Source organism: Dermochelys coriacea, chromosome 8, assembly GCF_009764565.3.
Source record: "Dermochelys coriacea isolate rDerCor1 chromosome 8, rDerCor1.pri.v4, whole genome shotgun sequence".
NCBI lineage: Eukaryota > Metazoa > Chordata > Testudines > Dermochelyidae > Dermochelys > Dermochelys coriacea.
This window is the reverse complement of record NC_050075.1, coordinates 16851919-17140276: the sequence shown is the minus strand read 5'-3', so window position 1 is coordinate 17140276 and position 288358 is coordinate 16851919. Positions and strand designations below refer to the sequence as shown.

The window sequence follows — 288358 nt, the reverse complement described above, 5'->3', positions numbered from 1 at the left end:
AGTTCAGCATAGCTCACTCCTCAGGAGAGACAGGATGCTTTAAGGCAGGACTGAGATGCAGGGATGAAGGTGTGGAGCCCAGACTCACACTATTCTCAGCTACAGCAGCAAATTCAGCAGAGCTAGTAAAAAAAAAATTCAAACATCAAAATTTTTCAGGTTAAAGAAATGGGACACATTTCTCTCTCTCTCTCTCTCTCTCTCTCTCACACACACACACACACACACGCCCATTTTTCAACCAGCTCTCAGACTCCCTCCTCCTATTGAATAGATGCTCCGAAATGAAAGAACACTGACATTTTAGTGTCTGGTGGTTAACTGCCCTTCTGTGCAACGTGCATCTATGCTTGGGCAATGATGATAGCATTTCTGTTATTAGACACAGCTACCAGTGGGAAACTGAACTATAGTTACCCATAATATAAGAACTGTAATATGAGACACAGAACATACAGAACAGATAGAGAACATACATAATCAGGAATTAGAAACCAGTTCTTAAAAAAATTAGCCATATTAAAACTCCATTCACCTGTCCTTGCCCTCTGTATTACATCAATCCATCCTCCCTTTGCTTCTGTCTGCATGAATAATTTGCATCTCTTACAATTCCATCTCTTTCATTCTATTCCATTCTTCGTAAGTCCTTTTCCCCTTTCTGCCTGAACAAGTGGCTAAAGCCAGCTCTCCAAGCAGGGCTTCTCTCTTCTACTAAACATTTTGGAGCTAGTTTTCCATTTGTATGAAGGAGAAAAAGGATGGACTGTTGAAGTTCTTAGACATCTGAAGCATCATGTGATGATGAAAGACTTTCCTATTGTATATTTGACCCTCAAAATGTAGGAACAACCTTTGATTTTACTTATATTAGCAAAGCCTGTTACTGTATAATACTAAATAAATCAACATCATCACTTGACTAGTAATTTATAATGCTGAGTTCTAGTCTGTTATCACATTTAAAAAAAATTAATGTTTTTTGTAACAGGCTAACATCTTGTTATTGTGATATGCATTTCACCAGTATGATGAGCAGTGACTAATCCATTTTAAAGGGTGCTACAAAGGATAATTCCATCTAATCTTCCTTAGCAACTGAACATTTTATCTCGCTAATCCTTGAAGAATTGCAAACCCTCATCGCCCATTTGCAAATCACTGTTACAATACAACCCTTATTAATTAGTATAATTGGTAAAGCACTGTTAGGCTGCATGGCTGAATGGCTTGCTCCATTCAGTTTCAGAATAAGATTTCTAAAGTGGATTGCTCATGTATAATGCTCTGAAATAGTTTTACCTTAATGTTAGGCTGTGGAAGCATTGTTGTTCCCAGAGATCATAGAAGAGAGATTTATGTTGACACAATGACCCCTGTTTAGAGTTTAGATACCATCCTTCAGGCTGCATAGTAACAGAGGAGAGACATGCAATGAAGAAAAGTGCTGTCTTGACAAAGAATCATCCCAAAAGATTCAATGGAACAAGAAGATAAATAAGTGAAGGTTTGTAGAGGATTCCCTGTTTCTCCCCTTACTTTCCCCATCCCAGAATTTTTTTTAAATTATACTAATGTATAACTTTTATGTGGACATTTTTATGATAAAAAGCTACTACCTCATATACAGGAGTATAAAAACATGTGAATAAGCCCGAAGGCTAGAAGACCTAGAGGAATGGAGAAGGAGGAAAGCCAGCTCTGTCCGGCTCTATTTACATAAATTGTAATGTTTACACATCATTTCACCTGAGTGTTGTTTTGCTTGGAACTTGTTTATGTTCTGATAAGTGTATGTGATAATAGACTATTTATCTTTGTCATGAAAGGGCATAGAGATTGTGCAGGATATGCCCTGGATGAGGGGTCATCCTGAGTGCATGGACATTTGGGTGGTTAAGGATGCTAAGGCTCAGCAAGTAAATAGGGGAAAGGGTTCTACCTCAGAGCTGGGGAGTGCTATCCAGGATGACCTGCTTTGCACTGAGTTCCCCACCTGGAAGTTCTGCTTCCTGTGTGGAGGAATCTGCTGGGCTAGACCAGGCACCAGCAGAAAGAACACAGCTGAATCTACAGCAAGGCAGTGCTGAGCTGATTGCACGGCTGAGCCCACCCAGGCTGGTGGAAGCAGAGCTGAAATTGCTGGACTGGACCTGACAGTTGCACAGTGGAGCAGGGCCCAATTTTCTGTGGACAGGAGCCGGTCAGTGGAAGAGAGCCACCACTAGATGCTACCATTGGAACTAACTTGACCCAAAAGTGGATGTGACGGGTTTGGTCACAGAGACCCCCTTGGGACTGTCACCTGATGTGCTGAGACTACCTCTGAGCCCGATTTCCCTGCCATCTTGGGACTTCAGAACCCTGCCTTGTTGAGCCAGACCCGCTAACCTGCTGCAAACACAGACCCAGGTCTGAAGCATGTCCCCCAAAGCTGCAGGCTTTAAATGAAAACCACTTAGCAGGTATTCCTGTATCCAGCACCCAGATACCCAGATCCCAATGGGATCCAAACCCCAAATAGTCTGTATAAACCTTATACAGGGTAAACTCATAAATTGTCTGCCCTCTATAATACTGATAGAGAGATATGCACAGCTGTTTCTCCCCCCAGGTATTAGTCACTAACTCTGGGTTCAATAATAAGCAAAGGTGATTTTATTAAATATAAAAAGTAGGATTTAAGTGGTTCCAATTAATAACAGACAGAATAAAGTAAGTTACCAAGCAAAATAAAACAAAAACATGCAAGTCTAAGCCTAATACATTAAGGAACTGATTACAGATAAAATCTCACCCTCTGAGATATTCCAATAAGCTTCTTTCACAGACTGGACTCCTTCCTAGTCTGGGCCCAGTCCTTCCCCTTGTACAGTCCTTGTTCCAGCTCAGATGGTAGCTAGGGGATTTCTCATGACTGCAGCCTCCTTTGCTCTGTTCCACCCCTTTATATAGTTTTGGCACAAGGTGGGAATCTTTTGTCTCTCTAGGTCCCCATCCCTCCTTCTAAATGGAAAAGCCCCAAGTTTAAGATGGATTCCAGTACCAGGTGACATGGCCACATGTCCTGTGAGACCCCAAGCCTTCATTCTTCCTGGCCTGACTCACAGGAAGGCTTGCAAGTAAACAGAGCCATTTACAACCAATTGTCCTAGTTGATGGGAGCCATTAAGGTTCCAAACCACCATTAATGGCCCATACTTTGCATAATTACAATAGGACCTCAGAGTTATATTTCATATTTCTAGTTTCAGATACAAGAATGATACATTTATACAAATAGGATGACCACACTCAGTAGATTATAAACTTTGTAATGATACCTTACAAGAGACCTTTTGCATGAAGCATATTCCAGTTATATTATATTCACACTCCTTAGCATATTTTCATAAAATCATATGGAGTGCAATGTCCCAGAGGAGTTTTAGGTGGGTGAGTTTTGTGTGGGACAGAATTCTGTATCTCCAACAGCGAGATAGTTATTATCTCAGACTGGGTTGTTGATTGAATTCTTGGTGTATTGATTTAAGTTTCTCAGTTTCTTTTATGCAAATAAAAATATATTTGTGTTCCCATGTTTCCAAGGACACTTGAGTACTTGCAAGTGGGAGGAAAATGTCTGCAAATGTAATTGGGGTGGTTTTATTTAATATCCCAGAGACAGGAATAAGAATGGTCATACTGGGTCAGGACCAATGGTCCATCTAGTCCAGTATTGTGGTTTCTGACAATGGCCTGCCCCAGTTCCTTCAGAGGTAATGAACAGGGCAGTTTTGAGGTATGTGTCCCTTGTCCTCCAGTCCCAGTTACTGGCAGTCAAAGGTTTAGGGACCCTCACAGCATGGGGTTGCATCACTGACTATCCTGGCTAATAGTCATTGATGGACCTATCCTCCATGAATTTCTCTAATTCTTTTTTGAACCCTTTTATACTTTTGGCCTTCACAACATCCCCTGGCAATGAATTCCACAGGTTGACAGTTCATTGTGTGAAGCAGTAGTTCCTTATGTTTGTTTTAAACCCACTGCCTATTAATTTCATTGGGTGACCCTTGGTTCTTTTGTTATGTGAAGGGACAAATAACTCTTATTCATTTTCTCCACACCATTCATTATTTTATAGTCCTCTATCATGTCCCCCCATCATATTTTCTTTAATCATTTCTTTTCTAAGATGAAAAGTCTTTTGTCTTTCCTCATATGGAAATGATTCCATAACTCTAATAATTTTTGTGACCTTTCTCTGTACTATTTCTAATTCCAATATGTCTTTTTTTGAGATGGGGCAACCATAACTGCACTTAGTTTTCAAGGTGTGGGCACACCATAGATTTATATAGCGATATTATGATATTTTCTGTCTTATTTTCCATCTCTTTCCTCATAGTTCCTAACACTGTTAGCTTTTTTTTAGCTTCCGCTGCACCTCGACCAGATGTTTTCAGAGAGCTATCCACAATGACTCCAAGTTCTCTTTCTTGAGTTGTAACAACTAATGTAGACCCCATAATTTTGTATGTATATTTGGGATTATGTCTTTCAATGTGCTTTTCTTTCTAAGAATATGGCTCTGGGTAGGGGCGTGAGCCATAGTTTCCTTTTAGAGAAAATTTCTACAGAGAGTGGACCCAGCTTTTGCTGCCATTAGTAGCTGTAAAAAGCATCATATGTGTATACAGTCTTCATGTCTGATAACCATAGCAAGCAATTGTCTGGCATTGGGCCAGATGCTTGAGTTGAAGGATCAGATTGTAAGATTTTCCACTTATCCATGTGTTTTGGAATAAACCACCTGTAGCACTTTCACTCTGCATGAAATTCCATTCACCACCTCTAAAGGTTATAAAAATGTTAAAATCCACAAACTGCAGGTTATAAAAATGTTAAAACCCACAAACTGCAGTGTCATTTTTCTAAGGCCTTTCCAAAGTCCTCAATAATATTTTTCAATCCTTTGTGAAACTGTGTGCTCAATTAATAAGCACCTCCTACCTCTCAAGAATGACTAGTGGTTTCTAATCTGATAGGTCAAAAGAGCTATCCCTCAAGTGGTAATGCATAGATTTGTATGATCAGAAGGGACCACTGGGATCATCTAGCAACACCAACCAAAGAATTTTACCCAGAGATTCATCCATCAAGCCCATATCTTGTGGTTGATCTTGAGCATAGTGGTATAGGAAGGTGGAAGTCAGGCTCTGCCTGTTCTTATGCAAAATGGCTGCATGTGATAATTGTAAAAGCTGGATAAAATCTAAAATGATCCAGGCACTCACCAGATACCAGACTGGATGACCACTCTTCCAGTTTAAAAATTTCATAATAAACCAAAGACAGACTGCAAATCCTGTGGTGCTAGTAAGGATCTCCTGGATTATCTGATTTAGCCCCTACACACAAGTTTAAAGTGACAACAAATATGACAACAAATATAACATCTCATTCCAATTAATTAACAAGATATAAAAAACTTCCAGAAGGATTATGCCAAATAAAAAAAAAGCCCTCGTAGCTAACCAAATATCTATCTTGGACATTCTGTTCTTTAGGGAGTTGCTAGAATTTACACAGAAAGTTTAAATAAATAAAATAAAATTTTCCAGGTTTTCCAGGTTTAATTAGTTAAAAGGGAACAGATACTAATCACACATGTCAATTAGCATCATTAATCTCAAATGAGTCCATTGGAAATCAGTAAAATCTGAATTAAGTGCTATTTTACTAGATTAAAAAGTCACATTTCTTTGCTTCCTTTTAGAAAACAAATAACACCTCAGTATCTGTATTCCTAGTTAGGTTTCTTGGTGCCACGTACCAGTTACTAGGAATAAAAGATGTTTGGGGCGCCATAAAAATGTTGTAGTTTCTTTGGAGGTGCAGTTTGTATAGCAATGCTTTGAGCATGATATTATCCTTCAATCATTTGCCCAATAGCTAATCTTTGTTTCTTCCAGAGGTGATGGACCTTGTGATTCCCAGCTAATCACCTAAATATCCTCTGTATATCACCCAGTAAAGAATGTTTGGTGGTGTTGGTCTTGTTTTGGCATTGGACTCAGAACCAAACAGTATTAAGACTGATTGACTGATTGTTCTCTGGATTTCTCTGTTTGTTTTGAACCTGTTACCTGTTTATTACCAAGATTTGTTGGTTCAAAAAGTCTTTGTTTTTGTTTCCCCGGTCTTTTCTGGCTTGCTGAGTTTGATAATGTCCATTATTACCATTGTTCTATCTAAAAGTTATTCTAATCATCCAGGCTATTGCCACAATATTCAATGGCCTATATATGCTTTTAATATAGGATCCTATAAATAAAAGCACCCAAATTTAGGTGTAAGCAGAGTCAGGATGAGCTCTACCCTGACATCTGCTGGTGAATTGTGGAAAAGAACTTCAGGGGCTGATCTTGTTTGCATAAGCACACCCACCCCGCCTAGCATGAGCCTACAGCAGTCCAAATGGTCACTTTGGCTGCTGTGGGATCCCCAGTTTCTCTATGATTGGGGCAGGAAGAATAAAGTGTTGTTACCCTGATTGTGTGATTCAAAGACAGTGGAACTGTTTTATGATGGAGGGACTCGCCATCAACTAAGTAGCACTTGTTAGACAAGGGACATGGGTTCCAAAACCCAGTGAATTGAGAGAGGCTGGGGATAAGCATTTGTACTGGGTGGTGTGGGTTGAGCCTGGAACACCACTTACACTGCCTTCTCTCTCCACTGTGGAATATCAGAGCTAATTTTGGTTCCATTAGGGGTCTAGTTATAGGCTACTGAGCTGAATTCATTTTGGGCCAATGGTGTACCAGCACTGAGGCTCCCCTACTATAAGCTGAAATCACTAAAGAGCTAAAATTACTAAGAGGTGAAATTACTGAGTGTTATGGTACATAGTGGGGGAGCTTGAAGATATATTGCAGAGCCACTAGCGGAGCAGAGCAGTTTGTGGGATGGCTGGAGTGGCTCATGGGATGGCTGGTAGAGTGGAGTAGAGCAGTTTGCAGGACGGCTCAAGTGGCTCACGGGATGGCTGGTGGAGCGGAGCGGCTTGCAGGACGGCTGGTGGAGCAGAGTGGAGCAGCTTGAGGTGAAGGCTGCAGCAGAACTCCATGGAGAGGCAGGGAAGTTGGCCTCGGACCACATAAGGTGCCCCTTAACACCCTCCCTGCCCATTTCCACCCAGGCTGGGAGGTTAAACTCTGCAGATAAACTTTTGAACTCTGGAGCTGCACTGACCAAAGACAGAGACTTTGGGGTTGTTGGACTTTTGGGATTTTAGGTGATTTTTGGGTTGCTGGACTCAAGAACCAAAGGGAAAGGACACTGCCCAATTTGCTGGGGTGGGTCTTTGCTCATGATTTCATTTATGAACCCTAGTTGTGGTGTTTTCCCAATTTAATACTGATGTCATTTATCTCAGTTTATTAAAGATTTTCTGCTACACCAAGACTCTGTGCTTGCGAGAGGGGAAGTATTGCCTCTTTGAGGCATGCAGGGGTGTGTGTAAGATTTTCCCAGGTCACTGGGTGGGGGCTCGAGCAGGTTTTGCATTGCGTTGTTGAGAGAGAACCCCTATGTACCGAACCCAGCCTTTGCTGCTATCAACTTGACCTGGCAGAAGGGTTACATAGGGATGTACTTAAGTGCTGTCCTGAATGGGAATAGAGTTAAGTATGTGCTTAAGTGCTCTCCTAAATTGCAGCCCCCATAGTTATCAATACTGAGTTACCAATGTCTTTCCAAACAATAAGTCTAAACCACATCACCACTTACAAATAAATCCTTTGTTTAAAAACAAATGTCCATTGCTATGCTTGGGTCTATTTTTGACCAGCTGGGAAAATGTGTAGCCTATTCCCTTGGGAGACAGGGTTTATTTACCAGCTTTTAATATCACTTCCTCTATCTAATAGTAAAATGCAAAGGACTACAATAGTGGGTATAGTTGGAGTGTTATCATTTCCACTACTTTGTCTTGCTCAGTCATTTTTTTTGGCCCTATTCACAGTGTGCCAAAATTGATACTAGGGGGCCATGTTTAAACTCAAAACCAGATCCTCAGCTGGTCTAAATCGATGTAGTGCCATGGAAGTCAGTGGGACTATATTGATTTATACCTGCTGAGGATCTAACCTTCACTTTAAACATAGTTCCAGCTGAAGAGGTTTATAACATGGTTTGACTCAAAGTGTTTTAAGAATATAGTCACCGAACATAGCTTTGAAACACATTTACATTCTAGTACTGATCAAAATAGTCTTGTTTACACTAGGGAAGTTTTACAAGAATTTCCCACTGTTGCTAGTAATGGACAGCTACACGGGTGGGAGTGTACATGTGTACCCATGAGTCTAATTTGGCCTTAAAGGGTTATCTTGATGGTATTTACAAGCTTATGATGTCTGCAGGTTTTCTTATTTTGTTTGTTTTTACTCTAATTCCTCATATTTCTAACTAAGAGGTTCTGTTGGCAGTTAATATCTCCTCTGTTCTTTTGTGTTATGCGTCATAAATCTACTGTCACTCAGTGAGTTTAAGGTTAGAAATTTTCCATTATTGACAACCTCACATGTTCAAATAGCATGAGTCAGATCCTCTCCTTCTTTCCCCTTGCCCTACATGAAAAGCACTTAATCATGAGATTTTAAAAATTGGGGCTCTTGCTATTTGCTTTCTGAGTTTTGAGCCTTTAGGGTTTACATATTCAAGATTTTCTCTGCAACCATCAGGTCTCAATGCATATTTTGTGGGGTTTGTTTTCATTATTTAATTTTTTTTCTCATGTAATTAAATTATTTCAAGAGCTGGAACATTACGGGAATAATCAAATATTATGACTGTCATTAAAATCATGACAGTTAGTAACACCAATTCTCTAATTTCCACCTCATCTGACCTAATCCCAACTGAAGCTTTATTGCTTATAGTACACTACTCTGCTTTAGAAGGATGAATTCGGCCATGAATTCCTGGCAGGGAGTTTGCACTGTTGCTTGTGAGGATATTTCAGAAAATCAGCCTCTAGGCTTTTCATTTGTGTTTTCTATTTATTAATTAATCTATTTAGATTCATTTTCAAATCAGATTGCTGAGATCTAGCCTTGTGGGTTCCACTAATATCACTAAGACATGGTGTCACATAAATCAAACCCCAGACATTGCTTCTGAAAGGTATATGGGTGTAGAATCACAGAATTCTGATGATCTGGCTAAGCAGGAGACTGTAGATCCCATCAACTCCCTTCCCACTGTACAGCCCCTTCTTGCTAGTTAGGTACATACACATGCAACATAACCCAGGGCTCTTTTTTATAAAAAAAAAAAATATCAGAACAACTTTCCTTAATTAGCAGCATGTTTTTGATGAGTGGTCTAGTTTTTATTTTAACACAGAGATGTATCTAACACGCTGGCTTTGACAGTGCTCATAATGGACCCATTCAAGCAGTCCTCAGTCATTGACTTCAGGAGGAGTTTTGCTTATGCACTGATTTGGCCCAATGAATGTAATGACAGGTCTGTCTGAGATAATGGTTACACAGGGGGAGGGATGCAATAGATCAGCCGGAGTGCCTGGAAATTGCAAATTGCTGCACGTTATTAACCACCTTTACAAAATTTGAATTTTAGAATCAAATGAGAGAGTCTCCCTCTAGAAAAGCATATGTCCATCATTTCTGTCTAGGGAGGCTTACAAGTGAGGCACGGGGAGTCTTTTACACTTTTATACATACTACTTCTTGGATGGTGCAATGAAAAGAGTGACTACAAAATTGACAAAAAGACTAAGGGCCAGATGCTGCCACTGTTACTCACATGGAATGTTTTCTTACTCCATATTCATGGGACAACTCCAAGGTGAAAGGAACTACTCATCAGGTACAAAGTAGGCAGAATCAGCCCATTAAAACCATACCTGGCTTCTACCTTTCATTTCCACCACCTCTAAATAGTAAAGCTGCAGTAGATAAAAAACAGAGCCATGGTCCACAGAAGGCTGTGTCATGCTTCAACAAGTATTAGAGAAGTAGGTTTGGGCAGTGTGCACAGTACCTATCTGGACTGTCTGTTTGCATCACTAGGCCCTACTCTCAATTTTGCTCACCTCTTCTCTCCCCCAGCTTCCTGGGTGATCACATTGGACATCCTCCCTGGGTCACAACAGCTGTAATTGTGGCCAATATGTGCAAATGGGTGTGGTCTTATTCCCACTTACAGCTCTGTACAGGAGAGCATGGCATAATCTAGCCCAATGAATCTATGGTATTGTCTTGCAAAAGAAAAGCTCTGGTCTGTGGGGTCATCATCTGAGATCAGAAACCTAATTAATGAAACAGGAGACTGTACTGCTGCTTCAGGAACGGTGACAACTTTAGTTCTAAAGGATATTAAACTCTTAAAAGATTAGGCCGGGAACCTAAATAATAAGACTGTAAGATCTAATCTCAAAGTTATTGGATTTCCAGAATGCTTGTATGCCATGTCTGCTGTGAAAAATGAACTCTCGGCTTTCCCCAAGCATGCTAGGAGAGAATGCCTAGAGAATGAGTTCACTTTCTGTAGGCATCAGCAGGCTGCTCTCCCAGAGATAAGGCCGTAACATTCCCCAACCCTGCAGACCATTAACCTGTGAAAAGCAGGGAATCCAGTAATAGCAAGAGCCTTCCAGGCCTTGCATCTCCATTGTATGTTCTAAACCAGGAAGAGCACTGAATTAAAAATATGAAGGGGGAAAAAACAGATTGAGATAGGATGAAAATAATTTCTTTTGACAAAAAGATGGATGAAACTCCAACGAGCTAACAGTTTTGAGAATGCCCGATCATGTGTCACAAATGAATGTAGGAAATGGAGCACTTTTCAACAGAATGGCTCCCCCCTCATCCGCCAAGAGACTTAAATCCTGCCATCGGTACTCAGACAAAAGCCCGAATTATTTGAGTTGACACCCAGTTTAGATTTAAATTGATTGTTAAAGAGATATTAGGGTAGGGTTTTTTTAAAATTTATCCATCATAGCATCACTACAAGACAGTATTAAGGTTGCTTGGGTGCCGTACCTATTATTTTTCATGCCTTTCACATGTTCTGATTTCTATTAACTTTAACATGATCTCTAAATTTCAGGTTTGGAGTTGGGTTTGCATTGCTTGTTTTAGTGATAATGACATGACTCTTGCCACGGCTTCTTACCTCAAATTACTGATAGATTCCATCATCCTTCTCTCCAATTTAACACAGTATTGTTTGTTCTGGGAATATATCTAAAGCACATAGTGAGATTTTTCAAAACCACTTGAGGAGGAATTTGAAATCCCATTAACTTTAACCTAAATCCCACAGATTTGAAAATCTTTTCCATAAATTTGTATATAATCAAATCGGTTAGTGAAGGTATCATTTGAGATATAGAAATATTAATGGCAAAATTGTCATACATTTAAGGGCATACATTAAATCTGAGACCACCTCAGACTTCTGTTGTTACTACTAATAATAATTCATATTTCTGTAACCCCTCAGAGCCCTCGTCATGAATCAGGACACCTTTGCGCTGGGTTCTGTACAAACACCGAACAAGAAGATATTCTCTGCATCAAAGAACTTATAATCTAAGTATAAGACAGGCTATAGCAGATGGATATAGACAGGCTCACAGGGCGTAAAAGGAAATGATGAGACAATATTAGTCAGCATGATATATGGTGGTACCAGTGCAACAGTGGCCTGACTGTTGTCACGTTGTTTGTAGGTAGACAAATGGTTGTTTTAAGGAGGGTTTTGAAAGGAGGATAATGAGGTAGCTTTGCGGATGTTTATGGGTTACTCCTCCCAAGCCTGAGGGGCATTTGGGAGAAAGCACGAAGGTGTCCGTGTCAAAACGTAACAAGCAGGTAATGGAAGTTGGTGGTAGGATTTGATATTTTGATAGCACATGAGAGGTGAAAGGTCGGACGAGCCATATAGGCCATAAAGGGGTTTGGAAATGAATACTAACAGCTTACGTTTGAAGCCATAGAGAAGAGGGAGCCAATGGAGGGGATTTTAAGAGTGGGGTGACATGGTCAAGGCAATAGGCTATGAGAATGACCTTTGAGCAGCATTGTGAATGGAGATGAGCAGGGCAAGACTACATTTGTCCGGAGAAAATGCTGTTGCTGTAATCGAGATGGGAGAGGATGAGAGCCTGGATGAGAGATTTAGCTGTGTGGATGGATAGCAAAATCCATATCTTAGATGTTATGCAGAAAGACTCTACAAGACTTAGACATAGCTTGAATGTGAGGACCCAGAGAGAAGTCTGATTCAAAGATGATACACAATCTGTGCCTGATTAACAAGCAGGTTCCAGAATGACTGAGCAAGGAGTTAATGAGGGGGAAGAAAGAGTGCTGTTTCAGTTGTGTTGAGCTTGTGCTGATGGATAGGACTCTTCAGGGAGATGTCACAGAGGCAGGCCAAGTTCTTCATTTGGACAGAAGGGAACAGGTCTGGTGTAGAGAGGTGGATCTGTGAGTCATCAGCAGTCAGAGAATAGTTATATTTAAGTTTGCAGATGAGGTTATCCAGAGACGAGGTGTAGAGGGACAAGAGAAGGGGACCAAGGACAGAGCTTTGTGGAACACCCAGAGAAGTTGGGTGGGGGGGAAATGAGAAAGATTCTCTAAAGGTCCTGCTGAAGGAGTGGTTACAAGTCAGAAGGAGCACCAGGAGAGAACAGAGTCAGGGAAGCCATGGGAGGACAAGATTTGAAGAAAAGGCGCACGCTGAACTGTGTCAAAGGAGTTTGGAGGCATCAAGGAGGATGAGGATAGAGTAGTGGTTCTGGGCTTTGGCTAGAAAGAGGTGATTAGAGACTTGTTCAAGCCTGACTTCAGTAGAGTACAAAGGCTGGAAGCTGGATTGGAGAGAGTCTAGGTTGGAATTCGAGGAGAGGAATTCCAGACAGCAACTGTAGACAGTGTATTCAATGAGCTGGGAGTTGGGGCAGTAGTTGGAGAGGCAAGTGAGGTCAATGGTAGGGTTTTTAAGATGAGAGTGCTTAAAGCATTCTTGTATTGGGAGGGGAATGAGCCAGAGGAGTATGGGCGGGGATGAGAGTGATCAAGAGGAAGATCAGAAGATGAGATGGGGTCACTATAACACGGACAGGGGTTAGAGGAGGAGAGTAGATGAGAAACTTCTGTGTCTGTGACAGGGGAGAAGGAGGAGAAAGTTGTAGGAAGGGAAGTGGAAAGTGCAGGCAAGCCAAGGGAAGGGAGAAGAGATGTTGCCATTCCACTAACATATGGTAATGTTCCTCTCCAAATAGTCTACTGGAGAAGGATTTACAGGCCAACTATTCATACATTTAAAATCCACAAAATAAATAGCAGAGCTTTATAAAATTATCATCAAACAAAATGCTTTGGTCAGTCAGTTTACTGTACAGTATGTGGTTAAAGCAAAAAAAAATAATTTATAAACTAATATTTTGGCTAAATACAAAACTCTTTTCAGTGTTTACACTAAGAGTTGTGATGGTGGCACTCAGCCAAGATGTTTGTCTGCAGTTTCATGCCTTAAGGCCTTCAATTCAGATTTACAGTTGAGTGATGGATGATTCTTTCAAATTCCTACTGTCTCCAGTCCCAAAAAAAAGCAAAAATGTGTTTGTTGCAAACTACACTTAAATCTGGGACCAGATTCCAATCCTACTGCATGGAAACATTTGTAAATCAGGAGCAAATTAATTGAAGTCAATGGAGTTTATCCTTGAGTAAAATTGGTGGGACAGCAGAATCAGGTTTTCAGTTAAACATTATAAATTCCATTTTTCAGAGTAGCAGCCGTGTTAGTCTGTATTCGCAAAAAAGAAATTTGGTAGTCTCTAAGGTGCCACAAGTACTCCTTTTCTTTTTTTTTATAAATTCCATTAGAGCTATTGTACATCCTCTGGCACATATTCTGCCTTTTTTAAAAAAAAAAGGAGAGAGGGGAATCAAGATAACACATCACCAGAATCTTTTAAGTAAATTAAAAATGTTTCAGATCCAGCCACTACTGTTACTATCTCTGACCATTTCCTCTGGGTCTGACCCTGAACATCTGTCACTCCCATTGCTGGCGCTCATTACTAGTTAAGGTTGAGCACTAGATAATAAAACCCAAACGAGCAACTGGATCAAAGTATACGTAAGTGGTTCAAAAGGATGTTTCAAAAGAAAGATACCAAAGACCTACCTATCACTGATTCCCATCATCTATTTCTCTGATGCAGCCAGACCCACTCTGTTAAACAACTGGCTACACTTGTTTTGTGTTTTGTGTCATTTTGTCCCCAAAATTAATATAAATCAAAGACAAACCAAGCAGCAAAGGTAGGATCTGAATTTTGAACTCCTCAAAATTCAGTGGTTTTTGGATTGAAGGTTTTATTCGTGCCCCTCTCATGCAAAATGTCTAATTCCAGTTGTCCCGTGCAGAAGAAAGGGTACAACATCAGTGTGTAATAACTACCATGAAACAGTTATTCTATGTCAGAAAAGCTCCCTCTGATGATGATATTGTTAACTCACTTGCTGTGTAACAAGCTCCATAATAAAGATACAAAATGGTGTCAAAGTAAGATTAAATGTAAAATAAAATAGAATAACTGAGATTCATGTGAAGCTAAAGCTCAAGGAAATGTAACCAAGTAATTCAGGTTAGACTAAGTATAATACAGCAGCATAAATCAGGAAGGTCAGGTGTATGTGTTAAATGTCTTATTTAACCTAAGGGTGACCCATAACTGTATCTGCCCTCTAATAATCTTAAAATGGGATCCAAAGTTCTGGTGCAGGGCACTTGACTTCGTACGTTCAGAATATTCAACCAAACAACTGCAGTGATTGGCTGAGCATCCCTACTGAGCTTAAAATTCTCCAATGATTTGTTTGCTTGTTTTATATTCGTATTTGAGACCAAATAAAAGTGCAAACGAGAGCTGATCAAACATGATTGCTGTAAATTTTGTCATGTTTTCATCAAATAACCACACACAAATGTTTTCATTATTTGATTGGCTCTGTGTGTGGATGAATAGCACTCTGCAAATAATATTCATGGTGAGCATGTTTTCTGAGAATAATGTTTTTCCATTATTCATCCTACTCTAGTTCATTCTATAGTCTTTAAATATCTCTTAATGAATTTCTAACTATTCCCATCCAGATGATTGTGAACGGTAAATTATTGATGGGAAGTATAATGTATAGGGAATGACTGTAAACACAATCTTTTAAGGACGTCCCTCACTTAAGACCTCCAGTCCATGCATATTTATCGTTCCCCTTTTATTATTGTAAATTATTTTTATCAGAAATATTCAGTCATAAAGCTAAGGTTATAGAAAATGCTATTTTGTTGAATAATTGAAGTTGCATATTTTTTTAAAATTTCCATAGTTTGAGGGAGTAGGGATCCAAAAGCAGGATCAGTCATAAGGGTATTTGAAACAGGAAGGAACAATTGTCCATAGTACACAGTCTCACAGAGGGTTGTCAAACAGTACTGAGGACTTGGGAAAGATCTTGGAAAAACAACTCTGCAAGAGTGAGTACGTTTCATGAGACTGTGAATATAATTCTATGTAAAGTGAATATACTGCATGCATTTTATTCCCACTTCTGTAACCTGACCTAAACTAACTGACAAAACATTTGACCTAGAACTTACCACTCATTTTGGTTTGGTTCCTAATTTTAAATTTTAGATAAAACCAGAGATTTGCTTTTTAATCATCATTCTTCATTACTAGTTGGCATCTGACTTTTGTGCATGAAAGAGGACTGGCTGTTCTCTCTCATTTAATTTATCTAGGCCAAGTTGAAACATCTGGTCATTATTATGAGTCCTTATAGATATACTAGTTAGAGGTTTCCTGGCCAGAACTGGAATTTTAAAATCCTCTTCATTTCTCATTTTCAGAGTAAAGGGGTGCTTCTTTGGAACCTGAATACATTTCTGTACATGTTTTTACGTGTGCCGCTTAGAAGTATCTTGCGCACTGTGTCCTGACTGTAAAAAGGTATTAGAAGCTGAAGCCATCTGTAAGCAAATATTTCACAATAATCACATATTAATGTTGCATTTGTGTATCAGTTGAACACTAATTTGATATGGGATTGTAGCCGCAGAAACCAATTGGATGGACTGTCCATTACAAACAAGCTGGGTTTGTGCTCTTTCATATTCAGGTATTTGCTACTTTGGTTCATTATAAAATGTCCCCTACTCTACCCTGTGTTCTCAGCTCTTTTTCTTTTGTTCTTTCTTTCAAATTTGAAATTGTTCTGACGTTGCAACTCACGGCAAATCAACTAGAAAAAACCTTGAAAGCTCTCCAGGCATGTCTTTTGTATATGCTAAAAGCACAACATGAATAGAGCCATCTATGAAACTGCTCAAAACCAACTGCCTGTTAAAAGAAAAGGAGTACTTGTGGCACCTTAGAGACTAACAAATTTATTAGAGCATAAGCTTTCGTGAGCTACAGCTCACTTCATCGGATGCATTTGGTGGAAAAAACAGAGGAGAGATTTATATATACACACACACACACAGAGAACATGAAACAATGGGTTTATCATACACACTGTAAGGAGAGTGATCACTTAAGATAAGCCATCACCAACAGCAGGGGGGGGAAAGGAGGAAAACCTTTCATGGTGACAAGCAGGTAGGCTAATTCCAGCAGTTAACAAGAATATCAGAGGAACAGTGGGGGGTGGGGTGGGAGGGAGAAATACCATGGGGAAATAGTTTTACTTTGTGTAATGACTCATCCATTCTCAGTCTCTATTCAAGCCTAAGTTAATTGTATCCAGTTTGCAAATTAATTCCAATTCAGCAGTCTCTCGTTGGAGTCTGTTTTTGAAGCTTTTTTGTTGAAGTATAGCCACTCTTAGGTCTGTGATCGAGTGACCAGAGAGATTGAAGTGTTCTCCAACTGGTTTTTGAATGTTATAATTCTTGACGTCTGATTTGTGTCCATTCATTCTTTTACGTAGAGACTGTCCAGTTTGGCCAATATACATGGCAGAGGGGCATTGCTGGCACATGATGGCATATATCACATTGGTAGATGCGCAGGTGAACGAGCCTCTGATAGTGTGGCTGATGTGATTAGGCCCTATGATGGTATCCCCTGAATAGATATGTGGACAGAGTTGGCAACGGGCTTTGTTGCAAGGATAGGTTCCTGGGTTAGTGGTTCTGTTGTGTGGTGTGTGGTTGCTGGTGAGTATTTGCTTCAGATTGGGGGGCTGTCTGTAAGCAAGGACTGGTCTGTCTCCCAAGATCTGAGAGAGCGATGGCTCGTCCTTCAGGATAGGTTGTAGATCCTTGATGATGCGTTGGAGAGGTTTTAGTTGGGGGCTGAAGGTGATGGCTAGTGGCGTTCTGTTGTTTTCTTTGTTGGGCCTGTCCTGTAGTAGGTGACTTCTGGGTACTCTTCTGGCTCTGTCAATCTGTTTCTTCACTTCAGCAGGTGGGTATTGTAGTTGTAGGAATGCATGATAGAGATCTTGTAGGTGTTTGTCTCTGTCTGAGGGGTTGGAGCAAATGCGGTTATATCGTAGCGCTTGGCTGTAGACAATGGATCGAGTGGTATGATCTGGATGAAAGCTAGAGGCATGTAGGTAGGAATAGCGGTCAGTAGGTTTCTGATATAGGGTGGTGTTTATGTGACCATCGCTTATTAGCACCGTAGTGTCCAGGAAGTGGATCTCTTGTGTGGACTGGTCCAGGCTGAGGTTGATGGTGGGATGGAAATTGTTGAAATCATGGTGGAATTCCTCAAGAGCTTCTTTTCCATGGGTCCAGATGATGAAGATGTCATCAATGTAGCGCAAGTAGAGTAGGGGCATTAGGGGACGAGAGCTGAGGAAGCGTTGTTCTAAGTCAGCCATAAAAATGTTGGCATACAACGCTTCCTCAGCTCTCGTCCCCTAATGCCCCTACTCTACTTGCGCTACATTGATGACATCTTCATCATCTGGACCCATGGAAAAGAAGCTCTTGAGGAATTCCACCATGATTTCAACAATTTCCATCCCACCATCAACCTCAGCCTGGACCAGTCCACACAAGAGATCCACTTCCTGGACACTACGGTGCTAATAAGCGATGGTCACATAAACACCACCCTATATCGGAAACCTACTGACCGCTATTCCTACCTACATGCCTCTAGCTTTCATCCAGATCATACCACTCAATCCATTGTCTACAGCCAAGCGCTACGATATAACCGCATTTGCTCCAACCCCTCAGACAGAGACAAACACCTACAAGATCTCTATCATGCATTCCTACAACTACAATACCTACCTGCTGAAGTGAAGAAACAGATTGACAGAGCCAGAAGAGTACCCAGAAGTCACCTACTACAGGACAGGCCCAACAAAGAAAACAACAGAACGCCACTAGCCATCACCTTCAGCCCCCAACTAAAACCTCTCCAACGCATCATCAAGGATCTACAACCTATCCTGAAGGACAAGCCATCGCTCTCTCAGATCTTGGGAGACAGACCAGTCCTTGCTTACAGACAGCCCCCCAATTTGAAGCAAATACTCACCAGCAACCAAACACCACACAACAGAACCACTAACCCAGGAACCTATCCTTGCAACAAAGCCCGTTGCCAACTCTGTCCACATATCTATTCAGGGGATACCATCATAGGGCCTAATCACATCAGCCACACTATCAGAGGCTCGTTCACTTGCGCATCTACCAATGTGATATATGCCATCATGTGCCAGCAATGCCCCTCTGCCATGTACATTGGCCAAACTGGACAGTCTCTACGTAAAAGAATGAATGGACACAAATCAGATGTCAAGAATTATAACATTCAAAAACCAGTTGGAGAACACTTCAATCTCTCTGGTCACTCGATCACAGACCTAAGACTGGCTATACTTCAACAAAAAAGCTTCAAAAACAGACTCCGAGAGACTGCTGAATTGGAATTAATTTGCAAACTGGATACAATTAACTTAGGCTTGAATAGAGACTGGGAATGGATGAGTCATTACACAAAGTAAAACTATTTCCCCATGGTATTTCTCCCTCCCACCCCACCCCCCACTGTTCCTCTGATATTCTTGTTAACTGCTGGAATTAGCCTACCTTGCTTGTCACCATGAAAGGTTTTCCTCCTTTCCCCCCCCCCCGCTGCTGGTGATGGCTTATCTTAAGTGATCACTCTCCTTACAGTGTGTATGATAAACCCATTGTTTCATGTTCTCTGTGTGTGTGTATATAAATCTCTCCTCTGTTTTTTCCACCAAATGCATCCGATGAAGTGAGCTGTAGCTCACGAAAGCTTATGCTCTAATAAATTTGTTAGTCTCTAAGGTGCCACAAGTACTCCTTTTCTTTTTGCGAATACAGACTAACACGGCTGCTACTCTGAAAACTGCCTGTTAGTGTTTCTTGTAGCCTAAATATATACTGCACTGGATTTGTCTGTTTTGTCCTAGTTAGATTTCGTATTCAAGCCTTTGTCGACTTCTGTCTTCAGATATCTAACTTTCCTCACTGCATCTGTACCTAAACATTTTTAGTGATCGATATATCTAATCTGCCCAATTAGTATGTGAACAGATGCAGTGAAAACTCAGGATTCTTCTGTGTCTGCAAAACTTCTTTGGTTAATCTCTTCATTGACTATATTTCTCAGATAGGGGTTTGAGTGTGACAAATTTGCGGAAACACTGTGTCTCTGTACATTTAAATTTTGGAAGAATTCTATGTTTTAAGGACTGCCATTGTGGATGTGTTGCAATGTTGTAGGTTGGGCAGCCACAATAAGCTGACATTTCTCTACACACACGCCATACATGTCTCCTTCACCTCACTCTACATAAGGCATCAAGCTAAGTGGAGTCTTTAGAAAAGAGATCTTTCTAAGCACCCAGATTTCAGTGGTCAGCCTCAATTATTCAGGATAGTCAGACATTATGAACATCTATGACAGATAGGAATTGCACAGCAAAAGCAGGGAGAGATCATGGAGCCTAGGTCCTCACCCCTTGAGTAAAGGAGGGTCTTCCAACGGAAGGGTGGTCTAGTGGTAGGGCAATAGGCTGGGACATAAAAGCCCAGAGTTCAAGTCCCTCCTCTACCATATACTTCCTATGTGACCTTGCACAAGACACTTGGGCTTCAGTTTTCCATCTATAAATGCTTCCTTTTCTCCCAGGGGTATTGGGAGGATATATATATATATATATTGAAAGATGGACACTCAGGTAGTAGGACGCATATAAGTATCATCTCTAGATAGATTATACACTATTAAAGTATAAGCAGGGTTGGCAGAGTTCAACATTTTTTATTTTTAATAATTACAGCAGCTATCAATGTTTGGTTTTATGCATTTTTTTCTGTTTTTGTAATTTTTACAATTGTGGGAGGAGGGGTCAGACAATAATATTTAGTAACCACACATGCTAAGTTTCAAAAAGTTAAAGCTTAAAGTTATAACCTTTAAAATACAAATGGTCAATGTCACATCAAATACAAAATAAATATTCTTTAAACAAACTCAGTTCTCAAGCAGCATTTTCCTTACCTTGCCTATCTATACATTTGATTATTATCCATGAACACACTTAATCAGTTTGTGTGTGGTGAAATCAATATTTATGATAAAAATCTAATCATCCCACCCTAAAGTCTCTAGATGAGCCGTTCAGATTCTATCCAGTAGAGGAGACTGGTAGGTGGGCACGGACACTTATAACAGTAATTATTCAAAAACCTGTCAGAACCTAGCTCTTGGGTGCCATTTGCATGACCTTTCATGCACTTCTAAATCATCAATGCATCCTCCACTTTGCTTATATGGTAAACTCTCACCTTGACTAGTGCATCTTCATCTACTAATCATCTCCTTTTTATGCCATTACATTCTTGCCTCCCCCCCCCCGCAGCTTCCATTTGCTCTCATGAAGTTGACACACGTTGTCCAGAATATGAGTAGCGGCCCCAGGGCCTAGTGACTTCAGGACAGCCCCTCACATCAATTTCCATTCTTGAATCCCCAAATGAACTCCACACAGCCCTTTTCCAGTCCAGTCACAACAGCCCATCGTAGGGTCTGATTTATTAACTTGAAGTTCAAAACTAAACACATAATTCTTCCCTCCAGCCAGGTGCAGCCCAAACTCCCCTGCTCTGGACAGGCTATTCCCAGTCCTTCCTAGCTGCAGCAATTCCCTGGGTCTCAGGGTCTTTCTTCTTGCAGGAGCCTCTCACCCTCTACACTCTCCATTCCAGCCCAACCTTGCCTTGCCTTGCCTTTACAGCAGCCACCTCCTGCTCTTTATAAGCAATTGCCTGATTCCCTGCAGGTGGGGCTCATTCTGTAATCAGGGTTGGCTTAGCCCCAGGCTCTCCAGCCCAAGGGCAAGCCACTCTCTTACAATCATATGATGAAGGGGCAAAGGAAACAGCATGCTGCATTATAGTAACTGTACGGGCTTATTCCTTTGTATCAATGATTTTGAATGAAGCTGTAATTAAGCAGTGACTAATACAGAAGACGATGACTCTCATTTTCCCATATAGATCTTGTGAATAACTTTTGTATTCATAATGAATAATAATCCCATAACACCATCTATCCAAGGATCCCAAAGTGTCTTGACAAACAATTAATTGACCTACCTACCTGTGTTCTTGTGAGGCTACATGGTTCAGTAGATACAACACTAAAGTGGGAATCATGAATCCTACATTCTATTCCTGACTCTGACCTGCTGTGTGATTTTTGGACAAGTATAGGGTCCCACAAACAGCTGTGAATCAAACTGGAGCAGTTTTATTTGAATGTCTTGTACACACACCTAGTTACACTGTAATTGTATCTACTTACAGAAGGGGAAACTGATCCTGTTTTTATCCACAGTCATAGAGTTGATAGTATAGCTGGGAAGAGATCCCAGATCACTGGCTCCTAGTAGCACACTATCATCATTATGTTATGCTTTTCATTATCATCTTTCTTTGTTATGCAGTTCCAGTCTCATTTTCCTTTCTTGTCTTTATCTCCCAGTTTTTACCAGGTAGCCATGTTGTTAAAAGAAACTTTCTCAAATGCCCCTCTGTCTTTCCAACTTTTCATCCCACTTAATCCTTTTAGTTCTCACCTTATCTAGTTCCTGGATCCTAACATGAACTACTATCAAATACAGAAATCTTATTTCACCTTAAATCTAATCTACAATTTGGTATTTTTGATCTAATAAATTGGAGCACGCTTAAGGAAATGAGATTGAAATACTAGCTTATTAGGTTTTATATCATCAGCCCTCTTATATGGCAATTAGTTCTTCTGCATAAATGACCAGACTGTTTTATATCCTTTGAACAGTCACAATTTGTCTCATTTAGACAACCACCTATATCTCCATGTCATTTTTAAATTCTTCTATAACATTCTGAAATTAACTATCCCATTTAGTATGTGTCAGATTTTTGGGAAATTCGTACTAACATTACTCCAAACATCTAAATAAACACCAGGTTCATTTTGCGAGGAGGCAGAATAATCACATTGAACCTTTTCCACTTCAAACTCTAGCCCTCATTATTAACCACCAACCCCGTCTTTCTCCTTTTCAAGTAGTGCCCCTCCTCTGTCCAGCATTTCTGAGACTGTATTCTAAGTGGGCTATTTTTTCCACTGGCTCTTGTTGAGCTGCATCATTGTTTTGTATACTCTAATCTTCCTAATTACATGTAATGAGTATTTTGGAGTTGACAGAAGTACATAAAGACCTAATAATGAAGCAAATGACTAAATCCAGTCTTCCCATTATGTCCTATTAGACCATATGGTTGGTAAATATAGGAAATTAAATAGACATTATTAAAATCTTCCCATGCTATCAAAGGTTTTTCATCCTCCACCTCACACTGTATCTCTGCTATCCTCTCCACAATTCTTCCATCCACAGTTGGAGAGCTTCAAGATTACAATGGAGCACATAGGACCAAATCCTCATCCCACTGAAGTTGATGACTAACCTCTCACTGACTTCATTGGGACCAGGATTTATACCAGAATAGTGAAGTTGTAATGGAGCTGGATATAGGGCCTAATCAATGGAGGTTAATGCAGATACGCGTTGGCCTCAATGCCTAACAGCTTTACAAGTAAAATCAGATTGTGTGGGCTAAGCAGGTCCCTACCACAAACTGTGTTCCTATCTTATTTAGCAGTATAATGCTCACTACAAACTGTATTGTTCCCTTCTGTGTGATGTCAGCTGCAACTTCCTCCCTACTCTTTATGGGGAAGGAGGAAAAAAAGATCTCTTTATACTAAATAAGATGAGTGCTGGTTTGCAAGAGCAACAATTATAATTTGCACCAAAAAACCCAGTGGGTCCTTAAAGGGATTTTCAGGTGCCAAAACACAAATGGGAAAACAAACATAAAACTATTGGCCAACTTCCAGTTTGATTAATAGCATTCTGGTTACCTCCAATACCCTCCCGCTCTCCCCAGCACTTTCACTTGGAGACTGTATTTTTCTTTACTTCCTGTTCTAAACTGTTGTGTTTGAACAACTTCTGTTTTCCTGTGTCTGCCTATATAAATGGAAGATTTATTGGTACATTCAAAATAAAGTACTCCGGTCATTTTCCCCCATCAGCTATTCTCTAATAAATACCAGTTCATCTCAGTTAAAGAAATACCTGGTTCTGCATTTGAACAATTTTTACAGATGAGCCATTGGACTGCTTGGCTTGAAATATAAATGGGTAACAGACAATTGGTCATAAATGCACTGCAGATCCCACCCATTTTGAGTACTAAAGAATTGCACAAAGAAAGCTTCCTTTGACTCATTTGGTTGTATGTGTTTCACAGACTGAGCTTCTGATTTCCTCATAGGGGCATGATTCTGCATTTTTATGTACCCCAAGACTTCCATTGGCTTCCCATTGTGGTAAAAAATACAGGATTGGACCATGGAACTGATGAATTTCATACAGCTACATAGTTAAATTACAATCTGCTTTGAGCAAGGGACAGTATGTAGCTGAGTTGCCCCAGGAGCAGAAGGGAATTGTGATTCCATAACTCCTTGCTCCAGGGAGGGAAGTAATCTGTTACTGGGTATAGCATAAGAAAGCTTATGCTCTAATAAATTTGTTAGTCTCTAAGGTGCCACAAGTACTCCTTTTCTTTTTGGGTATAGCATAAGATCATAAAGAATGAGAGGTATATTTCTGTCTTTTAGTGAGTAGGCTTTCAGTTGACAGGGTCTTCATATGAAGATCCATGTAGTACTTAATAGGCTGCAGGTTTAAAACAAACAAAAGGAAGTATTTTTTCACACAACGCACAGTCAACTTGTGGAACTCCTTGCCGGAGGGTGTTGTGAAGGCCAAGACTATAACAGGGTTCAAAAAAGAACTAGATAAGTTCATGGAGGATAGGTCCATCAATGGCTATTAGCCAGAATGGGTAGGGATGGTGTCCCTAGGCTCTGTTTGCCAGAAGCTGGGAATGGACACTTGATCATTACCTGTTCTGTTCATTCCTTCTGCAGTACCTGGCATTGGCCATTGTTAGAAGACAGGATGCTGGGCTAGATGGACCTTTCATCTGACCCAGTATTGTCATTCTTCTATGTTCTTATACTTCCAGGAGAAGGCAAACCAACGCCCAGCTATCCACAGATTTTTAAAATAATGTCCTTGACTTATAGCCAATAATGAATAGTTTCCAAGATGAAGACAACTAGGGAAGTACAGAAATGGACCATAATGAGGCACAACTGCATAGCCAAAGAGGATTTGTCTAATATCTAAGCAGTGTTTAAGATGCTGCACTGATAATACCTGTAGCAGATTACTTCACCATTCACCCACTTCCACAAAGCTCAAGTGCACTGGCTGACATGTTGATGGTTGGGCACAGAACTAAGAGTCTGCCCATTCCCTTCTCCTGTCCACTACTTTCCCTCCACCCCAGACAATGGCTTGCTTTGGAGGCCTCTCTATCCATGTGCTATGTCTTAAGAGCATGTCACAATCTTCCCTTAATTAAATCCATCAGTCCTTGCCCTAAATCTTGCTGTTTTATGCTGCCATATATTCTGTGGTATGGTACAGGGGAAGCTCTCAGTGTAGCCACGGTTTGCAGCAGGAAGCCAACATTACTATTATGTCAGACACAGCTGAGGTTTGTCTCAAATTCCTGTCCATTTGTTAGTACAACACGAGCTGAAGAGACTTCTGCAACCACAAACTGGGATTTATACACTCAAAATGCCTTCTGCTTTGTGTTTTCCATGTCCTATCTAACTACTTGTTTTGAAGCTGAGCTATCTCTTTTACAGTTACTGTCATGGCAACCATTTTTTGTTTGTTTTGTTTAGCCTTCCTGTCATTAATTTCAGTCATGGCTTTATAAGTCCCACTGTCCACGTTAACAGCTTCTGAGAGTGACAATCTGTTAGCATTGTTGCTGCATTAGCCTAGCACTAATGAAATTGACAGCAAAATTGCAGCATCTTGATGGTTATAACTATGTCTAGTTACTCTATGCAGTGTGGAGATGAGCGGCCCTCCTCCGCAGAGTCCCCATCAGGACCGGCCTCCTTGGATTCATCAGCACCATTCAGATCTCGGTATTTGGTAATATTTGCTACACAGAGATAGCTAAGCTTCAACAGATTTTCACTATACTTTTTCCAGGAAAAACCACGACAACTGTTGACAAATGTTGATATTTTAATGGTCCACTGACCAGTGTGCCACTGTCCACAGCATGAATAATTTATTTTCCTCACATGTTCTGGGCATATAAAGTCTGAGTTTGATCTAACTTAGACTGGATTTGATATTAGTATAATTCCACTTTCAATGGGGGCTTTACTTCTGATTTGCACCAATGTCAATGAGATCAGAATCTGGACCACTCTGTCATAAAGACTGATAATATGGGCCAGATTCCTGGGTCTGGCTGAGCTGTGTTGGTGCAGGACTCAGGGATGGATAGAAAGGAGACTCTAAGCCACTAGGGCTGCTCTAAGTTACACTACCGACGTGAACATTTCACCAGCCAGGGATCACTGGAGCACCCTTGCTATGCCTCCACGTGCACTTGCGCCACCCCCTCTGGTGGGAGCCAGGAGTGAGTGGCATAGAGTTTGCTCCACCAGCTTTATGATGCTTGGGGTTTCCCTACAGCAGGAGAATCTCCAGCTGCCCCATGAGGGCACCTTTCTGGATGTTTTGCACTGTAGGACAGGGGCTGATGATCTGGCCTTATACATGTTGGGTTTTTTTCACCCCTAAATTCAGGTGAATACTAAGTTAATGTTACCCAAGTGCCACTTTGTTCCTCTTAAACCTTTGTCTTTTACAGTTGATTTTCCTTTTAGTTTTAATTTGATTGACTCTTTGTTTTTTAATGAAAAGCAAGTTGCTTTTTTTTACTGTAAGGAACTTCGTAAATAACTTCTGTACTTTCAACCTTATTACTGTGGAACAGACACTCGATAAACATACCTATTTTGTTTTCCTTGTCTGTTATCCGTCCATCTCTGGCGTATTTTCATTACAGATGGGCAGAGTACAAATACACGCTATCCGCAAGTACTGCCAAAATACTTAGAGTGAGTCATTCAACTTGCCTTGCACCCAATTCCGCTGAGACTCACCAACATATAATGGGGTTTCCAAACCATTTACTGTGGACAGTATCGCCCATATATAATGCATTCATGAGTGCCAGGTTTGTATAATTTTTGGTGGTGCCCAGAATGGCTCCAAGCAGAGCCATCCAATCCATAGGACGGACCAGGATAAACACCCTGGGCCCCGCACTTTGGGGCGCCCTACAATTCAAGGGAACACAAGGTCCAGGGCAACCTGGGGGACTAGCGGGGGGCCTGGCACTGGCAGCAGTGAGCGACCTGGCCCCAGTCCACCCCTATCCACCCCACCAGCTCCTGGTGTCACTTGGGGGAGGAGGCAGAAGCTGGAAAGAGGCAAGGTGGGGGTTTGGGGGAACAGGTGGAATGGGGTGGAGAGGGGGCAGGGTGGAGCAGGGGGGGAAGAGCCAGGGTGGGGGTTGGGGGAAGGTGTGAGGAGGGGGCGGGGAAGAGCAGGGGTGGGAAGAGGCGGGACAGGGTGGAGTGGGCTGGGGCCAGGTTGCTCACTGCTGCTGGCACCAGGCCCCCCACCAGCTCCCCAGGCCTCCCTGGACCTCACGTCCCCCTTAAGCACAGGGACCCCCAAAGCACAGGGCCTGGGGCAGTTGCCCTGTCCATCCTATGGACGGGATGGCTCTGAAAATATAAGCCCAATTATTGGTGGAGCTGGGCCCATATTCCTGAATATTGGTGGAGCATGGGCACCACAGGCCAATATAACTGCCTATGAATGCATTTGCTCAACTCAAGGCTCAAGGGCAATGGCAAATTGAGGCCTTACATAGTACTGGACTAGCAACTGCAATGTTAGGTCAGCCTCTACCCACTGCCTGGAAACAATTTCCCCATATAGCTGTAGCATTTTCTCTCTTACATAAATAGAAAGCCAAGGAGGATATCTTGTCTATATCTACACTATATCTATATAGTGTTGTATTTATCTTGCTAAGTTACTTACTATCTCTGAGATGGGGAGTTACTTTAAATTCCTGTGAGAGAGCTGAGGATTCCCTTCTTTTTACTCCCCCTTATGCAGCCCCACTCTATTGGTGCAGTGCAGTCACCATGCTTCCAGATGAAGAAGACTGGAAGGGTTCCCTTTGAAGACTGTCAGAATTGCTAATTTAATGCTGGGGCACTGTTGAGACAAACCAAACACTCCCTTCCAAGGATTTCTGGGGATTTCAAGGACTGGATATGCTTCCCCAATGTTATTCCTGCCAGCCTATGGAGGGAATGATCATGCCCAGGAATACATATCCTACTACCTTTTACTTTGGTCTATGAATGTTTTGTTTTGGGGGGGTGCTGCTTGTGGGCTTTATGGGTTTATGTTTTGGTGCTTCTGTTTGTGGCTATTCTCTGCTGGGAGTCTGTGTGTGGACAAATATTTTCATAGATTCATAGATTCATAGATACTAAGGTCAGAAGGGACCATTCTGATCATCTAGTCTGACCTCCTGCATAGTGCAGGCCACAGAATCTCACCCACCCACTCCTATGAAAAACCTCACCCACGTCTGAGCTATTGAAGTCCTTAAATCATGGTTTAAAGACTTCAAGGAGCAGAGAAGCCTCCCTCAAGTCAACCATGCCCCATGCTACAGAGGAAGGCGAAAAACCTCCAGGGCCTCTCCAATCTGCCCTGGAGGAAAATTCCTTCCCGACCCCAAATATGGCGATCAGCTAAACCCTGAGCGTATGGGCAAGATTCACCAGCCACATACTGCAGAAAATTCTTTCCTGGGTAACTCAGATCCCATCCATCTAATATCCCATCTCAGGGGATTTGGCCTATTTACCCTGAATATTTAAAGATCAATTACTTACCAAAATCCCATTATCCCATCATACCATCTCCTCCATAAACTTATCAAGTAGAATCTTAAAACCAGATAGATCTTTTGCCACCACTGCTTCCCTTGGAAGGCTATTCCAAAACTTCACTCCTCTGATGGTTAAAAACCTTCGTCTGATTTCAAGTCTAAATATTTAATTGAATCTCTGAATTTAAATGCTGAAATCACTCTTTGTGGGAAATAATACTTTGGGACCTGGGTTCAACTTAGGAGCTTCTCTGCGTGTTTGCACAAGCACCTCCTTAAGAGTGACTGTTTCTAATATACTTAATTTACACTGTATCTAAGTGGGATTAGATACTAATTAGATACTGGTAATCTCTGAAAGCTGATTTTATGCATTCAGGGCATGATGTATTGTTTCATGGAGCATAAGAACCACAGGGAGAAAATGGAAGTGGATTGGTAACATTAAGAAGTATTAAGGAAAATTGGGGGAGGGAGTTCATCAGCAAGTCCCTTGGTGACTTTGAATGTACCACACGAAGGGAAAGAGGGAAGCTATAGTCTAGAATGCAGTGATCAAAGTATGGGGCTGAATGACAGCAAATAGAGAGTAAGAAGATAACATGGCCACCTTAGTAGTAGGACAAAGTATGTGATAGCCGGATTCATAGGTTTGCAACATTGGGTAGACCATCAAGGGTAGACCGTCAAGCACAGTACTAGGATTCCAAAGAACACATTCAGCTCATGTCTCGACACCAGCTTATGTCTAGATGTCAGAAGTAATTAGACTTAGGAAGGGAATGTTATTAGCACTTATTTGTTTAGCACCAATAAGGTGCTTGGTGTTATACAAACAGAAGTATAGTCCCTGATTGAGAGCAATTTCATACTCGGATGCATAATATGATCTTTTGTAATGACCTGGAGAAAATCAAATAGTGGATTGCCCAGCTGATATACATCATAACAAGACTAGCAAGGCTGAGATCCAAGCAGCCAAGGATCAATATAGAGATAGACTTGGGATCCTGAGGCACAAATACTGGGAAGTCGATGCAAATCACAAGGGCTGGCCCAGAAGAAATGTAATTTTGAAAACACTACCTCCACTCTTGCTACTTGGTCTTCACTGAAAGTCATAATCCACTGTTTGTGACATCATACTCATTTACACAGGAACCAACTATAACATCACAAACATAGAATTTGTTATGACTTCAGATAGAGGAAAAACAAGAGAACATGAACTCTCAACACACAGCCATACTCATATCTTAATCAGAAGTGTTTCTTAAAAAGCATCCATATTGTATTATCAACTCTCTAACAGCTCGTTGAAGAGGAGTATTGAGGGATTAGAGGGGAGCAAATATCTAACCCCAATTTTTAAAAAAAAATAAACTGGAAAGGAGTCAGGAAATCATACACAAGTAGGGGTGATCTCAGTGGTAAATGAGACTACAGAAATTAATAGAGGATGATGTCACACAACAGCTGAAGGAGTTTCAGCTGATTTTTAAAAAAATAATCCAAATTTTTTTAATAAAGCAGAAAACTTTACCTGCCAAATCTGTTAGGAATTTCTATAGCATATCATGGAGGAAGCAAGAAGGGCTGATGCAGTAGATATTACCTGTGTCAATGTAACAGCCTACTGGCCTTAAAGTCAGTGAATAAAGGACCAAAGGTCATCATCCTAGAATGACAGGTTTCAGAGTAGCAGCCGTGTTAGTCTGTATTCGCAAAAAGAAAAGGAGTACTTGTGGCACTTTAGAGACTAACAAATTTATTTGAGCATAAGCTTTCGTGAGCTACAGCTCACTTCATCGGATGCATTCAGTGGAAAATACAGTGGGGAGATTTATATACACACACAGAGAACATGAAACATAGGGTTTTATCATACCCACTGGAAGGAGACTGATCACTTAAGATGAGCCATCACCAGCAGCGGGGGGGGGGGGAGGAGGAGGAAAATCTTTCATGGTGACAAGCAAAGTAGGCCATTTCCAGCAGTTAACAAAAACATCTGAGGAACAGTGGGGGGTGGGGTGATGGGGGGAGAAATAACATGGGGAAATAGTTTTACTTTGTGTAATGACTCATCCATTCCCAGTCTCTATTCAAGCCTAAGTTAATTGTATCCAGTTTGCAAATTAATTCCAATTCAGCAGTCTCTCATTGGAGTCTGTTTTTGAAGTTTTTTTGTTGAAGGATAGTCACTCTCAGGTCTGTAATCGAGTGACCAGAGAGATTGAAGTGTTCTCCGACTGGTTTTTGAATGTTATAATTCTTGATGTCTGATTTGTGTCCATTTATTCTTTTACGTAGAGACTGTCCAGTTTGACCAATGTACATGGCAGAGGGGCATTGCTGGCACATGATGGCATATATCACATTGGTAGATGCGCAAGTGAACGAGCCTCTGATAGTGTGGCTGATGTGATTAGGCCCTATGAGGGTGTCCCCTGAATAGATATGTGGACAGAGTTGGCAACGGGCTTTGTTGCAAGGATAGGTTCCTGGGTTAGTGGTTCTGTTGTGTGGTGTGTGGTTGCTGGTGAGTATTTGCTTCAGGTTGGGGGGCTGTCTGTAAGCAAGGACTGGCCTGTCTCCCAAGATCTGTGAGAGTGATGGGTCATCCTTCAGGATAGGTTGTAGATCCTTGATGATGCGTTGGAGAGGTTTTAGTTGGGGGCTGAAGGTGATGGCTAGTGCCGTTCTGTTATTTTCTTTGTTGGGCCTGTCCTGTAGTAGGTGACTTCTGGGTACTCTTCTGGCTCTGTCAATCTGTTTCTTCACTTCAGCAGGTGGGTATTGTAGTTGTAAGAATGCATGATAGAGATCTTGTAGGTGTTTGTCTCTGTCTGAGGGGTTGGAGCAAATGCGGTTATATCGTAGAGCTTGGCTGTAGACAATGGATCGTGTGGTATGATCTGGATGAAAGCTAGAGGCATGTAGGTAGGAATAGCGGTCAGTAGGTTTCTGATATAGGGTGGTGTTTATGTGACCATCGCGTATTAGCACCGTAGTGTCCAGGAAGTGGATCCCTTGTGTGGACTGGTCCAGGCTGAGGTTGATGGTGAGATGGAAATTGTTGAAATCATGGTGGAATTCCTCAAGGGCTTCTTTTCCATGGGTCCAGATGATGAAGATGTCATCAATGTAGCGCAAGTAGAGTAGGGGCATTAGGGGACGAGAGCTGAGGAAGCGTTGTTCTAAGTCAGCCATAAAAATGTTGGCATACTGTGGGGCCATGCGGGTACCTATCGCAGTGCCGCTGATTTGAAGGTATATATTGTCCCCAAAAGTGAAATAGTTATGGGTGAGGACAAAGTCACAAAGTTCAGCCTCCAGGTTAGCTGTGACATTATCGGGGATACTGTTCGTGACGGCTTGTAGTCCATCTTTGTGTGGAATGTTGGTGTAGAGGGCTTCTACATCCATAGTGACTAGGATGGTGCTTTTAGGAAGATCACCAATGGATTGTAGTTTCCTCAGGAAGTCAGTGGTGTCTCGAAGATAGCTGGGAGTGCTGGTAACGTAGGGCCTGAGGAGGGAGTCTACATAGCCAGACATTCCTGCTGTCAGGGTGCCAATGCCTGAGATGATGGGGCATCCAGGATTTCCAGGTTTATGGACCTTTTAACTAATAAAATGACTAGGCACAGACTGTGATGCAGACTTAACTGCCATCATGAAAATTAACCAATTCAGAAACAAAACCTATTCACTTGTCCTGTAGATGAGAGTGAAGAAACAATATTATATTCACCTACAAAAAAACAAAACCAAACCAAAAGTTACACACCCGGGCTGAGTGAGTGGGTGAGTAGAATTTTGCAAGGCTAATCTAATGGTAAAAAACCTTTCTGCAGAGTAAGACTGGTGATGACTCCGAGTGGAAGTACCACCAGGATCATACTCCTCCATCTGTACATGAATGATGTAGAGTGTTCCCTCTCACACTGTGAAGCTGATCCTCTAAAAAGGCTATGGAGGTTTGAGTAAGGCTAGGGACAATGACAATAGGAGATACATGGTAGGGAGGGATTGTTGGCTTGCTTTCAGTAGGCACAAGCGCAGAATTACCGATTGTACTCTGAATATTCTATAGACTGTTCTGCATAGCTGAGTCCTTACCGAGAAGGAGCTCATGTTTGAGGCTTGGGCCAGCCAGTGTCCACAGACAAGGTTATGTTTCAGGCTGGCAGGTTGCTCCAAATTACATATTGCGTTGGTCTGAGAGGTAACCATGGGCCAGGTCTAGCATTGAAACCAGGAGATGCAAAGGGCTAATGTTAGGGTTGGGCCTGGCAAAAGTGGCCCCAGACTAGCATTAGGGCTGGGGCTAGGATGCAGCCCAGGAAAGGGTTGGGTTTGGGCTGATGTCTAACCCCAGGCTAGTGATATGACTGGAGCTACAACTGGCTGGCAACCCTATGCTAGAAATACAGATGAAGTCAAGAGGTGACATGAGGGTAAAATTATGGTTGGGGTCAGCAGGCAGTCCCCATACAAAGGCTGGATTTTGATCCAACAGATGCTCTGGGAAAGGTTTAAGGTTGAAACTGGCATGTAGAGTTTGGGTAAGGGTAGAGGTGAAAGCAGAAGGAGGCCAGGGTTAAATTGGGAATGGTGGATGGCCCCAGGACTCCTATGTGGGGCTGGGGCAAGCAGGTGGCCCCAGGCAACAGAAAGGGCTGGAGGCAAGAGTTGACCTGGGCTAGGGTCCGGATTGAGAAAGGCAGGAGGGTCTGAACTGCAGACAATTTGGTCTGACAGGCAGCCCCGGGCTAGGACTAACATGGGTGCTAGGAGGTGTCAAGGAGTTGAGATCAGGACCGGAGAACTATTTTAGGAGTGTGGGTCTACTTCAATCCTTAACTTTCAATAAAATACTAACAATTTCATTGTGAAATTGTTGAAAAAGGGAAGTCAGAGAAAGGTCTGAGCAGGGTGAACTATTCATAGCATATAATTTATTCAACAACTTTAGCCCTTTTGTCAATTTGCAGATTATCCAGGGAGAGACTTTGACTTTGATGAGCTTTCAACACCAGTTTTAAGACTTCGGGTGTGTGGGCAGAGCCCGGCATCCCAGTGGATCACCAATGAAGACGATCCACATAGGCACAGGGTCCTTCTATGCTGAATATTTTACAGGATTGGGACTTCGATCATTTTTTAAAACAGCTTGAACATTTTATCCTATAGATTGTCCTTAAACTGAGTTGGTTAGTTTTGATTGGACATGCGGATCACATGGCATTGCTTCTGATCCCTAATTGGTTGACCATAACTCTGAAAATCAAGATTTTGGCAAAATATTTAAGTTCATAAGTTGAAGACATTCTTTTTGTAAACCTTCTCTAACATTTGTTTCTACAAACATCCTTGCCAGTGTACTCACTCGCCAAGCTATTTGTTAAAAACAAACACCCAAATGAGCACAAACACAGGGCAAATTTTCCTTTTAAGTGAATATTCATGGCAAAATGTTGCAGCATTTGCCCAGCTCTGCTTATTTGTGACTTATACTTACAATATATTGTAATAGCCAATTAAATAAATCCTTCCATAAGTTCAGTAAATGTATACTGATTTACTGGAATTCTCTAGTGAGTTTCCAATACTTACTAGGCTTTGAAGTTCTGTAGTTGATTTCTTTACCAACATTTCTTTTCTCCCTCATTAAGAATGGCCACAAGAAAATATTCACAAAGGGGCCTCTCCTTATGACATCACCATTGCCAAATCAGTAGCGGTAAATATTGGCCCAGAGAGTGCTCTACTTTCTGCCTGCCATTGCTGTGTGTTTTCATAGTGAAATGTAGTATCTATCAAGTGTGAATGGAATTACATTTCAATAAAGCTCGTTAAAAAGAGGGAAGAAGGAGGGGAAATGGAATAGCTTGGGGAAATGGTTCATACCATTTCTTGTGGTTGTAAATGCACCTTCCTCTGCCAATCTCCAGAATATCAAATAGGACAGAAAATATTAGAATAATGGCCCAGTCATTCTGAATAATATACAAATAATATCAGTTACTCTTTACTCAGATCTAGTCAGTTATTTTATATTACCTTGCATGAGGCCATATAAGACATGTTTTTCAACACTCAAGCCAGGTTTTGCTGAAAGGAAGAATAATAATGGCTGGTAGTGATGGTATAATGGATTCTTTGGGGGGGGTAATTGGCCCAATTTATTATGTTATTATTTTTATTTATTTAGAGGCAGGTATTTTACTGGTTTCTCAATAGTATGCAACATGTTCAAAGAAAAAACTGTAATGTAAATTAAATCACATAGATCCTATTGTAAGCTTCGCTACCTGTTTTAATTAACCTTTACACACAATGTGTAGTCAGCTTAGCCAGATAGCAATATATTACCTTATTAATAAAAGCCCGATGTTCTCATGTAAAAGCTATCAGTGATCCCACCATCTGAAAAAAACAGTACTAATGCCCCAGTCCTGCACACAGGCAGACCTCTGCATCTATTCAGGGCCCTATTGACTTCAGTGGGATGCTGTACAGGCTCAGTGGTCCAACCACACACATCACATTGTAGGATCAAGACCTAAGTTATCATCATCATCTGGGTCTCCCAATGCATGCTTTGTTGTCTGTCTGCAATAGCTCGTAAGCTCATTGTTGCAGAGACTGCATCTTCTTTTATATCTTGTACAGCATTGAACATATTGTTAGTACTTATCAAGTGAAAAGTAATTTCTTGGGAAGGTAAGCCTTATAATAAGAAAAAGGAGCATAGTTTATTTTATACAGATAATGAACTATAGGTTCATTTGGGTGCCTAAAGATCCAGATAGGCACTTGGTAGGATTTTCAAACTCCTAACTCCCTTAGCTGCCCAGGCACTTTTGAAAATCCCATTGGATGCTTATCTGCTTTATTTCGACACCTAAATGCCTTTTAAAATCTGGCCCCACAAGAATATCCAGAATTACCAAGCCAATCTCTGACTATTAGAGGTCAGAATGACACTTAATATTGGGGCAGGTTATCCCACATCTGTCGACTGTGGGTTTCTGACACCTTCTTCTGAAGCATCTGGTACAGGCCATTGTCAGATGGATGAATGGACATCTGGCCTAATTAAGTATGGCAATTCTTAAATTCCCACAGTATAGTAGTTACTATAGGAGACCAGAAGTCAGGATTCCTGAGTTCTATTCTGGGCTCTAACAATGACATGTTAGTTGTTACATGGAGCACATTAATATGGTGTCTGAGCACATATATTTAACCTCTGGCAATGAGTCTCCCTATCTCTAAAGTGGAGATTACACTTGGCTATCGCACAGGGGTGTTGCGAGAATTAACATTCGCATAGCGTTTAGAAATCACTGGCTGCTGCAGAATATGAGTGAGAAGTATAATTATCAATGAAGATATGTAGTCTGAGCTGAGCACATACAAATTTCAGGACACAGTGGGTTAAGGCAATGTTTTCCTCTGCCTCCCTTGTCTTTTCTGAAGTGTAGCAGGATGCTGTTGAAAATGTACAACACAGTTTGCTGGAGAGAATCCTGGATGTCACAGTGAATAAATGCAGAATGTGGAGTATAAAGTATATGTGCACTTTAATATTCATATACTAAAAAGTCAATACTGTGGCTGAGATGAATGCTAAAAAGTTTAATTAAAAACAAAACAACAATACTCTCTCTCAGTTACCGTAGCAACAGAGAAAATGTAGGTAAACATCCTTCTTTCTGAAAAGTGATCTTGTTCCTAGCAAATCCTACAGCCTCCTATCCCCAACATAAATGTATCTTTTTGTTGACTTTTTTTTAAGCCATGTTTCCTGTTGATGAGTCATTTAAGCAGTTGGCTGAAAAATAAATTATTGAGATCCTGAGTGCTACAAAATTAAGGATTGCAGATGTACAACTGACGTAAACCAACTAATAACGATAGGCTGAGAATATAATAGGAACACAGGAATTTAATAGGAATGACTGTGTAATACTACAAAACAAGCATATGACAAACACTTTTTCTTTGCTTGGTTATTGACAAATTCCACCTCTTCTAGAGCTCTACGCTTACGTTGCTAAAGAGAAGTGGCACTTGTGCTTTGTTACAAGTTCAAAACACATCTGAATGTGGCACACTATAAAATGGCACTTAGGGAATGATTCAAAGCCCACCAGGCTTTGAAGTCAATGGGAGTCTTTCAACTGATTTTGATGGACTTTGGATGGCCATTAGTGTAGGGGAAAAAAAACCCCTATTTCATAAATTAGTTGGAAAATAAGCCCATTGATGCATAAAATTTTTATATTAGATGTTCCTTTTTTGACAAATATGTTCCAGGGTGCTAGAAAGCCAGGTGTGTTCATACACGTATGCATGAAATATAGGGCTGGCAAACTTGTTGCTATGACTTCTAGCCTTCAAAGACTCACTTTGGGGGTAGAGAAATGGGGGATGTATATCCACTAGAAGAAGAAAAGAAACAATAGGCAAAAACTACCATGAGAACAGATAAGCATTTTTTGTGTAAAGCCTCCCTGTGCTATAACTAGCTAATAGAACAGTACTGTTAATCCTTCCTGCTGTACAACTATGGTATTTTGTCAAATTAAAATATTAATACAAATATAATAAATATTATAAAAAGTTCCACTCTGCACCTTTTGTTCCTCATGGATTCTGTTTTCTGAATCGTGTGTGTGTGTGTGTGCGTGTGTGTGACAGGGTTGGACCAGATGGCTACAGGAGAATGATAGAAAGCAGGTGTATTAGCCCCATATTAAGCAGGTCCCTTTTCCCTGGATAAGGTAACTGGGGCGGTTCCAGAACAATCAGGAACTTGCTGGAACCAAGTAAGGCAGACAGGCTAATTAGGAACCTGGAGCCAATTAAGAAGCTGCTAGAATCAATTAAGACAGGCAGGCTAATCAGGGCACCTGGTTTAAAAAGGATCTCACTTCAGTCAGTGAGGGGCATGCGAAGAGCTGGACGCAAGAGGCGCGCAAGAAGCTGAGAGTGAGTAGGCGTACTGCTGGAGGACTGAGAATTACAAGTGTTATCAGACATCAGAAGGAAGGTCTAGTGGTGAGGACAAAGAAGGTGTTGGGAGGAGGCCATGGGGAAGTATCCCAGGGAGTTGTAGCTGTCACGCAGCTGTTGCAGGAGATACTATAGACAGCTGCAATCCACAGGGCCCTGGGCTGGAACCTGGAGTAGAGGGTGGGCCCGGCTTCCCCTTATCCCCCCAACTCCCTATTGGATACTGTGGGTCCTACCAGAGGGGAAGGTCCCTGGCCTGTCCCCCGCCCCACTAGGTGGATTAGCAGAGACTGTGGGGATTATCCTCCTTCCTTTTCCCCATGTTGGCCAGTAATGAGGTTAGCTGAGTGAAGGGCAGGTTTGAGCCACTAGCAAAAGTGGCCAAACTGAGGGCTGCCGTGAATCTCTGAGGTGAGCAAATCAGCCAATAAGCGCAGGACCCACCAAGGCACACGAGGAACTTTGTCACAATACACACACACACACACGCACATGTTTCTGCTATATAGAATGAAGAAGAAATATCACATTTCCCTAGGATTTTTACCAGCTGCTTCACTGACCTGTTGAAATCACTTAATATAATAAAGGATGTTGCTAACTCATCAGCAGGTCGAATCTCATCTCAAGTATCACCACTGTGAATCTGCAATGCTACATGTGGAGTTTTACTTAATGAAACTGCAGCATGCAAATCTCAAGGAAACTAAAATAAAGGAAAAGGTTGGTTTGAAGCCTCTGCAAACTGCAAGTGCTTAATTTATACATTGTGGGTGAAATCCTGGCCCCATTGAACTCACCGGCAAAATTCCCATGAACTGCAATAGGAGCCTGATTTCACCATCTAGAAATTAACTCTCATAAGTGAACAAATGATGGTTTTAGTTAGACACAGTTATGATCTCACAGCACGAGTGCAGGCCTGTGCACGATCACTGACTCTTCATTCTGGCTCTCTCACTAGTACTATGCAATATGTTCAGCCAGACCAACCTACAATAACATTGTAGCCAAAGCTTTGAACAATTTGCTCAATACCAAGTTGGCAACCTCTAACTTGGGGTGCCTTGAGATCCAAATGCCCAGCTTGAGACACATTGGGCCTGATTTTTAAATGTGCTGAGCAGCCTGCAGCTCCCTCTGAAGTTAGTTGGCTTTTCAAGTACTTAGCTCCTCTGAAAAATAGTCCCAAGAGCTCTCATGTTGGGCCCCCAAAATTAGAGGCTTCTGTTGAAAATTTGGACCACAGTAAGTTTCATGAAAATCAGCTTGGTGTTGTCTTCATAAATATGGCCTGATCGTTATTCTTTATTTTTTTACAGTTAACTTTTTTTTAAAAAATGACTTAACTTCACATAAAGGTTCAGTGTTATAAAAATATATGTTGATTCCCTTCCCAAATATATTAATTATAACCACAAGAGGAACATACATTATTTGCATGTTCACTTATAAATGTGCTTCTAAGGGGAATGCTAGAATAGCAAGAGCATTTTAGCCCTTTCATAGACTTTGGTATTTCACAGGCCAACTTGGCTTTCCTTTTAGGAGCACTTCTGAGAGAAATTTTCCTTTCCAAGCTGGGACAATACAAATAAAATCAAACAATATAATCCTCATTTCACTCGTGTTTGGCATCTGAGATAACTGGGGAAGCAACATTCCAGATCATATTAGCAGGTAAAATATCTATTAGCTCACTTTACCTTTAAGTAATGAAGAATTACCCAAATATCCCCACCCATTCTTCAACACTGATAATTCAGGTCAGATGCTCATAAGTTATATAGCCAAAATTCAAGTCCATATTTTTATTCTACATGTGAGAATGAAGTGGGTACAAAGGCTATCCAAATCACTTGTTTTCAGGCAGGAATCTGGCAGGGGCATGTTCAGATGTATCCAAATTATTGCATTTTTCCTGCATTATCTATTGATACAACCTTTATTAAGGATGATGACCCTGAATTTGCATATATAGCAGAAACCTGGATAGATAAGGTGCACAGATCATTACTGCTCAACTGGACATTCTGTTCAACATGAAATAACACAGGGATAGGGAAATGGTGTGGCAGTAGCACTGTCACTAGAGGGCATCTTCTCCATTAATGGATGTGTTGGAGTCAATGGGATTTTCACCTCTGAGTTCAGCATCGCCAGGATTTCACTCACAATGTGTGTATTAAGGACATGCAGTTTGCAATGGTTTCCAGGGACCTGAGTCCCAGCATGGGATTAAGATAGAACTTGTATTGTTGTAAAGTAACCTTGCAGCACAGTGTGCTTGGAGTCATCTGAGCTAATTGTTTAGGGGGTGACTTCATGTGTACAATGGCAATCATGGATAAGCTCAGGATCTCATGACCAGGATAGTACTGCCTCAGGCTTAATTTACATAGGTGGCCACTCTTTGGATCTTGTTTTGGGATGGGAATGAGAGAAAGAAGGATGCAGATTGTGCTCTTGTTATGTCAAACCATTACCCCATTCATTTTAAGATCAACAGTTTTCTTGTTGGGTAAAAGACCTAATGTTCTACCACTGAGGTTAATGGAACCTGATGGGGCTTAGAGGGTTCTGGGGAAGAATATTGGTTTACTGCCCGAATGGTCTATTGATGGCTGGGTAGAATGATCTCTTGTCATTGATCATTGACACACCCTGGCTTCCAAATAATCTCTTCCTCGGCTTCATCCTCCCATGACATCATGGGATTCAGATGAGCCATGACACTTGAAATGAGAGAGATGATTAGTGACTGAAATCTTGTTCTGAGATGGACTGACTGTGGCATAAAGTGTTTTTCAAATATTAGGCTGTTTAGGAAGCAAAGTGAAGTATCTGTAAAATTCTGAGCACAGCAGCTATGCTGGATAATAAACAATCTGGTTAATCTAAGTTATTTGCATCGGATAACTATTCAGTATTTATAATTGTAGCAATAAGATCACTGTGATTCAGAATGAGCTGTCTGCCTCCATGAGAATGGAATCAGTTCTTGGGTGGACACATGTAGATTTTTCTTTTCTTGAGTTTCACCAGCTGGTGCATCCTGACCTTCTGAACGTTCTATGATTTACACAGATGATCATGATGGTCCCTTCTTACCTTACAATCTATGAGTCAATACATTCCAAATCTTTCCTGGATGGGGAAAGCCAACAGGGGAGGTGTTGGGACATTTCCTGAAAGTGTTTCTAAATGCCTCCTTGAAGGACAGCAAAGAGGCAGCTGTCAACAACTGTGACGGGGATGGTCATATGTACTGGTCAGAGCCAGGGGGTCAGCAGCAGGAGTCCAGAACAGGGCTGGAGTGATGCAAGAGTGAGAGGAAGGCTTGAGGCAGCTGTCACTATCAAGCAATGGAAAGTTCCAAGCCCTGAAGTGACATTGAGCAGACTGAGCTGCTGTTCCTCCTGTGAGGTTTATGTACCTGCCCTTAGAGTCACCAGACCAATTCCTGGCTTGTGGATTGGCTGGAGCCTAGCACAGGAATGACATATCAGTGCATGGGGCTTAATCAGGCTCTAGTTCAGGGATGACTCATCCCCTTACAGCAGCTTCTCCTAATGATTCCGATTATCACCCTGTTTCAGATCTCTCATTACTGAAATCTGTGTGGCTGCCCTCCCTTGGATCACTCAATTTTCTCCTTTGGTGACTCCTCCTCCTTTCTCTACCTGCTAGAAATTCTACTTTGTAAAATATTTATAGGATAAATGCTAAGATAAAAACAATCACAAGTATAATTCTGATGAGCTTGAGCAGGAAGAGCTAAAATGTAGGAGCTGTGGGATTGACAGACTAAGCTAATACCACAACTGTTATCATATTAAAATGATCTCAGAGGACCAGATTATTAAACCTATTAGTTGTAACATGTACATCATAACATGCCTCACACTGAGCAGCACCATTAGGACCAATAGTTTGAATAATATTGATGGGCTCAGTGAGGAGGGAAACATGGATAATGGGGTGACATGATCTCACTGGCATGCCCTGACCAATCATGGTGAAGTTCTGACCAAAGCTGTCAGAATAAAAAGCAGGGCCAGTGGTAAAGGAACTTTGGCCGTTGTGTTTTGGAAGTTTGATAGAAATGTGGCTAGATGGCTGTATTCAACACCAGGTAGAGAATGCCAAAGGGGTTGTATCCCCCAGGTGGTCCTTTTTTTGGTTCAAACTATTAAATGGTGAAATGGTGTAAAAAGGAACTTTCACTTGAAGCACTTTCCCTACCATGTATTATGAAAATCTTTAGTGCAGTGTTAGAAGCCAGTCGTTTAGCTGAATTACACAGTTTTTCAGGGAAAGGTGAAAACATTCTGACTATGTTCAGAACTCAGCCATTTGCTAAAGGATAATTATGATTAAATTGTTTGTGGCAGCAAATGTCTACTCTTTACAGTTGCTGACAGCCATGTGGGCAATGATTTTTAGCCTATATTAATGACTTTCATGTCACTAAATGATGATGAAAGTTAGCTAGGGGAAAAAGTCCCCCCTAAAGAAAGCTATGGCAATAAATGATTGGGAAGTGTGGTAAAATATGGGGGGGTCATTTGAATATATTGAATAAGTTATATTTGCAGAATGATTGGCTCTCGGGACTTTTCTAACATTGTGGTTTGTATGTATTACACTCATGCATAACTAGCTGTCTGTATGCCAGGAACATTTTTTTTCCTTTATAAATGACAAAATTTGATTTCACACCACAGTTGGTTTAATAATCTAGTCCTCTGAGATCATTTTAATATGACGACAACAGTTGCGATATTAGCTTAGTCTGTCAATCCCACATCTTCTACATTTTGGCTTCTCCTGCTCACTCTCATCAGAATTATACTTGTGATTGTTTTTATTTTCGCATTTATCCTATAAATATTTTTGATAAGCCTTTAGAAAGGAACTTCGGGCAATAAACAGGATTTTACATCAATCTAAAATGTGGTGGTTTCTGATTTTACATTTTCATTTTTTTCTTTACACAATATCCCTGGTGGTGAGCGGGCCAAAAACGTTGGTCTGGTGTTTGTATCTATGGAACTGTGACGATTCTTCTTCTGTATTCCATATCTTCTAATCTCTAAAACCTCTGCTGTATTCTGAAAGTGGCAGCCATTGTGTGTTAACTTCAGTGCAGACTGTTCCAAAGGAGACCAACACTGCATATTCCTGAAGTGGGACTTTACCTCTATTCTTTTTAGTTTTGTACTTCTTTTAATCTACATTAAAAGTAAATTCTGACTGGAAATATCCCCACTCCACCCCTCAACATTGTTTATGGAGAAAATTGTTCTCTGTGACAAGGTATACAGATGCTGTCCCTAGACTAGCAGAGAAAGAGTTAACTCTTCTGCCCAGGAAAGGCCATAACTGCATAATGACAGAGGCACTCAGAGTGGTCACATGGCTGGGAAGGGTCAGCGATAAAAGGCCAAGGAGTAAGCTCAAAAGGGAAGAGACCTGTAGGGAGCAAGAAGGACCTCCTGTAATAGAGGGAGGAGGACAGCAGAAAGTACTGGGAGGTTTTCTGCAGTGGACCAGGGAGAAGCCAGGGAAGAGCTCAGGGAAACAGCCCTGGAAGAGACTGAGCACAGAAGGACCCAAAGGGAGGGGCTTACCTATTGGGAGAGACAGCTTGGAGGCAGAAGGTCCTGAGTCATGCATTTGAGAACAGGTAGCCCAGGATACAGGCTCCCCAGGCTAACAGCCTGTCTTTATTGATTTGTTTGTTTGTTTGTTTGTTTAGATTTAACAAAATTTTAAAACTGCCTAGCCAAGGCCCTGGGCACCCTAACAAATCACTAACACCATAATAAATGCAATGAAATCCCAGCAGCATTAAAATAATCATTTCAGCAGGACTCTGTCTGTGAGAAGCCCCTTTCCATCTCTTCATCCTTGTGGGAAGCATACTCACCCCAAGAAAACTACCAAACAGATGTCTTTTGTAGTGCGCCCGGAAGGTCACCAAATATGGGCTATTTTGGAACAAAGTGCCAGGGGATGTGGGGGGAGGGGAGAAGTGAATTCCAGAGACTTGAAACCCTCACATGCCCTGCCCACTCTCCCCTCTCTTATAAAATGATGGGGATCTGTAAAAGGGTGGCCATAGTTCCTCCCTTTCTGTTGCCACCTGGGAAGGCAGTGTGAAGAGCACCCCCCCCCCACTACGTTGGATGGGAGGATTATTGAAACTGGAATCAGCGTGGAGGCTCCTGGAGGTTTTCTTTTGTTGGACATTTTCTTTACCCTGGAAGGGGTGCAGTTAGAATCACCGGACTCTGCCCATCCAAGAGCAGGTGAGTGACAATCCTGGAGCTGAAAGAGAAGAACTGAGGAGGGTGTACCAGGTACCAAGAGTGATTGCGTCACCTTTGGTTTTAAATATTTACATTCCTTGGGGCCATCACACTTAGCATTCCTTGCTTCTTGATGTTGGTTCATTACAAAGGAACACAACATTGGTGGAGAGCTGTTCTTTTCTTTTGCCCTTCTCCCTGTATAACAAGATGACAGGTCTTCATGCCTTTCTTAGCTAATCTCAAATCAAGGAATTCATGGTTCAAGCAGTCCCAGTCTAGGTGTTCTAGGCACTTGGAAGTTCTAGATACAGAAGCAATAAGTTGATGTAAAAATCTCTTTTTATCATCCCAGGAGCCACCCCAATATGACTTCAACAAAACTTCCATTTTCAATTAGTCCAACTTCAGTGTAATAGGTACAGACCTATTTTTATCCACTGTCTTTTATATTTGAATTTACAGAATTATTGTACTCAAGACAAAACTTCTCCTCTTGTATGTATTTCCCAAATGTCCTTACAGAACTACAATATGGAATTCTCTTCCCTTCCACCCCTCTCTGTCAATGATATCAGGAATTCTGCCACCATAGAATTCTCTTTTCACATGAAAAATTCAGGAGGTTTCTCCTTATTGCTTTGCCCAAATGTGTGTAGTGGCACAAGTAAACAAGGATGAGGAAGCAGTAACTGCTTGGGATGAGAGCCCAAAGTGAAAGAAGGCAGGTTATCCATAAAAGAGACAATTGTCTTCAGATAATTTTGCCAGGTAATAAAACCTGTTCCTTATTGTTACTATTATTTATTTATTCATAGCATATTGGAAAATACATAGGAGATGGGCACCTGCTGTGAGCAGCATTCAGTCTAACTCAAATCTAATATGTAGAATAGTTGTTCCAATATAAGACTAGTGTTCAGATCGAATGGGTAAATCTGGCTATGATATATTCACATGTTGCAACTACTAATGCTAGTTATAATGTGTGGGAGGGGAAGGTTGATGAGAGGGGAGCTATCATCACTTTCTTTTCCTGTCTGAGCACTGCTTGGAGACAGTCAATGGACAGGTTAATGTAGGAAGATTTCACATAGGTGATTTTCAAGGAAGAGAGGTGGGATCGTTGGTGAAGGCATTTCCATGGTGTTAAATGTCATGTAAAGTGTCTAGAATAAGTACACAGGATGCTCAAAGGAAAGGGGTTGCACTGAAATTGTCAAGTACACAACTTAAATGGTAAATCCTAACTGGACCCTGGTCTCTCCGTTGGAAGCACATTTGGTTTTTGCTATGAAGAATCTGGGGTAGACAAAAAAAGACAAATTCTATTAAACCCAATTTTAAAAAACAGGATATACCTGCATGATTATAATATTTGTGAACAGCCATATTTGGATGGGTGGTCTCCTCATAGTGAATTCATTCTCCTGAGATAAGCCAGAACTGAAATCCAGTAGGGTCATAATTACTAGTCTATGAACCTCCAGACTTCAAATCTTCCCAATCTCATGTCATTGACTCCCAGTACATACAAACTCACAGTTAAGCAAACAAATCTGGTGTTGCCCAAGCTATTTGAATAATCAGGATGCTACTGTATAGCTATTTTTGGTCCAGTACCTAACTAGCCTAATTCCCTAAGGGTATGTGACTATATGGGGAGTCAGATCTGAGCTTAATTCCCAGAAGTAACACCTCCAGAAGTACTGTAGATAGCTCCAGGAATAATGTAACTGGATCTGCCAAAGACTATTACTTTGCCATGATTTGTCTGTATCTCTGGGAATTGGTCATCAATCTCATGGATTTCTTACTAATCCAGAATGGATCAAGTAGATGCCATAAAATGTCTGGTTTCAGAGTAGCAGCCGTGTTAGTCTGTATTCGCAAAAAGAAAAGGAGTACCCGTGGCACCTTAGAGACTAACAAATTTATTAGAGCATAAGCTTTCGTGAGCTACAGCTCACTGAGGTTTACTAATTAATTAAGTCTATATTCAAATACCACCATTTTCATGTTGCTGTTTAAAGGAACCTATCACTCAATACTCAGCATGAATAAAGTGATTTACATATATTAACTAGTAGCTCCTCACAACATCCTTGTGACATAAACATTCTCCCCCATTTTTCTTATGCATAAGTGGAGGTACAGAGAGGGTTAGTGACTTGCCCAAGGCCATAGATTGAGTAATTATTTAGAACTTAGGGGTTCCTGGCTCTCAGGCCCATGCTATATCTGCTCGATCCCTCTGAAGCTGCCCCAGATCAGTTAACTGGAAGTACATATTTCAATAACGCACACGCATGCACACAAAACTGGTTTTCTGGCACTTTTCCAGTTATCAGCAATCTGGCGTCACAAGGTAAAGACATGTTTGTGCAGGAATACAGTGTTTTTGATTGTAGATAAAGTGAAGAATGTCTTTTTTTCCTCCCAAGTAAGCTATGCTTTTCATCCATGCCTTTTCACCAAATAGTATGAGTAAAACAAGATCCTTTCTGCCTCTTCTATTTGAGCAACTCCCTCTCACATTCAGAGTACAGAAGCCCAGAAAGATATGTAGGAACATCTGAGTTTTTTTAGTACTTACTATCATTTTCATCCAAGGATTTCAAACAATTGCATTACAAACAAAAATTAACTTAAATCACCACCATCCCTTCCCCCACCCCTCACCCTGTGATGAAGTAAAGTATTAATCTCATTTCACAAAGGGGGACACTGAGGGAAGGAGGCTATGTGACTTGTCTAAGACAGGGGTCCTGTATCCCAACCCCTCTTGGTTATAAGCCATGAACATAAGAATAAAGGGTGAAATCCTAGCCCCACTGAAGTGGCTATTGACTTCAGTGGGGCCTGGATTTTAACCAAAGTGCCTACTTACCTCCTGCAAAGAGATGTTGTGAGAATTACTTAAGTTATATTTGAGCTGCACCCTGGAAAGTGTTTGTCAAGAGCTAAATATTAGGTAATTTTGTGGGGAAGGAGAGTGTAAAGTGACAATTGTATAAATGCTACACGTATCCAATAGGTTGAAAATCGCAGATCAGACAAAACTGAGATACCCAAATACTAAGTTCTTATACAGTGCCCATCACCTGGATTCTCAGCACCTGCCCATAAGTGCTCATTGTGCATGCTGTTACCTATTGGGAAACTGGGGCATGTGGAAACTTTCTGAGCTCTCTCTAGGCTTGTTTTGCCAATATGGGGTATGAAGTCAAACTCCAGGGGGCAACGTGAGCTGCACAGTTATGGAATGAGGAGTCAACAGCAGGATGCTGGGGGAAACCTCCTGATTTGGGTTCACACAACTTCAGCAAATGTACAGAACAATTTGCCAAGATTCCAGCCCCTTGGGGTAGTTTGGCTTCAAGGCTTTGAACACTGTCTGAGGTATATGGGGACAGCTAATCTTCCAGACATGCTTCTTACCCAGAAGAGCCTACAATGACTATCTTTACTTCCATTCTTGCATCAGAGTGGAGTTGACAGGTCTGACAAACCAATTTTTTTTACAATTTTTTTCACAACTGACATTTCTGCATTGCTACATAAAAGATGGGATCTGATTGCTTATCTCCAAGAAACAACTTGTTTAGTTTTATGCTTATGTTTAATAAAAGCAACTTTCTCTCCCTGTCTGGTTTAGACTGAAAAGAAATTTCAGCTTTCTATTCAACAGAGAAAAATTCCATATGCAAGTCCAACTCCCAAGCTCTCTCTAACTTGGGGGATTTGTCTTTGCCCATCAAGACAGTATAATAAAAGCCTGATGGGGGTGGAAAAGCTGAAGAAATATTTACAAAGTTCTTCAAGCTCAGGCCACAGGCAATTACTTTCTTTTTTGTCAAAAAATTTAAACATACAATCGCTGACCTGTAAATATTTCCAGAAATCTTCCCTGGCTAAACAAAATTCCTCCCAAAATTACTTCACCCTTTGGCAACTGCAGACATGAACACATGCTCTACACTGAATGTCCTCCAGGAGAATTCTTGTGAGGCTGATCTTATGTGGTGCTGAGTGCCCAAAGGAATTGAGGGCACTCACAGTACCTCTGTTAGGCATTCAGCAGTTTACAGGATTAAGCCCTTGCAAGAGAGCCTGGAAAATGTCAACATTCTTTGAGTTAGCAAAAATCTTACTGTAAAAATTCTTCTCATATCTTAATCCCTCCCTCCTTCCAGGAATGCTTCCCCCTCCTATTCTGCAAAGCCCAACCATGGTTAGTAATACTTGAAGCCTCAAGAAGTGAGTTTCCAAAGTTTGTGGATTTGAGAACCAAGATACAGCTTTCCCAATGCAGTTGAATATTGATTCATCTTAATCATTGTCATCATTTTTAAACTGTTTAAAAATCTTATGTTTATCTTTTTATCCATATATTGAAGGCGGGAATTAGGGTTAAAATCCAATTTCTGGAGTAGATCCTCAGTGGAACTATGAAAATTTACCACAGCAGAGGATCTGCTCCTCTGAATTCCACTGAGTCCCTCTTGGTTCTCTCTAACTTCCTCTACATTTTCTTCTCTGGGGCAAATGCTCCTTTCTCTTCTATTATCAGTCATTTTTCCCTATGCTAGTGGTTAGACCAGGGGTTAGGGAGGCTGGGCTCCTGGGTTCTATTCCCTGCTCTACCTAGTGGAGTGGGTTCCACCCACACCGACAGGATCTTAATAAAGTATATCTATCCTGAAGTCTCCTGTACCTGATGACATTGACAATTTTGTTTGCTGAAAATTCCTCTCTTAGATCTTTCCCTAATGCTGTAGATATTACACCAATCAGATGTAAACTACTTCATGAAACCATGAAAGTACTACTGATTTATTGAAACTTAACATTCTTCTCAAATGTCCATGAATACATTATATCAATTGGGCCAGAGCCTCCACTGGTATAAATCAGTATAGGTCTATTGAAGTCAAGATGATCTCTTGTAGACTGGCATAGCTCTGCTAACTACATCAGCTGAGGATCTGGCATGAACATAAACATAAGAACGGCCATACGGGTCAGATCAAAGGTCCATCTAGCCCAGTATCCTGTCTTCCGACAGTGGACTGTGCCAGGTGCCCCAGAGGGAATGAACAGAACAGATAATGATCAAGTGATCCATCCCCTGTCACCCCTTCCCAGCTTCTGGCAAACAGAGGCTAGGAACACCATCCCTGCCCATCCTTGCTAATTGCCATTGATGGACCTATCCTCCATGAATTGATCTAATTCTTTTTTGAACCCTGTTATAGTCTTGGCCTTCACAATGCACAATCACTTATGAGATTCTTGAGGTCATTACTCAGTTGATCAAACTGACACATCTGATGGGTTCATCACAGTCGATGATCAGGCTCATGATTCCTGTATTGAAGGGGCTAGTCATTTTGTCAAACTGTGAAGACCATTCTGAGATGATCTGTGGTGTGCTTGTTACAAATATTGCTTAACGAGTTAATGAAACAACCTACAAAACTGGGAAAAACAGTATGTTCGTTTGCTTACGGTTTTGTGATTTGAGACTGTGATGACATGCAGAGACATACTACACTGGGGCATCTATTTGCAGAACACTGAGACTATATATTACAGAACTGTGAAAAGTAAGGCCTCAATTCAGAAAAGTATCCCTATTCAAGAGGTGTGCACTCATCACAGTTAAATCTCATTGAAGTCAATGGGACTTAAGTGGGCAAAATGCATAGGTGCCGTGATTTTGACATAATGGAATGAAGCATTGTCCCTATGCCAACTTCGGAATGTACATGTTAAACCTTGGGATGCAGCTCATCTGCACAGAGTACAAGTCAGGAGATGCTATTCAAAGTGACTTAGAGCTCATCTCTGCACTTTCCTAATCCTGGGGCTGCTCTATACTGGGCTGGTTTGCTGCTCTAACATATTCTGGTGTGCAAAGGCCACAGGGGACTGACAATGCAAATGTGGCAAAACTTGTTGGGAATTTTTCAAAAAAAGGATTTTTGACAGAAAATGTCAATTTGTCAAAACTAGAACTATCTGTGGCAACGTTTCGTTTTTGACAAAAATATGTTGGGAAAGTTTCTCAGACCCCAGGGTAGGTTGGGCGGGGGAGGGCAGGGTGGAGGAGAGAGAGAGAGAAAATAGCCAGTAGCCCAGTGTTTAGGGCACTCAGCTGTGATGCGGAACAGAGCAGAGCAGCAGTGACTGAAACTTGGGAGTCCCACGTCTAAAGCACATGCCCTAACCTCTGGGCTACTGGGAATTTTTTGAAAAGTCTAGTCTTCTTTCCATTGTGGAATAGAAACAAATATCAAAACCTCAACAATTTTTGGGTCATGGATATCTTATTTTTTGGCCTACCCTACAGGCAGCAATCCCTTTCCTCTAGTGATGCCTCTTTTCTCCTACTGTGCAGGCAGCAGGGAGACAGAGCGATAGAAGAGGCCTACAGAAGCACTGCACAACTACAGGCTCGCTCTTCCACTGGTGATCATCCCTGGGTCATTTAAACCAGTTTTAGGCCAAGGCTATGCTGATTGTGCCATTCAAAACAAGAGAAAGTGGCACTGTAAATTTATTTCAATTTCTCACAAATATCCTACAGGACGAAAATGTTTGTATCTCTCTCACACACACACACACACACACACAAAAATGAACATTGAGATGCATGTACATGTGTTAGGGTGGAAAGGCATTTCCACAGCATATCTTTTTTCATGAGAACGCCAAAATATTCAGTTCCACATTTTCATAGTTGTTTTCATAAAAGGGCTGGTTATCTTTTTGCTTGTCTAAAGGTATGAACAAATGAGTAAAAGCCTCTTATCAGATTCAAGTTTAAGAGAAACCTTAATAGTTTCAGAAAATGGATACTAGTTTAGCAGTTTCTTGTAATGGGTAATTTTAAAATCAGTTGTATCTCTCAGCCAACCTATCCATGATCCAATCATCCTGGGCAGTCACTGTGATTCTGAGCATTATAGGAGTGAGCATTGAGAATTCCCTAAAGGATATGATGCTAAAAGTCTATTCCTGTTCCTGGCATGTCTGAGTATGTTAGCTAATTTAATCAGACATTTCTAGTTAAAAATCATGCAAACAAATGTATTTACGTATATTATTGAATAACAACTGAGTGTGGACAGTGAAAACCAATTAAGGATATTTTGGTTTTGCTACTAGGCAGTTTCACTTTTGGTGCTGCAGAGTTTGGGTTTCAGATATTGCGGGGGATTGGAGAAGGGTTGGGGTTTTATTTTAAATATCAGATTCATCAGAATTTTTATTGTGGGAACATTGTTCTTTGTCTTAATAAAAACTTCCTTTACAAAATTTAAATTTGGTCAAAATTTAGAATGTTAGTGACCATTAAATTTATCTGTCATGCAACTGTTCATGTCACCCTTCAATTAACGTTTATCCAAAGAGCACCATATTTTCCTACACTATGACGTGAAGCACTCAGTGAAAGACTGTCTTGATCCAGTGCCCTCTGAGGTCGATAGGAGTCTTTCCATTGACTTCCATAGACCCTTCTTGTGTCTTCCACTTTACTCAAACGTATTATTTCAAGTACTTGTCTATATTCCATAAGCCACTTCTATCCACATTAGCAAATTTAAAGAAAACAGTGACAAAAACACTAAGATTATTAGGGGGAAAGCTGTCCTTAACTCACCATGCTGCATCTCGAGATTTCAGGTAGAGTACATAACATCACATGTTTGCGTCAGACTCCTTCAATACCAAGGTGTAACAGGACAATTTGCAAACAAGGTTTCAGCCAGTTCAGGATGGAGATTCACCTTCTATCAGTGAATATATTCACTTTAGTTAGATAATGCCATCAATGCCACGTTCTTTTTTGATAACTGTAGCTCTCTTCTGTGAATAGGAATATTCAGGGGTTTGTAGCCATGTTCTATATTCTATTTTAATTGTTTGTTAGAACAGTTTGTGCTCTGTAAACAAGAAGCATTGCATAACCACGAGCAGGAAAGAAACGGTGCATAAATAGGTTTGTTCCTCCACTGTGATAGGTGCAAGACTGTGTGCTGCAATAGGGTGAAGTGAGCCATCTTGAGTTCCTCAGCATTCTCCTGTCTGGCAACCTCACTGTGCATGGCCATTCTACAAGATATAAAATGTTGGGGGTAATCTCCATGCCAATGGTAGATGGGACGTAGATCTACTGCTGAACCAACTTAGCCTTAACTACTCCTATGTCTCTCCTAGCACTTTTGTCAGTGTGACTTATGTCGCCCAGGTCTGTGAAAAACAGACACACACACACACACCTGAGGGACGTAAATTACACTGACAGAGATGCCCGTGTGCACAGCACTGTGATGGTGGAAGACGTTCTCCTGCTGACATAGCTACAATTGCTTGTTGAGTCAACAGGAGAGCTCTCTCTCGTCGGCAGAGAGCGACAACATGGGAGATCTTACAACGACGCAGCTGTATCAGTACAGCTGTGCCGCTGGAAGGTCCTTAGTGTAGATAGGGCCCTATGTGAGAATAGAGCCAGCTGTTCAAAATGAGTGTATAAAATCTGGCTGTAGTGCGCAACACCCCTAGAAAGCAGAAACCTTGATGAAGCCAAGAGAGTGAAGACAGAGTGCCTATGGAGACAAAGGTTTTATTTTTTTCTATGACTTAGTTATACCAAGGAAGGCTGCTTTTTATCTGCTCAGGAATGAGGGAAAGGGTGGAGATATTAGATTTAAAAAATGATCTGTAAGTTTTTAATGGTAGAATCCACCCTTAAGCAAAATTAAGAAATCCATTCATACAATAGGGATGTGTGTGACCCACATTGGTTTATAAATGAGTCTCGCAAACTTGCCAGACATATGTCCTTATGAATCTGGCCTCCTGACTGCTGTTAAGACTAGATCCACATCCAGGACTCTATTAAGGGTGGCTTTACTCCCCAGCTGTTCTAATTCACTGCTCATCTACCTACCATTCGTACCTGTCTCTCTCCAGTCTAATGCCCTCAACCCTACTTTCCCAGCCCGAGAGAGATGTTCATATATGCACAAAAAAGGACCAATATTAGTGTATCTTTTTATTGAAAAAACAAAACAATAAAAATGAGAGAGAGAGAAGGGAATTCACTTTATGATTGGGAGTGGGACATGAGAGAAACAAAAATGATAAAGATACCATTACAAATACCCCCCCAAATAACTAAAGTGCAATCCTGCTACTTAAGTAGTACTTCCATTAGCATCTCTTCCACCCTGAAAGACACAATGCTGATCAGGTACAGCAGGAAAGAATTGTCTGTGCCAGTACTCCAAATATGGACATAACACAAAGATAAACTGCAAGAGAAGAAGGGCTCATCTAGCTATGAGCTGATACAGCACTGCACAATGCCTCCCATAGGTTAGGTCAACACTTGGACCTAGGGCTGTGATTCCCAGCTCGCGTAGATGTCCTTGCATTAGCTCTCATTGAGTATCTCGCTAAAAATAATAGCGTAGCTGCAGCAGCATGGGGTCCAGGCGCGAATATACTTAGGCCACCTAACCCACGGCGCCACGCCCCACTGCCTGTGCTATCACAGCTGCACCACTATTTTTAGTGCGCAGGCTCAATGACAGCTAGCTCGAGTATGTCTACGCGAGCTGGGAATCACACCCCTCGCTCCAAGTGTAGACATCCTTCCACCGTTCTCTCAACACACAGTAAATGGAAGCTTAGATGAAAATGACCTTAAATGAAATGAGGCCCAGATCTCCTGTTCCTGTCCAAGTGGGCCCTAGTTTGGTATAATAAGGAAGGCAGGGATGCCTCTGGGAGTTATAAATGGGAGACAGCCCAAAGGCACAAGATACTTCAGAGTCCCGGGTCCTGAGAGAGAGAGAGCTCAGAGGAAGAACAGACCTTGGTTGGGAACTTCAAGGATGGGATGTCCCTGAAGAAGAGAGTATGAGAGTTCCCTGATTGAGCAGTGGAGCCAGATCAGGCTGGTGAAAGCAGAAGCAGGAAAGCAGGAGGAACGTAGAGGGGTTGTCACCTACAAACTTCTCCAGGCAAGACAGCCATAGCCAGAGAGGGCTGGGAGCAGGAGAGGGAGATGCCCACTAGCATTCTGAGCCAGAGAGCTGAAGCCAGAGGGCTCAGAGCGGGGGAATGATGGAAGAGTAGGCCCGCTGATGTATCTGAGGATAAAACACAGTGAAAAAGCATCCAGGGGTGGCGAGTTATATGAGCCTCTGGTGCCCACACTCCCGGAATATTCAGGGTCCAGGAGCTCAGCTCCACCAATGTTCAGGGCCAGGTCTTTCCCCCAGCCCTGCCTGCCGCCCCCACAAAATTTAAAAGGGCCTGAGAGTCCCCGGCCTCTGCTGCTACCACTGGCGGTGCAGCATGTCCCTGCAGCCCCAGCGGTGGATGTCTCCGCGTGCTGTCCCTGCCCCGAGCACCATCTCCGCAGTCCCTCCCATTGGCCAGGAACTCTGCCCAATGGGAACTGCAGGGGTGGTGTCTGCGAGCAGCGGCACGCAGAGACCACCCCCCCGGCCCCGCCACCCTAGAAGCTACTGCCAGAGCAGTGAGCAGGTCGCTTTCAGGAGCCGCCTGAGGTAAGCACCGACCCCCTGACACCCTCCTGCACATGCATCAGGAGAGGCATTTCCAGTAGGGATAAGGAGGTTTTAGTACCATTGTACAAGGCACTGGTGAGACCTCACCTAGAATACAGTGTGCAGTTCTGGTCTCCCATGTTTAAAAAGGATGAATTCAAACTGGAGCAGGTATAGAGAAGGGCTACTAGGATGATCCGAGGAATGGAAAACTTGTCTTATGAAAGGAGACTTAAGGAGCTTGGCTTGTTTAGCCTAACTAAAAGAAGGTTGAGGGGAGATACGATTGCTCTCTATAAATATATCAGAGGGATAAATACAGGAGAGGGAGAGGAATTATTTCAGCTCAGCACCAATGTGGACACAAGAACAAATGGGTATAAACTGGCCACCAGGAAGTTTAGACTTGAAATTAGACAAAGGTTTTTAACCATCAGAGGAGTGAAGTTTTGGAATAGCCTTCCAAGGGAAGCAATGGGGGCAAAAGATCTATCTGGTTTTAAGATTCTACTCGATAAGTTTATGGAGGAGATGGTATGATGGGATAATGGGATTTTGGTAATTAATTGATCTTTAAATATTCAGGGTAAATAGAACTAATCCCCTGAGATGGGATATTAGATGGATGGGATCTGAGTTACCCAGGAAAGAATTTTCTATGGTATCTGGCTGGTGAATCTTGCCCATATGCTCAGGGTTTAGCTGATCGCCATATTTGGGGTCGGGAAGGAATTTTCCTCCAGGGCAGATTGGAGAGGCCCTGGAGGTTTTTCGCCTTCCTCTGTAGCATGGGGCATGGGTGACTTGAGGGAGGCTTCTCTGCTCCTTGAAGTCTTTAAACCATGATTTGAGGACTTTAATAGCTCAGACATAGGTGAGGTTTTTCATAGGAGAGGGTGGGTGAGATTCTGTGGCCTGCGCTGTGCAGGAGGTCAGACTAGATGATCAGAATGGTCCCTTCTGACCTTAGTATCTATGAATCTATGAAACCCTAATGCCCTGACCCAGCCTAGAGTCTGCACCCCACACCCAAATACCATCCCAGAGCCCGCACCCCCTCCTGCACCCCAGCCCCCTGCCCCAGCCCAAAGCCCGCATCCAAACTCCCTCCCAGAGCCCAACCCCTCACCCCTCCCACACCCAAGCTCCCTCTCAGAGCCCGACCCCTCCTACACCCAAACTCCCTCCCAGAGCCTGCACCCCTCATCCCTCCCGCACCCAAACTCCCTCCCAGAGCCCAACCCCTCACCCCTCCTGCACCCAAACTCCCTCCCAGAGCCTGCAGCCCTTATCCCCTCCCACATGCCAACCCCCTACCCCAACCCAGAGCCCATATCTCAAACCCCCTCCCGCACCCAAACTCCCTTCAAGAGCCCGCACCCCTCCTGCACCCAAACTCCCTCCCAGAGTCTTAGGCAGATGTGTCGGGGGGAGAGGGAGGGACTTGGACCTATTCTGGGCACCACCAAAAATTATACACACCTGCCACCCCTGGAAGCATCCCAGCTGTGGGAGCTGGGGTGAGGCAGGGTGAACGATAGCAAAGTCATATCTGAGAGTCCAAGTGGGATCAGAGATACCTGATCTGTACTTGGTGTGTTCTGAAGATTGAATGTACTGTTTGGACTGTGCTGGGGAATTCTGGATTATGGTTGGGGGACTCTTGTAGTAAATTAACCCTGCAAAGAGTTATTTATGTTCAAAAGGCTGGTATGGAATTACTGGTTGCTCTGGAAGAAGAAAATCAAGACATGGTGCCACTTGCAGGGCTCTTGTTTTATCAACAGTTTGCACAGAAGGGAAAAACACTTTCAGACCAGCTCTAATTAAAACAGTGAACTTTGACTCCATATCAGGATGTGGACCTAAACATCCCCAACGTCCACTTGTGTTCAGATCCAGTGTTGCAGTTCTCTTAAAATATATATTAAAAAATTCCTTAATTCCAGCAAACCAACCCCTCAATGAATTGCCACTTTTCCATTTGAAGGGAATGGAAGTGGACTGCCCCTACAGTAAATCATGATGAGGCTCTCTGGGTACAGAACTGTTTTAGCAGAGGCACCTGTAGCCCATTGGACACCACTATCTTGTTCCACCAGCTATTCCTTATCAACAGCACTGTAACAAAGGTGCATATACATTGAAATCTTTGTGTTGGATAGTTTCTAAAATATTTGTCTGGTTTCATACCTTTTAAATATTAATTGCTATAAAACAGCAAGAAAACAGATATTTATAGAAATCCTTCTACACAAGTTAAAAAAATTATAAATCCATGTAACTGTAGAGTCTATTAATTGTCAGTAAATTCAAACATATACTTAAACATATTCAAGGCCATATATATGTATCCCATATTGTCTTAAATATTTCTGGATATTCTTTAACATAAGTAATATGTTCCAGTGGAACACAAACATTCATTCCTTTAGTCTATTACAGCAGTGATGGATGGAATTCTCCCCTTCTAATTATTACAGCCCTCTTAACTCTGAAAAGTGTAATTCACTTAATACTGAATTGTATCAAAATCATTCCTCATGCATGTCTCAGTTGTAAAGGTAATTTCTGCATTGATTTATATATCCCATGCTCCTCCATTAGAGTCAAATAACAGATAAAAAAATGTAAGTTGCTAGAGTTTTAAGGAAAGTAGCCCTGCTCAGTAAAGCACTTAAACATGCTATTAAAGCATATGATGGGACTTAAGTACATGCTTAGGGCTTTCCTGATGGATGGAATTAGCAAGTGCTTAAGTGCTTTCCTGAACTGGGGCCCTAGTATCTCCCCTACTGTCACGGCTCTCGGTGACACAACTTCCATTTCTTGCACTAGGAACAGGAGCAGGGCCAAAGCTAAAATAACTTTGGTCAATTAACAGAGTAAGTCAGTTGGGTTTAATAGGTTTTCCGACCAATATTTAAATTGGATCAGGCTTATGTGTCCCTCTAGCTGTAGGATAATGCTTTATACTTATTAGCTGTGTTTTGGAAATATGTGACAAATATGTGATGTGGGTGCTATTCAAGATGACATCACCACAACTATGCACTGTTTCCAAACAAAATAGCCAGAATAGGGAAACTATGAGACTGTAAAACATATTCTGATTGAAATTAGAGAAATTCATTGAGTTTACAGCTATGTTTCCTTTTATGATTAAGGTTTCTCATTCAAGGATTTTTTTAATGTGTCTGATTCTTTTACAAGTAAACCATAAAATATTGTAACAACAAACCCATAGTCATTTAGTAATGTCACAGCTGTGTCTGCAGTACATCAAGGCCACTCAGAACTTTGGGGAACCAGTCCAGTCAGCCTGTAACACACAATCAACTGTTTTTACTTCATCCAGTACATGGCCGTGGTCCAGGAAGGTAAAGCAACTGATCCGAGTAAGTAGAACGGTTGTGTTTGCCACAGTCATTGGAATGAAACACAGGGTAGAGAGAGGATCTGTCTTCCCCTACAATGCCATCTGGAGGTGGGAGTGTGGAAATTCCCCTTCATCTCAAGGGTGCCTCCAGGAAAAGAGCGAGCTGATACCCCTGCAGGAAGGGAATATGGAGTCCTTGGGCTAATGAGCCTTAGAGAAGGGTAAAGAACCTATCTAGCTGGAGGAGGGTAAGCCTGAAAAAGTGGGGTGAAAAACTTGTTTGTGGACTTGTTTTGGTAGCACTCAGGCTAACTCACAAAATTGCACCCCTTGTGTAAAGTCGCCTCATCAACCCAACAGAACTGGGAGCTGGAGGACCAGCAGGGAGAGACAGCAAGTCCCCCCATCCAAGAGGAAACTGAAGCAGACACATGACCAGAAGCCAGGAGAGGGAAGCCACTCAGTAATGCACATGTTAAAATTGCTCGTCATGTGCTTAAGTGCTTTGCTGAACTAGGGCTCAAAGATCGAATTCATTTAGTAGAGTTCAAAATGATATAAGTATGTGGAGGTTCCTGTTTCATTTAAAACAATGTCCTTCAACTACCAATAGATAACCCAGTTTAGTTATATTTATAGGACATTAGTTCCTCCTCCTCCTCCTTAACTCTGGTTTTCTCTGTTGGTCCTGTCAATATGATCCTTTTGACTGCAGGTACAGAGGTTCATTCACTAGTTCCAGGACAATGCATTTCCCTAGAAATAACATGGGTGCTGCTTGGGAATACTAGCCTATGAAATTCCAAGTATAACGACTCAAACTCATATTTGCAGCCCATTTATCTATACTGCATGAATACATGGACTACAGAATTATTTCCCCCCTCTGGATTTTTATGTTGATGAATTTATGGATAGAGTATTTGTGAAGATTTGTTGGGACTTAACTTAAGATATTTATTTATATGGCAAAAACTTCTCTAGATCAGAGGTTGCTTAATGGTGAAAGCATCATCTCTGAAACACCTGGACTCTTGTAATCACTGATTCCTAGCTAACCGGAGTCAGCTCAGCCATTAGATAAGCGTTCTAGGTAGGTTATACTGTAGGTGTATTTCAGATTAGATCTTTCAACATGGGGTCATAGATGTTTAGGATCCCAAGGCATTTTTCAGTAATGCAAGAACTTGCCCCACTGTCCCTCATTTTAAAATTCTCCCTGTAGTGGGGTCAGCCACTTCCTGTGCGCCCCTCGACAGGCTTCTAAAACTCCACACAGACTTTTCTTGTCCCTTAACCCCTCTTCTGGGGGATCCACATAAAATAAAGCTCAATGTGCCTTGGGATGGGTTTGGATTTACCCTCTCGTTGGGCCACTCCCAGGCTTTTAATGCCTGTAGTCTCAGTAAGAAACCCCCACATCTTTCTGCTGGAGCCTACTCACTCCCAGCAATCTCCAATTCACCCTACTCCAAGGCCTTCTGGTTTGGGGCCTTTCCTGTTTTGTCGAGTCATTCCCGGGTCCTCCAGAGTTGGAGCCTCAGGTTTCTGGTTCCAACTTCCAAACAGCCTGGTACCTAGGTCTTCCCTGCAGGAGTCTTTCCTACTGCTTGTCATTTCCTAATCTTCTCCCTTTGCTGCAGACGCATGCAAGGGAATTACCTGATCCAACCCAGATTTGCCATTTTAGTAATCAGGGTTGGCTAGCCCCCAGCCTCACAGCTTAAGGGCAAGCCACCTATATTCCTGCTTTTCCGCTGGTGAACAATATCCTATGTAGTAGCTGTCTCCCACCTCCCCTTGAAGTGGCTGCATTTCACTAACAGGTTGTGTGATTCTTTGAGAGACGTTTCGATCTCCATCCAAATATGAATGCTGAAAAAATGGGTCCTTGTCTCTTTTCTGCCCTGTACTCTGCAAGTGAATTAGCATGGATTGGGTATAGGCAGCCTCTTCCATGCATCAGCCATTGGTGCCTAGTGCTCAGCAGAATGCTAGCCACAGGGGCTACCTACCACACTGAAACACCTCCACCTAAAGGCCAACTGCTAGTTGTTACACCTGTTGAATACTCTAGCTGGGTGTTTTCTGTGCCATTCTAAAGGCACAGTGGTATCTCCTGCATTCAGCACCAGAGTGGAAGGGGTTCCAGACAGCATCCCCCCTTCCTCGCACAGCACTTACCATCATGGGATTTGGTTGGTTCACAGCTTGGGAAGTGCTTTGGGATTCTGAAGGGTGGTTTTGTAGTTTTCTAGAGGTGGACCTCAATTTATCCAAATGTAAACTCCCCAAAAGTTCAGGGGAGTCTGGAAAAGGATTTTTTGTTTGGCCCTGTCACGGTTCCTTCCCCACTCTGAACTCTAGGGGACAGATGTGGGGACCCACATGAAAGACCCCCTAAGCTTATTTCTACCAGTTTAGGTTAAAACTTCCCCAAGGCACAAAGTCTTTGCCCTTGGATTAGGTAAAACGCTGCCACCCACCAAGTGTTTTAACAAAGAACCAGGGAAAAGGACCACTTGGAGTTCCTCTTCCCCCAGCTATCCCCCCCAAGCTCTTACACCCCTTTTCCTGGGGAGGCTTGAGAATAAACAAGATGAACACAAACCCCTTGGATTTTTAAGACCCAAAAAACACAATCAGATTCCTAAAAATCAGAACTTTATTAGAAGAACAAAACAAAGATAAAAGAAACACTCTGTAAGATTAGAATGGAAGAAAATCTCACAGGCAGTCAGATTCAAAATATAGAAAATCCCTCTAGCAAAACCTTAAGTTACAAAAAGACTCAAAAACAGGAATACACATTTCCTCCAGCACAGTGAATTTCACAAGCCAAAAAACAAAAGAAAATCTAATGCATTTTCTAGCTAGATTACTTACTAACATTATAGGAATTGAATTGCTTGCTTTCTTGATCTGTTCCCGGCAGAGTCATCATACAGACAGACAAACAAAAGCCTTTCCCCCCACCACGAGTCCAGATTTGAAAGTATCTTGTCCCCTCATTGGTCATTTTGGGTCAGATGATAGCAAGGTTACCTTAACTTCTTAACCCTTTACAGGTGGAAGGATTTTGTCTCCGGTCAGGAGGGATTTTATAGCACTGTATACAAAAAGGTGGTTACCCTTCCCTTTCTATTTATGACACACCCCTATCTATAATCATTTGTTATATTTATATGGCCAAACCATGGGGTTCTTTCTAGGTTGATAGTTCTATCTGAGCAGAGACAGACTCCTATTGACATCAAAAAGGAATTAAACCCAAGTAAGGATTTAAGACTCATTATTGCTGAGGGAACAAAGAACTCCATACACTAATATTAAAACCACATTTTATCTTATGCTCCTGCTGGAAATGGTTACTCTTCTGATGTAATTTTGAATAAAAACCTTTTTTGGATTATGGCTTCTAATGGAAAATAATCATTAAATTCCCCTGTGTCAGATTTGTTACAAATAGTTCCCCCAATTCCAGTCCGTTTCCTCAGTGATGATAATACAGAAGGAGCCAAAATTCACTCAGTTACACAAACAATATGAATGATTCATACGCTCTGCACTTAGTATTATACACAGAAACTCTATTTATATGATGAGAATATTATATAAATACCCTGTCCTGTTAATCATACATTTGCATTCATTTCAACTTAATCACGGGAACAGCAATTATTCCTCTCTAGCACAGTTCTCTTTAATGACCTCCTAATGTGCCAAAGATAAATTACTCAATAAACAAAATGTTTAAATATGTTGGCAGTGACCAACAATGTATTGCATTTCACTGGCCCTCCTCTAGCCCTCTGTGGAGCAGCTAGTGGAATCTGGACAGGTTCCAATGGGCTAGCAAAGGAATAAATACACTAAAACGTAAACATATGTAATATAGAAAGATCTCATCACCCACCACTGGTATAATACATCTGGAGCACATTTTTGATCTCGTACCAGATTACTCAGATAACTTCAGAATGGAGAAAAAAGAATAAGTGGAATAAGATAAAGTTCAAAATAATCAAAAAACACATCAAACCATAGGTGCTGCCACACCCCCTGACTTGACAAGCTTTCCATCATATATAGGGGTTACAATGGCTTCAGCACCCCTACTATAAAAATTGTGCCAGAACCACTGCATCAAAGCAAGGTTTAGATAACAGCTTCCATGGTTCTTACACATACAGGGGAAAATCCTGCCCATACTATTTGGAGCTGCATTGGATGGAATGAGAGGATGGAGTGTTGGAAAAAGAGCCACCATGGCAATGCATCCAAGTACAGACCATGGAGGGTGGGGGAAAGCATGCTTGATGGGGTGCACTTGTTACTGTACAAAGTTTATTGCCTGCTTCTCTCCACAGCTTATGTGGAGAAAACCAAAGCACTTGCTTGTGCACCAAGATAGCAACCCATGCCTTATATTAATCTGGCCAGGCAGTATATGCTTCCCTCATCCCAGGGCACTCTTAAGTGCTCTTACAGTGTGTGGTGGAGGAGAAGGGGAATACATCTCCCAATGTCCTCTTTCCCCCATCAGTGTAGTAGAGGACAGGATTTGGCTCACAGCACAAAATCTGGTTTTAAAGTAAATGGTTAGACTGAAGCTGGTTCTAATTATGAAATGGGTCTTAAGCAAAATCAGGCCCTAAACTTGTGCCCTTGTACCAAATGCTACTAGTTAATTGAATAGGATGCACAGCAACTAAGATCTGAATCCTGTGAGATTCTGAGCACCTACTTTAATGTGTGAAATGCCTTCAGCTTCCACTGAACCAATGGGTGCTGAAGGGTCTCAGCATCTTGTAGAATTAGACCTTGAATAAGCACATTCCAGCAGTTTCTTTGCTGTCATGATTTTGCCTGATACATAAAGATGATTTTGCCCTGCATAAAAGATCTACATTGTCATTTGCAATTACACTATCTCCAGCGGTCTCTAAACTAGGTCCAGGCAAAAAGATGTTCACATTTGTCTCCTACTGGGCTAGCACACAAAACTTCCTCAAACTTATTTCCATGTAGGGTAGTGATTAGTTGGCAGATGGAAGGGTTCCTTCTTCAAACGTCATCTGCTTAACAGTCCCTGCTAAATGTGAAGAGTGTCATCTATGATAGGGTCGGGCCAGATGGCTACAGGAGAGTAATAGAAGGCAGATATATTAGCCCCAGATTAAATAGGTCCCTTTCCCCTGGGTAAGGTAACAGGGAAGGTTCCAGAACAATCAGGAACCTTCTGGAGACAATTAAGACAGACAGGCTGATTAGAACACCTGCAGCCAATCAAGAAGCTGCTAGAATCAATTAAGGCAGGCTAATCAGGGCACCTGGGTTTAAAAAGGAGCTCTCTTCAGTTTGTGGTGCATGTGTAAGGAGCTGGGAGCAAGAGGTGCTAGGAGCTGAGAGTGAGAACGCATACTGTTGGAGGACTGAGGAGTACAAGCATTATCAGACACCAGGAGGAAGGTCCTATGGTGAGGATAGAGAAGGTGTTGGGAGGAGGCCATGAGGAGTTGCAGCTGTCGCACAGCTGTTCCAGGAGGCACTCTAGACAGCTGCATTCCACAGGGCCCTGGGCTGGAACCCAGAGTAGAGGGTGGGCCCGGGTTCCCCACAAACTTCCCAACTCCTGGTCAGACACAGGAGGAGTTGATCTGGACTGTGGGTTTGCAAAAATGGCAAAAACTAAGGGATGCCGTTGAAGCTCCAAGGCGAGCAAATCCGCCAATAAGCGCAAGACCCACCAAGAGGAGGAACTTTGTCACACATCATTCTTTTAAAAAGAAAAGGAGTACTTGTGACACCTTACAAACTAACAAATTTACTAGAGCATTACGAGTTTTTCATGAAGCTGATAGATTTCCACTCCATACAGCATGCTACAAGTACTCCTTTTCTTTATACGGATACAGACTAACAGGGCTGCTACTCTGAAATCTATCATTCTTTTAGCATTTCCTGTTCAAGTGAAATGCAGTAAACATTTCACATTGCACTAATAATACATGACACACAATTCACCAGTTTATAACTCAAGGGAAATTACCATGTTGCATGCCCCAAGTTGTTCAGTCTTGTGAAAACCTTTCCAAAAGTTTTTCTAGTCACATGTATAAATGGTGTAATTGTGCAGGTTTCAATATCTAAAGTTTGTATTTGGGCAGGCATTCTATATATCTGAATTTATTTCCCTCTGAACTGTCATACTGTTAGACTGAGCAAAATGGATGCAATTTTCTTCTTCAAGTACAATTTAAAATGCCCTTCCAAGTACTGGATTTAATATTATGCCCAAGGCTACTGACCGATAAATTATTTTAAAGGACACTAATTTGGTTGTGGGAGCCAAAATTTGATCTATATTTTTTATTCATAAATCCATGTTTTGTTTTGTTTTTTAAATCCTGAATAAATATAATTTCTATGTCAGTTGCCCAGTGCTCATACATGCATAGCATGTGCAAGCAACTCCACAATTACGCACCAATGTGAATGTACAAAAGTGGGTGTATATGTGTGTAGCAAAGATTCCAGAAAATAGATGTAAACAATAGATTTCAGATTAGACTTTCATAGTGGAGGGAGTGTTGTGCGGGGGGATTGAGGGGGAGAAAATACAATGCAAAAAAAACAAATATTTTCAATGTACAAAACATAGACTGATTCCTATCCAGCGTTTTTTGGATCCACATTTACTAGTTCTAGCCAAATAGAAGCAGCATTTTTGGTTTATCATGTTCCAACAAGTTTCCTTTTTTCCCTTTTTGCAGTTGCACACCATTCCCATTACACACATACCTTTCTGCCAGTTGCTTACAGAAATGACTTGCACTGGCTGGCTGCTGTTAATGCTGTCTGATCCTTGCATACCTCAAGCATCTGTCCTGAACAGTATCATGTCGAACAAGTATTTACTGGGTGACAAGAATTATTACCTTGATGCTCTGTATCCATGTAAGGTGACACATCAACAAACTAATCTGACACCTGTGTGCAGTGTTTTTGTTGTTTCCAACAGTTTAAATACTTACCCAAAGCATAGCACTTCGGGGCTTATATTCTGCAACCCTGCCTCAACTAAGTAGTACCTAGCTTTGCAAACTGTCCCTCTGAAATCAATGGCACTATATGCGGAATAAGGTGCTACTCAACTTCAGCCAGGGTGATACAATCTGGTTATATATATATATATGTGTGTATATAATATATATATATATATATATATTTTTTAAGGCACGTTACCCCCATTATTCTGTTACTCTTTCTCCCTCGTGCACAGAGTTTATCTTCATAAATGTAAAGGATGTTAATTTTTCCTTCTTAGTCACTCTTAATCTAAAGCTATCATTTACTACCCAGTCCATGTTCAGATAAGATTCCTGTTGAAGTCTATGGAACAAGAGTTTCACTGATAAAGTCCTGCAGTATTAGCTTCTGAGCAATACTTCCATAAGCATCTGAGAAAATTCCCACCTGTGTATTTGGATACACTTGGGAATGTGGAAAGCTCCCCCCACACCCCCCACTGTTCCTCTGATATTCTTGTTTAACTGCTGGAATTAGCCTACCTTGCTTGTCACCATGAAAGGTTTTCCTCCTTTCCCCCCCCCTGCTGCTGGTGATGGCTTATCTTAAGTGATCACTCTCCTTACAGTGTGTATGATAAACCCATTGTTTCATGTTCTCTCTGTGTGTGTATATAAATCTCTCCTCTGTTTTTTCCACCAAATGCATCCGATGAAGTGAGCTGTAGCTCACGAAAGCTTATGCTCTAATAAATTTGTTAGTCTCTAAGGTGCCACAAGTACTCCTTTTCTTTTTGCGATACAGACTAACACGGCTGCTACTCTGAAACCTGTCATGATGAAATGTAGCTTACATGTGTGCCAGTGTTTCATAGTCAGAGTGATTTACAATGTTCAAGAGGTGGAAATGTCTTCTTACAGCTTATAGTTTTCTTAGACTTACTCTTAAAACCACAAAAGCTCTCACTGTATGACTCTTTCAACTGACATACTTATGTTTTCATTACGCAGTAATGTTATTTTCAGATCTAAAGAATCCCATGGCATGTATCTTCTTTGTTCACTCCTGTGAATTAACACTGGAAGACATGATACAGTAGGTGCCTTTTCCATTGCCACTAGTAATTGCTTACCTCTGTTCAGCATCAAAGTAATGATCACACTGACTCACAAGTATTTATTTTATCAACATGAAAAGAGCAGAATTTCTTTGTAAGGCTTTTATTAAATATATCTTGTTGAACAAAAACATCATTCTAACAGGCCTGGTTGTTTATCATTAATTTGTTTAGATTTAATTTGTTTAGATTTAAATAGCATTTTTAAATGTAATATAGGAGAGAAGAGAATTGCATCTTTGTCTGACAGGTTCTTTTGCTATTGCTATTTGCCTTGGTAATGCTAGAAGTTTCCTTAAAAAAGCAAACCAGCCAACCAACAAGATTGTTCTTCATGCAGTCACTGAAAAGGATTTTACTGTGTTTTTCTCTTGGAAAGCAAGATCTAATACGATATAATTATAATGCATCTATACTGTGGGAGTACCACCGGCCCTGCTCATGATTGAATCTCGGGGTCTACAATCTGTAAGGCACAGAGTGTTTGAGTATATCCACTCCTGAAAACTCTACTCACATAAATTATCCCTACTCAGGCAACTGGTCCCTCTGTCTGAAGTCTCACATGACTGAGGTTTTTTGCAGGTTCATGTCCTTATTCCCCAGCTATGTGTTCTGGATAGTGCTAAACACATGGTCGGGACTCAACAAGTAGTAATCATTTATACACTGTTTGTATGCCCAGGTTGACAGGATGTTTCTGTCACTTGAGAAGCTGTTAGTTGGAGTTGAATCTAAAATAATCCTGCCTAATGAGAACAGATTGTCCAAACAGACTATGCACAGAGGTGCAACTACAGTTGGGTTATTCTGCCCGCCCAACTACCTCTTGTGTGGATTCTCCCCATAGTTCTCAGTACTGCCCAATGAAAGTAGTATATTTGGGAATTACATTTAGTAGCAGACAATGATGATTAATGGTCAATATTGTGATACAGTACAACTTTCCAGGAACATACAGCCTTCCAGAGGTTTCACATAAGAGTAATCTCAATACTCCTGGAGTGTTCATAAAGTACAAGATATTTGGAAGAGTTTGTGCTTCAGGTATCCCCAGGATCTGTAGATCAGTCTTTACTAATAATCTCTTCATAACATTATCTTTCATGCATAAACTTTAAGATACAGGTGAAATCCTGGTCCATTGAAGTCAAAACTCCTTATTGACTTCATTAAAATCAGTATTTCACCCCACAACCTTTTTGAATTGAACCCACATATTCCACTGGCTATTACCGGACATGTGAACTCAACATAAAAAATAATTTGAAATGTTAAGTTCTCCACTAAATCTTTTCTGCATAAATTTATGTTCCCTTTTGGGTCCAAAGTGAATGTTCGGTACAGTTGTTGGTAAATAATGGTGAAGTCCAGCCAGATAGCATTTTAGGTAATAGCTTATTGACTAGGTCACTCAATTAATTTGAATGGCCAGATATAATTAACAAGCTTGCATGCCATTCAATTGTCAGTTCTGAGACCCATTGTGCTTGAAATATTTAGCAACTGGCTGTATGTTATGATGTTTCCTTCTGAAAGCTAAAACTTCCTAAGAGAGAGGAAAGCTTGCAAAACCTTTCATCGCATCATTGAACAATTGTTCATCTATATAGTCCCATTCAAGTGAGGAGGATTATGCCCTGCACTGAGACATCACCATGGGGTGCAACTTCAACAATAATTCTTGTCATTCTATTGCATTGAATCCCCTAATCAGTAGGTTATTTAGTAGGTTACTATTGGCTGGACCTTCATCATTTAACAACTCTCTTGTGGGCATCTCTACACTGTGTATTAATTTGCCTATAGGGGTGTATATTCTAGTGCACACTGGGGGGTCATTGCTAACTTGTTCATGTAGACTCTGCTGCCGCACATTAGAAGTTCTTCATTGTGCTTTAATGTAGTTCCCATTTCAAAACAGTACGACATTATTGCAGACTAGGGACTTCTACTGCACAGCAGTCATGAAGGCCAGTTAGTGCATGATAGTGCAGTGCACACTAGACTTTACATCCCTCTAGTGAGAACTAATGCACAGTGTAGACAAGCTTTATGGTAGATTACTGTACATGAATGGGGCTACTCAGATGAGCCACTATCTGTATGAATAAAGGATTTACAATCTGTTCTTCTGGAGAGATTACAGCCTTCGGAAAACTGGACCACAGAGAGATATGTAATGCATTAGGTTTAGAGCTGCATATATATATATCTTCATTTTGTTTGGTTTCAGAGTAGCAGCCATGTTAGTCTGTGTTCGCAAAAAGAAAAGGAGTATTCGTGGCACCGTAGAGACTAACAAATTTATTTGAGCATAAGCATCCGATGAAGTGAGCTGTTAGTCACGAAAGCTTATGCTCAAATAAATGTGTTAGTCTTTAATTTTGTTTGTGATGCTGGGGTTGGTTACTTTTAATGCTCATGAAAATAGACTCTTTTGTATTAATTACAGGCACATACCGCCTGCACGGTATATGGAGTAGGCTTCCTCATGACACTCTGCCAATGCGTCTCAATCCTTGCTTGCTACAAATCTGCTGTTCCACAGAATAAGCTTCATTTGAGCAGTGAACCTTGACAGTGCCAAAGTATGTGGAGGTTGCATGAGGTGAGCAAATGTCCATTATATTATTGGCCTCACATGCGGTTACCCGGTATAAACTTCCCCCTTAAACACACTTTCCCGGGAACCCAAAACTCAGGGTGACTGTCAGGCCATTTATCTGTGCCAGAGTTCACAGTCCTCAAAGGCTTATGCTAACTGCTTAAGTGAATGTCTTACAGGATACAGGCTTGTAGGTTCCTTTGCGTTACTATTTAGTAAAATAAAATGCTAATGCTAGCTCTGTGGGGTACAGTTTGTGCCAGGAGATATTGAAAATAGTTTACCATCATCAGTCTTTCCCATCTTCCTCGCACTGCCCAGGAAAATAAATCTTTTTCAAAGTCCTGATGTTTAAAGTTTTTCCACTGTTAGCCCTCTGTTCTTCCAGAGCAGTATAAAGCGGCCTTACTGCAGGTGTGAATGTAACTTATACCCACTTTATGGTTACTTTACACTGCCAGAGTGTGGAGAGGAGAACCAGGCCCATTTCATATTTCAGGAAGCTGCCTTCTTTGTCCAATTGTGTTAGGCTGACCATACATCCTGTTTTGGCCAGGACAGTCCCTTTTTTAAGCCCTGTCCCAGCTGTACTGACTTTTCTTTTGAAAAACTGGGCATTTGTCCTGTTTGCTCTTGCCAACTGATCATCAGATGGCAAGAGCAAACAGGACAAATGCACAACTTTGCCAAAAAAATGGAGTGCAACCTATAGCGGGGCACAGAGGAACATGGGGAGGGGGAGCGCAAGTGGCAATTCCAGCCCTGTGTTGGAGGGAGGACTCAGGAGAGCAGCTCAGGCCAGGCCAGCCCCATGCATGAGCAGGTAGCAGGCAGTCTTGGGCTGGGCAGGCAGGCGGCATGGGCAGGAGGTGTCTCAGGTCGGCCCTGTGGGCAGATGGGGGGTCGGGGAGGGTCTTGGGCCAGCCTCGCATGCAGGCAGAGAGGGGGACCTCGGGCCAGCCGCATGGGGAGTCCCGTTTTTCCTTTGGGAAAATATGGTCACCCTAAATTGTGTAGGTGTATGATGTTGGTGCAATCCTGAAACTATCTATCTGGTTCGTTGAAAAATAATTTACCCTGGTTTTTATCACTGCTCAAAGGGTTCACAAAGGCATCTTTGTTTTTTCATGGAAAGGTTATGAAGGAACTACCTTAATTACATTGGATTTCAGCAATGGAGTTCAGAGTTAAGGCTAAGTAGCTGCCCTTGGCTAGCCTCATTGTGTCTAGATCTTACAGATCATTTGATAGCATGTCAGATTTCTTAATGTTCTGATTTCCTTCGATAGAGGAATTTGTGAGCTGCAATACTTGTATATTCTAAATTACGAGAGAAATTAACAAGTGTCAGAAAGAGAAAAACGTATAAAGCACTTTCAATATAATATATAGCTTTAACAGCCTTACTTTGTTTAGAGCACATGGGCTAGGGTTGAGGTATCTTCATGGTGATCTCAATCTCTCCTCCTAATTGCAGATCTGCAATCAAGAGGAGCAACTAAACTGAAGGTCCACAGTTGAAACCCACATTGGCCAAGGGCAAGGTATTCTCCATGAAGGGTCCTTGGATGTGGAACTCGAGTCTTCAGCTTCAGAGGATGAGGCAAGACCCATATTTCTGCACAGATCTTCCCACAGTAATGAAGCTATGGAGAATCCCAACAATAATCCTCAGGGAAGACAATAAACCATGAAGAGCCCTTCTTGGGGAGTAGCTTAAAATGAGGAAAGACAGGAGAATTTTGGTTCTGTATTCCTAATTTCTGTATAGCATTCTGTATCGCAATAGAATAGCTTTAGAATTTAGATAGAGAGATAGATTAACACATTAGAGATTAGTTGAGAGAACTGGCCAAAATGACTGACATTTCAGCCTAGGGCCTCCTCCTCTCCCACCCCTCTGCTCCCTTAGGTGGGCTTCTATGAATTACAATAGATATTATTTACATAATCTAAATATGAAGTTACCTGTTCAGTTTAACATTCTGCATTTTTAAATACATCTTTTGCCTAAAAGAATTCATGTTTTATAAGTGTTTTCATATCACCACGAAAGATATATATAAAAAGCAAGAATACAAAGAATGGCATGAGGGTAACTTTTGCCATACAAGAGCTCTTAACTACCATCTCCCTAATAAGTATTTTAAAAAAATTAATTCTATTTTTCTAGTGAGCATATCTAAGTCTTTTCGGTATATTTTCAAAAACAAATCCTTTTTTCACTAAATCACACACACTGTGTCTGTAAAGGTTTAGCAGCCCCAATGACCTTTGAGACGGTTTCTTTGGAGGAGTTCTATATCTCAGCAATGGAATATTGACATGTTATGAAGAGGTTGCCATGGCAAATATACACGTTTTATGGAATCGCAGGAAAAATAAATGCATATAACCCATGTTAGTTGTTGGTGCATAAGTTATTGCTGCTCAAGGCTGCAGTAATTTCTTTTTACTAAGATATGTTCAAAGTCCCTTTTGGTTGAAAAGGCATACTAGATTATATATTAAATTTAGACAAGGCCCTTTTGAAGCTGATTTTACTCCCTTCTCTCATAGGTTTAGCAATGAAAAGTGTCCACTTACCCAAGCTGGAAAAGGAAGATAATACTTTATCTACATAAATTTACAAATGATATACAAGTATTTACACCAATAGCACTTTTGTTTTATATTTCTTTCTCAATGCAAAGAACTATACCATGTATAAAATAATAGCCCAATAGCCTGAGATAATCTTAAATTTGGCATTCTTAGATAAATCTGCTTAAATCCGCTAATTAACTTTAACAGCAATGAACTGTTTTTGCCAGAGATTTAAACTGTCACAACTGAGACACCTTGCAGACTTCCTTTAAAAATCTACTTAACCCCTTCTGCTCTCAGTTACAGCTTGTCAAAAAATTTTCAATGAAAATTTTTTTTTAACAAAACTTGACTTTTTTTACTGGAAACTTTCACAAATCTTTTTAAAATGTTCCAATACAGTCAAATGTCATATGAAAGTAAAAGTGGGGTAAGTGTGCATGCTGACCATTGCTAAATGTAGAGTTGTAAGCACAGAAAATCTACATGGTGAGAAGCTTATAGCTCATTGTTATAAATTTAAGGTCCAGTTTTTTAAAGTTTAAGAAGCACGAGTGCATGTATAACTAATTACATATGCAAAATGGAAATTCAGATATGCATATAATCAGATCCAGTTATTTGTGCATGCAGTTGCCTAATTTGCATATGCGGTTGTAATTGCTTGCACAGATAGATTCTCAATTGCACATGCATTTTGCTCATTAAATTGGCATGCCTTGACTCTTGAAATCTGGCTTTTACTATTTCCAAACATGTAGGAACTGTGCTGATATTTCCGACTAGACTTGTGTGACTTTTAAATCTGTGGTAGTTTGAAAATACTTTAGTACATTTTGAGTACAAAATATACATTTACATAAATGATCAGAGCAAGAAGCCCACATCCAGAAACCGATGTTTTCTGACTCATGCCATCACATTCTTTTTATTATTATTGTCATCATTTCCTAATTTGTTCAACGTCAATTACTAATAAGAGAAGCACTCTTTGCGGATGATTGTGCCCTCCTAGCACACCAGAGGGAGATCCAGTGCACGTAGATCGCTTTGCTGAACCCTCAAAATGGTTTGGCCTCACAATCAGCTTGAAGAAACCTGTGGTGTGTGAATCAATCATCTTCACCACTCTATCCAGATTCTCTAGCATCTCCATTAGTGGAATCCAACTAAAGCAAGTTGATAATTTACCTATCTTAGCAGCAACATCTCCAATGATGGATCTCTTGACAACGAGATCACAAACAGGATACAGAAGGCTTCTCAGTCACTAGGAAAGCTATGCAATGAAGTCCTGAAATCCCACAACATAACCCTTCAACAAAAATAAAACTTTACAAATGCTTTTGGCTCACATCTCTCCTCTATGGCTGTGAGACCTGGACACCATACAAATGGCATATCAACAGCTAGAGGCCTCCATATGCGGGCTCTGAGCACCATTAGGGGATCCGCTTGGCAAGACAAAATTACCAACCTGGAGGTTCTCCAAAAGTCAAATCCCACCAGCATCGAGGCCATGCTGATAAAAGCCCAACTACACTGGGTTTGGGACACACATGGATACCTGAATATCAAATCCCTGGAAAAATTTTCTGTGGAGAATTGGCCAAAGGACAACTGGAATCAAGGCCTCCCCAGAAAGCACTACAAGGACAGCATTAGAATCAGCATACACTTTGGTGCATAAAACCAGATGTGCTTGAGATGGGGGGGTCTGTCTCAATAGATCACATGGGCACCACACACCACTCAGATCTTTTCAGCCTTTGAAGAGACATAATTGATGTTAGCTGCAGGGAAGCTCATACCATTGTGCATAGCGAACCAAGACACTCACCCAATGACTTTGTCTGTCCTGTCTGCTCACGACATGCAAGGCTTAGACTTCAGAGTCACTCCCGAATCCACAAAAGAGATAACAATGACATTTTCCATGCTGAACCAACAGACTAAAGAGGACCATCACATTCTCTTTATTGTTATGCCATCAATGCTGAATGTGTTCAAGGTCAATGGATTCTAAAACTATTTTCTGATTTGCATTTAATTGAAACGCCTCAAGCTTTGTAACTTCCCTATCATTCCCTATATATATATTCGCTTTGTACTTCCCTATATATATATCCTTTCATCCTTTAAAGGCTTTCCTCTGTTTATTGCACAGAATTACTGCAGGTGTTGTTTTCCACCCATCACTACAGGTTTCATTATTGTCCTTTTGCTAGATCCAGTAGTGTCCGCAGGTTGCAGCGCTGCTTATTCAAGGTTATCTATTTTTAGCTCATTCTTGATAGTGGCACAGAGTATCTCCTTAACTAGATTTAGGATTTTCTTTTCTGCTTCATCATCAGTTCTAAAATCACATTGACTCCTTTTGGTGAATGTATTTCAATATATATTGAAAACATATATCCGGATACACCTCTGTCTGTGTGTGTGTGTGTGTGTGTGTGTGTGTGTGTGTTGCTTATCTTGCCCTTTTATTTGCTGTTGCCCTAAATCATTTACGAAGGCCCAAAAAGATCAGTTAAACAATTAACTTACTAGTTACTTATAGACATTGTGAACTATTTCATTTCACATTAATTAATTAATTAATTATAATTTCATTGTTTCTGTCCAGTGAACTAGTTATGTTCTCTTCCCACCTCCCCCCTTCCCCCTGCCCCAGCAGCCCATGGGATGGGGTATAAGACAGCCAGTAAAAGTAACTAGTTTTTTTCTCCTTGCTCTCTGAGGTTGCCTTGTCACATAGTATTTTGCATTTCTATAGTGCCTTCTATTTGAGAATGTCTTAAGCAGTTTATATATAAGCCTCCAAATCCTGTGAGGTATGCATTGTCCCCATTTTACAACTGGAGATCTGCAGCATGGGGACTGGAGCAAGTTCACACAGCAAGACTGTGGCAGAACCAAGAACAGAACTCAGATTCCCTGACTCACAGTCCTTTCCTTTAACACATCCTTCTATACTTTTAAACATCTCACTATGAGTCATTGCTCTTTGTAGTTCCCTTCATGTATGACTTCTTGTTTTCCTTTGTAAATCTAAAAACTTTATCTAAAAGATGCTAACTTTTTTAAATTCTTGTCAGTGCATATGTGTGGCAGGTGTACCAATCTCACACTAGAGAGGAAGGGGTTAAGGAGTTCCTTTGGATCTAAGAAACTCTGCCCCACCACACCGGCAAAGCCTGCACAGGATAGAGGAGGAGTTTAAAGGGAAAGAAGAGTAACTCACTTGCAGGCAGCCAGAAGAAGCACCATGGGAGGCCCAGATGCTGCGGCCTCTGATTATTGATGGTCTACCTGGCCTACTGAAGGAAAAGGACTCTGGACATTTGCAAGGTCTGAGACTTCTTCTTTGATTTATTTTCTTTGCAAGCCTTCACTCTTCCCTCTTGCATGGGGAGGCCAATAGGAAGTGAGGCAGCCACGTACCATTCGAGGTTGCAGATCTCAGCTGCCTACCTTTGGGCCCTGGATCAGAACCCAGTGGAGAGGGAGGGCCTGGGTTCCTCTACCCACCTCCTGATGGGCTGGAGGTAAAAAGGACCATGACTATAATAGGTGGAGCAGGTAACAATACCCATAATTAGGGTTGCTCCACACTTTACATAAGATCCAGTCGCTTATAAGTTTGCTAAATGGAACTGCTCAGGCTGAAACTTTCCGTGTTGGGTATTCAGCTCAAGCTGAATTTTTCTGGAAAGCTTCAGCAAAAATGGTTCAACCATTTTCAAGAACAAGATTAAGAAAAAATGTCATTTGGTTATGTTAAAAAAATATTCATGGAGAATCTCTAGTGCGCCTTTGCTTTGAAGGAGGGACTTTATTTGGCAGGAGTGTTGCCTTGAAGTCAGGAATGTGCTTTTTGCTTTTCCCTTGAGAAACTGCCCAAATCTGGCAAAATTATAAGCCTTTGAAAAATTTCAGTTTGCACATGCTCAGTAGTGACTTATTAGAGTTTAGAGAGACAAAATGGGCGAGGTAATAGCTTTTACTGGAACATCTTCTGTTCGTGAGAGAGACAAGCTTTTGAGCTACAATCACCCACAGAAGTTGGTCCAACAAACGATATTACCTCACCCACCTTGTCTCTAATATCCTGGGACCAATACGGCTACAGCAACACTGCACACAACTTATTAGAGTTTGGCAATGAAATTCTCCAGAGATAGTGCTGGTGCTGAGCATGCTCCATCCTGTGGTTTCAGGAGCTGAGCAGGACTTTCCCTGCAATTACTTCTGTGGTGCTCGTATGAAGGGATATTGTGTCTCGTGTGCCCTTAGTACTCCAACGCCTGGCACCTAGGCTGCCTGGAGGAGGAGTATGCCTGACTGGAATGCCGAAGGGACAAGAACTGGCCCTGGAAGATAGCAGAGGGAGTGGGTTGAGACAAAGACTCTAGGGAAGGGAGTAAGGGAGGTCAGGAAGACTGGGAGCTGGAGCGGGGAGAAGACTATGACTGGCTAGGCATGGAAACTGGGAAGCAGGAGTGTGGGGTGGAACAGAAACAAGGAATCTGGTGGCTAAAGACTGAGATCAGATGTGGAATGGGGGGAGGGCAAGGGAGGGACTTGGACTGACTGGGCAGATAACATTACTATCTGATCTGGAAATATCTGCTACGAAAAGCTCTCTTTGCCAGTTTACTGCTTTTTGTGAATCGTGGATGTTGGTTCTGTATGTGCTTACACCAGCTTTCTAGCAGTGTAACACTATTGCCTCCTGTGAAATTTATCGTTATTTTCTGTGTTGTGAGATCTGAATCAGCCCGTATGTGTCAGCAAGATCAGGGTTTCATTTACATTTAATTTCATTATTCAGGGCAGTGCTGTTGTCTAAAGATTATACTGCTATTGCAGTGCTATACAATGTATTTAGTTTTCAAGCACGTACTGTTTGTTTTGGGGGTTTTTTTTGAATAATGTGGTTTTGCCTAAGGTTGCATCTTTTTGCCTGAGATAGGGTTTATCTTGCTGAAAATTATAGGGGATTGCCGGAGGTGAGACAAGTGTAGCACAACAATAGAAGTCTCTTATCATTAGAGAAACTGCCTCTCTGGGGAAAATAAAAAAGGAAAACCAAACAGGAGATCAAGCCAGATTTGTAGTTCTGCTTCTTTCCTAAAAAGAACTGAAGAACAATGTCCATGAAATGAGGTAAAAAATGGCTGACGATTTGGAGGGGAATTGTTGGAGGGATGCGGGCTTAAAGGAGACATTTAACCTGATTAAGCAACTTCATTGCAAGGAGAAGGAATAATGTTTCAGCTGTGTTATGTTCACTAACTAGTTAGACAAAAGTAACAACCCCAGCAGAACCATTAAGCAAGCTCTTATCTTATTAGTGGCAGATAGTTTCTGGAAACTAGAAACTATTGTGCAATGGGATCTGCAGGTTTTCCAGGAATATTTGAATACTATACAAAAACAGTTTTCTTCAGACCTCACAGATGTGAACTAAGTAAAAAATGGATCTTTGGAGCAGAGAACCAACAATTGTGTCCTATTGTTGTGGCGGTTTAGTGATGTGTACAACATTCTAGGAGCCCACTGATGAGAATTTTTTTGAAGATATGCTAAGAGGTGCATAATATATCTGCAAATCAAACTTTTCCATTTTGGGATGTGCCCAATCCAGTGTCACTCAGGATTCTGAGGTTTTTCATCAATCTTCATACTCCAAGGCTCAATATTCAATATTTGAGGGAAAGTAAACGTGCAGTTTGCATCATCTTTTCAGCCATATAGGCAGTTACTTCACTTTGATTGCTGCAGGTCAAAGATAACTATGGCACATCCAGAATTTGTGTAGGTAGGTAGAGAGAATACACAGGGAATAAATAGGAGGCCCAAATGAAGAAGTTGTGAGGGTGTTTGTATATTTAATAAGGTATTTAGCATATATTACTGTATTGGAGCTCAGTTCTGCCACCTGTAAACATGACAAGTAGTGCCATCAAAGTCAGTCAAAGAATAGCTTGTGAAGGTACTGCTGCTCATCATGATTAATCAGGCCCCTTATGAAGGTGAGGGACATTTCATGCTATGCCTGGCTTAGGCTCTGCAGTGTAGACAAACCTTTGTCGGCACAGCCCCCTAGAATAGATGCAGTGTATGTTGACAGAAGTTTTTCTGCCAGGATGGGAATATCACCTCCCTGAACAATATTAGCTATGCCAACAGAAGCACTCTTCTATTGTCATAGCTGCATCTACACTGGGGGTTTTGTCCGCATAGCCATATCGCTTGTCGTTTTTTCCACATTCCTGATAGACATAGTTATGTGGGTAGAAGCATGCATCAAACCTTACAGTTCAGATGAAGAGAAAATCCATCCTTAAAAGACTGGGATCACAGCATTGAGAATAGAAAGAAGGGGGGAAATGATCTCCAGAAGGAGAGGGAGTTAAGCTCTTGTATCTTCCTGTGCATTTATTTATCACACTGAACATAACTGTTATATTTAATAATATTAAATGTGTATTAAATAATGTATTTAATGTATTAAATAACCTGCTGAACAAATCCTCTTTCATTGAATTTAAAAGATTATCAGTTGACTGTAGGATCATCAGACTGTTACTCTGGGAAAAACCATCTTGCATTAGTCCTTCTCCTGCCATGCCCATTTTCAGTTAAAAGGAGTTACACAAATCAACCCATGCAATGTGACTACCTATTGTATTATTGAAAAAGTGTAAACGAAAGCATCTGCAGCACAACCAATTTTCTGACAAAAACACTGGTGGACAGGGGCTGTCCACTGACCTGACGGAGCGCATAAGCCGAATTTAAGGCATAAAACGTGGAATAAAAAATTGTGCAATTTGCTTGTGATTACATTGTGATTACACTTTGTGACAAGTGTCGCAGGGGGGAGGAGAAGGTTTCTAATCAGCATGAATGTGTTTCCTTTAGGGAAATGGAAGATGTGCTTGAGATTTAAAAAGGAAATTAAAAAGGCAGGAAGAAAAATAAAGTAAGACTACTTGAGGTTTTTTTAAGCCCTACCTTTCAGAAAACATGTCCAGAGCATTGAAAGAAACCTTTCTTTAAATGTTTTAGGGAATTAAGATTGAAGGTGGAAATCAGAATGGATCCTTTGTGAGTGAGGTTCTGTCTACACTGCAAGATAAGCCTGGGCTCAGATTCAGACTCATGTGCAAATCCTGTTCTGTCTACACACAGTTCTGTCTAACTCAGGCCTGGACCCGGGCCCCAAGATCCCACAGGGATGGAGGGGTTTGAGCTCAAGTCTCCTGGGGGTTTGGGCCCAAACTCCATCACTTTGTAGTGTGGGCACAACTCGGGTCCGGGCCCCACAGACTTGGATCCTGAGAGTCCATTGCTGTTATCCCACAATCCCATGGGACAGTGCCCTTTGTCCTTTCTATCCAAAGATTGCCCAATCAATTCCCAGGAAAGAAAGCAACCCCTCTGGTTCAAGTACAGCTGCTCAGCATTTAACTCCGTTTTGTTCTGACTGCTGAGTTGCAAGCAAAGTGAACCTTCTCCTGCATGTGAAATGGCCACCACCATGAAGAAATTCTTTGCCAAGCATGCTGCTAGCTGGTAATAGGAGCACAGCCAGATTCTGGTTAATTGCTGGTGTAAGGTGAGCAAATAGTTTGATTTTAGCAGGAGTTCCAGGAATGCCCAGACGTACTTGCTAATAGCGAAGAAGCTGGCAGCATTTGGGATTCACTGGACCAGTGACCAGTGCAGGGAGCAGACTAAGTGGCTCGAGACTGACACTGGAAAGCCATGGATGAGAACCACACCTCTGAGAACTTGCCATCATCCTAATGCTCTTTTAATGAGGAGTTTGACCGTGTGCTGGGTATTGTGTTGTGCACTGAGCCACCAGCTCTTCCCTACAGCCTGGTCAGCTGGGACAGTGACCTTTCTCCTCTGAATCCAGTATAGGTCTGGAGGGGAGCCAGCCAACACCAAATGAGGCTGACAAAGTGACTCTTGAGCCCAAATCAGTCTCTGAGGAGGCTTTGCCACTGGAGCAGCTGCAGCACATTGTGGGTCCCGACTTGAAGGAGCTTTTTGATGCTTCCCCGGAGGAGCTGCCTGCCGCAGAACCAGCATCAGAGACACAAAAGACAGAAGTAGGCCCTCAGCCTGATATGTTTCTGACTCAGTGTTATTAATATATGGGTAACCCCCAGGGAGATGACATAGATTCCTGGGACTCTGTCCGCTGGCAGCTCAGGGAGAAGCGCACTGTCCCGGGTAGGTTGGAAGACCCAAGGCAGAATCAGAGTCCTCCCAGCAACCAATAGGGAGTTAGAGGCCCTCCCAGGGAGAAGCCATTTTGGAGTCAGTCTGGAGCCAGTGAAAGGGCAGGACTGGCTGTGTGGGGAGCTGGTGAGTCCCAGGCCTGCCTGCAGGGTTCCCCCTGAAAACAGAACGCTGAGGATCTGCAGCAGATCCCTCAGCAGGTTTTTTTCTTCCCCACTGATGATTCCCAATTTCTAGCCTTTGCTGGGAAACTTCCCAGCCAGGCTAAGTTCGCCCTCCAGCTCCCTAGGTGAGACCAGTCACCACATGGTCAGCTCTGTTCTGACTGCTAGTCCAGGGAAGCTGCCTGCAAAGTGTATGACTGGAGGCTCGGCCAGGAGGCTACCATTTGGATGTTAGTGTAATTGGGTAACCTACACCTGGAGCCCTGCACCCCTTTATGGTGAGGGGAAATCCTGGGACCGACGCAGCCTGATTCCTGCCTGAGGAGGATCCCTGTCAGCAGAGATCAGCCCCTCTGCAGTGACTGAGGAGTCCAGAGTCATCTTCGAACCTGAGGCTCATTCATGGAGTTTGTGAGTGCACCATCTTTTAGTTAGTTAGTCAGGGAATTTGTTTTGGGGACCTCCTACTCCCTGAACCATGTCCTCAAGCCTGGGAGTAAGGGTTTGAGGATTTTATAACCTGCTGCATATTACATCTATGGAGGGATGTACCACTTTCTCCCACTTGTGAGTCCTTCTGGCTGTACTAAACCCAGTCAGCCACACTGCTAAACAACTGCAGAGAAGAATTTTGTGGTTATAGGTCATCAAGGGCCCCAGCAAAGTACCCGTACCAACGGGACACTAATTTTACATTTGCTACATCAAGTTACATTTGCAGTGTGGGCACCGGTGACCCTAAAAATAGTGTTTTATCCTCTTATGTTGTATTTGTGTTAATATAATTATTGTGTTGAATATATTTTTATGTGTTTGTGTTATTTCTTGGAAGTTTCCAACTATCTGGCAAGTAAGTGGGGATTATTCTGTAGTTAGAATTTTCCACCCAAGCTGCCCTGGTGACCCTGCCAGGAAGGAGCGAGGGGGGGTTGAGGCACTGCCAAATAATTTCATAAGAAAAAAAAGAAAGAAGATACACCCTGCTGAGTGGGTGGAAGGATCCAAAAGAACCCAGATCTGTCCATCAAAATCTGCAAGCGGAAGGGCATTAAAGGAGGTGACCAGGTGGAGAGGGGGCTCTACATATGGATGGGAGGAATTTCTGGTCTATTACCCAATGCAAACTTAATTGGTAACAGCAAGAAAGGAAGTTGTACTGCTACCTTAGTTTTGAATGGTTGTGAATAAAGAAAGTAGAGTGGTTTGTCAAAATTGTAACAAGTAACACTGTAAAATCCTTCTAAATTTGCTCTTTTAGGTCACAAATTTTTTTTTCAATCTAATTTATATATATTTAAAAAATCAATTTAACTAGCTCCTTGGTGTCCAGATTTTCCAACAGCAACAACAAACATCAGATATATAGAACTCACGTACACCACTGCTCAGAAGGTTATAAAGAAATCATTGTCTCAGGTATGGTACTATCTTTGTGGGTAGTAAATTTGTTAGTCTCTAAGGTGCCACAAGTACTCCTTTTCTTTTTGTGGGTAGTAGTTTACTGTAACTGCTACACTAGCAGAACTGAGTTACAAATGGTGGTTATATTATTTCAAAGATCTATTAGGATATGGGAATGTGTAATTTACAAATGATTTGCAAAATGTTCACAGCATAGAAAAATTTTAATGCACTTTAAATGAATAAAATGTATTCTGTGGGTTGCACAGTTTGTTCTAAATGACTTAATCATCATCTATATAATTTAAAATGAAATGGGCTAGTAAATGGATTTACTGTAGTAGTCTTAAGTTTTGATAATAGATAGTTCTTCAGACTAGTAGACAAAGATATAACAAGCTCCAGTGGCTGGACTTTGAAGTGACACAAATTTGGACTAGAAATAAGACACAAAATATTAACAATGAGGATATGAAACAACTTAACCATGGTTGTGGTGGATTCACCATTTCTGGAAAAATTTGAATCAAGATTTGATTAAAAAAAATTCTCTAGTTCGAACAGGAATTAGGCCATAAGACTTCTTTGAATTGTGTTATACAGGAGGTCAGACTAGATGGTCACAATGGTCCCTTCTGGCTTTATAATCTATGACTCTAAAAGTGACTTGTTTGCAGCACTGTGTACTATCTTTAGCATGCCTAAAAATATTCATTCCCGTTGACAGGCAACCATTAAACTGAAGTGTTACTTCTTTCCAAGCAATGGTCTCACAATTAAAACCGGTAGAAATTTTTGATCATTTATCTCTTTCCTGATGTGAGAATAATTTGACCCACTGGTCTTCACAACGGGGAGATTGATGCTGCTGCAATCGATGCAGCAGGGATCGATTTAGCGGGTCTAGTAAAGACCCGCTAAATCGACAGCAGAGTGCTCTCCAGTCAACCAGGTACTCCAGATCTCCGAGAAGAGTAAGGGAAGTCGACCGGATAGCATCTGTCATTGATGCATTGCAGTGAGGACCCCGGGATAAGTCCAAGAAATAACACAAACACATAAAAATATATTCAACACAATATGCTACGTCGATTGCAGTTACGTTATTCAGATCAACTTACATCCGTAGTGAAGACGAGCCCTAGTGTCCCAGAAGTAGTTCTGCAGAGTGTTTTGTTTTCTTTATAGTCAGTTCCACCTTCATTTCTTTAGAGAGAAATTTCATAGAAAAAAGCCTTCATTTCCTAGAAGAAAGCCTATGTTTATGTCATTGAGTCTTCCAAAATAAGAAAATGCTGTCTTAATATCATAAAGGAGATCTGCAAAAGAACAAAATAGCTTGTGCCCTTTTTAATGTCTTTATGCTGTATAAAGAAGGCCTGAAAGGGGATTTTTTTTCTCCCTTCTAAGAAAAGAGGTTTTTCTCTGCTTGTGTTTTATGCTAGAAATTCAGCTTGAAAGTCTTGATGATGATGGAGAACTAGTCGAATGATACCTTAACAAAAGCCAAGAGAATGAAAATTGTGCTAGTGAGAGGGGAAGGGGTTTTTAGTCAGGCTATTCAATGCACTTTGGGAATTTTTGGTTAAATTTCTGGCTCTTCTCTGTTAGTGCACATTCAGGATTAGATTCTCCATTGGCATGTACCTAATTAAGTCCTCTATACCAGGGCAAAAATGACTAAAAAGTGAATGAAAAATGCTTCTAAATCAGGGTGGTAACAATTTGCACCTCCTTTGGACTGGGGCACAGATGATGTGGACTATAAGAATTGGGCCCCTGGAGTCCTCAAAAGGCAGCTTTATTGTATTCTTAATGTGTATTTACCATTAGATCTTCACCTGCACTCTGAGTGCCTGCATGTTTTAACATCTTTTTATTCTTTTTGGTTGCAAATCGATCTGTTTGTTCTTGAACTCTTTTGCCTTAGTGTCCATATGGCAAAAAAAGGATGTGGTCTCAATCTGGGCTAGCTAACATGGGTTAAAATAGCACTGAAGACTTGGCAGGTTTTTTTTTTTAACTCAGATTAGAAGTTTGAGTTAAGCTCCAGGCTCCTCTAAGGCTTTGGCTTTAACGTGAGCTGCTAACTCAAGTTAAAAGCTGAATTGCTGTGACTGCACTATTTTAACATCAATTAGCTAACCCAAGTTAAGAATAGCTCGGGGTTTTGTTGGTTGGTTGGCTTTTCTGCAGTGTAGACACATCCTTAGTTAGAAATATGCCCTTTTGTCCTCTAGCAATACAGTATCTGCACACTAACTCCCTTTCTGTGGAGGGTTAAAGCTCTTTGGAAAGGCAGAGTAACACGGAGTTGCTGGCTCCTTTAAGGTCCAGGCCCAAGTTAGCCATGATGAGCTGATTTAAGGTGAACAAGCCCATCTAGGTAGTAAATTGAGTAATAAGCCCCTGGGGCAGATAAAAGGCCATCAGGGCTCAGTTGTAGATAGATGCTCACAGAGAGAAATTCCCTTAATAGGGCAGTGCAGCCCCCGGAATCCACAGGGGGAGAAAGACAGGTGAAAGAGGCCAGGCCTGAGATCACAAGCCCCATTGAGAAGGGCTGTGCAATCCCTGAGCCCAGAGGAAAGACTCTATTTCAAGTTTATTTTAATTTAATGAAGTAGAATCCAAGCAGGGTTCTGTTGAATTTTGGATGCTGTGGAATTTTTAAGGGGCCCTGAGAGAAGGGAAGCTGAGGCAGGGAGGTCCTGGAGGCCGGGGGGGGCATCACAGGGCAGGCACACCATGTGACATGTAGGTGTTCACATAATGCAGAGTTAACCAGTGGACCTCTTTGCCAGAGGATGTTGTGAAAGCCAATACTATAACATGGTTCAAATGGCTATTAGCTGGGATGGACAGCGATGGTGTCCCTAGCCTCTGTTTGCCAGAAGCTGGGAATGGGTGAGAAGGGATGGATCAATTGATGATTACCTGTTCTGTTCATTCCCTCTGAAGCACTTGGAATTGGCCACTGTTGGACAACAGGATTCTGGGCTAGATGGACCTTTGGTCTGACCCAGTATGGGCGTTCTTATGTTTTTATGTAATGCTACAATGGACACCATTAGTCTCTGAAGCGAATTGATGCAGAACCTTGGACCCTTTCAACCTGAACCATGCTATATAGAGTGCTTCCTAGCCTCATTCCTCATGGTTCTGGCAATATTTCCCCAGGTGTGCATATACAACAACACAAGTTATTTATAAAAAAGGGGAATAAGGACAACCAAGGGAATTATAGACCAGTCAGCTTAACTTCGGTACCTGGCAAATTAGTGGAGTAAATAATCTAAACAATCAACTTGTAAGCACCTAATGACTTTGTCAAGAACAAATCGTGTCGAACTACCCTAATATTCTTCTTTGACAGTGGTAACAAGTCTTATGGATGGGGGAAGTGGTGGATGTGATATATCTCAAATTCAGTAATGCTTCTGGTACAGTCTCACATGACCTTCTCATAAGCAAACTAGGGAAATAGACAAACCTACTATAAAGTGAATGCACAGCTGATTGGAAAACCATACTCAGAAGTAGTTATCGATGGTTCACAGTCAAGCTGGAAGGGCCTATTGAGTGGGATCCCACATGGATCTGTCCTGGGTCTGGTTCTATTCAATATCTTTGCAAATGATTTGGATAATGACATAGAGAGTACACTTATAAAGTGTACAGATGATACCAAGTTGAAGGGGTTGCAAGCTTTTTGGAGGACGATTAGAATGATCTGGACAAACTGGAGAAATTGTCTGAAATAAATAGGATGAAATTCAATAAGGACAAATGCAAAGTACTACATGTAAGAAGGAGCAATCAATTGCACAAATACAAAATGGGAAATGACTGCCTAGGAAGGAGTTCTGCAGAAAAGGATATGGGGCTACAGTGGATCACAACTGAAATATGAGTCAACAATGCAATACTGTTGCCAAAAAAAAAAAAAGCAAACATTATTCTGGGATGTATTAGCAGAAGTGTTGTAAGCAAGACATGAGAAGTAATTCTTCCTCACACTCAGCACTGATAAGGCCTCAGCTGGAGTATTGTGTCCAGTTCCGGGCACCACACTTCAGGAAAGATGTGAATAAACTGGAGAAAATCCAGAGGAGAGCAACAAAAATTATTAAAGGTCTAGAAACATGATCTACAAGGAAAACTAAACAATTGGGGTTGTTCAGCCTGGAGAAGAAAAGACTGAGAGGGGAACATAAGTCTTCAAGTATGTAAAAGACTGTTATGAAGAAGAGAGTGATAAATTGTTCTCCTTATCCACTGAGAACAGGACAAGAAGTAACGGGCTTAAATTTCAGCAAGGGAGATTTTGGTTGGAGACATTAGGAAAAACTTCCTGTCAAGCGTAGTAAAAAACACAGAAACAAATTACCTAGGAGCTTGTGGAATCTCTGGATTCACTGGAGTCACTGGAGCTTTTTAAGAGCAGCTTAGAAAAATACCTCTCAGGAATGCTAGATAATACTTAGTCCTTCCTCAGTGCAGGGAACCTGACTAGACAACCTTATAGAGGTCCCTCCAGTTCTACATTTCTATGATTCTGTGACTACGTGGGCAAGAGTCTATCAGCAGCTATGCTGAAGCAGGGGCATGTGCCACCTATTGTATGTAGCTGTGTAATTATGACTTTGTTTTCTCTTCCCTGCACTGTTACATTTCTAAGGCATCCGCTAGTCTGCAAGGGCAGCTGCTATTTTGAGGGGCAAATTTGCCTCTCAATGTTAGCATTTTGCCATATCTTATGGCGACTGTATTTGTTCTGTTTGTTTCCTTAATATTCTTAATAAGTCATCAGTTTCCTACTTTCCTATGTTGTGCTAGGAAATGTATTCACGTGTGACATGCTGAGAGACTTTTCTAGGTCTCTCTAGCATCTAGGTTTTTAAATATATATATATATAAATTAGGGCTGGAATTTTCAAAATGGCAGAAAATCATTAAGTGCACTATTCTCATGGACTTTCAAAAGGCTCTTTTGAAAATCCCAGCCTAAATAAACTAAATCTAGATCGAAAACTACATGTTTACTCTATGTGGATGGAAAAATATAACAGCCCTCACAATAGCCACCTTTCACTTTCACCTGCTCCACCAAAGTGTCCCTTTTTATTTTGTTTTTGCTTCTCTCCACATTGTACAGTGGCAAAGAGCACTCAGTCCTAAGGAAGAAAAAATTGCCTTTTTTAGAACTAATGTACTATGTGTGCAGTTCTGTGTTCTTTTCTGTTTGTGCTTGTCAAATGGCATTGGTTAAGGTTAAGTGGCAGATTGAAATGACTGCAATGTTTTCCATTTGGAAAACAAAGTTGCTTTATCCAAGATACACACTGGAATTTATTTTCTTTACCATTAAACACATTCCAGCTTCATTTCAGCCCAAAGATAGTCCCAGTGAGAAGTCCTATCAGCCTATAATGCAGCTATTACAGCTAAGAAGGTTACAGTCTTTCTTTTCTAAACTGGGAAAAGAAGAAAAGAACACTCTTATTAACCTGAAATTGATTGTGTGTGCTGAGCTGAACAGCTCTACTATGTCAGAGGTGATTATAAATCATCATGAATGAGAACTGGGGTCCTGATCCAGCAAGTGTGAAGAGTCGCAGGACCTGAACCCAGCGCTGTAAGGTACCCAAACAACCAACAGCCTCACACTGCCACCTAGTAGTAGCTATAAGCTGGCTGCTCCTTGTGACTCACAATTCTCAGAGGTTGAATGCCACAGAAGTTCCATCTCGAGTGATCTGATTAACAGTTTTCTTAGCCATCCCTGAGTGCCTCCTTGATCCTATATAAACCGCGGAGCAAGGCAATAATCTACATCCCTAGCTAGCTGCTAGGACTGTCCTGCCTCTCTGCCTTTGAACTCTCAGTACGGACCTCAGCTCTGATTTGAATCCTGACCCCTGAATGACCCCAGGCACCCCAACACTGATCCTGATACCTGATATTGACCCTCAGCTCAATTCCTTACTCAGACTATGGTTTTGACCCTCAGCTTGACTCCGACACCAGCTCTGACACTGGCTTCAGTTCCTGGCTCCCAAGCTCCTGCCGCTAGTCCTCCCTACCTTCACCCAGGATCCTGAAAGAAAGTTCCTCTGCACAGAGGTATACAGAGGTTAATGTTGCTTGTTAATCCTGTCAGTGCCATTGAAAATACTTTCAAATATGAGCTATCTGGAACATTTATTTGGGTATTTACATCATGATATCTGAGCACTATTATATATATCAGTCTCTGAGTACAGCTTCTGGTCATAGGATAAAGTCTATATCTTGTGTTACTTTATGCTTTATTTATGGAAATAAGGGGGAGGGTTGTATAATCCTCTAGAAGTTACATTAATGAAACCAAAATGTTCAAACTCAGTTTGTCTCAGAACCATACTAAGTCAGACAGAGAAGAAAATGGGAAAATAAATGTTTCCAAAAAGCTAGGTAAACAGATCTTGAAATTTGGCTGTTTAATAATAATGTACACACACTTTTGTTAATAAATATAGAATATTATATAGTCCCTTTCATCCTGGAAGATCTGAGAGAGCTTTAAACTTGACTTGGTCGTGCTATCTCTAATGAACATATATACTTTTACATCTTATCCAGAAGACGGCCATTCCAGCAGTACAATATTCCCTATCTTTCTGTTGCACTGGGTCTGGAAGTATTGATTGGAAGAGAAGAATCTCCTCTTTTGAATTAACATTACCACTTCCTGCAGCCGCTTAGTGTTCCTCTGAGGTCTACCATGCAAATACTGACACAGCTCAGTGCCTGCTTGTGAGACATAAGATTCCAAAATAATATGGGTTTGGCATCAGCAAAATGAAGTCTTTTTATTTACGGACAGAGACATAGAACAATTATTTTCAGCCATGTGCAAATCTAACATTATTAAAAACTGAATTCTGTTTGGGGGGGAAAAACAGTCTGGCAAGGAGAATCCATTGCACATCCATGGCACTGTGTCTGGGGTAAAGTTCTTTGAAAATCTCATCACCATGGGATCATATTCCTGGAAAATATGCAGTAGTATATTACTTGATAGAGGTTTTTTTTGACACTGGTTTTACACATTGACATAAAAATAACTTAGAAATTATAGTTTATTTGCTTTTAGGTTTAAATTAAGGGCCAGATGCTGCAAATATTTATACATGAAAGCAGTCCTGTTGAACTCACTGGGACTATTTGCATACATAAAGGTACTTATGTGCATAAGTGTTTATGCTAGGACTCTTAACTTCCTTTCTCTGAACATTGTTTCATGTTTTATTTTTGATGCACCAAAAATACAGCCATGCCCATCCTCCTTGTCACAGGAAAACAAGAGATGGAAACAAATATCAGAGGGATAGCTGTGTTAGTCTGTATCCACAAAAACAACAAGGAGTCTAGTGGCACCTTAAAGACTAACAGACTTATTTGGGCATAAGCTTTCATGGGCAAAAAAACCCACTTCTTCAGATGCATGGAGTGAAAATTACAGATGCAGGCATAAATATAATGACACAAGAGAAGGGAGTTACCTTACAAGTGGAGAACAAGTGTTGACAAGGCCAATTCAGTCAGGGCGGATGTGGTTCACTCCCAATAATTGATGAGGAGGTGTCAATACCGAGAGGGAAAATTGCTTTTGTAGAGAGCCAGCCACTCCCAGTCCCTATTCAAGCCCAAATTAATGGTGTTAAATTTGCAAATGAATTGTAGCTCTGCAGTTTCTCTTTGAAGGCTGTTTTTGAAGTTTTTTTGTTGAAGGATGGCTACTTTTAAATCTGTTATTGAACGTCCAGGGAGATTGAAGTGTTCTCCTACTGGCTTTTGTATGTTACCATTCCGGATGTGTGATTTGTGTCCATTTATTCTTTTACGTAGAGACTGTCCGGTTTGGCCAATGCACGTGGCAGAGGGGCATTGCTGGCACATGATGGCATATATCACATTAGTAGATGTGCAGGTGAATGAACCCCTAATGGTGTGGCTGATATGGTTGGGTCCTCTGATGGTGTCGCTAAAGTAGATTTGGGGACAGAGTAGGCAATGGGGTTTGTTACAGGGATTAGTTCCTGGGTTAGTGTTTCTGTGGTGTGGTGTGTAGTTGCTGGTGAGTATTTGCTTCAGGTTGGGGGGTTGTCTGTAAGAGAGGACTGGCCTGCCTCCCAAGGTCTGTGAGAGTGAGGAATCGTTTTCCAGGATAGGTTGTAGATCGTTGATGATGCACTGGAGAGGTTTTCACTGGGGGCTGTACTGTGATGGCCAGTGGTGTTCTGTTATTTTCCTTGTTAGGCCTGTCCTATAGTAGGTGTCCTATAGTAGGGTACCCGTCTCACTCTGTCAATCTGTTTCATTACTTCCCCAGGTGGGCATTGTAGTTTTAAGAATGCTTGATAAAGATCTTGTAGGTGTTTGTCTCTGTCTGAGGGATTGGAGCAAATTCGGTTGTATCTTAGGGCTTGGCTGTGGACAATGGATCATGTGATGTGTCCTGGATGGAAGCTGGAGGCATGTAGGTAGGAATAGCGGTCAGTAGGTTTCTGGTATAGGGTGGTGTTTATGTGACCATCACTTATTGGCACTGTAGTGTCCAGGAAGTGGATCTCTTACAGACTCATAGACTTTAAGGTCAGAAGGGACCATTATGATCGTCTAGTCTGACTTCCTGCACAACACAGGCCACAGAATCTCACCCACCCACTCTCCTGACCTATATCCTTGTGTGGACTGGTCCAGGCTGAGGTTGATGGTGGGGTGGAAATTGTTGAAATCCAGGTGGAATTCTTCAAGGGCCTCCTTCCCATGGGTCTATATGATGAAGATGTCATCAATATGCGCAAGTAGAGGAGGGGCGGTAGGGGACAAGAGCTGTGGAAGCGTTGTTCTAAGTCAGCCATAAAAACGTTGGCATACTGTGGGGCCATGCGGGTACCCATAGCAGTGCTGCTGATTTGAAGGTATAAGTTGTCCCAAAATCTGAAATGGTTGTGGGTGAGGACAAAGTCACAAAGCTCAGCCATCAGGTGTACCATGGCCTTATTAGGGATACTGTTTCTGACAGCTTGTAGTCCATCCTTATGTGGAATATTGGTGTAAAGAGCTATAAAGAGATGGGAAGAATTCTAGGTCAAATGCTGAGAAGTGCAATGCACCTTCAGTTTCCATTAAAGTCTGTTTGAATTGCAGATGTATAGCACCTCTCAAGATTTGACTTCACTGGACCTACTCCCATCAGTGCCCAGTTAGTGCTTCTAAATCAGGAAGTTCTGGGGCTCATGAAGTGCATGGTTTCACTGGGTAAAGAAGTCTGTTCCAGCTCTTTAGTGACAGTGGCAAAATGAGTCTTAAGTCTTCATTTAGTTGTCACATGACTCAAAACAATATGTCTATCAACATTGTTTTCTATGAAGTGATACTATCTGAAGAAGTAGTCAGTTCAACAGGAAGGAAGTATATCTGTGAAATGGACAAAGTGAGAGAGGCATTGCAGATTGTGTTCTGTTTAGCTAAGACAACATTTGGGAATAGTTGAGGCCTTCAACTCAGCCAATATGCATCTACTTTTCCCAATCAGTGAGCACAATTTCATGAGAGCTAACTAAATTAAGTGCTGGGGTTAGCATGCAGAATGGGCTGGATGCAGAGCGGTCTTGCATTTTCTTTGGCTTTCCGGTGTGTTTAATTCAATGGTTCTTGTCACTTACTGCACATCTTGAGAGCAAGATGGCCAAAGAGAATAAGTAGGAATGGTAATCATGCATGGAGGTATGTCTTCCTTATTCAGCAATGGCATAATTTGTTATGGCCCTCTATGATCGAAAAGAGGCATGTTTTAAGGAAGTGGTAGTGAAATAACATTCAGGCCCTTTTGTGACAGGGTGGACCCCTTGGGATGCCACATGATATGCTAAGATAACACTGAGCCTACCTGTTCTGCCAGCATAGGCCTCCCTTTACCCTATCTTGCTGAGTCAGGCTATTAAAGGCTCCTCTAACACACACACACAGAGGCAGGGCCACACCCAGCTGCAGATCATCTTAAGGGACTTGCTTCAGCACTCATGTGTCCACCTCCCTTGTAATGCAGATCCAAAGATATATTATGAAATCTACCTCCTCCCTCAGTGTGGAGGAAGATATTCTCCACAGTTCAGTTCTTGCTTTCAGGTGTTTTTCCTTGTTGGGTGTGGCCGTGCCTATGTGTCTGTGTTAGAGGAGGCTTTAATAGCCTGGCTCAGCAAGACAGGTTAAAGGGGACCCATGCTGGCAGAACAGGTAGACTCAGTGGTATCTCAGCACATCAGGTGGCTTCCTAAGGAGCATAACCCATCACAGCTTCATTCAGCACTGGTGATTCAAGAGATGAAAAACCTACTTTGGAAGGGATGGGAATGACTTCATCACCAACTTTCTTGGGCAGTTTGCCCTCTGGTCAAATGAAAGAGCTTTAGGAAAATGTGTGTGGATAAAGCCTTTTTTCTCCCCTAACTTTTGCTAACTAGTATATAGCTTCATGAGATGCAACAGCTTACTTTTGCAAGGAGGGACCCAGGAAACAGCAAATGTGATTAATAATTACATTAAGCATGGCATCTTGAAAATAGCATAGTCACATGCAAACAATACAATGCCCATATAACATTATTTTAAATAAACTTTAGTAATGCCAATAAATTCTGTGTAATTTTAGAAGATCTGGCAAGGTTCCTTCAAGTAAATAAGCAAATACATTCAGAAACTTTTCAGTGCTGAGAGTAAGGGACTCTGAAAATTGATTCCATCCATGTCTGGCTGAGCAAGCAAACCAACATATCTGTCTCTACATTCCCTTTTCACCCAAATCTTAAGTATTCTAAAATAAATTAACTAAATAGAATAAAAAGCACAGTGCAGAATTACAGTTTTAAAAAAAGTTAACCCACCACCTACCTTACTACTATGGTCATGTTTATAAAATAAGTATTGATGACAATTCCTTTCCACAACTGAACGTAAGCAAGTCAGTCTTAAACAAAGTGAAATGATGAGTGATATATGATTTTAAAAAATCTATATAACTTACTGCATAGAACACATCTAATTTTTGCAGCAGTTATGAATGCCCTCCAAAAATTACACATCTGTAAATGTATAATAGGTAAAATACACTAATGACATAAAAGAGCATAATAATCCAAAAATGCATGGCTTAGTCCTATCCACAAACACACAAGGTTGCATTGCTACAATATATTATACACCCATTGTCTAATCCTGCAATTTGATACATGCAGACAGACAGCTGTAGTGGCACAAAATCCTGATTAAGTCAATGGGAGCCAATGTGGCGCAGGGGCCCATCTGTATAGATCAGACGTCAGAATCATGGTTGGTGTGTGTGTAGTTGAACACAGGAGCTGACTTCACAAGCTATGCATTCATGTGGCTAATCAGAGGAGGCAGGGGAGCGAAGAAGAAAAGGTGGTGAGGTGGTGGTACTCATCCAAACTCCATATATAGGAATTGCCAAAATGAGATGCTGCTCACGATGGATTGTACAGAGAGATGTTGAAAATATCTAACAACTCTGAGTTTTGCTGGACTCCTTGAACATGGCTCCTTCTCAGTGGAGCTTTAATGTGCCTCTGGGCTCTGCTAGGCTCATTGGATTTGGCTTTTTGTTGATGGTGAGTGTGAGAGGAGGGAGGGGGGCAAAGAGATCTCCGAATGCCACTCACTTGTGGCACCATGAGACTTTACTCACAGTAAACTCTTTAGATTTGTGAACATCCCTTTCCTTTATTACCTGAGAAATGAAATCGTTAACAATTTTGATTATTATATTATCACTGAAGTGGTGGGGCAGCTCCCTGCCTCAGTTAAGAAGAGGTCAAAGAGCGCCTCTAGGCTCAATCAACCCCACCTGCTGCATCTGTAAGTCCTGGAGAATGGGAGGTCCTTAAAAGGGAGGATCCTGGCTCAGACTGGGTGGCTTTCAGGAGCACACAGAACTAGTGCACAGAGCTTCCTGGTCCTAGGAGCTGTCTACTGGAGAAACTGAGATCACCAGCTGCCTGAGCCTTCTGAGGAAGCAGAGAGACCAGCTTTTCCTTGCTTTTATTTTTGGAGTGCCGGGACTCAGCCTTGGACACGCAAGAGCTAAGGAGCCCAATCCTCCTTCCCCAGGACTATTGGCCTTTGCCGTATGTGAGGCTGCAGGGCTCCAGCTCTTTTCGAGGGCCATGGAGGTATTCTGCCATTTTCCTTTTGGACTCCTTTAACACACACACACACACACACACACACACACACACACAGGCAGACTCCCTAAGAGGTATAGCCAGAGACCTGTACCTCAAGTCTGGAACCCAGACTACAGTCAAGCCGTTGTCCAGAGAAGGGTGTCCAAGACAAGAGATGTTCTCCCCTCATCCCTCAAGGGGGCACCAGAGAGGTACAACCTATTACAATTGGGCATCCATATTAACTCCTCACTGAGATGGGGCTCACTCAGAAAGATTGTTCCAGGCCCTCTGAAGACTCACACAGACATGTCCGAACTAGTTACATTGGTTTACTTTAAAAAAAGATTTTCCTTGCACCACAACAGCTAGAGACTTAATTTAAAAAAAAAATAGTGAAAGAGAATGGGATTCTAGAGAACAAACAGCTTTTGAGAGAGGCACTGATGCAGCCCTGTACTGACAGAATCCAAGCACTGCATAAATCTGAAGGCAGCATCAAACTTCATATATTTCAGAGTAGCAGCCATGTTAGTCTGTATTCGCAAAAAGAAAAGGAGTACCGGTGGCACCTTAGAGACTAACAAATTTATTAGAGCATAAGCTTTCGTGAGCTACAGCTCACTTCATCGGATGCATTTGGTGGAAAAAAACTTCATATAGTATGACTTCCTTGGTCCCACTACAGCCAGAAGCCCACTTGCTTTGGTGACCAACATGTGGCCTGAAGGTCAAATGCAATCAATTGCTATGTAACTGCAGGGTGAGCGCAAAGCTAATCATCTGAAGGACTAATGCTAAGGAACAAGCAATTTCTGCGCCTTGTGCCAACCAAAGAATGACCAAATATTACGGCCATTTTCTTCTATTGTTTTTCTTTTCTTTTTTTTTTAAGTTGATTTTGTATGCAAATTAAATGCAGCCTTCTGGCAAGTTATCCATAATGGCCTTCAGAGTTGCAGAGTTCATGCATTACTGGTTAAGAGTAAGGACTGAGCCCAGCCACATAAAGTATTGATGATAATCAGTTATCTAGTGCTCATTAGGCTTTACTACAAGAGGATCAAACTGTCTCTCATAACAATAGTATAAGAGATAGGGCTGAACTACCGAGTTCAAATCCACCTCTGAACTTCCCTCACACTTGGGAGTGTTTGTTTTTGAGATTTGGATTTGTTTCAACCTTATCATAAAGATATGTGTAAGTCATGGAGTTCAGATCTAGCTGCTAAAAATATCTCTCAGAATATCTCTTAAAAATTTCATTCCCTCAAAGGCCCTACATTGTCACAACCGGCTGTGAGGGTTGGGGAGAGTTATAAATGTCTCTTCCAGAGTCTATCAGTGATGCTCTATGTGTTGGCCAGAGGGAAAGGGTGCAAGACACTAACTCTCCTCACAAGTCTTTGAGCATGCTTCTAACCTGATTTTAGTAGTGTTTGTCTATAGGGGTGTCTTACTCCAAATAAACTAGGAACAAGTTCAGTAAATAATGTGATTGAACATTCCTAGCTCCAGCTGCAAAGACCATAAGTGATAGTATGAAGGATTATATCACCTCCATGCAGGCAAATATTACTTATGCGCCTTCTCTTTGTAATAACTTTCCTGCTCTTCTATCTGTCTAGCACCTGCCTCCTCAGTCCTTTACCAGTCTTGCCACTATTGATGCAAAAGTCTTCTCCTGTGCAATTCCTGTAATCTGGAATAGACTTCAAACACCTCTGTGCTTCACTAATTCTCCATTTCATTTTTAAACTCAGATTAAAAACATCAGGCCAGATCCTCAAGCTTGTGTAAATTGACATAGCTCCATATTTTCCCTAAAGCTATGTTGATTTACCCCATCTGAGGATCTGTCCCATCTTTTCACCCTTACCTTTGCCTCTTAACCTATTTTTGCCTCTGGTGTTATTTATTATTGAGATCTGTAGCCTTGTTTTGAAGTTGTAAAGTATTTGGTGTCACTTCTTGTACACAAGTGACTTTGGTCACAGCAAAAAGTAAAATATAGAAAGTCAAAGTGACCTCTAAACCACACCTGCACCCTTCAAATCTGAACTAAAAGGATTAAAATAGCTGATTACTAATGGTGAGGGCTACAATTTAAGAGTCTAGTTAATTAATCTAACAAATCACTCAGTCTAATGCTTCTGCATTCCTGAAGTGGAAGTCAATAATTTAAGAGGTCAAAAGTAAATCTATAAAGATGGCTCAGCTACATTGGCCTGAATCCACTGCATTTGGAATATCCTTATTATATTTTTTTTTAGATGGAAGGGGAGAGTGGTAGGCTTTTCGTCTCGGCACCTAGATCCTCCTGACATTATTCACTCTGTCAATTCAAACTTTCTAAATTAAGTTTCTAGCTGTTATGCATGTGAATGAATACCCACAGGCCTATATATTCTGGTTAGTGGTTTAGCATTCACTCACGTTAAGGAATTACTGTGGCATTACTTCTACATGGTAGGTGTTTTACCTTTTGACAAGCAAGTTACAAAACTCAGTTACTGATTAAATTATGGATCAAGCAGCTATGGAAAGAAATGTGTGTTTGAGGTTGTCAGTTTCTGTATCTCTGTTCAGATCGATTTGAAGACACTCCTCCTTAACCTCGCTAAAGAAAAGAGAATTTTAAAAACGTGTTAATCTTCATCGGACAAGCTGCAAATGCATTAGCCAACTATTTTCATTACACACCTATCTTCCATTCCTAACCCTGGTCACACTATATTTTCCACTGTATGCATCCGATGAAGTGAGCTGTAGCTCACAAAAGCTTATGCTCTAATAAATTTGTTAGTCTCTAGGGTGCCACAAGTACTCTTCTTTTTATGGATACAGACTAATACAGCTGCTACTGTGAAACCTGTCATAATCAAGAATGAAAATCATTATCTATTTCATTCATATCTGTTAAGTTTATGGAGTCTACCTTAAATCTGATTATAGCTACTCATCTAATTCAAACAAATTCTGAACTGAGGGCTAGAATGTGTTAGGCTTTCTCAGTGATTCAGATTATATTGTTATTTTGCCTTCTTAACTGAATTTGTACATTGATATGTTTCTGTACTACTAGCCAGTTATTATTAAGTGTTTATATAATGCCAACAGCATACCATGTGCTTTGAATACATTTGCTTTCTAAGTAAATGTAACCCATTTCTGTTATCTAGCCCAAGCAGTTTGCCTTGGATATGTTGTATACTTTATTTGGGATTCAAATGTAACAAGGCCCTTTCTTTATAAATGGCCAGAGAAGAATGCCATTATTTTGGGATATAACAGTTGAACGTTATACTATACAATGTGTCATGTTGAAAGGTAATTTCTCAAATTGTAGACAGCATTTAGACCAGGAAGGACATTCTCTCTATAGGGAGGGACAGGGGTTTAATCTACATTACTTCTAGACTAAGGATGAGTACAAAAGGAGTCGTTCAGCTTGCTTTCACTTTCATACAGGATGAATAGGAGACTGCATTCTATACTCTCAAATATTGTAGCAGCTGGTTGGGCACCCAAAATCAGTTTGTATGTGTGTTTCACTAAAACAAACTGTATTAAAAAGGTGCCTTTCAGCTGCTAAGCAGCACTACATTTACCATTTTAAGACCTACCATTCAGGAGGAATTAAAGAGACACCTCTCTCATAAGAGCTGACAGCATTAATAGGCAACTGGAAGTCCTTGCAACCTTCAGTTAGTTACTAGTCAGACTAATCTGAGAGATGCAGGCTTTTGCCATCGCCAGGCATCTAATTTTCTTGTCTCTTAACCCCTGTTTTTCAAGAGCTGTTATGTTGAACTGTACCAAGTAGTGTTCTGGTAAAGAGATTTTAAATTAATGACTTTTGCAATCACTTCAAGTCTTGGGCCTCATTATGTAGTAATATGGAGAGCGTGCCCTGATCTTTCATACAAGCATAAAGGGACCATTGGTGCAATATGTTCAAATCTACAGACCTCTGCATAGAAATCAGAATTTATATGCCAGCTGTTTGCAGACTCTTCCTTCCCCCATCTGAACAAGAGACAAAAAAAATCTCAACAATTAGTATTAATAATTATCACTATTAATAATACTTCTCTGGTTCCTTCCATCTGAGGATCTCCCAGTGCTTTACAAACATTACTGAATGAAACCTTGTATCAGCCCTGTGTAGTGAATAAGGTTTATAAAAGAGGAAACTAAGGGATAGAGAGGCTAAAGGTAAATTTTTTTAAAGCACCTGACTGACTTTGGAGCCTAAGTGCTTAAATCTCTTTTGAAAATGGATTTAAGCTCCTGAGACAATTAGGACTCTTCAGAAAGTCAACAACCTGGCTAAGAAAAGAACCCAGCAATATTGACTCCCACTCTCCGGCCATACCCATTCACCATATTCCCTGCATTTTTAAACAATTCTTTCTTCAACTTCCTCCTGTGCTGGGATAAGCTTAAAACATTCATTCTGCATGGAGTAGTCTCTCCTCTTTTTTTTAATCTGCATCATTTGTTTTCCAAAATTGAAACAAATTACTTCAGAGCTAATTGATGAGTCAGTATCCACTTGTTAACCTTCTCTTCAAACATATGTTTTCTCTTCACCTCCCTCTCTCTATTGCTATATTAACTTATTCATCCATCTACAATGTTTCATTAGCAGTCCAGGGCCTGATCTTGCAGCACTTGCATACCCATAACTTCCATGGAGGGCAATAGGCTTGGTACTCCACTGTGGTACACTTTGTGCAGTCATTGCTGACAATGTATAGATGCAAAGTGAATGTATCATGGTACCAAACTAGAATGGTCATATTTCACACTGAGTTTTTACTCACTTGGTACAGGGTGGTGAACAATCAGGCCAAGAATGTGTGTTAAGTGTGCAGTAACTGAATTTATAGGCCCATTAACCATAAAAAAAATGGGTAAAACCATGTCTGAAAGGAGGTGCAATCTAGTGGTTCGAGGTCAGGAATAGGATCACTGGTATTACACTGTTCCCCAGTGCAGGAGAATTGCCAAGTGATGTAGAGCTGGGGGAGGCATATTGAGTGCTATTGATCTCCAGCGATGCTGGAACACCCCCTTGAAGGCATTACGAGTCTACTCTAAATTACACATTGTGTCAAGCTGGATCCACAATCAGCTATATAAAATTGGTAAATATCTTTACCCTCTCTCCCTTCCCCCAAACACCCATGCACAGTGTGGTTGCAGCTGAAAACTCAGCACTCTGTACCTCAGTTTCCCCACTTGTAAAATGGGAATATATTCAAGGTGCTATTGAGAGGTTTAAGGGTTTGATTCTGCTCCCTCTGAAGTCATTGGGTGTTTCCCATTGCTAAAGGAAGCTAATATCTGTACAGTGCACTGAACATGGAAAGTGCTCTATAATTACTATTCTTAATTTTCTGGAAACGACTTCATAGTTATTTTATATTTGCTGGACAGAGCAGAGCAAATCTCCTAGAGACCAATCACTTAAAAATATCCTTAATTCTGTCAGTTTTTCATGTATTTTTCTCTTAGCTTCATTTTATTTTGCACTTGTCAATTCCAAACTTGTCAATTCCAATATGGTCTGGAGCAGAAATAAGGCAGTCAGTATTTCCCTTTGCTTCTCCAGCTAAATCAAATGCAGGGTGAGAGCACTCGCTGAATAATTTGAAGTGGCCAACAGTAGATCCAGGTGACAGAGGATTGATACCATCAATATACCCGTAAAAGAGTAGTGCTGTGGAAACAAGAGATTTAAATACTTTGGTTTGTATTTAATAATCTTCTGTAGGTAAATGGTGATCTGACAGTCTTTGCAAATTAAGAGATGCACAAGCTTTGATATCCCATCTGAAGTAAAGGATGCAATAATATATAGCACAGTGGTTTTTGTTAGTTTGTGTAGTGTTCGCAGCCCAGAGATCTTTATGCAGGAAGTGTTTACAATAATTCACTGCAAATAATAGCTCAGGACCTTTCTGCTGTTACTGTAGCCTCATAAATCATTTCCCCTGCAGCGCTTTCCCCTTACATAACCTCTCACATTGTGACAGAATGGGTGCAACCTTCTGTTACATGAAAATTAACCAATATGTTTCACATAATGCATGGAAAAACAATGGAGCAATATTTTCTTTAATAGTAATCTTTTTTGGAAAAGTTTAACACTGACATCAAGAGCCAACTCCTGCAAACCCTTCCTCAGCAGAGTAATGCAATGGACTTCAGTTGGACCATTAGCCTAAATAAGGAGTCCTGCTACTTCAGTCTGTACTCAGATAAAATTCCAGTTGGTGTCAATGAATAAGGAGTTCAGAATCCCTGGTATCCGCATTTGGGGACAAATCTTCTGCTGGTGTAAATCTACATGGCTATGTTGACTTCAGTGGTGCTTCACAGATTTATGCCACCTGAGAATCTGGTCCTGCATATTTTGCAGTAATGTATTTATTTAGATAAGTGTATATACACACACACACATATGCACACACGCAAAACCAGCATGTATCCATATGCTCTTGGCACCCTTGATATAACTTAAAAGTACCAGAAAAATAAATGCCCAAACATAACTGAAATGCAGCAGTATGATTGAATATAATCTGCTACATGCAAACCAGGAGACTCAAAATCTTGAATTACACCCCCAGACTCCTTTTCAAATGCCTAGGGAAAAATACAGGCTTTGCAGGGTGCCATGAAAGTCCCTGAATTCAATCTATTTCAAACCAGGGAGGGGGGAAGTGAATTGCAAAATGATGGGTCCCTCACAGTAATCTCTTCTGCTACCAACCTTTTCTCATGGGAGGCAGCACAAGTGCTTTCACTGCTATCATATGATGATACAACATGGAGAGAAAATGGTTACTGTAAACTAGTGGTGTTATCCAGGAGAAAGAAGACTGCAGTAATCAGCAAGGATGCTTCAGAAGAAGCAAATCTTTATAATTATACTTTAAAACAAATTATAACAAGCAAAAATAAACAGCCACAAAAATCACCGTCGGTCTCAAGTTCGCACAGACCTCTGAATCAGGGTGTAAAGTCCATCCCATATGCATGCCCTGAGCACCTACTTGTATCAGTGTGTGTAGAGAGAAGGGAAGAAAAGCTGGAGTTAATCCCTTCCTTACTGGGGACATGGCACTAGTCGTCTAGTACAGTATTTTTTATGTTGTTGTTGGCTTCTGTTGCAGTACTTACAAAGTATGCAATAAGCAGCTCTTCCCATACAATAAAATATTAATGGATATTTTCTCCCCCTCTGAGTTGTGCTTGCTTTGTTTGCTGACATTTGACACAAATTGAAGATAGTATTAGGCGGTGTGATCCCTTGTATTTATGTAAATGATTTCCTTGAGATGTATGCCCAAGGATGTGGTGATGTGTGCACAAGCATTTTGATAGAAGGAAAAGACTGATATTTCATTTAAATTCCACTGCTGGATTCTTCCTGTCTTTCCCACAATTCCCCTCCCACACTTCTCCCCAAGTAGAGATATCTTTGCTGGGTGATAGTTGATTTTTGCACTGTTTTCCTGGTGGAAGTATTAGCAAAGGAAAATAACAGATATGGAGACCTTGAATTCATAGATTTCCTTCTTTGCTGTCTGGCATGCAGCCACAATTTGAAGTCTGCTGTTTTATTTTTCCCCTCTCCACTCAGTCTCCAACATTTGTATAGTAATCACTTTTCCTATTGTCAGTAGTTTGTAAGACTTTGTTGTTGTTGTTGCTGAAAATAGATGAGTTCAAGGGCTAGCAATTAAATTGTCTGCCTTTTTTAAATTGGTGCTTCAAAATCCTACTCAGAACCAAAAAATGTTTGATTTCACTGGGAAAAAAATGTCTTTTACCTGTGTGTCATGATATGACTGTGTTGCAAAGTTCACAATCGTGAGTGGGGGAGAGAACTGTATGTATAATATTTTAAGCATGATGCTTTCATTCTCTGTTTATATTTTTTCCTGTTTTGTTTTATGCTGTGCTTTTAAAATGTATGTTGCTGTTTCTTGTTAAATTATCTCACAGTTGACCACCTTTTTTTCCCCCCATGAATAGACCTTGTTGGGAAATGTTTAAGTATGTTTCATGAAAAAAAATGGAAAAAGCGTTATGTTTTTTCAAACATCTTGATTAAAAAAATTGATTTTTTCTAACTGGGGGAAAAACCCTCTATGATGTTCTGTACCTCAGGGGAACACCCAGCACGCCCATGTTCATCCTTGTAAAATGATTGTGTGGTATCCAATGCAAAGTTTGTCATGTTGGGTGTCTTCGGAAGGCTCATGATGCACTGAGCATTGTTGTTATAGTAATGTTATAGGTTATAATTTCATATATGTAGTTATGAGGTATCCTTATGGTTTAAAATAAGCCCAGGCAAAAACTCTCCAAGAGCAGAGATGCAGTTCAGGGCAGGTATGGGACAAACCCAGCCCAGCCTCACAGGAACAAAGCACGCTGGCTTAGGCAGCAACAAAAGGATCTGTTGGACTCTCGAGTGAGTCACCTCCTTCCTTTGGCCAGTTTGGGACTGCAATGAGATAATGCTCACCTGACTCTGAAGGGCGGGCAGGCAAAGCCAAGAGGGAAGAAGAACACGATAAAAGGGAGAGACGTTTGCCATGCTCTGCCTCTCTCTTCCACCTACATCTACAGACACCACACCAAGCAACTGAAGTGTTGATAAAAGTGGAGAGCCTGGCTGAAGGGCAACCAGCCAACCTGTGGTGAGAAGCATCTAAATTTGTAAGGGCATTGAAAGTGTTAAGATCATCTTAGAATGTGTTTTGCTTTTATTTCATTGACCAAATTTGACTTATTGTGCTTTGACTTATAATCACTTAAAATCTATCTTAATAGTTTATAAGTCTGTGTGTTTGTTTTACCTGAAGCAGTGCATTTGGTTTTAAGTGTTTCAGAGGCTCCCCTTAGGATAACAAGCCTGGTACATATCAATTTCTTTGTTAAACTGATGAACTCATATAAGCTTGCAGCGTCCAATCGGCATAACTGGACACTGCAAGACAGAGGTTCCTAGGATTGTGTCTGGGACCAGAGATATTGGCTAGTGTCGTTCAGTTGCACAGTCCAAGGACCAACTTACATGCCAGAGGCTGTGCATGAACAGCCCAGGAGTGGGGGTTCTCACTGCAGAGCAGGGTAAGGCTGGCTCCCAGAGTCAAGGTTTGGAGTGACCTAGCAGATGAGGAAGGCAAGTATTATCCCCATTGTATAGATGGGAATCGGAGGCAAAGAGGCTAACTATCTTGAACACACATCTCCCAAGTCTCAGCCTAATGTTTTACTCCTAATGTCTTACAAGTATCTCTCAGAAGTAGGTACAGTCCACTCGCAATGGGGTTTCACAATATTTGGGGTTTTATTTCTGCCCCCATCTGTCATTATTGTCCCTTTGTAATTTGGATGCAGGTTGCTATGTGGTGTAAAGCTCTCTGCAATATCTTGCCCTTCTTTGAGATCTAAGGCACTGATTCAGGATGGTGCCTAATTGAAACAACTGAGTATTCCACTAAAGTCATGACACTAAAGTACTCAATATTTGGCACATGCTTACGTGCCTTGCTGAATCAAGGCCTAAGTCAGGACAGAATATGACCTTCATTCTCTGGTTTGCCTCTGTTATCCTTGTAATATATATGCCAGTCTGTGCATATGTATTTGGACAGGGATACACAAGTATCACGCCATGTTAGAGAACAAAACAGGGATGTGCCTCCTGCATACAGTGGTTTCCCCTGAGTAGTTCACACTTGTGTAGGGAGCTGCAGGATTTGCCCCAAAATGACCATATTACATATATCATTTATACTAGTGAAAAACCCTGTCAATTTGAATAGTTCCACTCCCTCCTCCTTGCCCCACTGCAAAAAAAAAAGGGGGAGGCGAGGAAAGGGTAAAATAAATTAGTTTTCTTTGGAAACTGACATGCTAAGTTTCAGAGTTTAAAATGAAGTTATTTTTGAGTTCCCTGAGCCCTGCAAATATTAAATGCAAATCTTGTCCTCTCCCCCTCCCCAAAAAAATCACTGAGACCATGAATATAAATTTTCAGCTTGAAATAACTGTTTTCTGACAAATTTATGACTGCTTGAAAATAGCAGTTTTGCTGAGAAACCCTTTCTCAATCTCAGCACCTAGCACAATGGGGTCCCTAGGCCCTATGGCAATACCAATACTAAAGGTTAGATCTATCTCATATATAGCAGTATCACTAGTCTATTCTTAGCCCTGATTTAAAAATTTTAGGTCAAGATATGAGTCTTATGAGGGAGGCTGTAGAATCCCTTAAAAGCCAGACTTTCCTAGCATGGTCCAGCACTTCAGATTTAGCAGAAGAATATATTAAGCAGCATGTGTGCTTGATGGTCTAAATTCAGAAGTAGGTTGAGTCTATCAGGCCCCTTTCCAGAGTAGGCGGGGCATTTTCAGGCAGTGCCAGAGATGTGGATTAATGTGCCTCTGTGCTATGTAGGCTGCCAACACTTGTTGGAAGCAGTTTGATTTTTATTAAAAATTTCAAGCTAAATGGCTGTGGCACAGATATCCGTGGAAGATCTTTGTGCATCTTAATAGATGTTTGGCCACTCTCATTGCACAAAAGGCTCTAACTGATTTTGCTTTATTCTTTCAAAGCAGTCTTTACCATAATTCTGTATGATGAGGTATTTACAAATTGTACTAGCTTGAGCATCTGAGATGGAAACTGGAATGTCTGACTCTGGGTTTAAGGACAGAGGGATTCTTTATTCCTGCATTCAGGTTTTTAAAAAGCATTCAAATTACACATATGTGATTATAGCAAGCTGTTGAGCAGAATGTATTTGAATTGTAACTCTGGGAATAGTTTAATGCCACTGTTACGATATAAATTACCAATAGGTAAATTAAGCTGTTGGAACAAGAGAAAGTCAAAATAAAAAAAAATAGAGAAAACTCTGATCTGGTCCGGCTGTAAATAATTTACCTCCTGAGAGTCTGATTCTGCAAGATACTGACTGACCTCAACTCCCATTTAAGTCAATGGGAGTTCAGGGTGGTCAGCATTTTGCAGGATAATGCCTTCTGCCTTTTTATGGAACCCCAGATTGCTACTGAAGTCAGTGAGAGATCTGGAGGGTACTAACGGATGTAGAATAGGAATCATATATTCCTTTGAGTCTGTACATGGAAAGATGCTGATGACTGTGACATTTTTTAAAACAGTGATTTAGAAACAGGTTCTGACACTGGTGTGATTATTATTTATTTGTTGTTGGTATTACCTAGGTAATGTCTAGGAGCCCCAGTCACAGACCAAGATCCCATTATGCTAGTCGCTGTGCAAGCACAGAACAAAAAGATGGTCTCTGCCCCAAAGAACTTAGCAGTGTTTTATTATCTAGGTCATCTTTTAATTCCTTCAGTACTGATGCAACATAATTATTTTGCTTTTATTTCTTCTCCTGCTTACTTCCCGTCTCAAGTTAAATCTTTCTGTCATAATCATTTCTCTACCAACCAACTGTGATATCAGCCTCCAACATCAGATGACAATAAGCAAAAGCAACAGATGTAATCCTAAAAATCAAGGACTCTGTCAAGTCCTGACTTTTAAGAAGAGCTCCCCACTAAAGTCACCAAGTACACCTGTTTTAAAACTGATGGTCCATCAAAGTTATATTTTTGTAAATGTCCAAGTAATAAAACACAGTGGAGGAGTAACACAGAAAACAGGATATAAAAGGAAGGCCCTCTATAAACAGAGGATTTCCCCCCCAAAGCTTTATATAAAGATCCAGTAGATAAGGGATTTGTATTAAATTCATTTTATACTGTGCTTTCTTGTTGTTTGTAGGAAAATTTGTTTTAAGTTTCAGCTCCCATCTGTTTGCTGTTTACTTCACTCTTTGTAGAATAGAATTGTATTGTTTGGGTCTGAGTTTTTTAAAAAAGATAAGTTCTCTTTGTATGAAGGGCCTGATCCATAATGCTATATGTTAATAGAAGTCTGTTCATTGACTCCACAGGTGGTTGTGTAACCCACACATCTCCTGGGTGTGCTGCTATGTCCCCTCTAGTGGCACCGAGACCACCTAGAGATTAATGAGTCTGCTACAGCCTTAACTAAGGGCCATGTGGCTTTTAGCTCATGGAGTAGACTCATGCATTTTGCTCCAAAGATCCCAGGTTCGATCCCACCCACCGATGACCAAGGTCTTTCGGTGTTGCAGTGGATCAGGACCTAAATCAGTAATGGTTTATTGCAGTTTTAAAATTTGGAGATTTTTTTTTTAAATATTCAAAGACATTACATAGCTCTTTCCTATTTTGAGTAGAGAAAGATGTTTTTAAAAGTTATCTGGCATTTCAGAAAACACACAGTGATCACAATATTTTCTCTCACTTGCTTTTTCCTCTCCTACATATTACTTATGAACCTGAATTTTAAAACTGCATAGTGTTGGTTTCTGAATTCCTTTTCATTAGCAAATTACTCTCTTAGAATTCTACTTTAATGTGACAGTTCCAAATTTCTTAAACTTTTCCTGAAATTACTAACTCAGAAAGATAGGAGTCATTTTAAAATAAAACAAGTAAACATCTATTGTGTTCCATATTCCTGAAATTTATCATTCACATGAGGATTACACTACAATATACAAATGTATATTGATTAACAAAGAGGAGGTTAAGGGGTGACTTGGTTAGTCTATAAATATCTACACAGGGAACAAATATTTAATAATGGTTTCTTCAATCTAGCAGACAAAGATATAACACAATCCAATGGCTGGAAGGTGAAGCTAGACAAATTCAGACTGTGAAGGCATACATTTTTTTGGCAGTGAGTGTAATTAACCATTGGAACAATTTACCAAGGGTTGTAGTAGATTCTCCATCACTGACAATTTTAAAATCAAGATTGGATGTTTTTCTAAAAGCTCTGCTCTAGGAATTATTTTGGAAGTGCTCTGGCTTGTGTTATACAGGAAATCAGACTAAATGAACATAATGATCCCTTCTGGCTTAGAATCTATGAATTCAAATGTCCATTGTATTAACATCATTGCTGTTTTGGAATTCCATTTTATTGCTCCTGTTACAACACTGTTCTTACTAAAGTATTGCAGAGTCTTCCACAGAAGCATATAAAAATATTCAAATGCTATTTTTGTTGGGTGCTGTACAACTTCTAACATATGTCTATATATGTATCTCTTTTATGCAGATGTTCCTGGCCTCTGGATCATTGGCCCCTCTCTCAGCACTCCCCTCAATACCAGCGTATTCAAAGCTGGAAGAGAACATGCAGGGGGTATGAAAGCCTCGGTGCATAGCCAATTCATTCCTTGCCCTGCCAAATACAGTATTGATGGGGGGAAGAGGCAGGGGGTCTGCAGCACAAAGATCCTTGTATGGCCCCTTTGCCAATAGCTGAGTTTCATCTCTCTTGCACAGTATTCTATCCAACGCTTTCCCCACATTACACCCTACCAATTTTATATTAGACATTGAATCACAGGAAAAATTAGTTGTGAAACATAAAGGTGGTGGTTCTTGTGCAGGCATCCTGTAATTAGCTAAAGTTTTCTTCTCTTCACAGCAAGATATTGATGCACAAAACAGAAAAGTTTCCTCTTTGCTGCATGTTGTTGCCAGATGTTTCCACAAAACTTAAAAACAACAAAGTTATTTGTGTGCACTGGTGTATGTGACTTCATCCCTAATGCCTTCTTCAAAATGCTGCTGCTCCTCCTCCTCAATTAAACCAGTTAAGTTTCCACCAATTTCTTTATAAAGCATTTCTATTGTCTTATTTGTCACAGCATTTCAACCATTTATTATTGTACTATATCCGACTCTTCAGAAAGCCTCTTCAGTAGAACTTAAACCTGTTCAAGATAATCTCCAACACAGCTGAGATGTCTTGTATATTTACAAAAGAAGTGCAAACAAACAAAAACACCTCAATGTTTTTACAATGCAAATCCTAGTGACTGCTAGATTCAGCACTCAGCATTGTTCTTGTTGCTCCAGTAAACAATATGGGCCAAATTCTCGCTGGCGTAACTAGGCACAGCTTCATTGGAGTCAATGGATCTGTCAAGTTACACTGGCCCTATGTTTTGGTTCATTAGCCAGGTATGAACTTGCATTTTGTTCACTATAAGGCTATGATGAATTTGGTGGCTCAACATATGCAGGCTCTTGGCATTACTTGCATTTTGTATTTGATTATATGATGAGATTTTAAGTTTCATTGTGCACATTTTCCTGTCTCTGATGAGCAATTTCCTTTTCCTGTAATCTCACTCTTCTATTCATGCCTGATCCTGCCATTGAAAAGGGTTCAGTCGCTCACAGAACTGGATCCTTCACAGCAGCACAGCTATCTGGCATACGTGCGCACACACACTTACTTCACTCTTTTGCTCCTTTTCTTTTTTAAGTGTAGCATGTGTTGGATAACCCAATCTAATCACAGCCCTTTCCCTAGTATAGGTCCAGGCTAACCTGTTTTACCTCCATTTAGCTGGTTGAGTTCAATGCCAGACTTCTATTGAAGGCCCCAATTCATCTCCCATTAAAGTCCATGGAAAGACTCTTAATTTCATTTGGAGCTGAGTGAGCCTTAAGGATACCTAAGGCTCCAGCATGCTGGGGGGGCAGAGAGAGCAGACTACAGAGCTCTGTTGGAAAGGAGGTTCTAGGGAAGGTGAAGTTTGTAGGGCAGAACAGGAATTTTAATCCAGAGATGCAAGATGGAGCAAACCAACAGACATAAGAGGGAACATCTTGGGGGCGGGGGGGGGGGGGGAGTAATAGAGAAGCACAAAGTGGGTGCAGGTGGGGGCAATGGATAAATCTAACTGAGGCAGAAGGATATTAGGACCAGTGGAAGGGAGTAAGAACAGGGAAGACGTTGAGGAAGTAGTAAAGTAAAATGGATTTGTACTAGCCTGAAGAGGATGAAGGAGAGGACCGAGGGTTGCCATTCCTTCCTCAGACACTATGACAGACCTTCTGTTGGGACACTATGGTCCTGATCTTACAGGCTCATATGCACTGCAAGACCCCTATGCCACCACAGAGCCCCACTGAAGTTACCCAGAAGACAATGCATGTGAAGGAGCTTGCAGGATTGGAGATTCTTAAGGATACTTGTTACTGTGCTTGTGAAAACAGCTGCTGGGGAACATTCTTTTTCCATTCTGGCTCACCTGGAAAGCTACTGATGCATGACAATGACTGGCTGAAGGACATGATGTTTATTTGAGAATTGACCTAAGGCACTTACAAACCGACAGGAAATACAATTGACCTCTTTGTAAAACAGCTGTGACCTTGACGATTATTGCTTGTGTAAAGCATTAAAAATTGTGTGATTCACTGCCTTTCATGGAGAGGCAGCAAATTTGCGTAACTCTCATTTTCATAATTTTTATTTTCACTTTGCTTTCAAGTACTATCCCTCTTGCAAAGCCTTAGGTCTACTACTAGCAGTCCTTGGTACTCAACTGAATGTAAAGTTGTTTTGTTTTGTTTTTAAGAAGCTGCTGGGTGGCCTGGAGAATTAGTGGAAAGCTACTTATATTACCTTCCCCATTCTGTTTGGAAGTATTATCAAAATGTTCTAAGGAAAATGTGATTGATTTTATTATTTTTGGATATGATCTAGTACAATTATTAATCTGCTTCCAAGTTCAAGCTCTTCATTTTCTAAAATTCTGAATAGTACTCTCATAATTCCTGATATCTGCAAATATTTAATTAGTAAGTTTTTGTTTGTTTTATGCTGCTTCTGCTGTTGTTTTGACAAAATGACCAGTATGTGTATTCAGTCACCATGTGTTCATTTCCTATTCCTTTTATGTTGGTGTGTAGTTCTTGTTATTCAGCATCTGATTTTTCATTCACATTACCTTTATTAATTACTGCAGAAGTCAGGAATGTCATCCATGGCTTATCTGAGTGCTTTAACCGTTGTAACCTGAAATACTGTTAAATCGATCTCTTACTTAATATACTCTTTGGTCCTATCTGAACAAAGTAGACCCTATATCATCTGAAACTTGACCCCCACCCCAATTAATTGCGAGCTGCCAATCCATTCTCTGATTTCATGAAGGTTTTGGAGAAGATCATTGCTATCTTGTTTCATGAGCATTTCAGCAAATGATTTATGTGAAAAACTTCAATCAGGTTTTTTCTATCCTACTTCTAGCACTAAGAATGATTTAGTTCTGTCTTCAGTGGCCTCCATATCTGTGACCCATTTGTCAGTTTTACTCTTATAACTCCCTGTCAACAGTCTGTAACTAAGGAATTTTCCTTCAGTATTTAAACTTATTTACATGGCAACATTTTACTACTGTTGGTTTTCCATACGTCTAGTGTGGGTGCTACATTTTTTCCTATTAAAACTCTGGGTCCGCTTATCTACATCTGTTTCCATTCACATTATACATTTTTAAACTTCAAAATTATGTGTATTATGATCTGTGATAGAGCCCAAAATAATGCCCAGAAAACACAGATTTACAATATTTTTGTTTTGTTCCTGGTGGTCCACAAGAAAGTCCTTCAGTGCTGGCAGAAAGGCCTTTCTGATGTTCATTCTAGAATATTGTAAATGCACACATCTTTTTCTCTGTAGATCACAACTATATCTTAAATGGTCAAATGACTCTCTAGATTAAATACTATCTACATCCATACATTACATAATGAATTTTTGTTTAATACCCTTATTAGGCTGTTAACATTACCAATCACTATCCTTGAACTATTGTTATACTGTGAGTTTTAGCGCCTCAAGGAATGTTTCATTACTTATTGATACTTTTTTTTTTTTAGGCCAATGTCTTGACAACTGCAAATCATTCTGATTTGTGGAATACTGTAGCAGCTCATGGAATAAGTTTGCATTCACTTGATATTAATATTTTTGGATATTCACCAGAAGTGGGCCCCACACAACATTACATCAGTTTTGAGAGGTTTCCAGTTCTCTCACATAGAGCTATGGATTGACTTTTAAAGACACTAGGCCAAATTCTTCAGTGATGTCAGTGTAGTTTTCCTGGTGTAACTGAGAGCAGAATTTGATTTCATATGAGGACACTTCATGGGGAAGCCACATTGGATCTCTGTGATCTTGCTTCTGTTTTTTACTTTTCTTTTTCCCCAAGCCATTTACATCCTCCTCAAATTAAAACTTCTAAGCCTGTGGAAAGCGCTTTTCCCTCTTATTCTGATTTAACTCCTTATCCACTTGTGGTTGCTGTTCTGCCTTTGGAAAAGTTTTATGAACAAAAACATACTCCTTTTAGTTTAACCTTTTAAATTACTTTTATATGTCATTCTTTTATAAAATAACACAAGACATTTGTACGAAAAGTGTTATTGTATAGATTTGATACAGTGAGCACGCAGAGGACTTAGGGTACATGTACACCATGAATTCCACCTGGGGATTTAAAATCAAATGCGCAAATATCACCAGTATGCCTTCTGTTTAGGTTCATAGTAAATAACCAGAATATAATAGCTTTTCTGTGGCCTACGTGAAATGAATTAGTGGTCTTAGTACAGCTCCTAGAAGACCGGCATTCACATCAGAAAGAAAGTATCCCAGATTAAATGCATTGGCACCCACATGGGCAATCTGAACTGAACAGAGAAACCAAGGACTGAACAGATGCACAGTTAGAACTGCATATTTGCTCTGGTTGCCTCATCTATACTGGATTTCCCCCCCTCAAATTTCCCACCATAGTCCGGCCATCAGTGCAGCTCCAGTAGTGGTAACAGTGGTGGTAATGCTAGGATAGGCAGTCCTCTGGGTCAGGTTTGATAGAGTAGTATTAGGAAGTGGTTCAGTGCAGGATTGGTCAGCATGCTATATACATTTCTAAAATGTAAGAATAATATTGTTACTAATCTGACCACAAGACACTTGCATATATTTTCAGTTTGAGTGTAGATTAGAGGTGGTAAAGTGGTACCAAAAATAGAATATTGTTTTTAGTCATTAGAATCACTTCTAGGTGGTTTACACTTCAAGAAACCCAAGCCTTTCTGCGTTATCTAGAGATCAGAATCTGCTGTAATCACCATTCACATACACTGCACAAACATACTCTGTACGCTGTCACACCTCACTAGACAATAGGAAGTGTCTGAAATTGTGTTTAACAGATTTTAAGGCCGGAGGGGACCATTTTAATCATCTAGTCTGGCTACCAGCATAATGCACTCCATAGATGTGATCCAGTGATTCCTCCATCAATCTCTAACTTCTCATTGAGCTAGAGCATAGCTTTTAAAAAGACATCCAGTCTAATGTATTACATTTTTATACATTAGGGAAGACAAGGTTTAACCTAAGGTTGACCATGACCACCCAATCTACACTAGTGTGTTAAAGTGCAAGTCAAAATGCATTAGCTAACACATTTTTCTAGCTTAAACCTGGCCTAAGAAACTTCTGTGCAGCGCTTTGAAGAAGATCAAAGGGACAGCTCATGCATCATTTTGCTCAATCACATTGGATCACTTATGTTAATGAGGCAAGAAGCCAGGTAAGCAAGATAAGGAAGTATGATATCTTTATACTTCCACCACTCTGGAAGGCCTCCTGTGCATGAAGCTGTGGGCTCTGCACTAGCTCAGTCTCAGTAGCAGTTGTAGCTAGCAGAACCCTGAGTCTATAATAATTTTTCCTAGCACCATTATACACTGGAAACAGAAGTAGATATATCCAAGTGGAGATGCAATGAATTTTTCATCTGCTCTATTGTATCCAAATCTGTTAAAAATGTGTTAATTTAAAAATCTGAATGAATGCATGTGCACTGCAGTGACACTAGGACAATGAGCAATATGAACTTAATATTTCACCTAAAACAAACATGAATTTCTGCTTTTGCTGTGGATTTACAACTTTCTAGCAAATTGTGAGCTTTATGAATAGTGATCTGATAACAAATACGCTGATGTTTAAAAGGTAATAAGCAAGGCATTGCACCACTTTGCAAGGTAATGCCTTGCTATGCTGATCATATTATATTTCAGGAAATTACATTCAGATCTACCTAAATGTCCTCTTCATTTTAAAATGAGAAAGTTATTCTTTGCTCACTGTCCTACAGTATTGTATACTGTTGCTGAGTGATGCTCCTATATATTCTGTAAGCAAGTTAAAATTTGTTTCTTCTGGATAAACAATGAAATATTAGTATATGGTATTTTTACTATTCATTTCAGAAGGAATGTCCTACACACTACAGAGCAAAACCAGCTGAAAGAGCATTTTAGTGTGATGTTTTTAAACGTGTACTTTGCTGGACAGCTTAGGGAGGTGGAAAGAAGCAGGAACTGGGGTACAAATTGCCCTGAAGAGAAGGAGTAGAGCCATGTGCTATGCTGTCCCAGTTCCCTCAAGCTAGCAGATACCCATATACATCTACTCTGTACATTTGGACTCTGGTTTTTCAGAGATGGATCTCTGTGTAGGACAAGGCAGTACAGTGCATATAGCAGGGTATCAACACATCAGCAAATTGAAGTAGGCCTTCTGTGTGAAGACCCAGATGATTAACGGCAATGACCTCTGATTTCCCCCAAGAATTTTAGTGCTTCACATAGCCTCTTCTGTGACTTATATTCTAGGTTCTCATATAACCCATCATAATATCTGAGTGTCTGGTCACCTCTGAGCACCTGGTAACACTCCAATACTCATGGATATTGTAACTTTGATCTTCCATTCCCACCAGTTTTTTTGCTGGCGGAAAGTATGGGGCATGTGTTGCATTTTAGGTTACAGATCCATTGCATCATTTCCAAAAAGCGTAAAGGCCTGCACTGCAATGTCATTTCATATTTGGCAGTCCAAAATAGTTTTTAGGATAAAGATGATTATACAGAAATGTCTCTAGGTTTTAAAGTGCCTTTGTCCAATAACAGTGATGTAAATTAATGTGAAATTGACTCATTGTATGCATTTACACTGCATATTTAGATACGTATTAATATCCTCTTTGAAAATGTAACATTCAAAACATTTGAAATAAAAATCGTCTGTTTTTAAGAGTTCAGAGCATTTAGCTGCTTGTCAATTTTTAGCTAAGAAACCCTCCACCCCCATATATGCCCCCCCCAACATCTAAAAGCGCAGAGGAGACAAATATTTCTGTGCTTTATGGCCTCATACGTTAAACAACTTTAATTCAAATATTACTACAACTAGTGCTTACAATGCCCGACACGTTTTGCTTGTGAACAGTACAATTCAAATCCAAGCATCATTTCAGTATTTTCCTCCATTTTTTCCCCTGCTAAAAGAAAAGTCATTAGTCACCCATGCTCACAGACTTAACCATCACTTTTCTAGAGAAATCAGAATAGATTAAGATGGTTTTCTCACTTACAATATGCACACAAATATTCCTATATCTCTGTTATCCCCTGTGGAGGCATGAGAGCAGAATGCTTTATTTAAAGGTCAGCTTCCGAAGAGTAAATGACCAAGTCTCTCATTTTCTGCTAAAAATGAAAATCAGAGTTTTAAAATCTAAAAATGGTGGGCAGAGATGTCCTGAACCACATGGGCCTGCAGATCTTAATCTGTTTTTTTAACTGAATCCTTTTCAACATACTATAATAAACATTCCTTTTTATTTAACATCAGCAAGCTCAGGAAGGGATACTAACAATATTAGTAAAGAATTACAGGTGCCCAGGTACCATGGTTCTTAAGGACCTAGATAGAAAGACAGAAGTATGGCAAAGATTTTCAAGATGACTACCGATTTTATGTGCCTAACGTAAAACAATTTAAAGAAGCCCTATTTTTCAGAGTGTGCATAGTACTTATTAATCACTTTTGAAGACTATGATCAATTGTCTCTGTTAGTTTGATTGTCATCTTCATAGCTAGAAAACTGCTGCTTTTTCACACACACAAATGTATTAGTCATCCCCAGAAATTATAGCAAGTCCACCAGAAAAAGAGGATCACCTGCCTTACACACCCAAAGAGGCAACCTATTTCCTATCATCTCTTACTTCTCAGGGGCCAGTATACTCTTGGGATATTGTGTTTAGCGTCAGTGTTTTTCTTTAATCTTTGTTTTTCTTTTGCAGTTTCCTATCAGCCTGTGTCCTGCCTTTGCAGTGGGATGAACTTGATGGTCTAGCTGGACTCCAAATTCTGTGATCCCCATAACAAGGTGAATAAACTTTAGCTGCTAATTTGAAAGGCATATCCTTGTATGTTTTGTTATTTTTTTACTATTTGAGCAGTATCCCTTCACTGTTTTACTCTCCACTATCTTAGTTCATCTGTTCAGAATTTGTTATAGCTACTTCAGTGAAAGTAGTGTACAGACCATCCACTCCTGTGGAAAAATCTACCTAAATCATAGTTTCCCCTCTTGGCAATTCCTGCTGTGCATTCCATGAAGGCAATGGTGTTTGGAGCCCTGCAGAGTTTGCAGATATAAGGCCTCCCAAACATACATATCCAGGGAATGCACAAGGGATCTGTGGAAAAAAGTGACAACTGCTGTCTTTACACTTCATCATTGCTCCCTCCTATTGCCATTGCTAAGCCCTCCTGCAGCTGTTCATCAACTCCCACATGAACCATATAAATTCCCAGGGATTTCAATGCAGAAATGTGGCCAGCCTACAGAAGACAGTGCTAAAGTGAGAGGACAGTGTCTTGCTTCATTTCAGCCCTGCCCCCCACAACTGTTCTGAGCCCCAACTCAAAGGGACATCTGTAGGATCCCAGAGAAGGGAGAGAATGATTCTGTAAAGGGTGGGGCCATTTCTAGTAGGAAGGGAGCAATCCTGCTTGATGAGAATGGTTAAACTGCCACTGCTTATGAGGGGGCAGGTCCTCGGTGTCTCCCCCCATCTCCTTTCTCTCCATGCTCTTCACCACTCTCTTCCCTCCCCTAATCTTACCCTTCATGCATCATTTTTTATCTTCCTCCTCCATGTTTTATGCCCCATACATCCCCCCTCCAAGATTTGGACTCTCATTCTCTTCAGTTCAAGTTTTAGTATCCCAGAATTGTCCCCAAATTTACCCCATTGCACTGCCTATTCTGGGCTCTCTCTTCAATGCTGCCCCTTGCTACCAGGAGCATGGAGGAGAGGTAATGCTGCTATTTTGAAGAAAAATGATTTCCCTGTCCCCACAAGATCTGTTAATACGCTGCCAGGGACAGGCTTGACTGGTAGCTCCAATAGGAAGAAGTGGGAGCTGTCCAGAAGACAAACAAAAAATTAACTTGAACAGAAAATCTGTTTAAGCTGAGAGGTCTGATGATGGTGCAGCATCCAGGACCAGATGTCAGCGAGACAGTAGTGGCAGAGAGAGAGAGAGAGAGAGAGAGAGATTTGGTTGCCCTTAGCATTGAGATTATAGTTGAAACCATAGGAATGGATGAGTTTGCCCAGGGAAAAACTGGAAGAAGAAGAGGAGGGGACTGAAGACAGAAGTCTGAGGAACAGTGGCAGGGAGGGGAAGAGAAGGGTTGGAACAACCGGTGCAACAGCTGGTGAGATAGGATCAGAGGACAGGGCAGCCACAACCAGGGATGCGTGTGAGAGAGAATATGTGAAAGAGCAAGGAGCGATCAACCTTACCCAAAGCAGCTGATTAATGAGGAACACAGAGCAGAGGTTCTAACGTTCAGCTACCCCGAGCGCTGCAAATCCGCGGCTCATTTTTGCGGATTGGATGCGGATCCAAATTCTGTATCCGCGCAAGGCTCTACAGCTACCCTGGTGACAGGCATGCTGGAAACACAGTAATGGAGAGAGATAAAACCTTCCCCAGTGTAACAGGGAGAGAAAGAAGTGATCACCAGGCAGCCTTCCCCAGTGCAAAAAAAAAAAGGGGGGGGGGGTTGTATATAAGCCGCTTGCAACCTTCTTCCCCACCCCACGCAAAAAAAAAACGGAGTCTCTGCCACCTCCCCTAGGAGCGGGCGTCTCCAGCCACCTCTCGGGCGGGCGGGCGTCGCCACGGCGCAGACCCAGGAGCAGCAGCCCGGCCGCTCCCCCGGGCTCCCTCCTTAGCTCAGGAAACGATCAAGTGGAAAGGGGAAGAAACGGGGCCGCCGGTGGCTTCCCCCCCCCGCAGTGACCAACCAGGGGCTGCCCAACCCAGCCCGAGCCCTGCGCCAGGCCAGCTCCGCCTCAGCCCCCGCGCCAGCAGCCTTGTCCCCCCCCCGCGCCAGGCCAGCCCCGCCCCCGCCCCGCCAGCGCCGAGGACTCGGAGGCCCCGTCCCAACAGCGGGAGGGGGCAGGGTCGGAAGGGGAGCGAGGAGAAGGAAGCCGCGGGAAGGAACTTGGGGAAAAGCAGCTCGCAGGAGGGGGGGGGGCGGTTTGTCGCGGCGGGGCGGGGGTAGGAGCCGGGAGGGGGAGCGAGGGAGGGCGGCTGGGGCACGGCTGACAGCCGGCTCAGCCAACAGGTTGCACCATCCCTCCCCCCCCGCCCGCCCGTGTCCTTCCCCGGCTCAGCCCCGCGGGGCCGAGCGAGCGCGGACGGCCCCTCTCCGCCGAGCGAGCGCCGCGCTGCCTCCCTGCCCCGAGTGCGCTCCCGCCGCCGCCCGTCTGGGAGGAGGCGGCCGCCGCCGTCCTCCATTTTGTGGCGGGGCCGAGCGTCGCGGGCCGCCTGGGGCGAGGAGGGACGGTCCGTCCGGGCGCGAGGCGCAGACGGGAGCGGGCGAAGGCTGCCGAGCGCCGCCCGCGGCGGCTGAGGAAGGTGCCTGGGCAGACGCGGGCGCGGGGCTGCTCGGGCCGGGGAGGGGGAGGATTTCGGGCTCTCCCCTCGCCGGAGCGGCTGTGCCGCCGCTCGCCCCTCGCCGCTTGTTTATTCCTCCCCCCGATCGCCGCCGCGGCGGGAGCCATGGACGTGGGTGGCTAGAGGAGCCAGCGGCGCCCCCCCCCCCTCTCTCCCTCGTCCGCTCCCGGACAAGGTAAGGGGAGTTTGACCGGGGGGCTCCGAGCCGCGGAGGGAGGAGTGCCTCCCGTTTGGGTGACCCCCCCCCCCAAACTTTTTGGGAACTGTGGGGAGTCGCGTCCTCGGGCAGAAGGGGGGGGGTAGTTCCGCCAAGCGGGCCCCCCCTGTCTCCCCCCGAGCCTGTCAGGGCATGGGGCGGGGCTGGGGCGGGGAACCCCGTCCCTTTCCTTCCCTTTCCTTTCCTTTCCTTTGGGCCGCTTTACCGTAAATCGTGGCACCTTAGAGACTAACAAATTTATTAGAGCATAAGCTTTCGTGAGCTACAGCTCACTTCACCAAATGCATCCGATGAAGTGAGCTGTAGCTCACGAAAGCTTATGCTCTAATAAATTTGTTAGTCTCTAAGGTGCCACAAGTCCTCCTTTTCTTTTTGCGAATACAGACTAACCCGGCTGCTCCTCTGAAACCTTTACCGTAAATCGTTATCCTTCAATCTGGAGGTGGGACAAGTGGGGGGACTCGGCCGTGCCCGATCCGGCCCCTTTAAGAGGCCGATTTAAATGCTTCTTGAATACAGCAGATGGTTTTGTATTTGTGCGAGTTATTTCCTCCCTGAGGATTGCGGGGGGGGGGGTGATTCCCCTCCGCTCTGTTTGGTTTTATTGGTATATTTTTATTGCTCGGCGCTCTTGGGATCGATGAAGAATTCCCTTCCAACCAACAAACGTGGCTGGTGGCTTGATCTTTTTCTGGGGTTGGGCGGCAAAGACAGGGAAGAGGGGCTGGAAAGCGCCCGAGTTGGCGACTTTTGTAGCAATCTCTGGTGGCGTTTGGCAGAAGTGGGCGTGCCAGGAGAAAGCTCAACAGGTCTCCTCCACACCTTTCGCCTCTGAAAACTGCTCTTCGTAAAGGAGGATTCATTTCAGTTCAACGAACATAAATATTAGCGGATTTCTTCCCCCCCCCCCCCCGCATCCCTCTTCCTTCCAGTTAAATCGAATCGTGCAGCTAGTTTTTTTTTTTTGGCATGCTGGTTATTTTGGACGTTTACTGCGTTATGACATTGGGTTTTTGCAAACTTGTGAAATGTAAAAAGAAAAGGAGGACTTGTGGCACTTTAGAGACTAACAGATTTATTAGAGCATAAGCTTTCGTGAGCTACAGCTCACTTCATCGGATGCATTAGCTCACGAAAGCTTATGCTCTAATAAATGTGTTAGTCTCTAAGGTGCCACAAGTCCTCCTTTTCTTTTTGCGAATACAGACTAACACGGCTGCTACTCTGAAACTTGTGAAATGCAGTAACTCCAGGTCTCTCCTGCTCCCCCTAGCCCACCTCTTCTGCTCCCCCCACACTTCCCACCACCACCAGAACCTGCTTAAATGGCCGAATAATATTTCAGTGTCGCTTGCAACTTTAAAAGAGAGGATGTTACTGAAGGACTAGTTTCAATTTTGCACTCGCTGTTTTGGTTTCGAGTTCAGTGGCAGCTGTCAGGAAAGCGGCGTGGAAATACAATAGGCAGCATTTGTGTGTGTGTGTGTGTGTGTGTGTGTGTGTGTGTACGTATGTACGTACCTGTTCTCACCTAAACACCCTGCAAGGAGAGGGGAAGCTAGAAGATTCTTCTGTGCAATGTTAATCGTATTTTAATGCTTTATGTTAACTTTATTTGGGGCATAGGAAAGCTCATGCTTTTAAACTTCTGGGGCGGGAGGGTTCATCCATACAATTACATTTTAATCCATGTTGCCTTAAATTGACATTTGAAAATATTTTTGCACATAAGAGACACTATTGATTGTTGATTGCCATCTGAACTTTTTGTGTACAGAAAGCATGAGCTTCTTCATACAGCCGTAGCAGGGTGTCTTATTTTCCTGATCAGCATGGGCCCCAAAGTGAGGAGGGTTTAAAATTAAGCTGGATGTAAATTTATTATGGACACTTTAAGAGACCATACTATGCTAATTATTTCAACACCTTAAGTGAACGGCAATGAAACTGATCATAAGCACAAATTTTAAGGAAGGAAGTATGCATGGTTGAAATTTACATAGTAGTGTTGGACATAATCAAAATAAGACTTTATTTTTCCTTTAGATGTTTTTTTGGAAGATCAGGAAATGAGGGTTGTATTTTTTTTTTAAAGCTTCCATTTTGTTTTCAGATTTCAGGGTGTATAAATTACATTTGAGAACTCTTTGGGAGCAGTGATCATCTGATCAGAAGTTAGCAAACTTTCCATCTTTTATTTTTATATATATTTTTATTTAAATATATATATAATTTCTGGTGGAAGGTTACAGTAGTGGATCAGAGAGTGGTAGTAATACAATTGGGTTGTGTGTCTAGTCAGGCAGTGGGGAATTTGTGGGGAAGCAGTTGGAGAATTCTAACATTGATTTACCCATGCCAGCAGATGCATCTGAATTCTCCAGAAAAAGGAGAGATTGATTTGGAAAGGGAGGTTGTAATAATATATTGTCTTCTAACAAAGAAAAGTGCATTGCAAGCCTAATTACGGTTTTAAAAAAACACACATAAGCAATTTTAACGTAATTAAAGACATTATTAATCTGATATTCCTTCAATTGGACAGATGAGATAGGTGGAATTGTGAAAAATTAATCCTGAGGGAGGGCAGGGGGAAAAGTCAGTTTGCCTGCTATTACCACAGAACCAGAGTTCAAAAAAGCTTTTAAATATAGTCAATGTTGTAGTTACCAGCAATCAAATTTGTTCACTGACATCAAGAAATGTTAGGCTTGTGTAAAATCAGTCTGCTGTGGCTAAACTAGATTCACCATGCTGCTAATCTGGGTTTCTTGTGTTGTGAAAAACATTTACTACTGTGCTAACTGCACAAATATCTTTCTTCTTTTAATAGCCAGTGTTAAAATAATGGACCCCAAAGAATCACTAAGCCCCTCGGATGGGGAGGAAGCAGGAAAAAATGTGCACTTCAGCGACAAAGGAAGGACTGTGATGGACTTTCATCCAACCTTCAGGGGTGGAGCTACTGTCAGGGCTCCTGCATCTACATCTCCCCTGCCTGCGTCTTCTCAGTCGGATTCTAAACAGCAGTCTGTTTTGGGTGACTTCTCAAAAGGACTAGTAAGCAATGCGCCTCAGCCGGATCTTTCAAAGGCAGTGTTGCTTTCAATGGGACTCTATATGGGGGAGACAGAGTCAAAAGTGATGGGAAACGAACTTGGATTTCCACAGCAGAGCCAAATTGGCATCTCTTCTGGGGAAACAGACTTCAGGCTCTTGGAAGAAAGCATTGCAAGCTTGAACAAGTCCTCAAGCCTGGCAGAGGGCTCAAAGGGGACAATATCTGTCGGGGTGCCCCTTGAGCAAGATTTCCCAATTATGGCTAACAGCAGTCTCCCTATAGGCCAGGCTGGCACTAATGGTGGCAACTTGAAATTGTTTTCTGAAGACCAAAGCACCTTTGATATTCTGCAGGATTTAGAATTGCCACCAGTGTCACCAGGTAAGGAACCAAATGGGAGCCCCTGGAGACTGGACCCATTGCTAGATGAAGGGGATTTGTTGTCTCCTATGACTGCAGATGAGGCATTTCTCCTTGAAGGAAATGCAAGTGAAGATTGCAAGCCTCCCATTTTACCAGACACTAAGCCTCAAATTAATGAGCGTGGAGATCTTTCACCCAGCCCCAAAATGCAGATGCCTCAAGTGAAGACAGAAAAGGAAGACTTCATTGAACTCTGCACCCCCGGGGTAATAAAACAAGAGAAAATGGGCCCAGTTTATTGTCAAGCTAATTTTTCTGGGTCTAACCTAATGGGTAATAAAATGTCTGCCATTTCTGTCCATGGTGTCAGTACTTCTGGAGGACAGTTATATCATTATGACTTGAATACCGCAGCTCTCTCTCAACAGCAGGATCAGAAACCAGTTTTTAATGTCATTCCATCTCTTCCTGCTGGTTCAGAAAATTGGAATAGGTGCCAGGGATCTGGGGATGACAATATGACCCCCTTGGGAAACCTGAACTTTTCTGGCAGACCTGTTTTCTCTAATGGCTATTTGAGGTAAGAGTAGTTTTATTTTTAATTTTATTAAAATATTAGAAATATAGCTATTCAGCATTGTAATTTAAATGAGCTGACTTTTCTTTAAAGTTGGTCATCTTTTCTCTGTCATTTGTAACCTATGGTTTTCATAGCAGACTTCATTTCACGTACACAGTATAGAAGAAAAGTAATTTTATTTGTTCATCTGTGGGTGTAAGAAAATTACTGGCATCCTGTTTATAAAGCACACTATAATAGATTACATAAGGGGAAAATATGAAGACTCAATAGAGATCTACTACACAAAATGATTCAGACCAATTTGTAAGCATATGGAAAAGCCATTTTACTTTCAGGAATTAGGGGTTTAATAATTATATCCTCTCTTCTTTCTTTTCAGTATTACTCTGAATGTTCATCACAAAAATAATTTGCTTGCTGGGAAAGTTTGTAGAGTTAGATTTTAAGTTGAACTAGGTTTATCTTGGTATTGTATTTATTGTACAGTACACAGGACAGCAAAATTCCAAGTTTGAAATCCATAGCAGTTGTTTGTTTAATAGCAACATATAAAAAATAAGGTAGAAGTTGGCAAACTATGGCCTGCGGGCCACGTCCGGCTCGTGGGACCATCTTGCCTGGCCCTTGAGCTCCTGGCCGGGGAGGCTAGCCTCCGGCCCCTCCCCCACTGTGGCCCCTTCCCCGTAGCCATGCCGCCTTGAGGGCAGCCCTGTGGGCGACCGGGCTGCACGCTCCTGCGGGGCAGCGCGGCAGTGTGTCTGGCTCTGGCCGGGTGGTGCAGCTGCCAGACATGCTGCTCTGGTAAGGGGGCCAGGAGGTCCTGGGAAGCAGACAGGGAGCAGGGGGCGGTTGGATAGGTGTGGGAGTCCTGGGGGGCCTGTAAGGGGGCAGTTGGATGGGGCGGAGATTCTGGGGTGGGCAGTCGGGGGACGGGGAACAGGGAGGGTTGGAAAGGCATGGGAGTCCCAGGGGGTCAGTCAGGGAGCAGTCATGTGGATAGGGGTTGGGGCAGTCAGGGGACAGGGAGCAAGGGGCATTGGCTAGGGGGTGGAATCCGGGGGGTGGGGGTCCCAGGAGGGGGCAGTAAGGGGACAAAGAGCAGGGAGGTTGGATGGCTTGGGGGTTCTGAGGGGGGCAGTCAGGGGGTGGGAAGTGGGAGGGGTCAGATAGGGTGTGGGGCCAGGCTGTTTGGGGAGGCACAGCCTTCCCTACCCGGTCCTCCATACAGTTTTGCAACCCCAATGTGGCCCTCGGGCCAAAAAGTTTGCCCACCCCTGAGGTAAAGATATTTGCAGTAAGATTCAGCTGCATCTGGCAATCCAGGTTTGCAAATTTAACTATGGAACTGAATCAGGGGAACATTTTGATTCACAAATAAAAATAATCATTTTGTTAAAATTGATACTAACACTCCAAAAGTTATTTTGCGATGGCCATTTAAAAAAAATTATCTGTATTCTTGAATTAAGGTCTGTAATGGCTGGGAAATAACACATTCCACTCCTGGATGAGAGACGTATGGTAGTGCCAATTTTTTCCCAAATTTTTTCAGTGAGCAGCCATCCGTTTCCTCCTTACCCATTCACAGCACAGGTGCTTGACCTAACCTTTGTAGGAACACCTATCTTTAAGTGGTATGGCTTCTGTAGTTCTTTATTTCTTACATAGTATGTATTCATAGGAACATTTGCTTGAGGTATCTGTCTCAATGAATTGTCAGCTTTCACTGAGTTTTTCTGTAGTCTGTTTTAGAAATCTACAACCATTGGCTTTATGCATAAACACTTTTTATGAAAGCTCCAAAGAGTCCTGTGGCACCTTATAGACTAACAGATGTATTGGAGCCTGAGCTTTCGTGGGTGAATACTGATGAAGTGGGTATTCACCCACGAAAGCTTATGCTCCAATACGTCTTGTTAGTCTAAAAGGTGCCACAGGACTCTTAATCTGGATCAGTAAAAGTGGCAAACACGGCTACCCCTCTAATACTTTTTATGAAGAAAACCATATTTCTGATTTTTTTTTTTTTTTTAATTTTTGATTTTAATACTGTGTTAGTTTTCTGCTAGTTACAAGTTAGTGGCTGGAGATCTTACTGGTGTACAAATACAGCTTTCAAAGCTACACCTTTTCCATTCACAATGAAATAGACTTATTATAAATTGCTTATCATAGTTTTTTTGGTTTTTCAAGAATGTATAGATGCTTCAGGAAGTGACCCTTTTACCAACTTTGTTCCTGGAATACCTTGGCAGTTCTGGATTTTTTTAAAATCATAAATGTCTTTTTCTTTGTTAGAGATTTACAGCAATTTGTAGCGTACAGAACCTGAATTATAGAAATTTCAGAGAACTAGAATTATACCAGAATGGAAATACTGAACTTTGAATATTTAGAGGAATATTTGTATTATTCCTTTTGATAAGTTTAATTAAAGTATTTTGTGGTGGTAGCCCCTAAGACTTCTAATTTCCTTGCACGTTAAAAATGATCATATGTTGCATTTTATGGTAACCATTATAAAACCAATATGTAATCAAATAAGAAAAACAAAGCTTTCAAATTTGAGATTTTAACTTCAGTAGACAAGTGTAGAAAAATCCCACTGTAAAGATCCACATGGAAATAATAATCTATAAATTAACGCTGTGTACATTGTCAGACCACCCTTTTTTTTCTGCATCATTAGTGGATTTTTTTTTTCACTTTTATATTACAGGGTGAAGTTAAGAATGACTACAGTTTGGTTGTTATGAATAGTTCACATTTAAATATGTTAATGAGAAATGCATTAGTTGGATGTATTTATTTCACCGTTTTTATGTATTATATTTTTGTCACTAGGTTAGCTGCTTTAATGTTCTTTTCTAGTAATTTGTGTGTAGAATGTATCTAGTCCAAATTAACTAAAAAGAGCAGCATTTCATATTTGTTGCTGTTGCTATTATGAGGCAGACTTGAGCAATGTGTTTAAAATTTTCCATTGGGAAATACTGTATTTCACTAATCAAACTCCATACAAAGCTCCAGTGGAGCCCCTTGACGGATGGGACCCATAACAGAAGACAGGGTGGATTGAGCTAAATCAAAGTGATTTTAAATCACTGATTTTAATTGGATTTTGCATTTGTACTGTCTAGTTATTTGCCTGAAGAGAGGTTGATTCTCCTTCGTTGGAACCATTAAAACATGTTGTTTGGAACTAAATATAGCCTTCACAATAAATTTGGTGCTTCTTTTTGCCAGGGTGGATTTGATTTAAATCAAATTGATTTAAATCATGATTTAAATCACTAGTTAGGAAGATTGAATTTAATCATGGATTTCTATATAAAAGTGCATTCTTGTTGGTTGTTACCAATCTGAAGAGCCTGCATGTTCAGACATGTTCCTTTCATCATCTTCATGGCAGCTTCCTTCTGAGAAGGAACACTTCTCATGATGTTGTTTCATTCGGCAACCAGGCCTTGCATTTCTTTGTTTCACTTTTTGCATTTTGCATGCATGCCTGTCTTACCCACAGGTAGAAGAACTTCATTAAAATATTCCCAAACTGGGTCTCTTTTACGGCCTGCTGCCATTATAGGTTTTTCCTTTTAGTGAGAGAATGGTATGGTAGACCTCAAATCAATGAAGGCTACACTCAGAAAGACCTCAAGACTTCTGGAATATGCTGCTCAAACAGTTTAACTTTTGTTTCTACTGCCTGTCCCTCCCTTCTCACATTTATCTCCAGACTTCTTCTCCTTGTCCAGATCTATTCCTCCCCAAACAATCTTCTATTCATTGAACTTTTTGAAACTTTGCACTTTTAAGGGATTAAGGGTAAGGGTACACAAATTTGCAGAGGGATAATAGGGTTGAGGTCTGTTATTTCTCACCTCTATTATTTATTTATTTATTTATTTTAAAATATTTTTTGCTGTTAACAAGCATGTTATATCTGGAGACACAAATCCACAGTTTGAGAAATGCAGAACTAAGCATCTCTGATGATATCTTCTAGTCTGAGTCTAGAAAGGTAGATAGAAAGATTAACCTAAATAATCTATAGAGAAGCCCCTGGAACTCCATAAGATTGGGTCCCTAATCCATGAACTATTGGAACTTATTTACAAAACTTTTCTTAATCATTACATGAATATATTGTCTCATACTATAGAATTAGAATTTATAATCCCTATTCCATGATTAGATATCTTTGAGCTATAATGTATCTTAATTAAAACTATCTTTAGATAGGTTTTTTTTGTCAAAAAGCATTTTATCAAAAAAATCTGATTAAAAAAAAAATCATTGATTTTTATCCATCCTGCTTTTTGCTAACCAGGAGGATGCACATCTATCACAGAAGCTAATTTGGATGGAAATTCAAATTCAGTTAAAAATGCCCTAAAGTGGCATTTTAATTTTTTTTTTAAATAAAACTACCTTAAAAGTGTTCATACATACATAAGAAAAAAAAGTTTAACAACATGCATTTAAAACAAACTGGTTTATTAAACAAAGTATAATCTGTAGTTTGTGACCTAAACTGATTGTTTCTGATCACCATGTTCTTCAGGATTTTAAAACTAGTAGAGCTCATCCTCTCACACCTAGTTTTTATTCATAGTTTGGAAGAGGAAAACCATTTTTCTGCTTTTTCAACTCCCAGTTGGTTTCTTAACTTTACATGAACTAGTCATTGAATCGAACTAGCTGATTAAACTGAATAGTCTCTCTGGACCTGCAGAAGAGGCTACTGCTGTTGAAAGCTGATTTAGCACTTCAGCAAACTCTGGTTCCAGTTCAGTGGTCTGACTTTCTTTAAAATTTGGCAGCAAACCTACTCCTTAATATTTTTTGTACTTAATTTAAATGATTTGAATAGATGTAGGCCTTAATATAGGTTGTCACTTTCAAATTTAATTTTAAATAGTTAAATTAACTTGTATTTAATTTAATAAGAAATCAATTTTTTAAAATAAATTATCGTTTTTGTTATCCACCCTGCCAGAAAAAAGCTATAGGGTTGTAGCCAGACATTAGCCGTGACCAGTGACATCTTTAGAACAAAACTGGTAATCCATCATTGTTCAAATGACAAATGGTTTATTTAAAAGTGCTGACATTCTCACTTCCCACAGAACTTCCTTACCTGTCATTAACTCTTTTTTTCTTCGTACTTTGAGATGAGGAATTTCCCCCCAAATGAATTTAATTCAGACAGAGAAGGGAAAGGGAACTTTTGAAATCAGTAGCTGGATTTTTGTCAGTAAACCTCAAACATCCAGATGCAGTCTGGGGGGAGGTAAGGATAAAATGCTTTCTTACTCTGATTTTAAATAGACTACTAAAATTGTGAATCCATTCCCAGAAATATGGTCTTTACTGTGTTTTGTTTTGTTTTTCAATTGAAAATGAGACTGTTTCACTGTTTTGTTTTTTAAAATTGTCCTTTAGTCTCTAATGAGTTTTAGGCACAGTGCTGTTAAAATAATAGAAATTCTGTTTCTTAAGTGTTGACATAGGTGTGTAGTCCAAGCTTTTGCTGGTTTAAAAATTGATACTTTATAGACAAGACTTGCCAAAGGTAAAAAAAATATAGCGAGGCTGGTCACCTGTCACAGAAATAGTTGCCAAGAAGCTTTTACTCTCCTTATTTCTAGAGAATCTGGTTCCTTTAGATCAAGGTTGGAATTTTGACTGTACTTACTATGTTGATGGGGTGGAAGAGGAGAATAGCTAAACTTGTGTTCCAAAAAAGTGCTTTGTCAGTATTTTAGTCTATGGCTTGGTCTACTTTTAAAACTTATACCAGCATCACTTTGTCAGTCATGGATGTGAAAAGACTACACAACCCTAGTGACATAGCTGTGCGACAAAAAACACAGTTTTCAGAGTAGCAGCCGTGTTAGTCTGTATTCGCAAAAAGAAAAGGAGTACTTGTGGCACCTTAGAGACTAACAGATTTATTTGAGCATAAGCTTTCGTGAGCTACAGCTCACTTTACAGTGTAGCCGCAGCTATGCTGACAGAAGAGTGATTCTTTTGGCATAGTTAATGTCATTTGATGAGGTGATGTTCCTACACCGGCAGACAAACACCTTCTATTGATGTATGCTGCATGTAGGGGAGGGATAGCTCAGTGGTTTGAGCATTGGCCTGCTAAACCCAGGGTTTTGAGTTCAATCCTTGAAGGGCCATTTAGGGATCTGGGGCAAAAATTGGGGATTGGTCCTGCTTTGAGCAGGGGGTTGGACTAGATGACCTCCTGAGATCCCTTCCAACCCTGATATTCTATGATTCACTAGAGGGTTATGCTGGCATAGGGTCTTGTGTAGACAGGTCCTCTTTGTTTGTGGCATAGTTAATCTGTTAAGTATTGATTAAACATATGTGGGAAGGAAAGTTAAGCTTCTCTTCTGGTCAAATGGTATTTAATGATGTTGTTTAATGAAAACACTTAATGCTGACTTGGTCCCTAGGCTTGCAGTCTTGAATTGGTGTAAGGCAATTTTAAAAATATTTCAACCTCTTAGTATACTTTCTTACAGGGGGATCAGTGGTAATCAGGACTTGGAAAAGTCCATTTGCCCATGTTGAGTATAAAGCTTTTGAAGGTGAATGCTGTCAGTTTTCTGCAGAATCTTAACTTTAAATTAAGAAAATTCTAAACCTTATGGTTATGAAAATAGTCTTCCAAATGTGAACTGGGTGTAACTGATGCAGTACTGTATTCCTCAGCCTGCAGACAGTGTGCTCCTTTGCTTCTGCTACTCCTCAAAGCTTCCCAAGCTGTAGCACAGCAGCTTTTCAGCTACTGATGTTCAGAAGGCTTGCGGAAGCAGGAAAACTGACAAGTCATAAGAACGGCCGTACTGGGGCAGACCAAAGTCCAGTAGTATCCTGTCTTCCAACAGTGGCCAGTGCCAGGTACTTCAGAGGGAATGAACAGAACAGGTAATCATCAAGTCTTCCATCCCCAGTTGCCCATTTCCAGCTTCTGGCAAACAGAAGATAGGGACACCATTCCTGCCCATTATGGCTAATATCCATTAGTGAACCTATCCTCCATAAATGAATCTAGTACTTTTTTGAACCCTGTTATAATCTTGGCCTTCACACCATCCCCTGGCAAAGAGTTCCACAGGTTGACTGTGCATTATGTGAAGAAATATTTCCTTTTGTTAGTTTTAAACCTGCTGCCTATTAATTTCATTTGGTGACCCCTAGTTCTTGTGTTCTGAGAAGGAGTAAATAACACTTCCTTATTTATTTTCTCCACACTGGTCATGATTTTATAGACCTCTATCATCTCTCCGCTTAGTTGTCTCTTTTCCAAGCTGAAAAGTCCTAGTCTTATTAATCTCTCCTCACTTTCACTCCTCTGCTGCTTATGAAATTTCTGAACATCAAGAAAGATGAGCTGTAGGTATTAGTTGCAGTGGAAGAGTCAGAAATCATGCTGAAGTGGAGGAATCAGTTGAAAAGAAAGAGGAAATGGATATAGGCAATTGAGAAGATGCACCTTGGTCTCTTACAGAAAAAGGGAGGTGAAATCTGGGGGGAAATGTATTAAACATGGTTGAGGTAATAGTATTTGGTTGGGTGAATAGTATTCACTAAATATGTTTTTCAGTTAACTTCACTGAATAATGCATTTTGTGATGTGTGACTGGTTCAAATATATGCCATAAATACCAGTGAAACTTTCTGCACAACTACTAATAAATACTTCATATAGTTCATCCTGCCCTAGTAAAAAATTAACTTCCAAAACCATTACATTGGCAATGTTACAATTAAATCCACTACATAACTGTGCTATTCCTCTCAGATGCAGATTCGGCTCTGTGGGACATAGTATGGTTTAGTGTTTCATCCTGTGTAGTAGGCCTGGAGCTAGAAAGTTGTGTACACTTTTTCAGGCCTTGCTGGTCCTAACGTTGGTAGTGCTTTTGTTGTTATGCCCTGGATCTGCTAATATGTCCAATGCTAGAAGACATTAGGGGATAATGGGTAATGGGAAAGGTAAAAAAGGAGAAAAGAGGCCAAAGACCATAAACGAAGAAGGAAAAAATGGAAATGTATATCTCATTAGGCACAGTTTCTCTGGTCAGTTGCAGTCAAGAGGTGTTGCCTCCAAAAACAAACAAACAAAAACAAAAAAAATCCATGTAGATATTGGAAAAGGAAGGAGTAATTGGGAGAGGGCTGAATCACCTGACTTCAGGTAAGGGGGGAAAAAAAAAAAAGAAACTGACCTGTTCTCATGTGGATCTCTAGCGAGTCTTCTGAAATGAATTTTCTCTGCCTCCTCCCTTATACCTATCAACTGCTGTCTGTCTTTTTGGTACCTAGGTTCTGCTGCTAGCTGCCTTACTCTTCAAAGCTAATTGTTTCAGGAAAGTAGTTTCACAATATGTGAGGGGCTGTTAGAGTAATTAGTGCTAAAGAGAGAACTAAAAACATCTTTAACTGAGTACTTGGTGGCTCACTGGGTTTTCAACATTTTATTTATATAGCCTGCAGTATATAGAAATCCAAGTACTTACAGTGATGTGCTTGATAGGGGAAAATATGATCCACAGGATCTAAGCACAACTCACTATTTTCTCATAGAAGGCATAGGTGAACTCCACTGTGTCAGAGCTAATTTGTGGTGATATTGATGTCAGCAGCCTCATAGATTCTGGGATGTTTGAATTAAAAATGAAAGTAGGCTGTTGGACAGATTCTAAAAGTGTGGGGTGGGAGGATCAGGGGGGAAATTAAATAGTTTAAAGACTTGAACGACATTCCTACTTGTGAGGTTCCTTTGGCTAATTCTTTATGGATGATAAAGATTATCCTTCCCCACCTCATTTTTTAAACCTAAACCCACTATTGATTTAGCTCCTTCAGTGAATACAGCGAAACTGTAACATGACTGAGTTCGCAGTGTGTTGGTTGTATGGCATACATGCTGAAATGTATCCTTTTATACAGAAGTAAACTTGTTGAAAGAATAGATTTATTGCAGTGTGTGAGAATACTTTTAGGACTACAGTTTTTGTCTTGATTATGTGAATTTGGTGGAATACTACTATATTTATATTTTTAAAAAATAGTGTGGCATTTTTGGCAAAAAGGGATTGTATCAGGAATGTTTTCTATAGCACATGACTTAAAATATTATGAAACTCAGGGCATTTACATTAAATGATCAGTTATGCAAGATTTAATCCATTTTTATCTCCCTGTGCTTGAAATACCCAGTTGTACTAGGAGGAGAGCTGGGTAGGTTTATATGAAAAGCTGTATAGGCCTGACTAGATTTGTTACAGTCTACATGATTTTCTAGTACAGTGATCTCTGTTTAAACCTACTTTTAATTATAGAAAACAATCTGATCATGCTGTGTTGTTTATACTTTAATCATTTTTAAATAGTAGATTGAACTTTTACTGCTTAGTTTTACTCTTCAGCTGGGGAAACTACAATTTAATCAAATCCTATTGATTTTTTTGAAAAACTGTATAAGTACATTGTGTGAAGCAGCAGTTACAAGTGTGTGTGTAAAATTAATATATTAAAGATTGCTGCCTTTTACGCTGCAATTTAATTGTCTGATAGATGAAGACAAGCCTCTGCCTCTACTTTTCCTATAATTTTTCATGTGTATTCTTCAGATAACATGTGGATTTCTAAAATCACTGTGATTTATTTTCCCTTTATTTAAGAGTAACCAAAAATAAGTTGTCAATTATTTAGTGCTATTTGCAGCAGAATTAAAAAGATCATATCTAAAATTCTTAACTAATCACTTTTGTATGAATTACAAAGTCCTCTTTTACATTCTCTTACAGAAAAACATCTAGAAGTCCAGGGAAGTTTTTCAAATTTGCCTCACCTGACACCATTCGACTTAATTTAAAAATAAATAATATGGCATTCAATATACTGGGTTTTTTTTTACTTCCACTCTTACTCAGAAAATGAGCAGAGTGATTGTCTTTGGGTTCACCTTTTTTTTTTTTTTTTTTTTTTTTTTTTAATAAAGAAGAGTATTTTTAAATCACATTAAAACGAGGGCCTAAAACTAGTTTTGGTGGTGTTGGTTAATATTATGCAGTATAAAACCGCACCATTTGTAACAGGCAGAATTTAAGGTATTATGTTTAGTTAAAACACTTAATGTACTGTTAATTTGTATACAGTAAACATGAATTTGAATAAGGTCAGCCCATAGCGTTCGTATATTTTATGCCTGAGTAATCTGAGGCAGATTCTGCCACTCTTATTCATGTTGACTAGTACCTTATTCTGAGAATAGTCTCAGAAGAAAGATATTATCAAATGTGCATAAGGGTGGTGGAATTTGCGTTTTGCTAAAGTATTACCCATTAATATGCCAATCAGTATTTTATTTTGAAAGTAGGTAGGACTTATATTCTGAAGTATCTTTCACTGAGTTTTGGAAGCTATAGGCCAGATCCTGGCCCCCAGTGTGGTTCCTTTGTGATAGGCCCCACTGCACAGACTGTCTGAGTCTTCCTGGGGAATCCCCAGGTGTCATAAAGCTGGCATACCTGGTTTCAGCAGCACCTTCTCCTGGTACAGTAAATTAAAGCTAATGAACGACATGTACTCATTGAGAGGAGAATAAACTAGCATCTCTTCCACATAACGAAAAAGAAAACTACAAATTTGAGAATAGCTAGTAGTCATCTCTCTTGTTTCTCACTTAACATGGAGTACGACAGCATAGAGTATTTAGTATTTCTCTTTTAGGGCAAAATCACTTTCTCTTACAGTTTTGTCTCTGTTTAGATTTATTTTTAGTCTATTCCAGTGGTTCCCAAATTTGTTCCGCCACTTGTGCAGGAAAAGCCCCTGCCGAGCCGGTTTGTTTATTTGCCGCATCCTCAGGTTCAGCCGATCGCAGCTCCCACTGGCTGCGGTTCATTGCTCCAGGCCAATGGGAGCTGCTGAAAGCGGCGCTGGCCAAGGGACATACTGGCCACCGCTTCCAGAAGCCCCCACTGGCCTGGAGCAGCGAACCGCTGCCAGTGGGAGCCGCAATCGGCCGAGTCTGCAGACACTGCAGGTAAACAAACTGGCCTGGCCCGCCAGGGGCTTTCCCTGCACAAGCGGCGGAACAAGTTTGGGAACCACTGGTCTATTCAGTTGCTTTTCAGAGAAATAACACCAGTGGACCATCCCTGATGAAGATTAAAGTAAAAATTATGTGGTTCTTGTGCTGTTTGGCTAAGTGCTTCACCCTTTTTTCCTTCAGGGCAGTACTACTTTAGTTATATTTGTGTCAAGAAAAACACCACAAGGAATGGCTGGTGATGGTTTAAATATAATTTTTCAATGAACACATTTTTGGCTAATGTCTTGTGCATATGTTAAATATGAGTCTGTCTTGAAAAAAAATTAAACCACTAGTGACACTATTAATTATTTAGATAGCTCATGTCTGCTAGTAAAAGCAGAAGTCAGTTACACCGGGAAGGAAAAGGGCCTGTCCCCTATCCTAGTGAGCATGTCAGTTTAAACTCTGAATAACTCTGAATCCTGACCCAAGTTTTGAATTCCAAACTTGTTATAAAGATTACTCTTGATTCCAACTTTTCAAATGGTAATAAGACATCTTTTTAAAAACAGATGCTTTTAGTTATTCTTTGTTTGGCTACAGCTAATAAAATACTGTCTGGATAGGATAACTGTTCGTTCATTGGTTAAACTCTTAATTCATAACTGTTAAAAATAATGCTTCCAGTTGCACCCTTAGCAGGAAAAATATAAATGTGTAACAGGCACTTAATCTCCAAGGGTTTTGGATAAGCCTTCTCACTGTTTCTGTCTTTTAACTGTTTAGCAATTACTGTGTCTCATAACAAAATGTCCCTTGTAGAGGCTTAACTTTCAATCTGTTTTATGATCAGAAGCAGAATTTAAAAATGTAAAACTTCATTTGTTCACCAAGATGTGAAAGCTACTGTTGAAATGGCCAGTTGTCCACAAAATGATTTGTCACATGTTGATTGGAACTGTGAAGCATATATGGAAAACTCTGATGATCGTATATTAAAACTAACACTGTATCAGCCTGTGCTAGAGAAAGGAGGTTTTAAAACTTGCAACAACAAAAATAGACCTTGATTATTTTTTCTTTTGTATTAGATATTTGCCTAGAGATGGATATTGCTGTTTTGCTCTTGTTTTGCCTTGGGAAACCAGATATTCCACTTACTGATTTTTTTCCTGATGAAATATTTAACATGTATAAATACTGTCTAAAAGTAGATATGATTACTTTAATGTAGCCTGATCTATCCTACAGAATTGGGTTGATGTAAGCTGCCTTATGTCAAGAGTCTAAACTACAGCCTTGCTCCCACCGACGTAAGGCCTCGTTTATGCGATGCGGGGAGATCAGTCTAAGTTGTGCAACTTCTGCTACGTGAATAACGTAGCTGAAGTTGACGTACTTATATCTACTTACCACGGGGTCCACACTATGCTGTGTCGATGGGGGATGCTCTCCCATTGACTCCCCTTGCACTTCTTGTTCAGGTGGAGTACTGGAGTTGACAGGAGAGTGATCCGAGGTCGATTTAATGGACTAAATCGACCGCTGATGCATCGATCACCACGCATCGATCCTCCAGTAAGTGTAGACAAGCCCTAAGTGCCATACTACACCAACATAATAGCTCCATTTCCATGAGAGGCATAGGTCTTATGTCAGTGTAATTAGAGCGACACAGTGTCTGTGTAGACACTGCGTTATTTACATTGGCTGGCTGTTTTTTACTGTCATTCTTATCAATTTCACAGCTCGAGCTGTGGTAGATGGACTGTTCTGACCCAGTCGGGCTGTTCTTGTATAATTATTCCCCCAGCTCCTCAAAAATAAATTACTTAATTCTGTGCTCTTGTAACTTATTTGACCCTAGTCTTTTTTGTCAAGATTATAAAATCAGTTTTTAATAGTTTGTGACTTGATGGTCCTTCCTAGAATGTTCATTGTTAGATAGGGCAGATTTCAGCTGTCAACACTCTTTGTACAGTATGGAATATGCCACTCGGTGGCTTTAGTGGCACTGGTGGTGGATCTCTTTATCGTTATGGGCAGAGGATGAGCATCCATGATTACACTGTTGGATATATCAGACATCAGTCTTCACCCCAGTCTGTCACAGGGTGCTGCAAACTCACTTCAGGATTTATCAGGAGTGGACATTGTAGCATCGGGTTCATTGTCTCTTGGACAAATTCCAATATGTTTTGGTGGGTAACATCTTCTCTCCACCAAGAACCCGTGTGTGGAATCCTTGAGAGCTTAATTTTATCTCAACTCCATTTCAGCATACATTGTTAGCCTCCCCATGTTTCTCAATGCCACCAATATACCAGCACTTAACTAGAGGTCTCTCTTTCAGCAGATATATCCAGTGTTCGCAAAAAGAAAAGGAGTACTTGTGGCACCTTAGAGACTGACAAATTTATTTGAGCATAAGCTTTCGTGAGCTACAGCTCACTTCATCGGATTCATTTGGTAGAAAATACAGAGGGGAGTATATCAATCTCCCCTCTGTATTTTCCACCAAATGCATCCGATGAAGTGAGCTGTAGCTCACGAAAGCTTATGCTCAAATAAATTTGTCAGTCTCTAAGGTGCCACAAGTACTCCTTTTCTTTTTGCGAATACAGACTAACACGGCTGCTACTCTGAAACATATCCAGTGTTGTCATTCGTCAGGAGAGCTTGAGATAAATAGCACATGGATGAAAAGCAGTTTTTCAGCTTCCTCCATTACCGATCACTGACTTGCAGAGATATTGAACTAACCTTCTGATTGTTTAAGTATTGGACTTGTAGCTGGTATGGGGCACACAGAAATGTACTTTAAAATATACACTCAAAATAATCTGCCTATTTGAGGACCCATGAAAACAATGATATTTAAACCAAAATGATCTTTTAAAGGTGAGCTATTATTTTTTAAAGGCATTTAAAAAATGCACTTTGCACTTCGTAGATGGCATTTTAAGAGTGTCATAAATTGGAGGTAAAGCTAAGCATTTGTTAAGACGAAGAATTTGCAAGACACAGACTGGAGATCATTATTAGTTAGAATGGACTTAAAGTACATAGATGTAATTTTTATTCTAGAAATTAGCACGCCAGTTAATACCTCTTTCAGGTGGTGATCTTAAATTGATGTAAGGAAGGACAACAATCTAGAATAAAAGGGATGTGATCATTTTAAAAATTGGCAACTCCCTGGTTTAAATAGGTACCACAGTATCTCTCAAAGGACTGATGCCTTTGAGAAAGTGTCTTCTGCCTTGCTGTTAGCTGCACATTTGTGATTTATGGTTAACTGCACTGGTTTTATAATATTGGTTTTATAATAGATACCAGTTATTCATGAAGTTTAATGCAGTATCATTTATGTACACCCCTAAACACTGTCAAGACTCCAGTTTATAGTTTTAACCTGCATAGTTTTTTTTTTAATATCTTGGAGAAAGCAAATGGAAATCGTACACATAAAAATGTTTACAATGATAAATTGAACCTTTATTTGAATTCCAGTTCATGATTCTTCTGCATTCAAAACAAAAAAACTGTTCTCTTTTGATATTAGTTTTTATGTATTATGATAATTAATCAAAAATGAATTCTGCAGAAATTTGTATTTTTGCTATAACAAAGAATGTAGATGTGGCTCAGATTAAACAAATCTTTCTTCAGGGCTTAAACGAATACCTAATTTTTGAAGGTTTATAAGAATCTGTACTTCAGGAAAATCTACTCTATAATTGCCTAATACAGGATTAATTGCACTTCCTCTGAAGCACTTGGCATGGGCAGTTGTGGGAAAGGAGAAACTAGACTAAATGGACCACTGATCTGCCTTGATATGGCAATTCCTGTGTCTTTAATCAATATGTAGGACAATTAATGAGTAGGTCTACCAATTTAAACTGGGAAGATTTTTGCATCACCTTTCTCACCAAACACATGTGGCAATTAGCTTTGCTTATCTAGTTTCTTCTGAACGTTCTACTCCTCTACTGCTGAGGGGAGCTTCTGATTTTCAAAGACCCTCTGAAATAACATGGTAGAAATGTGCAGGATCACCAGACTAGGCACTTCATCCTATCAAGAGGAGAAATCCGTTGAGGTGACTTAAACTGGTGCCTTTTTGAAGAGGCAGGTGGAGGGGGTAATAATGATTACTTGTTTCCCTCCTTTAGAGGACTGCACTACTAGGAAATGGTTTCAGGTGCGATGACAACAGGAGGCACTATTCCCTTTCAGGTCCCATGGTCTTTGCTTCTTCTGTTTCCTGTCCGTCTCATCAGCTCTAGTGTCGAGAGAGGTAACTTGTATTTATCCACCTTGAGAGCTAGGAGATGCTCTTCTCTTCATACACTATTGGCGTAGGCTCAGGGCAGGCACTCCTCTCCTGAAGAGTGCTTGGGTTCCCCAGAGGGGGAGGACACTTCTCACTATGCAGGAACACTTCTGGCTGTCTGGGACTAAGAACTATGATGCCCTGATTCAGGCAATGTGGTTTGTTTGGCTTTTGTTGTTTGTTTGCAGCCACAGCAGGAAAATCCAGGAGTGTGGCATTCAGGTTCAAGGAAAAATCTGCTGTTTTTTGCTCCTGACCATGAGGATATCTTTTTCCATCCACTAGAAAGGAAGGCCATGTGTAAGCATTGCCTTTGACGTCAAGTCCTGAGGAAGGTCCAGTCAGTCAAAGGATTGCTGGTCACCATAGCTCCTGACTGTAGCTGAAGATTTTTATTGTCTTGTATCTCTGTCTTGTATCAGTTTTTGACTGTGATGGCAGAGACCTGTTCCTGCTCCTGACTTCCATATCCTCTAGCATTAGGGCTGGTAGCTCTTGGTGTATTGGACTAGCTGCAATTTAAAACTTGTATGTGAGAGGAAATTCCTGGAGTGCCAGGTCATCAAAATGTTCCTGAAAGTATTTTAAATACTGAGAGGATTATTTAAATTGAATTTGGGGAAAGTTGTCTTTCTGGGTATCTTTTTTATTTCTCAAGGCGGGCCCTATCCTATTTCTCAAGTACTGAAATTCTTTCATAAGGAGTTTGAGAGAGAAGCAACACTTAGAATCATGAGGGTCTGGCATTATTGGTAGAGGTTAGCAGTGGTGTATATAGGGAATCTATTGATAGGTTCTGATGCGGTGGCCTCTAAATTTTGTGCAATGCTAAGCCTGGCCGCTAGGTCTCATACCAGTCATAGGCCTTAATTTTGATTCTCCATTGGCTGTTTTTCTTCTAATTTTGAACCCCTCTCCTTAGTCTCCTTCTCTAAGTTGTCAGTAGGGTTGCCAGTGTTCATAGCCAAAGTCGTCTTCAGTTCGCTGGGAGTCAAGCCACATTCCGCCAAAGCAATGATCATTTCCTGTGCAGTAAGAGATTTTGCTAGGCTGCCACCTGGCGGTGAGTCCACTCCTTCAAGTGTCAGTATTTTTTTAGCTGTGTCAACTAGTTGCAGAATCTTGAGGCTGTAATCCAAGGCAGCTTGGTCCAATTTTTTGAATATTGTAGTCCCACTTGGGATTTGTGGGCTCTGCTAGATGTGACCTGTGTTCCAGATGAGCGAAGCCAATACAGAAAAAGAAATATTAGTATGAGTTGGTATATTTGGATTTCTCCATGGTGCTCTCTCATTCAGAAAGGTCATCCAGTATTCAACTATGGTGTTCTGAAATGGATTTATTACTAGCTAAAGAAGAAAAGGCAGGCTGCAGCATGATTGTGAAGCTGGGTGTGAAAAATCCTCTGTTCTGGGTGAATAAAACTATCTGTTGACTTGCAAACAGGAGGTATAACCATGTTCCATAATTTCAAGTTAGAATCAAAACTTCCTTTCCACTGTGCAGCAGATTGAGAGACAGAGTTTGTCTTTTTGGTTTTCCAGCCTTTGTCTCACAAATCTTGACAGTGCATGCATCAGAATGGAAATTCTATTGCACCCTAAAGTAATAAGAGACTGTATGGTTTAATATATGGGTTATTTCAACGATCTTCATGACAGAGTATTTCTTACTCTCTTCACTTTAATGAGAAATCCATTTATGTTACAACATTGGTTTAAGTTACTAAAATGTTCATAAGTATTTCAAGAATTGATACAGTTATCAATGTTGTGTTCTGGGAGTAACCACACCCCAATGTCGGGGAAATGAATCAGCACAGCTGGAATATCTGGTGTGTCAGAAGATTTAAATTCTGTTAGTCCTCTTCAGGTCCTCACTGTAGCTGGAATGTCAAGGCTTTGACTTCATCTCAACCTCTCTCAGATGACTCTTAGGAAAGTAATTCTGCAAAATCAGAAACCTAGTTAGTGTGTATAGTGTATGCTATATAGAGAAATCACAATGGTTGATTTTAAAATCAAAATGGTAGTTATGAGGAGATGAGTTAATGGACTGAAGGAAGGGGAGGATGTCAGTTTCTTGATAGATACATTTCTTTCATGTTTCTGCATCACTAGTGGTGTTTATAATCTTTTATTTAAATAAATGTTTAAGAAAGCAGTGTTGTGGTGAATGGTTTCTAAAATGCTGCTTAGTACATGAGGCATTTATTTCTCCTTCTCTCACACATACTCAGCCTTCTAGATATTTTTTCCCTATTTTATCTTTTCCATGAAGATCCAATGTTACCTTGATCAAAAAAATGGGAAGAAGTCCCTTGGCAGTACATCTGTTTGTTCTAACTTTACCACAAAGGTTTCTATGGGAATTCTTTCATTTCTACAGGAACTGGAAAACAGCATACTAGGCCCGGGATACTGATATATATTTATCTGACCAGTGGTCGTTTTTTAGGTAGTATATAGTGTTAACCAAAGGGCTATTTGCACAAGTTCTTAGGCATCATTCGCTGCAGTTCTCACGTGAAAATCCAGAAGAGAAAAAAAACTTTAAAAGCCAATTTAAACTCTCTTAAATGTTTACATTGAAGATTTCTGTCAAATAATTACATTCTTGGTTGTCTGTATTGAATTGTATGTTAAAGACCTCCAGAATCAACCTATGTTTATCAAGGTCTCACTTTTAAGTTAATGGGATGCTGAAACATTAATTTTTAACATACATCAGAATTTAAGAGCGACAAGCTGTTATAGTGTCAGTGATATTAAAATATATATTTATTTTTTAAATTGCTACTTTGGTTTTGTGCCTTTCATCAGAAGAAATCTATTTTCAACTTTTCTGAGACCTCAGAGTCAAAAATGACTTTCTGACGGGGAAGCAAAGGGAAGCCACAAGGGTGGTCATGTGACCCTCCCCAGCAGTATGTTTTGGGTGCCCAGGGTAGCCAGTAGAGAGGTAAATCACTGTGGATCAGGTGACTGAGGAAGACCCAGGAGGTAGCTCCTATGCTGTGCTAGGCTCAGCTGCTAGTCCTGGCTGGGATGGGGAGGATGGGACTTCCTCTTCCCTTGCATGGCATCCGGGACCGGGTCAGACCTACCCCCAGATTTCTCCCCCTGCTGCAGGAAGCTCTGCAAATTCCCTACCCTCCCCCCAACCCCCACTATCCGCACCCATCACTCCTCAGCTTCAGGAGGCAGGATCCCTGTTCAGGGAGCTGCTCCCCCATCTGCCAACGCCCATATTAAACATGAATATAGGATTATACCAATCAGTTGCAGGTTAGTGACCATTGAAAGTGTACGGTTTATTGTTCTGCCATATAGGCATGGGTTGAAGACACCCTCTAGCTTATTCTTTTCAAGGAAGTAAAATAAGTAGAAAATAAATCCTGGAGTGAAATACCTGCCCCATTAAAATAATTGGTGCATTGACTTTAGTGGGATCAGGATTTCACTGCTGGAGTGCAGGTTAAATAATGTAGATTCAAGAACTAGAAACAGTGCCTGATTTCAGATCTGCCAGAGCCCCAGATCAGTCCTTTATGGTCATTCCATAGAAGTGGAAATGATTTTATCTTCCATATTTTGTAACTAAGTGGTGACACATCAATTGAGTTACGGTGTAATAATTCATATTTTATTAATCATCTACACATGAAGGTGTGCATTCAGTACATCACAGTTCATAACCTAGAGCTTCTTAAAATGATTTTTTCTTTAAAAATACTTTTAGGAAACTTTGGTTTATTAAACATCTCTCCTTCCAGTTTGGCAGAATGACCGTACCCCACATTAAGCGGTTGGGACAATTGTTGCTCCTTTAAGGGTGATTAGAGAGCAGAAGGTGTGTTGCCCCCTTTAAGGACAGCTAGAGAACTAGTGAGTTAATTGCAACATGGAGGCAGCTGCATCCCAGGTCCATGTGGGGACACTGATCCATCCCACCAGCAGGTGATCAGAGAGAGGAGGACTATTTATGTCTATGTCTGGACAGTGAAAGCCCTCTTTTCACCTGAACAGGCTGTGCAGCACCCGCCCTCCTGCACATGGAAGTATTTGAAACACCAGGTTTTTGTTACGATTTGCTTTGGGCATTTTGCTAGTCACTCCTTTCTTGGGGGGCTGAGAAAGAATTTTTTCTTCACTGCCATATTGGCCATGGCAAGGGTTGGGGTTTGAGGGGCAGGGGCAAAGAATGAAAGGAGGGTTAGGCTGTGATCTTGCAATTCATTATGTAAGCTTGGGGCAGATGTCCAGTGCAGGTACTTAGTAGGGATTGGATATGGTGATCAGCTAAAATAGATTGGGAAGGGATTTAAAAGGGAGATTCTTTAAAGGACTGGAAATGGTGTGATGATGGGGGATTTGTGGCTCCTCTGACTGGTATGGCAAGGAGTCAACCCCACACCTCCTTTATAGCCTCCCATAATCCTCATTTAAGGGTTGGGAGAGGCAGCAGTGGGATGCTGGGGGACCAGGATGGGTAATGGGGAAGGGTTGTCGGCAGCTCCTTGAGCATATGTAAATGATTATGGAATTACCTGCATTGTACGATTTTATCTGCTGCATATTCCCAGATATTTAGGAATAAAATTGTGGCCTAATTAATCCATATCCAGTGCCTTCTGTCCTCCTTCTGGCATAGCCAGACAAGTGCACTATCCAATCAAACCTTGCTTAGGTATTTTTAATAAGCTTTTCTGTTCTCCATCAGACTCCAAGCAGAGACTGATAGCTCTTGTAACAACTGTAAGGGTATGTCAGGACTCCCAGAGTGCTGCTCCCCATTTATTGCATAACATACACATTACTTTCTGCCACACACCAGTTTCCCCCGTCCCCTCTTTTTTTTCTTTTTGTAGACAGTCTTTACGCCTGGTCTACACTAGGAATTTACTTCTGTGTAACTACATCACTCGGGGTGTGAAAAATCCATGTCCATGAGAGAGATAGCTGTACTGACCTAACCCCCAGAGTAGACAGTGCTAGGTAGGTGGAAGAATTCTTCTGTCAACCTAGCTATCGCTTCCTGGAGAGGTGGACTACCTGTGCTGTTGGGAGAGGCCCTTAGTGTTTTAAGTGTAGACATAGTTAACTCGTTTTCTTTGGATTTGGGGGTGGGGATGAGACTGACAAATGGCTGAAACCTGGACCCATAAACTTACATTGGTATAACTAAGTCGCTCAAGGGTGTGAAAAATCCACACCCCGAGTGGTGCAGATATACTGATCTACTCCCTGGTGCAGACAGAGTTATGTCGACAGGAGGGCTTCTCCCATCGACATAGCTATTGCCTCTCTCAGAGTGGATTAACTAAGCCGATGTGAGAAGCGCTGCACTGGTGCAGCTGAGTCACAGCAGTGTTTCAAGTGTAGACCTGCTCTGGGCATCTTCGTAGAATGAAAGGAATTAGTCATCGGTAAGGCACTACTTCATCTAGTGGTGGCAGTGTTTTTTTTTAAAGATACTTTGATATTTACTAAGATATATGAAGGGGAAAAGCAAAAGGTCAGGTCAGATTGTGCGCTTAAGCTATATAAGTGTTCGCTTCCTCTTTAAGTAATTGCCATTCCAAAATCAAGGTGCTGGATGTGTCCGAAAGCAGTATGCTTTAGTAGTATACCTTTGTGAGCTAAGTGCATTGCTATATAATTTAGTTAGAAAACTCCACTTCACAATTTGATTTTGCAATAGTACAGTACACGGCTGCTACTCTGTAACCTATCTTCTTTCTATGTGATGGATTTTTACAGTTACTTTTTGTGTGTCAAACAGCTGGTGATCGTGCTTATATTTATGCATTATGGTCATAGAAAACTTAATCTGAAGCGGTTTAGCAGTTCACAGGGAACAATTTACTATACAGTTGCTTTAAGTTTTTAGGGACTTCAAATTTCTAGTTGCATGCCTTTTAATAACATTCTACCATTCAGGAAGATGAAGCAGTTGCCTTTCACAGTGTGGCAGTATTCAAGTCAATGTGCAGTTTCTTAGTTTGGTATAAACCCAGGTCACAAATGAGCAGTGCATCACAAAACCACTGCATGTGGAATATGCAGTATCAGATAGGAATGCTGGTTTGAATAGACTTTCTGCATAGTTTGTCATTATTACTTGATTACTTAAGTAGAGAATGTTACATTGAAACCCCAAGGTTGATTTCCACAGGTTCTGAGTACGCATAGCTCCCATTGCTCAGCACTTTAGAAAACTGGGCCACAAGTGTTGAAACTGCTCTTTATAAATCAACATTCTAAATATTAAGTTATATAGAACTTATTATGCCATAGGTGAAACTAAATTATGGGTTTTCATTTTTCTTATTTCAGCAAACTTTTGTCCACCATTCTGTATCTATTTTTAATTATTCAAATGGATGCTTCTGCTAAAAATTTCAGTGAGACCAGTTTCTTATACATCTCAATACCCTCCTTGTATTCAATAGTTAGGCAGAGAGGAGGGACAGTGCAGAATATACATACACATTTGTGATCACAAACAAACTCAGTTCCCTTGGTTAGGAGTTGGCAGTTGGCCCAACTATGAAGCTGAGATTTTCCTCTCTTGTTGCTCTCATTTCAGAATTCTGAAAGATTTTCTCACCCCCACAAAGATAGGAGGGAATTTAAAAAAAAAAAAAAAAGAGAGAGAGAAATCATTTAATTTTTCAGCTGGTAAATATTGAAAGCCTGTTTACCAATGATCCAGTGATGTTTCCAAACCCTCTAGTATAATCATGTTGCTTTCTCAGTCCTATACAGAAAACATATGGCAGACAAACAATGGGCCTGAACTTACAATGGGCTCCACATGTGTGTAGGCCTCTGCCTCCAGGGTGTTAACTGCAGAATTGATGGAAACACTGTAAAGCATAGAAATCCTTGCTAGCTGAGCCTAATGCAAGTTTGGGGCTTCTATACATTTGTTTCATTTCAAAGTTCATATACTGAATAATTGTTACATGTATAAAATTACACTTTGTGAAACTTAACATTGAAATATTTGCATGCATATTAATTTTTCTAAAAAATCCATGAAATACTTTTAAAATCTCATCTGCCATTGGCTTGCTTGGGCAAGTCACTTCACCTTCTGTGCCCCAGTTTACCCAACTGTAAATTGGGGATAGTGATGTCACAGTTTGAGGATAACTGCTCCTATATTCTCCCTCTGTGGTCTCCGGAGGACCCTGGGTTAAGGTGTCTGGTTCCTAGGTGCTATCTCTCTTGGGCAGAGACCCCTGACTTTCTTCCTACTGACTGGGGTCTGTGTGTGAACAGCTCCCTGCCTTACACTGTGGATATCCCCAGCAAGTCTGTCTGCACAAAGGTTGTCATCACCTATGCCTTGCTTTCTCTCTGAGGCCTATGAGCAGCAGTGTATTGTCAACAGTTACAAGTTCCCACACAGTTTTTTGTAAGCAAACCTGTTTGTTTACATTACAGAGAAAACATTGCTGAACAAGTTATTATGGTCTCTACTAGTATTCCAGTTATGAGATTTATCCCTCCAAGTCTCTGTGATGCCAATTAAGTGCTGCATATCACATATACTGCACAACCATCTCTAACCTGACATTCAAAATTGACATTCAGAGAAAACCTTACAGTTGCCTGTATATTGGCATGCAGAACTGTGATACATATTAATGCCTTTTCAAGATATTTAGCTATGCTACATGTCACAAACTAACTCTAGACCAAAATAACTGTGTGGGTGATGGGAAATAAAACAAAGCTTTGTCCTCGGTATCAGATGGTTCTGTGGTTGTAAAGTGTTGAGTCCAGAGTTACTCCACACAGTCTGTACCAAACAAAACTGACACACTAAACGTGATTGCTAAATTCCTTAACCATCATCCACTCATGTGGGTATCAGATGTCCATGTACACTAAACAGCTACTGCGTGTCACTGTTTACTGAGGGTTGGAGGTTCAAAATAAACAAAAAAAGTCACTAGTATGGAGCAGAGTGTAAGGCATCTTTGTTTCATTGTGCCAGCCTTTAAGTCTCTTTAATTTAAGGGGAGACACTATCATCATGCTCCCCCAAGTACTGCACTAGGTTTACTTTATTTCTGATAGCAACAGGCTGCTCTGTAATACTGTATGTGGTATTATTTACTATTTGAAACTGCAGTAATCAGTAGTTTGCTGCAATTCTTTTTTTACAAATATTGTGAGACAAATGTGTCAACTTCTTAAGTTTTTTTTAAATTAATTTCTGCAATTATGTTCTAATAATGATGAGACTTACTTAGATACCATAGATAATTACAGGTTTTTTAGTTTTAGTGCCATATTTTCTGTTTTGTTTACTAGTGCCATCTTCCAAATCCATTGCTAATAGCATTTAAATGCACTGGACATTGTAAAAATGAACGCATCCGATGAAGTGAGCTCTGGCTTACGAAAGCTTATACTCAAATAAATTTGTTAGTCTCTAAGGTGCCACAAGTCCTCCTTTTCTTTTTGCGATACAGGCTAACACTGCTGCTACTCTGAAACCTAGGATATTAAAAGTTTCAGTAGATAACTGAAAATCTTTTAAGGCATAAAGAGCTAAAATCCATAACAGAATATAAGTGTAGACTTAAAAGTTTCAAGAAAATCTGTTTGATATCATTGACCTAATACATGTCAGTTCTGTGAAGTTTTTCATCTAAGGATCTTAAAGTACTTCATGAACTTTAATGAGTTAAGCTTCACAACACACCTCCCGAGAGATTTTTCCACCAGTTTATCAGTCTGTAAAGCAGGCATGAGAGAGTAATTCACTTGCCCAGGGTCACATAGAAACTCTGTGGCAGAGCTGGGGCAAGAACCTTTGATCTCATGACTTCCATTTTCATGCTTTAACCACAAGATCCTGTTGCTTCATATATTTTCAAAGAAAATATGAAAATCATTTCCTCCTTCACTTGCCATCCTCTAAATGCAGCAGAGGGTTGCACCATTAACAACTAAAGTAGTGCAGTGAATATAGCTCTTTGTATGTCCTTGAAGAACTTTCTCTTGTTTTTACTGTACTTTCTCTGTCCTGTGCTGATTGGCTGTTAGGTCCAACTCTTTGTCTCCCTCAGTCTCTTCACCTCAGCATCACTCCACTCCTGCCCCTCTTACCTCTTCTTCCCTACCCTGTCCCCTCTGCCCCTCCATCCCTTCTTCCCTGTCCCCTCTTATTTCCCATTTTTTTTATTTAGCTTGTCCCCTCCTCAATATACCCACCTAAAAGAGGGGAAAAAAAGAGAAACGTGGAACTAACATACTGTTTGCCATCATCACATTATTCACTCTGTTTGTGTGTTATCCTTCTTTTCCCCCACCCTGTCTCTCTCTTGTCTATTTAGTTTGTAAGCTCTTTGGGGGCAGGGACTTTTTTGTTCAGTGCATGTAAAGTGCCTAGCAGAATGGGGTTCTGGCCCTAGACTGGGGGACTTAAGTCCTATAATACAAATAATAAATATTTTTTTTAAAGTATGCTATTTTAGGTGAGTCATGTCAGCTGCTTCAGGAGTAGTGCACAGTCTTGGCAATGGCCTTAGCAGATACAAATACTTTCAATTCCCTTTTAAAACTGATGTGCAACAATCAAACTCAAGCTACAAAATAGTAAATGGATGTCCTAATGTGAGTTGTGTAAATACGTACTGAATTATTTTATTTTAAGGTATAACAACTATGCAGGGGAAATGGCCATCGTGTGTTCTACCAAAATTTAAATATGGAATTCATTCAAAAATCTCAACTATAGAAATATTTAATTCTGCAGTCAGATACCAGAACTCTCCAAAGACACTTTTGGCAAGTTTAGTACCAAGAATGTACAAATAAGCAACAATATTAGTTTAAAAGATCATCCCTTCTCCCCTAGGCTATGTGATCAGTTTCTCCTTTATCTTGCTACTCCTACATCTTTTGCATGCAGCGTTGTTTGTTTGTGCTGGTTTTATTTCCCATGGACAGCCTGAAAATGTTTGGATAATGGCATCCCATGTATAACTGGTTGGAGTCATATATTATTCCTGTTTGCTCACCTGGGAGAACAACCTTAAAGTACATTGGATAGAGTAGTGAGAATGTAACTTTAACATGTTGTATGTAGAGCTTAATTCCTCCTTTATGGCTGCTTTTGTGGCAGACCAGCCATGCTCTTGGAATTGTAGAAGACTGAGGCAGCCATACAGACAATCCAATATTACTGTGTAAATGACCTCATTCCTGAGCTGCAAAGACATCCTTCTAGAAGCAAGCTGTGAGTTGGTTTCATTTAGTTAATTTCATTATGTAAATAGTAAAGGAACTGATAGTTATGTAGCTTCAAAGGACGACTAGCCTGAGATAACCAAATCTGAGTCACTAAGGGACATCAAATTAGAATATTATTACTGCTTCAGGGTAGCAAATGGTAGTGGTGTAAGATGCTCTACTTCAGGCTGCTGTTGTCCCTACCCACGCGAGTACCCAGTCCAGTGGACTCCAGTTGGTAATATCAAATAAGGGCCCGTGCTCAGGGTAATGAGCAAAGGCCAACAACGGGTCCAGTGGTTGAGGGCCAAATTCTCCAACAGTAGTGAAGGTGGATGAGCCATGATATATGGACCACAGGGGACAGAAAAAGAACTAGATTTTCTTAAGTCACCCATGCCCCAGGAAGCATCTGTTGGACGAGTCCCAGGGAAAGGGGTTGGGTCCCCCAAAATAAAACACTTTTATGTCTCCCCAGTCCCAAGGAGGCAGAGTGAAATAAAGGGGCAACCAGACATGACAGACCATGACAACAGCACCAGGATAAAAGCTCTGCTACTACCAACTCCAAGAGTTTGACAGAACCAAATCCTGAGCATGAAGTGGTTTGACTGTGTGCAGAATATCACAGTCTTACAATGATCTTGTTTTTCTTCCATTGCTCATTATATTCAAAAGCAGCATTGCATGCTCTTAGTGCATGTCATCAGGATGAACAACCTCCTCCCCCAGCATGCCATGGCTCTTACAATTTAATTTTAATCTTGGGCTAAAAGTCATGTTGAACCTGAATTTTGAAAGATGTCTACTTAAAAGTTTTCAGTCTGCCTGAGTCGTCGTAATTTTTGTGAATTTATGTTTGGATGCTACATTTGTACAACTATATTTAAAATTGGACAAAATTCTGAAAAAAATGTAGTAGAGGGCTATTTTGCTTTGACAGTAGGTGGATTAAATGACCTAGCTGTTTTTCATATCTAATTTCTGTAATTCAAATTCATGTCAAGATCATAAGTTTGCCTTCTGTTCCTCAAATTTTCATTAGTAAAAATCAGCTATTTGCTTTAAAGTCCAAAAACTGTGTCAGCTAAAGCAAGTGAAATATCATTCCAGTTTCATAGTTGAGATTTATGTTTTTTTACTTTTGCATCCAAGAAGGCCAGATTCTGTCACCAGTAAAACTTCTTTCTAAGTAAGGTATTACCTACTCATCATGAATGAAGGTGGCAGTATTGGATCCGTAAAAATTAATTGGTAATCCACTAATTATGGAAGTTGGCTTTTGTAGTTAAATAATTTTCCTTTTTGGTGATCTACAAATGTAAGGATGAACAGCACACTTAATAACTATGATAGGGAAGAAGAGGAGTTAATCTGCATCTATATTTTTCAAAACGGCAGAGCTAAATAGATTCATAATGGATACAAAGATGATGGAATTGAGCATGTTTGGAGGTATACTTGCTAAAATGGTTTGGAATTAATGACCATTTTTTCTCAATTTCAAAAGGCCAGCATGAGTATGTACTGTTCCCTCATTTGTTTCATAGTTAAACTAAAAAAAAGTAGAGGACGTAGTTTCTGTATTTGTCATTACTCCAGTTGAAGAGCCCAGTTGACATGGGCCTACTAGTAGATTTAATAGTCACTGAAAAACATGTTCAGATTACTAGTATAAAAAAATGGAACTATCCAACACTCCCATTACCCCAAAAAGAATTGATGGAGGTGCTCTGTAAAAGTGGATGTTAATATGATGATCTTTCAACGGAACTCTCCATAGGAGGAGAACTGTTACCAACGTTATTTGGAACCATATGTTTGCCATTATCTAGTAACAGGTCCAGCGTGCTGGATAGAACAGCTCTGTAAAAACAATTATCACTTCACTTATTTGATTTTCTACCAAGGTAAACTGAAATCGACATGAGTTATGATGCTGTGTAGGAACTTGGATCCTGTGTTGTCTTGAGTCAGCTGTTAAATTTAAGTTCATTCTCAGTTTTCTAAGAGCAGATGATGTGTAGTATGGCTTTAGAGGGGAAATTAATTAAATGAAGATGCTGGCTGTCTAAAGAATGATCTGTCATTAAAGGATGATGTAGTATAGAAATCATCTGATCATTTAGGAGTGGAATATATGTTTACAATGCCTTTGTCATAAATCTTGATTTTTAGTAAGACTTTTGACAGAAGCCCACAACACATTCTCATAAGCAAACTACAAAAATGTGGTCTAGTAAGGTCGATGCACAGCTAGTTAAAAGACCATACTCAGTTATCAATAGTTTGCTGTCAAACTGGGAGGGCATATCTTGTGGAGTCCCTCAGGAGCCAGTCATAGGTCCGGTACTAGTCAGTAGTTTCATTAATGACTTGAATAATGGAGTAGAGAGAATGCTTATGAAATTTGCAGATGACCCAAACTGGGAGGGGTCGAAAGCACATTATTAGAATTCAGAAAGACCTTGACAAATTGGAGAATTCGTATGAAATCAAGTAGATGAAATTCAGTAAAGACAAGTTCAAAGTCATTCACTTAGGAAGGAAAAATCAAATGCCCAACTACAAAATGAGGAATAACTGACTAACAGTACTGCTGAAAAGGATCGTAGGGTTCTAGTGGGTCACAAATGGGATATGTACCAACACTGTGATGCAGTTGCTAAAAGAGCTAATATCATTATAGGGTATATTAACAGGAGTGTTGTATGTAAGACAAGGGAGGTAAATATCACACTCTGATTGCCACTGGTAAGGCTTCAGCTAGAGTACTGTGTCCATTTCTGGGTTCCACACTTTAAGAAAGATGTGGATACATTGGAGAGGATCTAGAGTAGAGCAAGAAAAATCATAAAAGGTTTAGAATATCTGAACTATGAGGGAAGGTTAAAAAAAAATCTGGGCGTGTTTATTCTTGAGAAAAGAAGACGGGGTCTGGGGAGAGAGATCTGGTAAATCTTCAAATATGTTAAGGGCTATAGCTGCGATCGGGTGCTAGGCTGGGGTCCCGTGGCCATGGCCAGGGCCAGAGCCGCTATGGCGTGATGGGGGGCCGGGGCCAGAGCTGCAGCGGGGGGCTGGGAGAGAAACCACGGCCGGGAGTGGGGCCAGTGCTGCAGCTGGGCGGGGAGGGAGCGCCACCCAGCCCTGATCTGCCCACAGCTCCACCTTGGTCCCCTCCTTCTCATGGCCCCAGGTTCCTGACTGTGACTCCACCTGCAGCACTAGCACCACTCATGGCTGTGGTTCTGCTCCCATGGCTGGAAGTGGTCCGGGGCCAGAGCTGCAACTGGGACTGTGGTCAGGAGTGGGGCCACGGTCGGGACCAGGGCCAGGAGTGGAGTTGTGGGCAGAGTGGGGCTGGGTGGCACTCCCTCCCCACTCTCTGTGGGGGCTGGCCCAGGCCCTGCTGCACCCCCTCCCCCAAATGTTCCTCCAAGTCTCCTGGGGGGGGAGGGTGGCATAGGGCACCTCACAGTTTGGGGACCACTGGCTTATACAAAGGTAATTCCTAATTTTTAAAAAATTAGGTCAAACTGCTGTTTACAGTCTTGCTGCGTAAACCTCTAATATTTTCTAGAATATAGGAGATTAGTGGCCTAGTTCTCTAAAATATTAAGTAAATTAAAACGGTGTCAGTAAGTAGATAGCAAAGGAACATATATGGTCCTATTCTGCTCCCATTGAAATTCATGGAAAAACTCTCCAGAGGGCCTATCTATGTTGCCCTTTGCATCTGCCAGGACTATATCAACTTCCTTTGGTAAAAGTTACTTTTGTCTACATCAGATCCATCAATTCACTTGTAAAGTAGCACCAAGTTTTGTGGCCAGTGTTAGTTTGAGGTACGTATAAAATGCCTTATATAGTAGGGTTGAATGTGCTTCATGATAATCACAGGTTTCAGAGTAGCAGCCGTGTTAGTCTGTATTCGCAAAAAGAAAAGGAGTACTTGTGGCACCTTAGAGACTAACAAATTTATTAGAGCATAAGCTTTCGTGAGCTACAGCTCACTTCATCGAATGCATCCGATGAAGTGAGCTGTAGCTCACGAAAGCTTATGCTCTAATAAATTTGTTAGTCTCTAAGGTGCCACAAGTACTCCTTTTCTCTTCATGATAATGTTTACTTTCTCCTTTAGTTTTAAGTGGGAATTTTTTTTACCTAGAGACAATTGGCATAGCCATACTTCATGCAACAGAAAAGGCTATGCCAATTGTTCTTCCTAAACAGAGAATAAATATTTAAGAACTTGAGGGATCCCATACTTAGTATCCAAAAATACTGTTTGAATGCTGGAAAACTTAGATTAGATTTCAAGGATTAGGGAGTCCCAGTTTACATTCTTAGCTTCATAACAGTTACAGTGAGGAGTGGATTTACAATTTTTACTAAAATATTAGCAAGCTGAATATTGAATGACCATATCGAACATTTTGTGAATTTCATAATTCTTACAAGGAAAAACTGGTTATTCATAATTAGTAGGTTAACCTTTCATTTGAAAAAAAATAAGACTCCACACAGTCTCCCATGACCTGAATTTCCTCAAAAATGTGTGTTCTGAAATGTCCTGGAACAATCAGAGGAATATTAAAGTTCGTTGCTCCTTTTAAAGCAGTATCCCCCAGTTTGTTACTTTAACTGGAGTTACTAAACACTTCAGTTCAAACATAATGCTGGATTGGTATAAAACCAGAATAAAAATAAAACAATCTTATTTAATTCCAAAGAAAGAGATTTTAAGTGAGTACAAATATAAGGAATACTGTCAGAATGGTTACAAGAGAAACTTAACAAGCTAGACTTGGTTCAAGATGAAATCCTACCTATTTTTCCATCAAGATGACTGACTGACCTCCTGGATCAGGAACTGTCCCCCAGAGTGAAAGGGCTGATACTTTTTGTTGTCTTAGGTAAAGATAGATAAAAAGAGGGGCAAAGAAATTCAAAGTTTATAGTTCAGTGAACTTTTTAAATGGATTCTTCTGAGGGTTACCCCTCGATAAAGTTCATTCAAGCCATGAGGAAGGTGACATGGGGTCTTCTGGTGAAGGAAGTTTCCTGCTGGGGTTGTCTGATAACATACTAATTATTTAATTCCTGCCCCCTCTGGTGCAATTGAATGAACATTGACAATGACATCTAATCTCTTTCCCTGCCATGATAGTATGAGGTTTGCCTCCATCTCTTTTTAATTTGATGGATCTGTTTATGCGATACATAAATACATTCTCATTGTCTTTCAAAGTACTTTGGAAGTAACTCCCCGGTGGGGAAATTGCATTCCTTTGTCTAGAGTGGGGTAACTCCTGTTTGGCTGGCAAACATATTTTTAAAATTATAACTTCAGTTTATATCCATAACTTTTCATCAGTTGCTTGCACCTATGTGACAGTATTAATAAACAGTGAGTTATGAGTTTTTCATTGACACCTTGCATGACACTTATCAGACATTAAGGAATTGTGGTACACTTGAACTGGTTATGCCAGTTTATTACCAGATATCTGAGTGCACCTTCCCCTCTGCCCTTAGGCTGCTGTTAATATCACAGGACTTTTTGTCCGGTGTTAGTACAGCGCCTAGCACAATGGGGTCCTGATCTATGACTGGGGCTCCCTAAGCACTACAATAATACAAATAATAATAATGCTCACATATTAGCACTTACATTTCATAATTTCTATACTGAGAAAATTTACTGAACCTCAGACCATTGTAAAATTTATTTTAATAAATAACTCTCAGTTAAAGAGAGAGGATATCTTTCAACTGTACTTCTGAGCATATTATACTTTAAAGCTAGTTTTATTAATAGGCTATCCATTGTCCACTGTCCATAAACACAATTTTTTGGAACCTCAGAAAAATTATCGGCTAGTGGTAAGGAAAAAATGTTCGGTCTCAAAGTTCAAGAAGCTATACCAGCCTCAAGGATAGGGTGACCAGATGTTTCAATAGTATCGGGGCTGTCCCAGTGTTAGAGGCTTTATTTTGTATATGCAATAATATCCCCTCTCCCCAAAAAGAAAAGTGTCCTGATTTTTCACACTTGCTATATGGTCACCCTAGTCAAGGAAGAAAATATATGTAAATGACAGGGTTGTAAAGGACCTCCTGAGTCTGCTAATCCACCCCGTGTGCTGTGCTGTCTTAATACAAGCTACACCACCATTTAAAGTGAAGTTATGATGTAATAACAAGACATAGTACAATACTCTCATTTTCCTGTCTTCTAAAGAATATGCAGAGCTCCACTCTGTTGCTTTCCTTAGAAAATTGTTCCATAGCAGTAACTAATGTGGGCAGAATCAGGAACATTATGGAGGTATATCCATCTTTACTGCATGTGGATTATTCCCCTCTCCCCCCATATACTGGAGAGTGGAGAGACCTCCTTGTTTTCGAAGAATAGGAATCTAAACAGTGACATACACTCCCTGTGGATACAAAAATTTAGTTGAGGTATCAGAGATAATCCCACAATACTCTGTAGAAACTGTTAAAAGAAAGGGACCATGAGTGTAGGAATTATGTAATTATTACATAACTTTTCTGTATTTAAAATTCTTGAGTGGTTTCCTGATGCCTTCAATTTCAAATTTAGAATGATGATGATGTAGGAAGTCATTGAGAGACAACAAATACAGTAGAACCTCAGAGTTACAAACACCAGACTTACGAACTGACCGGTCAACCATACAGCTCACTTGGAAACAGAAGTATGCAATCAGATTGTGCCAGAGGGACCCCCCTCCCCCCTCGAAAAAAAAGCAATTACAGTACAGTGCAGTGTTTAAACATAAACTATTTTTTAAAAAAAGGGAAAGTTTTTTTTAAAAAGATTTGCTTTCCAATGTGAGGAAACTGTTCCTGTGCTTGTTTCATTTAACAGTTCAGAGTTATGAACAACCTCCAGTCTCAAGGTGAAAAGGAGTACTTGTGGCACCTTAGAGACTAACAAATTTATTAGAGCATAAGCTTTTGTGAGCTACAGCTCACTTCATCGGATACATTTGAGCTGTAGCTCACGAAAGCTTATGCTCTAATAAATTTGTTAGTCTCTAAGGTGCCACAAGTACTCCTTTTCTTTTTGCGAATACAGACTAACACGGCTGCTACTCTGAAACCAGTCTCAAGGTGTTCCTAACTCTGAGGTTCTACTCTATGGTGCATTTTTTTAGTTGCTTTTAAGAGTAAAACTTCAATGTCTTTTGAGTTACCTTCTTTATTTTAATCTGCTTGAAATCAATCCTTCTCTAATTTAGGTAAGAAATTAATATGTAGTGTTGACTTCTTAGAGGAAATATTATTTACATATATTATCAAATTCTTGGTTTCAGCAATTTATAATAATGTATTTTTGTTTGAATTTTTAAATACTCTTAAAACTGGAGTTTCTTTCTTCCAGCGGCATATGAATTTCTCCTACTTATATAATATTTTAATACAGAAGTTTAAGTGAGGAATCACTTACATTTCAGGCACAAATAAATTGGTTATAACTCTGATCCTGACTCCTTTTTTTTCTTTTGACATGAACCTGCTAACCTAAGACCATTGGAGGTCTTTGGTTCTGAACCAAAAAAGCAACTATTTAAATTGTGATACCAGCATAATTGTGTGTTTATTATTGAAACCCATAGTGGGGAAGGAATCTGCTAGGAAAAGAGACAGTGTCAACTCTGAATTAAATGCAGGATGTAGGACTGAGTTTTGAATGTGGAACTCTGAAATTTACACACCATAGCTCCAGCTTTGTGATGATAAAGACCAAATCCATTCCAACAGTCCATTTTTTATTTCTCTTTGCATATAGCTATGCCCTGCAAATGGCTGACCTTATGGGCTTGATTGAAGTTAATGGAAATCTTTCCACTAATCTCAGTGAGACAATGGAGAATATTAAAATTGTATTGGTCAGAAGACAGTGGTTTAAAATTGAGAACAATGTAGGAAGAAATCATAGAAGACAGTATAGATTAACCAAACAGTGTTTATTGGAATAATATAAGCAAAGAAACTTTAGCATCTGTTCTGATTCCCTAGATCACTAAGCAAATGATGGTCAAATCAAAGTTTACAGGAGGACAGTGATGTTTCCTTTGTGTTGACCATTATCCTTTCTAACTCTTTTGATGATTTTTTTTCCTTTGGAAAATAACCTTTAATTATGCTTTCTATATATTCCTATTTGCTTAGACAATATAAAATGCTAAACCATAAATTAATACGGTCTTTTCTTTTGCTACCTAAAATTATATACCGCTTCTGTGTTGGTCTAAAATGCACAAGAGATGGAAGAAAACTCTTCCTTTATAAACAGCCATGATTTGTTGAAAAATTCATTAGCTGAATCCCTCCTCTTCCACCCCAACAAACATATTTTCTAATCCCATCTGTTATGGTTTAGCTGCATAACTCCCAAAATATATCTTTCTCTTTCAGTTGGGGAATTTTCACATTGCTGCTCCTGGCAAGTACCTATTTCCCATCAACTTGCACACGTATTTAAGCCTCCTCAAATTAATTGGCAAGCAGGCATCCAATTCTGACTTCTCAGCCTTCAGTAAGAACCTATTTTCAAAATACCATCTGCCTGAAAATTAGTTATCTAGTAGAACATTTGAAATGAATTAACTTTCTACAATTTAGAGGAGACAGTACTATTCAAATATTTTCTAACTAAAGCATTTTATATATGATGCACTACACTGCTAATAAAACTTTTGTGATAAAATGTAAAGGTTGTAAAAATCCTACTGCTTGCAATCAGTGCAAATATTTCCTATAGTAAAGCATTAAATTTGACTCTGTTCAAGTTTGTCACAACCTTCAGAACAGAAATGCACTCAACTCTTGCAGTATGGTGTGGAAAGAGGAAATGGGCTGGTTCCCCCTTTCCTTAGCTGACCTAGATTAGACCAGTCCTGGGGACAATTTGGGATTATTTAACATTGCTCCTGGCCAGTCTCTTCTCTAGCATTACATTTCGCAAGAGTTTCCCCTCTGTCTCCTAAAACTTCTTTCAAATAGAAATCCTGCATTCTTTCCAAATAAGAGAACCCACTCGTCTCAGATATGTTGTGAAAAAAGTCATTTGTGAAGCACTCGGATACTGTAGTGATGAGCACCTTAGAGTCCACGAGGTATTTGTTGACTTGCTCCTCACACTTTCTAAAATCTTGGGAGATACCCTACTTAAATATACAACTAGGGCTATGTCTACACTGTCACTTATGTCAGTATAGCTTACATTGCTCGGGGGTGTGAATAAACCACCCCCGAGCGACATAAATTACACTGACCTAAGCACCAGTATGGACAGTACTGTGTTGGTGAAAGTGCTTCTCCCACCAACATAGCTTCGTTGAGTGTGGCTTAATTAGGTCAATGGTAGACGTGCAGCTTTGCTGCTGTAAGCTGTCTAGTGTAGCCATAGCCTAGGACATCTCCCAAAACCTTAAAGAATGTGAGTAGCGAGTCAACAAATATCTACAAAAATGGAAATTTAAAAATGCACCTTAAATTGATTACTTCTGTATTCAAGTTTAAAAAGTGAGGGCTCACTTGAAAGGAGGGAAATGCAAAAGAGTAGAAAACAAAACTATGTTTGAGCCACTAGTAGTTACGACTTTTAGGGAAACCCAACATTTAACTTTTTATTACAGTGTTGTGGTTTCATGGTAGGTGTACTACTTTAGTTTGCTGTGTTAAGTCCTTGCCACAAAGAAAAACACAAAGCAAAACAAAAATCCAGTACACGTAGCTAGTGGAAAATAGAGCATATTAAGTTGCTTCTGAAAAAAGATGCTTTTGTTCTGAATATGAAATGAAACTGCAATTTTAAAGCTAGTGGGAAGAATACAAGTTAACTGCATTAATTCATCGAATTCTAAGATCATACCTGATGATCTATTTATTGTGATTTACTGTGAACTATATAAACAGAGTCAGAATTTATTTCTGGCTGAGATTGTCCCATGAACACATAATACTGTCTTAAAGCTAAAAGTGTAAAACTCCTGAATCATGTGCAGTAACCATGGCCTACTGTTACTCCCATCCCAATAGCACACAACTTCACAGGGCTCTCACGAGCAGGTAAATGTTAAACAAGGACAGCTCCTAACGTGGGTAGTCCATCACAAGGCACTTTTTAAAAAAAAAAAAAAAAAAAAAAGTAGAAGGGGAAAAAGAAAGCTTAGACTTTGTCTGCATTGGGGAAATTAACCTGTAATAGGTTCCAGGATCAACACTGTATCTTGCAATAAATCACTCGTCGTCTAGAATAATTATTTTGCTCACAAAGAAAAATGTTTAGATTTTGCTTTTCATTCTGGTAATTCTCAGGTAATTCTCAATTCTTTGTTTGTTTTTGTTTTTGTTTCTTGTTTTTTAAGTGTCCTACTTACCTTTCTTGGACGTACTTCTGTTTGAATGATAGCCTTAGTCTGCATCACCAAACCAACACTACAGCAGAACTGCACATGAACTTAAGGATGCATACAAATCAGCCCAGTGATTTCTTCCTCATTGTTGTAAGGTGGAGGGGAATGAGAATCTTTCCATCTGAATTAGTTCAAGCATCAGTTTTGTTTTTCTTGCCCTTTGCATCTGTTTGAGATCACTTGTATCTTTTATTCATGGATAGGAAACGATGCTATTTTACTTCAACTGTGATTTTCTGACACTAAGCACCCAAGTATTCATACCCTGGCCTACACAATATTATAATAATCTTTGTACAAAATATGTGTTGTGAAGTGAAGTATCATTTGAAAACTAATAACTCACAGATCATTAATGTTCTTGCATGATGTACGTACGCAGCAGCTATCAAGTTATGGATACATACTAGAATTATGACTAAAATGTGTGTAAACCAGGTATGTTTGGGGGTTGATAAACAGGTCTATCCTAAACAAAGTAATGTGTATTTACTTCAGTTTATATATAAGGAATAAATAGGACCATCAGGACAGCAGTGGGAGGAGATGGCAGGAAACACAACAATTTGCCTTTCAGTAAACACAAGTTGGGGAGGAAAGACATGGCGCTTCCTTCACCACCAGACTCCATGTCGCCTTCTTCACAGCTTGAATAAATTTTACTTCCAGTGGTAACCCTCACAAGAATCCATTTCAAAGGTTTACTGCTCTGTAAAGACAGGAGCAGGTGGGAGGCTGAACCTCAAGGGATGAACAATTGAATCAGCTGAATACAATATTACTGTATTATATGACTGTCTAGAGTGAGGTCTTGTCTGGAAGCTAATGACACACTGGTGATAAATTTCAGTGTGAAATGTGTATTAACACGATATGAGGAAATTTGGGTAGGTAATGATATTATGTTTTAAAGGTTGTAGCCTAACAGGAAGAAACAGATCCTTTCCAGACAGGAGGGAAGGAGCTATTTACCTGCTTCTTATGTAATTTAAGCGTGGTGGAATCAAAACAATGGAAGCCCCATTTACATACAGGGGGATGGGAAGCCCACAGAAAGGGAAGAACAGCATGAGGTCATCTTACCTCTTGAAACAGTAATTTAAACTTTGGAAGAGATAAGCAAAGACAGAAGCTATCTTTGGCTTCCATCACTAGACAGACACAAGAGGCCAGAGCTCTTGCAACCTGAGAAAGATGGGCCCTTCAGCATAGGGAGACGAAGGGTTGGAGTCTCTGGAACTAAATATGGGTGAGAAACATACTTAGACAAAGATCTTTCACCTAAGAAGACAAGGGAAGCCAGCACTGCGTACTTCTGTGGAAGGTCCTGACTGAGGGAAAGTCAGCCATGGCTGGGATGAAGAATGACTGGTGAGAGAAACCCATCATGAACAAAGTTTGTATCTTGCTAGATTGTTTTAGACTGTTAGATGATTTTTCACTTTTATTTGCTTGTAACACTTTCTAACTTTGTTTTTTTATTTGACATCACTTAACCTATGTCCTACTGTTAATCAATTTGTTATGTTTGTACTATAAACCAACTTAATGCTGTTTAAACTGAAGGGTGTATTTACCCTAGTTAAAATAATAAGCTGTGATGAGCTTTTGTGTCTTTGGAAGAAATGGACCATATTATTTCTCTGAACTGTTTAGGAGAGGGCTGGACATTACAGAGCACACAGTTTTGGGGAAACTTCGAAATGGGAGTGTGTTGGAGTCACTTTGCAGTTGTAACCAAGGCTGATGGAAGCAAGAGTAAAAAGAAAAGGAGTACTTGTGGCACCTTAGAGACTAACAAATTTATTAGAGCATAAGCTTTCGTGATGGCATCCGATGAAGTGAGCTGTAGCTCATGAAAGCTTATGCTCTAATAAATTTGTTAGTCTCTAAGGTGTCACAAGTACTCCTTTTCTTTTTGCGAATACAGACTAACACGGCTGCTACTCTGAAACCTGTCGGAAGCAAGAGTGTAGATAAGCTGCTTGGGTCGTTGCTGCTGAACCAGGGCTGTCTACACGTGTACATGCGCACACAGAACCTGCATGCTTGTAGGCTAATTGAGTGTCCCAGGCTGGGAGCTATAGCAGCAGGGCATTGTAAGGCACACAGAGTTGCACCCCTCACTGGTCTGGATTGCACCCAGAACCCTATAAGGCTTTATTAATAGCTTATAGTTCTAAATGTTGTAATTGACTCTCTTAAGATGATGGACATAGGTTTAAAAATTCACAAAGATTTAAATGGTAGATTGCTCCTGCATACATTGCCTTAGCTGATGCATCAAATCTATTCACTGTCCATTATTCAGTTTCATATCAACTATCATAAAACACTTGTAAAGGGTTTTGGTTTTTTGGATAATTTAGTTGTTTGGAGTGCTGGGGCACTATTGCAGTACAATCTGGTTTGTGTGTTTGTATAAGAACAAGCCCCTGCCTCAAAGAGAATTGAATGTAAAATACAAGTCAAGTGATCAGAATAATGTGTATATGAGAGAGAACTATATTCATTGTAATTATAGTCCCACTTTCCAAGGTGACTTAGGGCTTGTCTACATGGCTTTGCAGTGTGGACTATGGGGGTGCGGGAATTGCATCATACACTGAAGTGCTGTATTATAGTGCCCTTGTAGACCCTGTTAGCGTGAACTAAAAATTTGCATTAATGTAGTCCTGTTTGAAACATGAACGAAGTACGTTTCAGTTCATGGCAGCAGGGTCTACTCAGGGAGTTGCCTTACAACACTTCAGTGTGTGCTGCACTCTATACTTCTGTGGTCCATATGGCAGGGTTGTGTAGACAAGCTCTTAGGCTATCTTAGTGCAGGAAAGTTTCTTTTTTATGTTAATGTGAAAATTTTCATATACATTATATTTTTGAGATTTCTTCATTTTTAACATTATCTGCACTTTAATATGTAATACTTGTTTCACTCCTGATTTTAACTTGCTGTTTATTTTAATATACGTCACCAAATAATTAACATTTTTAAAAAAGCCTTTTGCCGTGTGTGTGTGTGTGTGTGTGTGTGTATTAATTCTTACATCCCTACTCAGCTTTTCTGGCTTCTTTTCCCTTCTTCATTTATACTGGGATAAATATTAATGTTTCAAAGGTTTTTCTGAAATTATCACTTTCCTGCAATAGTATAGAATTGGATTCCAGTCAAAATTCTTTAGGATATTTTTCGTTTACCCATAAATCACTTCTATAAATCAGAAATATTCTATCATTTACTCTCATGAGGATTTCAAATACAATAAAATAATGATCACTGGACCGTTGCATTTAATATTTTTAACAACTTAAGAAAATAGAAAATTATCTTTGATTAATTTGTCAGTTGACCTAAATATTGGGGGAGGAGTAAATAATGAAAAGGATAGGTCACTGATACTGAGTCATCTGGCTTTTCCAAATTACCACAATTAGTAAAGGTCTGTTATTACTTCTTCATGTTTTTCTATGTCTTGTCCGCAACTCAGCAGCAATTATTTGACAATCATCCTGCAATTCAAGTAGGGCCTTAAGCATAAGAAAATTATTTCACTTTTGAAACCTGTGTCCTGCCTCTGCGATATGTATCTGTTGTAGTTAAAATCTCCCATGATCAAAGTCCTGGCCATTTGATTGGCATATCTATCTATTACAGTATTTCCTGATCATCTTCCTCTAGTTTCTGCCTCAGATTGATATAGCAACATTCAAGAATTATGACTCTTTATTGTCCTTAATTTCTCTGTTTCTGATGTGTCAGCCAAAACATTCATATCATTCATCCACAGATTTTTAACATTATCCTCCACTAATATTGCCAGCCCTCTCCAGCTCTGTTGTACTATTTCCCCCTTTGGTGTGTGGTGTGTCCTGGTACTTTAAACTCCTAATCATTTTTTCTTTGTTAAAACAATGTTGCAGTTATTCCAACAGTATCATTAACTCCATATCTTTTCTCTAAAAGCAAAGGATCCAGTTCAGCACTCTTGTTTGTCTACTCTTATACAGATGATACTTAATTTTTTTCTTAGCTGTACTTCATGTTGCTTTCTGCTTCCTGTAGTTTTAAAATCGATTGCACCAAGTCTGGCATTTTGGTGCGGAAGTGGGGTTGGGAGGTGGGAGGGAATGCTGATTAGTGTTTTTGGAATGGACATACACAGACCCCTGGCATCAAATAGTTAACCTTATCCTGGGATCCAGCCAGTCCCCATCTAAATCCTCTTCTCTCAGCACTAATCTAAAAAGACTGTCCAAATAATTTTCCATATGTGCAGCCAATATACAGTAGGCTGCATTACATTTTAGCTTCTCCACATTCATGCATCTTAATCAAGTTTCCCATAATTGGAATTCATACAGTAGAACTGTCTCTTGGATGGAAAAACATTGGACATAGTTTTGGATTGCTGCACTTTAACAACTGATTTTTTCTTTCCAGACAGGGTGCTTTTCCTAATTCTTATTGAACTAAATGAGGAGTTCTTGCTAATAATCATACCACATTTTTGTCAGAGAACGAGCATGCAAATTTACCTTTAATCACCCTCCCTTTTGATTAGTGTAGGTGTATTTGTACATACTTGTTAATTGCCAGCTATTTTTGAAAATGTTGATCAAATCTTAAATACGGTATCTGTGAAGTATACAGATTAAATTAGTTCAAAAGATTTGTTGGATACTTGTGCAGGCTGTTCTTAAATTGTTAGCAAAACCACCTCCCTCTTTTCATTCAAATCCCTCCTAAAAGCTCACTCCTGCTGTTGTGAGGGTCACCAGAAATGCGTGAATTCATACTACATATATTTGTATGTAAGTATATATTGTGTGTATATGTACGTGAAAAATAATGTTGTATGGTTATTAAACAGAAGTTCTTAAATTTGTATTTTAGTGTGTGGATACATGTACACACAAGTTTAGTATCATTCAAGATATGCTGAGTTAACTGTGTGATCTTCTTCTTGCAACTCTGCTCTTTGCTCTCCACACCCATTTTTTGTTACTTACCCTCGCTCATAACAAGTCTAACCTAGACTCTTTTGGGGTAAATACCTTGGGTAAAATTTTCAAACAGGCCTAAATCCCATTTTTCAAAGGTTATTTAGGTTGCCTACTCCCATTGACTGTCAGTGGGATTTAGGTACTTTTGAAGATTTTTTTTTTTATCTCTTGCCTCCTTATTTTTGGGCACTGAAAAAAAAATAGGGTCCAATATTTAGGGCAATAGTCTGCAACAGACTTCCTATGTGACTTTGAGCACTTAAGGCCAGATTTTTAAATATACTTAGAGTCCCAAGTACCTTTTTAAAAATCTGTCCCCTAGTGTCTCTGTTCCTTGGTTCTGTAAAATGCGGATAAAGGTGCTTCCCAACCTTTAGAATATTGTGGAGACAAATACATTGAAGATTGCTAGGTATTCGGATACTATGGAAATGGAGTGTTAACTATTTAATTTTAAGTGACAGCAAATGGATTTGGTGCACTGGTGCATTTAGTTACAAAATCCTGATTTTTGCTGCTATTTAAAGATGCACTTATTTTTCACTCTGGAAAAAACAGTGAATTACCTGGAGTTTATTTGATATTTTCTGATGCTGAAGAGTATGTAGATGCTTGAGTTTTAAATGTAAACATGGCTTTGATGAAATCTATAAGATAAAAGCTTTGAACTTATGATGTGGTTGAGTAGACTAACAATAAGTGATGCACACATTAAATTGCTAAAGCTTGTTTTGCTGACTTCATATTTATTGCTGTGAACATAATACATAATTTGGCTTATCCTTTCAAGAAATTGCCATAAGCACAAATGAGGCAAGGCCTATAAGTTGCTGATGGCAACATTATAACTTTGATATGCTTTAATATAGCACCCATTGTTGTATCTGCTTGCTGTTTCATGGATTCAATCATGCAAATATAAGGAATTTACAATTTTTTTCTCCAGATTATTTTCATGAATGTGTTATAGAGTTTCTGTTTGGAGTTTGTGGGGCCAGTTTCTTTCCATATATATTCTATATTTATATAATATAAATACAAAACATACACAAAGAAGAGTTCCTATATCACTGTAGTTCTTTTTATACAGTACTTCGGTTTTGAACTGTGTGTGTATTGGGAGTTGGTTCTTTTCTCAGTATTGATCCAACAATATTTTCTTGACTGGTTACTCTTTCTATGGGATCTATTGATTTGGCTAAGTCTCTGTTTTGTCTGTCTTTCTTTCTTTATTTGTTTTAGTATTGAAGGTATAGTCAAGACAGGGTCACTTCACAGCTGTCAATGTGATGTTCTTTAGTTAGGAGCATCTTCCCTGTGCATCTGTCACTTTTCTTGTTTTGAAATTTTTGTAGTGCTTTGAGAAGCACGCTCTTTGAGAAGGTGTAGAGTACAAATAGTTCACCTGTGTAATATACTTGCTGAGGAAAAAGAAAAATCCTATGTGCACAGGAGGCAGAAGAATCATTATCCTAGTGTAAAAATGATGATTTCTTACTAACGTTACTTTTCACTATCTTTTAATCTTGTTCGTGCTGCGGATACAGGACAACTGGAAACTAAGCTGTACTCTATCCCAGGTCATGTATTGAGAGAACTGATGATGCCATTTTGATTTTAGAATATTTATTGTTGGTGATGTGTGAGCCAGAAATAACCCATCCAGCTGGTTAGATTCCAGGTAGAGTGTGTAGTGCTTGCCATTAGAAAAAAAATAAACATCTCTTTACATTGTAAATGAAACAGATTTGATCAGGAGTCGCAAATAAATGATGCCCCATTATTTCATTTTTATGAAGTCACTATTTGGAATAAAACACCCACTTTAAGGAAAAAGAACCCCATTAGAATGTCATAGATTGAAAATCAGGAATAGAAGTTAAGATTCCACATAAAGGCAATTTCATTTTGCCCAATCCTAGTCCCCTTTGTCCCTCATTGTTCTATAACTATAGCCTGAGCCACCCTTACAGCCATGTACTGTGGATGCTCTGTACATCTTATGAGCTATGTTTCTTGTATAACCCAACTACACCATTCCTTGCAGAAAAACTATGTAACCAGTTTACCCTTAACAGAAATACATCCAGTCTCAGACATAATTCCTGCTCAAGTCCCCTTTCAGTCAGCTACATATAAATCAGCGGCCTTCCATAGGAAAGCACCTCTACTGATCCCACCTTTCTACAGTAGTCAAATCTGAAACTTTTCTACATCTTATCCTTTTACATAAAATCCAAATAATCCCTAATGCATCTAGCAGTCCACTATAAGCCACAAAGACCAATATGGTATCCCGCGGTTACAAAATCATAGCTGTCGCAAATTCGGAACTAGAACAACCATCAATAGTTAGGTCTTTTCTTTATACAGTTTATACATACTGTGCTCTTACCCTGTACTATACAGATTTCACAGGGGAGACCAGTGTTTCCCAAATTGGAGGTCCTGACACAAAAAGGAGTTGCACGGGGGTCATAAGGTTATTTGGGGCAATCACGGTATTGTCACCATTACTTCTGCGCTGACTTGAGAGCTGGGCAACCAGAGAGTGACAGCAGTGGGCCAGGCACCCAGCTCTAAAGGCAGCACCCAGCCACCAGCAGCACAGAAGTAAGAATAGCAGTGCCACAACCCCCCCTACAATAACATTGTGCTCCCCCAACTCCTTTTTGTGTCAGGACCCCTACAATTACAACACCGTGAAATTTCAGATTTAAATAGCTGAAATGATGAAATTTACGATTTTTAAAATCCTATGACTGTGAAATTGACCAAAATGGATTGTTAATTTGGTATGGCCCTAGTCATGTAACAGGGGATCAGCAGACAAAGGCCTACTCCTCAGGGTGTAACTTAAAAAGACTGGGTTTTTGCAGAACAGGAGGTAGGCAATTTGCATTCACCCCACCTTTGATATTCTCTGGGAAAACCACGTTGGACTTTTGGAACAAAAAGTGTTTTCTTGTTCAATATAGTCTTTTTGAACCCCCCAAGTCTCACATCCATCACATCTTCTCCCTTGAGTATACAAACCTGGATCACAATAGAATATAAACCATTTGTTTAGTACAGTGGACGCCACAACACTTAAACTTTAATTTATAAGGTCTCTTCAACAGGAAATTGCCATATTTGTCAGTGACCGCCATACCCTCTGGTATCAACAGATTAGCACATTTGACTGTTACACATGCTGTACATTTAGGAAATTATTCTGCTATAGTGCCACTAAGATTTTGTATTAGAATTTGGCTGATGAAGAGTACAATCCAGAAGGAGCACAGGGAGTGGACAGCTAGCTACACCAGGGTGGGCAAATTTTTTGGCCTGAGGGCACATCTGGAAATAGAAATTGTATGGCAGGCCATGAATGCTCACAAAATTGGGGTTGGAGTGCGGGAGGGGGTGAGGGCTCTGGTTAGGGTTTCGGGCTCTGGGGTGGGGCCAGAAATGAGGAGTTCAGGGTGCAGGAAGGGGCTTCGGGTGGAGGAGGGGGTGTGTGGGCTCTGGGGTGGGACTGAGGATTGTAGTTTGGGGTGTAGGAGGGTGCACTGAGGGGTTCAGAGGGTGGGAGGGGGATCAGGACTGGGGGAGGGGGTTGGGGCACGGGGAGAGGCTCAGAGGTGCAGGCTCCAGGCGGCTCTTACCTCAAGCGGCGCCTGGAAGCAGCGGCATGTCCGTTCTCCAGCTCCTACGTGGAGGCGTGGCCAGGTGGCTCTGCACGCTGCACCGCCCGCAGGTGCCAACCCTGGCAGCTCCCATTTGGTATGGTACCTGGCCAATGGGAGCTGCGGGGGCAGCTTGCAGAGTGGAGGCCCCGGGCTGCCCCTATGCTTATGAGCCGGAAGGGGGGGCCATCCACTGCTTCTGACAGCTGCATGGCGTGGCCCCCGACCCTGCTCCCCAGCTGGAGCTGGGCAAACCCCAGTGGGAGCTTGAGGACCGGATTAAAACGACTGGTGGGCCGGCCCCAGCCCACGGGCCACAGTTTGCCCACCCCTGAGCTACATACATGTTGATTCTGCCATAAAAGAATCTGGCAATTAATTGGTCTTTGACTATTAGTGGTAAATATGCCCAATGGCCTGTGATGGGACATTAGATAGGGTGGGATCTGAGTTATTACAGAGAATTCTTTCCTGGGTGTCTGGCTGATGAGTCTTGCCCACATGCTCAGGGTTTAGCTCATCGCTATATTTGGGGTTGGGAAGGAATTTTCCTCCAGGGCAAATTGGAAGAGGCACTGGGAGTTTTTTGCTTTCCTCTGCAGCGTGGGGCATGGGTCACTTGCTGGGGGTTCTCTGCACCTTGAAGTCCTTAAACCATGAATTGAGGACTTCAGTAGCTCTGACATAGGTCAGGGATTCGTTACAGGACTGGGTAGGTGAGATTCTGTGGCCTGTGTTGTGCAGGAGGTCAGGCTAGACGATCATAATGGTCCCTTCTGACCTTAATCTATGAGTCTATGAATGAGATGTGAGCCTTGTAATTAGTATTATTTAATGTGAATTGTAGTAGCACAAAGATTAGCTCTCAAGGAGTTGGAGTCACTAGTTACAATTACCCACAGAGTATATGCTTGCCAAATAAACTATGACCTTCCACAACCTCAAATGAATACAAATCACCTATAAAGGGATTGAAGACTTCTCTTTTTGATACGTGGTCCAAAATCAGTGCTTTTAAACTTATGCTGGTCCTGAAATCACTTGTACTTTTCTGCCAGAATGCAACAAGCCTTGACTGGTTGTGAGAAACTGGTTCTTTGAAACCTGGATGCCACTTAACCCCATAACTATTAAACCATGTTTGTGTTACTGAACACTTATTTTGTAAAATTTGGAGCATTGAAATATGCTGAACTAATCTGCTTAAATAACATTAACAATAAACTATATATAATTTAAATCTTTGTAGTTGCAAAAGAGTGTGTGTGAATGAATATTAATACTAGGATGTGTCTATGTAATGGCAAGTTCACACTGTGTCCCCAAAAAGAGTGGTCTGTACGTCAGGCATGCCATCTATCTTGGGATCACCAAGCAGTAACTGGAAATGTGCTCTGCTCCTCTAGCAGAGCAAAGTAGGCTCCACAGGATGCTTTCCTGATTTACATCATGGAATCTTGTTCTGGACACACTGGAGTGCAAAATAAACTCTTGGCTGTATTTCTGTTCTTTCGTTCAGTAGCTAGTTCAGAAATTATAAGGACAGTGTTTTTTTTGTTTTGGTTTTTTTTGGTTGTTTTTTTTTAAATTATTTTAAATCCTTTTAGGTTTTATTTGTACAGGAATATAGCACATACACAATTATTTAATACACACACTTCTGTGTGTGTGTGTGTGTGTGTGTGTGTGTGTAAGAGCGAGCGAGCAAGCTGAAAGGCTTTTGAATCTCCCGACTGATGATCAGTCAATAACATTGCAACAGTCAATGACATAACTAACAGCCTGGCACAGTATTGCCAATCCCAAGATCTCAAAAATTATAAGATGGACTTAAAAACTGAGTTTTATTTTGTTTTCTGTTGTTTTTTTTTAATTGGATTTTATTTGCCTTCTGATGTTGTAATGTTCACTCTCACTTTCAAGCTTCTCTCTGCAGCCATGACTGCTAAAGCTTTTTTAAAAATGAAATCAGAGATTCTTGTGAAACCAGATTCTAGCTGCTGGGGCTCTAAAAAAAACATTGAATATTGTGAGTCTTGAAATGAAATTACAAAAGTAAGCAACTGGAGGAGATACATTTCTTGCTATGCTCTGTCTGGTTACCTACTCCCTGCTTGGGGGAGCACACAACCCTGACCTCAGGGAAAGGAGGAATAAATCTTCTATTTCGCTTTCACACATACTGCAAATATAAATAAAAAGCTTAATAGTAAACAGAATAAATATAACCTTAAAATTCCACATACATCTTAAAGTATAATCATTACCCTTTAAATGTGAGCATATACAGCAACATTGTCTCTCTCTAACACAGGGGCGGCCAAACTTTTTGGGCTGAGGGTCGCATCAGGTTTCTGAAATTGTATGGAGGGATGGTTAGGGGAGGCTGTGCCTCCCAAAACAGCCAGGCATGGCCCAGCCCCCAACCCCCCTGCTTCTCGCCCCCTGACGGCCTCCCTAAGACTCGTGCCCCATCCAACCCCCCTTGTTCCCTGACGGCCCCCCAGGGACCCCTGCCCCCATCCACCCCCCCTTCTCTCGGTCCCCTGACCACCCCCAGACCCTCCACCCCTAACTGCCCCCGCCACCCCATCCAACCCCCCTCTCCTTCCTGATTTCCCCCCAGGACCCCTGCCCCATCCAACCACCCCTTCTCCCTGACTGCTCCTGGACCCCTTGCCCCTAACTGCCCCTCCACCCCATCCAACCCACCCGCTCCTTCCTGACTGTCTCCCCCCGCCGCCCCCGGATCCCTGCCCATCCATCTCCCTGTCCCCTAACCGCCCCATCCAACCCCTCCTCTCCTTCCTGACTGCCCCCCCGGGACCCCTGCCCCCATTCAACCCCCTGTTCCCCACCCCAACCCCCATCCACACCCCTGACTACCCCCCAAACTCCCCTGCCCTCTGTCCAAATTCCCCCCACACTCCTTTCCCCCTTACCACGCTGCCTGGAGCACTGGTGGCTGGCAGCGCAGCTGCACCAGGAGAGGCAGCCGCACAGCACAGAGCACCTGCCACCGCCCAGAGCATTGCGGCGCAGTGAGATGAGACTGCGGGGAAGGGGAGCAGTGGGAGAGAATCTGGGGGCTAGCTTCCCGGGCCAGGAGTTCAAGGGCCGGGTAGGACAGTCCCATGGGCCATAGTTTGCTCACTTCTGCTTTAACAACACACTTCCTACTTGTACCTAAATATTTATACCTCTTCTGATATATAGGTTGTCTATTCTTAGCTTGATTAACATAGCAGTTTGATGCACATCTTTTTTTTAAAAAGTGTTGGCCTGCATTAATTGGAATTGATTGTAACAGCAATATGTGTGGTGCAGCAGCCCAAAAATGCTAATCAAGCTTGAATGTCTGGATCATTACTTTGTTCCTCTTTTCTTTTTTAGCAGAAACCTTCATTCTCTTTGGACTCATGGATTCATTTTTTGTATTTATGATTGGTGGACAGCAAGTAAACAACTTACTGTAAATAGGCTCTTTGCCAGCTGGTGTCCAGGTTACTTTGAAGCTTGTGACTTGCACTCAGGGTTAGAAAAATGTCTTTTAACTCGTTCATTTCCTTTCAAATGCAAAAAATAAGATCAGCGGCGTTCTCTGGGAAAAACTTGCTAGATAGCATCTCTGGCATAAATACAAAAATGGGGAGTGGAGATAATCAAATACTAATGTTCAAGAATTTTTTTCTAAAACTGTTTGAAAGCTGCATATGTTTATTTAGAAGTCTTAAAGGGACAGTGTTGAGGTTGGTAGTCCTAGAAGTTGGCTTACCTTGAGAATTGTCTCTGATTGATTTTTAATGTGTTCTGGTGTTTTTACACCTTTCAGGATTGCAAGGATATATTTCTGCTCCTCCATTCTTCTTTTTAGAAAATGGTTAAAATAGCCTTGATTTACTGAGAGATTTATGATAAACTGGTAACTTGGGCATATGAAACACACATCTTTTATATACTGTAGATCACTTAGTTTATTACAATGAGACTCTGGTCTTGCCTGCATTAGAAATGGTTTACTGGTATAGCTACACCAGCAAAATTTCCTTGTGGAGATGCAGCTTATACAAGTTCCCCCAAGCAAAATAAGCTATAAGGGGCTTTTTTTGCTTGTATAACTGCGGCTTTTGCTGGCATAGCTGTATAGGGGTGTGATATTTTTTTTTAAACCCCTAACAGCCATAGCTCACAAAACTTTTAGTAGTATACTGGGCCTCACAGTTGTGCCTCTTGTTTTTGCTCTGAACAACACGGATCTCTCTCTGTTCTGCATTCCAAATGGTGAGCTCTTCAGTCCCAGACAACTGAGTAAAATAGGCCAGGTTATTTTAGGTTTGCTAGCCTTGATGGTGTCCTTTGAACCTAATATTGCATGTACCTAGGAGTTAAGTCTGTTTGGATGCTGAAACAAAAGTCCTTTTAAAATGAACTGTATATATACAGTAAAACCTATGTACTGTACTGTGCATTCATGCTATTACTTAAATAGAAATCTTGATACGATTGATATTTTTGCCCCTTTAGTTTGCTTTCAATAAGCATTATGTGCTAATTGAGGTAAGTAGGAAGTTTATGACTGCCTTTGCAATAAAACTGAAACTATGCAAACATACTTGGGGCGGGCCTACTTATGCCTTTTATAGAAATCCTGTTTTCAACTTAATTTAACACCTCTTTATAATCTGGGGGGAAGGTTTTTTTTAACAGGGTGGTTATCATCCAAACACTATCATTTCACAACAGTATGCATTGCAGGCAACTATGGGGTTGCTTTACATTTTTTTATGGTAGTGGAACCAAATAGTATAAACTAGATAGTTACGCAGAAATGACATTCACTTGGCATTAACCACAGAGGAGATTCGGCATTCTGGGGTCTGGAAAAACAGAACAGCTTTAGCAGCTGGATACGTTTTGTGAGCTGGTAGTAAGATTCTAGAAGGCTGAGGAGGGAATAGAAGAGGTTCCTTCATTTATAACACCCTCTGTCCGCAAAAATAAATAAAATTACGAGATAAAATGCTTCACATTTTTCATTTGGCGGAGAAGGGGGAAAAAGGGATAACATAGGATTACACAATGTCCACTATTTAGTGGCTTTAGAAAGGTCCAGCAGTAATACAGATGAGTAAACAATCTTACTTTAAAGGGGATATAGTCTGTGAAAACTACTTTTCCTAACATTCATTGTCCCTAGCTTTTTGACAGTATTCTCACTCTGATTGTCTAGTCCAGTAAGAACTCTCTACTGTTCCCCCCCAAACATCTTGCTTGATTTTCACATGATTATTTGGGCATATCAGACCATTCTATTCTACATCTTCAACAGTTTTCAAACATTAAAGCTTTTTATTTTAGTAAGTACAAAACTTAGTATAAACAAACATACGATATACAGAAATCATTGTGATAAATTCCCTTTGTTTACTCACTCTGTGCTCCCAGCTACTAGCTAAAATTATTAATCCATTTATATTCCAGTTGTGCTCAGGATTTGATGAGTACTATGTACACACATGGAGACACAGTCCCTACCCAAAAATGCTTGAAGTGTTTTTACACACTTAATATTTATCATTTGTATTAGCATAGCACCTACAAATCCAGAGATGGACCCAGGACCACATTGTGCTAGATGTGCACAAACACAAAACAAAAATATTCCCTGTCCACAAGAGCATACAATCTACATATAATATGAGACAACAGATAGTACAGACTGAGGAATACAAGGAAACAATGAGACTGTGTTGGCCAGCATGATAGGACGTGGTCTCTGCACAGCAACAGTGTAACTTTTGTCAAGATTTTTGTAGGCATCATGGCAAAGGAGAGTTTTAAGAAGGGATTTGGAGGAGAATGAGTTACTTTTGTGGATGTTTATGGGGAGTACTCCAAAACGTCAGGGGCAGCGTGAGAGAAAGCATGAAGGTGCTTATTTGAAAATTTGACAAGAGGGCTGTGGAGGCATGGGCTGACTAGAGGAGGAGGCTTGTATGTCTTCCTGCCCAGGGTCAGCTACATAGTCGGGACCTAAAATTGTAAATCTTCATCAAGAGGAAGGAAGGAAGTACTGTTAACACCGGGTATCTGAAAATATGAGTTTGGTCTCTAAAATCATGAGATGTTGAAAAATAATAAATGCTGTGTTGTTTGTGTTTGTTTTCCAGTTTTTGAGCCTTTAGAGTTCATAGATTTTCAAGTTTTTATACCTACAGCCAAAGGCTAGAAATTCTTTTTTAAATAATGGAAGCTGAGCGTCTCGCATAATTCCATGAGTTGGGGCTGTAAGAAAAATGCCTAGTACTGCAAGAGTTGTGATAAAATTGCAAGTTATCAATACTGGGAAATGCTCACTCAAATAAGCCATCTACAATTAAGATGAAAAACTACAGACCTTTGTCTCTATTTGGCTTTTCTCTCTGTCCATTGCAAAAGAAAAGCAGTTAGGTGGACGTTGCATCCTTCCATTCCAGATTTCTTAGTAAATATAACATTAATCTATGTTGGTAGTTTTAATGATCTCAGAAGGGAAAACTGTCATTTTAGTATTAATAGTTTAGATTTTTTTCCCTTATGCCTTGGCACTTTAGGGGCTGTTGAAACTATATTATGTAGTGCACCACTAAATTGCTAGTGCTCTTAACCATACTAGAGGTGTGATTTGGTAAGATGCCATTCCTGAGAGTCGCTAACATCCTCAATGCCCATTAAAATCAGTGGGACTTGAGGATCCTCAGCACCTTGCAGGATCAAGCTCTATCTGACTGGTCCCTAAATTAAAAAATAAAATACAAATAAATGGGAAAACCAAACCAGTCACAGGATATGTATGAAATGTACATCAAAAGTGCACTGAAAGATTCCTAGCGCACTTAAATATCTGCTTCTGAAGTACACCGTTTGTTAGCAGTTAAATATAGTGCGGGTTGATGCTGACTAGTGATCCAATACCCAGCTAAAGAGGCTTTTTATATTAGGATGATATTAATGTAAACTTACATTTTTACAAATGGCTGCTGATGCCTACAGATATAAAAACAAAGCCATATAATATACTTTTAGAGACTTGAAATATTTGTAGTCAAAATAATTTGACTTTTAATCTTGAATAAAATATGTAGCTTCTTGGCTATTTCTTTGCATTTTCAACTCTGCAAATCTACTTCCTGATCACATCATAACTGTGGAAGTTACTTTCTTTGTAACTTTGAAAAGTGACTCTCACAAGACTTTGAATCCTAAAAACCATAGCAATTTCACGTAGTTCAGGCATTATTGTAACTCTTAAAAACTAGTTTATTTCTCTCCTCTTTCAGCTAGACTCTGTAGTTGTTACTAAGTATATGAGATGCTGCTTTTAACAAGTTAGAAATCACAAACGTTCTGTCTGCTTGCTGTGAAATGGTTCTATAGAGATGAAAGGCTAAATGTGGCTTGTTGTGTGCAAGCAGAGCAAATGTAGCATAGATTTACAAGTAATGCCTAATCGCATAACTAGCATCGCACTGCTTATACAACCATAAATTTGTTTTAAGTTAATCCCTTTTAAAACATGCACTTAACCACAGGCTTTAACGAGAGCTTAGTGGAACAGGGAGTTAGGCCTGGGACCAATGCTCACTTTGTTCCTTGCCTGCAGACTTTCTTCTTTATCAATTCGATATTTTTTTAATGTTTCTCAGATGGATCATACTGTTAGCTGTACAACAGAAACATCATATCTATGCCTTCAAGTCATTACTTCAAAGGCTATATATTGTAGCAAAATTTGACACAAATGAGATAATCATATGTGATTCCTTGTTCTTAAAGCTTCTTTGGTGACTGTATGGCATCTGAATCTATCATAGGTAGTTTGAATCTTTATAGAAAATGAGTGGCATGCTCTAGTGCAGTGGTTCCCAAACTTGTTCCGCCGCTTGTGCAGGGAAGGCCCCTGGCAGGCCGGGCCGATTTGTTTACCTGCCGAGTCTGCAGGTTCGGCCGATCGTGGCTCCTAGTGGCCACGGTTTGCTGCTTCTGGCCAATGGGAGTCGCTGGAAGCGGTGGCCAGTACGTCCCTCGGCCCGCACCGCTTCCAGCAGCTCCCATTGGCCTGGAGCAGCGAACTGCGGCCAGTGGGAGCCGCAATCAGCTGAACCTGCAGACTCGGCAGGTAAACAAACCGGCCCGGCCTGGCAGGGGCTTTCCCTGCAGAAGCGATGGAACAAGTTTGGGAACCACTGCTCTAGTGGATTAGACAGGGCCAGGAACCAGTCTGACATTGACTTCCTCTATAGCTTTGGGCTATATCACTTAACTCTTGTCCTCAGTTTCCACATCTGCTTAAAAAATCTAGCTCACAGAAATATTGTTACGGTTAGTTAATTACTATAAAGTGCTGTGAACATGAATAGAGCTATAGAATGGTTAAGTACTTACTATTTATTAACATCCTGTCCTTTAGACCCCCATTATATTCACTATTAGCCAAGTATTCTTTATTGACATCAGTGCTGAAAATCCTGAACAGCACTGCAGTCTGTTCTTTGATTGAATGACTCTTGAAGCTTCTTGATCTGTTACTACGAGGCAGCTGCCACATTCCTAAAATGAATTCTAGCATCTATTGAAGTCCATGGGCAGTTTGACACTGGCTTCAATAAGGCCAAGATTTCACCCCTAGTTCTTGTGCTGTTTGGGGAAAGGTGGGGCAAGTCATAGAAGGAAAAGCCTTTTTGCCTAAACTCTTCATGAAAAAGCTTGCCAACTGCAAACAAAAGCTTTTATTCCCTGGCAGCTGTGAAAATGCTTCCATTTCCCAAAAGTCTCCTCTACACCGCAAAGTTTCATATTTTAAAATATCTGAAAATATTTTCAGTGGAATCAAGTAGCAGCTTCAGTCTTTCAAACAATGATGAGTTTTCCAGTTAGATGCATCATGATTCTTCTATGAACTTCTCTGACTGGAGGCTGATGAGAGGCTGAACAGATCCAAAAATATCTAGCATACTATGGGTGATCTTTATTCTTCTACCCACTATCAGTTGTCTCTGGTACATTCAGCTGTTACAGGAGTACATTGAAGCCATAACACATACTTAAATCCTGTAAGTTTGTTCCTAGGTAATGATATTAGTTAAATAGTTCTACATTGTGCTTTGGATCTGGATCAGGAAACCCTCCCTGCACATCAGCCTTCAGTGAACATAGTGCCCTGTCTGGTTCGGCATCACAGTCATCATGATCTTGGAAAGGGAAGACATCAGAAGGTAACAGGAAGGTATTGAAGAAGAGGAGTTCTAGTTCTGCTCACAAATAGCTTTTATCAAAAAGATCTCTGCCTCCACCGAAATTGATCATTTCTGAACCCTGAGGTACCAGGCATGATACCATTAAGATTCTAGGCTCCTCCAATACTATTTGTGCTTCCAAGGCTCCAAGTTCATCTAACAGCCATGGTTCCAAGCAGCCTTTAGTACCTAAATTATCTTCAGTACTGTCAAAACGTGAGCGGAGTAACAAGAAGATACACTTGGTTCCTGGCAAGACAGTACCAATAGACTCTATATTGCAATCAATAGTACCTCACCACATGACTCCCTTGGTACTGCAGAAGTCTAAATAACCTCATGCTACTTGCTCTTTGAGACAGTCAGCATCATCTGTATCAATGACTTCCACTACAGGAGACTCATTGAAGCAGACCTCTTCCTTGTCTCTGGCACCTCATCCAGTACCTCAAGAGTTTAGCTATTTTAAGGACCTGTATGTCTCTGAACCAGTCTCTCTCCTGTTAGTGGGTACTTATTGGTACCAAAGGTGACATGGCCACTGCAATTGCAGTTCTCTCCAGTACTCCCCAATTCTGCACCAATTTCTGAACCAAGCGGAGGTCTTCCCTTTGATGTTGTGGAGGACCTCTCATCTTACTTTAACATTTCGGTGCAAGACCCCCCTGCTTACCAGTACAGGGGCTACCTTCCTAATACCGACAGGGGAAAAGGACTGTTCTCATGACGGACATGTTCATGCTCCGCCTCCTTAGTATGAGAAACAATGGATGCCACCTCCTGTGCCTTATGGTCCCCCTCAGTGGCCATATTAGGCTGCCTACTGACAGCAGTTTTCATGAGTCTCTAGTATTTCTCGTCAAGACAAGCCGCCTCCTACCCTATATGTTCCTCCTCAGCCACCTCAGTTTCAGGAAGAGACCTTTGAAGAACAGGAAGCTACTCAACAAACTAACATCTCCTCATCTTCAACAGATGAAGCTGTTATGCCTCCCGCACTCTTCATGGCCAATGACTGTAAGCAAGTTCAGGACCTTATGAAATGGGTTGCAGACTCACTGAAGATTCAATTAGAAGAGATCCAAGAGTTTCAGCTCAAACTCCTGGATGTTTTACATATGTCCCCCTGTGTACAAAGGGCTTCATTTATGGGCAAAGCCATTCTCTATCTTGCCAAAACCATGTGGCAGAGTCTGGCAAGTGCATGATCTACATGTAAGTGTGCTGATTAAAAAACTATATACCAGCCAAGGACTCCTAATTTTTATTTTCGCATCTTCCACTTAACTGCTTGGTAGTTGATGGTGTAAATAAATGTGGCAGACAGCACCACTCTAAATCAGCTTCACATAACAAGAATCAAAAATGCCTTTATGGTTTCGGCTTATTCACCTGCAACCCTACAGTTCAGGATCATGAACTATCAAGCTCCTATGGCAAAGTACAGTCATACCAATAACTCAGAATTCAACTTGTTTATTGAATATCTCCTGATGGAACATCGGGAAAAGTTCCAGGGCATCATAGCCAAGAGTCAGCTGTTGATAAGAGTGACTGTACAAGCGTCCCTAGATGCTGCTGACACTGCGGCTTGTTCCATCTCTACTGCAGTTGTCATGTGTTGGGCATCATGGCTCCAGCTCTCTTGGCTCTATAGGAAGGTCCAAAATACAGTTGAGAAACCTCCCTTCGATGGGATAAAAGTCTTTGCTGAGAGAGCTGACAAATCATTGCACACTTTGAAAGACTCCGGGGCCATCTTGTGATTTCTTGGGATTTGTACACCTGCAAGCAAACTGAGATATAATATATCCAGATGACCCAGAGATCCTGCTCCAGTTTTCCGGTTCCTAACTAAGCCACCCAGGAAGAGACTAGAAAGAGACAATGCATTGCACCTGCTTCAACCACCCCACCATTCTCATCATCAAAATGTCAATCAAAATGTCAACCACCCCACCGGTCAACGGTCTATCGTTGGTTTCAGGTGATTGGTTTTTGGCCCTTGACCTTCAGGACACATTTTCATATTGTGATTCTCCCATCTCCCAAGAGATTTCTTTGGTTTATGATTGGCCAAAATAATTTCCATTATCACATCCTTCCTTCTGGCCCTTTCCCTGCTCTGAGAGTATTCTCCATGGATTTGGCAGTAGACTCTGCCTGCCTGCCTTTGTCAACTGAGAATAATAGTTTTTCCACACCTTGACAATTGGCTATTCAAAGGCTGATCTTACAATGAAGTTCTTTTGGTCATAAGGACTAGTTTGTCCCTGTTTCTCAGGTTAGATCTCCAGCTCAAATGTCAAAAAGTCCACTTTGACACCAGTACAAAGGATAGGAGCCTCATTAGTTTCAGTAACCATCGGAACCTAGCTTCTGAGCACAAGTTTATGACTTTAATAAATCTAATTGCAAAGATTCAAATAAGGTCACAGACATCAACGAAAAATTGTCTTCAGCTACTAGGACACACAGCAGCTTGTATCTTTTGTGATAAAACATGCCAGGTTATGTCTCTGCTGTTTCCAAAAATGGCTCAGAATAGTTTATACCCCAAACAAAGACGGAATAAACAGAATGGTGTTGGTTCCTCAACAAGTGAAAGATTCCCTCAATTGGTCGAAGGACCCTCACAATGTCTGTGCAGGTGTTCCTTTCATTTAACATTCTCCAGTCATCACCATAACAACAGATGCATCCCCAGGGAGAGAATTTAGGGACAAAAGCCATTCAGGTCCAGTGATCTACACAGGAATCTCATTTACCCATTAATCGTGAATGCATCCATCAAATTCATGACAGACAATGTAGCTTGCATGTTTTATATCAATCACCAGAGGGGTGTGAGGTGATATCCCCTTCTCTTTGTGGTAGAGCAGCTAGATTATTGCTAGTGCATAGCCAGTTGCATCCAAATTTTGGCAGCTTACCTTCTGGGCATACAAAACATCACAGCTGACTACCTCAGCTGGCACTTCTCCCAGGACAAGGATTGAGAGTTGGACTTGGGGACTCTCAGGTTTTTTTGATTTACGGGTTTCCATGATTGCCAAAATCACCAACAAAAAATATAAACCTTTGTATTTGAGGGACAGATTGGGCCCCCACTCTCTGAGAGATGCTTTCTCTATTCCATGAACAAGGAGCCTTCTCCATTTCCTCCAACACCATGATTCTGAAAGTGGGAAACAAGATCAAGCAAGACAAAGCCAAGGTTATTCTACTAGCTTCAGCATAGTCCAGATGGGTCTGGTACCCTTATCTGATTTGCCTTACAGTTTGTACAGCGATCAGTTTTCCACCATTTCCCCACCTTTTTTCTCAAGCAACCAGTTGCGTTCTCCGTCCCAACCTTCTTGTCAAGACTTGGTCACTCCGTTGCTCGTGGTAATAAAAAGTCTTCCACAGAGGTATAACATATATATATATAAGTGTTATTAAATAATAGGAAAATATTTACATGTAATACTTACCTCCAGAAATGTAAGAAATCCATCACTGGTGTCCCTAGCAATGCCTTTAGTCTGTTTTAATCTGTTGGGATTAAAAGGATCAGGGTTATCTATGAACTCTGTCAGAGTACAAGCGGCAGCTATAATGATTTTTTGTTCCCTAGTTGAGAGATTTTCAGTGTTTGTTCTTCCCAGAACAACAAGATTCATTAAAGGATTGAGAAACCTTTTTCTGTAGATTAGAGATACGGGATTTAAATGTGGTACTTAAATCCCTTTATGAAACCCCCCTTCGAACTGATGGTCACTTGTTCCCTTCACTGTTCAGTGAAAATGGCTGCCTGGTGGCCACCACCTCTACTCAAAGAGTCAGGGAAATAGGAATGTTAATAGTGGACCCTCACTTTACAGTTTTCTTAAAGATAAAGCCTCCTTATTACTGCACCCTAAATTTTTACCAAAAGTATTGCCTGAATTTTTCATTAACCAAGTTTTACGTTTTTTGTCTGAAACCAAACAGCCATGCTACCTTCCATATATTAAACATCAAGAGGTATTCGCCTTTTATTTGGATGAAACCAAATCATTCAGAAAGTCTTCCAGACAGTTCATCTTTGCTGCTGAAAGGTCCAACAGGTCTGCAGTTTCTACCCAAAGACTCTCAAGGTGGATTTGTACTTATATTATTTCCTGTTACGAATCTGCCAATTTACAATCCCCCTCCTAAGTTGCTAGCTCATTCTGCAAGGTCTCTGTCTACTTCCGTGGTGTTACTTAAACACATTCCCATTGTTGAGATCTGCAAGGCTGCAACTTGGTCTTTCCAAGCATTATGCAATGGTTCATTCTCTAGATTAGATGCTGCCATTGGGAATGCACTCTTTTTTTCTTCAGTACTGGGCTTGACTCCAAAGCTCCCTCCTCTCGAGGCTACTGCTCAGAAGTCACCTGAAATGGACCATACATAGAGACACTCAGAGGAGAGGTTACTCACTTTGTGCAGTAACTGGAGTTCTTTGAGATGTGTCCCCCATGGGTGCTCCACTATCCACCCTCCTTGCTTTCTGCTTCAGAGTTCTGTCTGGGGGACTTTGTGGTGGTGAAGGTACTGAGGGCGGTTTGCCTGTGCAGCCCTATAATTCCTCAGTATAGGGTATGAGGAGGGTAAGGTGCATGTGCAGGATGAATGGGCACTGCTACCGAAAATCTCTGATCATGAGCACATATGACCCATGCACCTTTGAAGCGGAGCACCCATACAGACACGCATCTCAAAGAACTCCAGTTATTGCGCAAGGCGAATAATCTCGCTGTCACATTTGGAAGCCTTTTTTTGCAACCACAAGAGCTACAAACTTTTATGTCCCAAATAAAAGTGTACATGGTACAGGCCTTGGAAAGACAACTGTCTTTTTGTTCTGTGTTTGTACAGTGCCATTCACAGTGGGGTCTCGTCCAGGTCAGAGTTTCTTAGACACTACAATAATACAAATAATAGTTATTAATACAAGTAATAAATTATTTGTATTACTGTAGTGAATAGAGGCCCAAGTCATGGACCAGGATCCTGTTGTGCTAGGCGTTGTATAAACACAGAACAAAAAGATGGTCCCTATCCCAAAGGGCTTCAAACTTAGTATTATACAAGAGATAACAGATGGACACAGATGGGGGAGTACAAATGAACAGTAAGACAGTATTGGTCAGGGCGATAAGCAGTGGTCTCTACACAGTAGCAGCCTAATCATTGTCCTTTTTTTTTTTTAGTAGGCATCGTGGCACAGGAAAGGGTTCTTCTTACAGTGTTTTGAAGGAGGATAATGAGGTAGCTCTGTGGAGGTTTATGGGAAGTGCCTTTCAAGTATGAAGGGCAGTATGGGAGAAAGCACAAATTTTCTGTGTTTGAAAATTTGACAAGTGGACAGTGAAGGCTGGCATCATGGGCTGAACAGAAGCAAGGACTGACAACTCAGTAGCACATGAGAGATGATAGGCAGGGTGGGGATTGTCAGTGAAGAGCCTTGAAAGTGAATACAATCAGCTTATGTTTCATGCGAACGAGAAGCGAGGAACCACTGGCAGGTTTGATAGAAAGAATGATGAAATCTTGTATTTGTGACATCCTAACCAATTCTACTGGAACATTTATAACTCCAGTATTAGATAATGTAATGTAAAGCAGGTAGAAATGTGTGTGGGAGAGATTTCTCCATTCTCAAGGTTTTGGGGGGAAGAAATAGTAACTTGCACCAATAGGATGAAATTAAGCGGGGGAGGGGTCTGAATACTATGACCACAAAAATATTTCTGACAGTGAGGTCTGTTAGATGGGGAATTATCTCAAAAGAGTGGTGAGAGCCATCCAATCATTCGAAGTGTATAAAACTTGATGATGATGTACGGAGCAGTTCTGAACTGCCAGGTGTTGATGAGTCTTTTCCTACTCTGTTTTCTATGACTATGTGGAGACAAACATGTAGAGATAAGCAGCACTGGGTGTTAGCATTGGCCTTATTATGCACTTTTGTGAAAGCTCTAAAGGAGGGAGTAAACAACACGCTAATGAGATTCACAGATGGTTCTAAATTGGGAGGAGTTATGAGCACAATGCAGGAAGAGAGAGAATACAAAGGGGCATAGATTAACAATGTGGTCAGGAAATAATGTGACATTCAGCAGCCTCCTTCTACAGCTTGAGAAGAAAAATGTAATTTGAAACATCTAGGAGAAATCTAGAAAGCAGGACCTAGGAGAGAATGTTAAACAGCATAATAAACGAGATTTCAGTGATACATCAGCAGAGAAAACAATGCCGTTTGGGGCTTCATTCACATACCCTCTTATGGATCAAGGAGACAATAGTACATCTCCATATGGCTGAGGGTGAGATGTATTAGGCTGGGAAATAGTCTCAGTGGAAGAGGGTTAAGTCCCATCATTTGGGATTCTTAAACAGGACATGACACTGGAAAATGTATGGAAGCGTCAGAATATTGGTCACAAAAACAAAACAGACACACCGAGTGATTATGTTTTGTAGGCTAAATGTGGAATTTAAGTTAATTGTTGCAGCAAGGGTATGAACGTGAGGAGGGAGCTCATTTCAAAGAGAAAAGGGTGTTAGGTCATATTTTGGGTGAAATCCTATTAAAGTCAATGGGAGTTTTGCTTTTGACTTCGGTGGGGTGAGGGTTTCACCCTTGGGGCAATCGTCAGTCCTTGTCCCATTTATTTATTTATTTGTTCATTTATTTATAAGTATGATCTTTTTTACTCAGCTGGAAATGCCTGATGCTGAACACTTTACTTTAGGTACATATACAGAAGCATATATGTATAAAAATCTGAAGGACAGGAGTTACACACTTAAAAGTAGAAAAATATACAACTGATATGTGATTTAGTTATCATTGCTTTTGTGTGAAGATGAATTCATTTGCAGTAGCAGTTGCCGTCGCATTCCTTCCAGGCATATATTTCCAATTTCTCTTTTAAAAGCATGGATTTAAAAGGAGAATATTTTTATTGCAGAACTCTGAAAAAATTATAGTTGAAAATGAATACTCACTGATCAAGAGGGTGTATTGGAAGAAGAATAGCTTGATTGCATCTGATGAAGTGAGCTGTAGCTCACGAAAGCTTATGCTCAAATAAATGTTAGTCTCTAAGGTGCCACAAGTACTCCTTTTTTTTTGTTTCCTCCTAAAAGCACACACTTGGTGACCTACTCTTTTAACCAGAGTATAAAATGGGGAACCAGTGCAAAGTGTGTGTATTGACATCGTCTTCCATGTAATTGGCCCTAGCTGTCTGAGGGATCACCTCTGCATCCATAATCATGCGGCCCCCCACATGTTACACTGAAAGAATGAAACTGTGAACGAACTTGAAGGAGCTTGTGATGCAGGAAACAACTTCCACAGGAGTTGGACCTAAACTGTGGAACTCACTCTTGTGAGAGATAAGAATGATCACTGGCCTCAGAAATCCAAAACTCATCTTCTTTGAACTAGCCTTTTCTCTGTTTATATAACATGCGCGCACACACTTTTACGTCCTAAACTAATCAAGCTGTTTCTCCTAGAGCAGGGGCAGGCAAACTTTTTGGCTTGAGGGCCTCATTGGGTTTCGGAAATTGTATGGAGGGCCGGTTAGGGGAGGCTGTGCCAGGCTGTGCTCCTGCCCCCATCTGCTCCCCCTTGCTTCTCGCCCCCTGATGCCCTTCTCCAGGACCCCTGCCCCATCCAATCCCCCCCTCCTATCTGTCCCCCCAAGGATCCCTGCCCCCATTCAACCCCTCCCCCGTTCTCTGCCCTCTGACCACCCTGACCCCGTCAACACCCTTGCCCCCTGACCACCACCCCGAACTCTTCTGCCCTCTATCCAACCCCCCCCTTCTCCCTGCTCCCTTACCGTGCAGCATAGAGCACTGGTGGCTGGCAGCGCTACAGCCGCCCCGCCCAGAGTGTTGCACTGGTGTAGTGTAGTAAATTGCTCTCCATAACTGCTACCAGTAGCACATTCCTACGCTGAGCAGTTTAATACACTACACCAGAAGCATGCGGGAGAGGGGCCGGGGGGAAGCCTCCCAGGCCAGGAGCTCAGGGCCAGGCAGGAGGGTCCCATGGGACGGATGTGGCCTGCAGGCCATAGTTTGCCCACCTCTGTCCTAGAGGCTGGAAAGGAAGAAAGAAAAAGTGTTATTTCTATGTTAAGTATTTGTGAGGCACACAGATGGAGGCCATAAATCTAGAAAGTGTGATGTTTATTGATAGCATTTGAGGAAATAAAGGTCCTTTTTTCTTACAGAAAAATTGTCATTTGAGTTTCTGCTTGCAGGCTGTCTTGAAAATTATCTCCTACAGGTGGACTTCTGTGTTTGTGCAAAACAATACATAGGAAAATTTATACTACTGTAGTTTGTGGCTTTCACTATCTTTTCTCACATAGCAACTGTCTGGATTTAAAGTGAAGCATAGAAGGAGCTGCCACTTCCTTCTTTTCTCATTCCTCCTTGGAGTCCTGGGGGTGGTCCAAGTGACTGTGGCCCCGGCCCCCTATGGAGAGCATCTGCTCTGCTCCACTTGAGGACACTGTGGCTGTGGATGGCACTCGCTCTAGGTCATTCTCAATGTCCTTTGTGATTGGTGCCTAAGAATTTGGGAATGTGATCTGAGAATTTTGGGTGTGTTTTCTGTTAGTTAATACTAACTTAGGTGAGAAAAATCCAATCCAAAAATCTAGTCAGGTATTTAAAAATTAATTTAAAAATTAATTTTTGTAACTTATAAACATGCACCCATTGTCTGTCTCAAAATGCATTTACACAATAAATTTGCTTTAAAATAAATAAACCAAAACAACAGTTGCAGATCAATGTGATATTTAATAGTGTGGTGTGTTTTCTTCTTTCCTCACACTATCCCATGAGTGCTCTAAATTGTCTCTCTTACTGCTACTTCCCAGGAAAATTGGAGACTCACACAAACTTGGTATGTCTTTTTTTCAGCTTGGCTGCAGTACCGAGAATTATTTATGTAGTGCCATATATGTATACAGCACTTTAGGAACTTCAGATTTTCCTATTCTCAATTTTGTAAAGTTAGCGTGTGTGCCGAATGGGCTGCCACAGCAATGCAAAAAGTTGTATGAGTTGATAACCAAGAAATACAACAATCAAACCATAGTACTGTATCTACAGAACAATAAATATATAGCAGTTAATGAAATTGAGGTAAGCACTTAACCCAAGAAATATATATCATATAAGTAGGTTTGGAAAATCAATTGATTTAAAAGTTAGATTTTTACAGAAATACAAACTGGAAACTGTTTGTGATATGAGCAGTAATATTCTGCAGAGCACACTGGAAATAGTGGTTGACTATGAACTAAACTCCTTTAAATTAAATAAAATGTATGCAAAGTAACAATGTTAAAAATAAAAAAGCCATGATCCATTGAAATGGCAGTGTCTGCAAAGCTAGAGTTTAGAATTATGCTATTTGTTTTAAGTACAATCGCTTCAGCAAATGAAATGTTTTAATCATACCAGGAAGTACAGAATGGTGGCTGTGGTGGAACTGAAAAAGGAAAAAATTAATAAGATACACTGATTTCTAATAATCTTCTGTCATGATGCATTGTCTATATTTTAAATGCTAATTTGTGGCTTTTAAAAAAAATACTGTGTGCCTCTTACACATCTATTCAAAAACCTACAAAGACTTAAAGAACCAACAGTCCTTAAGGAAGATTAAGCTACAGTGAACTAAGACCACTTTATTTCTGAATGAGAGCATCCACACAGGTTTTAATGTGCTTTAACTTCTGAGCATTAATTTACCCCTTCAGTTAATTTGTCTTAACTTTCCTAAGTGTCTTCCTGTAGGCAGTCCCTGAATATGTCAAGACACTACTGTGCTGTGACCAGTACTGTATTTTTCACAGTGTAGATGGGATTTGAATTTGATAATAGACCTTCTACTAGTTGGTGATAGAGCCTGTTTGACCACCGTGGAACACACAGATGTTTACACAAATACTCTTGATAAACAACTACCTGGTGTGTTTGATGGCCTGCTTCAATTTAATAGGGCATAGAACATAAGAATCACCATCTAGCCCAATATCCTGTCATCCAACAGTGGCCAAAGCCAGATGTTTCAAAGGGAAACAACAGTACAGTTATCAAGTGCTCCCTCTCCTATTGTCCAGCATTTGGCAACCAAAGGCTTAGGGACCACCCAGCAGATGGGGTGCAATCCCTGACCATCTTGGCTAATAGCCATTGATTGACCTATTCTCCATGAACTTATCTAATTCTTTCTTTAACCCAGTTATAGTTTCAGCCTTCACACCTGGCAATGAGTTCCACTGGTTGACTGTGCGAACAAGCATTTTCTTTTATTTGTTTTAAACCTGTTACCTAGGAGTCTAGTGGTTTCAACAGAGCTTCAATATGAAGCACATAATAATTTTGAGAGTTTGTTAAAGGTAAGACTCTCACAAAGGTCCACATTTGTCTTTGAATACACAGTTAATTTTGTTTTTGTTTATAAATTTTAGACCTTTAACTGTTTTTAAAGTGTAGTCAATAGTTTTTGCACCTTATTGTAAAGATGCTAGTACTATATAATTAAACTTGCAAAAGTGCTTTTGAAAAAGGAAACTATATAAAATGAGAATTTTGTATGAAAGGTCACAGATTCAAAGCTAATTTTAACCTTGGCAGTTTTCCTATACTTTGAGCAAGTGATCTCCGGAAAAACACTTGTCCACAGCCTATGCGTAGATGACAGATGTGGTGAATCATGATGGTAGTCTAATTATTTGTTTGTCAAATGGAATAAAAGCAGATGAATAATTTACTAAACACAGATGTAATAATGGAAATTATACCATTAACTGTATAATGGTGTTAGCAAGTATAATTATAGCACTCCACTGGGAGACTTGAATTTGACCTACAAATGCATAGAATATGGGCATACTAGAAGTTTGTGGTAATCAAGTTTTTCTTCAGAATATTACACAAGCTTGTATATATTTTATTGCAATTAACTACCAATCTATTACACATTTTTGTTCCAATTTTTTTTTTAATTCGCCATTCAACTTTAGTGTCAACACAGATGGCAGGACGCTTGCAAATATTAAATTGGGTAATTTAAAGAAAGAGGTTTCATAAAGCTTTTTATTTTCTTATTTAGAGAAATACCTTTCTGGTATTTGGCTGGGTTGGCTGGGTTTCATGGTTTGAAAATATACATTCACAAAGAATTGATACGAAATAATTTATGAATGTACGCCATATTTTAAAAAAACGGGGACTCTTTTAAAATATAACATACAGTAGATTTCACTGCAGAGCAGCCTAGTCTTTGCCTTAGGGAGCCTAGCTCCATGTCCTCATATTTCTTTTGTCTTTTAGCAATTTCTTGGTTTTATAAGACAAGCATTCAGTTCACCCATTGATCCTTGAATTTGGTCTCTCACCCTCTCTTTAATAATTAACATTGTCCTTTGAGGAGGTAAAGAATTGTATTTTTATCACCTATTTCTGGAACTTCAAAACTGTTTTGTTTTTTGTTTTGTTTTTTGTTTTTTTTTAATGAACTTGCTGCTCATGATCTAGACTGGCTACATTTAGGTATGTGGGTTGGCAGTGTACAAATTTTCCCTGGGCTGTTTTGCCAGTGCTCCTCAATCTTGATCTCTAATGCCTGTCACAGTGTTTTTTAATCATCCACAACACAGAACTAAAATAATGAGAAGACTTTATCTGTTTCCCAGTCGAACTTACAGTGCTGTAAATCTTGTGGGTTTTTCAGTTTTTTAAACTAATTCCCTCCCTTCCAAATGTGTAAGACATTTGAATTCTCCAGATATGCTTTCTACTTATACTGTAGCGCTTTCCCTTATTATCCTTACAGTTATGAGCTGCGTATATTGCTTCTACATAAACTGTCCATTAGCAGGGGCTCCCTTTGTCATCATCTATTTTAACTATCAAGCCCTATCTAAAGACCAATGGATGCAACATTAAATTTGAAATGAAAATTTACTTTTGTGGAGGCCAAAACCTACTGATGATAGACCTGTTTGAAATTCGAAAAAAACCCCAAACATTCAGTTTCGGACAAGTGGACATGCTGAAAATCAATACATGGAGCATCAATCTCAGCTGTACATCTTTGTTGTTGGACCCAAATCTGTATCATAAACTGACTTGATCACACCTTTCTGTCTGTCATTAAAAGGGACTGGCACTGAGAAGCCGGGGTTACAATAAAAAGCTTGTGTTTGTTAAAGAAATAATAGCCCATTTGGTTAGTGGCCTTCCATTGTCTCTAATTGGTATCTTTGTTGCATATTTTAGAAGGCAGCATCACACTTTCGAGCATTGGGTAAGCTGAGTTATGACAAGGCACTAACGATAAGTGCTTTAGTAACGTAGTACAGCATTCCTTAATGAAGGAAGTTGCATCACCAGTTTGATTCACTGCTTACTCAGAGCTGGCAGTGAAAGAGAGCAGTCAAACTTTCTCCCCTTACCGTCCATCAAATCGGATCTTAATTTTTGATGGCACAAAAGATACTGAATAAACATTGACATTTTATTTTAATATTTAACTGATATCAAATAACACTGAAGAACTATGTTCCAGCAGTGAATGTGATTGCTTTTAGCTGTACCAGCTCAAAAGTAGATGCAGCTTTAGAGGGGAATATTTTCTGTGTGTGAATCTCATTTCAAAAAGATTGACTGTTTTGTTTACTGGGGTTTTTTTTTTTTTTTTGAACCTCTGGAGTCATGTTCAAATCTTGAAAAACAATAACTAGTCCAATGTAACATGGTGTCAGTTGAATATCATATGACTCAATGGACAACCTAATCATCCTGGACTTTTATTGAATTGGATTGAAGCCAAAATCTAAAATTATGACACATTCCTTATCTCCTGACTGCCTTCTTCACTGCACAGCTCCCTGGAAGTGGAACCTAGAACGGTATTGTAGGTTAAGGTTCCATAATAAACTGGTTTCCATGTAAATTTAATACGATGAGTAGGAGTGCCCAAAGACCTCAGTCAAGATAAGCCTGTACTAGGTTTTGCATAGACCAACAGAAAGGTGTGGTTTCTGCCCTGAAGAGCTTACTTACAATCTACTAGACTCAAATCCTTTTTGTATTGGTTCCAGTTTTAAACAGAGTAGTAAACTACCCTTTAAGTAGTATGCCCTGCCTCTTTTTAAAATATTCCTTTAAAAGAAACCAGGAATTGCAACATGTTTTCTGATCCCTTATTATGGATTTTTGCTTGTATGGGTCTTTTTGGCAAAGAAAAAAGTGACTATACACACAGTGCTGTCAGGCACAAAATAAACACACTGAAAAAACAGCATACATATATATTGCTAACTTCAGTTAGTAATGCACGGGTATTGCTTGTAAATATATATGTATGTTTGTTTCTGAAATCAAACGGGAATGAGATTTCCAAGTAGACAGTGTACTCTTTTCAAAGAGTTGCCTTATAAAACTTCAGTGAAATGAGCCATAAAGAAAAACTTGATCATCTGTATAGACTCATGCTCCTTTTGTCTAAAATGATCTTGCTTTATGTACTTCTCTTTCCATAGAAGAAAACTTCATCTGCCAGTTGTCAATTACAAGACTTCTTTAAACTAATGCATTAGACCCTCATATTCTATATTTGTACATTACATTTGTAACATTACAACTGAACTCTCCAGGTCATTGCTCTAGACTCTAGGCCTTTCTATAGGTGCTATGGTTACAGCACAATCACCTACTCAACAAATTCTGCCCAGACAGTGGATTTGGGAATCTTAGGCCAATGTTGACAGCACAGAATAACAAATTTGAAGGATAAATACATTCTGAAATCTGGTTTTCAAATCTATGATAGCTAATCCTGCATTCTGTTGGAATACCCACAACATATTCTATGTGCTTGGCGAGTATTGCAAGTTAATATCCATCCCTATTAGGGTTGCCTGTTACAGATGCAAAGAGGAAACCTAGAGTCTTCGCAGGGGTTACTTTCTAAGTTACTTTCTAATGATGTGTATGTTCATCAGTCTACAAATGGCTACTTTAAGTCTTGTTAAACATAGCCAACATACTGCTTATCAGTAGACTAAAATACATTTCATGTTGATTCAGTAAGCTATTCATGTCAGCCTAAGAAGTGATCATTAGCTAAACCTTCTGGAGAAGACTTGCCACAACACAAAGCCTGTTGCTATGAAGGGAGGTAGGTACAAAACCGTAGCGGTACTCTTATGGACCTTCGTTTAGATCCACTTAATGTGTTCCTGTCATGATTATCATCTGAGCAGAAATTCTAGACAGCGATCCTTCATAGGGGAGAGGGGACAAGTTTTAAAAGTTTCCTTTTGAAATGCTATTTCTTTTACTTTCTACTAGTTATAATTTAGACCCTGAGTCTGCTGCTGAAGTCACTGGGGACTTTCACAAGCACAGGCGTCTTCCTCAACAGAGCCCACGTTGCAACTCTCACAATTTAACCACAAGTCTTTGTGATATTTGGTGTTTTTCTTTAAGCCTTTGCTGCCAGCATCAAGCAGTTGCATGACTATCTCAGCTTTCATTATTTTAAAAAAAAAAATACTTTTCTATCCCTCCTGGTTGCTGAGAAAAGCTTGAAAATTATGACCTGAATGCACCATAAAGGCATATAAACCAGAAGGCAAATAAAAAGAATTCAATTTAATTAAAAAAAAAAATCTCATGACTTTTGGGAGATGGCCTGTGTTATGATTTTTTGAACACCTGAGGTTGGCAATACTGCAGGATCAGGGCCTTAGTATACATATTTCCTATGCTTGCTGGGTTCTTCGTCAAACCATTGGCAAATGCATGAATAAACATGTATCATCCTGTAATGAAGTTTGACAGGTTTATATAGTTCTTCAGGGAGAAGAAGAAATGGTGCCGATGCTTACAGCCACAAACCTCAGTTTTACTTTTAAACTAATCCAAAATTTAACTCGAGTCTGTAGGAGTAAAAAGTTAGTCTACATATGATGCAGTTAACCCATACCCTCAGTTATAAGATCGCTGCTGTTGGTAGGTACCCTTCAACCTGCAGAGGTAAGGTTTAATTAACCCATATAGTAGGATGGATAGATTTAAATATGCAGCTTATAAATCAAAGGTCAAAAAGGAAGGTCAATATCAAATAAAAATAAATATATTTGCTCCTTTATTGCAAACGTATTTTTTCTAACTGCAGTAGCTTTTCTTCTGAACAAATGCCCATGATTTAGAGTACCAGGGATCTCTGTTCTTTATTTAAAAAGTCAATTCTGCTTAAGGATGTGTGCCATACCTTAACTATAGATTTCAATAATAGATCAACTGTGAAAATTCTTTCTAAAAAGAGACTTGTACATCTGTGGCCCATAGCTAAGACAGCTTTATGGTATTTGTGAAGGTTATTTTATTCTTCATATTGCTTGTGTTCATTTGCAGGGGTCGTTATAATCATTTCATAGAATAAATGAGCTTGGCACTTATCTAAAATTAAAGCACATTACTACATTCTTGGAATATGAAGAAAGATTCTCTAAGAGTAAAAAAAAAAAAATCTGTGCTTTAGGGGAAAAAATTGTGTATGGCTTTAAAGAAAGCAGTTTGCATCAGTTTAAGTTCTGATCCCAGCAGTTGGAGGTTAATACCCAAAGAGCACAGCACAGCCAAATTAGAATGGGAGAAAATGAATTTAAGGAAAAAATGTATGTGTATGTCTTATATTTATTGTTTGATCAAAAAATGGAAAGGATTTTTTTAAGAGTGAGTTCATTGAGGGGGAGCAGGAAATCCAGATTCTGATTAAATGAGACTACAAAATGGCTAAAGAAATACTTCTATTTTTGGGAAGTATGATTTGTCGTCTCTAAACTTTTTTAATTCTCAGCATTCATATATTTTTGATCATATGTAAATCTCCACATTTTGGTCAACTTTGATAACAATTTTAAAAAAAATGTTGAATCTGGCTTATGCAGGATGGCATTGAGCTGTAGGGCAGAGAGGCAGTTCTGTGGGCAAGCAGTGCAGTGAGAAACCATGCTCTTCACATGGCCAGTGACAGACTTGATTTTCTTCTTGTGTTTCTCTGTGTGAGTTTTCTGCATATGTTTATTTTTCTCCCCCCCCCCCCCCCTTTTGTTGCTAAATTGGTAACAGATTGCATGGCTTTATTGTACTGTTTTTGCTTGAAGAGCACGCATACTGTATTTCTATATGAATTCAAGACACAGGGCCAAGCCTACTTGCTTTACTCAAGTGAATCAGTATGCTGGAGTCAGTGGGGTTATTCATGTTAAGAAAGCAAGCAGAATTTGGCAGTTTTGTAACTTCTACCAAGTTTAAAGAGGTCTATATATGTCTACAGTAACTTGTTTACATTTATCACAGTTCACGTTAAATATTTTAATAATAAACAGGGAATGAATTATTCTTACCTTTGACCTCCTTCCTCCTGTTACAGTTGTTGTGTTACAGTGTTTACCCCATAGATGCAGTGAAAGAGTTAATAGGGAGGCTGGTTTACCACTTTGGTACACTTGGAGGGTGGGCCAGACCAATTAGAGCTAAAGCCCAGCTGGTGAAGTAGCTGGGATTTTTTTTCAATAGAGCACTGGGGCTGGAGGGGGAGAGAAGCTGGAGTGGAGAATTCCTTCTCTGTGGGAAGCAGTGTGAAAGAAGGCTGAGAAGGAGAGAAGAGCAGACAGGCTTCTCCATAGGTCACTGGAAGCCCAACTGGAGACAGAGGTTGTGAGGAGCTGTAGCCTTACTGAAGTCCTTGGTAGAGACAGAAACAAAGAAACCTGTGGTAGACAGGAGGACAGTCTAGACCAGGGGAGGCATGCTTGTGACAGGTGGATGCCCTCTAAGCCGAGCCAGGCTGAAGGTTTGGTTTTTATATACATTTCTGCTGGACTTTGGTAAAAGATCATGTGGCCCCAGAGGGGGCAGAACTTTGTAAAGTGATGTGGCTGGGGGCCCAGGACCCTCTTACAGTCAGAGTTGGCTAAAGGACATTGGGGGAAATTGAGGCAAAGGTGAAGCAAATGCCACATTCAGCCAGGAGGCAGCATGTTGGGGTGGCAACTTTGCTATACTTGTCATTTAGATTGTAAGCACTTTGGGGCACGAACTATGTCTTTCTATATGTTTTATATGAAAAATGAACCCTGATCCTGCTTGAGTGATAACTCAATGCAAACAATAGTAGTAATTTAATTAATGCAAACTTTTAGATTCTTAAAGAACTTTCTTATTCCCAATGAGGTCCACAGATCCAGGACACTGGGTATACTGGTGTATGCAGCCTTGGAGGCAGACCAAACCTGTTACTCCAAGACAGGAGAGTTGTGGCTCCACTTCTGAGAAACCACCAGAATTTTCATCTGCCTCTGGCAGGGGGTGGGGGTGGAGGTGGGGAAGCCTTTAGAAGTGGGCGGGCACAATCCCACTTTCCTCCCTGTTGCAGAGCAAATTTAAAGAAAGAGCAGGGGAAGAAAGGCTTAAAATCTCCTGGCTGTCAGGGTCTGCCTTTATTAGCAGAGAGGATTCCCTTTCTTCTCAGGTGCTTGGACTCTGTGCACCCTGCTCACCCTTGCAGAGTGTAGCATGGCAGAACAGCTGAGAGGAAAAACCAGATGTGTCTCTTGCATCTCCACTCTTGATTAAGTTCCTGTGTGGAGATCTGTGCCTGTTGAGAGAGCCTTGGGTCTCCATAGAAATGCTCAGGCAGAGGCAGAAGGAGAGTTCACAGGAAATAATAGCAGCACTTTGGCAGCAAAATCCAGCCCTGCAGTGGCTCAGAGCTACTTCCTGCCAGCAACGTAAGCCCAGCACTGTCTCCCAGTGTAGTAATGGGCCAAGGAATCAGTTTGAATGTCCAGGGTTGGAGCCTGTTGCCTCTTGGGTGGGGTAAGCCTATCTCCAAGCTACATCCAGGAATCTCATTTAAACAAAGCCTGGGATCCTGGGATGCCCGCTTGTGGACTCAGTCCAGCACAAAACCCCTCTTTCTCAAAAGAGTAACTTCAGAGTTCCTTGCTCTTCCCCTCCAGGGAACCATCATTCTGAAATTTCTCTCTCCTGAGGAGGAAGATCAAGGGGAGGCATAAGAAAGAGCTCTGTCAACTGTACAGATGCTTCCAATCACCCCAACCTAAATCACGTACACACACAAGACAGTCCCCCTCCCCTTCATCTTCTGAAGAGTCTGATTCAGGGGATTCCTCCAGGAGGCATACTAGAGACACAAAATGAAATCTGTTTCCTTCAACGTGCATAAATCTGCAGAGTGCATCGAGCTGATAATCTTCACCCTTGCAGAGTACTTGCTGCATGGCAAGTCAATGCAGAAAAGACCAGGCTGTAGACATGTGTTGTTTCCTCTTGGCATAGATATACATTAACCCACAAAGGGAATTTTCCCTGCTTAAGGGAAGAAGGCAAGCAATCCAAATCATAGCTAAAGACTAAAATATTAAAAACCAACAACCCAAAACACACCGAGAATAGACTTTTAGAAAGTAGTACTGTGAACTACAATTATGAGAACTACAGATGCTTTAGAGATGCTATAGCTGTATATTCCTGGTGTCACAACCAAAGATAAATGTGTGTTTTTCTCCCTGGTGGTCAAGAATTCATTTTTAATTGGAAAAAATTTCCACCTGAAAGAGTGGCCTTTACAGGCAGCCAAGTCCAGGTAAGCATAATCTCACCCCCTCCTTCGAGTGTGAAAACTGTCCGGGCATCAGGCCAACAAGAATAAATAAACAAAAGAAAACTGTCATCTTAACACCTTAGGTACATCAACACTGCAGTAAAAGACCTGCAGCTGGCCTGGATCAGCTGACTTGGCCTCGTGTTGTGGGGCTAAAAATTGCAGTGTAGACATTTGGTCTCAAGCTGGAGCCTAGGCTCTGAGACCCTGTGCATGGGATGGATCTCAGAGCATGGCCCAGTGTCTACACTGCAGTTTTTAGCTTTATCGCCTAAATCAAATGACCAAGGCTTTGAGACTAAGGGTATGTCTTCACTACCTGCCAGACAGCAATCAATCCAGCGGGCATAGATTTATTGCGTCTAGTCTAGTCTAGTTTCGCGCACTCCCGTCGACTCCTGTACTCCAGCGCCTTGAGAGGCGCAGGCAGAGTCGATGGGGGAACACCAGCAGTCGACTCACCGCGGTGAAGACACCACGGTAAATCAAACTAAGTACATTGACTTCAGCTACGTTATTCACAATTCTCCCCCCCCCAACCATTCCCCCCCAGTGTAGATCAGGGCTCAGTGCTGCAGATTTTTTATTGCAGTGTAGAAATATCCTGAGTGCCCCCACATATTTTCACAAGCAGTGCTAATGTGGGTGGACAGTATTGCAAGTATGGTCACTCTCAAGCTATTAAAAAAAAATCACACAACCTAAGGACTTCTGCCTGTGGAAAAGGAGGAGTCAGCATGCAGAGAGCCATCCTAGACCACCTATGCTCCCAATGGAAGCAATTGAATTTGTCCCTCCTCTTCAGCGGAAGCAAGGCTTTACTCCATATTGTTCCTAGTTTTAAAAAAAAAAAAAAGTCAGAAAGCTACAGAGTACTTGTGGAGATCAAGTATCTCAGCAGATCCATTAAAAAAAATCAAAATTCAAGATGGAGACCTTAAAATCCACATCAGTAGAGGAGACTGCGTGACAATAGATGCAAAGGATGCCTATATCCATATCCCGATTTTGCAGTTTCACAGATGCTTCTTAAACTTTTCTCTCAGAGCACAACATTACTAATAGAGGTCCTTTTCTCTTGGTTTAGCAACGGCACTGAAAGTGTTTATGAAGGTTCTGCTAGTGTTAATATCAACTCTTAGATAGGAAGGGGTCTATGTTTACACCTTCCAAGGTGACTTTGACCTCCTTATACAAGCCTCATCTGGAGTCAGTATTAGACTGCACCACTGAAGCAATAAGGCTGCTGCAGAGCCACAGTTTTGTGAAACAATCAGTTAACGGTCTCGGCATACTACGAATCTCTGAATGGGAACAGTCACTGTCCCATGCAAAGTTCTTATTGCAAGAAAGACAGAAGAAGCAGAGAAGTCCTACCAAAACAGTCAGCTTCTCAAGGAGAGTGTCCATTCTGGGATAAGTGGTCTCCCATGTGGTTTTTCTTAGTACACCAGTGCTCATATGAGGCCACTACATACTTTCCTCTTATCACTCTCTCAGTGAAGATATCTCACCCCAGGAGGTTTCTCGAATCATTCACATGAGTCAAGGACTGTCCAAAGAATCTGGTCCAAACAAGAAAACAAGCACAGCATAAACTGATGAAAGCTTAGGGCATCCAGTTAGGTCTCAAGGCTCTGCTCCTGTAACTGGATTTAACTCATGTGCTGATCATGACAAACAGTATCTTAGCTATATCCTACATCTACAGTCATTCCATCGCCTTCTGGTGATTTGGACAAAGGAGAATCTGCAGTTAATTTGCTACCTTTGCATCTTTGCAAAATTTAATGTGATGGCCAACTGGCTCGGCAGACAAAAGTTAGATCGTCCAGAATGGGAATTACACCCAGAGTTAAAGAAATGTGGTCTTTCAGCAATAGATCTGTTGGCCTCCCTGAATCAAAAGGTTTCAGTATTATTCTCTTGCCAGAGGGATTGCAGAGGTCAGGGTGTAGAAACTGGCCCATACAGCCCAGCACAGATTAACCAGAGTGCACTCAGTATACTTGCGCAGGGTCCCCATCTCCTGGGAGCCCCCAACCACTGGGTGGAACAAGCCAGGGCCAGGAAGGAGGAGTTGTTGTGGGCTCTACCTGTGTGCTGCGAGCCACCGGGCAGGAGCAGGTAACCAGACAGACTTGCTCTCCAACATTCCTCCAGGCCTCCTGCTGCACAGGGCCGGGAGGGTGGGGGAGCCCCCAAATACCATAGTGCACGTGGCCCAACAATTCTTTAATCTAGGACTGCAAACTGATACCTGTTTGATATAACAAAAGTATACACTTTTCTTCCTATGTTTTTCTGTGACACCTAGCACAATGAGGCCCCAGTCCTATTCAGAACTTTGTCTATTGTGCAGTAGAAATCTTTACTATGATTACTTTACATGTATACAGTATAGCATCTGTAGCTGTAGGGGTCCTTTTTGTTCTATACCTAGGTTGCATGTCATTCTAATTAAAAAAAAAAAAAAAAAGAATATGGTGTTTGTAACTAAACTTTTTGCTTAATACAAGTTTTTATTACTTTTTGGTATGTGATTGGTACAGTCTATGCACAGCTAAAGAGCTTTGTATTTGTCCACTTTGCTTAACCACTTTTAATCAGTATAACATTTAGAAAATATTTGTCTGCAGAAACATCACGCCTTCAGTGAATCCAGTGTTGTGAGATATTTATGGAACAAATTATTGGCATGTCCTTAAAATATCAGCTCTATGATTCATGTTTTGGCAGGTGATTGACTTTGTGTTCTCTTGTGAAATACAGTATTGTAAAATTGGTAAATTAAAAATCTCTTTCCAGAAAAAAGTGTGTATTTTATATATGTATGGAAACAGTTACCAGAGTTTTTCAAAAAGAATGTTTGCTACATTTCCATATTAAAAGGAGACAAACAGTTTCAAACATTCTGTTTGAAATCAGAATTTGTCTTTTCATAACTCCTGTCCATATTAGACTTTTGAGCCTGGCTTTACCTACTTCAAACCTCATTACTCTTTTTAAGCAGTGGGTATCCTCCAAACTAAAGACTGCCGTGTGTGCTTAGCATTATGCACACAGTACATTGACACCAAAGGAACTACATGTATGCATAAAGCAAGAAGTCCCTTAGGCAACATTGAGGCCTAAAGATCTGATCCTCCAAAGCATTGAGATTTTAGGAAGTTCCATAATGGCTTGAGTCCGTATTTTAACTTAAATGCTTTTTAGAGGTAGGATGCTGGTTTCTACTATCTGACTTTCTTGCAGGCCATTCTGTAAAGGAAGTAAGGATGCACAATGGAAATCATTGAAAAGACTTTCTGAAAAACATGAGTTACATATAAATCCTTGGGTCTGAGTATAGTGTGTTTTTTTGCTTTACTGTAACACAGATTATTACAAGTAAAATATTAAACTTTAATTGAATTATTATATTTGTCATAAATACTGTAAGACTATAGTTTGCAAGACTGTTTGAAATCCTCAGAGCTTTACCTAAGGTTTCAGCTGCAACAGCAATTACAATTTATCCATTCCAAGAAAGCTCTGGCTGTGCCCTTGAAACCTTTACATTCTGGACAGTATCCAAAAAAAAAAAAATCACATCACTCACTCGCTTTAGATGTTTCTTTTCCACTCCTGTGTGAGTTCTAAAATGGTAGCAGACGCCATTTTAAAGAAACGCAGAAGAATTTCTCTAATGCAAGTGGTTCTGAAGTGAGCCAAATCTATGCACACTTTTTAGAGTGTAAACAAACTCCAGTAATTTCAACTTCTGAGCTTGGCAAATTAATTAAAACTGAGACCCTGTGCGGTAGGTGACAGTTCTCATCCTTGTTAGCAACATGCTGTGCCAAAGTAAAGATGGTCATTGAACACCAGATAAAGTGGAAATGAACATAAATTGGATCTTAGGAAAGCGTTGCTTTTCAGAAACAAGTGCACGTTTTGAAAGGAATTTCACAGGACTTTGTGAAAAATTTAAGTAAAACAACAATAAATTCACAGGGCAACTATAGCGCTTGAATTGCCTGTTTTTGCTTTGAATTAGTTGGTCTTTTGATAGAACCCTGTGCACAGATAGGCCGTTCTTTGTTAATTTGTATGTGTATTTACACTCCCATTACCTGTTGCCTCAGGGTACGTGTTTACCAATAGAAAGTCATTTATAAGAAATGTAATAAACTGTAGAAGATAGTTGTTGAGATCCCTTTTGCCAGGATGCCATGAATGCGCAAACTCCTTATTGACACTTTTTTTTAATCTGCAGTTTAACTCTGCTAATTACATATACTTTCCAAAAAGTGGGAAATCTTGTAAACTAGTTCATTCTGTTTACATTTGTATACCGTTCCCACACTGTAGCATTTGCATGTCACTTCCCTCTTTTCTTTGGACCAGGTGGTCTACCTAGATGCCAGCTTCATGCCAGCACTAGTAGTTCGAATGGTTTTTAATAGGCTGTTTGGCTCCCAGGTGTTTTTTTTTTTAAATGTCTGTTTGTTTTATCCATTCTAAGGGTTAGTAAGGTCCGGTAAATATGTATTATTAAGAAAACATTATTGCTGCAATAATACTAATTTTATTATGTCCTTGGGATGCTTAATAAAGGACAATTGGGGTCTGTTCTCCAAATTCCAGCTGATCTCTGGCATATACAGACTTTAAGCATCTCAGCATCAAGAATCTGACTGGTTCTTGTGCAACAAATTTACAGAGAGTGTACTCATTTAATTTTATTTTTGCCTTGCGTATAAAAGCATTTGGCTGCACTTAAATTGTAGATACTGCAAAATAGAAAACCTAAATAATGTTTTGTCTATTTGAACTTTAAAACTATTTTACATCCCTTTAAAACTTTACATTTCTCTGTATTTCTTTATTGTTCAGTAAGTTATGATATGATATATATATAGGTGTGAGAGAAGTAAATGTCTAGTTTACCCCGGCCAATAACAATTTAATATATGATCATTGGATTCCAATAAGTGCTTTCTGCCATTAGCCTTGTACAGTGAGAAAACAAATATTTGGCATTTATATATCCAAAGCTGACCTCTGGGTCTTAGTTAAGATTCCCTGCAAATAACTCACAAGATATGTGGGTGAAGGGGAAGAGGTATGATTTAACAAGCAAAATTTAAAAGAAACTTTGACAGACTCTTAAGTGCAGTTTTGCACTGAAAGTGTTTAAGGACTTTGTATGTTCAGACAGCAGCTTGAGTATTCTAGCAAAGCCCAAGTTACCTATTGTCATGTTGTTTTCACTGTGGAGAGATGTATAGTCCTCCCATAAATCAGATTGAAGACATTCCCATTATAAGCTTGTTTTTATATACCTGTGCTGAGTTTATTATTATGTAAAAGGGTTAGAAGCATAAGAAAAACTTGCTTAATACAGTTACCCCTGAGCAATGACTCATAATGCAAAGACACTTTTAAAAGCAGATAAAAAAGAATGCAAAGATGATGAGGGCTATTACATAGACACAGTAAGTAGAGTAGGTGACAGTGAAGCATATATTTCACCTAAACCGTCACACTATTAAAATAGATTGCACTTTGAAACTACCAGATTCTGTATGTAGCTTTAAATTAGTTGTAAACTATATTTATTAGGCCTCTGAAGAAGAGGTGGATCCAGAAGGAAGGGTGGTGATGATAGGTATGTGCTGATTTGATTCTGAGAGAGCATGCATTTATCTGGGATGAGTTTCTGTATTCAGAGGTGTGAAGTTTCAAAGTTGAAAGCTGAACATGGCATTTTCTTTCACACACTCTGGGTGACGGGTCAATAGCATTTTTAATAACTTTTACTCTGAAAGTGATTGTGGCTTCAAAAATAAAATTCAGTTTAGCCATTGGTGATAAAGTTCTTTATGTAGGTGAGTGATGGGGGAATGGTGCCAATCTTGTTGTCTTGTAGGTTTCTGAAGTGGTAATATTGGGCTTATTTGTTCAGAAATATTGGTTAAGTAAGATTAAGATTTGATATACCTTTTTTTAATTGTTGCAGTCTGGTCAAGAATACCCTCATGATCCAAAATGTATCTTTTTTTTTTTTAACCGAAATAATCCAGCTTTTTGTGTTTGAAAAATTTAAAAACTAAAAATAGATACTTTTTATGTAGAACTGCTTAGAGCCAGGTAGTCAGTAGAGAGAGCCAAAATAAAGTAACCCACTCCCCAAATAATAGGGAGACCAATGACTTTGATGCAAATTGGTATGTTCACCTCCATTGAAAATATTTAAGCTGGGGATCTCCATGTTTACTAAATGGAAAATACCAAAGGGTACATTCCCCAGCAGCTGTTGTTGGCTTGTACGAAGCTGGGATTTGAAAAGAGAGTCTGAAATGTAAGCATAGGTGAAAATCTTACCAGCAGTAATCTTCAGAGACTGTCAACCACAGTGAGCATGTTATGAGAGATCTCTGTCACACGTAGTTCCCTAGGGTGTTTGGTGGACAAGAGACTGCCTCATGCTTGCCTTTTTACAGCGTTTGGGCCATTAATGAAAGATTGGTGAGAGCGTTAGTAAATCTGGTAAGTAGCCCAGTATTAGTTAAAGTAAAAAAAAATTAGGCAGGTAGTATTGGAAATTATTTAACCTAAAACTGAAATGCCAGCTGGTTTGAAATAGTTAATTGTCACCTCTGTTTTTGTTGTGAGGGTGACCAGTGCTTTTTCTTTATAAAAAACAAAACAAAAAACAAAACAAAATACCCACACGTGTCATTATTCAGACTTTTCCTACTTACACACAAGGTACCGGAATTAATGTAAAGCCTCCTTTTCACTTCAGTCAGTTTTCTCCTAACAATTATTGTAGCATTCTGACTGATGCGTGTTAGTGGTAGAACCAGGAAGATGATGTATTTAATAATGTTACCAGGGCATATCAAGAAATTGATGTATATTTGTGTGTATATGCATGCACGCACAAGTAAATGTATATGCACATGCACATAATATATACATACACATTGCGGTCAAACTTTTCAAACTTGGATTTGTAAAGATAGACTCATAAATGCATCCTGTGCAGCGTATGAGGCAGAAGTCCTGGGGCGGGGGAATAGAATGTGATCATATAGTTAAAGGCTTTATGATAATACCTACACACAAGAGGACCAAATTAAGTTTGTACAGGCAACCTTAATTCTGACACTTCCTCTCTTTTGAGCATTTAACTCTGAAGCCTTGTGATGATGATTTAGATTTAGTTTTTTGTGTATAATTTCCTAGGTTTTAAAAAGCAAACAGAAAATTCATCATGTACATCACATGACACACACGAGTCATCGGCAGGGTTCCAACCTTTAGATCCGCCACTTAAATTTCTGCCACCTGTGCTAATGGCATAAATGATAGCAGTAGTAGGTTATCTTCTCTGTGGACCAGCAATCAGAAGCAGATGGAACACTTTCTTGGTGGGTTTCACAGATATTTTCTGGCAGCAGAGGAATGGTAAGACTCAGGAGTCCTGGCTTCCATTCCATCCTCTGGAGGGAAGCGTGCTTTAGTGGGCACTGACTTCTCTGTCCCATCCCCTCTAATCTGTCTCTTTTCCCCACCCTGGTTCTTCATGCCCAGTCTTCTTGCCCTGCCATTCCCAGTTCCCTGTTCACACTGGATACCAGTCTTAAACCCCTTTTTGGGACTCTTTATCCAGTCTAATTCCCAGCATTCTGGCTGCTTGTGAAATCTGTCCTCAGATTCCGTATCCTTTCCCCTAGGTTCTTCTTTTGTTTCTGCTGTATCAGCATCAAGCAGCTTCTTCCTTTGAGCCAGCAGGGGCTCATTGAGAGCAAGAAGAGACAGATTCTCTGCTCTCAGGATCAGGACCTGACATAGCCCACAGTAACCCAGAGCTGCAATTGCAGGGAAAGCTCTGCTAATCCCCAGTCTGGAGCATGCTCAGTGCAGATGAAATTTTGGGGGAATTAGCTGCTAAAGTCTAAGAAGACACCATTAAGCATGTCCAAACTGTAATTTTTTTTAAAGACGTATGACCTGGCCAAATTTAGGCAGATTTTTCATGGAAACAGCAAAAGCCACAACCCTGAAACAGACTACACCTGCCAAATTTCAAGTCTCTGCTCCAAAACATGAGAATGCTCAAGCTTCTGAAAGAAATGGAAAATTAATATGGGCCTATTTTTCCCCTAGCCTCCTTCTCAAAAATAGCAGAATTGTTTTGTCTGAAATCTTCAAAAAATGTTGAGCCTGACACAGACACCCAGCATTTCGAAATAGGGAAAGTTAGTCAAAAGTTATATCCAACTGAAAGGACAGTCTGATAGGAATAGTTAGGCAACCTTAATAATAGGCAATGTTACCACCCTTGCCTATAATTTATCTTTATAATGTGCACATGGTCCTGTCTTTTAATCTACCAAAATGAATAACAGCAGTACTTTTTCAGCCTTTTTTCCATTTATGGGCAAATCCATAAAACTGTGATAATGAGTAAATAGTAACATCATAGTTTACCAATAAAATGTTAGACATTGTGAGACTGCCTTAAATAAATCTTCTTTTTTAAACCTTTACTTTTTTTTAATTGGCAAGGAAAAATTTAGTTGAATATTCTAGTGAGATTACATTTTTAATAATATAAAATCACCTGTTTCTGAGATTTTTTTTTCATACTTGATTTGAAAACTATATTTCTACTTAGCCAGGGTATGAAGTAAATAATTTATCATTTTTAAGGTAAAGCAGGAATACGTGAGCAAGCCGGAAAATGGAATCCTGATGATCTAGTTTTTGTGGATTAGTAATTTACTTCACTTTAGCATAATTTTTAAATCAAGCTTCCAGAACCAATCCTTTTGTGAAGTATATAATGTTTCATGATTTGGACTTAACATGGAATCAGTGAAACTCCTGCGTGCAAAGTAGTAGCGCAGTGGAAGCAAGATTACTGATCTTCCTTCGTGTGATTCAGACTTGAGAGATTTTAGCAAATCTCTGATCTATTTTCTTTTTCCACTTTGACCCATACTGTCTGCTTCTTAGACCAAAACTGATGGTCCACTGTTTCCAACTTTTACTCCAGTTTTCCAGCAGTCAGTTGCTGTTGTACTATGCTTGTAATGTAATAGTAAGGACAAGGGTTGCCAGTTTTTCATATTAATTACTAGGTTTTTTTTAATAACTTAAAGAATTTATTTGTATGTATTTTCCTCTCACTTTTTTCTGGACTAACTTTAGTAATGTTAAGATGGCAGCTTGTACTTAGAACCACCATAGGTCTTCTGGGGTGCATTGCTCGGCCTGTTTTGTAGGTTCTAGATGTTTTTCTTAGAGCCACTCCTAGCCTTTAAACTATTAAGCCTCTCATCTCATCGCACTTGTATAACTCATTATCATTAATGACTCTAGTTTCATGTGGCTTTTGAGGGGAGAATATACCCTTTAGAACTGACAACTGTCTTCTATAATTCTGTCTTTTGAAGAATAGGAGATGTGCTTAGTTTTAACCTTACATAACTTCACATGCTCGTTAGCAAGACTAAATAATAGAGGTGCAGACTTGTAGACTAAGTGCATCTTGGAGACAAATGCGTATCTTCAGCGGTCCATCCATTGTTATGCTTCATTGTATATCAGTGTAACATGCTTTGGCCATGTCAACACGTTGACATTATGCAATTTCTTTCATTGTTTTTTAAACAAGCAGTAGATAGAATTGAAAACACGACCAAGTTTAGAGTGCTAAGTCGTGAAAAAAATTCAAAGTCTTTATGCACTGGTTGAAGGTTAATTATGTCTTACAATTACTAATTCTTTCCAATGATTCTATAAAAATAAAGGTAAGTATTGAATATGTTTGCCTTCGCATGTGTCAATAGAGAATTTTCATTTTTAAAAAATAAATTCAAAATATTTTTAAAGGAGGTGCTCTAGTAGAATTTTAGTGTTTTAATGCAATTTGGTTTAAAAGTACTGTAGCCACATTGTATCAGGGAAATTTTATAATTAGGACTTGAAAGAAACAAAGATGAACTGTTGTATTTTAAAACATTAAGGGTTTTTCTCAGTAGCAAAGAATTGAACTGAAGGAAGGCTTACTACTTCAGGGGAGTGAATAACTTTATCTGTCACATCTTTCTTCTAAAGTTTTCATAGTTAATTACAGGTCTATCAGTTTTCTGAGCTTCCATGTCTCTATCTCTGTTTTAATATTTTAACAATAAGATTCTCTTGTATCATTAACTCACTATTTTCCTATGATTTTTCTTCCCTGTCTGCTGGGGGCTCTTGACCAATGTAACTCACTTCGAGCCGAATGGATGTTAGGTTCTCTTTCCAGTTGTAAAAATGTTTATTTTACCTCTTCATGCAAACATGTCCACTCATGGCAGTGGACATTGTGCAGTGAAAATCTGGCTCACAGCACCAAGAGTTTTACTGCCCCCTTCTTTGCCAGTGTTTGGACTCTGAGCTTGCTTTAAGAAGTCTCTGGCAAATCATTAACAAAAAAAAATTGCTGTTAGTTAAATAACTTGATTTATGAAGAGCTAATTTCTCTTTACTCTTCTCTTCTCTTTCCAGCCAGTCTTTATTTCTGTCTTTGTCTTTCTTTATCTCTGCCTCTAAAGAGAAGCAAATAACCTTCCCCCCAACCCCCATGTTGGTGTCACTTGAGCAGCCCAGAAGGAAAGTGGTTATTATTTAGTTTGTGTAAGGTATCTTAACCCTACATATGAAGTGTATGTGTTAAATGATATATAAATTAATTGAAGTTTTTCCCTACAAATGGAGTACTGGACTAGGACCCTGAAATAATTATTTCAGGGTTTGTGAACATAAGTCTACAATTTGGAACACTTTCTTGCCTTTTTGCATGTGCCTTCCTGTCACCTCAATTTTGTATTAATTTAATTCAAAAAGAGTCAGTTAACTGATTTTTCTGAGGATGGTTAAAAATATAATTCTGCAATGAAAGGATAGACCATGAAGTCTAATTTTTTTGCTCAGATAGTAGGTGTTTCCTCCTTATGCTGCTTTACATTAAGAGATGATGGGTAAAGATTTATATTAATTACACAACTAGTTGGTTAATTATTTTACTAAAAATTGCATTTTGTTGTCTGAAATTCTTTGGTTTTCATTCATTGTGATCCATCCTAGTTTCTATGTTTGTGTGGCAAACAAAATACAATTTCACACAACTATTGAAAGGTAGCATCTGGTAGTTCTTCATACAGTCAGTAAATATTGTCTTTGTCTGATGTAGTCTTGCATGTAAGAGATGCCAGAAACCCAGATTAGACAGTAGAGTGCTGGCTATTGTTGTATTAATCAGTTTATTTTTAGTTTATTTTTATTATCTGCTTTCTGTCTCATACTACATTTTATACGGTATTCATAGAGCAAATGAGTCTTCTTAAAAATTAAAGATGATGGAGCTGCAGAATATGCTTGACATAGTCTTAGCGTTCTCTATGGAAATTGGTAAATAACTCTTTTCAAGGAAACATTGTCATGAATATACAAAGTTTTAGGGAAGGAGAAGCAAGACATCAGGTAACTTGATAATCTTTCGGCATTCAAATCTAGTTTAGGTATTTCGGTAGCCCCTGTTATAGTAGTATCTGAGCACTACCCAAACTTCTGTGAATTTACCCTCGTGAAACCTAGCATAAAGTAGCGAAATACCATTATTATTCTCATTTTATACAGACTGGCATGTCCACACAGGGGGGAGGGGGGAGGTGTATTTTTATCACCATTAGTTCCCACCTCATAAAATGACACCTTTTTCTCTAGTGAAGTCAAGATCTAAATGACTTTACCAGGATAACAAAGGGACTATGTGGTGGAGCTAGGAATTGAACCCCAGTCTCCCGCATCCCAGGTTCATGCCTTACCCACTGGACTTGCTTTCTGAAATCTCTCTGGAAATCAAACCAGTAATGTTTTTCTTCTCTCTACCAGCCTGCAAAATATAGGGAATCTTTTTAATCGACTTATTTGATGCCAGCAGTGTGCTTGGCACAGTTATATTTGCCCAGTGCCAGCTCCTTGCCACAAGGAGTTGACAATCTAAATCAAACTGGTAATAAGAAAAGGAGTATCCGATGAAGTGAGCTGTAGCTCACGAAAGCTTATGCTCAAATAAATTTACTAGTCTCTAAGGTGCCACAAGTACTCCTTTTCTTTTTGCGAATACAGACTAACACGGCTGCTACTCTGCAAACTGGTAATGTTTGTGTTGTGAACAAAAAAATTCCTCAGTCAAGTGAATGTTGGAAATGGTGAAACTATAGTGTACCATTAAACACAGATATCAAATTATCTAAAGAAACAGCAAGCTGTACCATCAGAATCTGGTATCTACTTCTCATGAACTTGCTTGAAGAAGCTCTAAAATCACTACATAAGTATTTGTGTAGTGTCAGAATTGCAGGATTGAAGATAGTTTGAGATATTCAAAGAAGGGTATCAAAAAAAAAAAAAAAGGTCTGGTCGTACATATGATTGCTATGTAGGAGACTGTTAAACTTGGAGATATACACTCACTCTCACTCAGTGTTGCAAAGGCCAGCACCGAACTTTGAGGAATTTCCTAGCGAGTGAGAGAGTAAATTGGAGGAAGAGAGGGCATAGTCTCATGGTGAAGACAGCTGAATGCCATTGTAGAGAACCTGAGTTTCTTTTCATAGAGCTCTTATGTGTTGCTGGTCAAGTCACTCAAACCAAATTTTTCATAGGTGATCACTCGTGAATTCCTCCTAATTTTATGAGTGTCCAGCTTGAGACACTACAGTCTCTTTTGCAAAAGTGCTGAGCACTCACAGCTGGAACTGAAGAAAATGAGAAGTGTACTTGAATACATAAAGTACTATATAATAATAAAGTACTTTGAAAAAGCAGGTCTTAGGTATTGTGACGGGGCAAGGCCAGATGGCTATGGAAGAGTAGTCTTATTGGGATCCGGGAAGTGGGCGGGCGAAGCCCGTCCACTGCTAAAGGATCCCCCCCAGCCTAGAAGGGGGATCCACTGGACCTAGATGCCCAAAAAATTCCGGGGGACAACTAATAAAATAACAGGGATAGGAGTGCGGTCAAAGGGTCAAACGAAGGGAACCAGACGGGGACACCGAGCAGAGAACCCCGGACAGCGCCCACTGCTCCTCAAAGGCGTCAAGGGAGTCAGAGGACGCCGCCCAGAGGAACTCTGCCCGGATACGTGAACAGACCGAGGATCGGAAATAGGCCCCACACTCACAGGAGACTCCGTCGGCCAACCTCCTCACTCTGGTTTTGTAGACGGCCATTTTAGCTAGGGCCAGGAGGAGGTTGACCAGGAGATCCCGTGACTTTGTGGGGCCACGGAGAGGGAGTGCATAAATGAGAAGGTGAGGGGAGAAGTGCAACCAAAAACGTAATAAGATATTGGTGAGGAGCCGGAATAGGGGCTGCAGCCTGGCACACTCCAGGTATACATGTGCCAGGGTATCCCTCACGCCGCAAAAGGGGCAGGTGTCTGGAATTGAAGTGAACCGCGCCAAGTACACGCCCGTGCTCACGGCTCCGTGAAGGAGCCGCCAACTGACATCCCCGGTGGGCCTTGGGACTAAGGTGGAATATAGGCTGGCCCACCGGGGCTCCTCACCCTCCAAATGTGGCAGGAGGTCCCGCAATTTTGTATCGGGGAGGGACACGAGGGTGCGGGCGTGAAGGGTGTGGAGCACGAGCATGTAGAGATGTTTTCTTGGCGCGGTTTGAAAGCAGACCGGCTGCATCTCGTGCAGCCGGCTTCTAGTGAAGGGGTGAAGGGGTCGGTTGGGTCCACGGGGCAGGGGTCCAATTAAAAGGTCCGGCGGGCCTGGGTTGGGCGGGGCGTGCCCTCGTGCAGGACCCGGTCGAGATGAACCCGAGCAGCAGGCAGCAAAGCGGCCTTCACCGCCTGAAGTATGCGCTGGGGAGTACAAGGTCTGGAAAGCCCCATGCACTGAGCGAGCGTCAGGGGATCCAGCCAGTCTCCCCGGTCATAGTCCAGGAGGTCTCAGACTCTTGTGACCTCTGCCAGGACCAACCTCTGGCGCACCGAGCGGGACTCCACCACCTGCACACGGAGCTGGGGGTTGTGTAGCAGGGGCTCCGCGAGGAGATCTGCCCCCTCGGTGGCCGCCACGGACCTGGTCGTTGTAAAGAGTTTCCAGGTCCGGAGGAGGTCCTGGTAGAAGACCGGCAGCCCGGAGAGGTCTCACGGAAGACCTCTCAGATGGAGATAAAGGAGCTGCCGGTCCTATCAGAGCCCTCGGAAGCGGCGCAGGAAGGCGTGCGCCAGTATGCTCCACGCCGGACTACCTGCACCATAAAGGAGCCTCTGCAGGGTCTGGAGGCGGAAGACATGGACCTGAGTGAGCAGACATTTTAGGCCCTGCCCTCCCTCCTCCAGAGATAGTTGAAGAACCCCTGCAGGGACCCAGTGCAGTCCTGATCAAAAGAACTCCAGAATCGATGTCCAGAGGTTGGCCAGGAAACCGGGGGCCGGGACCAGGGTGTTGAGCCGGTACCAGAGCAGGGACAGGACTAGTTGATTAAGCACTAGCGCTCTCCCTCGAAGGGAGAGGCACCGGAGTAGTCCTGTCCATTTCCGGAGCCGCTCTATCACCCCGCCCTCTAAATTCAGCCAGTTCTCTGGCGGAGAGGGATGCGTGACAGAAAGGTAAATGCCCAGATAGAGCAGCGGACCCGTGCTCCACCAGATGGCCTGAAGCGCGGGTGGGAGGGAGCTCGCCTGCCGCCAGTCTCCTACCACCAAGCCAGAGCTCTTGACCCAGTTGACCTGCGCGGAGGAGGCTGCCGAATAGATGGCCTGGCAAGCCTCCACCCGCGCCAAGTCGCCCGGGTCCTGGACCACGAGGAGCACGTCATCAGCGTACGCCGACAGGACCAGCCGTAGCTCTGGCTCCCGCAGTACCAACCCTGTCAACCTCCTTCGGAGGAGACAGAGGAAGGGTTCGATCGCCAGAGCATACAGCTGGCCTGAGAGGGGGCACCCCTGCCATACTCCTCGCCCGAAGCTGACCGGTTCGGTCAGGGTCCAGTTGAGCCTGACCAAACACTCTGCAGAGGCGTACAGCACCTGGAGAAAACTCACAAACCTGGGTCCGAAGCCAAACGCTTGCAGGGTGCTCAGGAGATACCCGTGATCCACCCTGTTGAACGCCTTCTCCTGATCTAAGGACAGACCATCCCTACACCCAAGTTCCAATAGGTCCCGGACCAGATATAGGCTGTCGAAGATGCTGCGGCCCGGGACGGTGTACATCTGGTCTGGGTGGACCACGTCCGCCAGCACGGACCCTAGGCGCAGCGAGATGGTTTTTGCCACGACTTTGTAGTCCGTGCTGAGGAGCGAGACGGGATGCCAATTTCGTAAATCGCGGAGGTCCCCCTTCTTCGGCAATAAGGCCAGCACGGCTCGCCTGCACGAAAGAGGGAGGACCCCGCTCTGCAAAGACTCGGCCCAGACAGTGACTAGGTCTGGGCCCAGGACGTCCCAGAACACGCGGTAGAACTCCACGGTCAGCCCGTCCATGCCCGGAGATTTATTGGTGGGCATGCGACGGAGGGCTTCCGAGAACTCGGCCAGAGTGAGAGGCAGCTCTAGCCGGTCTTGGTCGCCCATGCTGACCGTCGGGAGCTCCTCCCAAAGCACTCTGCAAGCGTTAGGATCGGTCGGATCCGGGGAGAAAAGGCTTGCGTAGAAGGCTCTCGCCCTCCCGCACATCTCCACCGGATCCGTGAGGGGGGTGCCATCTTCTGCCAGTAGGCAGATGATATGTTTCTTAGCCCCCCTCTTTTTCTCCAGGGCGTAGAAGAAGCGGGAGCCGCGATCCATCTCCCAAAGGAGATGGATGCGGGATCGAACAAAGGCACCCCAGGCCCCATGGTCCTCGAGGGTCCGGAGCTTCTCCCGGCACGCTCCGCAGAGGGGTGGATCCTCGGGGCTGGCGGCCAGACGCCTCTCCAGCTCTAAGACCTCCCGTTCCAACTGCTCTATCGCCGCCTCCCTCCCGTCGGCTGGCGCCCCGGGTGTAGTCACGGCAGAAGAGCCGGGCGCGCACCTTCCCAATGTCCCACCGCTGCCGCGCCGAGGGAAAGGCACGCCGCTGCCCTCGCCAGGCCAGCCAGAACTCCTGGAAGGATGCCACGAAGCCCACATCCTCCAGCAAGCTGTTGTTAAAATGCCAATAGGCCGGCCCTGGCCTCTCCGCGCAGAGGGAGGCTGTCACGGTGGCTATATGATGGTCAGAAAATGGGGCCGGCCGGATGCTGGAGGAGTGGGCTCGTGAAAGATGAAAGCGTGATAAATAAATGCGGTCCAGCCGGGAGTGGCGCGACCGATGGGCCTCCACCCGGACAAAGGTGAACGTGGAAGTGTCATCCGGGTGGTGGTCGCGCCAGACGTCCACCAGGGAGTGGTGTTCGACTATCTCCTGGAGGACGGCGATGGCAGCCGGGATCTGCTTGGACCCCGAGCGGTCCCACTCCTCAAGGGTGATGTTAAAGTCCCCTCTCAGGACCAGGCACTCCTGAGGATCCAAGGTGCCAAGGAAGGCGGACGCCTGCTAATAGAATTGCAGCCGCTCTGGACTCGCTGCTGGGGCATAGATGTTGACGAGGTTGACTACGAGCCCCTCCATGCGGACCCGGAGGTTCAGCAGGCGGCCCGGCCCAGCCTCGGCGACCCCCAGCACCTCGGGCCGTAGGTCGGGGGAGAACAGGGTCGCCACTCCAGCCATATGAACTGTGAGGTGGCTAAAGTAGACCCTGTCCCCCCAATCCAGCCGCCAGCTGTCTTCGGAGGTCGGATCCATATGGGTCTCCTGCAGGAAAACCACAGAGTACCTCCCCTCCCGAAGGAAGGAGAGCACCTGGGACCTGCGGAGACCCATCCTACAGCCACGGGTGTTCAATGTTGCGATGGTAAAGGGTGCCATGAGGAGGGCTGGGGGGGATCCTCGCCGGCAGGGATGCTCGTGGCTCCCGGCGGGCCGCGCAGCAATCCGTGACCCACCCCGTAGGTGAGTAAGGAGTCACGGAAGAGGCGGACCCGCTGGTAGGCCGCGGTGCCCTGCCTCCCGGTCCTTTTACCCTCCCCCATGAGGGCCCTTGCGGCCCGGAGGATTTGATTAAAATCCCCCCATCGCTGGAGGGTAAGCTGGACTTCGTTGCGGGAGCCACAGACGTCTTCTAGAAACTCCCGCAACTCCTCTCGCAGCGCATGGGGGGCTGGGTTTATGGTCTTGTTACTCCCCAACGGGGCCATTGGTACAGCCTCGTGGCCCACCGAGATGGGCAGACAGGGTGCGGACCCCCGACGGAGCTCCTGATGGGTTGACCTGAATGCTGAGGCGATAGGGGGCGGCGGAAGGAGGATAGCAGCCCCTGGTAGATCAGGACGGGTAAACACAAAGGCCGCTCCTTGGGGGTCATCTGTTGGCAAGGGGAAGGAGACAGCCCCAGGTGCGGCAATAACATCTCGGGATAGGGACAGGGGAAGGGGCAAGGTTAGAGGTGAGATTCTGGGCGGGTAGAGGGCTCTCAGTGATGCCGGGCGCAGGCTCTATGGTGGATTTGGCAGCCACGGCATCAGGGGGTGGACTCTCTCCTGTAGGGCCCTCTCCCGGGAAGGAGGTCGAATGCTCCTCACCAACGACGGGTTCCCCTGGTGGCTCAGGTCCCGGCCGCGTGGCACTGGCCGTCGCCTCAACAGGTTCGGCGGCCCTCAGTGGGGTGCCATCTGCAGCCAGGTTGATGGAGGAGTCCAGGGGCCCCTCGGAGGTGGGAGCGGAAGCAACGGTTAGGGGGAGGGAGCATGGGGAAAGGGGGGTTGGAGTGAAGTCGCCTATATCGAGGCCTGCTGGCATAGGGTCGTCCTCCCCCTGGGTGACCAGGGTCAGACCCAGGGCCTCGATCTCCTCGTATATTGATGGGAGATCAGTTTCCGCCACCCCGGGATTCTCCCCGCTGCCACCTGACGTGACTGTTGCCTCGGGGCACACTGAGGTTTCAGATGGAGCCTCGGGGGCCTTGGAGGAGAGGGACTCCCGTGCGGAGAGGGGAGATACCACCTTCCAATGCTGCCACGTCTTCCCCAACCGGCACTGGTGGATGGAACACACCCGTGGGTAAAGCGGAAGGCTCGGCATCGGTGCCCCCCTTCCTGGTCTTCCGGGGGGCCTCCGCGTCAGATGGGAGGAGCGGAGCTCGAGCCTTCTGCTTGCCCCGCTTCCCCTGGACTAGGGCCCAGCCCTCCATGGCATCATCTGGGGGCTGGCTAGCAGGGGTTGTGTCAGGGGGCAGAGGCGATGGCTCAGGGACTCGAGGGGGTAACGGTGGGGCAGCACAAGGGAGGGAAGATTCCCCTTGGGGTGGGCCCTTTCCCATGCCCGGCAGTGTCCCTGCCACACCCTCCTCCACAGGCCCCGCCAGATTGCAAGCAGCAGGGGCGGGGCTCTCCCGCTCGTCTGGCATAGTTGGGGAGGTGCCCCTTGGGCCCGAGCAGGAGCAATGGTGGACTGGGAAGGAGGAGGGGTGGTTTCAGGTGCCGGGCAGCCAGGGGTGCCGGCGATGATGGGTCCGGTGCCCTGCCGGGGCTCAGGGGTCCCGGATGCCCTTCCTTGCCGGGCCAGGGGGCAGTCCCTCCGGACGTGCCCCATCGCCCGGCAGAGGTAGCACCGGGCCTCCCCCGTGGAATAATGCACCCGGTAACGGGCCCCCTGGTGGGGGACTAGGAATGACCCCTCCAGCGCCTCTCCGTCACGCGCCGCTGGCGGCAGTTGAAGCTGCACTTGCCGGCGGAACAAGAGGACGTGACGGAGGGCGGGGTCTTTGCAGCCCAACGGGAGAGGGCTGATGACAGAGATGGGTTTCCCCAGGGTAGAGAGGGCGGGTAACAGGGCGGCATTGGGAAGAAAGGGAGGGACGGAGATCATGACCAGGCGGACGCCCAGGTCCTCTAGCGGCTCTAAGGGGACAAAAATGCCCTCCACCGCCAGGCCCTTCTCCACCGCCTCCTGGGCGGCGGCCTCCGATGTTAAGAAGAAGACGGCCTTGCCATACATTTTGGAGGCAGCCACAATGGCCGTGGGCCCCACCACCCTCGCCAACGCCCACACATAGGACTCCACATGGGGTGAGGTGGGCACCAGGAGGCAACGAACGCCGTGCTTCCTGGTCATGGTGGGAAAGGGGCCCCGGCCGCTATAGATGGTAGTGGAGGCGGTGGGCTGGAGAAATGATGTAGCGGCAGGCGGGGGGGCTGCCGCCACCTGGGCGTATGCTCTGGGGGCCGGGGGAGGGACACCTGCAGAGCTGGTGGAGGGAACAGCGGGGAGGGGCGCCCCAGCTGGAAATGGGGCCGGGACATTGGGGGCAGCCTCTGCCATGGAGGGCCTGGTCTTTTTAGCGGGGCCCTTCCCCTTCTTCTTCCCCTGGCCCTTCCCGCCGGCTGGGGGGACTCCCCCCGAATCTGAGGGGGTGAGAGACGTGGCAGCGGTGGAGGTTACCCCGGTGCCCATCGCTGCTGGTGCCCCAGCGGGGGCAATGGCAGATGGTTCGGCGGCGGAGGTAGAGGCTTGGGGGGGTGACAGAGGGGCAGGTGGGGGAGAGGTAGCTGGGGCTGCTGGAGGAGCCCCACCCATCTCATCCCCCTCCATCATGAGCAGGGAGGGAAGGAGAGATACCAGAAGGAGGAGGGGAGAGGGGAAGCAGGTCGACCACTCCTCCCCGCTAGGCTGCAGGCAAGGGAGGAGGGCGCCAAAAGGGGTGGACTGGACGGGGGGCAATCATGGGTTAGGGGTCAGTCACCAACACAAGGTGGAATTCCGGCTCCTCTTGGTGCACTAGCTGAGCGGGGGATACAACAACATTCGGGGTGCAGTGAAAGGGGTTGAAACTAAAACGGGGAGTTGCACAAGTGCATGGGAGGGGGCATGGGCACACAGAGCAAGGGGCTAAGCGGTCTGGAGGTAGAACAGGGAAACCAAGGGGCTAGCTTCAGAGGCTGGGGCAGGGCAAACAAACAAAGGCTGCAGAAGGAAATAGGCGGGCAGGCAAACAAACTGAAGCTAGTAAGGGGGGCTGGGGAAAAAGAGGGGGCAAAGCTACAGGTGGCAAATGGGGCAGGTAGTAAAGGGCAAAGCTGGGGGGTAGGCAGTCCGGGGGGGGGCACATGTGCCCACGTGCACTTGCACAAGTCTTTTTTTTTTTTTTTTAAGCTGGATGCTGCTTCTGGCCCAAAGGGTGGAAATAGGGCATGGTAAGCCAAGCAAGCAGCTGAGTCCAGAGGCAGGAGCTGAGGCAGATGGTATACAGCCAGTGGGGGTGGTGGAGGGGGCAGCGGTGGTGGTAGTAGTGGTGGGGGTTGGGGGGGACACACAGATGGATTGGGGGGCAGCTCCACACCACACCCCCTGTGTCCCTGGAAACACAGTCAAGACCCCCACCACAAGAGCACAGTTTGAAAATTACTCAGTCTTAGGCCCCCTCCACAGTGGTCTGCAAAGTCTCTAGGTGCTCCCCCACTGGTAGATGGTCCTCTTCTTCTCCTCCTCGGGCTCCAGCAGCTCCGGCAGCGGCCTCTGCAGCAGCAGCTCCAGGAACTCCAGGTGGTGATCCAGGCAGGCAGAAAGGACCCCTCTCAGGTGGTGGTGGTGGTGTCCACAACAGCAGTGGCTGGGGTCCCTCACTTCTCTCTGGGGAGTGGGCTAGCAGCCTCCCCCGGGGCTGCAGTTGCAGCAGTAGCAGCACCCGAGAGTGGGGGGTCCAGCAACCAGATAGCAGAGAACGGGGGGGGGATGTCTGGCCCAGCCAGGGGAGCAGCTGGAGCAGCAGGAAGAGCTTAGAGCCCAGCAGCAGGAGTAGCAGCTTCCCACCTCCCTCCAAGCTAGAAGGTTATGGGAGAATCATGGGGGGGAGAGAGAGAGATATTTGCTCCAGGCTAAACTAATCCCTGGTACCAGGATCAGTGAAATGGAAGCTGCTCCAGGTCAATTAAGACACCTGGGGCCAATTAAGAACTTTCCAGAAGGCAGGGAGAAGGCTAGGTTTATTGGGACACCTGAAGCCAATCAGGGACTGGCTGAAACTAGTTAAAAGCCTCCCGGTTAGTCAGATGGGGGTGCATGTCAGGAGCTGTGGAAGGAAGTTGCGCTGTTGGAGAGGCTGAGTAGTACACACCAAATCAGGTACAAAGAAGGAGGCCCTGAGGTAAGGATGAAGTGGAACTTGAGGAGGGGAGGGCTGCTGTGGGGGAAGTAGCCCAGGGAATTGTACATGTCATGTTTCTAGAAGGTCAGCTACCATACCTGATAGTATTAGGGTCCCTGGGCTGGAGCCTGGAGTAGAGGGTGGGCAGGGGCTCCCCCCACACACACCTTTGCCCCCTGATTAATCACTGAGACTGGGAGACAACAGAGACTGTGCAAGGAAGGATAACTTCTCCTCACCTCGCTCACTGGCTTATGATGAAAATGGCTCAGTAGGCTGTGACCCTTTTCTCTAGAGAAAGAAGGGTTACGTGGAGGGTAACAATGAGCCTCTGAGGCTAGCAAAATCCACCAGGAAACGCGGGACCCACGGAGGCAAGGACAGAGCTTTGTCACAGTATCTTATATTTGGCGCCCAAAGTTAATGCATACTTTTGAATCTTAATCTCATGCCTCAGCTCTCCATCCATAAAATGCTGATGATAATACCTGTTTATTTCACGGGGGTGTTTTGAATATCAATTTGTGTTTGTGAAGCACTCAGGTTCAGTAGTGGTTAGTTAAATAGAAAAGCTCAAGAGTCCATTCTGTGTTCATAATAGTGTTTGAGTAGTGTGAAATAAATAACAACTAAGGCCATACATTGAATAATGAGAATAAAACAAAATGGAATAGCTGCTTATTAATTCAATACCATCCATTCTGTTCACTTAATGAGGCAGAGTCCTGTGGAAAATGTGTGTGATCATGTAATTATCATAATGCATATACACAAGTAGACCAAATTAAGGTTGCACAATCAGCCTTAATTCAGGCACTTTCTAACTTTAGATTGCTTGAATTTGTAACTGTAATCTTTTTACCATCACTTATATAATTTCCTACATTTCTAAAAAAGCAAACTGAAAACATCATGTGACATCATGTTGACTTCCATGGTCATCAGCAGGATTAGATACACTGCACAGGTATCTTTCACTTGAGCTAATGGAGTATGTGGTAGCAGTTACGTTGTCATCCTCTATGTCAGGGGTTCTCAAATTGGGAGTGGGTTATTACATGGGGGATCGTGAGCTGTCAGCCTCCACCCCAAACCCCGTTTTTCCTCCAGCATTTATAATGGTGTTAAATATATTAAAAAGTTGTTTTAATTTATAAGGGGGGGTCACACTCAGAGGCTTACTATGTGAAAGGGGTCACAAAAGTTTGAGAACCACTGCTCTATGTGGACTAACACTGAGAGTGAAACATGCTTTGTTAGTGGCTTTCGCAGATACATGCTTACAGGACTTGAGATACTTAGATTCCATTCCAAGCTCCAGAGGGACGTGTGCTCTAGTGGAGGTGAATTCTTCTGCCCATTCTCCCCAAGCTTGACCCCTTCTGCTCCATCCCCTCCAACCTATCCCTTTCCCAGTCTCATACCAGCCCCATTCTCTTCATGTAAACAGTCCCAGTGTCCACTCTTGAGGCTTCTTGTCCCAGTCTCCCTTGCCCAGCCAGTCCCCTCTTAGCTCCTCGTTCAATATGTGTCTCGTGTCACTTCCATCCCCACTGGCTCCCAGTCAGTCTTCTTGCCCAAACAGAATCAATGCCTCTCCTCCAACTCCCAGGCGGTTTCTCTTCTTCTCCCTCTAGTCCCCTCCTACTCCTTTCACTCTTCTCTGGTCTAGCCTTTGTCTCCCTAGAGACACTAGAATCAGATACTAGAATCGCACTAGAATCAGATGGTTTCCTCCTCTGCATTGTCTGGGTGCCAGCAGGGTGCACTGAGCACACAAGAGGGACAGACTCCCTGCTCTTGTGTTCCTCTGGCTGTGCACTGCAGTGGTCAAAAAGGCTAACAGAATGTTAGGAACTATTAGGAAAGGGACACAAAATATAATGCCAGTATATAAAGGGGAAAACAGGTAGATATCTCCAACCCCCACCTCCCCATTCTGTATGCTTCTCCTGAAGCTCTGGTATTAGCCAGTGTTGGATACAGGATCCTGGAGTAGATGGATCATTAATCTGACCCAGTATGGCTGTTCTTGTGTTATCCTGTCTGTTGGGAACATGACAAGAATAAGGGCAGTGTGGAAAGAGAGTGCATTTGAATGGGTTAACAGGTACTCGGATAATCACATGAGAATCATTTCTTAAAAGAACAGTTAGAAAAGTAATCACGACCAAGGAATTCAAAAAGGTTGTGAATATAAAGCTCATTGGTCAGCAAGTGCAAAAACTAATGAGCTTAAGTTTTCTGGAACTGAGAGCAGATCATTTTACACTTAATCTTACAACCATTCAGGGAGTATATGTAGCATTTTAATGTGGCAATAGGAGTTTAGTGCATTGTTGGGCCCTGTTTGTGTTATGGCAGGAAAAAGCAACTTTTTCATGTAATAGGATTCAGAGTAGCAACTGTGTTAGTCTGTATTCGCAAAAAGAAAAGGAGTACTTGTGGCACCTTAGAGACTAATAAATTTGTTAGTCTCTAATGTGCCACAAGTACTCCTTTTCTTCATGTAATAGGAGTTTGCTTACATGAGCAAACAAGTAGGCAAGGGAGCTTTGATCTTGCCTATGCTTGAAGACAGCAGCAGCTCCTTTGATCTGGGAGGTACAGTGAGACGATGCAAAAGAAGCATGCTTTGCCCAGGTTCAAAAATAGACTGGTAATAGCAGTGAGTACACTATCAAAATGGTAGCCAAACTGTCATCTTTAAATGTTTCTCCCTCTTCCCCCCAGGAAAAGGTTAGTCTAGAGAGAAAGAATGGTTTCACTAGGGAGTGGAGACCTTTGTTCACTTCCCATCTGTGCCACAGACTTTCTATGAGAGCTTAGACAAGTCACCTGATCCACCCCTGCCGTAAAATGACACTAATAATACTTAACTAACCTATGCAGGCATTGAGGGCAAATGTTGGAGGCTCACTCTGATGGTAGGATCCTCTAACTTCATAGTATGGTCACAGACTACCCTGTTATATTTTTTTTGTATTACATTGGATAATGTCCAAGACCTTTCAGATCATTCACTTCTCCAAACTCTAGCTGCCTTGGCCATCCCTGTCATGATTTGAGGCAATGGGGGAACTGCAGCTTTGCCTGTGTATCCAAGCCATTACCTAATCGTGGTTCTCCCTCTACCTAAGATCAGAATTGAGGTTCTCTTTCTGTGGCATCTATTACTAATTGCCCCAGCTAACATTTCCGAGACCCAATTCAAGTAATCTTAGATGAAAGAAAGTATTAGAAGTAGAGATAAAATAACCATAATGAAATAAGCCCATGTCACTGAACACTATGGAAAAGATTTAGTAGGTTGTCTCTAACCTTTATTAATAAAAGACAGAGTATAAGATGCCTGAAAATCTCATACGACATAAGGTTTTCATTTGTCCAACACACAATTTGGAAGTTTTTTTATCCCATTTCAATGCTCAGGTCTCAGAGGTCAATCATTCTAACTGGATTTGCTGTTTTGTACATGCTGGTTTGGCTATTTAAGTTCAAGTATTAAGTTTAAATTAGTGTTGGTGAGACTATTATCCACCATATTCTCTCTGGAAAGGAAAGCGGAGGTCCTCTACTTAGCAAGAAGGAGAGCTGATAATAGATGGCATCAGTGAGATGTCTAATGCCTATTTCGCTTCATTCTTTACTAAAAGGGTTAATGGTGACCAGATAACTACACAATTAATGCTAACAAAGGGGAAGGAATGCAGCCTGAAATAGGGAGATAACAGATTTAAAAGAATATTTAGATAAATTAGATGTAATCGGAATTAGTCTAGGGTTCTTGAGCTAACTGAACCAATCTTGGAACCGTTAGAAATTATATTTGAGAATTCAAGGAGGATGGGTAAATTCCCAGAGAACTGAAGAAGGACAAACAGTGATACCTGTCTTTAAAAAGAAGAATAAAGTGAACCTGGGGAATTATATACCAGTCAGCCTAACTTTGATACCTGAATAGATACTGGAACAAATTATTAATCAATTGTAAGGACCTAAAGGATACTAGTAATAGCTAAGGCTACGTTTTAGTCACAGGTATTTTTAATAAAAGTCATGGACAGATCACAGGCAGTAAACAAAAATTCAAGCCCGTGACCAGTCCATGACTTGTACTATATACCCCTGACTAAATCTTGGGGAGGGACGCAGCCCGGGGGCACCATGGGTGTTTGGGGGGGAGGGAGGCTAGGATCCCCGCTGGAGCTGGTGTTGGCAGGGCTGGCAGGCTCCCTACCTGGCTCCGCACCTCCCCAGAAGCAGCAACATCCCCTTCCCTTAGCTCCTAGGTGGAGATGTGTCCAGGCAGCTCTGCGCACTGCTCCTCCCCGGGTGCTGGCTCTGCAGCTCCCATTGGCTGGGAACCGTGGCCAATTGGAGCTGTGGGGGCGGTGCCTGCAGGCGGAGGCGGCGTGCTGGCCATGTCTCCCCTAGGAGCTGATGTTGCCGCTTCTGGGGAGTCCGCCCCCCTCCCCCTCCTGAGGTAAGCACCACCCAGAGCCCTCACCTCCTCCTGGACCCTGAGCTGCCGCCCCCCCCAAACTCCTGCTGCTGTTGGGGTGGGGGGAGGGGGATGGCCCGGGACTGCCCCAGCAGTGGTCGATGCGGCTAGCCCAAGGGCTGCCCAAGCTGCTCAGGTGGCCCGCAGGCCAGCCTCATCAGCCATTGCAGAAGTCACGGAGGTCATGAAAAGTCACAAAATCCATGACTTCTGTGACCTTTGTGACAAACTCACAGCCTCAGTAATAGCTAACATGGATTTGTCAAAAACCAAGCATGCCAAGTGAACCTCATTTCCTTCTTTGACTGGGCTACTGTCCTAGCGGATAGAGGGGAAGCTGTAGATATATCTTGATTTTAGTAAGGCTTATGACACAGTCTCTCATTTCATTCTTATAAGCAAACTAGGGAAGTTACTATAAGATTGGTCGAAACCTGGTTGAAAGATTGTATTCCGAGTAGTTATTAATGCTTCTCTGTCAAAGTGGGGGGATGTATCCAGGGAGGACCCACAGGTGCAAGGCCTGTCTGATACTAATCAATATTTTCATTAACTAATTGGATAACGGAGTAGAGAGTATGCTTATTAAATTTGCAGATGACACCAAGCTGGGAAGGGTTGGTAACACTTTGGAGGACAGGATTAGAATTCTAAATGACCTTGGCAAATTGGAGAATTGATCTGAAATCAAGAAGATGAAATCCAGTAAAGACAAGTGCAAAATATTACACTTAGGAAGGAACACTCAGATGTACAACTACAAAATGGGGAATATCTGGCTAGGCAACAGTACAGCAGAAAAGGATTTGAGGGTTACAGTGGATCACAAATTGAAAATGAGTCAACAATATGATGCAGTTGCTAAAAAGGCAACATGCTGCTGGATGCTGGGTTGTGGGATTTGGTGGGGCGAAGTTTTTGCTTTATTACGCCCCATGCAGGTTCGGGGTGGCTGAGGAGGCAGTATATTTCTATTCAGCTCCCTGGGTTCATCCATAATCTCCTTGACTCCAGAGAGATTATTGATGAACCCAGGAAGCTGAGTAGCAAATACCACTTCCTCAGCCACTCGGGAACCTGCACGCGGCATATCAAAAGTTTCTTCGGGAGGAGACACTTTTCCCTGGGATAGCTTGGGGTCTGGGCAGGGGAAGCACGGCATGGCTGTGGCCGGCCCAATGCTCCTGGCTGCGGGGGCGCTCAGGGCCTCCTCCAGCCGGGGAGGGCGGGAGAGATGGTCGGTGCTTCTCCAGGTGGGAGGGGCTCATGGCTCCAGCCACTAGGATGTGGCAGGGGTCTTGTGGCTCCAGCTGCAGGGGGGTGGCAGGGCTCTGGCCACTGGGAGCAGAACAGGTGGAGCTGGGAGCTAGCCTCCCCGAAGGAGGGCTCTACTTACTGCCCATGCTCTCCCTCCTAAAAGCAAGAAAATAGCAGACTGTGATTTTGAGTACTTGTGGCACCTTAGAGACTAACAAATTTATTTGAGCATAAGCTTTCGTGAGCTACAGCTCACTTCAACGGCTTTCTACTCTGAAACCTATGATTTTGAGGAGACTGAGAACCTGTCATAGGCTTACTTATGCATCATATAGTCTTCATCCACTATGATGATTTAAAGTACTCCTGAAAAGTATTGCAGAAGCAAATGGTGAAAACATCTCACTCAAACCACCATGTGTGAAGAGGTGCAACATAGATATTGTCTTAGAAAAAGTGGAGTGTTAAGGTTAGAAAGTGCCAAGTGACCATGTGGTAATCACAGGTTTAGAAAGGTTTGAATGCTTCTGTAGATGACAGTAGAGACAGATGCTGATAATAGCAGTGGTTCTTTCAGGAACTTTCCTGAATATTGAATTTCCTGGTCCAATCTGTTGATCGTATTGTTAGAAAAATATTTACCATTAGTGAGAAAACAGCCAAATATCAAAGTGAATTCAAAAAGTAACTCCATTCCACATACATTTTCCTTCATTGTCCTGGATTCTTTGAATGGATAGTTGTATTAAATGGTAACCTTGACCTGTTATTGAACCTGAAGATTTTCTCCACAGTAGGAAATGAAGAGGAATCTTTGAGCATGGGGGGGGGGGCTTAGTACTAAATATGACTATCTCAATGAGAAACATTAAGTACCCCAAGGAAAAATATTTTTCATTTTCCAATGTGTGTGGAGGGAGGGGGGAGGAAATAATCTTAGACTAATTTTAGAAATTACCTTCCATGCCTGATTTCCGTCTGTTATTTGAGCAGTGGTTTGTAGGTGATTCTGCAAGGAGGGAAAGGCATACAGTTTATAACCTATTCTTAAAAACGTGCAAAATTAGCAAATTAATGAGTGTTCATTATTTATGGGATGATTTAAAACTATGCATTGTGTATTCATGATTTCTTCATGCTGCTATTTTGACTCTAACAAAGAAAGACTCCCTGTGCAGTGAACAAAAGTGAACTATAATAAAAGCAATCTCCTGGGTTAGGGTATTATCTTTCTCCCATTTCAAGTAAATGGCATAGTTCCCATTGACTTCAAAGGTTTTGGATCCACACCCTTAAAGAAACTTCTCCTTTGCATACAGTTTGCCAAAATGATCACTTTAAGTTGTCTGTGTTTCAGACAGAAGTTATGGTCTGGGGCTTGAAGGATGGACGGACAGGGGGTTAGGTGTAAGAAAATCAACAAACGATATAATTAGAAAACCAAAATAGACTTGAATAAAAAATGTACATCTCTATTTTCCCCATTAGTTATTTATGTGGAAAGTTCTATTGGTTCCATAACACTAATCAAAGCTGCCTGTAATTATTGAGCCCTGTTACTAAACAAGTTTGCTTCCTCGTCTTTTGAGTTCAGTTATTATTTGGTGTTATCAAGATGCATTGAGCTTTATTTTTATTTTGCTTAATACTTTCCAAATCCATTTTAAAAAAAATAATCATGATACACAGATTTAGCTTTTAACTGTTCGATCTTATTTCATTTTTCTCTGACAAGAACTTGGGCTTGTTTTTATTAATCATTTGATAAACAAGCATGTGGATTTACCTCCACATGGGATTTTGCTTGTTTTTATTGCTCTGTTTTGAGGCACACTAAGTTATTCAATAAAGAATCCTACTTTCTTATTCTACATTGCAATCTTTTGTTTAGATGTTCTAAATAATTGTTGTTTGTCTCAATAGAATCTGTTTCTGACTAGTTTGTACTCTTTCTGCTCATGGATTTTAATTTTTCTCAGCCAAATTTCCACATGTTCACTGACTGCGACTCTTTAGATATTGACATTAATCCCATAAAAGAGAAATGTTGTTAAACTCTTTCTTAATGTAAGCTTGTCATGGTTCTGCTAAATTTCTTTCCTTATTATTTTTGCAGATAGCCCATAGAATAATAATTATTAAACTATCTCTTGCTGATAACCCTGAGACAAACACTGTTGTGTTTGGACAGGAGACACTGAGCCTGTCAGCAAAGCTTTCTGAATATAAATTTTCAAAAAAATACACATTAACTACAGTTTAGTTTTCTACAAGAATGTTAGGTAAAGTGGGAGATTAGAAGTGGAGACATTTGTGAATTATACTATCTAGCATTTAAGACTGATCTAAAGTGGTGATCCCAACAGGTTAACTGTTCCCTAGTAAAGGATACAAAGCACCAGCTGCAGCAAAGGCCGCCTACTTGTTCTCCAGCGGTTTTTGTATGCATTATTATTAGTTGTAGTATTCGTATTATTTATTTATTATTATTTGTTTGAAAGCCTCTGTTTGAAAGTTGTTTGGCTGCAAAGAAAATCTTCAAAGCATGAAGCAAGTATAACTGATGCAGCAATATCTGCTGGAGAGTCTGGTGTGAATTGTCCCATTCATTTAGCTGATGCTCACTCGGAAGCAAATGGGATATTTTAATTGTTTCACATCTCATTAAAATGTGTAAGAAAGGAGAAGTGGTATGAAGATTTATAAGTGTATTATAAAGTGGAGACGGGCTGATGTAGGACTAGCTTAGGCAGAGAGGAGGGGGGAAATGAGGCTGAAGATGCATAAATTAAGATGGGCAGGCCTTTAACAACTCATGGAATGGGCAGTGGCACTTCATTGGGTTTTATTCCTGAAACTCCGTTTTCCACAGTTTGGGAAATACCGATTTAAAACAACATTTAAAAAAAAAGTTGTGGATTTTACAAAGTATGGGGGACTTAGGATAGAAGATTAAAGAGCAACAGGGTCTCTCTCACTCCTCCAACTCCCCCTCTTCCCCATTAGGGATATCTGGGAACCTTAGTATTGTTAAATATCTTAGTTCAAGCTCCTGGATCGAGTGGGTCCATTACTTCTATTAATATAGGGGTTAATTTTCAGTATGCATTAAAATCTAGAAAGCTATAGGAATTTCCACCTGCTGACTAAGATGTGAAGTTCCATCCTCGAATTTCTGTGATTAATTAGTAGCCTGGAAAAAGAATATTGTTTTAATCATGACTCTGATATAAGCAATACAATGTTTTAATACCTGCATATCACTGGGTACATAATCTGTAACAAAGATGATAGATTTAACAGGTCTAAATGCAAAATATACTATGTAAATACATTACTGAAGTTACTTAACATACGTGACTCCTCTTCTGACTATGACATGGTTTTCCAAGAAGTATGACTGAAATTTCTTCCTCCTGTTTGTTTTTTAGCCCTGGAGTGAGATCTGATGTAAGCTCTTCTCCATCCACCACCTCAACAGCAACAGGACCACCTCCCAAGCTTTGCCTGGTCTGTTCCGATGAAGCCTCTGGATGTCATTATGGTGTCCTGACGTGTGGCAGCTGCAAAGTATTCTTCAAAAGAGCTGTGGAAGGTAGGATGTGTTTTGAAGAGTTTATTATCTGTTAAAAATTATAAAACATATGTACAATCTAATGCCTCTGCAGGAATCCTATGGGATATTAACTATTTCTTCTACAAATGCTGACCCCTATGTGTATTCCACTGTGGGTATGCGTGTACACCATGTGCCCAGAGTCAGAGAATTTTGAAAGTAGTGTCCGTTGGTCAGCTCATGTACCCTCGCTGTCCTCAGTGCCTCCAACTGTGGAGGTAAAGACCAGAGCTGACCAACCGCCTCTTCAGTTCCTTCTTACCACCGCATGACCTAGGTCAGATCCTCCAGCATCCGGATCTTTGTCTTCCTTTGTTCTTTAGTCTGTAAAAATATATAGTAAATAGTTTTGAATTTTACTCAATAGTTTTAGCTAAGTTTTATAGTTAAGTAATTCTCCATCTTGGGGAATTACCCTTGTGCACCATGTTAAGGGTGCTGTACTACATTCAGGCCTGTACACTTCAAGATCTGTACTTGTTGCCCATGCTCCTTCTCAGTCTGTGATGACCATCAGTGCTTCCTGTCCTGCCATGGGGAAGCTAGTGTCACGGCACAGTGCAGTGTCTGGTGCACTTTTCCCACTAGTACCAGGAAGTGCAGGAATTTGTCTTAAGAAATACTTAATGGAGAAAGCTATAATATCACAGTCGGATCCAGGCTGGGGGACCTTTCCCCCAACCCCGTTCAGCAGCTTGACTCAGCAAGGATTGCGCTTCCTGCCATGAGGTCTGAGTTAGGCAAGGGAATCTTCTCCCACAGACCCCATCAGGGTCTTGTCAAGAAGGCAGGGAGCATTCTCATAAACATGAGAGCAAATCCTCCTCCAGGTCCACTTCTAAGAAGTTGGATACAACCCTGCATAAGTCGAGCAGATCTTCCCGCTCACCCCATGAGGACATAGAACATCCTGAGACTCGTGGCCATGACAATAAAGCCCACACATCTAATGTTCTGTCAGTACCAGAGCATGTTCTGGCAGCATCAGTTCGTTTGGCACCAATTAAGCCTAAACACTCAGAACTGACAGCACCAACAAAGGGCAGTCATCAGAAGCTTCAAACACCAATAATACCAGCTTTACCTTGCCTGAGTGTGGCACAGACTATATTTGCTCTGGCTCTGTTGGTTTGGAGAGACAGGATCCATCACACTCCAGGGACAGCAGAGTCTCATGCTCCACCTGATGACATTTTCGCTCTCCCTGATCCCCCAATTTCCTTAAGGGAGGAGTGTGTCCTCCATCCCATTGTCCAGCCATTTCCTTCTAGCTGAACCGTCAATACCACTGATGGATCCAGAATTGGCATTTTCTCTCTCAGTAGATTCTTAACCTCTGAGGAACTGATGTCTTCTCCTCTGAGGACAAAAAGAAAAGGAGTACTTGTGGCACCGTAGAGACTAACAAATTTATTAGAGCATAAGCTTTCGTGAGCTACAGCTCACTTCATCGGATGCATTTGGTGGAAAAAACAGAGGAGAGATTTATATACACACACACAGAGAACATGAAACAATGGGTTTATCATACACACTGTAAGGAGAGTGATCACTTAAGATAAGCCATCACCAGCAGCAGGGGGGGGAAAGGAGGAAAACCTTTCATGGTGACAAGCAAGGTAGGCTAATTCCAGCAGTTAACAAGAATATCAGAGGAACAGTGGGGGGTGGGGTGGGAGGGAGAAATACCATGGGGAAATAGTTTTACTTTGTGTAATGACTCATCCATTCCCAGTCTCTATTCAAGCCTAAGTTAATTGTATCCAGTTTGCAAATTAATTCCAATTCAGCAGTCTCTCGTTGGAGTCTGTTTTTGAAGCTTTTTTGTTGAAGGATAGCCTCTCTTAGGTCTCTGATCGAGTGACCAGAGAGATTGAAGTGTTCTCCAACTGGTTTTTGAATGTTATAATTCTTGACATCTGATTTGTGTCCATTGGACCAGTCCACACAAGAGATCCACTTCCTGGACATTACGGTGCTAATAAGCGATGGTCACATAAACACCACCCTATATCGGAAACCTACTGACCGCTATTCCTACCTACATGCCTCTAGCTTTCATCCAGATCATACCACTCGATCCATTGTCTACAGCCAAGCGCTACGATATAACCGCATTTGCTCCAACCCCTCAGACAGAGACAAACACCTACAAGATCTCTATCATGCATTCCTACAACTACAATACCCACCTGCTGAAGTGAAGAAACAGATTGACAGAGCCAGAAGAGTACCCAGAAGTCACCTACTACAGGACAGGCCCAACAAAGAAAACAACAGAACGCCACTAGCCATCACCTTCAGCCCCCAACTAAAACCTCTCCAACGCATCATCAAGGATCTACAACCTATCCTGAAGGACGAGCCATCGCTCTCTCAGATCTTGGGAGACAGACCAGTCCTTGCTTACAGACAGCCCCCCAATCTGAAGCAAATACTCACCAGCAACCACACACCACACAACAGAACCACTAACCCAGGAACCTATCCTTGCAACAAAGCCCGTTGCCAACTCTGTCCACATATCTATTCAGGGGATACCATCATAGGACCTAATCACATCAGCCACACTATCAGAGGCTCGTTCACCTGCGCATCTACCAATGTGATATATGCCATCATGTGCCAGCAATGCCCCTCTGCCATGTACATTGGCCAAACTGGACAGTCTCTACGTAAAAGAATGAATGGACACAAATCAGACGTCAAGAATTATAACATTCAAAAACCAGTTGGAGAACACTTCAATCTCTCTGGTCACTCGATCACAGACCTAAGAGTGGCTATCCTTCAACAAAAAGCTTCAAAAACAGACTCCAACGAGAGACTGCTGAATTGGAATTAATTTGCAAACTGGATACAATTAACTTAGGCTTGAATAGAGACTGGGAATGGATGAGTCATTACACAAAGTAAAACTATTTCCCCATGGTATTTCTCCCTCCCACCCCACCCCCCACTGTTCCTCTGATATTCTTGTTAACTGCTGGAATTAGCCTACCTTGCTTGTCACCATGAAAGGTTTTCCTCCTTCCCCCCCCCGCTGTTGGTGATGGCTTATCTTAAGTGATCACTCTCCTTACAGTGTGTATGATAAACCCATTGTTTCATGTTCTCTGTGTGTGTGTATATAAATCTCTCCTCTGTTTTTTCCACCAAATGCATCCGATGAAGTGAGCTGTAGCTCACGAAAGCTTATGCTCTAATAAATTTGTTAGTCTCTAAGGTGCCACAAGTACTCCTTTTCTTTTTGCGAATACAGACTAACACGGCTGCTACTCTGAAACCTCTGAGGACAGGGGATCTGGACTAGTCTGGAGCCAACCTCCACCTCAGCACCTGCCTCACAGCTGTTGGTACCCCATGCTGTGGGCACCTCCACAACCACACTTTGACTTGTCATACTGGCCATATTGGGGCTGTACCACGCTGCAGAGTTGACATGATCTGCTAGGGAGTCAGTTCACCCTTCCCCTGTAAGAGGATAGCCAGAGCTTCCATCTGACCCCATGGAAGCGGGAGGATTATGAGCCAGATCCAGCAATTCTTCTGGTACCGACAAGACTGTCCACATCATCTGTGGATGAAGCAGTTGCTCCAATATCTTCTCCCATACATATCCCTAGTGACCATAAGCAATTCCAGGAACTGTTATGTAGAATGATAGTGGCACTGCAGATCTCCCTTGAGGAAATTCAGGATCCCCAGCATAAACTCCTGGACATCCTACAGGCCTTGGATCCAGCCAAATAGTGCTTTCTGTTAATGAAGCCATTCTGGAACCAGCAAGAGCAGTCTGGCGTACCCCAGCCACTAGTGCCCCTACCCCTAAGAGAGCAGAAAAATGCTATTGTCTTCTCATTCTGCACCTAACTCTTTGGTTATCCAGTTTGCTATGGAGACTTCTAGACAGCAATACCCTAAGTCTACTCTGGTTGACAAAGCCGGTAAACACCTAGATTTATTAGGAAGGAAGGTCTTCACTTCTTCTAACCCTCAGTTCAGAATAGCCAATTACCAAGCACTGTTGCCTAAGTATGATTACCTGAAATATTCCAAATCCATGGACTTCATCAACAAGTTTCCTCAACACGACAGCTCCATTGCAGGCTCTCATTGAGGAAGGCAAGTTGGTTGCCAGGTTCAGTGGCAGAAGCAGCAGACACATCTTCAAGATAAATGGCAATAGCCATTGTCATGTGCCTTGAATCACTGCTTCACGCTTTGAGGTTTCTCAGAGGTATCCAGAACACTGTGGAGAACCTGCCCTTGGATGAAACCCATCTCTAACCAAAAGATAGATGGGTCCTTACACATTCTAAAGGACTCCAAGGCCACCTTCCTCTCTCTGGGAACATATACAGTGGCCCCAAGAGAAAATTCCACAGGCAATCAACCACTTTACCACCAGCAGCCTTGTAAGCCACCCTGTAAGGGGCGGTGGATTCAGAAGTCCTGTTTCCCTGCATCTTCTGCCAGCCTGAGCATCAGCATCATCCTGCCCCCAGCCAAATGAACATTTTGACAGGAGTTCAAGAGCTGCAAATGAATGATATCGCCAACTGCTGATTCCCACACATCTGGCTCTATGATCATGTATCTTACAAATAAAAGATCTGAATTTGCAAAGCTCTACTCATGTGAGTAACTCTATTTACATCAGTAGCTCCACTGCATCTGATGAAGTGAGCTGTAGCTCACGAAAGCTTATGCTCAAATAAATTTGTTAGTCTCTAAGGTGCCACAAGTACTCCTTTTATTTTTTTGCGAATACAGACTAACATTTTTCCAGACCTGGAGTGAAATAACAATGGACAAGTGGGTGTTTAATCTTCATCCATTCCGATTATGCAATTGAATTTACTTCCTTGCTCTCTCCACATTCTTCATTCCTGCCCCTTTTCAGGGGCCATTCTAACAAGGAGATTCGCAAACAAGAAATGGAGTCGTCCTTACAGCAAGAAGCAATAGAGCAGGTTCCTCTTGAGCACCAAGGAAAGGGTGACACGTCTTTTGGGACCAGGGCAGTCCCTACCCATATGCAAAGTACGCAGCTGCATAGGGCACCAGGAAATTTGGGGCACCAAATTTCCTGGTGCCCAGTGCAGCTGCATGCTGCTCCAGCCCCTGCTCTGTCTCTTCCCCATGGCCCCCACCCTTGCTCTGCCCCTGCCCTGCCCCCACTCCACCTCTTCCCAAAAGCCCCCGCCCTGCTCCTCCACGCCCCAGCTCTTCCCACTCCCCTGAGGATTGCTGCAGGGCTGGGCCTGCACTTACCGGTAGCAGGAAGTGCAGTGACCCGGCCCCAGCCACACTGCCGGTGAGTGCTGGGGGGAGGGGCGGTTCCCCCTACCCCCCCAAGACAGTCCCGCCCCCCTGGGGGGATGCTGCTGCTTAGGGCCCCAGAATAGCTAGGGGTGGTCCTGTTCGGGATAGTGGTTCTTCAAATAGCTGTGCCACTAGTATCCTCCTCCTATTTGAGTACTGCTTATCAGTCACCCGCAGTGGAATAGACATAGGAACCAGCCGTCAAAGAAGAAGAGAAAGTTACTTACCTTATCGCAAGTGAAGATGCTTCGAGGTCTGTGGTCCCTATCTATATTGCACTACCCACCCCCTCCTTCACCTCTGCATTCTTCAATTTGTGGGAGTGAAAGAATTGGAGAGATAATCAGTCTACTCTACCTTTTATCTCCATGGTTGGAGCCATGAGGAGAGTGAGGATGCATACATGAGCCAAGTGACATTGCTTTCAGGATTCTCCAGCTCTGGGCGCATGAAGTACATGCATACCCACAGTGGAATACATATAGAGACCACCCATCTTGAGAAACTTCCAATTACTGTAAAGTAAGTAACTTTCTCATATCTAGACTATGTTCCTAGTAAAATAAAATTGATAGTGCTGTGAGTACCTAAAGCATGGAATACATGTACATTTATATAATGCACCCATTCACAGACAGTGTGAGAGGGTTTATTGTTATCTTGGCTTGGTATCATTTATTTTTGTTTGCTTTTCTTTCATTGGTTGTGGTGTTGGTGTCATTTTTATGTAATTTGTGTGTGTTAATATGTGGTAAAACTTATATAGGGCATGTGATTTTGAAGGTCAAAGTTTAAGTAGACTGTTTGCCAGCTATGTGTGACATGCTATATGGAAATTGATAAGTTTATCTTAAATGATCCCGTAATAGTATTATAGCAGTTTTACAACATTTGCTGTAAACAATAATGCTCATCAACCTGTTATATTCTATAAATGGGTGTATGTATTTTTTGAGATCATTAGATGACAGCATTGTGATAAACGACTGTCAAGATTTCTCCCTGATCTCAGGAAGGCAACAATTTAAAAAAAAAAAGAGAAAGAGAGCGTAGATATGAGCTTACAATGTGTAAGCTAGCTCAACCCTTTTCCCTCAGCACCAATATGATTTTGGGGTGCAAACACAAGCATTATGAAATGGACCAGGTTCTGCCACCTTATATGACAAGCAGAAAGATGAGGGCAAGTTGCAGTTGTTGGGGAAGATTTTTTTTTAATTAAAAGCTTACCATAATTCTCACATCCTAAGCTATATAATGTCAGTCTTGCCTTGGAAGAATCATGCTAGCTCCTAAAGGGCAGATGAAAAGGTTTGGTGTCTGATGTCTCTTCCTTGCAGCAATCCTTACTCATTTTGAGATGAATCATCCTAGCTGGCTATCCATCTTTCACAAACAACACCAACATGGGGGGACATTATTCTCAACCAAAATATCTCTAAGGGCTTCTCCCTGGAAAACAGTGGGATACAAATCTGTTTCACACAGGTATGTGGGGCTTTAGTCCTTGAAATTAAATGTGTAAGCAAAGCAGCTCCCAGCTCTTTTTGTGATATAATGGGAAGCTTTTATGAAAACCTGAGGTTATTCAGAATTATCAGAAAAGCCATCTTGCAGTCCTCGTTCCTGCTAGACACTATAGGAAGGAATACAGATTTTTAGAAAGTTGAAGCAGTCTCTGAAGTATAACAGGAAAAAATACCACTTTGCAAGTGGTAGCTAGAACAAGGGCTGAGGCGACATCACTAGCTGCTATCAGTTGCCTCAGAGCTATCAGCGTGGCCTCCAGCCAGCCCTGTCTGGAATTAGACCCCCAATTGATGTCAGAGTCTTTTACTTTGGGAGCATATGGCTACCTATAGCTTTGGTAAAAACTGTTGTCACTGGATATTGTCCAAAGGGGATATTCTGTGGAGCAAGGATCATAGGAACAACTTTGTTCTATTCCCAGTCTCTAGCAACCCCATAGAAATGTCAGGACCTGAATGAAACTATCCATCATCTACTTCATATCAGAGACGTACAGCCTATTCCACATGCTGTTTTTAGCCACAGATAATCAGGAGCACACATAGCAGAGCTCTGTCTGAATCATCTGAATAAATTCCTAAAGGAGCTTATCTCCATTTCCCATTGTACTGTTCCATAGACAATTCTTCTGGTGTGCATATGGATGGTAGCTTTTGTGGGGGCTGGGGGCTCCCAAATTTGATTCACCTTTATCTGTCCAAGGGCAGTTTTTCTTATCAGGATTCTGTAGAGAGAGGAAAAGTGGAAACACGCAGAGTGATAAATTTTCTGGAGTATTTCCTATATTGATATCTACTAGGCAGCCATAAATACATACATTCACCAACTTCTACATATTTATCATACAGTCTTTAGTCAGTGCCATTTTTTGGCAGAAGTCTTCTCCATGTCTTGGTGCCAAAGGGAAGAAGATGGAGGATATATGTAAAATTTCCTTTCTTCAGATAATAAGGTCCACAGATCTAGCACACTGGAGACAAATGGATCATCCAGAATATAGATGAAAAATTGAAACCCAAAGACTTGGATTTGTTTCATTAAGGAGAATATCTCATTCTCTCTGCCAAAGGGGAGATTATGCTTTTTTTCCTCAAAGAATATTTAGCCCAATCTGTAATTTAGGAAACTAGAATAGAATTATTTTGGCTGTGGAAGTTCTCTCAACTGACAGCAGCTTCTCTGGGTGAGGCATTCCTCGTCTGCCAGTGACTGACAGGTCTGGTTCTGCCTTTGAGCTGCAAGCAGGCTGAAGTATCCATTATAACTGATCTGTGGACTTTACTGCCTGAAGACAGGAAACTTTCAGGTAAGCATGGAATTTTCCTGGTATGGAATGCAGCATAAGGGGGATCTGTGGATTGGGACCAGAGTTTGAGGATGTGACAGATTGCTGTAGACCTGTACTAAGTTATGTCACCTAATTTATTTTTTGACTTCCATTTTATATCAGACCTTGTGTCCTCTATTGGGAGCCAGCTTGAACTGGTATATGTGTTGCTTGTTTTTAATGTATAAAAAGGCCAGAAAAGGAGGAGGTGTCTCTCACCTGGTGGAGAGCTGACATTAGGAAGAGTCATCCAGACAGATTTGCAACTAAATATAGCCTTTTATGGTACATTTGGTGGTTCTTTTTGCTAATCAGGCAGATACACCATATATAGCTTAACGTATATTTATTCAGATTCTTAATTTTTACTACTTTTATTTTGCAAGAAAATTATGAATAATGCACTTCTTATTTACCAGATGATGATTCATTTTTTTACTTGTGTTTTGTGTCAAGTTCTATTTGGATGGAAATTCAATTTAAAATACACAAAAACAGCATTTTAATATTGATTGATTATTTAAATGAAACTACCTAAAAATGTTCCACATGCATAAGAAAAAAGTTATCAGAACAGTTATCAAAACATGTTTTATATTTAAAATTAATTGATTTATTAAGCAAAGGAAGTATGATCTATAATTAGTGAATTGAACTGATTATTTCTGGTCACCATGTCCTTCAAGATTTTAGAACTAGCAAACTCATCCTCTCAACTAGTCATTGAACTCAACCAGTTGAATAAACTGAAATGAAGAAGATCCTTTTTCTGGACCTGCAGAAGAGCTTACTGCTGTTGAAAGCTAGTTTAGCACGTCATAAACTCTAGGTTCAGGTGCTTAGTGAGTGACTTCCACCAGTTCAGTGGTCTGACTTAAAAAAAAAAAAAAAAAAAAAGCTTGGCAGCAAACATGTACTGCTTAATATTTTTTATTTAATTTAAATTATTTTAATAGATTATACTAAGTTTAGGCCTGAACAGAGGTTATCATAATTTCAAATGTAATTTTAAGTAGGTTTATTTTTTTTAAATAAACAAGTATTTAATTTAAATTAAAAAATCTGATATACAAAACATTAAAAATCAGCCATTTTTATCCACCCTGCTGCCAAGAGGAGAGAGTGTTCCTAGTGACCCAGAGCTATTAATAGGGATGAGTCGCTCCCCAGACCTAGGGAGCTTTGGAGCATATGGTCATCCGTGGTTGGATCTCCTCACAACAGATTTGTATCCATTCAGAGGATGGAACTGGATTGGGTGGTCACAGAGAACTTCCTTGTGCAAAGCATATTTAGTAGCTCCTGTACTGTAAACCTAAAAGAGCAGGGCCATATTGTGAAAAGTGCTCTGCACCCAGTGGTTGCCATTGTTCTCAGTAGGGGGATCCAGGATGCCATGCCCTTTTGAAAACCTGGCCACAGGGTTGTGTGCTCGTTTCAGTTTTCTGGAGCTGCTTTAAGAAGGGAAGTTTAATTAGCAGTTTTAGCTATGTGACACTCCTGAATGAACTGTGGAGGGATAAGATATGACATGACAGGCCCTGTAATTTAAACTTTTAAATGTCATTAAGGGAGTAAAGGTCTTTATTTGCTGCAGTTTTAATGCCTTCCATTTGTAATCCTTGAGGATTACTGTATTTTAATGAAATAATCTTTATCCTTATACAGTTTGGTTAAATGGTATACCTGTCAGAGTCCTTATTTGTAAGTATACAAGAAACTCTCAAACACTGCATCTCCTTTTTAGAGGATTCCAATAGCAGTGATAATTATTATATAGTTATATCATTGTAACACTTCATAACACATTTATATAGACTTAAAATAAACTTGATCCCTGCTGCAATGCTCTGCATTGACAAAGAGAGGGTAGAGGAGAGGGAAATAGGTTGAGAAGTCCTGATATTCTCTTCAATTGAAAATAAGGTAGTGGAAAAGAGTGTGGAGGAGACTGGTGAATACCCAAATGGAAAAGTGGGTTTTGAGGAGGGATTCAAAGGAGAATGAGTATACTGAAAGGCAGGGACGGCTCCAGGCACCAGCAAAGGAAGCAGGTGCCTAGAGCAGCCAATAGAAAGGGGTAGCACTCTGTCCGTCATCAGGATGGCACGTCTGGGTCTTTGGTGGAGGGCCCTGCAGTCCCTCTCTTCCTCTTCAGCGGCACTTCGGCGGCACCTCAACGAGGCTTGGTGGTTGTTTTTTTTTCCTTCGCTGCTTGGGGCGGCAAAAAAGCTGGAGCCAGCCCTGCTGAAAGGTGGGGAGGAGTGTCATTTCAGTAGAAGGGAGCAGCATGAGGAAAGGCACACAAGCAAGAGTGGGAAGGTGTTGGAATCTCAGAAGAGACAGAATCAGTAAATTATATTGTGGCTGTTTCGTGGGAGTCAACAGATTTGTTTGGTCTGTTCTGATATCCAGAAGCAGCGTGCCTGCAGTGTGGTTGATAAAGCAAGAGTGGTTAGATCAACAACAACCTTTCACTGCTCCCATCATGGTTTAATATAGTCCTCAGCAATACATTTGAAGCATTCATATCTGCAATAAGAGCTTTTAAAAACTTTCCAATTTGTTCTCTAATCATTAGCTACCTTTACCACTGTATTACCTCAACTGCCATTGTTTAGTTACAAAGGTGACTGAAAAGGTTGGTTTTTTTATACAATCCTATACCTTTGCATAGCTTCCAGGCTCACATGAAGTAGAGCAGTGTGCAGTCACCTTATTTCCATTCACCACAAAATGTTAATGGAGGGACAGAGCTCTACAACACCACAGAAGCAATGGAGCATTCCATCTAAAAAAGGAGTGATGGCTAATCACTAATGGTAATGTGCATCAGCACCATAAATGGTACCATGTGTCAGGAAAAGAGGAGCAGCTCCTAAAGACTGCCTACCTGGAACATCATCTGTAATTGTTCTGCAATATTCATATTCCGAATTTCAGCATCTCTGTGAGAAAGCAAGAAAAATTACTTTTTTTTTCATCTTATTGCAGTGATTGGTATTTCTTTCTACTTAGTTGATCTGCAATGTCCATTTGTGTATCTATATATACACATACATATTTGTTAATGAGAACAAGTGTCTTGGTTGTGATGTCCATTTACTACTTTCATTCTGGATGGAACTTAGTGCCTGAAGGTCCTGTTGCTTCCTTTTCTCCAGATAGAAGATTTTTGGAGCTTGTACAAAACTGAATGAAAAAAGCTCCCTTTAGAATATCAAGAAATCAGTGAGCTACCTAAGGAAGTAAGCCTGAGTGAAGCCACTGTAATAGTCTTTGTACCCCACTTTCACAGCCAATTACACAAATTGACCTGACACACTCCTTAATCAAACTTTTTTGCTACTAAACAGGCAGTTTTCACAGCTCAGATAATCAGGGAGAAGTTGAATGTTTATTTTCACCTTAAAAAAATTCCCAGACTGCCCTCCCATAGGTGAAGTATCCGTTGTCCCAGAAACTTGGCATAGAATCAGCAGACTTTAAATGCTAGCCAATTAAATGAGTGTGAATTCAATCTATTTCCTGTACACTTGATTTATTCTCAGAGAGAGTTGCAAAAGAGTTTTTATAATGAAATTACCTCTTTAGTGTAATCATACTACAGTAGGGCTTTCAGTTACTTCACTAAACAATTTGTGCCGATTTTTGAAATAGACAGACTGGAATAGCCTCTGCCTGCATCATGGGTGGGGTGATGATGATGATGATACATTGTAGCAAAAAAATATTAAATTCACAGTATTTTTAGAAAACTTTCTGAATCCCTAATGCAAAGGTAAAAAGCTTTCTTCTGTTTCCCACTTATATTCTGCAGTAGTTGAATGCTATGTGAAAATTGCCAGGACAGTGATCCGGACTGTAATAATCCGTTAGAGCAAAAGTTGGATTCAGTTCTTACTCTGAGATTTTAGAATTACCATTTAATCAGCCTGTGTATCAATGGCATTAGACCAGATGAAGAGAGACCTGCTTCTGGAGTCTATTTTAGTTTTCAAACTGGAGAAGAAGCTGTCCTTTGATGATAATTATTTCTGAACAGGAAAAGATCTTTAGAAAATTAGTCACAGTTAAAACTCATTAATATATACTCTAGTGTTCCTCCTGTTTTAACTCTGCTGAGAAATCCATCATGGAGAGCAGCAACTCTTTAAGGTATGTAGTTCAATTTTCTAGGGTTCCAAGGTCAGTTTAGTTTTGGATCCATAGATCCATAAAAATCCAAGGGATTTAGTCTATCCACTTCACAAGCTCTACCCAAGGAGCTCTTCCTTCATGTTTTAAAAGTGTTAAAATCAATATATTCTGAAGAATTTATAAATGAACACTCTCAAATTGGCCTTGGTGCTATCTGGCTTCTCGTGATCTCAGAAATGCAAAGTTACATATTGCTGTTTCTGAAATCTTATTTTCCTATAAGCAATAGAGTTAGATATTTTAAAGTGAACTGCATTATGAATGTTAATTTTGTATTTTAATTCTCAAATTTCTCTCAAGGGTGCTATATGGTGCATTTAGACTGTTTGATAATTTCTTCTTGTCTCTAACTTTCCATACTATCATCTGATAATTTTAATATTTACAGATTTTTGTGACTTTATAAAAAGCATTATAAAGAATTTGAAGAGATTCAGTAGAGGATGACTTGTGATAAATTTAAGAGAAAAATAGTTTAAAATCCACCTTAATTGGTCATAAAGAACCAGAATTTTTAAACATTTATTTGTATTGAGTTCTTCATATGTCTTGCCTAGGAAATGTGTGTGGTGATGGGGAATTGTGGATACTGATATTACTATAATAAGTCTGCTAAAAATGAGGTGTAGTGATTCAGTGTGTTAAATACTTCCCAATTTCTTAACTCTAAAACCAAATTAACTGAAAAAAATGTACCCACTGTTTTAACTGGACATATTTTCTTTTTGTGTAAATTCAGGACAGCACAATTATCTATGTGCTGGAAGAAATGATTGTATCATTGACAAAATTCGAAGAAAAAACTGTCCGGCCTGTCGCTACCGGAAATGTCTTCAAGCTGGAATGAATCTAGAAGGTAACTTAAAATACTTGAATAGATTGTTTCTCTGAACTCGTGACAAGGATCATTTGGTTTTATGATATAAGCAGGCATCTGAGCAGTGCCTTAAACTGTTCAAAATAGTTATTCATTATTTTATGGTATACCCTCACATTCTTATTGGCAAAAATTTAAGATTTTCTTTGTGTGCTGCTTCTAATCTTTCCTTCTCTCCTACAACAGCTCTTACCATACTCTGTCTTTTAACAATCCATTGGTATGCACCAATGTCCTGTTTTTATTCAGACACAACACATGCACAACAATTAGAACATTCCTTTCCCCCACCAACACACACAGATATCCCTTGCCCTCTTTCCTTCACTGAACCTCAGACAGTGGGAACCTAGCTATGGGTGAGATGGGGAAAGTATCCTACATATCCCATATCTCTTAGGAAGATGATGTGCCATTTCAAAATTCAAATGAAGAAAAGATCAAGGACAGAGCACTGAAATGAAATAGATTTGTGCTTCCAAAATTGAAGGAAGGGAAAGTCTGGGTGGATAGAGAGTCAGCCTTCTGTGTAGGCAGCGGAAAATCAATACTTATTTTGGTCCTTAAAAACCTTGTGCCAAATTTTCAGGAAAATATACCATTAACAGATACACATGTACTAGTGTGGGTTGCTTTGTGTTAAGTCATAGATGGCTACTGAGAAATCCAAAACCATATCAGCTGCAGATGTAGTGGTTAGCTGCTTTAAAACTTTTTTCCCCAGCATTCAGTATCAAGCATAATCACAGTAAACTTTTTCTACTAATAAATTAGTATAGCTCTCTATTTATGCTTGATACGTTTCTATTGAATTGTTGTTGTGATTAATGCCTTTTACTGCCAGAGCCTTCCTGGGTCATAGTCTGTTCCCCTGCTATTGCAGGCAACCCTATCATATAATGCCATTCATAAATTTATCAAATTCCATCTTAAAACTCGTTAAGTTGTTTGCACCCATTACTTATTGAAAGGCTGTTCCAGAACCACGCTCCTCTCATGGTTAGTAACTTTATTCTAATTTCCAGCATAAATTTATTTGTGTCCAGTTAATATCCATTTGTTCTTGTGCCAACATTATGCTTTTTTTTTTAAATAGTTCTTCTCTCTCTTTGGTGTTTACCTTCTGATGTATTTATAGAGAGCAGTCACATTTCCCCTTAGCCAACTAAGCCAAGCTGTATTACTATTGTTTCATAAGATAGGTTCTCCTTTCCCTGATCATCCTAGTAGCCCTTCTCTGGTTCTGCTTCAGTTTGAATTAATCTTTCTTGGACATGCATGATGACAGGATGATACTAAACTGGGAGGAGTGGTAGATACGCTGGAGGGGAGGGATAGGATACAGAAGGACCTAGACAAATTGGAGGATTGGGCCAAAAGAAATCTAATGAGGTTCAATAAGGATAAATGCAGGGTCCTGCACTTAGGATGGAAGAATCCAATGCACCGCTACAGACTAGGGACCGAATGGCTCGGCAGCAGTTCTGCGGAAAAGGACCTAGGGGTGACAGTGGACGAGAAGCTGGATATGAGTCAGCAGTGTGCCCTTGTTGCCAAGAAGGTCAATGGCATTTTGGGTTGTATAAGTAGGGGCATAGCGAGCAGATCGAGGGACGTGATCGTTCCCCTCTATTCGACACTGGTGAGGCCTCATCTGGAGTACTGTGTCCAGTTTTGGGCCCCACACTACAGGAAGGATGTGGATAAATTGGAAAGAGTACAACGAAGGGCAACGAAATGATTAGGGGTCTAGAGCACATGACTTATGAGGAGAGGCTGAGGGAGCTGGGATTGTTTAGTCTGCAGAAGAGAAGAATGAGGGGGGATTTGATAGCTGCTTTCAACTACCTGAAAGGGGGTTTCAAAGAGGATGGCTCTAGACTGTTCTCAATGGTAGCAGATGACAGAACGAGGAGTAATGGTCTCAAGTTGCAATGGGGGAGGTTTAGATTGGATATTAGGAAAAACTTTTTCACTAAGAGGGTGGTGAAACACTGGAATGCGTTACCTAGGGAGGTGGTAGAATCTCCTTCCTTAGAGGTTTTTAAGGTCAGGCTTGACAAAGCCCTAGCTGGGATGATTTAACTGGGACTTGGTCCTGCTTTGAGCAGGGTTGGACTAGATGACCTTCTGGGGTCCCTTCCAACCCTGATATTCTATGATTCTATGATTCTATGACAGTTGTACAAAGTAATCCTGCTTATTGGTGTAGATATCCCAAAGATATGTGTATATCCAAAATTGTTAGATATATGTAAAATATATTTTGTTGGATATAAATTTGTAAATAATTTGCAATTGATTTTAAACAAAAAACAAAACATGAAGCTTGAGTGGCAAGGTAGCTGTTGGAAACCCAAAATAATGGCTCTGTATTGATCTAACAAACAAAGAAAATTAACAAAATATGAAGTGAAGAGTTACCCTTCATTATAAAAATGACATGTGGCAAACCAGGTGTCTGGTTAAGTGAGCTTTTGAAATGTTAAGTATCCAATATAGTGACAAGTATCAGGTGGTAGTCTGTATCCACAAAAACAACAAGGAGACTGGTGGCACCTTAAAGACTAACAGATTTATTTGGGCATAAGCTTTTGTGGATAAAAAAAAAACAGTTTTTCAGATGCAAGTGAAGAAGTTTTAGTCTTTAAGGTGCCACCGGTCTCCTTGTTGTTGTTGTTTTTTTCAATATAGTGACAGGGATCAGTGCTCTTTGTTACATTACCCTCATATTACTATTTTATGTTTTTAATAAAAACCAATAACCCATTTGACGAAGCAAACTTACTTAGGAATATCCACACTCCTCAAGTACTTGCTGTCATATAACCTTTTATGTTCCTGCTTCACAAAATATCTGAGGCATGACAGAACCCTGTTCTAACTGCATACCTTATAATGAGAATGCTTAGCTCAGTTTTCACAGAAAACATGACTTTGTGTGACAAATGGCAAAAAATATGAGAGATGGCAATCCAAAATAAATCTTAAAAATTAGTAGGGTTATCAACTATTGTTTTACTGGAATCAATTTTTGCTTGTCAGAAGGCTCCCAGAAGTCGATAAATATATCTCCTTCAGGAGTTGAAATTCTTGACTACTTTGCTATTAACCTTTAGTGAATTTGGTTCATTAGGTGTTTACTGACATCTCGGGTCCTGATTCTGCAGTTGGATGTTTACAGGCAGATTCTTAAACCCACATGAAGTTCTAGTGAAATCACTGGAGTTCTGCATGGGCCAGAGCAGACCCAAATAAAAGATTAGGGCCAAAAATATAGAAAGCAAGTGTGCTAACAAGTTGCATTTTGGTTTTGAATTGCCTGCTTAGGTTCAAATTCTAGATTTGGCTTTCGGTTATTAAAAACCGTACTGTATGAAATTAACAAAACTCCTGTTTTATTGTATGTTAACTAGTTACCTGTTCTTTCTGGCCTTTTTTTTTTTTTTGCCAAAATATATTGAACATTTGCATTGCAATTAGTTGAAATATAGGAATGAGAAAATTAATTTATTAATTATGTTTATGAAAGACAGGGTACAGGGAGAGATTTCTAACTCAGATTCTATAGCTTTGGAAAATAGAAAAACATTTCCTGCCAGCATGGAAAGTTTCTATTTTAAAACTTTATAGATTCAAATAAAATAATGAAAAATAATCCAACGCAGGCATGTGTGCGCTCAGGAATGTTCAGTGCTCGGGTGGCTAGCCTGAGCCATCACCTGTGCCACCGCAGCCACACTGCCATTTTTAGTATGCTAGTACAAGCAGAGTTAGCACATCTGCTTATCCGCCCTGGGAAGTACCTTTCCAGCTGTTATGTTGGCATACCCAAAAAGAATGTGAGCAGCTCACTCATTCAAATTCAGATTTTTGGCCTTTTGCTTTAACGCTTTTGGATGGCAAAAGTGACTGGCAGGACTAGTAGTTTGAAAAGGTGTTACAAGATCTGCTATCTCAGCTTGGTTTGTTTCTTCACAAAACAACTGTGGAGGTTTTGAAAAAAAATGTATTTCTCTTTTTACAGTATGGGAAGCTCAACATCCCTAAGGTGCAAAACAAGATCAGTTGCTAAAGTTAAACATATGAACTATCCTGGTCAAAGAAATGTGTTGTGTATTTTCTCTCTCTCAAACACAATTGTGTGGCATTTTAGGTGACTTGAACTTCATCTTCTTTCAGAGGAAATCACAATTATGGAAACTTGCAAATGTAATATTTTTCTCACCTTTCTCCAAGTTAAAACCCATCATTTAGATGGGGATCAGTACTGCCTTCCAAACTTCTTATCTAGAAGCTGAGTTTCCTTTCCAGTTATATGAATTTGAATTTGGCATTCAGTGTTGTTGTAGCTGTGTCAGTCCCAGGATATTAGAGAGACAAGATGAATGAGGTAATATTTTTTTATTGGACCAAATTCTTTTGGTGAGAGAGACAAGTTTTCGAGCTACACAAGGTTGGTGGAAACCAGTGTGTGACTGGAGTGTTGCTGGCAGGTTGCATTTATACACAGACATTCAGGATGTGACCTACATGCTGTTTGGCTGTTTGTGAGGGGCCCAAGATTGCACAGCAGGTGGTGACCAACCCCTCACTACTTTGGATTATACTTGGAATGTGATAGTGAATTTTGCACTTGTTCAGGGGTTAATATGGAAAGTGTAAAATAAAGGAGGAGTTAGAACTGCTAGTTTAAGCTTCCATTTTAAGATACTTTGGTCAATGAGGTGATGTTAACCATTGAAAACTTCAGTCTAAAAACTACATAAAGGCAAGAGAACTATTGGTATCACATACACTTTTTAGTCTTAAGTAGGTTTTGTGGTTAAATAGCAGAACATGATAGTAGATTAATAGTTAATCATCCTGATCTGATATTAACTCTATAAGATTAATATAGAAATGCCATTAGTATCCAGGGTACTTAGTTGTAGCTTGTACTCTAGTTTAACTGCTTATAATCGGACTCCACAAGCCCTATTATAATATTGAGTTTCCCAGTGTTCTTTGATAGGTTCTATTTTCAAGGCTTTATACCTTGGCACTAAACTAATTGTGGATTTAACTGTAGCATATCATATACTGTCTGCTCTTGGATTTTTATTTCCCGATTCTTAGAGTGCATGGATTTAGTATGTAAGGTATTTTTACAAAAGCGAGCAATTTTAACAAGCAGGTTTAAAATCTAAGTATGATTTACCTAGTTATGTATACAATAGACGAGTGTTGCCTTGTTAAGGTTGTAATAGCCAAGTAGCAGGTAGAGTTTACAGTAATATAAATTAAATGGAATCTAATAGAGCAAAATGCAAGATCATGCTCTTAGGGACTAACAAGAATTTTTGCTATAAGCTGAGGGCTTATAAATTGGAAGCAACAGAGGAGAAGAAAGACTTGGATGTATTGGTTGATCACAGGATGACTATTAGCCACCAGTCTGTTGCAGCTGTGAAAAAAGCTAATACAGTCCTAGAATGCATCGGGCGAGAGGTATTTCCAGTAGAGACAGGGAAGTGTTAGTACTATTACACAAGGCACTGGTGAGACCTCATCTGGAATATTGTGTGCAATTCTGGTTTCCCATGTTGAAGAAAGATTAATTCAAACTTGAACCAGTGCAGAGAAGGGCTATTAGGATGATCAGAGAATGAAAATCTACCTTATGAGAGGAGACTCCGAGCTTGCTTGTTTAGCCTAACCAAACAAAGGCTATGGGGAGATATGATTGTTCTCTATAAATACATCAGAAGGATAAATAACAGGGGGGAGAAGGAGTTATTTAAGTTAAGCACCAGTGTTAACACAAGAAGGAATGAATATAAACTGGCCATCAACACGTTTAGGCTTCAAAATAGATAAAGGTTTCTAACCATTAGAAGAGTGAAGTTCTGGAACAGCCTTCCAAGGGGAGTTGTGGGGGCAAAAAACCTAACTGTCTGAGCTTGATAAATTTATGGAGGGGATGTTATGATGAGATTGCCTTACAATGGCATATAGCTGATCTGTGACTGCTAGTTGCAAATATCTCCAATGATGGGACACTAGATGGGAAGGGCTCTGAGTTACTACAGATAATTCTTTCCCAGGGGTCTTCCCACATGCTCAGGGTTTAACTGATCCCCATATTTGGCATTTAGAAGGAATTTCTCCCCAATCAGATTGGCAGAGACCCTGAGGGGTTTTCACCTTCCTCTGCAGAATGGGCACTGCTCACTTGCAGGTTTAAACTAGTGTAAATGGTGGATTCTCTGTAACTTGAAGTTTTTAACTCATGATTTGAGGTCCTCAGTAATTCTGCCAGAGGTTGGGGTCTATTACAGGAGTGGGTAGGTGAGGTTCTGTGGCCTGCAATGTGTAGGAGATCAGACTAGATGATCATGATGGTCCCTTCTGACCTTAAAGTCTTATAAGTCTGTAAAGTCCACTCTAAAGGAGGTTTGGAAGTACAACTTTCAATTTGAAATGAAAAACAAAATGACATTTTTAAAATGGATTTTAGTTTACATTGTAGTATTATGTTTCTGGTTTTCAGACTTTTTTCCACATGTTATTGAAACACAGCTTTTTTATTTTAAAATCTGATTTGATAAACCTTTCTCTATAATGCAAAATAATGCCTCAGGAATGCTGAAAAATGAGAGCTATTTAAAACTTACACTTACACTATAAAATCATGACCGGTGTGGAGAAAGTAAGTAAGGTATAAAATTATGATGGGTGTGGAGAAAGTAAATAAGGAAGTGTTATTTACTCCTTCTCATAACACAAGAACTAGGAGTCACCAAATGAAATTAATAAACAGCAGGTTTAAAACAAACAAAAGAAAGTATTTCTTCACACAATGCACCCGTGGAACTCCTTGCCAGAGGATGGTGTGAAGGCCAAGACTATAACAGGGTTCAAAAAAGAACTAGATAAATTCATAGAGGATAATTCCAGAATGGGCAGGAGTGGTGTCCCTAGCATCTGTTTGCCAGAAGCTGGGAAGGGGCATTAGGGAATGGATCACTTGATGATTACCTATTCTGTTCATTCACTCTGAAGCACCTGGCATTGGCCATTGTCGGAAGACAGGAAAATGGGCTAGATGGACCTTTGGGGCCGTTCTTATGTTCTTATATTAAGTAATTCATACAAGAAAAAAATCCTAATTCATAGTTATTTAAATTCACACTCCACTTTATTCCAGATAAACTTTTTTGTGTAAACAAGACATAAATATTACTGTAGCAAGAAACATTTACTGTAAATTTTAAATAGGCATGCATCCGATGAAGTGAGCTGTAGCTCACGAAAGCTTATGCTGAAATAAATTTGTTAGTCTTTGAGGTGCCACAAGTACTACTTTTCTTTTTGCGGATACAGACTAACACGGCTGCTACTCTGAAACCTGTAAATTTCTAGAGTTTGTCAAACTCAATTTTTTGTATTGATCATTTTAGTAATAAACCTTTGTTTTGGGTAAAGCTATATTTTTGTGCTAGAAATAATTGGCTGCCTTAGATGTAGGTGATAAGTGCCAAGAGACATGTATTTTACCTTTATTATTATTTTAGCCTTAAGAAATATTCTCCAGCCCATCAGAATTTTTTCCCTGGAGCCAAGCAGTTTTATTATAAAGTGATAGTCCCAAAATGACGTAGCGAGGACAAGGCAGTAAACATCTCCAGGACTCATAGCTGCTGAACATTGAAGGTTTATTGTTGTCTGTCATGCTTTGCTGCTTCAGAATTATTGCAGTTATAGATAGCACAGCTTTTTCAGTCCAATCTTTAATTTGATTAATGTACTTTTCTTCTTATACCACGGACTGTAATCTGTCAGATGTGGCGCTTCATTTCTGCTATCCAAAGGGAGTCAGATAAGTGCAAAATAGGTTAATGGAAGCTGTAACAAATCAGAACTCAGGTTGCAGCTAGTGTTAGACTGTTCCATAAATCTATCACATTTAACCTGATTAACAGTAACTGTGTCATTAAACATAAAAATGGCATTCATGAACATGTGCAGATGCACACCCTTGAAGTTCCAGGTGCTGTAGGTAACTTCACAAGATTCAGCAAAATTTATCAGTTTTTCTTTATTTAAAGTATATATCTGTAAGCAGGAGTTAAACATTAGTTTTATTTTAATTTAGTGCTTTGAAAACTACTATTTTTTAAGTCCAAAAAACAGAATTAAATAGTAAGAAAAACAAAAATGCTTGGATTTGAGGCCAAATGGAAAATTGAAAAGAGATAGTTGAGGAGTGTTTTGTATTCAAGAAATGTACCACTATGTAAGCACACAATCTGTTTTGATTTTTGTTAACTTTTAAAGTAAAACTCTTCAGTTCATTTTTAAATTGTATTTATTAGCAGGAAGTGATGTTCAGTATGACTAAAGATTTAGGCAGAAGAAAAGAAATCTGACAAAACATTCCACTAGCCAGTAGGGATGTCCTGTATAGAGAAGTTAAAGGAATTATTTGCAGGAAGATATTGATAGTATTTTTAAAATTAAATGATTTGATAGATTTGTAGTGAAAAGCATGTAAATAATTACATGATGGGTTTCTGGTGACATTTGTTCTGATTTATTCAAGTCTTGACTAGGCTCAATCATCTCCCTGTTGTTATTCAGCATCTGTGTAAAACCATTGGAAGAGGTATTGAAACAACACAGGTAGAAATTTCAGTGAAATTAAGACACACAGCTCTAAATTTGTACAACAGATACATGCAGGCACTATCCCCCAGTTCTCTTTTCTGCACTGATTTCCTATTGAAAACAGTGTTCATATCAATCTCTCTGTCCTCATATTCAAATCCCCCCCATGATGACTGGATCCAATTGCCTTAGGGATTGTCTCTCCCTCTGTGATCATGACTAATTTTGTGCGTGTTACAAAGGTCACAGATTCTGTGACTTTCCATGACATCCATGACTTCTGCAGCAGCCGCTGCTCATGCAGTTTGGGTGTGGGAGGGGGCTCATGGCTGGGGCAGGGGGTTGGGGTGTGGGACAGTGCTAACCTCGGTGGGGGACTCCCCAGAAGTGGCTAGCATGTCCTTGCAGCTCCCAAAGGGGCCAGGGCGCTCTGCGCACACAGGCCCCCACCCCTGCAGCTCCCATTGGCTGGGGTTCCCAGTAAATGGGACCTGTGGAGCCGGAGCTTGTGGCGGGGGCAGCGCAGGGAGCCCACCTGGCCTTCCCTCCCACTAAGAGCTGCAGGGACACGCAGAGCCAGATAGGGAGCCTGCCAGTCCCAGCAAATCCCCCCTCACCCCCCCAGCACTAGCAGTGGTCCTGGGCTGTGCGCTGCCACCCACCCTTCTTCCCCCCAGCACCAGCAGGTGTTGTGGGCCTTACCCCCCGAACACTCTCGTCACCCCGGATCATTCGTCCCAGAGCACCTGCGGCCCCTTGGTTGAAGTTTTAATTAGGGATATTTATAGTACAAGTCATGGACAGGTCACAGGCCGTGAATTTTTGTTCATTGTCCGTGACCTATCCATGACTTTTACTAAAAATACCCATGACTAAAACATAGCCTTAATCATGACTTCCCCCAGTAGCTTTTTGCAAAGGCTTTACCACAATGACAGAGCTGAAGGAGTTACCCAGAACTTTATTGATAAAGAAAAAAGAAGGTAGAAATGAGTCAAGAAGTTAGAACAGAGGATTGAAATTGAAGAGCGAAAGAAAAGAAAAAAGAGGATTCCAAATAAATAAAACGGAAGCAAAACCAAACAGTACAGGGGACAGTCTTTATGGGAAAGTTTCTTGAAACCCTGGATTTGCATCTTTGACAGGGTTACTGGTGTAGTGGATGAGGGGAAACCATAGAAATGATATATCTTGATTTTGAGTAAGATTTACAATTGAGTCCCCCAAGACATTCTCCTAAGCAAAGTAGGGAAATATGAGCTAGATGAAATTTACTATAAGATGGGTGCACAACTGGTTGAAAAATTGTACATAGAGTAGGTATGGTTCATGGTCACACTGGGAGCATGTATCTACCTGGGTCCTACAGGGATATGTCCTAGGTTTGGTACTGTTCAATATTTTCATTAAAGACCTGGATAATGGGAAGAAAATGTACATATATATTTTCAACTGACACCAAGCTGAGAGGGGTTGCTAGCACTTTGGAGAACAGGATTCAAATTCAAAATGACCTTGATAAATTGAAGAATTGGTCTGAAACCATCAAGATGAAATTTGGTAAAGACAAATGCAAAGTATTATACTTAAGAAGGAAAAATCACAACTACAAAATGGATAAGTGGCTAAGTGGTAGTACTGCAGTAAAGAATTTGGGAGTTATAATGGATTACAAATTGAACATGATCAAACAATGTGATGTGGTTGCTAAAAAGGCTAATATCATTTGGGGGGGTGTATTAACAGAAATGTCATGTATAAGACACAGGAGGTAATTGTCCTGCTCCCCTTGACACTGGCAAGGCCTCAACTGGAGTTTTGTCCAGTTTTGGTAGTCACACTTTAAATAAGATGTAGCCAAACTGGAGAGAGTTCAGAGGAGAGCAACCAACAATGATAAAAACTTTTCTAAAACTTTTACGAGAAAGGTTAAAAAAAACTGCATATGTTTAGTCTAGAGAAAAAGAGGCTGAGGCAGGCCCTCATAACAGTTTTCAAATATGTTAAGGGTTTTTATAAAGGGGATGGTGATCAATTGTCTCCGTGTCCACTGAAGATGGGACAAAAAGTAATGGGCTTAATCTGCAGCAAGGGGAGATTTAAGTTAGATATTAGGGAAAACTCTCTAGCTGTAAGAGTAGTTAAGCTCTTGAATAGCTTCCAAAGTAGATTGTGGAATCCCCCTCACTGGAGATTTTTAAGAACAAGCTTGACAAACACCAGTCAGGGATAATTTAGATTCTTTGGTTCTGCTTCAGCACAGGGCACTGGACTTAATATAAATAAACTCTACCTTTCAGCTGTATGTTTCCATGGTTTTTATAGTTTCACACCTTGATGATTACACAGTAAAAGCCCACATATTTTAGTGGGTGTTTTTGTGTTTTATCTAGTTATCTATAAACAGAAGTCCTGGTCCTGTTGAAGTCAGTGGGGATTTTTGCCATCATTAGGAAAAAGATTTGACCCACAGTTATAAGCAGGTGAAAATAGGGGTTTATATTGGGAAGTGTTGGGCCATTTTAATTGTAGGTGTTGCTAGCATTACCACCTATAACAGTGGTTCTCAAATTTTCTACTGGTGACCCCTTTCACATAGCAAGCCTCTGAGTGTGACCCCCCCTTATAAATTAAAAACACTTTTTATATATTTAACACCATTATAAATGCTGGAGGCGAACTGGGGTTTGGGATAGAGGCTGACAGCTCGTGATCCCCCATGTAATAACCTCAGGACCCCCGCAGGGTTCTGACCCCCAGTTTGAGAACCCCTGACCTATAACATTAACGTGGGGACAGTAGTACAACCTATTATTAAACTTCCCCATTATTTTTTTTCAGATGCTTATGACTTTTGCCATATTCTAACAGTTTGGACTTAAATTTTCTGTGCCAAGTAGCTGCCTCAGGCTGAATTTATTTTTTAATTTTTTTATCATTGTTTTGCCCATAGTAAGAAATTCTGACAACCTTTTCTTTTAAAAGGTCTAGCACCCCCCTCGCTTTGCTATAGAGACTTTAAATATGGGTGGTACATGGTTAGAGATGGTGGCAACTTTTGTGTCATAGATGCGCTTTGCCTAGAAAATCTACCCAAAATTTGGCCAAGTTATAGGCCTTTGAAAAATCGCAGTTTGTGCATGCTCAGTAGACTTCTTAGATTTTTAGCAGCAAAATTCCCTGAAGATTTCATCCACACTAAGCATGATTCAGCCTGGGGCTGAGCAGGACTTTTCCTGCAATTATAGTTCTGGGCTGCTGCGGGCCATGCCAGGTCCAGGCACCTGAAATGAGAGCACCAATAACATTAATTCTGGGATTTCCTAACTTTTTGGTTCTTGATTTTCCAAACCTAATTTTTTTAATGTACTTTTTTGTAATGTTATGTATTATTATTATTTATTACTTGTATTACTGTGGTGCCTGTCCCAGTAATGGATCAGCACCCCGTTGTACAAACACAGAACACATAGGGTGGCCAGGGAGGAAGTGTGAAAAATTGGGACGGGGCGTGGGGTAATAGGCATCTATTTAAGAGACAGCCCCGAATATTAGGATTGTCCCTATAAAATTGGGACATCTGGTCACCCTAACAAAGACTGACCCTGCCCCAAAGATCTTAGTCTAACATGAGAGACAGCAGATACATACAGACTTACAGGGGGGATACAAGAAAACAATGAGATAATATATGCCTTTAGAAAACTAGCAATCTGGCATAAACCCACGATAAATTTGTTTCCAGTACACAAAGAGCATGGCAGCCAAATACAAAGCAGTATCACTTGTAGATTTCTCTTGGCAGTTTGTAATCATCTTCAGGTGCAAGGATGAAAAATGCTTGTTTGATTGCTTGTGGAAGTGAGGCTTACTCTTAAAAGTGACTGTGTAAATGGCACCTTCTTACTTGAGAGGTGATTCCTGTCCTTTTGTAGAGTCTTATCTGCTCACCTTTGTGTTGAGAATAAAATTTTTTGACTTGTGTTAGAACAAAATGGCTATCATAGCGGTGCTGCTATCTCACAATTCATCAACAGAATTGTTACCTTGCACTTTGATTGTATGCTCAAAATCAATGACTTCAGTTACACGTGTGCATACTCATCAAAGACAGGAGCTACTTGTGTATATTCAGGAGTTTGACCTCCAGATTTCAGGGTGAATTTGCTCGGCTGGTATTTGGGAGTGGCAGACACCATTACTTGAAACTTTTACTAGGGAATTACTCAAAGAGAACAAGCCTGGGAAGCTACATTACAATCTGATGGAGCCATCAGACACCAACAGAGTATAAATGCACTTTCATGTTTTGAAGCACATTTCTACATCCCTGACTGCTATCTTAATGAGTTAACAAAATCTTAATGCAGAAAAAGTCTGGACGTACAAAGGTGATTGAGTAAAAACAAATCAGTGATGCTGCTGAATTTTGCTGAAGTTAATTGATAATCTTCCCCAAAAAGTATCAGGAAAACTGACCACTCTTATTCTAGAGTTCAGTATATTTAAGGAGTTGAGTAACCTGATTGGCTGAACAGAGCTAAAGACTTTTTAGAATACAAACAGATCTTTAAAACCGAAGGAGATAATATTAGAAGTATATGATGCAATATATAGAAAATCTTGCTGTTGGACTCCTCACTGAAGTTTCATAGTTCTCATTTTGTTTATTTTTCCTACTGAACAAAAATGTTCTCTGACCATTGTAATCCTTCCTACATGCTTTGTCCATGCCAGAATGAGTGTTGATGGCAAATTGAGCTAAAATAAGAGGCAGCTATTGATTTCAAATGTGAATTAGCTGACTAGCTAGGCTATACGAGTAAAGATGTATGGATTTTTGTCAGTAAAGATGCTTATCCCAGACTACCACTGTGCTTATTGTTAAGCATTTCTTCTTAACAAAACATAAATTAGTAATATGTCTTAAAAGTGAACTGCAAACATTTTGTTCCCTCAGAAGATCCCTGCTTAGACCATTCCAGATGTGAAAAATACTTAAACTGTATTTCTAAAAACACAGCAAAATTAATCAAAAAACATCTAAATATCATCTCAATTTTTTAGCTAAGATCAAGTATAGTCAGTTTATAGCTGATATATCCTTTAATAGGGTGCAGTTGCTTGCACTTACAGGTTAATTTTTTTCTCTTTCTAATACAATTCTGTGCCACTCTGATAGTTTAAGCACTGAACCTCAAGGGCCAACTTTTCAGCAAGACTCCTATAGTGAGTACAAATTAGACCTTATTTGCTTGTAAAAAGGCCACGTGCAAATTTTTGAGGGTACATTTTTGTACACCAGCTGGAATTTTGGACTTCAATTTTCTTGTTGCAACCACCCATAAACATTATAGAAAATGTGTTTTTACAACTTACTAAAAAGGTAGGTTATCAATCAAAATAAATGGAAAATTATGGGGAAATTGTATGTGAAAGGAAGGGAAATAAACATCTCAGGACAAGACAACTAAATTTTGAAGAATGAAATGATCCAGCAGATTTCAAATATTGGGGAGGGGGCATTGCTTTTAAAAATGATAAATTCTACTGAGTTTAATAAACTATCCTGTAGGCATTACATTATTATTTACATTCTTCTCACACTAGTGTTGGCACATGGCAGTAACTACATTCTTGAATCCCTCTGTGTTATTAACTGCTGCGTCCATCTGTTCTGTGGCATTGAGGTAATCTGTTCTATTCTGCCCTCCCTGCTAAGGATGGTTCTTAGTTTCTTTTGGGTGCCCGTGTTTCCTCTCATCAGTTGGTTTCCTCTTGACAGCTGTAACATTATTAATATCCTTTTTTTTCCCCAAGTTCAAAAACTTGAAAAAAATTGACATTTCCAGTGCCCTGAATGCTATGGAAAATTGTCTCATTTTCCTTTCAAAAACTTGAATATTCAAGTAATATATTCAAAAATGGCTAGTGGGGAGAGAGTTGGGGCGGGGGTTGCCTCTTTTCTGGGCGAACACATTTTAAAGAAGCTCAGTATTTTTTTTAAGAGGGAAAGTGTGTAGCACTCCATAAATATCAGGCCACTTTAAGGTGTCTCAAGTTAGATTCCCAGAAATTGAAGCAACCACAATCACAAAATGTGTCCAGAAAATTTAGGCCATAGTTCCCATTTTGTAGTGGTGATGGATATTCCTTGTCTCTGATTTGGGTAGACTTTTTACTTTATTATATATTGGTTCTGTTGTTGTATTTTTAATTTTAAAAGTGTTCAGGACGGTGTCCACGAGCCTACAGGATGTAAACCATCTGCAGCTCAGCCTGCCAATTTTTGCTTTTCTTCTGCTTTCAGTTTTATTGCTGTTGATTCTGTTTTTGCTAGTGTCATGAATGTTTACTCAGATTTAGCGATCAATTAAACAAGTAAAAAGTACAGTATGTGAAAGGGAACATTTGTGTATGCATAATGTATGGTATTGTGTATAGGAAATTCCAGGAAGGCAAAATTGTTTCATTAATGTCAACTGTTGAGACAGTAGTAATTTTTAAACTTATTAAATGGGTAATGTGTTAATTAATTTAGACCTGAGGCGAACTATTAATCTCAGACCATCATCTTTATCCACTTAAAGTTTGTGTTTGCCATAATCTGTGCTGGTGTAAACAACTGTAGCTTGTGAGAAGTAAGTCAGTGATAATTATGCCTGTTTACACCAAATTCTGCTATAAAATTTAAAGTTCTGATCTTACTAACCAAATGGGAACACTATATATCAAATCTGGTTTCAGGCTATAGCTGCAGGCTTAATCTTGAGAGATGTTGAACACCTACAATTGCCATTTAAATTAATGAGAATGTTGGGAACTGAGTACCTTTTGAGATTAGGTACTAATAAAGTTATGGTATGCTACTACAGGAGAACAGCTAGAGAAAATATTTTTTCATTCCAGATCTTTAATATGACTGTGAAGGGAAACCCCCTACTGATTGGGGCAACATTTACAGTTGTTTTGGAGTCAGTCACTCTAATCCTCTTAAACGCAATCCTCTTAAACAGCAGAGTCGGTAAAAGTCTTTGGAAACAAATCAGTTTTAATAGCAGTAAACTGAAAAGAGACTCTAATACTTGGGAAACCTCTTTAGTTGTCACAGTGATGATGTGCAATTTGTGAACAAGAGAGCAGTTGGTCATTAGACAATGTCTATATGAAGACACATCTGTGTAAACAGTTCAGAAACCCTATACTATGTCTTACAGAAGATGCATGTTTAAAAACAGTGTACTGAAAAAACATATATTACCTCAACATTTCTCTTTTTCATGAGTAATATTTGCATGTTATTATAGGCAGGTTTCTTGACACTTTCTATTATAAAAGACCCTGTTTTGAGTTGCTTGTTGCTTTGCCAAACTTTAGCTGTTCAGGCTGAAATTTTCCATGGCAGGTGCATGCTTCGGATTGAATATTTGTGAAAAATTTAAGCCAAAATATTTGTCATTTCTCAGAATGAAGCTAGGAAAAAAATATGCTGTTTTGCCCATATTAAATTCTTAAGTCCCTTTCTTTTAACATCTGTAATACTGTCTGGCTTTGGAACAGAGGCTTGAAACTTGACAAGTGGGTGGCCTTTGTATCAGGAATGTGCCTTTTGTCATCACTGTGAAAATGTGTCCCGATTTGGCCAAGTTGTAAGCCTTTGAAAAAGTCAATTTGCACATGCATTATAGAGACGTGTGTCCATTTTAGCAGTTAAATCTCAGAAGACAGTCTTCTGTAAGCATACTCGAGCCTCTCTCAGTGCTGACCAGATTCTGCATGCGCCACCACCCCTCCGGCTCTTACATGTAATGGGACTGTGCATGTGGACAGGAGCAAATCCAGACTTTCCCTCCTATGGCTGCTCCCAGCTGGTTTGGTTCTGGGTAGAGCCAGACACTGGAACTGAGAACAGGGAGCCCCTCTCTCCCGAGCTTCCACTGTCTCAACCCTGACACCCAAGTATCATGGAGAAGGAAGTTCTTTAATTCAATTAATGAAGAAATAAAAGCCAGACTGTGGGGGAGCGGAAGGGGAAGGAATAAATTGAGACATGGAGAGCAGGGAAGAGAGAAACTGGGACTGAGAGCTGGGAGGAGGGGAAGCTAGGGCAAAGAGACTGAGACTAAGAACTAGTGAGTGGGGAATAAGGTCTGAGGAAGGGTAGACATCAGACAAGGAACTGGGGGAGAACTCGGAGAGGCTTCACAAAGAAAGTGGAACAAGGAGCCAGGCAGGCGGGGGGGATTGGGACAAGGAGCTGAGGGAGAGAGCGGGTATGGCTCTAAGATTAGATGAGGAATGTGGAAAGGGAAACAGCTGGGCAGTGGGGTGGAATCGGACGAGTAGTCAGGAGGGGAGAACTGGAACTGTCTGGACAAGGACACCGGGGACAGGGAGTTGGGGCAGGAGTGGGGAACTTGGGACTGACTGGGCACAGTTCATCCTGTGCACTAAATGAGGCAAGGGTCCCATGAAAAAAATAGTATGTAATCATACAAGTAAAGACTGTATCATAATGTGCAGCGAAGAGGGGGGAGCGGAAAATTAAGGTTGTATGTGAAAGCTTTAATTGTGGTATCTCCTAACTTGTGAGTGCTTGAGCATGCAACCTTAATAACATTCTTTTAATGTAGTTTTTGTGTAATTTTCTTTAGGATTCGACTGTAATAAAATAGTTAAATTGTAATGTGGTAATTTCTGAAATTGTTCTAAATAAAAAATTATAACATCTGTTTGGGATTACCCATAGCTAAATTTGCAAAATTGATTTCCATTATTTTCTCCTCCCCATCTTCCCCCCCAGCGTAGACCAGGCCTCTGTGTTCAGAAGTGTTATCTTTTTCACACATCCGATGAAGTGAGCTGTAGCTCACGAAAGCTTATGCTCTAATAAATTTGTTAGTCTCTAAGGTACCACAAGTACTCCTTTTCATTTTTCACACAGGAGCAGTACTTAACAGCTCCCCTTCGTTGCTTTACTATACATTTTACTTATTTAGCCTGACAGGCACAGAGGTTGCTGCTGGAATAATTTGCATGAGAGAGATTTTAAATATCTTGTTCATTTGCACATGGATAAATCCTTCCGTAAAGCACTGCCTCTGCATCTGGGACAGTAGAAAATCATGGTGTAAAAAAAAAATTGCAGAACTTGTATAATTAATTCCAATTCTAAGTTGTTACATAAATAGACACAGTCAACTTAAAAATGATGCTTCTCCTTGAAAATTATATTACCTCACATACTACTAAGCAACACTGGAATATCAGAACTGAAAAATTGTAGAAAATGATATTTCTCTTGTTAACTTTGGGCTTTTGACAATTTGTGTTTTGTCAATTTCACTTTATTGTCCAGATAGTCTCTTATGCCTAATCTGCAAACACTTACACGCACTCACTTGAAATGAGAGAGAGATTTTGAACCCCTTACTCACACTGATGTGGGTAGCATGAATTTTTCAGGAAGTAACTCTACACCAGCGTAGTAAGAGTTAAAATTCAGGCTCTTTATTTTTTCAAGATGAAGCTGTTATGTTTGTTTTGGGCCTTTTAAAGCGCAGGGGAGAGGGCATTTTAAAAAAATAAGAAAATGTGATTGTAAACCACAAAGAGGATTCTGGACCATGTGTAGTGTATGAAACTATTTTTCATTTAAAAAATTAAGTCTTTTCCATTCCCACAAAATACCCATCATATTATAAATCTAAACTTTTGCATTTTCTGAATTTTATTCTGTTGCAAAGCCTGCCATACCGTTGCCTTAACATTTTTTCATTTAATTTCTTTTTAGTATCTATTACTTCAAAAAATTTGAAACTGTAAAATTACTGAGTTATCTGATACATTTTCTAATAATGCATTAATTATAATCAAGTCACTATTTGGCATGGAGACATAATAAAATTATCCACTCATCACATAGCCTTAAGTTTTGTTCTGTAGACATTTAGTATGGTAATGCAATGTCTTTAAAAGTAATATCAATTTACTTTCAATATTCAGTGCAAGTAACTTGTCTGTCCATGGCAAACTTATGTTACCTACAGCCTGGGTAGAAATAAAATAATTGAAAAGTTACTGAATTTAAAACTGAGGTTTTTGAATAACTAGGCAGGGTGTGTATATAAATCTCACCACTGTATTTTTCCACTGAATGCACCCGATGAAGTGAGCTGTAGCTCACGAAAGCTTATGATCAAATAAATTTGTTAGTCTCTAAGGTGCCACAAGTACTCCTTTTCTTTTTGCGAATACAAACTAACATGGCTGCTACTCTGAAACCTGTCTGTATTGTGTTCATTTGCCATTCATGGCAGATCAGACTTGCACTTGTGGCATCTTTTTATATCATTGTATACTTTCAAAATAGTAATTGAGACCATTTCTGTCATAATCCACAATTCATAATCATCTGGACAATGGAACGGACACAATTAAATGAGAAAACAGTCTCACATCATATCTGTGTTGTATTTTATGTTACTCTACAGTGGTGGTGAGTCAAATTATAAGAGGATAGAAATTATGTCCCTCTCCCTCTTAGAAGTTACACAAGTGGCATTATTATGTCCTGTTGGTGTATCTAGGGGACCCCTGTATGCACCAAGATGCAGACTTCAGAAAAGAATTTTCAGTTAATTTCCTGTACTGCAAAAAATTTACTAAATAATGTACACAGTTGGCAGTCAAAAGGGAAGCAGGAGACTCAGTTACTTGTGATACACTAATAAATAGTCTATTTTAGAGCAGACATCTCTGGCAATGTGTTGCTTATGCTGTGTTTATCTGGTATATCATATGAATTTTATTTACTGTTTAATTACTGCAGCAATAATTTGTTTGCAGGAGGGTTGCCAGAGAAAATTCTCTTCTCTTGCCCAGTGTCATCCCCCAAAAATGTTTTCTCTGGCTCTGAGTATTCAGTGGCATCCTATTTATAAAATACAGTTTTCCTTTCTTCTGTGTGTTTTCTGTAGTTCACATATTCAGCATATGATTAAGTGCCCAATCCTGCAAACTGTTAGTACTAAGTGGGGCTCAGTATTATGAGAAGTCTCATTGAAATCCAGCAGTCACACTCAATACAGTTTGCAGACCCCACATTAGTCTGTCTGCCTTGTTCTGCATCTCTGATACGTTAATGTGACTTCTCCTTTCTTACAAATCTCTGAGATAAATCAGTTTACAACAATTTAGCTTTCACTGATGCAAATTTTTACAAAAACCTATGAAAAAATTTTAAAAGTTACATTAGTTGACTAATGTAAAGAAAAAGGAGTATTCCCTGCATGAGCAGCACTTCCTATCTTTTTTTTTTACTGTGTAGATTCCTTAATTTAATTAATTTCTAAAATCTTCCCTAGCTCGAAAAACAAAGAAGAAAATCAAAGGAATTCAGCAGTCTAATGTGACAGCAGCGAGGGATGCTTCTGAAAGTCCAGTAAGCAAGAGTATAGTTCCTGCATCTCTGCCGCAGCTAACCCCTACCCTGGTTTCCCTGCTGGAAGTCATTGAGCCGGAAGTTCTGTATTCGGGCTACGACAGTACTCTACCTGACTCAACATGGCGTATAATGTCAACTCTCAATATGTTAGGAGGACGGCAAGTGGTAGCTGCAGTAAAATGGGCAAAGGCAATACCAGGTAATACACAGATGTTTTGTAAAAGATGTCAGTTTTTGTCCCAAATTATAGTCTTTTATCTTTTGGTGGTTTCCTTCCATACTTTTCTGGACTAACTCTTATTGATTAATATCTTAGATTAATTATGTTTCAAATACCTATCAACAAAACAGACATAAAACAGACCCAAATTCTCTTTTTTATTTCTTTGATTACAATTTGAGGTTAAATTAGGTTGGACCCTTCAGTCTCTGTGAGATAAAATACACACACAACAGAAACCTTTTTTAAAAACACTAACACAGAAAAAGAGAAGTGTTCCTGGGTCTGTTTCCACAGCAGTTTTGAATGCAGTGCTTCATTATTAATTTTTAGCAAGAGGGTTCCCATGATTCAGGGAGCAACCCATCTGATCCCCTTCTCCTTAATGGAATTGTCCTGTATCTTTTTGTCTCCATAGCTACTTTGTTCTCACGCTTCCTCCACTCTGCCCATCCTTCCTACCTGAATGGGAATAGTCATTGCCATCTCTAATCCCAGGCCAGGAGTAAAGCCTGATATTCCATTTTGTTCAGGTACCATAGCTGCTTCCACAAAATTGGGTGTGTTACATGGCACTTTTAAAGGAGAATTGCCAATATGCCTCCCATTTGTAAGTCAGTAAAGATGCTGCATTTACAGTTTGCTTTGGCTTTCTTTCACGTCATGAAACAGGTAGCTAAAATGAGTCCTCAAGTTCTGACATCATGCATAGCATCCTATTGCATGGTCCTCAGACAGACTGAAATGTGGTGCCGTTGAGCATCTGGGAGAGCTATAAACAGGAAAACTGTCACACCTGCTTCTGCTGTGTTTGGCACTAGCCAGTGCTATTAGTCACCTCTTTCCATAAATAAATCTAAAGAGTGACGTACAATGTACACATAAGTAAAGATGTAACGTAATTTGCCCTCTAATTTTACATGATGGTCTCACCTTTTTTTGAAAATAAACCTATTTGGAGTTACAAGGAAAGACTAGATTCAAACATTTATGCTGGAATAGGGAGATTGAAATGTCCCTTATGGCTTTTCTATGCTTGGAAAATAATTTGAATAAAGTAAAGGTGTGAAGTTAGCATAACAAAATTGCTGGGTGGATGCTATCTATTCTGGGATAAAAGTGACTTTATTCCAGGACAAACACTTTGCTTTGGAAGCACACTTTTTATTCTGAATTAGTGTGTCCACATGAGGAACTATTCTAGTTAATTTCCCCAGGTAGATAAGCTCTTAATCTTACAGAAGATGATATTCCTTGAAAGGCCACTATTATTTAATAATAATAATATTGCTAGTAACTGTTCTGATCATACCAGGACTTTGTCTTCCTTTTCTTGATCACTAAAGCTTTTCTTCACAACAGTCTTTCATTTTACTGTGTTTACTTTGATTTCTGGCACCCCTGCAGAAATCATAGTAGTCCTCCATTTGGGATATCACAGTTAGCTGCTGTGGAAATGTTTATGATGTCCAGAGGACTATTGTCTCAGGTGGGAAATAAACAATGCAAGCAGATGGAACTGATAAGGAACAAAGATCATTTTGTTAGCCCTAGTATCGTTAGTTAACAATAAAGAACGATGAAACAAATGTATGGAAAATAAGATGAGCTGTATCCTGAAGTTTTTACTTCAGACGAGTTTTGCCTGAGCAATGTTTGAGTAAGGACCTCAAGGTTTGACCCAATAGTTTTGAAATGAGTTCTAAACAGTATTACTAAGTCTTAAAAGTAGCAATATAGGGGGGGGGTTCCTACCTTCAAAGCTGCCAGCCTTTATTTTGAAGTAGACCAGATTGAGAGGCTATATAATTTGGGCATATTAATTCACCAGATATCATCATTTTAAACATCTTAGGGAAATAGCACTGAAGTGACCTTTTTGGGATGTCAAGTATCTGATGACATTAAATAAAGTCAACTTGAATCTAAATTTTAATAAGGACTCAGTGTGGCAGAAAATCTTGTTAAAAGCAGCCAGGGCTTAATATGAGCTACCACTGTAGATTAAAAGCTGCCTACATTTTAAATCTGCTCAGGGGAGCAATTTTAAGATATAACAAATTTCTTCATTATTTTTGTTGGCCCTATTCATTCTGTATATTGCTATAATGTTACAGGCAGTTAGTGACAATGAGTAACATGGTACATATTCTGTGATTTGTGATTACTGTGTAAAATTACTGTTGAATAAGAGTTTAAAGTAAAGCCAGTGGACTTCAGTCTGAAGTTACTGTAATATTTACACAAGACACTTGAACCAGTTTTGTCTGGTTATGAGGAAATACATTAACTAAATTAGTCATTTGTAGGGTATTTTTCACTCACCTTCATTTCCAATTACATGGAAAAAAAAACATTTTCTGAACTTTTAATATTATACTCCCTTCTGATTTCTGTAGTACTTTTCAAGCGATCTCCAAGTGTCACACACTCTTCCAGGAGGAAACAGTCACCTGGAGGTTAGGGGTGGAGTGTGGATATGTACTCAGGAATAATATAATTTTTTTAAAATTAAGGTATACATGTTATCTTTTCTGCTACTTATCCTTTTCAGTACATTTCTGTATTCTGTGTAATTAAAACTGTGGAAGGCCACAAATTCAAACCAGCTCAAGAATTTAGTTATGTTAAAGACTTCCAAAGTCTGAAGACTGGCAAAGAGATTGTGACTATAACCACATTAAGTTGGGTCCTGTCAGTGGGTACTGTTTCGTCTGCATAGGCAAAAAAATTTGTAGGCTAATAAAGATTCATTACAGTCGTATGCTAAGCAGCTGAAAGTAATCTTGGTAACTTTAAAATTATGCTGAAGTTTTGTATATTACTTTGATCAACAGCAAGAATTTGCAGGTAAGAGACGCACTGTTAGTTTTTCTAATCTCACGTCTTCATCTTCCCTACCACCACAAGTGCAGTCTGTTCTTTCTCAGCATACAGATGCACTTTTAGTTAGATCAGATTATTTAGCATCTAACAACATAAAATACAAAAGTACTTTATTATACCTGTTCATTGCAGTTCGACACACAATTTTGATGTCTTCAAGTCTACATGCACCACCTCAACTAAAGAAAATAAACACATTTAAAAATACTGCTGTGTATTAATAACACTTATTTGTACTGATGATTTGTTTGATAGATTTGAAAAGGAGCATTTCCTAAGCATGACTAGTTCACTGCCTATACTGTTATACTTTGTATTTTTTAGGTTTCCGAAATTTACATTTGGACGACCAAATGACCCTTCTGCAGTACTCATGGATGTTCCTGATGGCTTTTGCTCTAGGATGGAGATCATATAAACAGTCAAATGGAAACCTGCTGTGTTTTGCACCAGATCTGATTATTAATGAGTAAGTAGTGTATAAGTCATTTTCCCCATATGCCAGAGCTGTATTAAACTCCCTGAAACATTTTTCTGCCATAAGTATTTTTTATAGAGAGTAAATCCTACTGATGTATGTCATTAGGTAACAAAGTTGTGCAAAGAATTACTGTACCGTTTCTGTTTAGCACATATGTATGCTTTTAAATAAGTCAAATGAACTAATGGCCTTTTAAAACTAGCTGAAAGTTTGTGTTTCTGTCTAGAAGAGTGTGGGGGAGGGTTGGTGGGTGGATGGATTCTATTTTGTTGATGCACCTGCATCATTCATTACAATAATTAGTTCTAAAGGTTCAGGAAAAAATGATGCTAACAGGATATTTCTGTTAAAGTTCTTTGTCGAAAAAAGAAGACAGGCAAATGGAATAAACTCCTAAACAATAATACTATCATTGTCACTGAACTGATCAATTAAATGAGTTGGTGGCATTTATGGTACTGTTGATCTAGCTGCTGGTATATAGTTAAAATGTTTGCTTAATTTGAACCCATTAAAAAAAATTTTACAGAACACAGTTTAAAGAATTGTGTAGCTAGCTAATTATGCTTCGGTGTCACCTTTATTGTACAAGTAGGCCCATGGATTGCTGTTTGTAATTCCACAGCTGTTCTGTTTCGAACTCCCTAACTGGAATCTACTGTAAAACTGCAGATTGCGGAAAGTCAACATTTATAGACAAATCTTGTGCCCAGGATAATGCTCTTTTCTAACCAGTTTTATCCATTTTCAGGAAACGCTGGTTGTTCTTATTGTGCTTTTTTTTTTTTTTTTTGAGTAATTTGCTAAGCATTTGGACTTCTCTTGTACTTATGAGGCCTTATTCTCTTCTGATTGCTTTACTGTAAATTGAGCAAATCCAGTTAAGACAGTAGAGTTACACTAGCATATAACATTGGTCTAGAAGAGAATCAGGCGCATACCTTATATAATATAAATATAACATTAGGCTTTACGTCTAACCTAGTTCTAACTTTTTTAGTTTTTGATATTTTGATGATAAAATGCAGAACAATTTTTGTGGTTTTAAAATCAGATTTGGGTATACACACTAGCCTTATTTCAAAACAAAGGTATCTATTCTGTGGGTACATGTTTTCAAAAGACTTTCTCTTTGTAACAGTTCCTACAAGTTTTCTAGTCCACTGTAGTATCATTCAAACTCAAATAAGACTTCAGCTTCTTGGTGTGTTTAAACATACTTGCTTTTTGCTTTTTTCAGTGTTTAGTTTGAATACAGATAAGTTGTCTTGTAAAGTGTGGCACATTGGTTTTAATTTTTTTAAAAGGGGTTAAAAAAAAATCAAGCCATTCACTGAAAGTCCATAGTCATAGAAGGAGAAGAAAATAGTTGGGCAGGTCAATGGGGAAAAAAAAGGTATAAAACACATTAGTTACTCAACAGATTAGCATGGCTTCAAGGTAGGCTGGTCAGTCAAGTAAATCAGTTTATCTAACAATTATGTATTTTAAATATTATGTATATTAATATTTTCATCTTAATGGTTCTAGAGAGAAGCACAAAGGGATTTAAATCACAAAACCAAAACAATTTCCAAAATATACTGTTTGAAGGCTGGGCCAGAAACTATTAGGAAAGCATGATAATGGTCTGACAGATATCCGTTCTGCTCTTTTACATTTGTGAACCCTTTTATCCTAATAAGTTGAGTATTAAAGGTTTCTGCCATGAAAGAATTTAATTAAGTTCTTGCTTGCTTCTGCCACATCAGCTTAATCTTCCCCTGAGTAAAGGGTGTTATATCTCAGATATTATGGTGAGGGAATGCCATGTAAGTATCTAACAGATGTAGGGTGATCAGATAGCAAGTGTGAAAAATTGGGACGGGGTGGGGGGTAATAAGAGCACATATTAAAAAAAGCCCCAAATATTGGGATTGTCCCTATAAAATCAGGAAACTGGTCACCCTAAACAGATAAATAGTAACTATGATAAATAGTGTTTGATTAGCACTGTGTACCTTCAAACACTAATTCTCTTATCCTCTCTTTTTAGATAAGTAACATAACAGGGGTAGAGCCTTTTTTCTATAGGAAACACAATTTTGTGCATCGATGTCAAACTATGTTGTTGTGTTTAGTTTTAAATAAAACATTTTGGGGGTAGGTGCTCTACTGAATTGTTAGACTCTTCTGAAGGTAAGATTTTAAATGCTTACTTTTTTAGTTTTTTAACCCTTTCACATGGGTTTGAGTCTTGTTGGATTAGTGAACTTGGGGGCAGGGGAGGAGGAGGTTGCTTGTGTTTGATAGAAAAGCTAAAGCAGAAACAGGGAGGCTGATTGAAGAAACTGTGTGCTGTTGCCCATTCATTTGAGTTGATTAAAACCAATATATGACTGATGTATATGTGGTATTTGACACCATTTGATTGTTTGTAAACATAATGCCAAAATATTCAGAAGTTACAGGACAATTTGTAACTTACTTGCAAGGCTGATAGATCGCTGCTCTATGCCTTCTTTCTACTTTAGATGGATCTCATTGGAACCATCTCCTTTAGCTCACTTTTTAAACCTATTTCTTCTATGGAATAGAAATGGTCAAAATACTCTACAATAGTTATTGCAGGTAATCTTCCATTGTGGCAGCTCCGATGATACTAGTAGAGGTCTCAGGCATTCTTATCATCATGTTGTCTAAACCTTTCCTAAATTAACCGGAGGCACTGGAGGCAGGATATGTATTTTGTTCACTAGCCAGGGAGAAAACAAATTAGAGAATTCCTAATGCAGCATATTAGTACCTAATTTGATTGTCACTTTCTCTGTTGTATTCCCAAACAAGAAAACAATAAGCTTTAGAGCCTGATTTCTGGAAGTAGCAAAAACCCCCAACTTCAGTTCAAAGCAAGAAGAGCTGCAGGTGTTCATTACTTTTGAAAATTGTGCCCTTATGCACATGGATTTCAGAGGTGACATCACTATGCTAAAATAATGCCCTGGATGAATGTGAAGTCAAGATGAGCCAATCATATAATAACATCTGATCTTAGCTGTTTAAACTAATGACTGAGGATGAACGATCAGGGCACTAATTTATTTGCTAGCTTGCTGTTTCCAGTGTGCACTGTTACTTTTTATAGATTACAGTATGACTGCTTGTTGGTTGCTTTTGAGCATAAAAATATTTGTCTATCAGGACAAGAAAATAACTTAAATATGCACTATAGCTTTACTTCTATTAGTCACTTCAGCTTCTTTATTGCTTTTGTGCTTCTTTACTGGTTTTGTCGTCTTGTGGTTTTTACTCATTACAATATATTTTGTGACGTTTTAATTAAAATATCTCTAGACTCACTTGTTTGTTTGAAGTAGTCTGTAAATAAATTCTTTGAGGTTGCTGGCCAGAATAGTCCAAGATTCAGTTTAACCACCCGCAGACTTAAAGTAAATGTGAGGGTTTACTATGAAAAATGTGAAATTGGCGTCTCTTTTATTCATGAACTCAAACATCATCCCCTTTGACATACAGACTATGAAATATTGGTACATTCAGAGCACTCAAAATATATAGCCACTAAGCTTTATCATCATTCACAATTTTAATTGCAATATTTTGTAAATGGCTGAAAATGCCAGTGAGGCTATGAAGGTCAGTGTGGTTTTGCTGATTTGTATTTACTCTAATTTCTAAGTTTTGATTTCTAATTCTAGCTTTACAGTTGGACTTTGTCCATTGCATAAGAGGTTGTGCTGCTTTACAGGGTTAAAGCCACCCTGTACTGGGAGTCAGAAAATCTGGATCCTCATCCAGATTGTACCACACATTTGCTGTGTAGCCTTGAACAAAACACTTAAGATCAGATCCTGCACCACTGAAGCCCTGTGGCTTTTGATTTCCCTGTGAGCAAAAGTGGATTCTTAAACCGTGCCTCAATTTCCCCATATTTAAAATGGGAATAATATCCACCTCACTGGGGTGTTTTGAGACTTGTGTAGTGCAGTTAAAGTACTTTGAGATCCTTGGATAGAAGGCACTGTAGAAGCAGAAAATATGACATTGTTAAAGAATTTCTCTCCAGTCTTGTCTTAGTTTGCTGACAGGAGCCAGTAATCCTTTTATTTTCTATATGATTGGCCATTTGTGTTTCAAATATCTTTTCATGTGCACATTCCATTTCATTTTTTGGTGTAAATATTTGTCTTGCCCTTTGTAAACTTTATTGTTCTTTTTAGTAATTATGTTGTAAAAGCCTTGGATTTTGCCCTTCTCACTTTGTTTATATATTAAAATATGTTGAATATGTCTTTGTTGAATAGCTGCAACCTTCAAGTGGTTGATTATTCTGATACTACTGTTAATGGGATTAACACCAGCTAATGTCCTAAACTGGTGCACAAAAAGCTTTACCTCTGAAAACTGCTGTTGTTTAATATAGTGCTGTAAATATGCATAAAGCTTTACAGATAAAGCTTTACAGATGCTCCATGGAGCATACATTGAGTGATAAATTATTAACTACGGTTAATTCTCAGACATAACTCATTCATTTCCATAATTTAGTTACAATCTTGAAATATTGTTTGAATATACAACTTCATTAATTTTGAGTAAAGCATGTATACTGAGAGATGAAATTAGCATGCGGATAGTGGCATTGTATGTAAAATTAGATTGGCACTTCGTTTCTAACATCTTATTTTCAGTATTACATATTCGCCAAAATTACTCCTGGCTGAAATTTCTCACTTATTTACTTGTCAGTAAATTGTAGGCATTTCTGAATGAAGCATGGCAACTATCGAATAGTGCACAAAAACAATACACAACTGCTGTAATACAGGAAAAGAAGAATATCGTATTCAACTGAGACTACAAGGATCACTTCGGGCATTGTAGGCAGAATATAATTACCAAAACTAGAGATTTTGGCAAGCACGTCGGGGTAACGTCCCTATACCTGCAAAAAAATGCCTTGAGCTTTTTAAAAAAACACAAGTGGCCATGGCCTCTTCTTTACATGTGACCCAAAAGATGACACCAACTGAAGCATAGCATCCCTTAATACCATGCTGGGGCTTTGGTTCAATACTAACTCAAAGGGAAGACTACTGTCTATTGAATCACTAACACCATTTCTGTTGAAGTTAGGGGTGTTTTGAAAATCCTCTTATCCAAGTCTGAATCAGACTCAACAGTGCTTAACCTATGTAATAGAATCACAATCCAAGGCAGAGTGATAAGTTTCATTTGTTGGGAGACCCAAGTCTTAACATTTCCAAACATTTTAAATTAATTATCTAATATTTAATCCTTTGAAAATGAAAAGTGCTGTATAGTATTATCAAAACTCAGTAGTGTAGCATTGACTTAGTAATTGTTAGTATACTGTATAGTGGGAGGTTTCAGAGTAGCAGCCGTGTTAGTCTGTATTCGCAAAAAGAAAAGGAGTACTTGTGGCACCTTAGACTAAAATTTATTAGAGCATAAGCTTTCGTGAGCTACAGCTCACTTCATCAGATGCAGTGAGCTGTAGCTCACGAAAGCTTATGCTCTAATAAATTTGTTAGTCTCTAAGGTGCCACAAGTACTCCTTTTTTTTGTATAGTGGGAGAAATTTATTAATTGTTCTTTGCGAATACTGCTGTTTTAGGGTGTGATTCTGAGAGTTGAAGGCACTCAGCACCTGTGAGGTGGTGTTCAGTACCCAGTGAATCAGGCACTTAATCATTATTAGCTGTGGTAACAGGATCATGTATCTAGTATTTGATCCGACTATCTCTTATCTAAGCAAAATGGATTAGGAGTAGACTATTTCTGTGCAGCAACACAGGGTTTGGAATTCTGCACCAGAACTCTGACTTCCCATGCAATGTTGCAGAATTCAAACAAGAAAAAAAAAGATTAGGAAATAGGAGCTGCTTGAGCTTTCCATCTCAAGGCAGGCAAATAGCCCACAGCGTTTCCATATTCCCATCCTTTTATATTGCACAACATTTCCCATTGGCAACAATAAAAATAATCTGTCTTTGGCCTCGTACATGTTTAATTTCAGTCACGGACAAATTTTGATTCACTGGTTACTTTCTCTAATAGAAATAGAATGGTCTGCCACTTTTCTTGATCCATATCATACTAGATGAAATTAATTTCAGTAGATAGTCCTTTTCTTTTAGCTGAGTATTGCATAACTGAAGATTTGGCAAGACTTTGCAGGACTGTATGGACTCACCCACATGGGATGGATTATATCTGTTCAGTCATACAAAACTGTGGCAAAAAAGTTCTTGTGATAGATTTTAGACTCATTACAACATCAAACAACAGTTTGTATAGCATATGGTGTGAAATTATTATCTTGATGCACTTATGCAAGTAATGAAATGTGTTTTTAATGAATAGTGCCCTTCACCGAAAGATTTCTAGTTACCTTAGAAACAACAAATTTAGCCTCACGGTACCTATCTGATGCAGGAAAGAGGTAGTCTCTGAGTTACCTAGATCCCCATCAGGAAAATGAGGATAAGTCATGTGACCCAAGTCACAAAGGACGTCTGCTGCTGAGCGAGGAAATTTTTTTGGCTCTTGATTCACAATTCCAACCTCTAAACACTACATGTACTTCATCAATGTACATATTTCTTGAATTTTACAGTTGTTGCAACACTTTTAATCAGAGACTGAAGAGAGGAGGGATCCTATTTAAATGCAAAAAGAAAAGGAGTACTTGTGGCACCTTAGAGACTAACAAATTTATTTGAGCATAAGCTTTTGTGAGCTACCCTTATGCTCAAATAAATTTGTTAGTCTCTAAGGTGCCACAAGTCCTTTTCTTTTTGCGAATACAGACTAACACGTCTGCTACTCTGAAACCTGTCATTTAAATGCATGTTCCCCAGGGCAGAGGGACTGTCTTTATGCAAAATACAGTATAAAAATAATTCATAATATTTTAAAGGTATCTGCACAGTTGCAGTTTTCAGCTGGAAATATCTGGTATGAGTAATTTTTAAATGTATTTTACTGCAGTTAAGCTGAAAAATCTGAAATCCCTGTTAACATACTTTCTCCCTCTCAGTTTGCACTCAGACAACATTTAAAAGTAGCATGTTTATTGGCAGTGCAAGTTAACAATCACACTATTTAAATAATTTGAAGTTATTGATTAGGACATCATCAGATCACATCTTTGTGTCATACCTTACAGCAACATGATAGAGTTGATCTTAAACTACTTACTGTATAAAGTCAATACCATAATTTGCTGCAAGAGTAAAGCACAGGAAAAGTAACTAAGCTAAACTGGCTTCAGAGAATTTAACAGTTTGATATTCCTCCTAGCATATTATGAAGTGTGTGATTTTTGGGCATATCAAAAATTGCAAAATAATATCTAATATAAAGAAAAAACACCACGATTTGTTTAGCTGCTTTTTAGCTATACAGATGCAGACTGGTATATTTTATATTAATATTTTTGTGCTTATTATCTAATCAATTTGTGTTTTAAAGGTTCATCAATAGTATGGTGCTTGAGGGAGAGAAAGTATCTGCTAATGCTATTCCAAAAATAAGGGATTTAAATGTGTAAACTATGCAGAATGTTTTGAAAAATGGTTCTTTATATCTCAGCTTCTCATATGTTGCCCCCCCATCTCAATAATATCTGAGCTTCTTTAGTGTATTCATTCACACAACACCCTGTGAGTATTATCTACATTTTACATATGGGTACTGAGACAGAGAAATTAAGGGGCAGATTTTTAAAAGTATCTAGCCACCTACTGGGATTTTCAAAAGCATCTAGATTCCTAACACCCATTGAACTCAAAATTTCTTTAACTCCCCCCCCCCCACAAAAAAAACCCACGCTGGGAGGAGTGTACAAAATCACATTTTAAATTTTTTTCCCATGTGGGAACCATATTCTTTGGTGGATTAATATTTTTATGCTTAACAAAGGCATCACATTACAATTTGAAATGTAAAAAGAACACATCCAAAGTGTGTGTGTATTGGCTTACAAATGCACCATTATAGCATATTCTTATATGACCCATTTTAAAAGCTGGGGTTGAGCTTGGCAGCCCACCATATCCTAAGCTCCAGAACATGTTTTAGTATTTTGGGACTAAAAAAGTGAAATTTTATAGTGCTGTATCATTACTGCCAAAATTACCATGCAATACGCACTTTATATCAGAGCACACGTCTGCATATTTCAAATATTGTCTTCAAGAGAAGGCCTCCCAGTTGTATGTGAAACATATTAAGCAACAGCAAATCACATGCATTTGTGGCCATGAAGCAGTATACGGCATGTAATGGCTGCATGGCCTTATAAAAAGGTTTTTATAAATCATGTTTTGAAACTCCTATTCTCATTTGCCTGCTCACCACTTCAGCAGCTCTCTGTTCTTAACTCTGAGGTCTGCTCCTCTGTTTCATTTTCTCCAGTGTTATATACCCTGTAAAATTTAAGTGGAAAGAAAATAAAACTAAATATTTTAGCTTTTTGAAAAATGTTTTTAAAAGGCAAGTTCTTATTTCCCAGAACAATTTCTTTAAAAAAATATTTTTGTACATCAGACTGTTGAATCAGTATAGCCTGTTGTTCAGTGTCAGCACCTTGTTTACTGATTTTATTCTTTCATAGATTTAATAGAGCCGAGTGACTCGTATCAAATGTTGAAAGTCACATGCCTTTAACTCCCTCGTGTCCCACACAAACCTCATGTGCCCTTTAACTGTAAATTATATAGATTTTAACTAGCGCTGTATATTCTGTGTTAGGTTTACTCCAAAATCCTATATATTTTTATTAAGATCAGTTCAGAGAAGGCAGTCTTTAAAACAGAATATTATAATCTAACTACATAATCTTTCTAATAAAAGCATATGTAATTTTGCTGTACATGGGAGATGTGGCATCCAGATGCTGGCTGGCTGGGTTTTTTTTTTCTGGCATTGTAAAATAAAGTAGGCATATAGGATAGCACACTTTGAATAAGAGTTTATGCAATGAGAGCTAGGATTTCCTAGTAGCGTCTGATATTAGCACTAACTCAGCAGTTCTAAGCATTAGTATCCAGTTCTTGCTTTTGTAGACTGGCCCATTATTTTATGTTTGAAACACATGGTGTACCTCTTTACTATACCAATGGCATGAGAGTGGCAGATGACTAAAAACGGAGATACTTGATTGTTAAATAACTCACCAGTTTGTTTCCTTGCAGTGTAGCTGATCAAGAGAATGAAACATAATTGATTTATAAGAAACAATAAAGTGACCAACTCTTATCAGTTTTAAAATCACTATCAAAACAAGAACCCCACAAGAGGAATAATAAGTAATGCAGTCATCTAGTTAATGCTCCACTTATAAGAACAGGCAGTAATTACATACTGGAAAGGAAAATCACTGATTCCAATTATAGTGTAATTAAACTACTCTGTAGTTACCAGTCACCTGTATTACTATTCTGAAACCAGTGGTATGTCTGTATACGCCCACTCAGACCTCTGTATTTATTGTGTCCTACCTAATAATAATTCCTCTGCACTTTGCGTATGTGTTGCTTTTCATGCACTATCCAAAGACTAGGCCATCTTAGGTACCATCATTAAATATTATACCCATTTTATATGTGGATAAACAAATTCATAGGCTGACCAGATGTCCTGTTTTTAAAGGGACAGTCCCATTTTTGGGGACTTTCTTATATAGGCGCCTATTACCCCACCCCCTGTCCCGTTTTTTCACAATTGCTATCTGGTCACCCTACAAATTCATAAAGCTCTTAAATTCCTTTCCTGCTGTGTGGCCATATGTAAGGGATAGCACTGGAAAAGAATCCAGGAGTCCTGAATCTTGGTTGGTTCCCTCCATCATTTGTACATAATCCTTTTGTCCCTTTTCTTCCTCCCTGTGCACCACTGTGGCAGCTGAGATCATCTGATGCTCTCCTGCCAGGAGATCTCACAGTGGAATGTCTGGGACCTGCTCCCAGACTGTTTTCTAGCATTGAGAACCCACCACTGAATTAGCTTTCCCGTTCTGACACAGCCTGTCTGTTGCCCTTCAGGACACAGTGCAAAGCTCATCTGTTTACTTAGCCTTGCCTGAAGGGACCTAGGGTGTGTTTATACTCTTTTTTTTTGGTAGAGAGTGCATTTTATGTAGCTTTGGTAATAAAGTTTGTGTTTGGCTTTGTACAGGCACCCAGATGTTTACTGATGGGTGTATTTATACTAGATAAAAATAAATAGACTGGCCTGTTTCATAATATTTATTTTAACCTTCTGCCCAGAAATGGTAATATTTTACAAGAGGAAAATTGCTGAGCCTTCTCACAAAATGTGTTACAATTACTCAGTTTAAAACACTTAAATTACTCTTTGATACCTAAAGGAGACAGCAGAAAATTAGCAGACTTAGTGTAGATTTATGTCAAGATCCCAGAGAAAAGGTAGATCTCAATGTCTATTCACAGCCCCATATGACTTGTTGCCTTGTAAGATTACTTCTTTCAGCTGTTGCTTGATTGTTAAACTCTGGAATTAAGCTTTAGTTTCTAGAGATGATATAGGAAAATGCCACAAATAATAGTTTTAATACAGTTCAAAAAATGGTACTGCAACATGCATTTGTAAACAGGGTTTTCCAGAATTTTATTCAGATTAGTTTATAATAGTCTTTAAATGGTCCATGTTTCTTGCTGTGCAGTCACCAATTTCTTAAACTGCCCCTCTCAGTTCATATTCTTTCTGTATTTTTTTTATTGTGTCCTTGTGGAAGAAGCATGTCATCTTGTTTTCAATTAGTTTTTTTTAAATAGCATTTCCTGAGCTAAACATTTTTGTGAGTGTATATTGTATATTTCTCTTGCATGGGGTAGTAGAAGGAGACCTGAAAAATTATCCTAGCTCTGAAAATATTGGGAAAATTTCATACGCAAGACCTATTTTTACTCCTGGGGGAATTCTGCACACAATATTTTAAAATTTGCAAAATTCTGCATATTTTATGTCAAAATAACACTGTATAATCACTCCAGTTTCAATTATTTTGGTAATTTATTTCAAGATACCTGTCAGTGAGTATGTCTGTTACAATGTAGACAGCAAAAAAGATTCTGGAAATGTTTCTGACAAATAGATTCCTTACTAGGCATATTACTACAGAACTTGGAGTAGTAATTCATTTAAACTGTAATGCAGAAACATATTTCCTGCACCCCTCAGAAGCAATGCAAAAGCTTGGGGGAGACAGGGGTAACAGAGGGAGAGGGATATAATTGCTGGGAAGGAGTCTGGGAGTGGACCTGGAGAGCTGTGTCTCTCTCCTACCCCTACCCAACAACAAGTTTTTGGTTGGGGATTGTTAAGGAGATGCAGACCCTGGCTGACCCTTAGCCTCTCCCATTCAGCGAGGCACAAATGCTCCAGTCCCCATGTGGCCGTGTACCCCCACTCAGCCAGAAATAGCTGTCCATGGGTCCCGGCACCCCTACTCCATTCAACCCCTGGCTTGATGTCACCCCACTAGCTTCTGTGCCCCCACCCCAGTGTGTCCCCCTACTAGTTGTTCTGAACCCCAGTCTGTCTTCCCCCTCTCCCCCCATATGCCATGCCTCTTCACCTGGCCCTCTCTGTGGCTGGCTGCTCTTGGCCAAGAGCCAACCAGCTGCCCTCTCTTCTGGTGCCACATCAGCCTCTGGTGAGCAAAAAGGGTAATTGCGGTGTGACACCTCTCATGGCTTTCCTTTGCCTCCCTGTCAGAAACAGTTATTCTGCAGGGGGAGAATCTTTGGGGGGAGGGGGGGCATTAATTCTACACTTGTGCAGTGGCACAGAATTCCCTCAGGAGGGAGGTTATATTATATTGTGATTTGAAGCTCTTGGATTATAAATTGAAAAGTAATAGAGTAAGGTCTGCGTTAAGGGAGACTACATTAAATGTTTTAAAAAAAACATGCTAACACCTCATTGAAAAATTAGAAAATCACCCTATTTAAAACTATTTATCTTGTGTACTATCATTTCTGTTTATCTTCTCCCACCTTCCCCCCCCCCCCCAACAATTTGCGTGAATGCAGCTTCTATTCTTCTCCTTCCTGCCACTTTCAGAGTTGATGTGGTCCTAGTTCTTGTTCTCCTTCAGTTGTAATCCTGTGAGAGCCATATTCACAGCAATGAATTGTAATTGCCAGGTGGAAAACTAAACAGGATTGTTAAGAAGGAGATTTCCCATCCTGATGCAGATTTCATTAGACCAAACTTGTTCCGCCACTTGTGCGGGGAAAGCCCCTGGCGGGCTGAGCCTGTTGGTTTACCTGTCGCGTTCCCAGGTTCGGCCAATCGCAGCTCCCAGCGGCCGCAGTTCGCTGCTCCAGACTAATGGGAGCTGCTGGAAGCGGCAGCCAGTACATACCTCAGCCCACACCACTTCCAGAAGCTCCCAGTGGCCTGGAGCAGTGAACCGCAGCTGCTGGGAGCCACGATCGGCCAAACATACGGACGTGGCAGGTAAACAAACCAGTCTGGCCCTCCAGGGGCTTTCCCCGCATAAGCAGCGGAACAAGTTTGGGAACCACTGCATTAGATATGGAGAATGAGTGAGAAGATAAATGCTGTGGCAGAGCTCCGACCTTGTCCCCATGGGTCCCGCGCTTTATGCTAGCCTCAGAGGCTCACTGCAACCCTCCACATAGCCCTTTTCTCTCTAGTGCCAGGGTTACAGTCAAGCCCTTTTCATCAAAGGGCAGCAAGGAGGTTGGTGAGAGAACTCCCACAGTCTCTGTTATCCCTACGGGCTTATTCCTGAACAGTTTAGCCTCCTGTCCTGACAGGGGCCTATCTTCCCCTCCCAGGAGGTGTTTCTATAGTGGCGGGTTGGGGGAACTCAGGCCCACCCTCTACTCTGGGTTCCGGCCCAGAGAGCCTAGTGGCAGCAGCTATTGGCAGCCAGCCTTTCACTGCCAGAGTTGCTACATTTCCCTGGGGCGCTTTCCCACAGTTCTCCTGCTTCTCTCTTCTTCACCCTTACCTTAGGGCTCCCTTACTGATGGCTTGAGGATATCTTCATTACTCAGCTCTTCAGCCACACTTTCTCTCCCCAACCTGACTGGAGTGAGCCTTTTTATAGTATCAGAAGGGCTTTAATTAGAGTCAGGTGTTCACATTAACTTAATGGCCTCATCTGACTCTTTGCAGGTTAATTGGAGTCAGGTGTTCTCATTAGCCTGGAGCAGCCCCTGTTCTGGTCAGTCAGGGAACAGAAAACTGCTAATCCAGTGGCCAGTATATCTGCCTTCTGCTACTCTGTTGTACCCAACTGCCCTGGGTCTATCACAATGCATAAACATAGTATGTCAGTCAGAAACACTGATTCCAGCCTGGTGCTTTTCATCTTCACTTTCTAAACCATGTTTAGAAACCTGATTATGTGTATTAAAATGTATCTGCTAGATTTGGAACCTCTTTGAGAACATCACATGATGCAAGACTAGTAATAAAGTAGTTTTGAGGGCTAAGCTATAACTGGGGAAGTTGTTCTAAAAAGATGTAATGGTGTCATTAGTGGTGAACAGATTGGTAGTTTGGCCTGGGAGCCTAAAGGAGCGAGGTGCCCAATTAAATTCAGTAGGATATGGACACCTCACTCCCTTGGACCCATTTGAAAATCCCAGCTTAGTGTCTCATTTCATTTCACTGTAGCCAATGGATCACACTGTTAAATCTGTAGGACTGCCGGTCTTGGGAAACCTGTCGCAAAACTACTCGATCTGAAAATCTGTTTGTTACCTCAAGATGGTGGTGAAATCTCAAAAGTTGTCTTTTGGTAACCAGTAGGACCGCTAGGTTACTGAATGCATGGCCTGGCTTAAATAAACTTCTGTTGTGAAACTGGGTTTGTCTGTCGGCATACCAAGTGGGATTTTAATACTTTATTCCCCCTTTACTTTCAGGCCATTCTCTAGATCCAGTTAGCAGAATAATAGTCACAAATGAATTCACCAGTTGTTGAAAGTGAAGATTCTTCTGTTGAAACTTTAGTGCATACATTAGCAATCTTTTTTTTTCCCCCCTAGGATGAAGCTATGAAGAGCTAGACATTTTACTTAATTGATTTTTATGCTGTTATTTTTCAGGCAGAGAATGAATTTGCCCTGTATGTATGACCAATGCAAACATATGCTTATGGTTGCCAATGAGCTATCACGGCTTCAAGTGTCATATGAAGAATATCTCTGCATGAAAACCTTGCTGCTTCTCTCTACAAGTAAGTGGCCAGTTACACAATCTGTGTGAAGAATTAATCTTGCAAGATCATGAGACGATATGTGTGTATTAGGTTGATGATATGGCAGATATCTCACACAGAGTTAAAGCTCAAAGTTTGAGTTTCTTACTGAGCATTGTGCAAAAATGCTACTCTTCCAACATGACTGCATCGTGCTATTGAAGGAAACTGAACTTCTGATTATTGTAACTGGATATATTATTAAATTGAACCTATTCAGTGGTAAAATATTGCAGCCTACATGTTCAAACTATTGTACATGCATGCAAGTTTGTTTCAAGATCACAAAGTAAGAATCTTCAGTGTGCAAAATTCCAAGCTATTCCATGAGTAGTTTCCCTCAATGTCCTGGCAGAGAACTCTAGTGCAGCGTTTGCCTTCCAAGCCCAAAAACTGGGACAAAGGTTCTTTTGAAAGGCAGCATTCATAATCTCTCAGCTCCACACTTCTACATGTATTGTGGGGCCTTTGAAACTGAAGTTATGAGACAGCCATCTGACAGCTCTCTTTAAGCTCCTCGAATTTTTTGGATATACAGCACAAATTTTGGGGGAGGTTACACCAAGTCATTTCTTAATTCTCTAGACACCATCCTATAGATGATGCATATGCTGCTATTCTTATACAAAATAAAGAATCTGCTTCAAACCCCAGGCCAAAGGTAAATTTTCAAAAGCGCCCAAGTCTCATTGATTTTTCACTTCTCAAAATGAGACTTAGGGTAACATTGTCAAAAGAACTTTTGCTTGAGAATTTTTGGCCTCTGAGAAAACTTTTTCAAATCAGAATCATCATTCAAGATTGGGAGAAGGCAACAGTACTTTCTCTTATCCCATGTACAATAACCCACAAAGCAACAGTGGTTCAAACTGAGACGGAAATCTCCCTTGCTGTACGTGAATTTGTGCTTGGGGATAATTTGGGCTCATGTTTTTTGTTTTACTTACATATGACATTGATGGTAAGTTATCCACATTTCATAAACTTTACAAGTTTGACTACAGATTTGTATGCTCGTGTGTATGGGACAGATATGATGCCTTCATATGTGGTTGTGCGGCACTTTATAGAATGGGGCTCATATCTTTTTGGGGTTCATGGATGCTACTATAATATGTTTTAAATAGTAGTACATATAACTACATGGTCCCTCTGTATAATAAAACACAAAAAAATGTTAAAAGAATAGTAAGGTTGCAAAGTCAAGTCCTCAGAAGCTAGGAGATGACAGTATTAAAGTGCACTGTGCAACCATAATTTGGCTCCCTTGTGTTTATGCATTATGATAGTCTTTCGTTTTCCTTCAGGACTCTTACCTCATTCAGTGCACAGAATGGTACAGAACTCATTTAATGTGCCACTATTTCAATGTTTTGTTGTTCTCTTTGTTCTATGTGTGGCCCTATGTCTTATTTGTTCTACACTATTCAAACCCTGCTCTGAAGACAGAATTATTAACTTCCTGGGCTTTTCTCTTGCACTCATGACTACAATATCTCAGTGTTTCACAAACAGTAATGAATTTGTTTTCGCAGAACACCGGTGAGATGAGGGGCGCATTAGCCCCAATTTACAGATGTGGTACAGAGAGGATTAAGGTCAAAAGTATCCACTTTGAGACACCTACAACCTGATGTTTAGAGCTTGTTACATAGCACTTTGTATGTTCAAGGCACAGCTCCCATCGACTTCAATTGCAAATGATAAGCACTTCTGTAAATCAGACCACAGGGTTTCAAGTCAGGTACCCAGAAATGATCACCAGTTAGTGACCACCTGTGAAAAGCCTGGTTTAAGTGACTTGCCTAGCATCACACTGGGATTCTGTGACAGAAGAAAGGATAGCATCCAGGGCAGCATTCAGCTACCTTTAGTGTGAGACCATCCTTTCTCTTCCTGTGGTTCCTGTCTCATTCATTTTACATCTTCCAACTTCTGCAAACGCATGAGGCAGGGGTCATACAGGCAACCATTTTCTTCACTACACAGCCCTCATTCATCCATGGAGGGGGTCCAGACTATGCACTGAATGAGGGAATGTTTGTGTGGAAAAAATAGTATGTGTTCATATAATTAAAGATAGTATCATGATGCGTTTCTGCAAGAAGGCAAAATTAAGCTTCCACAGACAACCTTAACTCTAGCATTTCCTCACTTTTGAGTGCTTGACTTTGTAGTCTTAATAAATGTCTTTTACCAGTGGAGAGGGGTTGGGGGTATAAAATTTCTTAGGTTTTTGGAAAACAAACTGGAAAAACTGTATTCCATCATATGGCATCATATTGACACATACATGGGTCATCAGCAGGTTGGGACATTTAAATTCACCATGCAGATATCTGCCCCATGAACTTATGGAATAACTGATAGCAGTAGTAGGTTGTCATCCTCTGTGTGGACCATCACTAGAGGGGAATGAGATACTTTGTAAAAGTGTTTCAAAGATGATTGTTCTCCTTGTCCCAGGCTCTGCCCAGCCAGTCCCAGTTCTCCTGTCACAAACACACTGCTTCCCTATCTGATTTGTCTCCTCTCCTACCTCCACCGCCTTTCTCACACTTCACTGGATACCAGTCCCAAACTCCCCATACTAGCTCCTATACCCCCTTTCACATCTACCATTCCTTGTACAGTCTCATCTGCCCCTTCTTCCCTCCCTCCCTCCCATTTCCAGTCTCATTGCCCTGTCTGCCCCAGTCTTCCCTCCACTAGTTCCTTAATTCACTCCCAGGCTCTTTCTCCCTAATCTACTCTCCCACCCCGACCTCCCCATCCAGTTCTTATCTCCTCTGCATTCTAATCGAGCAGCTGCCTCATCCAGGCTGTCTGAGCCCACCAGGAGAAGAAGCTTTCAGAGCACAGAAGAGAGGCTCCCTACCCTCATTTTAGGTGCCCAGATTTGTACCTCAAATGGCCCAGAGATGTTGGGAAGTGCAATTGCAGGACAAGTCCTGCTTAGGCCCAGGAACATATTAAAATATAAGTGGAATTAGTGTGAAAAGAGCACTTTTATAACCATATGTATAGTAAAACCAGCTGAGATCTGTAACATCTCAAAGGTTAATTTCAATGTTTCAGTTCCCAAGGAGGGCCTGAAGAGTCAGGCTCTGTTTGATGAGATTCGTATGACGTACATCAAAGAGTTGGGGAAAGCCATAGTGAAGAGAGAGGGGAACTCGAGCCAGAACTGGCAGAGATTTTATCAACTGACTAAACTTTTGGACTCCATGCATGATGTAAGTTTTTTAAATGTGCACTGTATGTGTTCTGTATAGATAAGTTTGTGGAAAGGTTGTACCCTTAGAACCTGAACTTATCAGACCACTTAAAATGGTTAAGATAAAATATTTTGTTCTCCTGAAGTTTTTCTAATAAATAGGTGTTAAAGGGACACTGTCAGCTTAAAAAAAAATCAAGTGTTTTTTTTGTCTTTTTATATGCAACACCTAAGAATATTAATAGGAAATTATTCGAGAATTTTGTTGTTTTTTAGTTTATCTACTTTGTGCACGTCACAGATTTTTGGCAGGCAGTCTCAGGGGCAAGTGTACTATAGTACATGAAACTACTTTTAACTCGTGTTTTGAAACTGACTAGATTTAAAGTTGATTGTGTCTCTATTAAAATAGAGTAACACAAAAATGTTTTAAAATCTATTATAGTGTTCTATCCTATCATTTTATGTATGTCATTACAGAATGACACAGTAGTCAATATAACATTACAGCCTTTAAATATGAATGTTTTAGCTAAGTTTTCAAATATGTTGTGTTTATCCTCATTTTAGAGTGGTATTTATAAGACCCCCATTATAGCAAAATATGAATAACGATGAAGTACAGTAGCAAAGCAGTGTTTGTTTCTTCTGTGCATTAGTGTGAGACTAAATCTTCTCTCTGTCAATTCTAGGTGGTTGAAAATCTTCTAAGCTTTTGCTTCCAAACATTTTTGGATAAATCCATGAGTATTGAGTTCCCAGAGATGTTGGCAGAAATCATCAGCAATCAGATACCAAAATATTCAAATGGAAATATCAAGAAACTCTTATTTCATCAAAAGTGACTGCCTTAATACAAAAAGATTGCCTTAAGAAAAAGTCAAAGTATAGCTTTTTTTGTACAAACTATCAGACTTGTTAATTTTGTCTTGCAACGGTGTTTCTTTTGTAATTATGCACTACATGTGGTTTACAGAGGGCCAAGACTTAAGCTACAGAAGCAGCAGATTGCTCACATTGGATGATTAGAATGAGGAGGGAGAGGAAAGGAAAGGTAATTAACCCTTCTGTGCTAGGAATTGGATTTCTCCCCCTCAGTGCAACATCCATGGATGCACCAAAACTACTGGTGTCAAGATCAGAGGCTGATACACGAGCATGCTGCTAGTAATTTCTGCAGTTGGCTGGATAACATTTTCTGGTGTTTTTTTTTCCAGTAAAATGGTTTGGGTTTTTTGTATAGTTAAGGTAGCATTTTGATTTAAGCATGTAACCTGAAGAAAGTTTACAAGTGTATATCAGAAAAGGGAAGTTGTGCCTTTTATAGTTATTACTGTCTGGTTTTAGCAATTTCCTTTAACTTTATATACCGTGAACTAGGCTTGCTCATTTTTTCTTACATAATTTTTTGTAATACTTCAAGATGCCTATTGTACAACTATTTTTTAAGGTGGGGCAGCTTGTAGCTTTCCTAAATGACCTCTAGCCATTAATCCTTGAGCATATTCATGTGAAAATGGTTTGGCTTTTCTAACCTGATTGCTTTAATTGTCAAGATGACCATAAAAATTTGGCTTGGTTTTTTTGTTGTTGTTTTTGGGTTTTTTTAGGGTGGAGGGGAGAGTATGCTCAAATCTAACCCAAGTAGACATGAATGAAACACACATTTTTGGTATATGTGAAAATGTGTTGGATAAACAGATCATAGAAAATTAGCCCAGTCCTAACTGGATGAAAACGAGCGGGTTATTTTATACAAAAAACTAAGCTGATTTTTGCATACCATACAACAGCCATATGTGCAGTAGTCTTGGGCTGCATCGATATCAAGATCAGTCCTGACTGCCCATCAGAAAACTTTCACAAAAATATGCATAGCTTAAAAAAAATAGTTGTGCGTGGAGAAATTCACGTTTTCCATTCACATAAATGTCTCGTCCTACAAGTTGATATGGAAAACCATTATTGGCTTATGAGACTGACTTGTAATGATGCCCTAGTATTTTTTTAATATTGTATTGTTTCTTGAAGGGTTTTCTTCAATTAGACCTTTACCTTTAAGCAAACCGTAAAACAGACCAACTGTACTGACACATGTAACTTGCTGGGTATACAGACCTCAGACCTGAGTGTGGTTAGTCACCCATTTTCACACTTTCATCTGTCACTGATTGGTTCATCTTCTTTTCCCGGAGAGCAGGAAGGTTCCGCTACTGATTTTGTAGTTTAGAATTGTATGTCAGACTTCTGTCTTTGTAAGGCTGCATCCCTTCATGTCAAATTACTAGTGTGCCATAAAATTACCATATGTATTGTGAACTTCTTGTCACCATTGATAATGATGTTTTAAATAGTTTAGAAGCTGTAGTAGCCCTTTCTGTGTGCACCTTAACAACTTTCTGTATAAACATAATTTAAATACTTACTAAGCTACCCTGAAATTAGATTTTTGTTCAAAGTGGCCCAGTTATTTGTGTAATAGAAAATGGGGAAAAAATCTAATTGATAAAATCTGAAATCTCTAATATATTTTTATATTTAGTTATAGTTTCAAATATATGTAATTGGTATATTCACTAATCTAAGCAAAGAAGGGAAGGGCTACTGCAGCTTTAAAATAAATTTATTGAATGATTGTTAAATAGCTTGTATAGTGTATAATAAGTGATTTTTAGACAACAGATTGCTTTATCATGACACATGATTATAGTTTTGGTTAGGGGTCACAAATATGCTGAATGGTAACCCATACGAAGTGTGGTTTTTCTGGAAGTATTAATACTGGCAGCATAGGTGTTAGGTACTTTTTTTAAAGGAAGAAATCCATGCTAAGTGGGTTGTTCCTAGGGCTGAAATTTACATTCATTAGATCACTGTATAGAACCACAGCTTGGAACTTGGAGCCCATGTTTGGTTACCCTTCACATTCCAATAGTAAATCTTCAGACTTTATAGGCTTACTTGACTCCACTGCAAAAAATGTAAACTGAAAAGATGTATGAACTTATGGGGTTAATTTCATATACAGCCTCACGCGGGATAGCAAAAACAGTTTGAAAAATTTGGCAATAATATGCATACAGGTACCAGCAAAATGTAAATATAGAGCATAGGTTGTTCACAATACACTTATACATTTGTGATGGTCAGCAAAAGTTTGTTTCCAATTGAAATAGGAAACTGCATTTTTGTCGTTTCTTACATCTTTTTTTGAACGCTATACCTATTAAAAAGATGTATTCAGTACTTTGGAGTAAAATATCACATTTAATTTAAAAAAAATCATTCTGTTCTCTCTGAATGATCTCTAAAGAATATGTACATTTTGTAACAGTTAAGCGAAACCTCAAAAAGTATTTTAACTATCATTGGCAACCCAACTGGATGAAAATATTTATGCTGTTTGAGGTACAGTTAGGAGATTCATAGTGTTTGCTCTAAAAAAGGGCTCTTTAATTAAAAGGATGAGCTTGAAAACTGTTCTTATTTCAGATAATGATCTAAAACTTAATCTGAGACACTCCGATGCATTAATCTCTCACTTTAGTCCCCGATACCTCAGTTCAAGCTCTCAAGAAATTTCATAGTGTGTGTGGACAAAGGTATGTGCTGTTATTTGTTTGCCAATAGAAAGTAACTGAAATGTACATGAACAAAATAGTATTACCTTGTGAGAATAAGTACTTCAAAGGAAAGAAGCTCTAACCCCTTTGATCTGTGTGCCCATATATTCATTCTTGAGTTATGGATTCAAAGAAAAGAGGAAACTGTGATGTCAGAAGAGAGAATTCATTCTGTATGTGCTGTTAAACCCACACCGTTTTAAATATGTAATCATTTAGCAAGCAGTGAAATTTTTACATGTCCCCTGCACAATTAGTCTTTTAGCACTGGGAAAAACCTACAATTTAGATAAAGCAGAGAGAATCCTGATTTCTGTCTCTTCAGTGCCTTATCACATAATGCATACATCTGACAAAGGGACATTTGGACGGCCCTAGAGATACATGCTGTATGTTATAATTGCACATGGAAACTGAAAGGAATGGCCTTACATAGGATAAACCAGGGCATGGGATGGAGAGAGGAGGAACTTTAATCTTGTACAGTGTTTTTGTAAAACAAAATTCTATTTAGAATCTACTTTGCAATTGGTAAGAGAGGAAGAGTATGGGACTAAGTGCCAACCTAGCTTAAATAATAGCCTCTGTAGTCTCACAAAAATTAAGTGTTGAGAACGGGCGAGGAGGAGGAGAAAGTGCCTGGAGCAGTGAGCAGCAGTAGCCCAAATCCTGTTTCCCGTAGCCACACTTCAGTGGAACTGTTTGTGTGAGTTAGGACTGCAGGAGCCAACCCAATGAGAGAATGTTTAAAAGGATTGTATTATATACTAGCTGAGTGGTTAAAAGCTCCACCATTTGTCAAGTCCAAAGCAAGGTATTGATGCACCATTGATGTCTCATAGGAACCAATTTTTCAGGATAGGAATAGACCCTCTTTACAACAGTTTTTTTGTTTTTTTTTAAACATTTTTGGAGGGTTTTACTTCTGATAAAAGGCTGTGTGTATGAAAATATACCCCAACCCTAAACTCATTTGCTTAACAGCATAGATTCAACAGTGTGTCATTATTCTATTTTGTATATTAAACAAAAGATATATAATGGGGACAGATCCTATATTATACTGGTGTATGGCATATTAAAAAGCTTTTTTCATTATTTTTTATCACAGTAATTTTAAACAGTGTAAAAATTAAAACCAGTGACTCCTGTTTAAAAATAAAAGTTGTAGTTTTTTATTCATGCTGAATAATTCTGTAGTAACAATTCTGTAGTTTTCACCTACTCAGTGAAATGTTGGACTGTAAAATCTTGTGTGGAACTGTTGAACATTTATTTTTCTTTTAAATTTGCTGTTCTGGTAATACAAAACCACACATCTGTACAGAAGTTGCAGTAAATGTGAACCATTTACAGCAATGCCAAATAATGGACAGAAATCACATAATAAAATTCTGCTTTTTTCATTAAATAGCTCCAAAATGTTTTGGTAGAGTTTTTGTTGTGTACCTGATAAAACGATTATTGAAGCCAGTTAACTCAATCAGTTTATGTTGTTCTTTTCCATTCACCACATACACAGGAATTAACATCTTACTGGTCTAAAGCCAGCCTCTTCTGTAGTTGTTATGGAGTGCATGAATTTCTGACAGTTAAACTCAAATTCACTGAAATGGGCAGATTTAGCAGCCCCCTCAGTAAAACTAAATTAAAGTAAGAAAACCATTGGAATTAAAATCGATACCAGGAAAAACAAATTGATTTAGAAATAAAGCGTGCCTGATATTATTACAATTCATTTGAAGTTGTAAATGATGGAAAGAAAAGGTCCTTGCTTTGGGGCTGTTTGGAAGCTGAAAGAGTTAATAATGCCAGGAGAAAAATCAAAACAATAGCCACTGAACACTACTTTTCTACATATTTAAGATGCATCTAGAAAGCACTGCGAAGAAATGTCTTCAACAAAGCATTGTTTACAGTATAAAGCCGCTTAGGCATAGTTCCAACATAGTTTGAATAGTCTGTGTTTGCACAGCAGTAATAAAAGAGGGAGCAGCAACAGCTTAAGAGATAAGTCTGCAGTAATTATACCATTATAACAGTAATGACCAAACCATTTTCACATGTAGACTGTACTATGATTACAGGGTAAAGTCCTAGACGGCGGTTTATCCCTTGGCTGCTAGTCTCCATGAGACGTGTTGACCACTATCTACCCATGCTTGGTTGTCCATGGTAGTTTCCATCAAATCCTGCCCTTTAAATGAAATGTGACATTGTTTCTGCATTGTGCTGAGTGTCTGGCTCTGCTCCCTTTTAACACATCTGCAGCCACAAGAGAAAACTAAAGTAAAAGTGCAATTGCACTGTCTAGGGCTACAATTGAGAAAACTTTCACTGCTATGCTAGGCGCCATTATAAATACTGGACAAAGAAGGGCTATGGGGTCTGAGAGGTCCTAGCTGGTGTACTGCGAATGCTCACTTTGGAAAACATGCTTGCTGATTAGTGTTGTTGAAAAACAGCTTTACTCTGGTTGTTGACAAATAATAAAAGTACTCTCTTCACTTCAGACTACTCCTAAGTCACTAGAACAAAGAGCTGCCATAAAACTCACTTCCTGGCATGTCACCTTAACAGTTAAAGATTTAAAGCTACAATATTAAGTATTTTGAAGCCAGCAGTAAATAAAACTGCTCACAGTTTTTTGTTTTGTTTTTAAATATAACCAGCTCATTTGCCCCTCTTCCATAGCAGTGATAGAATAATGCTGTAATAATGACTCCAATCCCAACATAGGGGAACAAAGGTTATAGACATATATAAGTTTTTAATATTTGATGGTGGACCAGTGAAAGACCTTTTTAACAGCATGTTCTGAGGTAAGTAATCAGTTTATTTCAGAGTTGAATTCTAATCACTGTGAAATACTCAGAAGTGTCTATATGTTTCCCATACAAGCCTCTCAGGGTATGTTTGCACTGCAGTTGGGAGATGTGATTCCCAGCATGGGTAGACAGCTGGTGTAAATCTGCCCACCCACTCTGGAAATCACACCTCTCAACAGCAGTATAGACATATGTTCAAATGTCCTGTATGACGTGGGGCATTACTTACACCCCAAACTTACGTACATTCCACCCAAAGTTGGTGAGCCCCTTATATGTATTATTGAAAATTACATCAGAAATAATCATTACATTGAGCTTACAGAAAATTTATACTATATGCACAAATCCCATCTGATCTTAAATTTCCTGCATGAATACCATTTGTAATATCCCTCATTCTGTCCATTTACCACACATTATGTCCAACGTTGTATAGTACTGTTTCTCTACATTCATACCTCCCTAACAGGATACACAGATATGTGATAAGATTACTGACGGCATTTCTAACCAGTGTAGTTTGTTCCATCTAAATGCAGCAATGTATTTCTAGCAAACCAAAGTGCTTCCACACCACTTCACAATAGTAATTTCATATTAATCATTGCATCTGCACAATTCTGCATTAGTTCAAATGAACTGCTTGGCATTCTGGGTGGATACCCCAAGGTGCACCGTTCTGCAGTTCTGCTCTGCACTCTGTGGTTTTTGCAAGGGGCATTCTAGGATGCATAGCAGAAGCTACAGGAATTCAGAGACTTGGGGACAAATTAACAAAGTCCTATGATACTTTCTTGGCACCCATTCATATTGCCAGCACCATTTTCAAACAGGGAGACTCAACCTCTGCTCCCTGGCTTGGGAAGCCTGATAGTGGACACTCGGACAAGAGAAAGGAGAGGTTTAAATTTTACTGAGTATTTGCAGAATGTCAGTGGAGCGTGTTTTTGCGCTGCTGGAGGGTGGATGGAGGTGCGTTATGAAGAGGTGGGATATTTCTTACCACTATGTGCCTTTTGTGATAAGTACCTGCTGTATTTTGCACAACATCTATCAGATGAAGGGAGAAATCTTGGAAGATGGATGGGAGCAGGAACTAGAGAAACTTTCTCAACATTATGGGCAGCCCCTGCAAAATTGGCCACGTCATCAAGGGATCAGGGCCAGGAATGCATTGTGCTCAGTGTCAGGGGTTTTTGTGACTACTGAATATGCTGCAAGCAATAAAATGTGTGTTGGTTTGATTTTATTATGAATTAATAGCATGGGCTGGTGGCTGTTATGCCATTTATGGGTGGAGCTATTCCTGAGTGAAGATTTTCAGTCAAGTTGTTAGAAAATGCATTTATTGCATTTACAAAAAACAAAGGTAATAGTGCTTCACTAAAAAATAAAAACAATTAAACAAAGCATGCAGTGCAAACTTCAGAACAACGATATTCAGGCATGGCCACGTGAAGGGGCTCTCACAAATGCCTGTAGATGATGTGCTTGAAAAGATTCTCCTTCCTCTAGCTCTTGTGGGGTTGAATGCAGCAGGAAGGACTTGTCACTTGGCTGATTGAAGTGGTGGTCCCAGTGCAGTTGTCCTCTACACTTTGCACAACATTGGAAAGTTGGGGTGAAAAGCTTCACCTTTGTATCAAAAGGTTCTCCATCACAGCGGTCTGCTTCTGCATTATCTGCATCATGTCCCTCTTCGGGGCCTTGTGCTCCATTTCGATCTTTTGAGGACATGCCAGGAAACTGTCCCTCCACAGCTCTGCCTTTGGGCCCTCTATTGTGATGAAGTGAAGTGAATATTTCATGGGACAGATTGTCTCTAGCTTTTCTTTTTCTTTTGAAGATTCAGCAGCTTCTCTGTGGGTGATACCTTCCCTCTTTGTGCCAGTACAGGTGTTGAGGGAAACCAGAAAAATACATAATTACTTGTTGTCCCACTCTTCAGCTCCATGCAACAATGATCAACAGCTTCTTTTCCCACAATTCTGGAATACTGTTCCCATCTTCTCTTCCCACTCTATGGTTCCCTTAATAATGGTACAATGTCTTCCAATTATTTCCCCATACGATAGCCCCCCCGTATTGGGGGTTGAGTGAGTGGACAGGGACTTTCTGGGTGCCTGTAATTTCTTTTTTAAAGTTTGAGGACCATAGAGTGGGAGGTTGAATGCTTCTTTTTTAGGGTGGGTGCATGGGTGATGCAGGGGGCAGGTTACTAATGGCAGGTGCACCTCTGCAGGCTGTCATTACATAGGAGGTGTAAACCTGAAGCAAGTCCCCAAGAGAAATATTCAAAAGGCAAAGGGCAAACTGGAAAGATATGCAGTGCTGCTATTTACCAGGATGGTTTCCTTTCCTCTCCCCTCCCCCGCCAGCTGGTGCAGGACTAGAAGGGAAACACTAGCTATAAGGGAAACGCTGAAAGATCTTTTGTCATGCAAAGTTCATGCCAAAATTGAGCACTGCCTTTGCCTTAATGTCTCTTATGACTCCTACAGATCAACATAAAGTGCTCTGCAAAATGCAGTAATTATTCTCTATTGAAATGCATTTGAATGCTTTAAAATGTCTCTATAGTTTGAAAGGTCTTGCCTGATTTGGGGCATTTAACTCATGAACTGTAAACTTCAGTAGAAGCTGAATGCACTCATGGAACTAGGAGTCAATGTAGCTTTTTGATGACTATTCTTGTTCTATGTTGGGCTACGATAAAGAT

General features: G+C 40.8%; 1 protein-coding gene and 1 long non-coding RNA gene across 4 annotated transcripts; both read left to right on the top strand.

The window, feature by feature from the left end:
• The first annotated feature begins 116824 nt into the window (after positions 1-116824).
• NR3C1 (nuclear receptor subfamily 3 group C member 1) lies at positions 116825-283702 on the top strand. Of its 3 annotated transcripts, none has more exons than XM_038412004.2 (9): positions 116825-117256; positions 120132-121302; positions 224553-224716; positions 237862-237978; positions 258015-258293; positions 261525-261669; positions 275817-275947; positions 279047-279204; positions 279878-283702. In XM_038412004.2, the coding sequence occupies exons 2-9, from the start codon at positions 120146-120148 to the stop codon at positions 280028-280030; spliced, it is 2304 nt and encodes a 767-aa protein (XP_038267932.1). In that variant the 5' UTR covers positions 116825-117256; positions 120132-120145; the 3' UTR covers positions 280031-283702. The 3 variants fall into 3 exon arrangements, with proteins under 3 accessions (XP_038267932.1, XP_038267933.1, XP_043347332.1); XM_038412005.2 differs by having other exon boundaries at positions 116910-117042; XM_043491397.1 differs by lacking the exon at positions 116825-117256 and adding an exon at positions 118548-118845.
• On the top strand, positions 142216-157130 carry LOC122455618. The gene is made up of 3 exons (XR_006273940.1): positions 142216-142226; positions 151110-151115; positions 155794-157130. It is a non-coding gene; the product is annotated as an uncharacterized LOC122455618 (long non-coding RNA).
• Positions 283703-288358: the final 4656 nt, after the last annotated feature.

Bases quoted from the DNA above. Each gene is read 5' to 3' on its own strand.
- NR3C1 (XM_038412004.2), top strand. From the start codon at position 120,146: ATGGACCCCAAAGAATCACTAAGCCCCTCGGATGGGGAGGAAGCAGGA. The intron at 237,979-258,014 runs GTAACTTAAAAT...AATCTTCCCTAG, and splicing joins AGCTGGAATGAATCTAGAAG to CTCGAAAAACAAAGAAGAAA. The intron at 258,294-261,524 runs GTAATACACAGA...TGTATTTTTTAG, and splicing joins ATGGGCAAAGGCAATACCAG to GTTTCCGAAATTTACATTTG.